Source organism: Lepidochelys kempii, chromosome 9, assembly GCF_965140285.1.
Source record: "Lepidochelys kempii isolate rLepKem1 chromosome 9, rLepKem1.hap1, whole genome shotgun sequence".
NCBI classification, from domain to species: domain Eukaryota; kingdom Metazoa; phylum Chordata; order Testudines; family Cheloniidae; genus Lepidochelys; species Lepidochelys kempii.
Window position 1 is genome coordinate 6,323,052 of NC_136388.1, and position 288,358 is coordinate 6,611,409.

Consider the following 288,358-nt stretch of genomic DNA (forward strand, 5'->3'; position numbering starts at 1 on the left):
ACCCCATAAGCCAGCTTGCCATGGCAGGCCCTGATGACCCCTGTCAGACACCTCTGGCCCACAGCAGCCACCTGCAACCCTGGAGGACCACCTCAGATAGAGAGTGGCTTTCAATGCTAGACAGAGCCAGTGGCCAGCTCCCTGGGACCCATATACTGTATTTTAACCCCCTAATTCCACCCCTGTGGGGGAGCCCTGCATTTTGAAGAGCGTATGAATCTCTTCCCACACTTCCCGTGCTGGTCCATTAGCTCTGAATTAAGGGATCATTTTGCCCTAGGGTCTGCAGTGGGGTCCAGTGGAGGGGGGCACAGGTCTGGCCATTGCAAACTCTGAGTTCTTTGCTGGGTCAGATTTGCAGCAGGTTTGAATCAGCACAGTTTCCCTGTGGAGTCATAGCCCAGTAATTTAATTTCTGTGCCCCACTGTCAGCACTTGGACGCCTCGGTGCTGCGATTGTTTGCTGCTCCGTGGACAGGGTTACAACCAAGTTTCTGTTTCAAGCGGAATTTTTGTAATCCTGGCTCTAGATTCCACAGCTGTAGTCGGACGGGCTTGAAATTTGCTGGGGTGGATGTGGTGGAGGAAATTTCAAACCAGTGGATAAAGGGGTTCCCACAGCAGATCTACCCCCAAAACTGTTTGAAACATTTCAGAAATCTTCTAACACTTTTTTGCCCTTGTTGAGGGCCTGGAACAAAACCAAACTATAGCATTTGAAACAGAAAATGTGATTAGCCCTTACTTCTGGAACTATCAAAGGCTGGGCTGCAACCTCGTAATAAACCACCAGGACTGTGCGTAGACTCTTGGTGAGCAATCTGGTGTATGACTGCACGCAGGCTCCTGCCAGGAGCTGTCAAGTGTCTGTTGGTTCTTATGTAGCCCCCATTAGCTCGCCTCCCAATCTTTAACACAGTTATCTTCACAACACCCCTGTGCCGCATTTTACAGATGGAAAACTGAGGCAGAGACACTTCAGATACAGAGAGACGCTTCGGGTCTGTCTACACTGCAGCTGGGAGAGCGCCTCCTGGCCTGAGTAGACAGCCGTGCGCTAGGTCTGTTCCAAGCTAGGATGCTCAATGGAGCAGCGTGGATGTTGCTGCCCAGGCGAGCCGTCCTCGGGCAAGCCTGCCTGGCCCACCCGGGGCCACGCTTGGGCGGGTAGCTTGTGCTGCAACACCCACGCCGCTCTTTTTAGTGCACTGGCTCGAGCCCGTTTCCTCAGGCTGGCTCGCTCCCAACTGCTGCGTAGTCAGACCTGAAGTGACTTGTCCAGCATGACGAAGGTGAAGCAGGAAACTGAACCTAGCTCTCCAGAGGCCACAGCGAGTGCCCTAACCGCTAGGCCATCCTTCCTTGCAGTGAAGAGAGCGGCAATCAGACATACGGTCCATCCTGTGCACTGAATGAGGCAGGCTCTTATAGAACAAATAGCATGTGACCATGTAATTAAACCTTGCCTCATAATGCATGCGCACGAGGCGGCTGCTACCCTCAATCTGCCATACCCTAACTTCTGAGTGCTGGATTTGCAATCATACATGTTAATAATGTTCTTTTAATGCAAGGATTGGGTTGAAGGTGGGTTTTTTTGGTTTGTAATGCAATATACATATAGTGTACACACACACTGTGGGTCGTAAAGCATTGCTGGATCCTTCTGGATATAAGGTGCTTTGTAAATATTGGCCGAAATGCCCATTTGAACAGAGAAGAGAAATTCTAACTCTTTCAGTCATTTTCGGCCTGGCTTGCAGATAAAGACAACTGCTTCCAAACTCGTTTCCGAAGTGGCTGCACCAGAGGTTTGGCTTGACTTAGAGAGAGAGACAGAGAAAAGCAAGATATTGGGCAATAGCTTAGCAAGCTGTGGCAGGTTTGGAGCGTGCAGTGAGGTATGAGACAGATGTGCTGAGAACAGACACAGCATGGAACAACCCAGCCTGTTTCCTTGCGGTTACTTTGGGATCATACAGCCCAGCTCTGCCGTGCATCAAGGTTACAACAATATCGGTCTCTGAAGTGCAGGAGGGAGCTGAATTACCTAAGGCTGGTTTAGAAAAGCATTGAGCAGCTCCAGACTTGGCCCAAACTCCGCCTTCCAGCACTTTTCATCCTTTGCGGCGGCATCCCGTGTCCTGTTCTTTCTTGGTGCCCTGAAACTGATCCTCAAGGGATGGTTTTTGTTGTTTGTTTGGGGAAGCCAAATGTTTGGAAATGAGGATTATTGGGGATTGGATGGCTCAGGGTGCTGGTGATGGGTGAAGGAACCTTTGGCCCCTAGCTCGCCAGTGTCTGGGGACCCCAGGCTGGGGCAAGAATGACTGATGGCTGTTACCATCTGATGCCTATTTGGGGGCCCCTTTGTCGAGTGGGCTGGTGGTTTTCAGTCCAGTGCCTAGTGATCACGTGTCACCATGACCCAACCCACCATCGCAGCTGGTCCCCTTCTTGGCAGTGGAAGAAGCCAAGAACTCTGCAGGATGCTGACACCAGAAGCAGTTGCTCCAGATCAGGGATGGGGTGATCTGGCATTGAAACTGCCTGTGCTGTACCAGTTTGGGGGATAATCAGAGGACGTCAGAGCCAGAGTAGCCGGAGAGGAGAAAGACAGTGCGATCTAAGTCCTGTGCTTCCAGCTGAGACTCTCTCCCCAACAAGGGGTGTGTGTGGGGGCGGGAGGGGGGTCTAGGTAGGACTGCAGCATCCTGCTGGGCTGGAACATTCAGACTCCCAGGGGGGCCAGCGGCAAGCCCTCCCTGCAGCGCTGGCAAGTACTAGCAGTGAGCAACTGGGATGAAGGCAGCAAGTTCATCATCTCTACTCAGCCTCGTGGCAGGACATCTGCATTGGCTTCGATTTAAATGGAAGAAGGCCAGAGCTGGTGGAATAGAGGCCAGGGGCTGGTACTCGGCTCCGGAGAATAAACGTCAGCGCAATTGCACAGACCCACAGCCGTCCCCCAGTGAAGAGAACAGACTCCACAGCCTGGGCCATGGATTCCTGCAAGCAGGGTGGGGGGAAGCGTGACCTGGCCCTGGCACTTTTTTTTTTGGCATTCTTTTCAGGAGCAGCGGTGCCGAGGGGCCCTCCTGTGGCAGGCAGCTCTGGGTGTGCACGCTGCCAGCTGAGTGGGGTCCAGGCGCCAAAGCTATCTTCGCTGCCCAGCCATTAGCAGCTGGGTTTTGTGGGCCACCCGTGTTGATTGACTCCTCTCCTCAGACTGCAATGCCTGGAGACACCAAGCTGGTTTCTTGGCACTGGTGTCAGGTCACTGTGGTGTCTCCAGGGCTGCAGCCTGGTAGAATTGGGGGCAGGCTTGGGAGGGGCAGAAAAGAAAGAATGTATTCAGCTCAATGAAGCCGACATGCCTTCTATCTCCTGGAGCCGCGGGCCAAGGAGGAGGAGATAGGCCGCCAGCTCGGCAGACGCTTCCATTCTCCGTGACTGGAAGTGGGGCTCTGAGGCAGGCACCCGGCTGGAGAGAAAGGAGCCATTCTCTGCTGCTTCTATAAACATCAAGGTCCTTGCGCTGCCTCCGTCTAGACTGTGAACTCTGGCGGGCATCGCCCATGGGTCAGCCGCCCTTGGCTGAGAAACAAATAGCTCCTCCCGTCGCAGAGTGCCCTCCTGCCCTTTCATCTTCTGTGTTTAGATAGGCTCCCGGCCAAGGGCATCGAGGGCTCAGGGCTTGATTGAAACGGGTCCCACACATGAGGCCGGCGCGTCTCGGGGCCTCCAGGGAGGGGCTCTGAGCCTGCCCCGAGTGAGCTTCCTTGGCGCAGAGCCTGCGAAGGAGCTGCTTGTGCACAGCGTCCCCCCGCCGGAGACGCTGCTGCTGCCCTTTCAGAAATAATCTCCCAAAGACAGCGCTTGCGCTGGAGTGGGGCGTTTGTGGGGGGGGACTCTCCCCCTATTACACGAGCCCCAGGGCAGTTCCACGGGCCCGCACGGGAACGCTAGCACGGCAGCATTGGCACCAATCTTGTCTAGGGCTGCCCTGAGCCAGGCGTTGGATAACGCTGGTGCTAAAAACCGCCAAGCCCTGCCTAGCGCTCCCGCCGCAGCTGTGTCTGGCCGCGCTGCACCGGGGCTAGTGCCACCGTGGGGTTTCTCGGAGGTTGCCAGTGTCGGGTGAGGTTTTTACACCCAGACCAGGGAGGAGAAGAGGAGAATCAACTCCTTGCTGTGATCCTCTCCAGTCTGAGCAGGGCTGGGCCTGGGGAGTTGTTGTATGAGACCCACAAGGGAACAGCCAGGTGCTGCAGGAAGTGGTGTTAATGACCCGGGAGGTGTGGCCCTGTTCCCTCCAAGGCCTGATTTAACATCCCCTGGCGGTGCTAGCGGGCACTGTGCCGTCCCCAAACCCAGCTCTCTGGCTTCCTGTGGCTATTACAGATCCATGGCACTTTTTGTCAGGTCTCGGGCTGTTAGCCCCATGTTGTGGCTATATTCCAATCCGGGGATGATAGTCTACCCAAGCACCTTTCCCTGCAGTTGTTATTCTCCCCCTGTCTTGAAGTGGTGCTCTATGCTGTGAAGCCCTAGAGGGGACAGGATAAAGCAATCACTGTATGCGGCAGGTAAAGTGCCTTGCGATGACATGTGCTATCTAAATGTGGGAGATTTATTTAATTACCAGTGGGAAGATCAAACCAAGGGAGCTCCTGAAAAGATGCAGAGTCTGAGCTGTGCTGTGGGACAGAGTGCAGGGCAGCTCGGGGCTGGGAGCTCCTGCTCAGGCTGTGTTCTGTGCATTACCCCACCGAGTAGACGAGTAGACGCTCTCACTTTCCGTGGCCCAGGCTTCAGGGCCTCCTGCTGCTCCCTCTCCATGTGACAACAGGGTAGAGATCCGAATGTGTCTCTTGCTTGGGGGGGAAGGGGGGTGTTTTTCTGTTTCAGATCTTGGGAAAGGGTGGGGGCACTTTGTGTATTGATCAGCTTGTCTCAGTTCTCCTCTGTCCCTGGCCTTTCGTTGCACTTTGCTCTTTATCCTGGTCTGTTCTTGGCCACCTTCACGTCTTGAAAATGCTGCTGGATCTTGCAGAGAACTGGGTCTTTCTTGCTCCCATCCTTGCTGTGTCCTGGCCCCTGTGGAACGGAATCAAAGTCTTCGTTGTGCCGTGGCTTTCTGCTTATTTTCTGCAAGCCAAAGCCCTGAGCCTGAAACAGAGACCTATTGCAGAGCAGGAAGGCTTTTCTTCGTGCCCACATGCCGCTGACTTCTGTGTTCTCCGGGCTAGACACCAAGGACGGGGTGTGTTTGGGAGGGGCGGTGGTGAGAACAGCATGTGCAGCATCCCAGACACATTTGCTGTGGCCAGATGGTGTCCAGATTCCACCCAGCCAGAGCGTGCACTCACTGGAGCCGGGTGGATGGTCAGTGAAGCGTCCTCTCTCTCTCTCTCGGCACGTCTGCTTATCCTCCCCCCCGCCCCTCCCGGGTGGTGAAAGCTAAGGGCAGGAATATGACTATTTTCCCTGGGAGCAAGGATTTTTCATCCCAATGCTGATTATTATTTTTGAATGGCCGTTTGTCTGGCCAGCGATTTCAGTTCCTGGAAATGACTGCAAAGGAGTCTGGGTATAAATAGCTTGGCGTGGTGCTGCCTACGCGCTTGTGCGGTGAGGGAAGGACAGGCGGAATTCACGGCTTGGCAACGGCTAATCCGCACTGGTCCAGCGTGGACAGATCAGCTTTATGCAGCATGGAACCAAGGAGATCACAGAGATGGTCAGCAGGTTTGCTGCCTCAGCTTCCCCCATGGGGATGCTGGGGAAATACTGCTGTAGCCTGGAGCGTAACTCTTTACATCAGTGGGGCTTTAGCTTTGCTGATGGCGGAAAGCATCCCTGGCAGCTTCCCACCCGTCCAAGTGCAATCCGTGGTTTAGCCTGTATGAACATGTCTCCCCCAGTGGCTGGTCCCCGTTAGAGCTGGTTGGGAAATGTTTTTTGTTCTTGCCAAAAACTTTGAGAACAACTATAAAGATGTTGCTTTTGTCTAAACTTTGCTTCAAAAGTTTTAATTGGAAATCTGAAAAGCAAACATATTTTGGTTTTTGACAACCGAAAACTGAGAAATTTCAGCCGAAAACCACATTTGGTGTTAAAAATGTTTGGGTTTGGGCCAAAATGGTTTGGGTTTGGGTTTTTAGTTGTTGACAAAAACCCAGAAAATGTCATCAAAATGGGACATTTCCTGCAGAAATTTCCACTTTGACAGAAAAGCCACTTTGTGTAGAAAAAAGTTAAACAAAAACATCTCAGCCAACTCTAATCCCAGTGACTGCAGCAGCCTGCTGGAGCCTTGCAGCTAGAGGAGTTTTTGTGCTTTTAGCTCAAATGGCAGACGCTTGTGGTTCTGGCTCTGAAGGTCCCAGATTTAATCCGCCCATATGGATGCATCCATGGTTCATTACACAAGCGCTGCAGCTACGTGGAGCAGATTGCAGCCGCTCTGTATAAGTCCCAGCATGCCATGCTCCCTCTTGATCCATGTGACTGCCTGTAGCAGGAAGGTCTGGTGACCAGCTGGCTCAGTGGTCAGCTCATGGCCTCACAGTTTCTTCCGGTCTAGCTGTCCCAGAAGGAGTCCTCACTCCCCTCAGAGCTCAGTCATACAAAGCAGTGGGAGGGGCAAGCTAGGGCCCCCCCGGACCCTGCCACTTCACCAGTCCCGACCCAGAGATCTAGGGGTCTCTCTGTGTTCAGCGCAGTTACTGAGCTGCCCCACATTGTTACCCCCGGGTCACTTCCTACCAGCCTGGAGCTCCTCTGTTTGAGGTGCGTTTGCTGGTATAACAGACGCACCTCATGTGTCCAGTTCAGTCAGTCCTTCTCTCTTTGCTAGAGCAGCCTTCGCAGAGCTGTTGCCACTCCCTGCACAGCTCTCAGCATCTGCCTCTCTGTTCCGTGACATGGGTATTAGGCTTGATCCTTAGCCGGTGAGATAGCCCCATTGAAGTCAACGGGTCAATGTAGAAGTCAAAGGAGTTATGTTGCATAAAACCTGGGTGATGGAGTGGAGAACCAGGCCCACTGGGTTTGGGGATATTTGACCCTTTCAGGATTTTGACCTAACTGATTCACCTCTCCTGACTGTGCTTTGCCATCTCCCCCTGGGACTCCAGTCTGAGGCCATCCTGGCTGTGATCCAAAGCAGTCAGCAGCTGCTTGGGCACCTCTAATCCATCTGCCCCTTCTGGTCCCAAAAGCCCATCCAGCAAGAAAGGAGGCTCCATGCTCTGGCAGTGTTGAGCACCAGGTCAAACTCATCACAGAATGGGTCTGTTATAGGTGACTTGCCAGACTGGCCATTGTGATCCTTGGTTTCCCTGTACGCAATCTGTGGGGGCTTTGATTTTCTCTTTTTACTGAGATGCCATCTAGACAACCCCCACCCCTGCCAGCTTCTTGGAGATGTCCAAGTAGAACTGCAGACTTGGGACAAATCTCCCCAGGTTTTGCATTTAACTGGCTTCGCGCCAGAGGTTTGCTGGAAGCTTGATGGGAGCATCTGGCTAGCTGACACCATGCTGGGAGGGTGACTTCTCTGGTCAAGTGCTATGGAAATGGAGCAGGGTGCATGACATGTGGGGTTCAAATGCCAACCCCGTGTATAGAAATTGGAAGGTGGCTTCTGGTGCAGAAGGAGGGAGTAGACGGGGGGAAAAATACAGTCCAAGGGGAATTGGGGGACTGTATTGGAAGACTATCCTCACTGCAAAGCAGGTGGGTTACCAGCCCGGATTAAAGCAGAAGCCAGGTTCAAGCTTATACCCTCAGCTGTGCCAGTTAACCTGGATTTAAAGCACCACTTGACCTGGGTCAGAAGATTTTGTGTGGGTGGTGGAAGGGGAGGAATGGGGGAGGTTCAGGGCAGTCCCTCTGTTAGAGCCCAGGCTAACTCTGCAGTGAAGACATGCTCTAAGATGTCCCCCAATGCTAACCCAGGAACCTATCCTTGCAACAAAGCCCGTTGCCAACTATGTCCACATATCTGTTCAGGGGACACTATCATAGGACCTAATCACATCAGCCACACTATCAGAGGCTCGTTCACCTGCACATCTACCAACGTGATATATGCCATCATGGGCCAGCAATGCCCCTCTGCCATGTACATTGGTCAAACTGGACAGTCTCTACGTAAAAGAATAAATGGACACAAATCAGACGTCAAGAATTATAACACTCAAAAACCAGTCGGAGAACACTTCAATCTCTTTGGTCACTCGATAACAGACCTAAAAGTTGCAATTCTTCAACAAAAAAACTTGAAAAACAGACTCCAATGAGAGCCTGTTGAATTGGAATTAATTTGCAAAATGGATACAATTAACTTAGGCTTGAATAAAGACTGGGAGCGGATGGGTCATTACACAAAGTAAAACTATTTCCCCATGTTTATTCCACCCCCCCACCTCCCACTGTTCCTCAGACGCTCCTGTCAACTGCTGGAAATGGCCCACCTTGATTATCACTACAAAAGGATTTCCCCCCCCTTCCCCCCCCCGTGCTCTCCTGCTGGTAATAGCCCACCTTAAGTGACAGGTTTCAGAGTAACAGCCCTGTTAGTCTGTATTCGCAAAAAGAAAAGGATTACTTGTGGCACCTTAGAGACTAACAAATTTATTTTATGGTAACACCCACTGTTTCGTGTTCTCTGTGTATATAAAATCTCCCCCCTGTATTTTCCACTGCATGTATCCGATGAAGTGAGCTGTAGCTCACGAAGGCTTATGCTCAAATAAATTGGTTCGTCTCTAAGGTGCCACACGTCCTCCTTTTCTTTTTGCGGATACAGACTAACACGGCTGCTACTCTGAAACCCGATGCTAGTGTTGCTCTAAAGATAGCAAAAATAATAGGAAATGCTCAGGGAAACATAGAAAAGGGTTCAATCATATACCAGATAGGAGTGAACCATTGGTTAGAGAGAGACAAAATGATCCTTCCCTTCTCCTGAAATGACCATCTGACTGTGCATTCAAGAAGAAGCCTGGGCAGGGTGGGAGATATTTGCATCCCGACAGGGAAGAGAAATTCCAGCTCATCTCTCCAGTAACATCCCTCCTTGAGCTTCAGTTGGCTCCAGAAACGGATTTCACTCAGGTTTAGCTGCTCCAGTGCATCTCTGGGATAAGGCCAGACCGAAATCATGTCAAACTGGAGACAGAGGGAGGAGAAAACCAGCAGATAAAACCCTCCCCTCAATTCTGTCGGCACTTCGGATCGCTGTGAAAGCTAAACAAACCCAAGGAAGGAACATACGGAATATTATGGCACCATTAAAAATAATGAGGGCAGCTGCAGCTTGTCCTGTCCAAAGGCTTTGAGTCAAGGACTAAAAGGGCCATTTATGTCTTTGACGTTAAAAAAAGGCTGCAGTAAATTAGAGGGGGGAAGATCACAAATAGGAGGCAGAGAGTGCCTGTATTTTGTGTATTACCGAAAATCTGCTTGAGTGATCAAAGCCCATTTGTAGCACTTGGTGTGCAGTTGCCTTCCTCTGGCTGGAGGCAGACGAGGCTTGTAGGGCTATAAATACAGCGGTGGTGAGATATTTATAGATGGCCAGGGCCCTGTGCAGTGTTTTCTTTCTTGCTGGGAGGGCAGCAGCAACCTTCCACGGTGGGCTGCTGAGCTGGGCTTCTACGCCGTAGTGACCGCTAGGGTAACACTTCTTCAGCCACAGGCCATGAGGCGTCCAGGGACTAACGGCCTGAGTTGGTGCTGTTAGCTCCGGAGCAGGGCACAGGATGGCATCGCTGCCAGGCTAATGCAAGTATCCCTGGTGCCATCGGGAGAGTCAATGCTGGGAAGTGGAATTTCCTTCTCTTGATGGATGTTCATGAATTCTGTTTTTTCTCCTGTCCCTTGAAGCACTCACATGCTAAGGGAGGTAGTATGGACAGACAATAGGAGTGCTTTACCGTACACGCTTTCTGATGATCTGACGGGATGGTTGCTAATCTCCTGATATTTGCTTGCCCTGCTACACCCCCTCTGCATGTGAGATGCATCCATTTTGCTCACCCACTGCATCCCAGATCACTTCAGGCTGTTTTATCATCTACACCTGTTTTACACCCAGGTTACACCTCATCTGGATTCTCCCTCAGGCCATCCAAAATGCTGCTGCCTAAATCAATCTTTTTTTGCCGATCCGCATGACTCCATCACCTCCCTCTTTACACACCTCCATTTGTGATAGGAAGTATCAGGTCCAAGCTCCTCGTCCTTGCATTCAAGGCCCTACATCACACAGTCCTAGCTGTATCTTTGACCTTGTCTCTTGTTCCCCCAACCCCTCTGTTCTACTAACAAAACCAACTTTGACATCCTTTTGTTTCCTTCTCTCATTCCTGGCCTCATTATCTTCTTCTGTCTCTGCCTGGATCCTGCTCACCATGCCCCTTCCCTCTTCTCATTGCAATCCCTCAACACTGCCAATAATTCCAATGGAAATAAATGTTCACAATGCATGTGATTTGTTTCCTCTTTGCCTTTCACTAGGACAGTGAAACCCGCCACCTTTCATGTCCATTTCACTTGCTGGTGCAGAATGCTGATGATGAGTCTGGGTTTTCTACATGGCTTTGCCAACTCTCACGATTGTCTTGTGAGTCTCATTATATTTGCTGGCTTTTTTTAGAGCCTCCGGCTCCTGGAAGTCAAGTGACTGTGAGAATCTCAGCTTTCCACATTTTTTAAGAAAATGTTTTTGTCCTCAAAGCTGGGCAGAAAAACCTGAATATGGAACCCCCAAAAGGCTCAGACCTAATAGCCCCACTAAATGTATTATTTTAATTTGTAATTTATAATTGTATTAATAATAATTTTGATTATTTTCAAATGCTTAGGGTTGGCAGGACTGTGCTAGAGTGCAGGCGAATGCTTAAATCCCAAATTACTTTTACTGACAGAAAGAAAAAAAATCCATACACTTTTATTCACTTTAGGTTTTGTAACTTCCCCCATGTTATACTCCTTTCTCCACCCCTGCCCCCTTGCAAACATAAATACTAAATGTTGAGTCTAAACCAGGAGGACACTGTCCCTTTAAAAACACAGTTTGTCATTTGTATGTTATAGTAATAATTCCTAGCTCTTGTCATCAGCAGATCTCAAAGTGCTTTACAAAGGAAGTTGGTATTTCCCCCCATTTTAGAGATGGGAAACTGAGACACAGGGAAGGCCAGAGTCACCCAGCAGCAGAGCTAGGAAGAGAACCCAGGTCTTTTGAGGCCCCGTCCAGTGTTCTGTCCACTAGGCCACACTGCCCAGTATGCAGCCCATTTGCTATGGCTAAAATCCAAGCCAGGGTCCTCCCTGGGAGGCCTGAATTCACTTTTATGGGGACATGGTGACCTGGGGTATTTTCATCATAAACACTGTGTACTAGCAGGGAGTGAAAAAGCACAGGGGAATATAATGATGGCTAAAGCAAATACATCACCTTCCTCTGCAAGGCCCTGTGTCTGCCAGCCACGTGAACATCGTTTCCTCCTCTTCTCTGTCCTGACAGCTAACCCTCGCCATCCCCCCCCAACTAACCTTCAGTCTCACAGTCTGGCAATTTGCTTTATAGCAGCCTGTGGTTTGCCTGGCAGTGCACTCCCAGCCCTGCGCCGGCTGTAGGCCATGGTACGAAACCCTCCTACGGTTTATATAAGAGACGCAGCGTCCATTACTCACGGATTCCCACTCCCTCTGGACAAACTGCAGCTCCCTCTTTCTGCAGACTCTCCCCGCTTTGGCACATCCAACATATGTTTGGATCGACGCAGGGAGTGAGAAAGGAAAGAGGGGGCCAGTTTTTATGTTGCATTTCTATTCTATTCAAGTTCTTATACTGAGCACCTTCCAGCGGGGCAGTAAGTGTGGGAAGAACATCTGTCACATAGTTCATTCTCTCATTCATCTTCTCCCCAGGGAGAGAACTGGGTTTGTTGTGTAGTTTCGGTAGGGTTCTTTTTAACATCTACGTGCTACTTTGTGTTTACCTCAGAGAAGGCTGGTTGAAGCAGCATGCCTGGCACTGGCAGTGGAAGGTGGGGAAGTTTGTGCCGGTCCTTAGTGCTTGGGGAGGTTTGTTCCATCGGGACTGGCCCCTGAGAAAGCTCGGTCCCCTGCTCAGATGAGCTTCACCTTGATGGTGGAGTATTCCACTGGCCAGAGGAACAAAGTTGGTCCGCGTTGCTGAGATGAACACCAGCGTTCTGGACAAGTTGGAATTTCCTAAGGCCCAGGTGTATGGCTTAGCATTGCTGTAAGTCCGGAGAGGACATGATGAACATTTGTACAACCAAAACCAGGAGAGAAACTGAGTCTGCTGCCAACTGGAGATGGCAGAAAGTGTTACTTATGGATGCTGGGCTTGCCCATCCCCAAAACTCATGTGCATCAGATCTGATAACAGGCTTTGCTTAGGGAGTGGGTGCTCTAGACCAGTGCTACTCAAAGTGGTGGTCCGCGGACTGGTGCTGGCCCGCGAGCCATCGGCTGCCGGTCTGCGTGCGCATTGGAAAAAAAAAAAGCCAGTCCCCCACATCAGATAGCTTGAGAAGCACTGCTCTATACCTTTGGAATTGAGAAAAAGGGCTAAGCTCACAGAGAAACTCCCAACTCTCCTTGTAACTTAATGGAGACAACTGTTACAGGGAAGCCAGGGTCATGATTAGTCCAATCATGTTCCAAGCTCTGTTCCAGGCTCAGAACTGTCATTTTCCCCACAGGCTAAAAGTCTTTATAGTATCAGAACTGTTTAACAATTTTACTACTGAAATAACTTTCAACCGGTGGGGTGTCACTTTGGGATAGGTGGGAGGAAATGGTTGCACAGGGTTCAAAGCTGGATGGAGGTGGGTGTGTGAAATGAGCCAGTCTAGCCCGCAAGGTTGAGACGGTCTGAATAAATGAACCACGTTGCATAAAATGTATCCTTGTCCTCCTATTATTGTTATAATTTGTATTACCGTAGCACACAGAGGCCCCAATTCCCATTGTCCTTGGTGCTGTACAGACACAGAGGAAGATACAGTCCCTGCCCCAAAGAGTTCACAATCTAAATAGACAACCTGAGAGAAAGAGTTATTTCCATTTTAAAGATGGGGAACTGAGCCACAGAGAGTTAGTGACTGCCCACGGTCACAGTGAGTCTGTGGAAAGCCAGGAATTGTTCTCCTGAGTTTCACACTGCTCTAACCTTAAAACCATCCAGCCTCCTGAAACAGGAAGTGAGTTTAAAAAGCTTAAAATAATTAATTCAAGTTTTGCATTATTTAGATAGCCACAAATTTGGGATAACCTTTTTTTGCTACCAGTGAGGATAGTGTTGATACCATTAATTTTGCATCCACTGAAGTTGTCATCTTTGCAGCTACCCAAGAATGACAGAGCTAGAGTGATCGTTATTGGAGTACCTGTCATTTCTATATTATAGATTTCAAACCAGACCCAGAAATTATACAGAATGGGGAATTCCCACAAACATGAAATAGGTGAGCCATAGATAAACAATGTTTTGGGGTGGTGTATGATAGTTTTAGCTATATTTTTTTACAATTATGTGGTATTAGTACAGTCTATTGGTAACAAAATATTGTGTGTGTGTGTGTGTGTATGCGTGCAGGTGAATGTCATGATGTTTCTAGCTCAATCTTATTCTTAGGAGAATTCTGCACCAAAAAATTAAAAATTCTGTGCCCAATATTTTAAAATTCTTCAAAATTATGCATGTTTTATTTGTCAAAATAACATAATATAATCACACCAGTTTCAATTACAGTAACTCCTCACTTAAAGTCGTCCCAGTTAACATTGTTTCGTTATTAGGTTGCTGATCTATTAGAGAACATACTCATTTAAAGTCGTGCAATGTTCCATTATAAGGTTGTTTGGCTTGCCCCGGTTCGCCCGCCTGCCTGGCGTTCCAGCTGGGGAGTGGGGTCGGGGTGTGGGGGCTTGCCCCGTTCTGCCTGCCTGGCATTCCAGTCAGGGAGTGGGCAAGCCCCCGACCCCACTCCCAGGCAAGAGCGCCAGGCGGGCAGAGTGGGGCAAGCCCCGCGCCCCGACCCCGCTATGACCTTGCCTCAACTATGCTTCACAATCATCATTGGTGAGTACACTATTAAATTGTTTGTTTAAAATAATTTAAAACTTATACCTTATATGTATATAATGTCTTTTGTCTGGTGAAATTTTTTTCCCTGGAACCTAACCCCTCTATTTACACTAATTCTTATGGGGAAATTGGATTTGCTTAACATCGTTTTGCTTAAAAACACATTTTTCAGGAACATAACTACGACATTAAGCAAGGAGTTACTGTATTTAGGTAATTTATTTCAAAATACCTGTTAGCAACTATGTCTGTAACATTAGAGACAACAAAAAAATTCCCCCAGGAGTAGAGAGTTAAAGAAATCCCTATGACAACCCAGTTTTTGTTTCTCTTCCCCTTTCCCCCCAGAGCCCAGCTGCAGGGCCAGACACCCACACTCCCTCCCCCCTACAGCCCAGCTGCGGCAACCCCCCAGTCCAGACTCCCACACCTGCTCCTCCCAGAGCCTAGCTGTGGGGCGCCCCCCAGCCCAGACAGCCTCATCCTGTCCCAAGCCCAGACACCCATACTCTCTCTCTCCCAGAGCCCAGTTGCTGGGCACTCCCAACCCAGACACCCACCCTCCTCTCTCCCATGGATGCAGAGGGATGATAAACAGCCTGATGCAGAGTCCCGGGCTTGTACAGCGTTTCCTGCATGCTGGGAACTGCAGCTGCTGGGAACCCTCCAGCTCCTGCCTCCCTCCCCACAGCAGTGTGTTCTATTTGTGGGCTGGAGAGCTGGGCTCTGCCAGGTCCAGCGGCCCCGACTGGCGGGCAGCAGTTCTGCAGGGCGGGAAAAGGAAATTCTGTGCAGAACATTAATTCTGCACCAATTCTGCATTGTGCAGTGGTCCAGAATTCCCCCAGAAGTACCCACTCAACCTCCGTTATGTCTGGGCCCAGGTGTGTGTTCTAAGTGTGGGGTGTAGAATTATATTTTTCATCCAAAATATTCCGTAGCATTGTGTGAAATGTTTAGGATTCACTGACCAATTTGATTAAGGCAGTGGAGTCTAGCGGTTAGAACAGTACTCTGGCTGTCAGGAAACCTGGCTTCTTATCTGCATTCTGGCACTGACTCATGAGTAAGGCCCTACTTGAATCGCGGGATGATTGTCAAAAAATTGTGACTGAGTTGAGGACAAGCCATGGAAAATCGCAGGGGACCTTATTATTTGAAGCAGTAAGATCCATTATTACTTTTCTGTGACTTTCCGCTGTTGACCGCCTAGGGCTAAGAGCGGAGGCTCCTGCTGTTGGCAGTTTGGGCTCCTAATTAAATGTACTATAGAAGTGCTATGTGGTGTTATCACTATTAAGCAGTTCAGTAAGTTGGAAGTGTCATCTCTGGTTTTTGCTCAGTTACTTTGATTTCTTCTTAAATATTTGGGCAGGGAAGGAACTTGCAGGACTTTTATTTATGGGCTGTTTTCTGCCTTTGTCTAACCAAGTGATTTCATGTTCTCTGGCTTTGAACTATAGATTTGTGTATGACTTGTGTATACTTCAATAAACAGATTGAGCATGTTTCAGAGTAACAGCCGTGTTAGTCTGTATTCGCAAAAAGAAAAGGAGTACTTGTGGCACCTTAGAGACTAACCAATTTACTTGAGCATAAGCTTTCGTGAGCGACAGCTCACTTCATCGGATGCATACCGTGGAAACTGCCTTTAGAGACTAACCAATTTATTTGAGCATAAGCTTTCGTGAGCTACAGGTCACTTCATCGGATGCATACCGTGCATGGAGGGGGCTGAAGAAATCACACAATACACTATCAAAGCAAACCTTTATTCCTTTTATATGCTGTGTAGCATACCACAAACTAATGCAGCTTCAACACCTGCAACATTCCAGAGTACAGAAGATTATACGGCAGGTGCTGGAAAATATGAGGTCACTTTGCATAGAACACCCCCCTTGTGTAGCTGACTACGCATCTTTTTCCTTTGAGTCCTATAGATGGCTGACTTCATTACATTTTTAGTTTCCTTCAAAAACGCATTTAGTAGGTTCAAAAAGACAACAGCATCAGAGCAAACACCATCTCAACATGTTATCTGCCTTCTGTCTTTTCTCTCTGATATGAATTTAGTTTCCCCAGGTTACTGTATTTAGCACATCAGGTAGACCGTTTCCTCAATGCACCCAAAAGTGCACTCCTTTTCTTTAAAGGCTGTGCAAATATTATCAATGGAAAAGAAACTCCATGGTTTCAACATGCTCCAATAAGCCACAGGGTTATAGAGATTTCTCTGTTTACAGCGGGAAGCATCTGCTTTTAGAATAAACAGAAGGGGACCTACAGTAATTTTAGCTTTGAACAGCAACACAGCAGCATAACCCACAAGTATCAACAATCCTTTCAGCCTTTTGCGGATTTGCCAGGAGAGGCAGATGTTTCTAGTTTCTGGAATTTCTGAACTCTGAATAAATTCAGGGATATTAAAAAGCACACAGTATTTACACAAGAGATAGCTGTTAAAACAGCCATAAAAAGGTGGCGGAGTGCCACAGTGAGTGAAGCTGTTGCTCGTAAAGGTGAAGCACTAGCACTGGCTTGAGGAAGGAATGGTGAAAGCCGACACTGGGCAAGTTGTCTCCACATCTTTGTGACTGTATTTAATATTGACCTGCAGAATATTGTGCTATTCCGGTCCTCCCTCCTTCCCCAACCGCGCTGCCTGACTCACAACATCCCCAGCTAATCTGTTCCAGGTCCCTTCACTGAACTCTGCCAATGCACCTCCCTCCTGACCCATAGCAATCCCTACTGTTCCAGCCTTGGGTACCTCCTAGATTCTACCCTAAGGTTTTATTCTGCTGTCCATCACTACAGTATCTGAGGGCCTTCCATGTAAAATCAATAGCAATAGTGAAATCTCTAGGGGGACTTCATGGAATTTCTGGCTTATCTCTCTCTGGTATAAAATCTGTGCTGGAGGTATATTTTTGGGTTGGCTGTTGATTTGTTTTGTTATGAGGGGGAGGATTTGGGGAAGATGGGGGTGTCAATGTTGTGAGTCTCATTCTTTCTACGGTGAAGAGGCTTTTTTTAAAAAGAGGAGGATTTTGCAGCATTTCCTAGAGAGGATCAGACTCCAGGTTTACCTAATTTCCCCTGGAAATTCATTCCATTACTCAGTCCCCTTGACTGAAAATGCTTGTCAAATGTGATTATTGTGCAGTAATTTTTGATATGGTTATTCCACCCATGTGTTGGGGATTTTCTAATGTGCCCATCTGACATAATGGAATTTATATCCATTAATCCCACATGTTCTAACAGCAGAAAAGTTCCCAATATGTATTTATACTTTTAAAGTGAGATGTAAACAGTCAAGTGATGATGAGTTTACCTAGTAAATGTGCCATTTTCTCTAGCAGCTGATACACTGAATATATACAGCAGTTCGCAGTATTGCAGTGCTGGCTGGTGCAGTTTTCCACTGACAATCTACCACAGAGTTTTATATTGCCACCCATCACCACAGTTATCTTTTGTCTATTTAAAACCCCAGTGAAGGGGCAGCTGACTGCTTTGCAAAGACAAAGTGTATTACAAAAAACTGTCAGCTGTATTAATTCTTAGTTGATCACACCACCCTCGGCACCAGCTCTTGCGCACAACTGTCCTAGTTGTCCATATCCTTGGAGTGTTCCCAATAGCTTGATCCATCACTGAGATACTGGTAGTCATTTCAAGACACGTCAAACTTATCTATAAATACCTGGAAATTCTTTGTAGGACCTGGATCACATCATGCCTATAGGAGTTTGGTGGCACAGACTCTAGTCACAATAGCTTTATACCTGAGAACTCCATGACTCTTGACCTTAGTTGAATTGGAACCCAGTTAAGTGATCCCTTCCTTGTACTGATTCATTCCGGGGTTATTCAGACAAGGTCTTGACTATGCTATGTGGTTGTTAAACATCCTTTTCCCTAAGAGAGGGGATTTGCCCCAGTTTCTTGCCCCAGTTTCTTTCCATTGCAGAGATGGCTGCTTTTTAATGGTGGTATAGCGATCCCGGTATGCTGTTGCTGGAATGTTAGCAATAGCTATCCTGAATGTTGTGTGGGTCAATTATAACCCAGTCTCTGGTTGCTCCTAACTTTCCATACATTTCACCTATCAGCTGATATTTTTAGATCTGGTGTCTGCTCAAGTGTGATTTTTTTTTTCCTCTTGTTTGTGGGACGTCTGATCAAAAATGAGAAGAAAAGAATACACATAGATCATTAATTAAAAGTCATCTTACTGTTTTGAATAGCTTAAGGCTAGAAAGCTGAAGGCTGGACGGGAAATAGCTCTTATTGAGGAAAAGTACCCTTGAGATTTCCCATGAAAGTGGCTTTTGGATTTTGCATAGTTGTTAGTATTTGAAACTTGCATTTTGGGCATGCGTAGAACTTTGGGTTCAGTTTTGGAGCCATTTTTACTAGCATTTTAAAGGAAGAGAGGCCAGGGAATCTGTGCTAGGCTAGGAGTCAGTGAATCTGTGTGTCTCAAGCACTGCACTCTCAATGAGCCAGGCTGTACAGAAAGCAAGTGTGCACGCAGTGAGACAGGCCTCTCTGAACAGGACAGAGCATACCAATGGTATTTGGCCCATTAATTTGAGATTGCGTAATGTCTTTTTCCAAACAATCCACTGTGAGCTATATTAACAGAACCTTAACAGTGGCTTTTTCTGATTTTTTCTGAATGTGCAATGTTAAGGTTTGCATGCACAACCCTTCATGCTGCATGTTGTGTGTATGCTCTGAGATTCTAACTGCATACTCACATGCTATTTCTCAAATAATAAAATATCATCCAATTTATTTTCTATAGCTTTCTAAAATTCAACTTGTAAGGTATATAGTGAACAAGGCAGGGAGTCCTTGCCCTATTTATACTATTTAAATGACTTTTATGGTTTCCATCTGTTTGGCACCTATAACATACTATTACTCAGTGGCAGATGTTATACATGTATATGTTATGAAGTTTTATATTATATTTTATAAACTGTCTGTGTAATTAAAAGCTGTATCTGCAAGGCATATGCACTAGAAAACAGAGAAAGCTGTGTATGCAGTTTGCAGATTTTAACTGGAAAGGTCCAAAAGCAAGGGGTTACAGACATGTGGGATGATATAGATTTTTCTAAAAAACTAATTCCAACCCACAATTAAATTTCATGTTAGAGACAGAATTAAAGGAACAGTCTCATCACAGAGGGTCAGCAAAAAAAAACCCAACATTAATTTTTGTGGTAGAAGACAATGTTAATGTGGGAAAATAACTTGTATTCAAAAAAACCTGTCTGTGATAGAGCCCCTGACTGAAAACACAGAGCCTTCCTAGTTAATGCAAAGCATGAATTCCACACGGAGCAATGCTGTACAGGATATCAGAAAGCTCTGGAGCAAACACAAAGATGTCATTCAGGCCTGCAGCTCTTGTGGTTTCAGAGGTTGGAGAGCAGCGAATGTGAAGTGAGTCTGCAATCACTGTGTATACTTAAAAGGGCTTGTCTACACTGGCAATTTACAGCACTGCAACTTTCTTGCTTGGGGGGTGAGCTGTAACGCGCCAGTGTAGACAGTGCACCAGCCTGGGTGCTACCCCCCTGGTGGAGGTGGTTTGTTTAGGGTGCTGGGAGGGCTCTCGACCACCCCCGTTAAAGAGCTGCCAGTGTAGACTAGCCTTGAGTTAGGCTGCCACATTCAAAGTTAGAGATTCATAAAATAGCTAAAAATGTCACTGTTCTTGCTGGGGTGAGAATGTGCTGGAGTCAGGGGGACCTCCTGGTTCCCTTCTCAGAAGTGACCCTGCACGCAGCCCTTTGCTCCCTCCCTGCCTCAGTTTCCCCCCTCTGTACAATGGGGGCTCTTGCTTACCATGCGGGGTAATGCGAAGGGCCTGTTTCCGAATGGCTCGAGTTTCAGAAGCGCTGGGCCAGCACCGGGGGGCGGGGAGGGGCACCGACCTGGGGGGTGAGACCCGCCCCTCGGATTCTCTTCCCAGCCGGCCAGCTGTGTAGCCTGGGGCACGTCCCTTCCCCTCTCCTCAGCCGCCCCCCCCCCGCCGCGAGTTGTCCAGTCGGTGAGGTCTGAGGGCGGGGCTGCGCACACGGGCAGCGCCCGGCGCCACTGAACTCCCCGGCTCGGCCGTGCTAGGCGCTGTACACCCGGCTGGGACAGGCGGTGCCCGGCCCGGCGCTCCCCCGCCCCCCTCGGCTAGGGGGAGCTGCGCGGGGCGGGGGAGCCCCTCTCTGTCACATGATCCCGGCCAACGCCCCCTACCTCCAGATTGGCTGCGCGGTATCACGTGACCCCGGCCTCAGCGCGGGAGGGGGAGCTGCCGTTGCCAGGCAACGCCGCAGCGGGCCGGGGAGCGGCCTGGTGGGACCCGAAGCGGAGCAGGTAGGAGCCTCCGGCCCCCGGGTAGCGAGACCTCCCCGCCTGCAGGGATGGGGGGACGGCCCGCCCCGGGCGGGCTCCCCCCACCAGCTCTTGGGGAGGGGGCTTCCCCCACCCATCCTGGGTGGGATTAATGGGAGCCCCCCCCCACCCATTCTGGGGATGAGGGTCAGCCTGCCTGCCCTGGGGTGGGTGGCTGTGATGGGGTTCCCCCCCCAGCCTTAGTGGCGAGGGGTTCCCCACGTGGGGTGGGGTGGGGTGGCTGTCGGGGGGGGGCTCCCCTTCCTTCCTTCCCTCCCTCCCTCCCCCGGAAGGATCAAGCCCAGCCCTTAGCCAAACTGGGGGTGCAGCAGAAATGGGGCTTCTCCCCCGCTCCTCTCCCCGCTCCTCCGTCCAGTCTCTTCCCAGGCTCCAGCTCCGCGGCCCTGCCTGTGGGAAAGGGGGTGGCTAATAATGGCCAGGCTGAGGGGTACGGGGGCGGGGGGGTCCTAGCTCATATTCTGCTTTGTGGGTCATCAGCACCAGCGGTCAAGGCTGGCACCACAGCGTCGCTGGCCGCAGGGGACCGCACGCCCAGCCAGCCTAGAATATTCAGTCTGGCTTTACTCTTCCATTAGCAGCCGGCTACGGCATCCGTGCTTTTCCCTGCGCGCGCACACATTTACGTTTTGTACAACAGGAACCAATAAAGATTCTCACTATTGTGCCCTTGGCAAAACCGCCACCTATGTTCTTATGCCCCCATTTATCGTTGGTGACGTTGATTTACTAGCACCGGCTAGTTTCCGGTTGAACCTGCTGTGCTGATGTAAACTGATCTAATTTCGTATGAAGGTCTTTAATGGAGATTTAGGCCCCCAATCTGCTAACGCGCTGGCCAGGCATATCCCTGCATTTGTGAGACTCTCCATTGGAGTCAATGGGTCTCCAAGGAGAGGGGCTAGCTGGTTCTTTGCAGGATTGGGGCTGAAATATGGAGCACCAAGAAGATGTATTTACAGAATTCCTTTTTGGAGCATTACTGGAAATAAGGTGGACCAGTGTTCCCAAACTTTTTATTAAAGTGACCCACCCACTGTACTTTATCTTTTTATGCGACCCACCCAGTGTCCAAATTCATGGCGGGGCTGGGGGCGAAAATCATAGGCCAACATCCTTTTCCTTCCCGTGTGCTACCTCCTTCTTGCCTTGCCAATGGGGCATTGACAGGTCACCCCAAAGCACATAGATGCTGGAACTAGGGGAGCAGGAGGTGCTGCAACTTGAAGTGGTTGCAGTGCGGGGCGGGGGTCCCCTGGCTTGAAGTGGTTTCTATTATTCACACGATTTATAGTTTGGTTCAACAGCTCTCAGCACCCCCACTATAAAAATTGTTCCAGCCACCCTGACACAGCATCATCCTCCATCCCATTACCACAATCCTAATCATGGCCTGGTCCAGAAGGGAGGCTGCGGGGTGGTGGTGGGTGGATTGGTTGGTTGGAGAGCAAGCCTGTCCTGCACTCAGGCACTCAGCCCATGGTGGCACTTTCTGTCCCATGAAGCTGGGCTCAGCTCCTTGCTCCTGGCTTTGGGACCTGGCACACAGGGTTTCAGCAACGCTCAGGTTTGGCTGAGCCAAATCAGTGGCGGTGCAACCCTGTGTACCAGGTCTCAATGCCTGGAGTGGGGAGCCAGGCCAAGCTCCAGGAGACAGGAGCCTCTGCTTCCTGATGAGTGGGGGGATGGGCGCTTTCTCCACAAACCCCCTTTCCTGGGGCCTCCCCTCTGCATTGGGCCTGCAACCCATCTAGAACCTTCTGGTGACCCCCTGGGCCGTTACCCAGTGTTTGGGAAACACTCTGATAGATAACGTGTGAATGATAGATAACTAGTGGTGTTAATAATTCAATGTGTTTTGATGACTTGTAGGTCTGTCTTCAGTGAGACTCAGCAGTAACCTTAAATGATGGGAGACATCCTAGCTTATGAAGCCGAGTTACTGGGGCTGGTGAAAGAGGTAGATGTTTACTACAGAATAAAAAAGAAGAAATCATCTGGTGCCTGCATTTAGGGATGGGGGAAGGGGCAAATTTGTAACTGTTAGGCATTGATGCTGCCATTACTCTCTGTGAGTAGATGCTTGCAGCTGCATGGAGTCCCACTGATGGGGCACTCACTGCTTGCATGGAGCTCATTGCAAAATCAGGACCTTAGTTAAAGGAACACTATCAAGTAACTTTGGACCCAAAAGGTTTCATTTTAAAAAGGATTTGCAAAACATAATATAAATAGAATTGTGTTCATGAAATTTTTAAAATAAACATTGAAAAGCATTTGTTTAATCCTTCGCTGTGGTGTTAGACTCACAGACCAAATATATTAGTACCTGAGAATTAGAAAGTGAAATGTACCAGTCCCCTGTTATTGTCTAACGTGGGGCTCTGATCCTACAAAGAGTTAAAATATATACTTAACATTATGCACTGTGATTAGTGCCGTTGCCTTCACTGGGACTATTTGCAGTGTATGAAGTTGAATAACGTGTATAAGTCTTTATAGGATTGGGGTATATCCAAAATGTAACAAACAAGAAAACAGCATGAATGGTGAAACATCAACATACATTATTTAAATTTTAATCTTCTCGGTATCAATAACACAGATAAGAATTTTCTCTTTTAAATTAGTTTTAAGTTAAGGCTTTGCTGTGGTACAGCCACCTGTTTAGCCCTGTGCCACAAACAGTACATACAACTTGCTTCATCACGTAATTGACATATCTTTTCTCCTTACTCTGGTGACAGAGGCTCCACTCTTGTGATTTGGTTTCTCTTTTTTTACACTTTCATACCAACAGTTTTTAGTCTATATTTGTACTTTATGAATTTCTCATGAAATGGTAAAGCCAAACACAGGATTTTCCATAATTGGACGCACCAGATTGTTGGTACATCCAAATGTGTGTCCTGCCTCTAACACTGGCTAATATTTCAGAGGCAGGCAAAGCTCCCCCAAACCTGTAATGTGGCTAGTTTTGTACATTTTGGATGGAGGAGGGAGAAATCTTTCTGGACCTTTTGCAGCTTGGCCTGAAGAATGTGGTTTGCTTAAGTTAAGATATTATGAGTGATGGTAAAATTCTCAGATCTTTTAAAATTCAGCCACAGCGTTTGTCTGATTCTCTTGAAGCTAGAGGTCCCATTACCTGTAGATGATGATACCTTCAGAAAGTGTTAGTCACATAACTTTCTTGTAATTATCTGTTCAACCAAGCTTAAAAAAACTGTTGCATTACTGGTTATTAGTTGCCTTTCTTGATTTTAAAAAAATCAACTGACTATAGTAAAGCTTTGTAGCAAATCTGTAAATAAGTTTGCCTATTTATTGGTCACTGTTTTAAACATTAAAAAGCTTAAGAGTTTGTTATCTATGTGTGTTCTTGTGTCTTTAGTATTTAGACTTTGCAGAGTTTGAAGACACAGTGAAAACGTTTACAAAGGAATGTAAAATAAAAGGGAAGCCATTACCTAAAACAGCAGGTGGTTCCTTGAGAGACTCAAAGGCTTTGATTATCCAGGTAACAAATCTTTTATATTTGGTTTGACTAGCTAATGATCAGAACAGGTAGAGAGCACTGTACTATTACGTCAGTTGAAATAATCTGAAATGCTTAAGCTAACTTTTGGTTTAAACAGGAGTAGGCTGGTAGCAGGGTATTTTCAGTGAAAGAATCTCAGCTGAAATTCACCCCATCAGGAACCAGAGTCCTACAGAGCTCAAGGTCTAAATTTTCAAATGCGACTCATGAATTTGGGTGGCTCAGTTTTTGGGTTTCCAGATTGACGCTCATTGGAAGTGTCTGATTTTCAGTAGAGCTGGGTGAAACTTTTCATGCAAAACTTTTGTTTGGCAAATAATGATGAGTCAGCAACACCTAAATGTTTCATGAATTCCAGTCAATTTTGTGAAATTATTTTGGGGTTTTAAAAAAAAAAGAAATTCTGAAAAAATCAAAACGTTTAGATTTTTTTCAGTTCAAAATGACTTTTTGTTCCAAAATTCTCTAATTTAATTTTTAATTTGTTTCAATATTTGGAAAATGTTTCATTTTGGTTTGACCAACATTGAACTCCTTTCCTGTGTTTTCGGAATTGCCAGCGAGTCAAAACATCTGCTTTTTTCCATGCTCCGCTACTGAACTCCCACCTTCATTAAACCAGGCATCTTTAAGACAAGTCAAATAGGATGCCCAAAGCTGAGGCACTCAAAATCACAAGACACTATGGTGTGGCTACAGGCCTTGATGGTCATGTTATGTCTCAAGTTGATGAGGAGGGTAGGAGTGGGTTGTTGCAAAGTTGTTATTCCTAATGGTTAGGAGGATGTTGTTGTTAATATTTTGAAACATTCTGAATGTTTCTGGATAAAATTATCTGTAAATGTACTCTAGAATATAGGATAGGCACACTTTACAAAACAAAATACATCCATCCATCATGTTAACTTATTAAAATATACCCAGGAATTATGTACTCCCTCTGCTCCTGGGACTCTACCTCATTATTATGAAGACATGGATAAACTGATACGTCTAGATCTAATGTTTCTTCCTGTACCCCCCGTATTATTTTTTTGCACACTAATCATAGTTAGAGAAGGAAAGGGGAAGGATAAATGATGAGGAGTGAGTGAAAGTTGGGCAGAGTTTCATATCCATCTTACAGAGAGATTTTAAGGTGTGATTATTATTATTTTTTTGAGTGAGATAAGACAACGGAAATAATGGGAAGGCCTCCGAACCTTGGAGGGTTGTGGTAAGGAGATGAAGAAGAAGCAGAGTGGGTGAGTGGAGGTGTAGGATAATGTGAAGGCCAAGAGGTTTAATGAAGGAAGTTAACAAATAATTTTGAAAACCAGGAGGGCATTTTTTTAATTGGATCTGGAGATGGCTGGGAAACCAGTGAAGGTGATGGAGGAAAGAGGTTGTTATGACTGAGTTTTCTAGAACAAGAGAGAGGCTTGCAGTGTTCTGAACTCTCTGAGGTTTGGTAAATAAGGATTTAAGAAGACCATAAATTGAATTAATTGTGATGAGGAGTAATCGAACCATGAATGTGGATTATTTTTCAGAGACTGGGAGATGGTAAGGGTGAATTCTAGCTAAGTTGTGTTCTAGAGGTGGGGATAGACAAATTTATTCATCAGGGAGAGCAGAGAGATACGGGCAATTTTGGAATCTAGGATGACTCCCAAGGTTTCTAATTGTAGTAGGGTAGGGGGTCTAAGGTAAGGTGAGTGTACATGAAAAACAGAGGACTCTAGTACAGGGGATCAGCAACCTTTCAGAAGTGACAGGTTTCAGGGTAGCAGCCATGTTAGTCTGTATCCGCAAAAAGAACAGGAGTACTTGTGTCACCTTAGCTCATCTTAATTAATTAGCCTCTTACAGTTGGTGTGGCTCCTTCCACCTTTTCATGTTCTCTGTATGTATGTATATCTTCTTACTATATGTTCCATTCTATGCATCCAATGAAGTGGGCTGTAGCCCACGAAAGCTTATGCTCGAATAAATGTGTTAGTCTCTAAGGTGCCACACGTACTCCCGTTCTTTCAGAAGTGGTGTCCCAAGTCGTCTTCATTCATTTATTCTCTCTAATTTAAGGTTTCGCGTGCCAGTAATACATTTTAATGTTTTTAGAAGGTCTCTTTCTATAAGTCTATAATATATAAGTAAACTATTGTTGTATGTAAAGTAAATAAGGTTTTTAAAATGTTTAAGAAGCTTCATTTAAAATTAAATTAAAATGCAGAGCCCCCCAGACTGGTGATCAGGACCCGGGCAGTGTGAGTGCCACTGAAAATCAGCTCCTGTGCTCCCTTTGGCACGCATGCCATAGGTTGCCTACCCCTGCTCTAATATTTAGAAATATTTCATAGTGGGTAGTTACCATACAGCCAGGAGCTGATAGTGAAGACATGAAGATAGGTGGGGGATAAGGAGAGTCAGAGAGAAAGTCCGGGGACATATACATTTGTGGATCACTTCTATAGAAGTGACAAGAGAGGCTGATGTTAAGAAAAACAACCCCCTGAAGGAGAAGCTACCAAAAAAGAAAATGAATGAAAAGAGCCATATCTGAGGAGGGGGCAAGTTTAATAAGATGCAGACACACTTGCATTGGCTGAAGTCACAAGATCAGAAGCCTGTTGAAGTGGGTTTTGTGTCTGCCACGCAGGCATTGATTCCTTGGTGATCTCTCAGTGCTGTGTCAGCGCTCTAATTGTATCTAATTGTGAGAGGCTTTGGGTAAAATTTTCAAAAAAGCTAAGAGATTTAAATGGATTTAAATGGAACTTAAGCTTCTAAGTCAGGTACTTTTGAAAATGTTGCCCATCTATATGTGGGGTTGAATGAACTCTCTTCTTCTTTGCAGAAGGATCTGCTTACAGCATTTGAAGATGGAGAGCAGAAAGTTTTCTTTGAACTTTGGGAGGAGCATATTTCCTCTTCACTCCGAGACAATGAGCCTCTTGCCCAGAAGCTGGAATTTTATCTTCACATCCACTTTGCCATCTACCTCTTGAAGCACTCCGTGGGCAAGCCTGTAGGTTTGCTTTTCAGTTTGGACTTAGTTTGATTTTTGTGTGTATCTTCTCCAACCTTGGTGTTTGCCAAAACAAAATGGATTAGAATGGATTGGTCTTTAGGTATTCCCAGGCAAATCCATTCCTTCAACAGCAGGCTATATTTGAGTTTGTCTTGAAAGCAGACCCTTGAGCTAGTGAAGTGTGGAGATGAAATTATTCATTTGAACCTGATCCTATAAGGTGCTGAGTACTGTCAAGTTCCAAAGAGTTCAAAAGGAGGTCTACCTTTAAAATCTTGCCCTTGAATTTATGGGAGTTTATTTTATTCCAGTGGACATTCAGTAACCTACAAGGCAAATAAGATATGACCACCAAATTAATGAACAGAATCTACCAAACAGGAAAAGCACCTCATTATGTCAAACTTCCATATTTCAAGATTGATTGACACCTCAATTTTTTTTGGTGAAAAAAGTCTTTTTTTAGCTTCATCTACCATTTCTGTTATTTTGGGTTCAGATGACCTTTTCTGCAGCTTTTAGAATGTGGTCCGAAATCCAGTTTTGTATTGTAAACATCATTTGTAACCTTAACTATGTAGTACCTCACCATAATATAGTAGAATTAATTTATTTTGGACCCTAGTAATGATACTTTATAATAGGAATAGCTTCAGGGGAATGTATAGTAACTACACAATGGAAAAGTAGCACATCAGATTGTGAAAGGTCAGTTTAAATGGGCCACCTAGTGTTAACAAAGCTGTCCAGTGTTTAATAGGTGAGAATTGGTATCTGCTAGAATAAATGTCCCACTGTGTGAGCCTTTGCGTTCTCTCTTGTTTCTTCTCTGCTTTGTTATGACTGGACACTGTCAGGTAAAATTTGATCTGAAATGTAAGTGTTTAAAAAATGCTTAATTCTAATAGAGATGTTCCCAAGAATTTAAAATATATTCATCTGGAAAAAATGTATAAAAAGCAAAGGGTATGTTTACACTGCAATTGAACACCCAAACCAGCCCGTATCAGCTGACTCAGGCTTTGGCTGGAGCCTGGACTCTGGGATCGCAATAAAACAGCCCCGTAATTCAAGCCCCATGTGCCTGAGTCGGCTGACGTGGGTCCGCCATGGGTGTGTGTTTGTAGTGTGGACATCCCCAAATAGTCTCAGGCACTGTGTATGATCTATTCTAAACAATGCACAAGTGCAATGGTGCAAACAGCCAGCAGATGAAACTGAGTAGTCTTTTTTTATTTTTTTATTTTTAATTGTCCAATCAATCTGAGAGAAGTCCATGAAAAGTAAATTATATTTTAAAAATTCTGTCAGTAACTAATGTGGTGTTTAGTGGCTTAAGTGAGAATGATTGTTAGTAAAAATGTTTGTGTTTTTTAATCAATAGTTATCTCTTCTAGGTTTAGCACAATGCTTCTTTTTAAAGCAGTTTATGAAATAAATATCTACCAGCAAAATATATTCCATGTGATATTGAGGATGATTTTTTGACCCATTGATTTTGTTCCTGTGTGGCTTTCACTATACCATGCTTGCCAGAGATACAAGAGATGGCTTATTTAACATGTTTAAAATCAAGTAGTGACTTCCTCTCCACTTGCTGAATGCGGATATGGCACTTGACCTGCAGAAATCTGCTCCAAGTGCTCAAGACTGTTTTGCTCATAAAGCAAGTGGCCCTCCTTATTTCTCTTGGCTCCGTTGTCCTAACATGGAAGAACCCTTCTGCCTTTTCCTTTTGGATAAGTGACCAGGTGAAATGCTCTCTGACTAGCTAGACTGAGTGCTGTTCCCTGGGCTGGCCACTGAGAAGCACTTAGCCGTACTTGGTCAGCAGGTACTGTGGGATGGAGAATTAGTGCTTGATGTTGAATTTCGTCTTCACTTGTAGCTGCCAGCCCCCTTAAACACCCATTGAAGTTGTCTTCTAAATAATGACGCCTGTTTCTTTGTTTCTTAGGACAAAGCTGACTTTGATGAAAGGATTTCTCACTTTAAAACATACCTGGAGACGAAAGGGGCTGCACTGAGCCAGACCACAGAATTCCTCCCCTTTTATGCTTTGCCTTTTGTTCCCAACCCCATGGTCCACCCATCATTTAAAGAACTCTTTCAGGTAAATATTTGTTTTGCACAGATTTTGTTAATAATGATTTTTCTCACAGGGTGGATGGATGCTGAGTACTGTTTAGTATGGTAATGCTTTTTATTTTTTTCTTCTGCCAAAATTGTAAACCATAAAAAGGATATTTGTGGTGAGATGCAGTATAAGCGCTGTTAATAACGTAGTAATGTTTTCCAGTCACTTACATAGGCTTGTGTACTGAATGATCCCAAAGTGTTTTACAGATGGTGTGTTCATAAATAGGATCACTGTCCCACTTGCCTCTGAAATGCAGATACCTGTGGGGAACAATGTGGGAACACTGATCTATGTTTCATACTACTTTTGCGTTGCTGCCCGACAAAACCCACTGTTTCTGGGTCCCAAAGCTCAGTGAAAAGCCTGATAACTAAGGCCGTGTCTACACTAGCGAGCTTACAGTAGCACACTGATACAGCTGCGCCTCTGTAAGACAGCTTGTGTAGCCGCTCCATGCCAATGGGAGAGAACTCTCCTGTAGACCTCATAAAACCACCTCAACGAGTGCCGGTAGCTGTGTTAGCAGGAGAAGCTCTCCCGCCATCGTAGCGCTGTGCACACTACCTCTTATGCTGGCTAACCTTATGTTGCTCAGGGGTGTGGTGTTTTGTTTGTTTGTTTTTTTCAGACCCCTGAGAGACAAAAGTGGTAGTCAAGTATCAGGGGGTAGCGGTGTTAGTCTGTATCCACAAAAACACCAAGGAGTCCGGTGGCACCTTAAAGACTAACAGATTTATTTGGGCATAAGTTTTTGTGGGTAAAAACCTCACTTCTATGCCATGCATCTGAAGAAGTGAGGTTTTTACCCACGAAAGCTTATGCTCAAATAAATCTGTTCCTCTTTAAGGTGCCACCGGATTCTTTATAAGTGGTAGTGTAGACATGGCTTACGTGTAAGGAGCCTGTTGGAAATACATTTTGAGAAACGAACCCAAGCCTCCTTAGTGAATGGGGAGAAGAGGGAAAACTCTATTTCATAAGTAGTCCTCCCTCCAGTAAATGATGAGAATGCAACTGTCCCCCAACATATCCATCCAACATTTCCTATGACTTTTCTAGCAGCATTATATTGAACTTCCTTTCCAAAAAATTGAGACTCTGTAGCTATGTTTAACAACTTTGTCATACCCGTGTCGTTCCTGAGAGTGCTTTGTCAGCTAGACATGTTTGGCCTTTGCCCTTGTATGGCTGTTTCAGAATTTACATCTTCTGTCACTGCAGAGGCAAGGTGGGAAGAAAATAAGAATGGGATTAGGGTTAAACTTCATAGGTAGATTTGATCTTTCTGTATCTCTTTTAGTTTGGAGCTTTTACAGCAATTACCCTATTGACTTAATAGAAGGGGTGCGGGGGGACAGCCTATATGTAAACCCACTTCCAGGCACCTGCCCAGCTTGATGGTTAGGAAAGGATGTCTAGATGACGCTAGTGGTGCTGGCTTGACCCTTGGGCAGACTGCATGCATTTGGCAACTCGCTATCCACTGCTAAGTCAGGTTGAAACCAGAAAAGGAACATTCTGCCGCTTCCTTTTAGACTTGCTGCAAATAATGAGAAAAGGCAAAGGGCTAGTTGGTTTCAGAGATGGGATCTGATTACTTTCTGAATTCTGTTCAGCAGCCTTTTTGCATGCTATTCTAGGAGAAACATTTCATTTATCTCCAGGATCTCACTGTCCAAGATCTTAATGCTTAGTCACTCACAGCTTCTGTGGAATCATACAATTCACATGCCTCCTTGAAAACAAATCAGTTGCTCAATTCCAAAGTTAAAACAAACAAAAACAAAAAAGAGTCACTAAGTATTGTTAATGATAGAGACCAGATTTTTTTTAAATAGAATCCTATTGTTCTGGAAAAGGACTAAATGTATTGTCTAAAGTGCTCGCAGAGGCGACATGTAAGTGTTAAGAGCAGGGGGGCCCAATTTAAAGGTTGGGGGGGCAAGTGAATGCCCAGTGCGTTGCCTCTGGATAGAGGAACCTTCCAGCCTCACTTCCCTGAGCCAGGGCAGCCAATTACGCTGGCTTTTGGGGGCTGGGGCCGCAAGAGTGGGGAGCATGAGTTGCTGGGCCAGCCTGGGCCCTGGGCGGGGACCTCACAGCAATAAAATTTTTCCCTAGAGCTTCCACACCCTCACGGATACCTCAGCAGGGAGAGGAGAATGAGCAATGCCCCTATTCTGGTTGAGCACAGGGAACCTGTTCCCGGTGCTTTCTCCAATGACCACGCTCCAGCCCCCTCCCGTGCTTGACCCGGGGCTGCTGTTTTCGCCCCGCTAGCGTTACTTGCTGTGCGGACCCCTGCCACTGCCTTCCCAGCCGGGCTCTCGCATGCTGCACAGAAGGAGTGACCTGGAGTGGCCATCCTCACCCGGCAGAAATGGCTCTGTCCCGCTCCCCTCCGCTTCCCACCTGGGTCTGGCTGCCGGGGTGAGGAGCCGAGCAAGCTGGAAACTAGTGGGGCGTAGTGTGAGAAGAACAGAGCCCTCCTCCCCCCAGCAGGCTGAGCAGAGCAAGCTTTGGAGAGGCCCGCTGAGCTGCGGTAAAGGGCCAGGAGCTGAAGGGGGTGCATTGGGCCTCTGTGGCATTTCATACAGCACCCGGCCATGGGCTTCTTGTGGGGCCACAGGGTCAGTTCACTCTGAGCCCTGCAAGGGCAGCTTGGTGCTCACAGCAACCTGAGGGGGTCATGTGACCCTACATGCACCCCCGCATATTGCCTCTGGTGTGAGATATATTGAAATGTGATAGGCCGAAAGGTATGTAAGCACATATTGTATACCTGGCAATACTGTATAGTATTCAATGGTGCATCATTGTCTTGAGTTCAGACTCGCAAACCTGGCAAATGTGAATCCTGTATCGTTTCCAACCTGGTGAAACCCAGGGAAACTTGAGATGTAAGAGCAGCTCTGAACACACAGAATAGCAAATCTCAGGAAGTTTTTGCTGCTTGTTGAAAAATATCAACTGTTCACCTGTTAGGTACCTTTTCAGCAAGCAGAAACCCGATTGATGGAGGGTGATGACTGAGGAAATGGATAGTTGGTATGGAATTTTTAAGAAACAAAGACTGTTTTTTTTCCCCCCGATTCACTATGTTTTCTGGTGTTTAGGGGAAGATGTATCTGTCAGAAAGAAAACTTCATTCCAAACAGCGGATGATTCGTGGATTAGTCCAATTTTCTTACAAGTTCTTGGAATCCAAACCTCTAATAGAAATGTTGTATTCTGATTCACTGACGTAAGGCCATGGCCTTTGATAGTCTAATGACAAAACGTAAACTTAAATTCCAGACTGAGTCAACTATGAAAAATTAATATGATGATTTCTATAGCTTTGTTCATTAAAGCTGAAGAATTAGCAAGGGTTCATTATTATGTTCCATTACAAATAAATGAACTTTTCTCATTCGGCTTTAATTTTTTGGCCTGATTTGTTTTCATTTTTGCAACTTAATGCCTTGTGTTCCATGCACATTCAGTATGCCTATTTTTGGGTAGCTATTTTAAAATTGAAATAAAATATTATATATGACTAAATAATAAAATAAAAAAAAATATTATACATGAAATGTTTAGGATTATCGTTGAGTTGACTTGTCATTTTCTTGCATGCGTATGAGCCACTCATCAAGCAGGCTAGCTTTCATACCATTAGAGGCACAATTTTTCACTGCAGTGCTGGCTGTGTTGCTTGCTGCTGGAAGTTGCTATGACTCCAGCTGTAATTTTTTGTTTTTTCTTTTCAAGGATTCTTGGATGCCGGAGTTAAAGACGAGGTTGGAAAAGTTCCTGTCTCTGACTCTCAAAGCCAGTCATGCCCCAAGGCTTCTCACTTTATATGTATCCTTTTGAAAAATGTTTTAAAGATCATTAAATTAGACTGCCCTTTTTATAGTAATTTTATTGAAGCAGCATGCTGCTTGTTTGCTGTGTAATCACCGTAATGTTACTAAGTTGTATTACTTACCCTGGGAAATGTTGACACACCACATTCAGAAAAGTTGTTTTAAAAAAAGTTATACCAAATGTTAGGACAGCAGTCTAAATATTTGGTACCTACTGACCTGCTTGTTTACCAGATCATCATTATTTAATATAATGTGGATAGTATATCATTGTCTGAGGCACAATTCTGACGTGACCTCTCTCTGGGCAGCCAGTAAATCCTCTGTCTTTCTCAGAAGCCCACTTCAGTGGAATATTTTCATAGCTTTCAGGAGTCCCAGAGATAATTATTTTACTAAACAAATTATGCTACATGCCTTATTTTATTTAAAAGAGCATCATCATTTCTCTAGCAGCGTCATTTAAGCCGCAGTGGGAGGCCTAATCTGCATAGTAACAGAGGTCTGACAAGATTACTGGCCCTATTTTTGCTCAGCACAGTTCACTCATGGCGAGACTGGTACCTCTCAGCCTTTCGTAAGGGGCAGCACCTAGTTGCGTAGCCTCAGGAACAAAACAGGGACCAAATTATGACTCTACAAATCCTAGCTTCAGTGGACATGAGTTGCACCATCCCTTTTCCTAGTACAGCTTCCTTTCCCCCAGCAAACCAACGTGGCTCCACTGGTCCTTGTAGTGGGGGCATGGAGGTAATGCCCCTTCTGTTCTGGTAATGCCCCTTCACTCTCTGCCAGCTTGGCTGGATGGAGAGCTGTGATCACTGCCCATGTTATGACTCTTCATGTGGCAAGCCCACACAGAGGAGTAAGTGGGCATCTTATGCTTGCTTCTTCCTCTGCATGGGCGCATAGGCTGACTCATGACTGAGTCCTATGAGTTTCTTTGGTAGGAAACATTTCTTTCTATAAACCAGTTGCACAGCTTATATCATCAATTCATATTTGATACAGTTTTTGTTTTATAACATGAGTTTGAAGCCTTTTCCTGGTGTCTGCATGCTAAGATTAGGGTTATCAAAACTCATGCTTCAGAGCATAAAATGATGTCTGCAGGAATAAGAAAAGAGGCTCTCTCATGTTTCTGTGCAACATTACACATCAGGCTAGGTGCTTCATGGGGTTTTTCTTTTCCCCCAAAGCATTAGGCAGTAATGCCAGAAGCAGTATGGACACTGGACTTGATTGGGCCATACTGATTCAGTCCATTGGTCTATGTCCCTATCCTGAATACCCCTTAAATGGAGATATGTTTTCCTGAACTACTCTCTCTCTTACAACAGAAGGAGAATGGACAGTGCAGCAAAGGTAAATGATCAGATTTGCTAGGGAAGGTTTATACTACCAGCAGCTGTAACTGTGAGAGGAGGATAGGCCTAGGGTGAGAGGAAAGCTAATGAAATTGGGCAAAAAATGGCTTAAAATTAAGGCCCCAATCCTACAACTTCTTATAGGAAGGACTGCATTGAAGTCAGTGGGACATTCCAGAGGCAGTTTGCTAAAGGGTCTAATGGCAGAGGTTGTATTTCCAGCTTGTTTTTAGTGACATTTTTACTTAAAAACAGATCATATGGAGGATTTGGTAAAAGGTGCATATTTAAGCTATCCTGATTAGATACAGTTTTCCTAAAATTCCTCTGCAGTATGTGCTTATAGCTGTATATATATAGATCCTCTGCTCTCAAATCTTAAGTCAGTTATTCTGGAAGTTGCAGGGGTTTGCAGAGAAACAATGAGTTTTATTGTCTTTAATTCCCCTTCAGGTTTTTTCCTTTAGATTCCTAATATTGAACCAATTGGTTTAACCCTGATAAAAATGTGTTAATTTTGGAGTAATTTTCTTGTCATATTTTGTTTATAAATGTTCAAAAGCACCCGAGTGTATGTCTACATTGCATCTGGGAGCGAGCCTGGGTTAACAGACTTGGTTTACCAGGGTTTGCGCTAGTGTGCTACAGATAACTGTGTAGACATTGTGGCTCAGGCTGAAGTTTGGGCTCTCAAGGTCCTCTCAAGGAGGAGGTGGGCTTAAGAGTCTAAGATGGAGGTCAAATTACAGCGTCAATGCTATGACCTGCCCGGGGTACAATCTGGACTGTTGGATGGTTGTGCACCCTTAACTCTCTGGTCTGGTGTGCCCTATGCCCTGCCTTGCTGTGTGAGTGGCCACTCTGCTCATTCACCCCAGCCTCTAGCACACAGGTCATCCCTGGACATATTCCAGAGTGCTATGCCAAGCCATTCTTGAGTTACATATAGGGCGACACTCATATATCCCTAGTCCCAGCCTTGCACCCCAAAAATGCGCCTGACACTGCTCAAGACCCCCTAGGTCAGAGTAAGCTCATTAGTTTGTCATGCCATCAAAGGGTACAGATATGCACCAGCCTTTATAACCTGAGTAGACTCCCCAGACTTCAACCAAAAATGCACTGGCTTAGGTAAAACACTGAAATAAGTTTAACTATAGAAAGATAGGTTTTAAGAGACTTATAAGTGGTATAGGCATAGGAATTCAGAATTGATTGCAAAAAGAAATAAAATTAGGGCTGTCAAATTAACTGCCGTTAACGTGTGCAATTAATGCAGAGCAGGATTAACGTGTTAATTTTTTTAATGTGGGTTAATCGCAGACCCTCTGGGCGGGAGGTGGGCATGAGCTGCTTTGGAGAGCCTGTCTGGTCAGACGCAGTAACACAAGCCGCCACCAGAGGGCGGGAAGAAAAGAGGCTAGAGAAAGTAACCTGGTTCTCATCCCGGCGTTTTTAAAGTAAGAACAGGACCGCCAGGGGCTCGCCCGAGCCTCCCCGCCGCGAGCTCCACGCCCCCTAAGCTGAGGCTGATCCTCTCCCCCACCCACTCCGCTGACTCAAGCTCTGCACCGCCCAGGGGTCAGCTCTGAAGCCAGCACTGCCTGCCAGCAGCGAATTTCTCCACTTTCCTGCTGCTGGGCAGTGCTGCCTTTAGCTGATCCCCGGGCAGCCACCTCTCTCTGCTCTGCCTTGCAGCCAGGACGAATAACCAGGTTTGGCAAAGAAGTAAGGACATAAGGGACAGAGCTGGAAATGGGGACTGTCCTGGCCAAAACAGGACGTATCGGTACCCTAGCCCGCCCGGGCCCTATTGTTCCCAGCTGGCCCCTCACTCCTGGGACCAACCCCCCTGCATTGTGCTCCATTCCCTTTAACGGGCTGTTTGCTCCGGAGGTACCCCATAGAGAACATGGGCCTGGTGAGCTCAGCCTCCCTGTACCAGCCTCTCCTCCCCTGCAGTATGATGAGTCCCCGAGGTAAAATCCACCCTCCCTTGCAAGAAGGACTCACTTAGCTGAAGGGAGCCCACCTAGCTCAGTAAAAGGAGGTGAGCCTGATGAGCCCAGTACTAGAAACTACCCTTCCAGAAGCAGCAGCAAAACACCTCCCTCACCCTCGTCCTGTGCCAAGTCATTGCTTGCTCCCCCCTCAACACATCGGTACCCCTTGTCCTCCCAGAACCTCCTCCTGCACAAGTCATTGCTTACTTCCCCCCTTCCCTGTCCTCTCCCAACACTGAATGCTTGTTTGTCTGAGTGACTGGCTGAACAAGAGGTAGGACTGAGTGACTTGTAGGCTCTACAGTTTTACATTGTTTTATTGTTAAGTGCAGTTATTCTTTTTTACATAATTCTACATTTGTAAGTTCAACTTCCATGATAAAGAGATTGCACTACAGTACTTCAGCGTGGTGAACTGAAGTTTCTTTTTTACAGTGCAAGTGTTTGTAATCAAAAATAAATATCAAGTGAGCACTGTACACTTTGTATTCTGTGTTGTAATTGAAATAAATATATTTTAAAATATAGAAAACATCCAAAAATATTAAAATAAATGGTATTTTATCATTGTTTAACAGTGCGATTAATCCCGATTAATTTTTTAATCACTTGACAGCCCTAAATAAAAGATAAAATCCCAGTCTAATTCCTAAACTTTATCAAGCTAAGTCAAATTTGAAGTGGATGGTTTCTCTTATGCAAAAACTTACAGCAGTCTGTGCTAACTGGAAACCACTCCCCCCACTACAAATGTTTTTGTCTTCCAAAAGATCTTATAAAGAAAAGGAGTACTTGTGGCACCTTAGAGACTAACCAATTTATTTGAGCATGAGCTTTCGTGAGCTACAGCTCAGCTCACGAAAGCTCATGCTCAAATAAATTGGTTAGTCTCTAAGGTGCCACAAGTACTCCTTTTCTTTTTGCGAATACAGACTAACACGGCTGTTACTCTGAAAAAAGATCTTATTACATTCAGTGTACGTGAGGGAGAAGAGGTGACATGGTAATGTCGTTGTCCCTTATTTATACTCTCCTCCAGGTGCTGGAAAGATCCTTGCTGTATCCTGGGGCTTAGGCAGCCCTATGGTGTACGTGCTCCAGCAACTGTCTTGTGTGTGAATTGTAAATCTCTTGTTTTCAACTCTCCTGCTGGTGCATGGCTGGTGATGGTACTCTGACACCTGGCTGGGTGTTGGTCACTCCTAGAGTGCTACTGAAGAGCTAGTCTCTGGGTGTTTCCCAGACTCTTAACATGTTTCAGTAACAAACATGTAGCAAAATCTCCTAATGATACATAACATTTTGACAGAACAATGATGCTCAACAGATTATAATTTTCCAAATGATACCTCACAAGGCATACTTTGTACAAAACATATCATCATAGCGGTGAATATGGAGGTTTTGGGGTGCTATTTTGAGATACAGTGCCTCACAAAAGCAGCCTCTACACAGCTACTTTTAGCGCATTAGTGTAAGTTCTGTTAGCATAAGTCTGTGGATCCGGGTTGGGAGGCTCACTCCCAGATGCAATGCAGACATACCCTAAGGGAGTGGAGCCTAGGTTTCCCTGAATGTCAGTGGGTCTTAAGCACCTGAGTGCTTAAGTCACTTCAGAAAATGAAACTTAGTTGCTTCTGAACATTTTCCCTATGTTCTCTTATATTATGTTGGTTTATTTTACTCTGAGGATTTATTTTTTGTATTCTGCTAATTTGGTTTATTAAAACAAATGAGGTTTGTCTTCTAATGTTGGACGTTTCCGTCATTTGCTTCATTATTTTGTGTTCTGTGTTGCATTTGATTTTATTAAGTAATAGAGGCATCTTTCTAGCTTGTACTTTTCCAAAAGTGAGAGTACTGAGGAAATTACTCCTTTCTGAAATATTAATTTGTTCTCCTGACTTCGGCTATGAGTCTGCATGGGTGTGGCTGTGTAGCTCTGATGGTAGTTTCAGGCCTTAATATGTAGCTCTGTTTTATTCCTTACAATTTAGGTCTGTTTAGACTTTAAAAAAGATTGTTTGAGGCCTGCCTCATCTAAAGGGAATTGGGTCTGAGGTGTGAGCTTTGTGATGTGCTTCCAAAATCTCCTGCAGAAGACTCACAGTGAGATCCATAGTACAGGCTCACTGTTGGAGACATGAGTGAGTGTTTGCTTTATCAATGAAGTAGAAATGCAAACAAAATTAATAAGGGACACATGAATGAAATGTAGCATGGCAAAGAGTTCTGAACACAGCCTTTTGTAAACCGTTGCCAGTCATTAGTCTCTGACATGCTGAAGCACTTTGAGGTTAGACGAGATGGTGTAAATGCTCTGGAGGATGTACTGGAGAGTTTAGAGCGTTTACCTTTCCTGATTAACCTACTGGATGCTCTGGCTCCTCACCTGTTTGCCACAAGACTTTTTTTACCTGTATGGTTTTAAAAGCTGTCTGGGTGGTGTGCTTACCTTACAACTTCCCCTGTAGATTTTTTGTTTGATTAGGCAGATCTGAAGAACTACAAAATGTTGGTGCTGTACAAGCAAAGCCCCAGGAATAGGCACCGACTCTGTAGGTGCTCCAGGGCTGGAGCACCACAGAAAAAAAACAGTGGGTGCTCAGCACCTACCAGACACAGCTGTTCGGCGGCACCCGTGATCAGCTAATCAGGGGTGCTGCCAAACAGCTGTTCAGTGATGCCTCCAAAGAGCTGATCAGCGGCTCAAGTGGGGCGGAGAGCAGCGAATGGGTGGGGGCCTCGGGGAGGGGATGGAGTGGGAACAGAAAGAGGTGGAGCAGAGTAGGGGCGGGAAGAGTCGGGGCCTTGGGGGAAGGGGTGGCATGGGGGTGTGGCCTCAGGACAGAGGAGGGGTGGAGTACCCCCAGGGAAAATGAAAAGTCAGCATCTATGGCCCCCAGGCTTTGCTTTTATCCTGGGTACTTAAAGGAAAATTGAGGAAATAGCATCTTTGGAGATTGACTAGCAGCTTTCTTTTGTATTTCCTGTTGACAAAAACAGTGGCAAGGTTCACACCCATGAATCCATTTTTATAACCTCATAGCATAGATTTTTCTTGTGATGTATTGTGTTTTATTCTGTGATATGAAGACTATGTGGGGCCTTCTGAAATGGAGATTTAGTTTGACAGATGAAAAACAAAAACAACTGAACTTGGAAGGCTACCAAGATGTCCAGGTTCCTAGTTTGAAAGCTAGTAAACCTTTCAGCAGATGACAATGGTTAATTCCTAAAAAATGAGATCTACGGATAATACAAAGCAGCACAGTGCAAAGTGTATAAAATAAAATTTCTGTAGCATCGTGTGGTCTGCATGTGTGGAAAGAATTCTTAAATGTTGAGATGCTTAAATACGTTCTGTGGGATGTACAGGCATTTGGGTGTGTAGTTTTTCCTGCTGACCATAGTTCCAAGAGTTATTCTCATCACTGAAAATGTTCCCCATCAAACTTACGAAAAGCAAATGAACAATGAGTGGATATATGTTTCATGAGTAATATGTTGCAAAGTTTTCTCTGTGTGAACATCTGTCTTTGGATATGTCCAATGGAAATGGTCTTAAATAGGAATCTCCATCATTGGAGGTTAAGAACAGGGTGGACAAACACACCTGTCCGGGATGGTCTAGGTTTTTTTTTGTCCTGCCTCAACGTGTGGGGGCTGGACTTGATGGCTTCTCGAGGGCCCTTCCAGCCCTACATTTTTGTAATTCTATGAATATTTTATAGTTTAGGCAATTGTGTAATTAGATTCCCTCTGTAAGTTTGCTTACCGTGTTGTCATTTTGAAGTTTTGTCCATTTCGAAGTTTTTAATTACCCAGACATCTGTTGGGAAAATAACACAGCAGGGCACGGATTATCCAATAAGTTCTTGGAATGTATTGGAGAAATTTTTTTATTTCAGAAGGTGGAGACAACCACCAGGGGAGAGGCTGTTCTAGATTTGATTTTGACAAATAGAGAGGAACTGGTTGAGAATTTGAAAGTGGAAGGCAGTTTGGGTGAAAGTGATCCTGAAGTGATAGAGTTCATGGTTCTAAGGAATGGTAGGAGGGAAAACAGCAAAATAAAGACAATGGATTTCAAGAAGGCAGATTTTAGTAAACTCAAGGAGTTGGCAGGTATGATCCCATGGGAAGCAAGTCTGAGGGGAAAAACAATAGAAGACAGTTGGCAGTTTTTCAAAGAGACATTATTAAGGGCACAAGAGTAAACCATCCCACTGCATAGAAAAGACAGGGAGTATGGCAAGAGGGCACCCTGGCTTAACCAGGAGATCTTCAATGATCTAAAAATCAAAAAAGAGTCCTAAAAGAAGTAGAAACTAGGTCAAATTACAAAGGATGAATATAAACAAACGACACAAGTATGTAGGGACAAAATTAGAAAGGTCAAGGCAAAGAACGAGATCAAATCAGCTAGAGACATAAAGTGTAACAAGACAATATTCTACAAATACATCAGAAGCACGAGGAAGACCAAGGACAGGTTAGGCCCATTACTCAATGTGGGGAGGAGGGTGAATAATAACAGAAAATGTGGAAAAGGTAGAGGTGTTTAATGACTTCTTTGTTTCGGTTTTCACCCAGAAGGTTGGTGGTGATTGGACGTCTAATGTAGTGAATGCCAGTGAAAATGAGGTCGGATCAGAAGAGGCTAAAATAGGGCAAGAACAAGTTAAAATTACTTGGACAAATTAGATGTCTTCAAGTTACCAGGGCCTGATGAAATGCATCCTAGAATACTCAAGGAGCTGACTGAGGAGATATCTAAGCCATTAGCAATTATCTTTGAGAAGTCATGGAAGACGGGAGAGATTCCAGAGGACTGGAAAAGGGCAAATATAGTGCCCATCTATAAAAAGGGAAATAAGGACAACCCAGGGAATTACAGACTAGTCAACTTAACTTCTGTACCTGGAAAGTTAATGGAGCAAATAATTAGGCAATCAGTTTGCAAACATCTAGAAGATAATAAGGTGATAAGTAACAGTCAGCATGGATTTGTCAAAAACAAATTGTGTCAAACCAATCTGATAGCTTTCTTTGACACGGTAATAAGCCTTGTGGATGGGGGGAAGCGGTTGAGTGGTATATCTTGACTTTAGTAAAGCTTTTGATACTGTCCCATATGACCTTATCATAAATAAACTAGGGAAATGCAACCTAGACGGAGCTACTATAAGGTGGGTGCAAAACTGGTTGGAAAACCGTTCCCAGAGAGTAGTTATCAGTGGTTCACAGTCATGCTGGAAGGACATAACGAGTGGGGTCTTGCAGGAATCAGTTCTGGGTCAATATCTTCATCAATTATTTTGATAATGACATACAGAGTATACTTATAAAGTTTGCGGACGATACTAAGCTGGGAGGGGTTGCAAGTGCTTTGGAGGATAGGATTAAAATCCAAAATGACCTGGACAAACTGAAGAAGTGGTCTGAAATAAATAGGATGAAATTCAATAAGGACAAACGCAAAGTACTCCACTTAGGAAGGAACAATCAGTTGCACACATACAAAATGGGAAATGACTGCCTAGGAAGGAGTACTGCAGAAAGGGATCCGGGGGTCATAGTGGACCACAAGTTAAATATGAGTCAACAGTGTAATGCTGTTGTAAAAAAAAAGCGAACATCATTCTGCGATGTGTTAGCAGGAGTGTTGTAATCCAGACACGAGAAGTAATTCTTCTGCTCTACTCCACTCTGATTAGGCCTCAGCTAGAGTATTGTGTCCAGTTCTGGGCAGCACATTTCAGGAAGGAGTGGACAAATTGGAGAGAGTCCAGAGAAGAGCGACAAAAATGATTAAAGGTCTAGAAAACATGACCTCTGAGGGAAGATTGAAAAAGTTGGGTTTGTTTAGTCTGGAAAAGAGAGGATTGAGCAGGGACATAACAGTTTTCAAGTATGTAAAAGGTTGTTACAAGGAAGAGGAAGAAAAACTTTTTCTTAACCTTTGAGGATAGGACAAGAAGCAATGGGCTTAAATTGCAGCAAGGGAGATTTAGGTTGGACAGTAGGGAAAACTTCCTAACTGTCAGGGTGGTTAAGCACTGGAATAAATTGCGTAGGGAGTTGTGGAATCTCCATCATTGGAGATTTTAAAGAACAGGTTAGACAAACACCTGTCAGGAATGGTCTAGATAATTAGTCTTGCCACCAGCGCAGGGGACTGGACTAGATGACCTCTTGAGGTCCCTTCCAATTCTATGATTCTTTATTTTGCCAGATACGTATTTGATCTATGATTTGCCCAAAGATCAGCTGTTATTGGTTCCCACTGAGTTTCTGGCTATCTGCTCTAGAAAAAAATCCCCGAAATGGCTTGACTTGCAGTTGGATACAAAGATGCAGTCACAAATTGCAGCGTCCTGCATCTGCAGGATTCATTATAAGTGACTCTCAGAAAGAGGCAATTCTTTGGGGAGAGGGGAAAGAGAACTGTGAGCATACTATAATTGTCCTTTTATTCACAAACTGCAGAAAACACAGCTTAGAAGTAAGAGAATGCAGCTGCTCTGCATGCTCCATTTCATTTTCATCATTATCTGTGTATATCCAAAAGTTTTTGAATGACTTTTTAAAAAAGATTACATAGTGACTTGTATTTTTTTTTCATTGATAGTGAAAGTTTTATGGAGCAGTTCAGTTTGAGTATTGTCCTTCTGGACAGTTTGATGTAGTTTATGATGTTTGGTGAAACAGTTTTGTCAGAAAATAATTTACTATACAATGATCTGATAGTTTTGTTCACAATTGGCCCATAACGCCTCAAAATTTAACTGGTCTGGGACTGCAAAGGATGGCTTGGAAGGTACTGAGATCAGGTGTCACAGTAACTTTAGTGTTCTGAACTTCCTAAGAATTTGTGCTTGGGATATGCAGTGTAGGCATGTACCACCCTCCGAATGAGGATCTCAAAGCACTTTAGAAACAACAATTCATGTTCACAACACCCCTGTGAGGGAGGGTGGTATTATCCCCATTTTATAGAGTGGGAAACTGAGGCAAAAGGCGGCAAATTTATTTCCTCAAGATCACAGAACAAGTCTCTTATCAAGTAGGGAATAGGATCTAGTTCTTCTGACTCCTGGTCTTGTGTCTTAAGCACTTGTGTGTGCTTTTCCCCATGTGTTCATTTAAAGCTGCATTGTTTCATACTGGGGGAGGGATTGAATGCATTCCTGCCACTCCATAAAACTTTGACATCTGATAAAAGAAGTCCTAGTTCTGTTAAATGTGCTGTAGTAAAGTTGATCTTTGGGAATTTTTCACCAGCTAGTTCCACAGTAAGTATTCAGTCTTGTTTTACAGATAAGTAAGATGCCATCTTCATACCGTAGGAGCAAAGATGGCTGAGTGTCTAGCTACTTTAAAACATACGTTCTAGCAAATAAAAACATCAGCAATAATTGTAGAGTTCCTCTGCTTCCCTTTAAGGCAGTGGTGGGCAACCTGCGGTCTGTCAGGGTAATCCGCTGGTGGGCCGCAAGACAGTGTTTACACTGATTGTCCACCGGCACTGCCACCCGCAGCTCCCAGTGGCCACGGTTCGCTGTTACCGGCCAATGGGAGCTGCAGGAAGTGGCGCGGGCTGCAGGGACGTGCTGTCCGCCGTTTCCCGTAGCTCCCATTGGTGGGCAATGGCGAACCGCGGCCACTGGGAGCTGCGGGTGCTCGTGCCTGCCAATGGTCAACGTAAGCAAACTGTCTCGTGGCCCGCCAGCAGATTTTATAGCTTTTGTTGGCTCATGACCCTGTCCACTATGCCATGCAATTTCAAATTCCCATCTTCTGTTTGTATGTTTATGCCATTATTGGTAGTCAGTAGTGTGATACAGATTGCTGCTGTTCCTGGAGAGCAGGGATCTAGGGATTAGGCTTGAAAACTAAAATTTAAAATAACGTTGTTGTTTAGTTTGTATTGGTGTTCTGTTTACCCCAAAAGCAATTGGATGTGAAAGAACAAAATGTAACAGAAATGTAACCCATTAATGTACCTTATTGTCCCTTTTGTTGTAGAAGGAGTATAAATAAAAGAAAAAGTGGAATTATTTTCTGTGGTCAATATGGGTACAATATACAGTTGAACCTCAGAGTTATGAACACCAGAGTTACAAACTGACTGGTCTACCACACAGCTCATTTGGAACTGGAAGTATGCAATCAAGCATCAGCAGAGACCAAAAAAAAAAAAAAGGCAAATACAGTACAGTACTGTGTTAAATGTAAACTACTAAAAAAAAAGTAAGGGAAAGTTTAAAAAAAGATTTGACAACGTAAGGAAGCTTTCTGTGCTTGTTTCGTTTTAATTAAGATGGTTAAAAGCAGCATTTTTCTTCTGCATAATACCGCTATGAAACTTTACTAAGTCAATGTTTAGTTGTAAACTTTTGAAAGAACAACCATAACATTTTGTTCAGAGTTACAAACATTTCAGAGTTATGAACAACCTCCATTCCCGAGGTGTTCATAACTCTGAGGTTCTACTGTAATTGCAAATTCTGCTAATTGCCAAGTCCATTAGACAGAGGAATTATCTGCCAAAGTACATGGTGAAATTGCCCCCCCACCCTCACCCCAGGGGCTTCTAAGGCAGAAGTTGCAGGGAATTATTGGGGAATTGGTAAAATTCCATGAATGTTGTAATGTAGAAGGATGACTAGATATTTTGAGAGGGCTTTTAAAATTATAGTCTGTACAATTCATTTTTTCTTTAAGTCTAGAATGCATAGTGATTTAGGACAGAGAAAAAGCATTGCACATCTGTATTTACAAAAATAGTCATCACAAATTTTACTACAGGAAATGCTTAGTTAATTCATGTTACCGCCAAAGCACCATGGCTCTCCATGAGTTAGCAATTAAGGGTCCTCCTTCACCTCTTGCTGGTTTTGTCTTTGAAGTGACAGCTCCAACTTCAAAATAACCCTTCTGTTAGAAAATGTTTTACCTCTTGTTGTTTCAAGTAACTTGAATTATGCATTGTAGTCTAAGCCAGTGCTACTCAAAGTGGTGGTCCGCGGACCGGCACGTTGGCTGCTGGTCTGCGCGCACATTGGAAAAAAAAATCGCTGGTCCCCATACCAGATAGCTTGAGAAGCACTGGTCTAAGCTTGAGGTAACAAAGGGTCACATCCTTTGGGACTAAACTGTATTTTGAGTCTGCCTCTGCTCTGAATTCTTGAACCCTGGCTGCAAGGACCAGATGCTGGCTGGATGCAATGGGACCATGATAGTTGAAGCCAGCGGGAAGCCTCTTCACTGTGCCATGGGATTGGAGAGCGCAGCACGCAGATGCAAATTACAAAACAATCCAAACAGAGACTCCAGATGGCTGGAAAAGGGCAAATATAGTGCCCATCTATAAAAAGGGAAATAAAGACTACCCAGGGAATTACAGACCAGTCAGCTTAACTTCTGTACCCAGAAAGATAATGGAGCAAATAATTAAGCAATCAGTTTGCAAACATCTAGAAGATAATAAGGTGATAAATAAACATAGATTTAAGAACAAATCATGTCAAACCAACCTGATAACTTTCTTTGGCAGGGTAACAAGCCTTGAGGATGGGGGGAAGTGGTAGACATGTTATATCTTTACTTTAGTAAAGCTGAATGCATCTGATGAAGTGAGCTGTAGCTCACGAAAGCTTATGCTCATATAAATTTGTTAGTCTCTAAGATGCCACAAGTACTCCTTTTCTTTTGACACTGTCTCACATGACCTCATAAACAAACTAGGGAAATGCAACCTAGATGGAGCTACTAGAAGGTGGGTGCAAAACTGGTTGGAAAACCATTCCCAGAGAATACTTATCAGTGGTTCACAGTCTGCTGGAAGGGCATAACGAGTGGGGTCTTGCAGGGATCAGTTCTGGGTCAATATCTTCATCAACAATTTCATTAATGGCATAGAGAGTGCACTTATAAAGTTTGCAGATGATACCAAGCTGGGAGGGGTTTCAAGTGCTGTGGAGGATAGGATTAAAATCCAAAATGGTCTGGACAAATGGTCTGAATTAAATAGGATGAAATTCAATAAGGACAAATGCAAAGTATTTCTTCCTAAATGGAGTAATCAGTTGCACACATACAAAATGGGAAATGACTACCTAGGAAGGAGCACTGCCCTGAGTGCAGGGGACTGGACTAGATGAAACTCTCGATGTTCCTTCCAGTTCTATGATTCTTTGATAACCAGAGTTCAGTGAATCAAGTTTGTGCTGCACTTTGTCACGCATTTTGTTCTGAATTTCCTTTAATTTCTGATTATTTGGAGGTTTTACATAGAAACAGGTTCCCCCTCTTTACACCTCTATTTTAAGCAGCATCCTCTGGCCTGATGCTTCCAGGGGATTACAATGCCTTATTTGTGGTGACAGAACTTGTAACTGCAGAAGTAATTGTGATAGTAGCTTCATTGAATGGATAGGACAAGAGGGAATTGCCCACAGCTACAAGTGAATTTGTTCTAACTCCATCTTGGGACTAAAAAAATTTCTATGGCAGCAGGCAAAGTTGTTGTCCTGCAAAGCAATAAAACTGTGTTTCTGCCTTTTTTGATCAGACGAATAAGTTGTTTTCTTTTTTAACCTCTTCATAGAAATCTTGCAGCAGCTTCATCAGCAGCTGGTGGAGGCTGAGCACAGGAGCATGACCTACCTTAAACGGTTTAATAAAATCCAGGTAGACTATCACAATCTCATCGGGGTCACTGCTGAGCTGGTGGATTCCCTCGAGGCCACAGTCAATGGCAAGATGGTAAGATGAGCCCCAAGTGTGTACATGGTTCTGCTTTAGGAAATGGAAGTAGAATCTGCCTGAAGTGCAAGTTAAGATTAATGGTAGCTCAGTGTTTCTGTAAGTACAGTATGCATTTAATAGACAAACGGAAATCTTGGGGAGAGATTCTCCCTTTATCCCTGCATGCTGCTCTGGTAGGATAAAGGCGCCACAAAGGGCTGGAATAGAATTACCCCAGCTCGGGAACAGTATACTGCAAGCATAATTGTTTCTATGCTGCTCCCCTTGTGGGCTCTGGCATAGGGGTAGGAAGGGGGAATCTCCATAGCGCACAATTGTATGGAGATTATGGACTGTGGCACAGCACATGACAGCCCTTGGGAGGCTGCTTTAAATTAGAGACACCCCCTGAGCGTTTCTAGTTTATACCAGTCTCCCAGCTAACCCAGGATCTGGGTGGTGCAAGGGTGTTTGCCCTCCATCCCCCAAGCTGAACTTTGTGTTATGTTAACTTAGTTAGTAAAGAAAAATTCCCACGAAGAAGGGGAGTTGTCTCTGTGCAGAGAGGCTCAGATCCCTATCTGTGACTCAGGAATGCACAGCCCAACTTCGGGTAGAGGCATTGCAAAGATGTCCTTGAAAGTCTGTCTCTGTTCTTCAGCCTGGCCTAAGGCCTGATCTACACTACAAAGTTGGGTCAATGTAAGGCAGCTTACCTCAACCTAACTCTGTAAGCGTCTGCACTATAGTGTTGCTCCCACTGATGTAACTCGCCCACTACACCGACCTCATAACTCCACCTCCGTGAGAGGTGTAGCACTTAGGTCAATGTAGTTAGGGTGAGGCAGTGTCTGTTTAGACGCTACGTTACTTACGTTGCCTGTTGGCTTTCAGCCCTGTGCGGGGCTCACGGCTGTCAGAGCCCCACGGTACCCTACAAAGTTAAGTCGGTAGAAGTGTTTCTGGTGAGGATGCACACCACCGACAGAGAGGGCATAATGTGGACATGAACCACTGTAGTAATTACTGAGGTCGACATACAGCCACCAAACTTAGGTCGACTTAATTATGTAGTATAGACAAGGCCTGACTCTGTGCTGGTCTAGTCTTCCAATATAACTTGGAACAGCCTGAAGGTTTTTCTTAATTATGCTGGCTACCGGTAGCTTCCAGGGGCTGTTAAGGTAGCCATGGATTGCTGGCTGTGGGAGAGCGGAGGTTGGAGTCACTACACTTGCTCTGTGCCACTGAAGGATCCCCCTACACTAGGGTGAACATCTTGTGGCTGGTGACCAGGGCTGGATTAATGCAGGGGTTTTAGGGGCTGCAGCCCAGGGTCTCGGGCTAAGGGTGGCCTCTGCAAAAATAAATCCATAATTATGTACAATTCAGAGGTCACCAACCCATTGATTGCGATCAACTGGTCGATCTTGGAGTTTCTGCCAGTCGATCGTGATCTCCAGGCCCATAAAAGTCCAGCGGCACAGCAGGGCTCAGGCAGGTTGCCTGCATGCCATGGCCTCACACCACTCCCGGAAGAGGCTGGCTGCTGGCACGTCTTTGTGGCCCTGGCAGGGAGGCGGCTCCATGCGCTGCCCCTGCCCCCAGCACCATCCCTGCAGCTCCCATTGGCCAGGAACTAGCCAATGGGAGCTGCGGGGGTGGCGCTTGTGGCGCGGGCAGCGCATGGAGACATGCTTCCCCCCCAGGGGCGCACGGAGACGTGCCAGCAGCTGACCACTTCCGGGAGCAGCGTGGGGCTATGGCTGGCAGGCAGGCAGGCAGCCTGCCTGAGCCCTGCTGTGCTGCCAGCTGGGAGCTGCCTGTTGTAAGCGCCTCGTGGATGGAGCCTGCACATCGCACCCCCTCCTGCACCGCAAACCCCTGCCCCAGGTCAGAATCCCCTTCTGCACCCAAACTCCCTCCCAGAGCCCACACCCCTCACCCTTTTCTTCACCCCAACACTCTGCCCTAGCCTGGAGCCTCCTTCTGTACCCAAACTCCCTCCCAGAAAGAAACTAATATAACAGCTGTTCTAAGGTAAGAAGTAGGCTATTTTGAATTAACTTAACTATATTCTACATGTTTTAAGACTGAAATGTAACCGCAAACTGGCTTTATGTTAATTAAAAGGCAAGTTTAGTATAGCGTTAATAGCCTCAGTGCCATAATTGTGATCATTTTGTTCTAAATTAGGAAAAAGACTTGTATACAGGGGCCCCACAAAATCTAATAGCCCCGGGCCCACAGGAGAGTTAATCCGGTGCTGTGGTGACTCTGAGTTTAGGGTTGCTTTCTGCTGACGAAGCAGTGTTAAAGTGGCACCATGAAAGGAATTTATGATCTGCCACAGTGTGTGGACTTTGCTGTAGAACAGGGTGGGAAAGGTGCCTGATCACACTAGCTTTGAAAATAGTTGGGAGTAAATGTCCAGTCATTCGTTGCTCCCATTCCCTAGCTTGGTGCAGTGCTGTCCAAAGTGATAGTCCCTGTGTTCTTACATGGAGCTGTGTCAGGCTAAGGAGGTATTATTTTGACTTTTGTTTTCCTTTGCACTCAAAGCTCAGGAAAGTGCATCATATGATCCTTCCCAAATGTGTCCAGCTGGTGGTGCTCCTGAGTTGTAGATCAATGTTTCTACCCTGGCTCTGACTTCAGGATGGTTTTGGGACACTATCATAGGGCCTAATCACATCAGCCGCACTATCAGAGGCTCGTTTACCTGCACATCTACCAATGTGATAGATGCCATCATGTGCGAGCAATGCCCCTCTGCCATGGACATTGGTCAAACTGGACAGTCTCTGCGTAAAAGAATAAATGGACACAAATCAGATGTCAAGAATTATAACATTCAAAAACCAGTCGGAGAACACTTCAGTCTCTTTGGTCACTCGATTACAGACCTGAAAGTGGCAATTCTTCAACAAAAAAACTTGAAAAACAGACTCCAACGAGAGACTGCTGAATTGGAATTAATTTGCAAACGGGATACAATTAACTTAGGCCCACCTTGATTATCACTACAAAAGGTTCACCCCCCCACCCCACCCCCAATGGTAATAGCTCACCTTACCTGATCACTCTTGTTACAGTGTGTATGGTGACACCCATTGTTTCATGTTCTCTGTGTATATAAAATCTCCCCACTGTATTTTCCACTTCAAGCATCCGATGAAGTGAGCTGTAGCTCACGAAAGCTTATGCTCAGATAAATTTGTTAGTCTTTAAGGTGCAACAGGTACTCCTTTTCTTTTTAAGGTGGTTTTGAACTTTGAATAGAATCATGATGGAAGTATATTAGTTCTGATTGAAAGTATTGGTGTGTCCCTGCCCATCACTTCGTAAAAAAAACAAACAATACAGTTGTGGCCCCAAACTGGACTATTTAAAATAATGTTGTTTTACACTTTGAGGGCTTCAGGAACCTTGCTACTGCAGCTGTTAGGCGGGGTCTAAGAGATATCACGAACTGGGGTTCCCTGGAGAGGAAAGAGCAGGCTTCTCAGCTACTGAAGAGCTTTCAGCTGCTTTGAGGCAGGTAGATCCCCGTCCAGGAGCCCCTGTACTCAGCAAGGGGGAATGAAGTGTGAACATCCCAACCCTCAAATCCCCGATATCCAGGAAGCATATGGCCATTTCCCTGGGAGGCAGAGCTGTTGTGATTTTATTTTCCCAAAACCCTAAAGCTCACTGTAAACAACATTAGAATTGTATGAAATGAAGCACAAAAATGTATATGTACGTGACATGCGCTTACTCTCTCTCCTGGATAGCTGTCTGTGTATGCTTTGAGCTCTATCATTTGTTTAGGCAGGATTATGGTGAGTTGTTACCACATAATTCTCAGCAGTATTGCCATTTTAGTATTTATTCTTGGTTTAACTTCCCTTTTAACAAAAGAAAACTTGTACATAGACTTTAATGTGTTGAATTTTCATTTTTGGCGCTTCCTTATAAAACCACTTACTGCAGTGGTTTCCCAAAACATGTATAGACTAATAGAATATCAGGGTTGGAAGGGACCTCAGGAGGTCATCTAGTCCAATCTGCTGCTCAAAGCAGGACCAATCCCCAGTTTTTGGCCCAGATTCCCAAACGGCCCCCTCAAGGATTGAACTCACAACCCTGAGTTTAGCAGGCCAATGCTCAAACCACTGAGCTATCCCAAATCTAAGGTGACCCACCAACTCCATTTTGTCTTTTTTTTTTTTATTTTTTTTTTTGTGACATCCTCCTCCCCCCACCAGGATCCAAATTAGTCAGGAGGCCCCAAATTCATAGGCCAGCATCCTTTGCTTCCTCCTGCTCCTTGGTGCCCCACCAAGGAGGCACCAGCCACCCACACCGGCCACCTTGGTACTGCAACCCTAATCCTAGCCGAGTGCAGAGGGGAAGCCCCAGGGTAGGGTGGTAGAGAGTGAATCCACCCTGCGCTCACCTTGCAGAGACAGCTCCAGTCCCATGTAGCTGGGCCCAGCTCCCTGCTCTGGGCATTGTGACCTGGTGCACAGAGTCGCAGTGCCATTCAGGTTTGCCGTCATGGAGGGGCAGTGAGTCCAAATTTGAGTGAGTGGTGCTGCAATCTGGTGCAAAGGGTCGCAGCACCACTCAAGTTTGTCCTGTCCATCCCCCTTCATGAACGGTGGCTGGGACAAATGTGGGTGGGCTGTGACTCCATGTGCCAGGTCACAAAATCCAGAACTGGGCCCAGCCCCTGGGGAGAGAAGCCACTGCTGCAGCGTGATTACGGGGCAGGTTTGCTCCCCCTTCCTACCCTCTCCTCCGCATGCAGGGTCTCACCTCCACACCGGGTCCAAGACCCATCTAGAACTTTCCTGTGACCCACTGATAGGTTGGGAAACATTGACTTCCTGTACAAGTACCTGGCTGAAGTCAAATGGAAATGTTATGTAATTTCATGTGCTTGGTTTGTTTCTTTATTTTAGATCACACCAGAATATCTTCAAAGTGTCTGTGTTCGTTTGTTTAGCAATCAAATGAGACAAAGTATAGCACATAGTATTGACTTCACAAGGCCTGGAACTGTAAGTACAATCAATTTGCTCTTATCTCTGTAGCCATCTTAAAATACAATACTCATTAAGCTGTATATTTAGGCTTGGAAGGATGAGCTGTTCATTGGTAAATGTCAATTTTGCCATACATACACACACAAATGAAAAATATTTCCATCAATGACAGGAATATGCAGATGGACAAAATAAGAAAAATGCTGATTGAGAACTTAGTAGAGTTCAGTTTATGGATATTTACTCTGTATATTTTGACATGTGATGTTGACAGTTTGTGTTTTACTGGTTATAAAACTTTAACTTTTGAATCTCAGTGTCTGTTGTCATTAAATTTATGGGGTAGGTCAGACAATTATTTAATTAAAATGATTAAAAAAATTAAAAATGCTTAAAAATATATATCAAAATTATCCACTGAATTCTTTAAAAAAATCAGATTCTGTCAAGCCTACGTATATTGCACCAGGGACGTAAGATTATGACCCTGTGTGTAAAATGTAAGGAGTAATGTACACCACGCTGACATGAGGTTATGATTACATTTTGGGCTTCTAATGACCATGGGTATATTGCCAGTTCCATGAGATGGAATTGCAGCCTCATATATAGGCTTCTGAGGCATCTTTATTTTATAATACATGATGAACCACATTGCTGTTAAGAATCTACAGACATACTTTGTCTCATTTAGTTCCATTGTAGGCCTGCATCCAGGTTCTGTGGGTAAATACCTTAGCTTCTGTCGATGGACTCCCTGGAAGGCCTGATGGTTCTTTCCCAACTCATTCTCTCAGTCATACTCTGTCAGATGGCTGCACTGGAGCTACAGTGCTGTTTTCCCTTTCTGTCCCTCTCTATGATGAGTCAGGGCTAGATTTGCAGAGGTATTTAGGCACCTAAAGATGCAGATAGGTGCCTAGTGGAATTTATAAAAGCACCGAAGAAGGTTAGGCATGTACCTCCCATTGAAATGTTGGCTCTCTAAATATCTAAGACACTGAAGTGTGAGGTATTTAATTAACGTGTAAATATTATTGAATGGCTTTAAACTTTAACTGTACATTTGTTTTATGTACTTGAATTTTCTCGTTTCTTTTGACAACGTTAATATTAATTAAAATATTGTGTTCCATGACTTTGTCTTTCGTAAACTAAAATGATGACTTTTCCCATTTTTTTGGCCATGACTGCACCAAGCCTTCCTCACGGTATAGTGATAGTTTGTGATATGTAAAAGGAACAACAAAAGGAAGCAAGAATTTTTGCTGATCTGTTTCATTTGCCATTCCAGCTGATCTTTGTAATGACAATATATAGATTAGTTGGTTGTACAAAGAGGAGAGGATTGTTTACGTGTTCCATACCCTTTTTTGTGTTTTTGTTTAGGAGAATGGAGTACACCTCACAGATCACCATGCTCAGTGTACCATAGTGGTCAGGGTTGCTTTCTCTGACTTGCAATATAAAACGCTGTGCCTCCACTAGCCTTTTTCAAAAAAATCTTCCACTGCCATAGTTCCCCTGGTGCAGCTCATTTAGTGGTAGCAACAGTGGGGAGTGCTAATGTGAACAGGCAAATATTTACTATCCTGTCATTGTAGACTTACTCTGAGCTGGGTTAGATGACAGTGATAAAATGCAGGTGTCTTTTCTACATTTGTGCTCCCTTGTTACTGCTGTTGGCACAGATCCACGAACAGCAGTGCAACAGTGGGTAACTTGCCATGCAAGACTAGCATAGACCCAACCTGAAAGGCAAATGATTCCTTTCTTTGTCCCTTCTTTAGATGATTTAAACCCTGGTTCTGACACCATGATGCCCGAGGGCAATATGGACACTTGGGAGGCTACTGTACAGATGTTGTTTTTGTTTGTTACAATATTTTTTTATTCTGTGTATGATATTGTGTTCAGTTCTACTGAAGGTTCTCCACTGTGAAAACACTGTATCTCTGGTGGATCCCACTACTTTCCTCCTGCTCTACTCCTCACTCTCTAGTCCCTGAGCTGTGACTATGACCACAGCTATAAGAGAGCCAGTTACAACACAATTGTCACCTGGCCTGATTACAAGAGGATTCAAATTTGTAGTGTTGGTGGGATCTTATCACGTTGTCAACCAAGGTTAGCCAAGATTTGGGGACAGGGTTAACTAGAGTCTGCCCGGCAGATCTTAACCACATAGCAAGCAGCTCCTCTGACTCAGTCCTTTCATCCTTCTGAATGATAGAGTTCTTGTTTGTTTCCAATTTATACAGTGAGCCTCCCAGAACCACTCTAGGTGTGTGAACAATGAATAGTTAGAAACTCAAACAAGAATAGTAATGTAAAAAAATTAAAACCTGACCTGCCCAGCCCAGTCCATTTTCTTAGATAAAGCTGAAATAACTTGGCATTTCACAAAGTCAGGGACTTCTTCCTTGTCCATTTCTATGGTATGCTGCAGCACTCCCAATCTTTGCTGACCCGGAAAGCAGAAAAGACTAGGACTAGAAATCAAATCCAGGTCTCCAGCATGGCAGTGCAGATTAGTCACAAGGCTGCTGTGAAAAGAAAAGGAGGACTTGTGGCACCTTAGAGACTAACAAATTTATTAGAGCATAAGCTTTCATGAGCTACAGCTCACTTCATCAGATGCATACAGTGGGAAATATAGTGGGGAGATTTTATATACACAGAGAACATGAAACAAAAGCTACTATGGTAGCCTATCACTCTTTCTTTCAAAATTTCCAAATAACTGGTTATTATGCAACTACATGTTTTATCTGTCCTTAAGTAGTTTCAGCTTTTCACATAAGCTTTGGAATAAAGCTAGAGGCACTGTGTCCCAAGTGATATAGGCCAGAATCAGCCATCAGAATCTGAACCTGTAACATCTGTGCTGGGTATGTGTTGGAAGCTCACTTCACTGTTGACTTTAAACCAGTCAGAGAGACCAAAATATGGCCTCTCCAGCTACTCTAGGGGCTTTTCTACATGGTGTATTAGTGCACACCTCTGGGGTGTCAGTTTTAGTCCACATCAGTGTGCCAGATAGTTCACACCAGCAAGGTCCACGTGGGCCAGTTAATGTGTGACACACTGATGCTGACTAGAATTTACATCCCCACTGGGATGCACTAACTCAAAATGTAGACAAACCATCAGTAACTGTCTTCCCCCACTTATAAAGCTCTCTCTGACCTCTCTTTTGTCACAAAGGGCTCAGTCCTGCCCTCAAATACACTGCAGTGCCTTGTGTTTTTCTCAAATAAGTTACTCACACAGCATACATGAATGAACTCAAGTGTCAGAGCAGAATTGAGTCTTAATGCTGTAGACGACAGTTCTCTGTTGTACAAAAGAAATAAGGCTGTATACCTTGGAGTACATTCTTAAAAAAGGATTTCCTTTGTTTGTTCTATTTTGTTCCCCGCTCATTGAGCGTTGCTCTCAGTTTGGACATAAGAACGTAAGAATGGCCCTACTGGGTCAGACCAAGGGTCCATCTAGCCCAGGATCCTGACTTCCGACAGTGGCCAGTGCCAGGTGCCCCAGAGGGAATGAACAGAACAGGGAATCATCAAGTGATCCATCCCCTGTCACTCATTCCCAGCTTCTGGCAAACAGAGGCTAGGGATATCATCCCTGCCCATCCTGGCTAATAGCCATTGATGGACCTATCCTCCATGAATTTATCTAGTTCTTTTTTGAGCCCTGTTATGGTCTTGGCCTTCACAGCGTCCTCTGGCAAAGAGTTCCACAGGTTGACTGTGCATTGTGTAAAGAAATACTTCCTTTTGTTTGTTGCCTATTCATTTCATTTGGTGACCCCTAATTCTTGTGTTATGAGAAGTAGTAAACAACACTTCCTTATCTACTTTCTCTACAACAGTCATGATTTTATAGACCTCAATCATATCTCCCCTTAGCCGTCTCTTTTCCAAGCTGAAAAGTCCCAGTCTTATTAATCTCTCCTTATAGGGAAGCTGTTCCATACCCCTAATCATTTTTGTTGCCCTTTTCTGAACCTTTTCCAATTTCAAAATATATTTTTTGAGATGGGGTGACCACATCTGCACAAGTATTCAAGTATGGTGGGCATACCATGGAGTTATATAGAGGCAACATGATATTTTTAAATGAGTCATTTTATGGGTTGGGAAAGTGTTGTGGTGGAATACAAAATTCTGAGGTCTCTGGGTGGTCATATAATTGTAATCAAAGGCAGAGTGTGTCAGCTTGTTGAGTGTACTGTTATCACACAAGAATACACATCTTAATGTATCATAGTGTGGTTAGAAGCCTATCCTTCCATTTGAAAGGAGTCCAAAGCAGAGGAGTAAACCTAAAAGCTAGATGTTCCCACTGGACTGACTTCCAGGATTCAGGCATGGATGTCTCGACAAGCGTAAGAGTTAGGCCAGGGCAATGCTGTGGACGAAGGGGTCTGGATCTGAGAATGGGAAGTCAAAGCAGGAGTGCTGGCAGTTCTGAAAAAGCAAAGATGGATTTGAAGCATTTAAAGAGATGATCAAATTCCTAACTTTCTGAAGTTCAGTAAGCTGGTGGGTAAGTTTAAAAATGATTGTATTTGACTTTAAAATATATATATAGTCCCGCCCCAGGGCTGGTTGTGCTGTGGCCTGTCTGCCAAATGCTGCCCAGAGAGTTCCATAATAAGGCTCTCATCTTTTTAATATAGAGCGTGGATCAAACTGGGGCATTAGGTGTTCCCTGGGTAACAACTGTCTTTCATCGATACTAAAGTCCTCTGTGAATAATGGACTAGGACCGGTAGGGTATATCTACACTGCAATAAAGACCCTAAGCACAGCCATGGTTGGCTCAGTTCAGCTTACTTGTGCTGTTGGGCTAAAACTTGCGGTGTAGACATTTGGGTTTGGGATGGAGCTTGGGGTCTGAAGCTTTGCAAGGGTGTGGGGGCTCCAGCCCATGCCTGAACGTCTACCCTGCAGTTTTTAGCCTGAGCCCCATGAGCCCAAGTGAATTGACCCAGGCTCTGAGAATCAGTGTCTGGTTTTTTTGTTTTTTTTTTATTGCAATGTAGATGTACCCCTGGTTGCCATCTCTGAAGTCATATCTGTTTAATGCAAGCAAGGTATGGCTAACAGGCTTCTGGCTACTTGACACTGTGGGGCTTGATCCTTCAAAGTGCTGAACACTCTGACCTAGTCCAGCACAGCTCCTAAGCACATGCTTATCTTTAAGCACATGAATAGTCCCCTTAACTTCATTAGGACTATTGACATGCTTAAAGTTAGGTATATGCTGAAGGGTTTTGCTAGGTTGGAACCAGTGTGCTTAGCATCTTGCAGGATCAAGCTTATGGTCTTCAGCTGAGTAAAACTCGTTGCCCCGTACTACTTTCTACATTGCAGTATGGGGTATGCTTCCTGTTTGTGAGATTGATAGCCTTTGCATAATAAATACATATTGTTAATCCTTTATAATTCAGATGTAAATATTTGTTTTGGATTAAAACTTGACATTCAAGGTGTCAGCCTCATGAACACTTTAAAACATTTTCTCAGTTGAAGGAATAATTTTACAAGTTTAAATACATTTGTTTTTAAAGCTTTTCAGACCATAGTCCCCTCAACAGTTATTTGGCAGAAGAAAACTAAGTTTCTCTAACTAAAATGTTTAATTATAAATGAAGACTGTATTTTAATTTGCACACTAAGGACCCAATCTTGCAAAGATTCAAGCATGAGTAGTCTCAAATAAGATTATGCATGAGTAAATTACTCTCATACTTAAGTCTCTGCAGGATTGGCCTCTAAATTTTAGCCCACTTGACTGTATTTTAGACCACTGGTTATCTTCTGTTTTGATCCTAGATTAGTCTGATGAAAAATGGTCTTCCCAGTTATTTGAAAATAAAAAAACCCTTAAAAATCAAGGCAATTCATGCAACAAAACTAGGAGAAGCCTAGCATTTATATTGACCAGCTACCAAGTTAGAATTGTAATAGCTTTGTCTTGAGGATTTAATCACGTTATTTGCCACATGCTAGTAAATACATTGTAAAAAAAATTTTTTTAATCCAGTTTTTTTCCATGTGAAGACAAGGCTGAAGGAGAAGCCTCAACTTTCAAAAGACCTTACGATATGTCTACACTGTAGCTGAAGTGTAATTTCCATTTTAGATAGATGCCTGGGTGCTAGTTTTGGTCAAATTGGTGCACTAAACGTAGTAGTGTAGCTATGACATGGCAGTACAGACCCGCTGCCCTGAGTACAACCCTGGCCAAGAGTCTAGGTAAGTACTCAGCTGACTAGCCTGTGCCACTGTTTGTAAGGTTCTTGCTGTTTGTAACGTGCTAGTTCATTTCGAGCTATACAGATATGTCTATCACCTCCAGCTCCGTTAGCACTTGTTAGCTAATGCATGCTTACAATATCCCTTTTATCCTTGTCTAGACAAAACTGAAAACTTTTTTTTAAAACCACCTTTTATCTTATTCTAGACAGGGACTTTATCATGGCAGTTTGGAGCATTGAGCCCTTATTGTTACTTTTTTTTTCCAGGTCATATTTTAAAATATGTTAACGTTGAAACACAAACCCATAGAAGCCAATGAGGCACCTAAAATACAAAATATTAACAATGAAATACAAAATACTCCGTCAGTGAAACTTCTAAGTATAAAAGTGAAGAGAAATTACTTCCTTGATGGAGCGTGTTGTATCTAGAGTCCTGGGTGTGTCTCAGTTATTGCCCTTTTAATGGGATTGCATTATGACTAAGAATCCAAATAGTTGACAACACATGTTGAATCTATATTAAATTGTAAAGTCCTTCGTCTTTTATTCTAAAAAAGCGTATTACATTCTTTCTCTGCCATTGGCTATTTGCTGTTCCCTTGCGTTCTGTTTACCTTTTTGGGGACTAAACCATAATTCTACTTATGTTGTACTTGTCCATTTGGCAAATGGTAGATATCTTTTGTCATAGCTCATAAAGGTCTGTGAGGAAAAACCCTTGGTTTTTTTTGATGTTGACACTCTTGTCAGACGTCAGCTTTTGCTTAATGTGCTTATTTAATAACTGCATAAAGGTCATTTATTGTCTTGAGCCTCTGGGATTTTGGGTTTTGATTGTTTTCTTTACTGTGTAACCTAGCATAGTATGTTCCCTTTTCTTGTGGTCTTCCACTGCTTCCTTTCCTTAATAAGCACACCTTCCTTGCTCATGTAAACGTGTCATTAAACAGTAACTACTTTGTAGCGAGTGTTCTTTTCTTGTTTGTAAAATGCTCTCTACAGCAGGTTACTGGCGCAAACCCAGGCGGTACAATAGTAGAATTCTTGTTTTTAGCTTTCCAGAATGTACTCATTAAATTTTCTGCGGGTGTACTTCTGTCATTTTAAAAACAAAAACACCTATTATGTCAACTAATAGCCTCCAGTAGACTTGTCCCAGGACAAAATAGACCTTTTCCTGTCTTCCCCACTCCTGTGCAGAAAAAAATGCTCATATGTGATCTTGGATAATGCAGAAACAAAACTGCTCTATATTCTAGACAAAGACAGGTTACGCTTTCCAGCTGATGATGCAGAGTATGGTGTGCATTTCATGTGTAACTACCCTCTGCGCTGAGGGTAGGGGAGATGTTCCATGTTTGAATAAAATGTCTTAATTCTGGAGGGAAGAGGAAACATGGACTCCTACATCTTATTTCCCTCTCTCCTCCCTCAAATGGTCTAGGTATTGGTTTCACAGGCAAACACAAGAAATGCTATTTCCCAAATCCCAATCATGATGGAGAGAAGCAAAATTCCTGTCTCCTTACTTAAATTGAAGGAATAGTACAGTATGGATGCTACTTAAATGAGGGACTTGCAGATTTTAGCATTTTCCTATGTACTTATTTGTCTGCACAAGATAGCAAGTGTGAAAAATGGGGACCGGGGCTGAGGAGTAATAGGTCCTATATAAGACAAAGCCCTGAATATCCAGACTGTCCCTATAAAATTGGGACATCTGGTTACCCTAAGGCAGGAGTAACTAAATACTGAGGGCTCCTCTACACACAAACTAAAACCAAAATAAACCAAGTGGTTGCATTTTTATCATTAGTTATATTGGTGCCAGCCTGTCTGTGAACACTCTTATTTTGGATTCAGAATGTCCTATTTAAATTTAAAAACAACTTAAGTTAAATTGAAAAAGGACACTCTTAATTTGAAATGAGCACAAGCAGATTTGTACTGTAATAGCTTAGGGGTGGTCTACACTACCTCAGTAAATCGATCTCACTTACACAACTTCAGTTACGTGAATAACGTAACTGAAGTCTACGTAGTTAGATCCACTTACCGTGGTGGCTACACTGTGCTGTGTCGACGGGAGACTTCCCTTGTGCTTCTCAGGGAGGTGGAATACACAAATCGATGGGAGAGTGTTCTCCCATCAATTAAGTGTGTCTTCACCAGACCCGCTAAATGGACATTCGCTGCATCGATTGCAGCAGTGCCGATCTACCAGTAAGTGTAGACATGCCCTGAAGGTTGGAATTACAATTAATTTAGGCTATGTCTACACTTGCCATTTAAAGCGCAAAATGTCCCTTTTTTTGTGCTAAAACCGTGGGAGCGTCTACACTTGTTAATGACTTTTTACAGTGAAACTCAGAAGTTTCACCGCAAAAAGAAAACCACCTTCATGAGAGGCATAGACTTCTTTCCACTGTTCTTTTTGCGCTGTCGCGAAAGTGAAGACACGTTCTACCTGTGTAAACACCTTTTGGCCTCTGGAGGATATCCCACAGTTCCAAAAGTGACCATTCTGGCAAGCATCTCCGCTGCTCTGACGCCAAGTAAATGGACATCCGCCCCTCCCCCTGAAAGCCCCGGGAAGTTTGAAACTCCCTTTCCCTTTGCTTGTAGATGTGGTGGGGAAAGCAGCGGGTTTTGAAAAAACCTGTGGGATAGCTGCCCTACAGCGCTGCTCTCATCAGCGCTGGAAGTGCTGCCAGTGTAAACGCTCTCTGACGCCTGAGGAATGAAGTGAGTACACAAACCAGCGCTTTTCTTTCACCGGTTCCCTATCACCGGTGAAACTTACAGCGCAAAATCTCTGTAAGTGTAGACATAGCTTTAGTTAGTTTGATTCCAGTTTGTGTGTAGCTATTCTCTGACTTTTACCTCTGGGAACTCACCTCAGTTCAACTCTGAAGCTGCCTTCAGTAGGAAATTGCTTATAGACAAATCCCGCCCCTCCCACCCCCTGTATTATTTTTCACAGTTGTCACGCTGCGCTTGTGAGAAGTCCCAAGCAGTGCAAGTGAATGCATTGTGGTGTCATCCCGTCACGAATGGGCTCACTGGTATCTCTTGCTTTAACTATAGCTACAGCAATACAATCCCCCTAGTATGAATGCAGTTATTCCAGTGTGAAGGTGTTTAATACCCATATAGCTATTCCTGTACAGGAAGGAATATTGGCAGAAGGCACTTTTTATACCAGTATTACTGCATTCACATTAGGGGTTGTACTGGTATAAAAATATATTGGTTAAAAAAATCATATCCATAACCAAACTAATTATACCTGCACAAAAAGTGTGTGTAGACCAGGTGTGTCTGTAGCAAGCTTAACAATGCAAATGGTAGCGAGAGGCCTACTCCGTTCTCAGTCCCACAGCCATAGGTACTAATAACTTTATTGCAGATTTAGAGAAGGAGAAGGAATTTGCATTATGCTCTTCACACTCAACAGTCTGTAGTCTTCAACTAATTTGATTTGTTTTGGGGTTTTTTACTTGCTTTCTCTGTGAGTTATTCCTGTTAACTTATTTTTTTAATCTTCTTTATTTTAATGTGTGCCTGTTTGTCCATAAAGGGATATTACTCTCTGAGCCCTTGTGATGACGGATATGTAAGTTTCTATATCTTCTTTATATCTTTCACATTGCCTGCTGCAGCCTGTCACATTTTGTATTTCTCTTCTTGCCCCTGTTTGATAATTTCACTTGCTCTGTTTTCATTCATACCAAGTCACTGACTGTTATGGACATTACAGTTATTTTTTTAAACCTATACAAGGGTTTGGGGAATCCTTGCAAGGAGAGCAAATGGAACTCCTTCTGTGCAAGGCATTTGACACAAAGCACCTCGACTCAAGGGCTGCTACATTTAGTACAGCTCTTACCCGACCACAGCTTCTTTATAAAGCGTAGGAGAAGTCTGTTTGAGCTGTGAGCCTTAATACTTAGCACTTGAATAACACATTGCATCTTCAAAGTTCAGCGCAAACATTAGCGAGTCCCCGCAACACCCTGTTCAGTAAGTCGATAAATTAATTAAGATAACATGGCCGAGATTCACGTTCTTTTCCCCAGAAGAGATACTTGTATTTTTTTTTTTATCACCAGTTGAGATCTGGTGCTCTAAACATGATCAAATACCACATCATTTTCGTTTAGAAAAACAAAAACAAAGTAGTTCAGGGAGTGGTGATTGTGCCTTCTGCACCCCAGATGGGCATTTGTATTCTGACAACATTCAACATAAGCATCTGATATTGCCCATAGTCAGTGCATTCTTTGCAGAGAAAGGATATTGGTCTGCTAAACAATTTAGTACGAAATCAAACCATAAAGAGCTACTGACACCTCCTTTTAAAATGTCATGCAATGTTCTGTTTAGAAAATCGTGTGTATTTTCCCCCTGCACTATTCCTGTCTTTACTAAGGATGTTTGCATAAAACACTATTTTTTTTTCTCCACCATTTGCTGCTTTTACGTATTCCTCCTCTGAAAATACAGTGAAACCTGTAGAACCCACCCTTAGTAGATAACTTGTTGTTTTAGGAAACTGCCCCAAAGTGTCCCTGAATGCACGGGGCAAAATGTAACATTGGTTTACCTCCATTGAGCTTCACCCACTGAGTACAAGCCAGGCCCACCTGTACTAAAAGATTATCTCCATTAATGACAGGTTTCAGAGTAGCAGCCGTGTAAGTCTGTATTCGCAGAAAGAAAAGGAGTACTTGTGGCACCTTACTAGTACTAGATGCATCCGATGAAGTGAGCTGTAGCTCACGAAAGCTTATGCTCAAATAAATTGGTTAGTCTCTAAGGTGCCACTAGTACTCCTTTTCTGTCTCCATTAAGCAACTCATTTCTGTTGATCCTTTGAATGGTTGTTTATCATGATCTTCACTTGGTGTTTGACATTCCACTCACTTCTGCAGCAGTCAGTTGTGAGGTTTTAACAAGAAGGATTGATTTCAGGTGAGGAATTAGCAGGAGTGAAAGGACCCTTGGAGAAACGTACTGCTTTTTATGTTGATGATCTTAGTTTAAGATAGATGGAAAGATGCAAATTAAAAAAGAATCCACTTATTTTCAAAGCTATCTACAAAGCATCATTGTCCTCCAGCTAGATGGCATTTTTTAAGGTCATAGGGGTGGTTCTTTTTTTCTCTCTCACTGTTACCACACAATATTTCCATTCTTTACTCATGTGTTGTATACATTCTAATATGCTGGTACCTGAGGCCGCCTTTTAGTCGGATCACACTAATGCACCATGATAATCTTGCACTGCACTTTGATTCATTTATAAGTGATCTATTTTAGAGGATGTATTTTGTATGAGAAAAGAGAAATTTGCATAAGACCAAGTACATGAAAATACCTGTAGTATTATAGGAACTGACCATGGGCCAGATCTTCAGATCATGTAAATTGGCCTAGTTCCAGTTACTTCAGATGAGCTGGCACCAGCATATTGTGAATAATGAACAAGTTCAGCATCCAAACTGTAGGTATATTGTTTATATTTCGGGGTGCCAGTGAGCTGTACAAATTAGCCCAGAGACGGGCAAATTTTTTGTCTTGAGGGCCACATCGGAGTTCCAAAACTGTATGGAGGGCCAGATAGGGAAGGCTGTTCCTCCCCAATCCCTAACCCTATCCGCCCCCTCCCACTTCCCAACCCCTGACTGCCCCCTTCAGAACCTCCGACCCATCCAACCCCCCCCCCCATTCCTCGTCCCCTGACCACCCCCTCCTGGGACCCCCTGCCCCTAAGTGCCCCCCGGGACCCCACCTCTAAAGCCCCTTTCAGAATGCAGCCCTGCGAACATGGGCGGAGGACTCAGGAGGAGCAGGTGCCGCCAGAGAGAAGCGACAGTTTCCCCTTCAAAGTGCCGCTTCTCTCCGGCCAGCTGCGCGGCCGCCCGGTGCTCCTCCGGAGTCCTCTGCTCCCATTCGCCACACTCCTGCCACCCACACCACCCGCCTGCTCCCCTGAGGCTGCAGGTGAGCCTCCCTTCCTACTCTCCCCTGCCCCTGCAGTGCAGCTCCCTCCTGCGCTGGTGGCACAGCGTGCTGAGGCTGTGGGGGAAGGGGGACAGCAGGGGAGGGGCCGGGGTTAACCTCCCCACCTGGGAGCTCAAGGGCCGGGCCGGACGGTGCTGTGGGCTGGATGTGGCCCGCGTGCTGTAGTTTGCCCATCTCTGAATCAGTCTGAACTTTGTTCTTGTAATTTACATCTTCACCAGGCACCTACATTTTTAATTCTGACCTCTGTTACACCTCTGTAAATTTAGAGAACCTGCAAGTTTTACACTGGCTTTTCAGCCTAGTAAATGAGATGAGAATCTGACTTTCAGCTGTGTGCTATACTACATAAAATAATGTAGACGAGCCAGTTGGATGGCTGCAGAGCTGCAGTATTTGCATCATCTTTGGTTTTTGGCTCTCAAATGACGTGTCTGTTTTCTTTTATAAACATTGATTTCCCTTTGAACTTTTTTTTTTTCTTTTCTATTCAACCCTGGTCACATTCATGCTTCGCTTCTTTCTGAAATGAAGGGCTGCCATCTGTAGCTACTTTGCATTGTGACAGAATTACTTAGATGAATATGGCAACTGGATCGGCTTTGGCAAGACCTAACACAGCTACATTCGTCATAGGCCTATGACCCTGCCAGATTGAGCTGTGCTTGGGCTATTGGTTTTTTATTTCCTTATTTAAAGATACCTGGTCTCTCCATTCGCTGTGTAGGGTTGAAAAATTGGCTGGCCGCAAGGCATATTTTGTGTGGGCTTTTGTACAGAATGAGCCCTTATGATGTCACAGATACATTTATATACTGTATGTTCCTCTTAATCATTTAACTGGCAGCCTGCAAATACTATTATTTAAAAGGTTAAAATATATCAGAGCCTGTCCGATGCAAAGAAAGATCAGGTGCATGGTGTCAGGGTGAGTAGATGGCTGTTAAAATGGCCTGGCGAGTCCTTTTAATGTTAGCTAATTGTAGCTAAAGAGCAACATTACCCTGGGTAAACTTGAAAACCTGAGGGGAAGCATTGTCTAGAATAGTGGCTTTCAACCTAAGGTCCGCGGACCCTAGAAGTCTACCGACTATGTCCAAGATTTCCAAAGGAGTCTGTATCTCCATTTGAAATTTTTTAGGTGTCCACAAATGAAAAAAGGTTGAAAACCACTGATCTAGAATTTAAGTTATAGGGACTGTGAGTCAGGCAGTTTTTGTTTTCACCTCTCTGCACCTCAGTGTCCCTAGCTGCAAAGTGGGGATTTACTTACCAGCATCACAGGGATTTTATGAGACTTAGTTTATTATAAGATGCTCTGAGATCCTTGAATGGAAGGGCAACGTATTTATAGAATACTTGGCCTGATGTTTTTGCTGTTTCTCGTACAATTATTTCTGATATCTGTTTTTAAATAAGTCCAGTTCTCCTCCAGAATCCAGTTTCCCCTTCTGCTAGACCCATGATACATTCAAAATCCCTATGCTTATGATATCAGAGTTTGCTCCGTTGCCATAGAAATAACTGTTTTGCCAATAGTTCAGTATTACGACTTCAGTATAAGAATCAAGAAAGAGGATTCAATAGACTGTAAGGGATCAAAAATTTTAGTGCCAAATTGGGCTCCAGTACCCCTTTAGTCCCACTGAATGCATTATGGAAAGCAGTCCACGCTGGGATCCATACATACTATCAGTAGATCCAGTTACCTTTTCCAGTTTTATACTAAATTCTCATGTCACTTTATATGCATAAGGAAAGGGGCATCAAATGTTAAATGCTTTCCCAGTGTGAAAGTCCATATTTAAAGTGTTTTGTGGAAACCTTGATTACAGTGAGTATTTTATTTGTTACTAAATTTTTAATGGGATCAGTTTCTTTCAGATCTCTTCTTTTTTGCCCGCTGCGGTAGAGGATGTTGTGCTGTGCTATTGTATGTAGATCGTGCTGTTCATGAACCATAAGGGGTTTATTATGGCTAGAGATGGGTTGATGTGAAAGATATCTCAGTCGTCAGACTTACCCACAGGAATTGCTAACATGCCTCATTATCTGTGAGTCCTTGAGCCCTTGTTCTGTGACATTCCTCCTGAAAAGGCCACCTTCCTGAAAAGGAAGCTTCATTGTGTCAGTCAATCAATGTGCCTAATGTTGCTGCTCTCTCCCAGATGTACTGCTCTCAGGGCTACTATATCCAGGCGTGACAGTGGAGGAAATGGGATTGTGCCACTGTCCAGAGCGTATTCAAAGTACATAACTTAATCACGAGTAGGTGAATGCCTGAATTAGATAGACCCATAGGCGACTTTATAGGATCCAGATGAGCTCAGGACTATTTGATGTTTCAATGACCTTGATGTCAAAGGGAGAGAGCTAAAACCAGTTTTTAATAGTTTATGTAAAGGTATCTAACTAGGCAAATATCCTGAGACTGGAACCTCTCCGATCAATACCAAACCAAATGAATCAAAGTAAGCAAACAAACAAAAACATTGTGAAATTTACAGAATATTTGATTTGGCAGGCTTACTTATAGGAACTTTGTAAGGTGTGTGTGTGTGTGCCACTCCCAACTTACCGTGGGACAAAGTCCCTTGTAGCTAAGGGAACAGCATTTTTATGGAGTTCTGAGTAATAACACAGGAGTTAAAATTGGAATATTATAACTTAAATGATTGATTGCTCTGCAGTTCTTTCTTTGGTTATAAAGCCCTGTTGAAGAAGACTGCAGAGTTCTCAGTAAATTCTGTCTTTATTCATAGAGATGGCCACAACTTTAAAAAAAACGAACTGTGGTGGCCTTATACCAGAATATGTTGTTCCAAAATTGAATGTAAGACATAGAACAGTATTAAGATTTCAGTTAAGAGCTCTTCAGACCTAATCAGCTGCGGCCTGAGAACACAGTGATGTACAGCTGTCCCTCAGCATACAGTATGGAAAGGCATACAGTATGCCTCAATCAGGGTATGTCTACACTACCCGCTGGATCGGTGGGCAGCGATCGATCCAGCAGGGGTTGATTTATCGCATCTAGTCTAGATGCGATAAATCAACCCCCAAGCGCTCTCCTGTCAACTCCTGTACTCCACCTCCGTGAGAGGCCCAGGCGGAGTCAACGGGGGAGCAGCAGCAGTGGACTCACTGTGGTGTCTTCACTGGGGTAAGTGGATCTATGTAAGTCGACTTCAGCTACGTAGCTGAAGTTGCGTAACTTAGTTTGATCCCCTCCCCAGTGTAGACCAGGGCTATGTTGCTTGTCCAAGGCCAATTGAAAGCATCAGGGAAACTGAATGTATAGCCCTATAAACCGTAAGTGTCCTAGTAACAGCATTGGCTAGTTTTCAAATGGCTTTCTGTAGAAATCAAATAACTTACTAGCAATGTTTTACTGCTATTCTTGTTCTCATAAAGTTATTTAAAAATATAGGACCCAACAAGTTCCAAAAATAAAACACATTTGTTGCAAAATTATAATTATTTATTTTAACCCATGTTAACCTAATTTCAGTGTTGTTCTCTGGCAGAGTCAAACACTGTCTGTTTCCTGCTTGTGCATTATTTAACAGCCAGGAGCATTCATTTAATTTTATTGCAGTACCCATCCCTTGCCTAGCACTTTTCATCAGTAGATCTCAAAGCAATTTACAAAGGAAGTCCAGTATCATTATCCCCATTTTACAGATGGGGAAACAGAAGCACAGAGAGGTGAAGTGACTCGCCCAAGATCACCCAGCAGGCCAGTGGCAGAGCCAGGATTAGCACCCAGGTCTCCTGAGTCCCTAGTGCTCTTTTCACTAGGCAACATTGAAATGTTGCAAATTGGCTTTTGTCTAAGTAGTTATATATCTGGACACAAGGAATCCGCTGTCTGTGACAAGATTAAATTCTTCATGGCATCTTGAATGATTCCATTATTTGCCATTGATGCTTTTAAACTATGTGCAGCCAGACTCAAAAGCAAAAATCACCATGAATGTGGTAAAAGTGAATATATAACATTAACCCCAGAGCAGTTATGTAGAAGTGGGCATTTATTTTTGCGTGAATAAAATGAGCCCATCACACTTGACCCTGAGAACAGGTACAGGGGAAAAATGTGCATCAGTACATTAACTAATATTGTAAACCATCTCCTGTCCCTAAAGAGCAGATCCTGCCATGCTTGCTTACACTGAGCCATAGCTTCTTCCATGAGTAGTAGTTCCACTGATTTCAAGGGACTACTCCTGGAGTAAGGTAATAGTGTGGTTAAGGATGGCAGAATTTGGCCCTTAATAAACTGTATACTTTGTCTACAATCATACCACAGGCAAATGCCTAAGAAAAAGAAATTGGCCTTACAGGGCAGGCCCTAGAGATCAAGAAAGCCTGGCATTGTCAGAGAAGTGAATGCTAGAGTCTAGAGCCCTCCACCAAGAGCATCCTGCCCTCGACATTCAGATATAGATAGGGAGTATCCTCAACTGTCCTGGCAGCACTTTGGGAATGAGGCAGTCTCTCTAGGCTGGCCAGGAGCCAGTCCAGAGCAAGCTCTTTGCCAGGTCCCATCAAACTGCCTCAGGAAAAACCCTAAGTTGTTAGGTATTTCAATGAACTTTCTTTGTTAGTTGTCTCACTTTATCAGACTAACCTTAACAATTCCCACCATGTAATAATTTTCCCAACCCATAGTTTCTGTAGCTCAAAATTTAAAAAATCAAAACTCTTCTAAAAACTCCCCGAGTGTCTCATTTCTGTGTCCCATTATAAATAGTGTGGATGAAAATGTGTAACTTCCTCTAGTGCATGTCCTCTGTTTTGGTTACAGGGGACACATGGTAAGTCAAGTTTGTGTGTTCACAGCATATCAACGGAAATGCTGGAAAGAAGGTCTTTCCAGAAGGGCCAACAATGAGAAATAGAGATGTTTTCTATACTGTGATTTACCCAGGGTACAGTCGGGACTTCTGAACAGATGTGTCCCCTCAATTCTCCAACCTGGTGTGCCTTTTACACTGCTAGGCTATGAGAGCAACCACTTCTTGCCTGCTCTGATACAGCCTCTAGCATGTAAATTACTCCCAGCTATACTTTATGAGTGCTTAGCCAGGAACCCATGAATTACATTGTAGAGTGATACCAGCAAATTCCCAGTCCCAGACTTGTCCCCAGACATGTGTGTCTTGTACTGCCAAGCTCTTTCCTTCTGGACAATACAAGTTCACGGAAATTCCGTCATTTTATTAATAGAAAATGATATGCACAAATCCTGTTCTCTCAAATGAAGTTTCCCAAACACTTCAATTCAAACATGCACTGGTTTAGATAAAACAATAGAACAAATTTATTAACTACAGAAGGAAAGATTTTAAGTAATTACAAATAATGAGGCATAAAAGTCAGAATTGGTTACAAAGAAGTAAAAGGGAAATGCCAACTAATGCTTAACCTAACAAGCTAAGTGACCATAAAGCAAAAGGGTCTCTCTCACCACATGTTCTTTCGCGATCTTACTGGCTGGATGCCTTTCAGCCCGGACCCCTCCCCTAGTCCATTGTTCCTTTCCTTGTCCTTCAGGTGTGGATGTCCTGGGCAGAGGGAGGGAGGAGAGAAGTGATTTGAGGCTTCTGTTCCTCATTTTTATCCTTTTCCTCTTCTTTGAGAATCGTCTCCAGGTGGGGTTCAGGAGACAGGAAGTCTGGGGAGACAGGAACTTCCAGCTACTTCTTTGCCAATGTGTAAATTTCTCACTCTTTTTCCTGCCAAAGAATGGCCACTTAACCAGGTGATAGTCCATTTAATTATGCTGACACCTGTCTGAGGTGTTGGCTACTCTTTTGTCTTTGAGGAACTGGACTGAAGCTGTTTCCTTAGACTTAGAACATGCCTTATACAGTAGAATTTTATAACTTTACTTACAAAGTTGCCACACGCATTTTAGCAGGATAGTAATGTTCAGCAGATTGTGAGTTTTCAAATGATACTTCACAAGGCATACTTTGTACAACATTTATCCTAGTCTTGTAAAAAGGATGAACGTAAGGGTACAAATACCCTGCTAGCGATCTGATGTATTTCCTTTGCCAACGGTGTCATTTCTCCATCCCCCTCCCCCTTCCAGCTCATTCATGTTGCTTTTCCTTTTGCTTGAACATGCAGTGCGGTCATTGTTGTGCTAATTTATTGTCATGGAGCTGACTACGGTCTGATCTACACTAGGAAATTAGGTCAGTATAACTATGTCGCTCAGGGGTGTGAGAAATCCAGACCAACCTAACCCTGGGTGTAGACAGTGCTAGGTTGAGGGGAGAATTCTCTACTGCCTCTTGGGGAGGTGGATTATCTACACTGACAGAAGAATTCCTCCCATCAGCAGAGGTAGCATCTTCACTGAAGTACTACAGCAGTGCAGCTGCAGCATTTTAAGTGTAGACAGGCCCTAAGGCGCTAGAAATGATTTGTGATTTCATTGCCAGCTCAGGTAGGAGACAATGGCTTTGGGTCAGGGGAAAGCTTTGTTTAAATAAAACTTACCTTTTAATATTTACAAAAGCATCAAGGAAAATGAATAAAAATAACTGAAAGGCAAATGGAATGAATGTTTATATATAATATGACACATTTGAAAGACCTGATCCACGGTGAAAAGTAATTCCTGCACCATGGGAGAGCTGCTGTCAAGACAGGTTAATTTTAAGGCCTAAGAACCATTAATTGGCTCTTGTGTATAGTCTTCATTGAAATAAACATCATATAAAATGACAGTCAGTGCAACTATAAGCCCATTCCATTTGTGAGAGAAATGTTCCTTGTATTAGTAAGGGATACCTCTGACCATTGTGAAACCTAAGTGTACGTGAGATAGTCATTCAATATTCTCTGCGGTGATTCCTGCCTTTTGTCTTCTAAATTTCCCAGTTTTAAATCGGACAATAGACACTGATTATACGGTCTCTCTTGAAAGAGCTTGGTTATAAAAGAAGACCAATTTTAAAAACATAAGTGGTAATGAGAGATTTTTAGAAAGTGAGCTGGAGTAATCTTCATAGAAGGAAGACACTGAATATTCTGTGAATATTGCACACAGGTGACATCAGTGGAATACATACCAAGGAACCCTCTTATGCCAGAACGGTTTTTTCCCAGGACCACCCACAGCCATCTTTAGCAAAGACCATTTATTAAAATAGATAAATAATTCTACATGCAATGCTGACATTAACCAGTCAGTCTTTTGATGGGTGCTCATCTCTGATCACTGAAAAAGGGCTGCTGAGAGGGGAGACAATGAGATTTTAAACGAATTAAGTTGAGGCAGGACCAGAAACAAGCGTTGCTGCTATGGGGTGCTCTGCTGACAGTCATGTTTGTGTACATTGCTTGAAGCAGGGACTATGCCTTCCTCTGTTTTGTACAACACCAAACATAGGACAGAGCTCCCTAGATACAATTCCTATTTGTTATTTTGTATCTGAATTGGAAACTATATTTAGAAAAAAGGCCCTTCAGCCGTAAAGGGTATTTTTAAAGTATTAGAGTCAATGAAGACCTTCCAAGTGGCCCTTCATCTCCTTCAGGGGCTCTCTGACCCCAGCTGATTCTTATGAAATATCAGTCCCCACTGCTTAGGATAGCTCACTGGCTGCAAGCCTGTTTTCCCTGCTGCCTGTTACCACTCTTTGTTTTCTTTTTTGAAATGCCTGGATCTTCATCAGGTAATTTGTGGGGTACGTCTGCAAAGAGAAGTGTCAATCCGAAGCATAATTAAAGGCCTTTTTACTGGGGAGCTAGCGTCTGATCCAATTCCCATTGAAGTAAAAGCAGTCACTTACGTCCAGTTTTAGTTATGTTTAAGTACGCCATGGTGGTAGTAGTGGTAGACGCCAAACCTCACAACCCTGATGAGCGAGAATATTGTGAATTGGATTAATAAGCACTGCCTACGTAAAATTTGGATTAACCTATTGTGTTTCCTTTTCCTTTTCTCCAGGCATCAACAATGTTAAGAGCATCTTTAGCCCCTGTGTAAGTGTTTCTTGCTGAGCTTTGCTTGGTTATCTGTAAAGAGAGTATGTGGGAGGAGACAGCCAGTACCCCAAAGTGCACTGACTAACTGGTTACTAGTGACAGGTTTCAGAGTAACAGCCGTGTTAGTCTGTATTCGCAAAAAGAAAAGGAGGACTTGTGGCACCTTAGAGACTAACCAATTTATTAGAGCATAAGCTTTCGTGAGCTACAGCTCACTTCCTCAGATGCATATCGTGGAAACTGCAGCAGGCTTTATATATACATAGAGAATATGAAACAATACCTATTCCCACCCCACTGTCCTGCTGGTAATAGCTTATCTAAAGTGATTTCCAGCACAAATCCAGGTTTTCTCACCCTCCACCCCCCCACACAAATTCACTCTCCTGCTGGTGATAGCCCATCCAAAGTGACAACTCTTTACACAATGTGCATGACAATCAAGCTGGGCTATTTCCTGCATAAATCCAGGTTCTCACATCCCCCCCACCCCCATACACACACAAACTCACTCTCCTGCTGGTAATAGCTCATCCAAACTGACCACTCTTCAAGTTAAAATCCAAGTTAAACCAGAACATTTGGGGGGGGGGGTAGGAAAAAACAAGAGGAAACAGGCTACCTTGCATAATGACTTAGCCACTCCAAGTCTCTATTTAAGCCTAAATTAATAGTATCCAATTATCAGAGGCTCATTCACCTGCACATCCACCAATGTGATATATGCCATCATGTGCCAGCAATGCCCCTCTGCCATGTACATTGGTCAAACTGGACAGTCTCTACGTAAAAGAATAAATGGACACAAATCAGATGTCAAGAATTATAACATTCATAAACCAGTCGGAGAACACTTCAATCTCTCTGGTCACGCGATCACAGACATGAAGGTCGCTATCTTAAAACAAAAAAACTTCAAATCCAGACTCCAGCGAGAAACTGCTGAATTGGAATTCATTTGCAAATTGGATACTATTAATTTAGGCTTAAATAGAGACTTGGAGTGGCTAAGTCATTATGCAAGGTAGCCTGTTTCCTCTTGTTTTTTCCTACCCCCCCCCCCCCAAATGTTCTGGTTTAACTTGGATTTTAACTTGAAGAGCGGTCAGTTTGGATGAGCTATTACCAGCAGGAGAGTGAGTTTGTGTGTGTATGGGGGTGGGGGGATGTGAGAACCTGGATTTATGCAGGAAATAGCCCAGCTTGATTGTCATGCACATTGTGTAAAGAGTTGTCACTTTGGATGGGCTATCACCAGCAGGAGAGTGAATTTGTGTGGGGGGGTGGAGGGTGAGAAAACCTGGATTTGTGCTGGAAATCACTTTAGATAAGCTATTACCAGCAGGACAGTGGGGTGGGAATAGGTATTGTTTCATATTCTCTATGTATATATAAAGCCTGCTGCAGTTTCCACGATATGCATCTGAGGAAGTGAGCTGTAGCTCACGAAAGCTTATGCTCTAATAAATTGGTTAGTCTCTAAGGTGCCACAAGTCCTCCTTTTCTGGTTACTAGTGAGAATCACTTGCCTCTCTGTGTATGGTTACCAACAACTGTTGTCTGTGAATGCAATGTGGCCCACGTGACTTTTGTGAATTTTTGATGTAAAGGGATCATTAACGTTCTGATCTCAGCAAACTCTTTTTAGCCCTGTTAATATGGCTTGCTGCACAATATTTTACCAACTGTGATTCAGTGGCTGTGTTTTCCTCAGTTGCTATAGACACTACAGTCCTGTTGTAGTTAGGTTCCCACAAATCCAGGAGGAACGGAAACCCCGAGTAAACTTAGTTGTGTGTTTCTAGAACCAATTTTGCAGTGGATTTAGTAACTTTGTCCCTGAAGGAATAATAATTATATGGCAAGTTTTTCTGTGATTGAATGATTTTGTCTTAAAGGGATAATGGCCCCGATCCTCAGAGGTTTTTAGATGCCTAACTTTCATTGAAGTTAAATACCTTTGAGGATCTGGGTCTCTGTGATTTTATGGTAAATTCAGAATTTAGAATTTGTTTGAAAAGGGAGTAGGGCAGTGTGGTGAGTGTTTGGGGAACCTAATATGAGTAGGAGTGATTTTAGCAGAAAACGTATATTTTAGTACTTAAACCAAAAACAGTTTAGTGAAAGCAGCTTTTAAAAAAGTCACCATTCCCTTGCAGTGTTGTGCTAAGAAGCAGTATTGTGTTAGTGCATGAGAATAGAATGCGACCCTCACTAGCAATGCATATTACATTTAACAGTTGATTTTCTCTGTCCAACCTGAGCAAAATGTACCCAGTAAACTGTATAAATGGTGAAAAACCCCGTTTTAAAAATCCTTTGAGTTCTAGTATTCTAAACTGATGTGAGTAATCGAGATAAGGAAATAAGTCAAAAAATTGTGAGATTTATTTTCCTTTTAAAAGGAAGGACACGTGCAAGTTGCTTTTTTGAAACCAGATTTGCTCTCTTCACTTGCCTCACTTCAGTAGCCTCAACAGCTCCCGTTGAAGGAGTTGGATGCGGTATTAATAAATGTCAGGTTTCCTATCTGCCATGTAGGAAAATGCAGGAAGTGCCATTGTTACCCTCTTTGGATTATGAGAAGCTGAAGAAAGATCTGATCAGTGGGAGTGATCGTCTTAAAGCTTTCTTACTGCAGGCTCTGCGCTGGGTAAGTGAAATGGTCTCACTACAAGTGAAGAAGGATCTCGTGCTAGGCCCTTTCAGTAGAGCTGGAGCTAAAATCTAATTTGCAGACAAGAGGGCTCACATCTGGAGTGAGGTGTCTTCCTCCATAATAGGGTGTGTGGGGGGCGGAGAGAGAATGCAGAGGCTTCTCTGCTTGAGTTTCAGTCAGTGACACTTGCTGAGGCTCTGGAGGTGCTGAGGAAAGTGTAGGATGTGCCTTGTGAATTACATCTGTGGCCTTTCTGGGTGATGAAGGCCAACTGGAAGATTTTGGAACCTTCATTGGAATGATGCCTGAGGGAGGGTAAAGTGTCCTTTTGTTTCAGAGGGCATGTCTACACTACAAAATTAAGTCGACTTACATTAAGTTGATGTACAGCCACCACTGTAATTACAGCAGTGGTTCACATCCACGCTTGCTCCTTCCTTTGGTAGTATGTATCCTCACCAGGAGCACTTCCACTGATGGAAGTGGGACACTGACGGCTGGCCCCAGGCAGCCATGGGGTTCACAGCTGGCCCCCTCTGCCTGCCCCAATGCTGAAAGCCAGAGCTATCAGTGCTGTGGCAGGGGGTCCTAGCTGTGAGCTTGAACCTTGCTGACAGCTCAGGGTGTCAATGCCAGTGGGGGAGGGCTCCACTTGGGGCTGACAGCCAACAGGCGATGTAAGTAATGCAGCGTGTAACCAGACACTGTATTGCCCTAGCTATTTCGACGTAAGCACTATCCCTCTTATGGAGGTGGAGCTATGTCAGTGTGTGTGCCACTTACTTCCGCAGAAGCAGCATTGTAGTGTACACACTGACATAATTAGGTTGATGTAAGCTGCCTTACGTTGACCTAACTCTGTAATGTAGACCAATCCAAAGAAGTGATTGTGTGCCTTTGTTCAAGGAACTGTCTCTCGGTAGGGCAATAATTGGAGAGAGACTGCCAAAGTCTTGAACCTTCCTTTTTCGGGGAAAACTGTGAGCATATTTTAGCAAAACTTTGAAGGTGGCAACAAAAATCTTTTAACTTCATGCCACGGAAGAGGGAAAGCCAATGGAGGGATTGAAAAGGAAGGCTGACATGGGCAAAATGACCGGCAAGAAAGATGATCATATAAAGCAGCTAGATGCTGTGTAAAGTTTCATACCCTATCGTACTAATGACTTGAACCCTGTGGTGGGTCTCTTCCCTGTCTACCTTACCAGGTCAGTCCTGTGCAGATGCTGACAGATTCTGAATGACAGTTTTTTGGTTGGCCACTGAGCTGAGAGCGCTAAACTCATTTCACTTGCTGTCAGACCTCTAAGTTGAATTCATCCTCTGTGTGAGAGGAGGATTAATTCTCCCCAAAGAATTCTCCCAGACACATTCTCATATTAGCATTAATTTATGTGAATGATTAATTTCCCATCCCATTTTTTATAGCGCTTGACGACGTCTCATCCTGGTGAGCAGAGAGACACCGTCCTGCAGGCTTATATCAGCAATGACCTACTGGATATCCATAACAGTAGCCAGGTCAGCAAGAGTAGATCTTACTCTGGTTTGTGTGTGATATTATTTATTTTTATAATGTGCGGATCAGAAAACTCTGTCTATTACAACATACAAATAATTAAACAGATTTGTACATGATCTGTTGGGTTGAGGCATACGTTTCAGAATACACTGACCACTAATACAGATTCTCTGTCTGGGGAAGGGCTGGTCTGTCTGTTTTTGGGAGCTGACCTTTTTCATCCTAATTGCAGTGTTGTGGGATGACCTCTTAATGGGTCTCCATAAGCCAAAATGTGATATTTATCATTTATGCAGTAGGAGGGCCCAGTCCTGCTAGGCTTTGAGTGCTCTTGACTCCCATTGAGGTCAGTGGGAGTCAGGTGCACATGGTACTCACAGGAGATGCTAAGCACCTCATAGACGAGGCCCTGAAACAGTTTCTATAAGTGATTCTGTGGGATCTTCTTCAGGTTGGGGGGCTGTCCGTAAGCGAGGACTGGCCTGTCTCCCAAGATCTGTGAGAGTGAGGGATCGTCCCTCAGGATAGGTTGTAGATCCTTGATGATGCACTGGAGAGGTTTTAGTGGGGGGCTGAAGGTGACGGCTCTGCAGCGCATCATCAAGGATCTACAACCTATCCTGAGGGACGATCCCTCACTCTCACAGATCTTGGGAGACAGGCCAGTCCTTGCTTACGGACAGCCCCCCAACCTGAAGCAAATACTCACCAGCAACCACACAACAAAAACACTAACCCAGAAACCTATCCTTGCAACAAAGCACATTGCCAACTCTGTCCACATATCTTTTCAAGGGACACCATTATAGGACCTAATCACATCAGCCACACCATCAGGGGCTCGTTCACCTGCACATCCACCAATGTGATATATGCCATCATGTGCCAGCAGTGCTCCTCTGCCATGTACATTGGCCAAACCGGACAGTCTCTATGCAAAAGAATAAATGGACACAAAACTATAACATTCAAAAACCAGTCAGAGAACACTTCAACCTCCCTGGACACTCAATTACAGACCTAAAAGTCACAATTCTTCAACAAAAAAACTTCAAAAACAGACTCCAACGAGAAACTGCAGAACTGGAATTAATACACTAAATTCATTTCTCTTGTGACCCAGAATAAGAATTAAACTAGGATTTTGTTCTTAAGATGTTCATACAATATATCCTTTTATGCAGCACCTGCAATCACATTTTTAAAAGCACATTTCAGTACATTCAAAACTTACTATAACTTTTTCTTTAGCAGAGTGCTCTAGCCTGCATATTGATTGGAAGGGGTCTTCAGTGATTGATAATTCAACTGTGTCATTAACAAAGTCATGACTTTTATATTTATTAATAATAATTAATTTTATCCAGAGTAGTGGTTTCATTCTTTAGCCATGGGTCTAATTTTCAAGAAGTAAGTCCTGTTGTCCTCATGAGGATGCATTTGTTGCCTCTACAGGTACCCTAGAAATCATAGAAATGGAGGGTTGGAAGGGACATCAAGAGGTCATCTAATCCAGTGGTTCTCAGCCAGGGGTCTTCCAGCGGGTACATCAGCTCATCTAGATATTTGCCTAGTTTTACAACAGGCTGTGCAAAAAGCACTAGCGAAGTCAGTACAAACTAAAATTTCATATAGACAATGGCTTGTTTTATACTGCTCTATAATATTATAGGCTGAAGTGTAACTATAATATTTATGTACCTTTTGATTTATTTTATAATTATATGGTAAAAATGAGAAAGTCAGCAATTTTTCAGTAATAGCACTTTTGTATTTTTATGTCTGATTTTGTAAGTAAGTAGTTTTTAAGAGAGGTGAAACTTGGGGTACATAAGACAAATCAGACTCCTGAAAGGGGTACAGTAGTCTGGAAAGGTTGAGAACCACTGATCTAGTCCATGTCCGCCCCACCCCCATGCTCAGGCATGATAAGTATACCTGGACCTCTCTGGCTGGTGTTTGTCTAATGTTCTTTAAAACCACCGAGGAGAAGGATTCCATCATCTTCCTGGGTAATCTGTTCCTGTGCTTACCTATCCTTATAATTAGAAAGATTTTTCTAATATCTAACCTACATCTCCCTTTCTGCAAACTAAGCTGATTACTTCTTATCCTACCCTTGGTGGAAATGGAGAATAATTGATCACTGTCCTCTTTATAACTACTTTTTACATATTTTTACTTTTTACATCGTGTCTCCCCTCAGTCTTCTCATCTCTAGACTAAGCATGCCCAGTTCTTTCAACCTTACCTCATAGGTCATGTTTCTAAACCTCTTACTTTGCACTTGTCTTTACTGAATTTCATCTTACTGATTTTAGACCAATTCTCCAGTTTATCAAGATAATTTTCAATTCTGCTCATATCCTCCAAAGTGCTTGAAACCCCTCTGAGCTTAACATCTACAAATTTCATGAGTACACTCTCTATTCCTTCATCCAAGTCACGAAGGAAAATATTGAATAGTACCAGATCCAGGACAGACCTGTACAGGACCACACTTGATATGTCCGTCCAGTTCAACAGCAAACCACTGATAACTACTCAATGAGTACGGTTTTTCATCCAGGTGTGCACCTACCTTATTATAATGTTATCTAGACCATATTCCCCTAGTTTGCTTATGAGAATATCAAGGAATTAGGAAAAAACAAAAAAACAAACCCCCCAAAAACAGAACAATCAAATTCTATTTTTGATATCTGAAACTTTCTGTAAAGGGTAGTGATGTATAGGAAATGCCAGAACTGAGACTAAAGTTAACAGAGACTTGCATTTGTGCTTTGTGAGCCAAGCACTGCTGTTCAGACTGTGTTAATGGTTCCCTTGCACCTAAACATGCTAATAGCTGTCAAGCAGCAGATGTCCCTATTCCAAGTAGCATTAATGCTTAGTCAGAAATGAACAAACCCCCTACAAAATATATGTTTTATTCAAAGACGCTAACTTTATTAATTTGAGTTTAGTTAACTTAATTTCCTTTTCTAGGGTGCTGCTTTATTATGACTTTACCCTGCACATTAAAGCTTGTTCTATTTTGTTTCCACACCTTTTTCACCCATACAATGGAAGATTAAAGTCAAGTTAGCAACTTGTTAATATGCTTTTGTTTGTACAGTTCTGATATTTGCTCTGCATCATTTATAATGCCTTTAAACATTTCATAAGCCTGTGTTAGAATTTTCCGCTTCATTTATTTTGATAAATGTTTGCTTTCTCTTGCAGAGAAATGTGCTAAAATTGCTACATTCCAAGAGTGAGGTGGTCCGACAGTACGTGGCGAGGCTTATCAATGCTTTTGCTTCGCTGGCAGAAGGTAAGAGATGCACTGCAAAGGGCTGTCCTCTTCATGTACCTTGGCACATTATAGGTACTTCATTGTCCTTGGGTGTGGAAATTTAAATACATCCTGCTTCTGGGCATTCATTGTCCTATGTTCTGTTTTTCCAAGGTCGAGAATTGTCAGTGTCTGTACAGTTGCCACTTACCACTTTGACAGTTTATTTTAGCTTTTGTTATTTCAGTCCTCACCTTTTATAGTGTGTGGTCTTTGTCATGGGCAGCCAGTGAACCGGCAGCTGGGGGAGGCTAGCCCATGGCCAGCCCCCGCAAGCCCCAGCGCCAGGTAGGCCAGTGTTGCACGGCCCGCCCTACCCTCCTGGCATCCGAGCGCTGGGCAGGTGGGCCAGTAGTGCGTGTAGCCGCCCCTTGAGCACAGGGTGGGCGGCGAGCAGTCCCCCTGAGCGCCAGGCAGGTGGGCAGCCCCAGTGCTCTAGTCCCCCCTCCCCCAAGCGCTGGGTGGCACGACCCCAGTGCCCGGGTGCCCCCCAGCACTGAGTGGCCCCAGCCACCCCAAGTCCTGGCCGCCCTAGCCCCAATAGGCTTTCCAAAAGACGAGCAGCCTGCCTGAGCTGGGGCCAAGGGGGAAGGGCAAGCAGGAGCCGGAGGGGGCTGGGGAAGGAGTGTGGGTGGGGCCACGCTGGGCTGTTTTTGGGAAGGCACAGCCTTCCCCAGCCTATGTGCCACGCCTCCCTTGGTCTCTGTAGGCCGTTAACAGTAGGTTTTCTAATATCCACACTATACGTTATAATTGTTATGTCTTCAGTCCCTTCATGGGGCAGTGAAGTGTGCTCTTCAATCACAGTAGTTGTGCACCTTGCAGAACCGAACCTGTAACCGTTCCCATCTTGCATCATTAATGTTCTGAAAATGCACCTTTAAAAAACTACCCAAAAAAACTGGCCCATGATCAGAGTCCTACAGAGAGTCCCGGCCCCTGGGCTGTGTACTAGGGCTGATACAGCAGATTTTTGTGACTAGTCCTGTACCCTCCTCTTCTCGACCTTGATCAGCCTCTGTGTATCACGGCTGCTCAGGCCATTGCACGCTGAATTGTGATGGAGCTTTGCTCCAAACCTTAGTCTCTCGGACTGGGATTTTCAAAGGGGCCTATTAGAGCTAGGTACCCAACTGCCATTAAAAGTCAATAGGAATTGGACACTTAACTTTCTTAGGCCCCTTTGGAAATCCAAAATGTAAGTGTAAGATCTCCCTGAGCAATATGGTAGAAAGTACATGGTTAAATGAGAGGTAGCGAGGGTCTGGCTAGTACGGCCAAAGTACTAGCTTGGTAAACTGGTACAGTTGCCCCAAATGGGTGGAAGCTATCTTAAAAGTGATGTGTTTTGTGCAGATTGTGAGTTTCTACTGAGGGTTTCTACTGCCTTGTTAGAGAGAGAAAGTTGGCTCAAGCCATCTTTCTTTCCAAAATGGGAGGGAGGCTCTCTGTCGTGGGCTAGTATCTCACTATCTATTCTTTCATCACTGTTTGCACCAGGTCGGCTCTACCTTTCCCAGAACCCAAAGTTGCTGCGAGTGCTGGAGGAAAGGCTGAAAGCTGAACACAAGGATTCCCTTACACGGGAGAATGTTCTGGGGGCTTTGCAGAAATTCAGCCTCAGGTGATGACAGCTCAGCAGGCAGTGGTGACAGCAGGAGGGGAAATGCAAACTAGGCAGGCTCTGTTCAGGGCGGAAAGAAGAGCACTTGATTTTCATACAACAATCATCAGAACCCACTGTGGCTGATGAAAGAAGTGCCATTGATAACTGGAGGAAGACCCAACTCTGCTGGCAGAATTAGTCTGATTTCTTGACAATTGTCAGACTCAAGTGAATTTGTGCACATTAATGTCTGTGCATTTTAATATGTATTTTTAATTACACAGTCTCATTGAAACTATATCAGGACAGCTCCCTTATCCTGAAAGTCCCAAAAATCTATACAGGGACAAGAAAGCCTGTGCGTTCTCATTCAGTTATCTGCAAAGGGGGGGTCAGGGTTTGCCCTCTCTGCAGAGAATTAGCTAGTTTTCATCCTCGACCTTTGAGTCTGGAGCCATCCATTCAGACACTGTCTCTCCTTTGGCTTTTATGAGAGCAGCTCTACCATAGAAACTTGCTGCCAGTGCCTCCTGCAGTGAATTTCTCTTGGGACTGGAGGAAGGTAGCTGATGTCACCCCCTCCTGAGTCAGTCACTCTCCATCCAAGTCCCCTCTTCTCACAGGAGAGCAGCAAGGGATCAGTCTTGCATAATTGTGATGTAATTATGCATCTCTTTTAAATCAAGATTCAAAGTTTGCCTGTGAAGACTGTGGGTTTGTTTTTGTTTTTTACATTTGTCTCATTTAAAGCTTGACTGGAGAAACCATTTGCATGCACCGTAAGGGAGAGGCCCTACCTGAGTGGGGGTAGATGAGACTCAACACAGTTTCTTTCATTCTAGATTTTGTGGTATCAGGCAAATTGTTACCTGTACCATACTGCTGGGAGTCCCAGCCAGAAAAAAAAAGCAGATGCCATTCTTAGAGAAAAAGAGATTTCTATAAATGCAGTTATAAAGAATGCAGGGGAATTTATTAAGTATTCTTTTGGCACTAAGCATGGTATGGTGCAATAGGCTGCAGAAATTTTAAAATGATACTTTATTATTAACACTAGTATTTAATCTTGTGCAAGGACTGCTACAGATAACCCATATGAAGACATTTTTGTTTGTATCAGATGTTCCCCAGATATTGCTCCAGTCCATGCCACAAACCCACTTGGCAATCTGTGAGTGCAGCAAGCTTCTCTGGGGGCGGGGAGAGGCTATCTGGATCAATTGCCTGGCCTTTTAATAATAATAGAAATACATCTTTTTTGTTCATTGAAGATTATTTTTGGTCGACCTGTGAATTAGGCTTAAAGTGCAATGGGTATTAGATAAAATGGAGGTAATGAGCTCTTCACCGCAAAGTTTCCACCAGCAAAACAACATCTTGTAGTAATCCAGGCTCAGACACCAGGTAAAATGAGTTCTGCAGCCTGGTTTGAATTTCTGATGAATGTTTTGCCTTGCCAGGGAACAGACACCCTTATAGTTAGCAGAACCTTCAAATATTCAGTGTGGTATTGTATAGGGGGTGACTCTGTGTGAGAAGAGAGTTAAATGAACCAAGAATCTTTCCAGGGAAAAGAGTAAATAGGATTAAGCAAAGATAATATTTGCTAAATTGGAGGTGGGCATGGGGGGGGACCAACTTTCCATGCATCTTCTCTCACAGACATAGCTACCACTCCTTGTTGGGGTGGCTTGATTAAGTCAACAGGAGAGCTCTCTCCCGTCGGCTGACAGCGACTACACTAGAGAGCTTACAGTGGTGCAGCTGCAAGCTCCCTAGTGTAGCCATAGCCTACGTTTGCATCCTACAGTTGTCTCTCTCTTCACGTCTTTGGGTTTTATTAATGTTCTAGTTTCTCTGCCTGTGCCAAAAAGTGTAATTTACACTCTTTGTTGGAGGGCTAACATGTAGGAAATAGAAGAAGTAGTTTTACCGCACTCTTATTTGAAATACATATAAACAGTGTAAAATGTATTTGTTTTATATCCTAGACGTGCCTTGCAGTCGGCTATGATCAATGACGGGCTCATTTTCTGGCTGGTTGATGTTTTAAAGGATACGGACTGCCTGTCAGATTACACGCTGGAATATTCTGTCGCCTTGCTCATGAATCTTTGTCTCAGGAGTTCAGGTCTCTTACAGTTACAGATGTAATTTTTCTGTTGGGAAATGAGTGGGGGAAAACCCTGACCCTGAACCTTTCATACTGATATTACTGAGGTCTTTCAAGTGATTTTGCATTATGTCTGTTTTTATCAAGATTTATCTGTGTTTAATTGCCCCCACCACTGTAGACTCTGAGCTCCATAAATGGTGCTTTTGATCAGGTGTCTTTTCCAACCTGCTCTGAAACAAAATCCACGCCTTGTGGGGAGTCAAAATTCACCTTCTTGCTGGAGTTTGGCTTTGTTACCAAAGAAATTAAATTAGTGTTCAGCTCAGTCCTCCCCTGGCTTGTCTGTACCTAGGGTTGTTCCCCTCAGAACTGCTCTATCTACACCTGGGTCCTCTCTATAGAGAGCCACTCCCACTTTCCTTTATATAGGGGGGGTGATGTGAGGAGCCACCCACCTGACCTCACTGAGTCAGCAAAACTCATTTAACCCCTTCCCAGCATGTTCATCACCTAAAAGGGTGGAGCGTTTCAAGCAAAAACAGTCTGTCTGCCTCAGGGCTAGAATGAGTTACCTGATTTCTGACTGGGCCGAAGCAAATAATATGCCTGTTTATAAAAGCCAGTTAGAGCTGAGCTATTCAATAATGCAATATGGCCCCATCCTCACCTTGCAGGATTGGACCCATAGCGATCAACAGTCCTCTTATGACACAGAGAGCCTCATGATAATATAATGATACAGTTTGTGACCCCAAGGAGTTTACAATCTTAAGAGATTTTAATTAAAAAAAAAAGTGGGGGGTGGAGTTAAACCCAGATAAGTACACAATAGCCCTCAATTGGGATCATCAAAGTAACTTTGTTAAACTGTTGTGGGATCAATGTCTCAGACTTTGAAAGTAAATATTTTAGAAGATGTACCTGTCTAAAACCAGAGTAATTCAATTGACTTCAGTAGAGTTATTCTGAGAGCAGAATTTAGCAGGAGTGGGGAGCCGTCCATTGCATATTGCATTGTATTAATGTTTAGGAAAGAAAGAAGAGTTTGGTTCTTTTAATTTCCTTCTCTGTATTTGAAAAAAAAAATTATGCCTTTGCAGGGAAGAAAATGTGTGCGAAAGTTGCAAACCACGTGCTCAAAGTTCTCTCTGATCTCCTTGGCCATGAGAACCATGAGGTACTTGTACAGCAAATATTCCTCTGTTTGGGCAAGGGAAGGGTAAAGCTGATGATTAAAAAAAAAAGGTGTGTTTTGCTTGGTCCTTTGCTATTGTACCCTGGCAATAAATCACATGGAATTTCAGTGAAGTTCACAGTCCTGTAAACTCATCTGGGCTCAGTGAATGCTATGGGGGTTTTTCCCTCGAGATTTTGTTCTCTCTCTTCAACTGTATGATTGGTAATTTGAAAATGAATGTTTGGTAGCAGTATGGTTTTCACATTCCAAACTGCAGGTTCCTGGGATTATTTTAAAGTAATCTAAAACCAAATCTTTCAAAGCCTTACTACATCGGGAGATACAAAACTGTTTGTGATGCAGACCATATGCGAAGCATCAGGTGCAAACAAGTCACCTCCACCAGTATTTCTTTCTTTCTTTTTTCTTTTTAAAAAGAATACTATAAAAATAGCTGGGTGGCCCTAAGTGTTTCGCTCCAAATATCTCTCCATCTGCTGCTTCGTGTGGGCTGCCATTTTATGCCCAGCAGTTCAGGGCAGGAGAAAGTGGATACAGCATTTGCCTTCAGTGTGAATTTTAAAAGGAGTGTGGGGAGGCAGAATGTCATTTATCAGACTGGGGATTTCGGCGAGAACATCAGGATTCAGTCCCTGACTCTCATGGAAAATGTCTTAGAACCTTAGATGAGCACCAGTGGTTGGGCCCACAGTTTTATATCCCATTCTGCAATGGGAGCTACGTTTTAAACATCTTTTTATTTTTATTACCTTATTGAAACTGAAAGTAGAGACAATTTCCCTGAGCAACGTGTGTGTTTCTTCTGTATCTTATAAAAATCCACGGTGTGATGTGGCTCAGCACGTCTGTACTACTTTATTTTAATTAAGATTCATCTTGGGAGTCTCTTGTTGGACTAAAAAAGAAAAGGAGGACTTGTGGCACCTTAGAGACTAACCAATTTATTTGAGCATAAGCTTTTGTGAGCTACAGCTCACTTCAAGTACTCCTTTTCTTTTTGTGAATACAGACTAACACGGCTGTTACTCTGAAACCTTTTGTTGGACTGTATTGTTAGCCTTGTTTTTGTGACCAATGTGAATTTGAAGGTGGTTTGTACAGTGCATGGTGATGTCCACTTATGGCCCAGTCCTGCACCATTTAAGTCAATAGAAGTTTTGTCATTGAAGTCAATGGCAGTAAGATGAGGCCCTTGGATGATGGGAGAGTTTTCTGAAGTTTTCTCAAACTAGTAGTCACAAGTGTCTTGGAGATCTAGATATACTATGTTATAATGTCCTGTGTTGAAGAGATTCCTCATGGATTTTTAAAGTAGATGCGTAGGCATCTGCGGAAAAGGACCTAGGGGTGACAGTGGACGAGAAGCTGGATATGAGTCAGCAGTGTGCCCTTGTTGCCAAGAAGGCCAATGGCATTTTAGGATGTATAAGTAGGGGCATAGTGAGCAGATCGAGGGACGTGATCGTTCCCCTCTATTCGACATTGGTGAGGCCTCATCTGGAGTATTGTGTCCAGTTTTGGGCCCCACACTACAAGAAGGATGTGGATAAATTGGAGAGAGTCCAGCGAAGGGCAACAAAAATTATTAGGGGTCTAGAACACATGAGTTATGAGGAGAGGCTGAGGGAGCTGGGATTGTTTAGCCTGCAGAAGAGAAGAATGAGGGGGGATTTGATAGCTGCTTTCAACTACCTGAAAGGGGGTTCCAAAGAGGATGGCTCTAGACTGTTCTCAATGGTAGCAGATGACAGAACGAGGAGTAATGGTCTCAAGTTGCAGTGGGGGAGGTTTAGATTGGATATTAGGAAAAACTTTTTCACTAAGAGGGTGGTGAAACACTGGAATGCGTTACCTAGGGAGGTGGTAGAATCTCCTTCCTTTGAGGTTTTTAAGGTCAGGCTTGACAAAGCCCTGGCTGGGATGATTTAACTAGGAATTGGTCCTGCTTCGAGCAGGGGGTTGGACTAGATGACCTTCAGGGGTCCCTTCCAACCCTGATATTCTATGATTCTATGAACAGCGAGACCCAACCTTCTTCATCATGAGAGGCAACTATGGGTCATGGTAGGTAGTTTCCTGCATATACCTGCACTATCTGGACCTACCTACAAAAATCCTTCTAACAAAATCAGGTGGTAGGGCTGAAGAAGAGACCTCTGGGATCATCTGGGTCACCTCTTGTCTCAAGAAATTTGATATATGACTTTAGCTTAGCTTACTTTTCCTTAAAACTATCCAGTACCCCCCATGACAGTAAACAGAACCAGCAAGTCTTGCCAGGAACAGTGTTTAGGACCTTCACATATTTGTTGCATTCTTGGTCTAAATCTACATGAGCCACCTTGTTTATATTCTTCAGAGGATGCAGAAAGCGCTGAAAACCGTGGAATCCACATGTAGCTAAAGTTGGCCCCCACACAAGGCTCCTGATTACCAGCTGGCCTTCTGATCACCTTCCTAAAAGTTTACTGGTCACCAAGTGGCATTATCCTAAGCAGGGAAACTTTTGTGTGAGTGGCATCAGAGTCCATGTGTGTGGCTCCTTTCCACCTAGGCTTCGCCTGTTGGCAATTGGATAGAATTCAAGAGTTGGAATCATTAAAAGTGCACTGACCATTGGCACATTTTCTTCCTTCTCAGATACAGCCCTATGTGAATGGAGCGCTGTACAGCATTCTTGCTATCCCTTCTATACGAGAAGAAGCCAGAGCAATGGTAAGGAACATCGGATTATACAGAGAAAAGAAATCAGAAGAAATGGATTGAGTAAGGAAGTAACATATCTACATAGACATATTTCTGACACCTACACTTCAAACCATGCTGTAAATGAATATTTGGAGTTCTCATTTTACTTCTGCAACCCCTCCCGTCCCCATATGTAATTTCATTACAGTAACTGTAGGTAATGTTACATTTTCCATTATTGTCTGGGCTGTGTCACAGAGTATGTCATGTTATTTTGGGAAGATATTGGGCCAAATTCCACTTTGATGCAAGCTGCTCTGACGTGACTGAAGTCAGTGGAGTTGCATCCACTTATACCCAGGCTGAGTTTGAATCACTGGTTCCTATTGACTACTACAAAGCTGTGTGGTCTAGGCTGAGCTGCTCCATCAATTATGAAGTAGTCTGTGAGAAATTATAGTCAAAATGGAACTGCTGGATGTTCTGAAAGAGGGAATTTGCCATCCCTGTAGCCGGTGATGATGAAGGAATTGAGGTGATGAATGGTCTCCTGCAGAGCTGTCACTATCTTTTGGAGGAGATAACAATGCACCATCACAAGCCAGCAGCCAGAGGCTTGTATCTGGTCTAATTTGTACTTGCTCACATTGTCTGTTTTATTATGTGAAATCAATTTAAATGTAAACCTGGGCAGCATGTCTCCTTTCCTGCCATTCTTTTCTTACTAAGTCTATTCAAAAGGCATCTCTGAAGACCCCGTTTTCTGCGTTTTCATGTTTAAACGTTTGGTTTAAAAATAGCTGTTCATTATCAGCTCTTCCAGCATTAGCTGGGGAAGGTGATACCACATTAAATAATACTCGTAATAATTAGGATGAGAGGCCGCTTCCCTGCATCTGCAAGGCTCCTAAGGAATAGCCTGCACTGGTGATCTATTTTAAAGGACAACTTGGGTTTGATTTTTCAGAGTCAGTAGGAGTTGGACACACAACTGCTTTTTGTACCTTGGAAAATCTTCCCCTTAATACACACAATTTTTGGGTGTGGGTGTCTCCCATGTATTCACATATACGATGGGGTTAGCAGCTTGCTAGTCTTCTACCCATTGTGGTGGCCAACTAAGGAGGAAGGGACAGGGTCTTGGGTTTCAAGGGTTTTGTCTAAATTAGGATTTAAAGGTGTTATTTAGAACGTTAGCTAACACGATCCAACTGACATGTTTGAAAAAGTGAACATAGACAAGGCGGTGTAGATGTTCACACACGCTAAGCTGATCATGTTAACCATAGGCTGCCTCGGGGCTTTAACTTGACAGGTTTAGCTTGTGTGAAGACAGACTTTTCAAATGTTAGGTTTTCTCTTCACGTACAGTGCTACAGCGGTGCAGTTGTACCGGTGTAGCTGCACCTCTTGTAGCGCTTTCGTGAAGTCGCCACTACCCTGACGGGAGCACTTCTCCCATCTGCATGGCAGCTATGTCAGCTCGAGAAGCTCTCCTGTTGCTGTGCTGTCTGCACGGGGTTAGGTGGGTGTAACTGCATCACTCAGGGAGGTGGATTTTTCACATCCCTGGCTGATGTAGTTATACCAATATAGGTCTGTAGTGTAGACCTGGCCTTAGTTAGAAAGTATTAGCTAACACCTTCTAACAACGCACTTTTTTATCCTAAAAAGAACAGGAGGACTTGTGGCACCTTAGAGACTAACCAATTTATTTGAGCATGAGCTTTCGTGAGCTACAGCTCACTTCATCGGATGCATACCGTGGAAAGTACAGAAGATGTTTATATACATACAAACCATGAAAAAATGGATGTTTACCACTACAAAAGGTTTTCTCTCCCCCTACCCCACTCTTCTGTTGGTAATAACGTATCTAAAGTGATCACTCTCCTTACAATGTGTATGATAATCAAGGTGGGCCATTTCCAGCACAAATCCAGGTTTTCTCCCCCACCCCTTTTTTTTTTTCCACACACACAAACTCACTCTCCTGTTGGTAATAGCTTATCTAAAGTGATCACTCTCCTTACAATGTGTATGATAATCAAGGTGGGCCATTTCCAGCACAAATCCAGGGTTTAACAAGAACATCAGAGGAAGGGGGGGGGGAAGTAGGAAAAAACAAGGGGAAATAGGTTACCTTGCATAATGACTTAGCCACTCCCAGTCTCTATTCAAGCCTAAGTTAATTGTATCCAATTTGCAGATGAATTCCAATTCAACAGTCTCTTGCTGGAGTCTGGTTTTGAAGTTTTTCTGTTGTAATATCGCAGCTTTCATGTCTGTAATCGTGTGACCAGAGAGATTGAAGTGTTCTCCGACTGGTTTATGAATGTTATAATTCTTGACATCTGATTTGTGTCCATTTATTCTTTTACGTAGAGACTGTCCAGTTTGACCAAAGTACATGGCAGAGGGGCATTGCTGGCACATGATGGAAATGGCCCACCTTGATTATCATACACATTGTAAGGAGAGTGATCACTTTAGATAAGCTATTACCAACAGGAGAGTGGGTTTGTGTGTGTGGGGAAAAAAAAAAGATGGGGGGGGGGGAGAAAACCTGGATTTGTGCTGGAAATGGCCCCCTTGTAAGGAGAGTGATCACTTTAGATAAGTTATTACCAGCAGGAGAGTGGGGTAGGGGGAGAGAAAACCTTTTGTAGTGGTAAACACCCATTTTTTCATGGTTTGTATGTATATAAACATCTTCTGTATTTTCCACAGTATGCATCCGATGAAGTGAGCTGTAGCTCACGAAAGCTTATGCTCAAATAAATTGGTTAGTCTCTAAGGTGCCAGAAGTACTCCTTTTCTTTTTGAGAATACAGACTAACATGGCTGTTACTCTGAAACATGTTTTTTATCCTAGTTTATGTGAAGCCAAGGAGGGCATTTGGCGTGTATGAGTGCAGTAATAGAGGAGAGAAGCAGGGAGTAGGGTCTCTGAGGACAAAGAAAGTTGGTACGAGGGAGCTGAGCCACTTTCATTCCTAACTACTGATTTATTTGCAGGCACAATTATTGTCATTTAGGTGCCTTGCCCTGCCGAATCCGTGAGCTGCTACCCAACATATGGAGCTGGACATTAAATGGCATTAAAAGATTACAGACACAAAACAGATCCCACAGTTGCTAAAAGAGATGATGTGGGTTTAAGGAGAGAATGAAAATCAGGCCCCCTTCACCTCCCACTTTCCTCTGAAGCCTGCACAAATCTTTTCATACTTTTTCCTTACAGAGAGAGGTTTTTAATGAACCAGTATGTATTGAGTTTAGAAAGCAGAGGAGTAGCTCCTATGGAAATTTGTGAATATTGCGTGTACTGAAGGCTTCTGTGTTCAAGTGTGGTAGCAGATTTCCTTAATTTCTGGGCAGTTGATGGACAGAATGGAATATTTATAATTGTACACAGCAGTTTCACTATACATTTTCTCTTCCCAACAAAACAATAATTTTAGCCAGTGAGATGACCTGTGCTGGGCTAGTGGCATGAAACACTCACCTAGCAATGTTTTCCAATGTATCCAGGGAATGGAAGAAATTCTGCGGTGCTTCATCAAGGAAGGAAACGCCGAGATGATCCGGCAAATTGAATTCATTATCAAGCAACTCAATTCAGGTCAGGGGAACAGATGCAGCTATTATCCAGGCTGTAAATCTTTCACGAAGCCCATAAAAAAGCTCATGTTTTTATATGGCACTGGGAACTTACAAAGAATGACAACGGGGTGATGGACTGGGAGAGCTCAAAGAGGGAACATGAGGATTTCAGTGTCAAATGTGTTTTAAAATTTCCTTTGTGTTTCAAAAAGAAACATTTGGACCTAAATTCCAAAGCTTTCTGACCATGTGCAGCGTGACGTTGGATGGTTATGTTGGGGCATTATCCTCCCAGAAACAAAGGTACAATGCTTGAATAAGCTGGCGATTTTACTGGTAGCACAGTACAGTGGCACAGGGTTCAGTCTTGCTCTTCTCTTGCTTCATAGCTGGGTAAGGACAGGAAGTTCTTGGTGTCTGTGACCTCTCCTTACCCCAATCCAAACCTGAAGTGGAATTGACAAGTTATGTTCTGGCCTTTGTGGCTGGAGGGAAGTGACTGGAGAGAGAAGAAATAAAGATAGCAAACAAGGGTGAATTCAGGAGGCATCCTCCTGCTAACTAAAAATAATTCTTGTTCAGTTGTCTTCTTGTACTTTGGAAAGGAGCAGAGGTGGCAATGAATCTTCCTGTCTTAGGCTATGTCTACACTAGCACTTTTGTTGGTATAACTTATGTTGCTCAGGGGTGTGAAAAAAACACCCCCCTGAACGACATAAGTTACGCTGACAGAATGCCAGTGGGGACAGCGCTGCTCTTTGGGGGTGGTTTAATTATGTCGACGGGAGAGCTCTTTCCCTTCGACATAGAGAGGTGACACAGGTGATCTTACAGCAGCGTAGCTGGATGGCGACAGCGGTGCCGCTGTAAGCTTTCTAGTGTAGACATGGCCACAATGTGGAAAAGAACAAATTGAGTATCATGCAGTTAGTGTTTGACTAAGGCAGGGGTTCTCCAACTTCATTGCACCGCGTCCCCTGACCATGAAAATTACTACACGACCCCAGGATGGGGGACCGAAGTTTGAGACTGCCTGAGTCCTACCACCCTGGGTGGAGGGAGCAAAGCCAAAGCCCGAGCCTTACTGCCCTGGGCAGGGCTGGGGGGGGCCTGTTACCTGAGCACCACCACCTAGGGCTGAAGCCCTTGGGCTTCGGCTTTGGACCCTGGTGGTGGGGGTCGGCTTTCGCCCTAGGTAGAGAAACTCGGGCTTCATCCCCAGGCCACCGCAAGTCTAACGCCAGCCTTGGTGACCCCATTAAAATGGGGTCATGACCCACTTTGAGGTCCCAACCCACAGTTTGAGAACTGCTGGGCTAAGGTGTTGTCGATATAGAAAAATATTTTGCTGCTCTGTTTGTGAAAATGGCATTCTGAAAGGGGATATGTGACTGTTGGGCAACATTTCTGAGTGTGAAGATCTGCAGGAAGAGCCTGAGAGTTTAGATTGTTTTCAATACCGTGGTGTAGGTTTGCTCTCGTGAAATATGCCTCTCCGATAATAACATTCATTTTGTAATTTACTTGTGGGGGCATCTTTAAATTATATTATTCAAAAACTATTTGTTTAATTCTTTGTGTGCCTGCTATCCCCTCATCATACTGTAAATATGAGGATTTAACTAGCTGGGTATAATCATGAGTAAGTAACTATTCCTAAGTATTTCTGCTTCTGCCTTCTTCGGGGAATCTAAGAGATGATTTTTGGTGATTCTAAAAATGTTGCTGTTCTCAGAATACTAGCACAAAGTCCAAGAGCTGCTGTAGAAAGAACTAGCATAATAAATATTGTCAAGCTAAATTTTTCAGGACGGAGGATAATAGCTAGAGTTTCTGATGGGATGGACACAGACTAATTCATCTTTGGTCACGTACGCTGGTATTTTTTCTTTTGTTTCTTTCTAGAAGAGCCATTGGATGATAGTGTTGAGTCTGATGATGAAGAGGAGGATGAAGATGATGAAGTAAGTATAAAGGCCTGCTGACATCTCCTGGGAAACTGATTAACATTCTATTCAGGAACAGTTGTGTTGATTGTGGGGGATTTTGTATGTCTGTTCTTCTGTGGGGTGTGTTTTAAATTTCATTACCAAGGATATTTGCATAAAAAGAGGACCTCTGCTCCTGCTGCTTATTCCTCATTTGAAGTCCTAATCCTTTTCTTATGGCATCATAATCATCACAACAATAAACTATGATGACATAACAAAGGATTACAATTTAAAGTAAGGAAAGCAGAAGGAGCTGTTATATCAGCAGAGATCCTGTTTTCATGCAGATGTCTTTATAATTAGAAACAAAGGAAGCAAATGACCAAAAACACCAGCAGAAGTGTGTAAACTGAATGTTTACCTGTTTATTCTTTGAGGCATCATCAGCTGTTTAAGGTGTAACTTCTTTTCTTACTTCGAAATTTTAAAATCTTTTTAATTAACTCTGTTAATGTAAAATTAGCAAACCAGTAAGTACAAATTTCAGAGTAACAGCCGTGTTAGTCTGTATTCGCAAAAAGAACAGGAGGACTTGTGGCACCTTAGAGACTAACCAATTTATTTGAGCATAAGCTTTTGTGAGCTACAGCTCACTTCATCGGATGTATTCAGAACAAATGTGGTTCTTGATTTGGAAAATCAGTCCCCTTAAAAAGTTGAATCAGAATAGTGGACAGAATGTGCAGGCAGCCTGCAATTTGGGCAGATAAGAACTAGTCAGGTATGCATTGCAATCTCTGCTAATTTAAGCTTTTTCTATGCTAGTGTTTTTCAGGAAACCTCCTACACAGCAAAAGGGGGAGCCCTAATGTAGACAGCACATAGGCCTTTTAACCATTTTATTACCTAAACAAACCAGCAGAATAGAATGGTGTGGTGGTAAAAATGCCTTTGCTCTTAGCACTCCTGCCATTGCAACATCTGTGCAAGTGCAACAGTAGGAGATTTCCTGGAAAAATACTGTAGACAGCCAGAGGGGAGTTCCTCCATAGAGCACCCTTATTACATAAAAAGTGCTGCATGCATGAGCAATTTAAAGGGACAGCTAGAAGATATTTTATAGGCTTATACTATATAGTGCAATAGACAAGTGTGTGTGTGTATGTATATGTGTGTGTATATATATATATATTTGTATGTATATATGTTTTTGTGTGTGTGTGTATATATATATATATATATGTTCTAAAATGGCCCTTGGTATTGCTAGCTAGCAATCATGCTTAGTCTTTCTTTACAAATTCACTTTGTACTGTGAAAATTCCTGGAGAATAGCTATGGACAACACCTATGTATATGACCCAAACCTGCAAAAAGTAGGAAATCCAAAGTTCAGCATGCCACTTAGTCCTGTATTCGCCAGGTCTAGGGACAGATGTTTTGTTATCCCTCAAGTCATGCAGATACTGGGCTAACTTCAAGGCACTCCTTTTGTTCTCTACTACAGCAGTTGTGCTTAATTGTATCGCTATAGCACTTTAGCAGAGCTGTTCTTTTATTTTTAAATGAGAAAAAATTACCAACTTTTTTGCAAATTTTTTGTGTTAAGAAATGTAGAGTGCAATATAATTAAATCATATGGAATTTAAAGGAGAAAACAGACACCAATGAACAGGTGGGTATTCCTGCAGAGAACTTATTTGCTACAAACCAAACTCCCCTTTATAGTCTATTTACTACAGGGTAACAACAGCTGAATGTACATTTCAAAGTAATTTATTTTTAATAATAATAATGAATAATATTATTATTTATTTGTATTACCATCTTGCCTATGAAACCTAGTCATTGACCTCACTGTGCTTGGCACTGTATAGAAACAGAACAAAAAGATGGTCCCTACCCCATATTTGATTCATTGTGAAGTTAGAAAAACATTGCAAACGTCCCAATCTTGTGAGCTACTGGGCACACTCAGAGCCCATTGACTTCAGCATCTCACAGCATCTGGCCTTTCGTAGCATTGTTTTCTGTGGTTGGGTAGTTCTGAAGCGATTGGGTTTCTGGTAGCCAATGTCCATACCATGGATTAATGAGATGGTGATGAACATATGTCCACTGGGAACTAGATTGAACCCAGCAAACTGATTCCACCTTTGACCTTCCCCATATTTGAATCTACATTTGCAAGAATGTTAATTCTCAGCTGTCTAGCCCCTAGGTGGTGCAAAGAACTGATTCATTATAGGATGAAGTTATTATAACTACTTAATTTCCAGTTATCTTTAAGTACATGAATGTCCAGTAATGTGCCCTCAAAGCAATGGATGTGGCACATTCAGGGTATTTCAGGATAGGGTGACCAGATGTCCTGATTTTATAGGGACAGTCCTGATATTTGGGGCTTTTTCTTATATAGGCACCTATTCCTCCTCCCCTCCCCCCCCGGTCTTGATTTTTCACACTTGCTATCTGGTCACCCTATTTCAGGAGCTCATCTTTATGACCTCTCACTGCTACCTACATCACTTGTTTATAAAACCCCTTATTAGGGGAGCAGCTATTGCTAGAGGTGAGGTTCTGTGACAGTGATTGCCTTGCGTCTGCTGTGACAGCACAAGATGGCGAAATCTTCCTTTGGTCTCTGGCATTTTTTGTTTCTGAGGGATACTTTGATATGGCTTTGATCTGTTGTGATGTATAGTGATGCAGAGACCACTTCAAGAACCGTGTGGCCTGAACTTCGTAAGTGTTGAGCACTCTGTTCTTCAGGGGCCGCTCTCAGGAGTAAAAGGGGAGTTAATTCTCCATGTCCTGTTCCATCTTTGAAACAAATAAAGATCTATATTTTTGTGTTACATAAGCCTTTCCTTTATATAAAAGAAAAAACTCCCAAGACCATTTTTTAAAAACTTGCTTCCAGGCAAGCCAACTTTCAAGTCAATCCTAATTGTTAAGGGTAAGTTATAAATCTTTATTTCCAGGGGCTTATTGACATACTGCCAGGCCCTTAGCTAGATCATTGCCACTGGATAACTGTAATTTTATTCTGTTATCAAATGGAGGCCTATTCCAGTCCCTTGATTACAAAATTGGTATCAAAGATATATGCCAAAATAAATGGCAATAAAATGATATGCTAACTTCATGCAGGTTATTGTTTCTGTAAATAACCAATGATTTGTTCACTCACTGCCTCACAGATATAGACCTTTGTATTTATGGAATGCAGAATGTAATTGTTCTCCATGGTGAGATGGAGTTCCATGATTATATCTGATTTTACAGAGCTGTCTGGCAAGCCAACTTAAGGGAGAGTTTGGAAAAGTTTCATACACAGAAAGTCTATTAGTACACACTCAAATCAACAGTGCCAGTTGAAGTAACTTTACAAACTGTCACAAAATCGATGCATTTCAGGGTATATACATATTGGCTGTTTGTTAACACAGACTGCCTGTTTTATAATATGCTAGTGACCATCCTGCTGCAAATGTGTATAGCTTAGTGGCTATTTAAAAAAAACAAACACCAAAAAAAGCATTGTAGGGAAGTGGCTTTTTTGGCTCACCACCCATTTTCCTCAGCACATCCCTATCGCCTTCCATTATAGCAATATGTTTATGCAAAGATTTCCCCCAATTACCATTAGCTTTCTATATTTTGCTATTTCTGTATTTAATTTTAAATTAATCTGATTTTTTGTTGGCTTTTAGCAGATCTCACGGTAGTGACCACTTAAGACTAAACTACTCCGCTAAGAGTTGGTAGATGCTACTGCAGTATGGAGGAATATCTGGGCTTTTCAGAAAAGCTGGAGCTGTGTGTCTGTTTCAAAGCCTTGTGTCTGATCATTTTTTTTTAAAGTAGCTTTCCAGATATTGCATGCAGCTTTTCTGAAAGGCCTTTTATAACAGCCCATGTCTGAGAAGCTATAACAACAATAGGCTTTAGCCTCTTGTAGCATCTTAAACCCTGTCACGTGCTCATGTTTCTTTAAAATAAACAAACAGAACTCCAAGCTTTTAACCAAACTGCTGGGTTTTGTCCAGCTCTTAGGAATTACATTTCTTATAAAAAACAGATGGGTTTAAAAAAAATTATTTTTCACTGCAATAAAACCTGTTCTCATTACAGTAAATTGCACCATTATTTGTGTTCATAGGTGTGGATTCCATCACAGTCTTACACGTCATAAAATGATATAGACACTGTGAAATGTGGACATTTCAATGGTTGGAAAAGCTTCCAGTTGTGCAGGCCTCCAGTGTAATAAACTCGATTATTCATTTGTCAGTACATCCTCCCTGAAATCATCTGCCTATTGAGAAAAGGAAACTTTAAAAAAAATTATAAATAAATAAAAATAGTAGGCAAAAGAGTCTAATTTGCATTTTCCCTCAAACTGTAAGTACAGCAGATGTTAGAGTCTGAATTCTGTGGTCCCTGTTGGGAGAACAGAGCAGGGGCTTTGGCTGTCTCCAGCACCTTTCGTTAAGTGGGAGTCTTACTTGTGTGCTGGCCTACTTTTTACTTTTCTCTGTGGAAGTAGACAGTGGCTCACCAGACACAAAGCAAGGGTGAAAAAAGGTACATGGTGGCTGATCTCAAAACGTTCAGACCTTTTTTTCAACAATTCCATCAGCCATTTCCCACAGAAACAGGAGCTGAAAGTCCATCACCATCTGGGAGTTAGAACTATGACTTGCCAGACTCAATAGCTGGCTACCGGCTGAGAACAAAGAATATTGGCACGCTTTAGGAATCCAAAAGTCTGTAATTCTCCAAGAAAAAAATACGAAAAGTCTACACATCTTTAAAGTATCTTTACACAGAGCCTTTCTTGCAATACAATTATTTGGTTCATTTTATGTACATGTTTTGAAAGAACACTTACTGTAAACAGCAGCACTCTTTAATTAGTACAGATTTACCAGATAATCTAATAGGTGGTCTCACAACACACCCAAACTGTGAATTTACCTAGTTTAACTGCATACCATGTCATGTTACTTCCTACCTTATTCAGGCACAAATCATTATTTAAAAGTTTATGCCTTTAATATATCTTTAGTGCCTGCTCTTGCAGTGCACCCTCCCATCAGGACCCCCATTAAAGTCAATATGACTCCCCACAGAAATAAAGACTGCAGGATTTATTGCTTAAGAGACAGATTATATGCCCCTTATTATTTTAAGAACAGAGTAAATCACCTATTTCAGCAAAGCATACTCATGTCAGCACAAAAGTGTATTTGTTATGCCCTGTAGTAGCAGATATGATAAAGTATTTATTTTTAAATAATTAATCTTTAAATGTGGTTTTAATTGGGTTTGGACAGTCTTTAAAAGCAGTGTGTAAAAGTAAATACATGATATACTAGCTCTAATTCTAAATTAATTTGTAAATTTGAGATTTATTAGATAACTGGACAACAGACATTTATAGGATACCTTCTGATCCACCTGTCACTCGGCACCTGACAATAAAATCAGTTCCCTTCAGTGTGAAAATACAGCTCAGCTAGAAGCAACATCAAAAGAAAAGAGCTTAGTCTTCGGGATTGTGCTACAGTGGCACAGCTGATACATTTCAGTGTAGATGCTACCTATGTAGATGGGAGAGTTTACCTAGCACTGTCTACATGGGGACTTAGGAACGCTGCTCAAGGGTGTGGATTTTTCACATCCCTGACTCACATAGTTAAACCAACCTAAATTTCCAGTGTAGACCAAGCCTTAGGCTTCAAGCCATTAACACCTTCACTGCTGTGGTCTGCTGCAGCTGTTGTGTGGTGGTAGAACAGGGCATCATTGCGTTGTGGTTGTAGTGGAATGATGTTTGGGTAAGGGATATACCCCGTACAAGGGACTAGAATGTGGATATGTTTGGATCCAGATACCTCGTACCTTAAGCAATATTCAGGCAGTTGTGAGATTCTGAAGATTTAGAATGGAGACTAAAAGGGAGTATTTTTTCACACAACACACAGTCAACCTGTGGAACTCCTTGCCAGATGATGTTGTGAAGGTCAAGACTACAAGAGGGTTCAAAAAAGATCTAGATAAGTTCATGGAGGATAGGTCCATCAATAGTTATTAGCCAGGGTGGACAGGGATGGTGTCCCTAACCTCTGTTCGCCCGAAGCTGGGAATGGGCGACAGGGGATGGATCACTTGATGATTACCTGTTCTGTTCATTCCCTCTGGGGCACCTGGCATTGGCCAGCTGGCATTGGCCACTATTGGAAGGCAGGATACTAAGCTAGATGGACCTTTGATCTGATCCAGTATGGCTGTTCTTATGTTCTTATGCCCACTTGCCAACAGAGCCTAGAACTTTGTGTGCAGAATGAAATAGAAGCCTCAACTGGAGGACCTTAGATATCTAGTTAAGATAGATAACACGATGAAGAGAGCCAATCTGTGAAGAGCTTTAAAGCTTTTTAGAAGTGAAACTGTTGTCAGGCCAATGGAAAAAGTAAAAAAGGATGTTATGATCATCCAGTTTAACTCCTGGCAAGTGTCTAGCTGTTACGTTGTAAGCATACTAAAGAAGATAAATAACAGGAAAGCCACTGATGGTACATTTTTCTTGCTGCTTTCATCCAGAATAATTGTAAAATTGCTTTATAGACTATGGTTGATGTTTTCAATGCAGTTTAGGGGTTTTAGACATGTACTGTATCTTTCATTAAAATTAATATATGCAGTGTTGTTGTAGCCTTGTTGGTCCCAGGGTATTACAGAGACAGGGTGGGTGAGGTACTGTCTTTTATTGGACCAATTTCTGTTGGTGAGAGAGGTAAGCCTTTTGAGCTTTTCACGCCTACCACTGATATGTAGTTCTTATAATACTGCAGCCATTCTATACTAGAAGTGCCATGCAACCATTTTAGAAAGGGGTAGGAAGAATGATGTCTCCAATTTGTTGAGAAAAATGACTGTGTTGGTCTTTTTTGGAATTATTTTGGGGAAATATAATTAAGAAAGTAAAATGAGTAAAGACTAAACCCACTTCCTATTTAGTGATTGCAAACTGGAATTCATCCCAGATGATTAAGTTAACAGGTGCTTTCTTAATTCCCTGCATGAAACAATAATTCATTCCAAGGCTTTTCCTTTAAACCATAGAATATTTTTGTGGCATATAAGCAATATGTCTATGACCTAACGTCTGTAACATAAGCATGTTCACATGCTCCTGATGCCATGGTAGCAGGGCTAGTAAGAAACAAAATAGCCATATCAGAGCAAAGATTATGGTTTTGTTTAAAATATTAAATAAGTGCTAAATAGATAAAGGTGCAAGCAGAAAAATATAGGGTCAGATCCTTAGCTGTTGTGAATCCGCGAAGCTCCATTAAGTCAAGGCCTACTAAGGGTGGTGGCGGTATCTGTAGCCAACATGTGCCACATGAAATCTCTCCCATACGCACACTTATAAAACATATTCTTTCTGAACCTGTTTTGAGATTGCATAAGCATCTGACATTTGGATGATTTTTGTCGCAAAGTGTCATAAGGTGGCTGACCCATTAAATGAAGTAGGTCCAGCTCTCCTGTGCCAGAGCAGTTGTTCCCATTTGGCCTTTTAAGGGGGATGGTAGTATCTGTTGGAGGCTATAAAGGACCAGGGAGAATCGGAGAGGAGAGAGACCCAGTGAGAGAACAACCTGGTGAGTTAAGTCTGCAGGCCTTCCCTGGAAAGAGGGAGGAATTACCAGGTAGTCAGTGGAGAGGCTAGCCTGCTGACTTTCAAGAGTCAAAGCTGGTGCTGGGAGGCTGAAAAGAACTGAGGGCTAGGAAGTCAGGGGAGGGGGGTAGCCAGCTGTCCTTCCTGAGGCAGAGGAAAAGAAGGCTGGAGAGGGCTGAAGGCTGACAGCAGCAGCGGGAGGTGCCTCCTGGCTCTTGGAGCTGGAGAGCTGAAGCCAGAGGGCCAGAGAAGGAAGAAGGCTGGAGAGCTGGGGTGTGATGAGGGACGCCGGGGTTCTGCTTGATGTACTGTCTGGACTATGATTGCGGAGCTTGGTATTGGGACTTATTTTGTTATGGCTTATGTGCATTGGACTTCTAAAATAAATTCCCCAAGGGTTATATTTTATACTCAGGAAGACCATTCGGACTATTTCTGGGGCCCCTGAAAGGGAAAACTGAGACAGACATGTCTACTGCGCCACAGCCTACCCAGGAGGGTGCTCTTGTTGGGGCTATCCCATGACAGTTATTTCCCAGCTTGACTGAAGCCTACTCCCTCACTTTATGTCATGCTCATGTAAAGGTGCTTGTCCTGTCCTTTTTCTCCTTTTATGCTCTTTGGGAATGATCCAAAGCCCACTGTAGTCAATAGATAGTCACCATTGACTTTAATGGGTTTTGGATCAGGCTTTTTATGTTTCATAACAGTAGCTAGTTCTTCTTCAAGTAGTGTCCCTGTGGGCACTCCACTTCAGAAGCACATGTACCTCTGATTGGAGGTTTTTGGTAGCAGGGTCTGTTTGTTCCACACATGTGCTCCAGACCTTCTTGTGCTCTGTACTGAGGAGATATGGATCTGTACAGGTGAACTGCCCTCAGTTCCTTCTCAACTGCCCTGTGGCCTGAGATGGAGTTTATAGGTTCCCGCTTCAAGCTTAACCTTTAGCTTTTAGCTCATTTGGGTTCTAAGTCTACTTCAGTTTGCTCCTTTTGGGTGTATAGTTTTGTAGTTCTTCTAGTTAACTAAGAGTTTGTTTCCGTTAGACATCCCTTCCTCTCCCACCCCCATCCCAGGGGTTCTCCCTCCGGGATTGTCGTCTGCATGGTGTTCTGGGATCCCTGGAATTCAAGCACTGCTTCACCTGCCGTTAATCTATGCCAGTCAGCAATGTCCATTGCCAGCGTGTCTTGGAGACACGCACATACTGTGTAAGTGCAAGATCTGCTTGGCCTTCAGGAGTAGATCTAGGAAAAATAGGGAGGTTAAACTTAGGCTTCTCATGATGGAGCCCTCCTTGTGACCAGCATTGGATTCAGGCCCAGATGCCTGCCTTGTACATCAGCCGCTGAGTGACCACAGTACCCCATCGACCTCAGTCACTGTAGAAATAGACTGTTTCAGAGACCCCGTGTTCCAGAAAGGGTACTGCTGAGGCTCCAGGCTTCTCCAATACCTGGAGTCTTAGTCAAAGACTTCGGGCTCTTTCAAGAATCACAGTACCAAGCATGCCTTGGTACCAAACCTATCTCCAGTACAGTCTAAGCAGATTGCACCACAGAGAGTAAGTAAACACTTTGCGTCAAGGAAGCTGGTACTGTTTACAGAGCTCTCTGTGCTATGGCCAGTACATAAGCAGGTGTCTCAGATTATTAATTGGTTCCTCCAAAGCTAGCACCATCCTCTGTACCATCTCTGTCTGCTAGACAAATATCGGTGAAGCAAACAGTATCCTTGGTACTGCTGCTGACTGTTGCAGAACCTCATTCAGTTTCAGCACACAATCACCTGGTATGGCAGGAATTTAGATTCTCTACAGATTTGTCTGTCTCAGATAAGCCACAGTCTCCTTTCTTAATGGATACCAAAGGACTGTCAATACTGCAATCTTCTAGGTCACGGAGACCTTCCCCTTCCTCAGTACCCCCTAGTCTTCCGGTACCTTCAGGATGAGGCAGATAAACATTGTTTCCGCCTTCAGTCTGCTCCTCCCTTGGACTATGCTGAAGACATCTCCTCAGATTCCCAGATTTCTGGGCAGGGATATCTGTTGTATTAATTTAGATGGCAGATATGGACCCAAAACCTCAAAGGTATTAACATGACCCTGTCATTGCCCAACATTAAAAATACTAAACAAGGTTTGGGGTTTGGTATACAGAGACCTCGGCCTGCTTTCAAGGAGCAAGAGGCAAGGAAGTGACACCACAAACCAGTATCTTCTCATCTTTACCAGATGAGGCTGTAATGCCTTCCCCACCTTCTTATGCTGATGATTTTAAACAGTTTCAAGAACTTATGAAACAGATTGCTAACACTCTCCAGATCCCCTTGGAGGCGGTTCAAGAGTTGCAGCATAAGCTTTTAGACATTCTGCACGTGACAACTTCTGGTCAAGTGCTCTTGCCGGTGAATAAGGCTCTAATTGAACCTGTCAAGACCATCTGGCAGACTCCAGCTACTGTACTGCCTACAGACAAACAAGTATTCTTTCTTGTTATGAGGTTGCTAATGATCAGCCTCTTTCTAGAATAATAACCCATTTTACAAGATCTCAATGTACATCCATGGCACTGCAGAAAACTGTACCAGTTGCAGAAATTTGCAAATCTTCAACTTGGGCATCAGTTCATATGTTTTCCAAACACTGTGCCCTGATGCACACTTCCAAGTCAGATGCTGCTGTTGGCATGGCAGTCCTATCTTCAGTCTTAGATACAACTCTGAAGCTCTGTTCTCCTTCCAGGAGTACTGCTCAGGAGTCACCTGAAGTGGAGCACCCATAGAGACACTACTCAAAGGAGAAGGAGAGGTTACCTACCTTGTACAGTAACTGTAGTTCTTTGAGATGTGTTCCCCTATGGGTGTTCCACTAGATGCCCTCCTTCCTTTCTGTTTCTGAGTCTCGTCTCACGGCTCTTAGCAATAGAGAAGGAACTGAGGGTTGTTTTGCCTGTACAGCTCTATATATCCTCAGTACGGGACAGAAGGAGGTCTGGTGTGTGCGTGCAGGCTGAATAGGCACTGCTACCAAAAATCTTTGATCAAAGACACATGGGCCACATGCACATCTAATGTGGAGCACCAATAGGGGGACACATCCTTGAAGAACTGCAGTTAGTATAGAAAGTAAGTAACCTCTCCTAGAATGATTAATTTACTTTTCCGTACAATGTTTTATTGTTGCAACCTTTTTAAAAAGCAAAACTGCCTTTCCTTTAGTTCTAGTGTGATGCTCATCTGTCATGTTCTTTGGAGGATGGAGTGGAACTATTCTCGTTAGAAAGTAATGAATATTAACACCATGTTCTTTATTATTGAGCCTGCATAGAATACTTGGGGATTTGAGATTTCAAGGCAACCAGCCCGTCAGGGCTATAATTTTTTTCCTTCAGCCTTGCTAAGGTTATGCAGCTACTGGGAGGAATTATTTATATTTATTTCTGATTGAATCAAATGCTTGGACAAGGGTGTATGTACACGCATGCGCACACACACACATAAAAATTCACACAAACATTAGTTCACATGTGCAGCCCTAGTAGCAAGAGTCATTTATGTTTTAAATGCGTATTGCACAAGTGACTGCCGGAATGAAAATTAAATGCTTAGACTGGAACTGAAAGCTGCCCAAGGGTCTGTGTTCAAATAATCGAGGTATATTATTGTAACAGGAGGAGCGTCATACAATGGAGGCTGATCTGGACAAAGATGAGGTGTTACAACCTCAGCTGGGAGAGCTATCAGGAGAGAAGCTGCTGACAACAGAGTATTTGGGAGTAAGTACCACTCGTTGGGATTCTAAAATACTGAATTTGTTTGGCTAGGTATTTAATTTCAACATTTCAATCAACATATAACAGCCAGAGGTTTAATTATAACAGCTGTCTTTTTCTGTGTGCTACATATAAGGCTGGCTGAGACTCAACTCTTTACCTACCTACTCAGCCCCAATCCCTTACTATCTGTTGAGGAACTTCTATCTAGCAGAAATAAGATGGGCTTGGGAAAGGCAAACTTGCATCCTTACTGAGCCAGCTCGGAACAGAAAGAGCTGTAGTGTAGACATGCGGTAAAGCATGGCAAATCCTGTTCAGTAACATTAGGATACAAATCTAGGTTGATGCTCAGATAGTCTTCATATCTCTGTTCCAATGACTTCAGTTTCCCCTCTCTTTCCTCCTCTTTCTCCTTCTGTGTATTAGATAATGACCCATACACCAAAAGTGAAGAAGAAGCTGTTTCCTGGTGTCCATCAGAGCATAGATGAGCCTCTCCAGAGACCAGTCACCCCAAGCTATCACAGAGCTGCATACCCAACGTAAGTCTGGGCAAATGAGGCAAAAAGTTGGATTTTTTGTTCTTAACTTTGAATTTTACTCCAAAATAATGTAACTTGAATATACAAAAAATAAAACCTCCATATTGGAAAGTACATTGCCATTGTCATTCTTTACAGGTTTTTTACCTAAAATAATGGATGTTTGAAAAAGAAAGGGAGGGAAAACTGCAGTCAAAGACGGGTCCATTGACCAAAGTCATGTACTTGGGATAATGGAATGAAAGTTTACAGAGTCATTTGGCTTAAGCTTGCAGTAAATCCTGTGTGTCCATATTCTCCACCCCAAATATTCAGATTCTAATATCTAAACTGTGTTGTTAAATCTATTCACCTAAATATGGGTTATTGCTAATTATCTACTCTATGTATCGTATGACGTTAAAAACAAACTTTGTATCTGTGAATAATCTAAGCACTATACGCAGATGTACAGACACTCTTTTCTCAACCTATGTATTATATAATTTTTTTAACATTAGCTTTAATAAAAATTTTATTTCTGTGGGTGAGGTCCCTGCAGCAGTTGACATACCAGTGGATCTTCCACTTCATAAACCAGAAAATGTAATCTCCTCTAGGGACAGTTGCTACCCTCACGTGAAAGCAGAAATTGAGACAGACAAAGATTACAAATGTGATAAATTCGCTAGTTACTTAAAATGATAACTAAAAGGGATGTTGTGAAAGGGAGATCTATGACTTCTGGTTGCAGCTCTACGTGTAGCTGAAGTCAATGGTAGGATATTGTTTTGCAATTGGAAATAAGAGACTTCCAGAACCCTAAAGACATGGTATTTATCAAGCTTTCTGTTCTTAAACAAAATAAGTCTTACCTAGTTCATTCTTGAGATGGGATTTCTCCTCTTCATCTCCATTATGGGGGAGGTAGAGGATTTGACACTGTCCTATCACACAACAAAGAACAAGTTTAACCAATTTTTCTTCTTTCAGGTGCATGCAGTCTTGGATTGTACCAAATCCAAGTAGCCATGGTGCAGGGTTGAGGAGTAGTCTGTCTTGAGGATTTCTCATATCCATTTCTGTGTGCACTTTTCAAACTGAGAGACTACCAACCATTCCTATTAGGATGGAATATGGTACCTCAAAAGCCACTAGATCAACAACATAGTTAAATATCTTTTTACTTATTTTATTTTATTCAAAAATTAAAAAGAAAAATGTCAGGTTGAAATCTGGGCATTCTTAAAAAATGAGTTACCTTCAGTTTCAGGTTCTATATCTGCCTTTAAGTTCTCCAGTCCTTTTTTTTGGTTTTACTTGCGCATCTTTCTTAAAATGCTTTTCTTTCCTATTACATGTGGAAGACCCACACAAATAGGGAAACTGACTCTGAATTGGCAAACAGTGGAACTGATTAAACACAAAGAGCTGCCAAATGTACAAAGTAAACAAACAGAGAAATTACAGAGAAAATATTTCATTTACAGTGAACTTAGGTGTTACTTGTAAAAATAGGTAGCATTTTCAGACAAGGTGTGACCATTTCTTTTAAAGCTGCCTTTACACTCACAAAGTTTGGGGAGTAATATCCGTAGATTGACAAGTTTACACTGAGTTTCTGTATACAGAGAATGGTTTACTGCATAGAATACAGTGAGAAAATTGCCTTTTCAATAAGCAACAAGACTATTTGCAATATCTGTACTGCACCAAGCCCAAAAGTCAAAATCACTTTGGTATGAGCTAAAGCCTCATTTAATACAAATTATTTTTGTAGTATCCATGTGATACTTGACTATAATATGACTTTTGTATAGTTTCTTTTATACAAACTGTCACAAAATGCAGTTACAAAGGTAAAATATGAAAGCAGAAAGTAGGGGAAAATGGTAGAAGACAACATTTATTGTACATGTATTGTATATCTACAAAGACACTAACAAGAGCCTTGACAAAATCAGTTTCTAGTTGAGTGCATAACACTTTCCCCATTTCAGGATGTAAAAATTGAGCGTGGTATATAAAGCAAGCAGACCCCAGTTCTGACATGGGAAATGTATGAGGTGTCCCAGGGAAGAATTTGGCCTACAAGGTCCTATTTTTGCCTATATACTATTATTGGTAAATTTATGAAGAAAATGGCTGAGGTGTTATTATAGAATCTAGTTCCTCTTCACAGCATAAGTGGGGTACAGATTTTAAAGCATATGGTAAAAGAACCTTTCTTCAGCATGGTCCATTTTTCCATATCCATAAAATCCCAAATCTTAGCAAACCATCTACATATGGCTGGAGAGGAGTGACCAAGTAATAATGTGGGGCTGCTATCAGTAACGCACAGATCTTTTTATTCTTGGTTTCCTTGCACTTCCCCAAAAGAGCTACAGACCCAAATGATGGAATCTATCGAACATGTTGCTGAACATCAGACCAAAGCCACTTTGCTACTGGCCAACACCATCAAATGCCTTCAAGGTTTCCCCTTCCCTGTAATTTCTGCTACCCGCAGGAAGCTAGAAAACCTGGATTCATTCTGTGGAGTCTACAGTCATTGTAATGTAATGCTTATTTAGTGCTTTTCAACTTTAGCTCTCAAATGCCACAAAGGTGGCTGACCCTCACTATCCCATTTTATAGATGGGAAAGATGAAACATGTAAAAGTGAAATGACTTGCCCCAAGGCCATGCAACAAATCAGTGGCAGAGCTGGGAACAGATCTGAGGTCTCCTGACTCCATTCCACTGCACTCCTCTCGAGGCCACAGCTGTTCCCTAGATGAGGTTAAATAACTCATGTCCGTTACAAAAGTAATACCCCAGAACTGATTCCTTTCTAAAGATTTCATCAAGGCTTCCCAGGCTTCTCTACCTGATATTGATTCCACGCCATGGGCTGACTGTGACACAGTGTGAATTGTGCCTTGCAGCCTGCTCCTGTCTCACAATGTAACTAAATGACTGATTGCTCAGAAACCCACTGAGTACAGGCAGCTACGATAGTTGAGGGACCTATTCCTGCACTGGAATAATGAGGATGCAAAGCAGCCTCTGCAGATTGTTTCTTTGCCCCATGTTGCAAAACTGCAAATAATTTCTGTAGGTTTTTGCTGGTTTAAAAACTGTGAACTTTAAATTTCACTATTTTAGTCAGATGGTAAAACCAGTGTGAACACTATTAAGCGCCAACCAAGTTAAATAGGAAAGCAGGCGTTAATAGCATGCATGAGAGGTTTGCATTTTACAGTGAAACCCTCTATAGCTAACTTCCCTGTGCAAGAAAACAACTAAGTAGAAAGACAATAACCAGAAAAGTGGATTTACAGAAGAAAAGGGCAAGATCTAATGGAGTTTATACCCAGCTAACTTATTTTAGCAAATGAAATTGATTACTAGTGGATAAGAACTAATAGGATGCCCTTCAGTTATATTGCTTTGCTCACAGATCACGTCCTAGCAGTCCAGACATGAAGAGAAAGGCTTGAGCTATATTTATTTGATTATAAATCACTTAAGTAAACTAGTGACTGCATTGTATCAAACTGCTGTGGAATATGACAAGTTTTACCCCTTGATGCTTTTCTACATGGGAAAACTCAGGACAATTAATTAAAATTAACTAAAAGTATAAATTTAAAGTGGATTAAATGGCATTAAAATTGGACACTCTTATTCAGAATTAGTGTGGCCTTCATTCAGTTTACAGCTTGGCTGGGAGCGGGGGGCACTCAGGAAAATTACCTCCAATTAACTAAAGGTGTGAATTAAAAGTGGATTAGTTAAACTGCATTGAACGCTTATATGGACCCTCCCATTCAGAATTAAAGTGGCCTTTGGAAGTGAATTAAACTAAACCAAATTAAGACCACTTTAATTCTGAAAGAGAATGTACTTATAGGGACTTAATACAGTTTAACCAATCGTCCTTAATTTTAAGTGTTTAGTTAATTTGGATTAATTTTCCTGATTGTCCCCACGTAGGCAAGACCTCAGTCTACACTGTAAGGGGATGCTCTAGCCAGGAAATACTGGAAAGCTCTTTTTAAAGACCTCCTACTTTATGAGATCACTCAGGAGGGACAAACTGTTTAATATTCCTCTGTCTGTTCCCTTAGAAACTGATTTAGTGGTCTAATTATTAACCACCTCCTTGGAAAGGCCCTTTTCTAACTAGATGTTTCTTAGCCTGATCTTGCCATGAATATTCAACGAAACTCTCAGCTCAGGGTAACTTTCCTCCCAGCCCCCTGCTTTGTCCACGTAAGACACCCTCACTGCTTCCTCTCACCCCATCTGAATTACCAAGCAATCTTATCCTCTCTTCTCTCTTTCAGCAAGTCTTGCCTCCTGACAACCAGCCCTATCCAAGAAGTTAAGAGAACTAGTTCTACAGCTGTTAAGTTAAAATACTGTGTTTTGTTTTGATCTTGCATCATGTGGAACCCCCATAATATTCAGAAACAAATTTTACGCTCCTGAAAAAGCTTAATGTGGGGAACCTGGTAGAGTCGTACAGTCAAAATGCTACTAAGTTGTGCCCCTGGCACTAGCTTGCAACATAAAATACACTTTTCTGTTTCTTCTGTACCTTTCCAGGAAATTATATGGTAATTCTCATGCAGCTTTTTTAGGCTGTAAGTATTTATCACCCTGCATTCTCATTTCTCCTCCAGGCCAGAAAATGATGCCATTTCTTCACATGGCAGGGATGGCAAATTCCAGTCTATGCAGAACTGTCGTCCTCCCACTCAGAGCGGTAGCAGGTCCAGCACTTCTGACTTTTACATTTCCTCTGCATGTAAGGATATTCTGAGAATGCTGCTGTTAATTGTTCCTTAACTGGGTCGGGCATTTGGAGAAGGGGATGCCTTGTGGTTGGGCTGTGGAGTTCTAAAATATGGTCTGCCGCTGACTTATTCTTTGGTATGCGGGAGCAGACTACAAGCCCCCAGCATTCAGTGCTCCATCTTGATCCAAGCGGAGCTGCAACCCAAAGAGATAGGGGCCCAAAAACGCAGTATGCATTGTGGCATCTTGAGCTGGATAAAGCTGTGCTCTACAGACTACAGGTCCCAGAAAGCCATGCTCCATCTTGAATCAAATGGAACTGCCATCCACAGAGTCTACAGTTTCCAGCAGGCAATATTATTGTCCTCAAATAAGCTCTTTGCTTGGGCCTAAATGAATTGTTGCTGGGACCTGTCGTCTCCTCTCTAATGGAAGGCAGCTGCAGTCACCTTCACAGCTACTCTGAAATGATAAAATGTGGTTGAGGATGGGAACCCATTAAGTTTATAGCTGCAGAGTGGGAGGGACATAAACAGGATAGTAAAATAGTTTGGAAGGGCAGAGGGCAGCATATCCCCCTCATCTCCTCCCTTGTGGGTACACCTGTATGTCTGTTCCATATTATTTAAATTATCTGTGGCCCTTAGGTCCCTAGCAAGTTGCCAGAGCTGCCCTCAGCTGGGCAGCATTTCAAGGGCCCTGGTGTAGAGAACAACAGCATGGAAGGCACTACTAGAGATTCTTTCCTTGCAACTTGAATGGAAGCTAGCACAAACTCATCCAGGCCTGCCTTTGAGAAGGGGAAGGGCACGCAGCTTACTGACCAAGGTAGTGGGGTACCAGCCTATTTGCAGGGGTAAATTCAAGAGTGTAAATTAAGGATTAACAGCAAAATATGCTGGGATCTCAGTTAAAGTGTCTTGCAGCTGGCAGTGCAGAATTATTTAGAAAGTCAAAGACTAAGATGTCTTTGCTTCGCTAAAAAAATATGCTTTGAATCAGTAAAGAAATGGCATATTTTTTTAAATTTCCAAAAGGAAATGAAAGGGATTTTGAGAAGAGTAACCTAGGTTTCACAGACAAGAATCTGCTTGCATAATGTGTGGCGCTGATATAATAGGCTTAACCCAAGGCAAGGGGTACAATAGGAGCAGATGAAGTTCCAGCTCAAGGCAAGCATTTGATCACTCCGTATATTCTGCCATAATAAGAGGCAGGGTCTTCAAGCCTCAGATTTCACAATAGCACATAGGAGCAGAACAAAAACATTCTGAAGAGATCAGCTGGCCAGAAACAGTGGCTCAGAACATCAGACGTTATAAGCTAATAGGAAACCTGCTGACTCTGCAGTTTTCCTATATTGAGGAAAAACCAATCTTTTAAATATTCAATCTTCGTAAAGGAGATTAAGCAAATCAGACATCGAAAGTGCTGCTGTTTTCTGATTTTAAATGTCTGGTAGGATGAAACCCTCTGTTGGATACAGTTTCTGAGAAATAATCCATCTATTTCTAAGGGACAGTTCAGTCCGAAGGAGCCCAGAGCGTCTTATAAACTGTGTGTTTAGATATTATCTCACCCCTGAAATGCAGCCACCTCTGGCGTGGAAATGCAGCAGCCATTCCTTGCCAGTGATGCTATACAGCAGTTTAACAGGGACATGGTAAACAACAGGAAATTTAGGGAAGAGCAGAATGTAAATGCTATTGTTTTAATTTGATAAAGATAATGGAATTAATGCCCCTATCCTTGGAAAAAGTGCTGTTAACGCTTTAATCATCACAGATAAGTATTGCCTCGGTACTGTGTCTCATCTAAGCCAAAATCTACGGGTAGGTTCTATCCAGATTGTGTATGTGACTGTATTTAATATAGGGCTTATCAAGAGGACTATGTGAGGTGCAGCATCTCTTTTTGTAGGAGGGGAGGTCACTAAATGGGAACGTGTTACACATATATCTATGCACATATATTATAAGTATAATATACTTTTGCAGGCAAAGTAATTCCTTTTTGGGTAGCCAAGACATGGTTCTTTTTAATAGTCATGCAACTAGTCCAGTATTGTTGTGATAAGGGTTGCCAGTGGTTTGCCTGAGGTGTCAGATCTTGCAAAATAAATGATTGCTCATCCATTTCTCCCCTGATCTTTGGGATTCAGAATGTAGAATAATCACATGAAACAACAACCTACAAATCTTAGTGTACAAAACACTTCTGTCCCTTCCCCTGTAACACTTTTCAATGTGTGTGTGATAAAAATTGTGCTCCCTCTAGAAGCTTTGTTGTCACCCAATAATATTGTTCTGCAGTAGGGCATTTAGTTAGTTAAGTTTTGCCCTTGGTGTACTGGAAACCTAATCATGTTAGTTTTGGTCATTTTCCAGCTTCATTTTGAACAGCCCAGAGTTGGGGGTGTCATTGGGTTTGATGCAATGGAGTTCTAAAATGATCAGGGATTGACCAGGAGTGAAGGGCTGGGTGAGACAAAAGCTTCAGATGAATAGTTGGATCAGTGTAATCCAGCTTCTCAAATCAGAGTCACAAGGAAGTGCCTGCCCTTGCCCCAACAAACCTTTGACCACTTTCTTAACCTAAAGCAGCCTCTCATGCTCTTCCATACCTGGACCTTCACCCACCTGGGAATCCCACTCCTATCTAATTAGGATCTAGCTCGGACCACCACCCTTCCATTTAGCAATATGGTAAGGACAGGGTGGCCAGGACCCTCTGACACCTGTTCGCAACCTTCAAGCGAAGACCCTGTGATCTCTCCAGGTCTGATCATTGCACTTCTTTCACAGAACATGAGACAGTAATAGAAAGCTCTTTCCAGCTGGTCTGGTGCTTGTCTGAAAGTGTCCCAGTCTGTGTCCGTATTTCAGCACATGAGAGCAGTCCACTTTTATGAGAGCACCAAATGGAAATGCTTCAGGGGCATGTTTTTTAAGTGAGGGAACTTAGCCACCAGTGTTTGCTCACTCCAGTTGGATTCGCGTGTCTTAGTCCCCGGTGCCCCTCTCAGAAAGCAGACTTGTCCTTTCATGCACAAGTCTGATTTATACATTTTACACTAGTGCTAGGCAGCGGGTGGGCAATCTGATCTCATGAGCAAATGTCATAACATGATACTGACAGTGGGGTCTTTGAGTGGCTGCTCCTTGTCACCAGTGACTTCCCATTGGCCTGGTTCATAATATGTGAGGGGCACTCAAACAGACTAACAGCGTTTACTTGTAATTTGTAAAGTGACATCTCTGCCTTGAAACGTTACCTCTTTTCAAACAGCAATTGAAACAGACTCATCCCAGGTGTTCTCAGTGGGTCTCAGAATGGATCAACACGTCTCAGAAGTTACTGAAGTCCGGTGTGCCCGATCCACTGATTTTGTCCAGGACAAAATTAATGGGCAATCATACAGGTATGATTTTTAAAATGCTGAATATCAGGAAACGGGGAAGTAGTCCAGGTGGTTACCAGCTAATTCCATACTACTATGAAGCCAATTGATGTATGATGTAGTGTGGTGTGACATAGCTGTGATGATGCTTGCCAAACAAAATACTCTTAGCTCTGCCAGTGGCAGCTATTCAATTTTTAAAAATCTGGGCCAGAACAGAAGAAATCTAAAGCAAACAGATTTCATTAGTGAACATCATACATAAGCCTCAAGACTGTCAGCTGCAAAAAAAAAATCCTGATTGCTTCCTTAGATGACTTACTGTGCAGAAAAAAAACATTTATTACATAGATCAGGAGCCAGAGCCATTGGGAGCATGACAGGGATCAAGTCCTTGAGTTATCCATGGAGAACTTCTGTGGCAAAATCTGTAGGGCATGAATTGGGCTCCTCAGCCACTTAAAAACCCACCAATGAACCCCCTTGGCAGACACCATCCTCGCATTGAGGGATAGCCGAAGACAGCAGCAGGACAAGTTCTTCCATCGGTGTGCTCCATCCCTAACCCGAAGGGATCACTACTGCTTGGCCTCCCCACAAGGGTTTGTCATGGAACTGCAATTGTGATGCTGTTTTGTTGGTTGAGGATCCTTGTCTACTAGGAACTGGACCCCGAGACCCACTCTCTTTTTTCAGATTCCCTCAAATAACCATTGGGTGGCAACAACTTTTGCTGATGTCTGACTTGGGGCGGATTTGAAGCAGTGACTCAGAAACAAAAGAGAATATGGAGTGGATGAGGATAGGTTTCAGAGTAGCAGTGGTGTTAGTCTGTATCCGCAAAAAGAAAAGGAGGACTTGTGGCACTTTAGAGACTAACAAATTTATTTGAGCATAAGCTTTTGTGAGCTACAGATCACTTCATCGGATGCATGCAGTGGAAAATACAGTGGGGAGATTTTATATACACAGAGAACATGAAACAATGGGTGTTACGATACACGCTGTAATGAGAGTGATCAGGTAAGGTGAGCTATTATCAGCAGGAGAGGAAATAAAACAAAAACAAAAACAAACCCTTTTGTAGTAATGATCAAGGTGGGCCATTTCCAGCAGTTGACAAGAATGTGTGAGGAATAGTGGGGGAGGGGGTGCGGAAATAAACATGGGGAAATAGTTTTATTTTGTGTAATGACACATCCACTCCCAGTCTTTATTCAAGCCTAATTTAATGGGGCCGGGTGTGGATGTGTTGGGGAGAAGATATACCAAGCCTATCGGGACCCAACTTTCAGAGGTTCTGATGACCTTCAGGTCCCGTGGACCTCAGTTGAAGCTGCAGGTACTCACCCTTCTGGGAATTGGGCTCCATGGCTAGAGATTTCTGTTTCTCTGTTGCATACATCTCCCTATTGTTTCCAGTTTCTCAATTGCACTGTCCCCCTGCTGCGAGATGAGAAATTATGTATTGCCAACAAGTTAGCACTTCTGGGACATGTAGTGGTCCAGCAGCAGCATTATTTATAGGCTCATGCAGTGCCTGCTGGTCTCGGACACCATCCGATGGTCCAGGGACATCTACATCGAACAGATCACCGGCCACTGACGGTACCAGGAGGTGTGAGCCGGTACGACATCATGCATCCACTATGGGAAAGGGACTGAGAGACTTTTTCCATTGGACCATATGAACTGGAACCATAAACTCACTGAACATTAAATCCCACCAAATGAGGGTAGATCCATCCCCATCATCGTATCCACTCATTATACTCCACACCTGAACATAGCCATTATATGGACAACATACCCCCATATCTCAATGTCTGTACTTTGACTGGTTAAACTTTTACGCCCAATTGGGGAGATTGCAGATTATGTATCCCTTACGCCACCCATTCCTAAACCGAATTCCGCACCCCTTGATAATCTGTACCTTATTCCCTGATAACCAGAAACTTCTGTGCTTAAACTCTGTACCGTTTTCTTTTTATTTCAACATTATCTTAATAAAATTATTATTTCTGAATTGCCCATCTCCATGGTAACTAAGCAAACATTACAAACACGAACAGTAGGTCAGAAGTATGTGAGAGGATCCTTGTTTCCTCCCCTGTGTCAGACAGAGCTGGCTGTTTCTCAGTCACTCTGGAGTGCAGCTAGTTGTGAACTGGCAGCATCCCCACCCCATTCTCAGCACAATGTGTACACGCACACACGTGCGCACGGTCTGTGTTAATGTCCGAACTTAACCCCTTCCTGGGATTTGCATTTACTGATAAATAACCAGGGGAAAAAAAAGCAAACCTCTTCCTAAGCTTCCTTTGCCTCTATGGGATACCTGGCCCCTTTTTATCCTCTTGGGTTGAAGCTAATAGGGCTCACCTGGTCTACTGAGTCACCAGAAATAACTCTCCAGCTCCGTATAGTGGCTTATGACCTGTAATACTAGGGTATTCCTCTCTTCACTGATGTACCGCTCTTGTTTCAGAGGAGTCTCTACGTGGAGATAGGAAAGTGAAATCTCACCCAGGAGGCGATTTTTCTTTTTTCCCCATGTTTGCAGTGATTTGAGTGTACAAAAGCTGCCTAAAGTTATGGATATTGGAATGGTTTCAGAGTAACAGCTGTGTTAGTCTGTATTCGCAAAAAGAAAAGGAGTACTTGTGGCACCTTAGAGACTAACCAATTTATTTGAGCATAAGCTTTCGTGAGCTACAGCTCACTTCATCGGATGCATACTGTGGAAAGTGTAGAAGATCTTTTTATACACACAAAGCATGAAAAAATGGGTGTTTACAACTACAAAAGGTTTTCTCTGTTCTAAAGGTATTCTATTGGAATGTAGCCATTTGCAAAGCAAACAATGTACTGGATTTTCTGCATCAGAGGTGCTAAGTCAATATGGTGCTTCTACAGTAGCCAAGCGTGCCTTTTGTTCCAATGTCTCATTTCCTCTGTTGGATAAATACTTAAATGAACTAGTTCCGACAATGAACAACAGAGCGAATGGACTGTTGCTTCCACCTTAGTTTTGCCCACTGTAAGCAATCTTCTCCCTGCTGCGCATATGGAAAGTATGTACTGAGGTGAAGCAGAATTGTTTTGGTTCAATGCCAGGGACCCTGGGCCTGATCCCTCTCTTGCTCACAGCAATGTAAATCTGGAATAACTCCATTGAAGTCACTGAATTTACACTGGTATTAAACCAAACTGAGAAACAAATGAGTCCCACTGACTCTGACAGTTCATATTGCAATGACTTTATTTCCGCTGCAACAAATTATCATTTTAGCTAGTAAATGATGGAGTGACAATTGCCCATTGTACTTTTATTGATCTGCAGCATTCTGATTGGCCGAGTACAGGCCTGTTGTGGTTTTAGCCAATCAAAAACTAATTGATGTATAATAAAGCCTGTCTTTATTGAGTAGTATACTGAACACTTGTAAATAAGCTGGCTTTTGACTGGCTGAAGTGATATTTATATTTGGTTAAGAGCAAGTGCAGTAGTATTTTAATATCTCAGGCGCTTCATTCAGCACCTGCAGAAAAGAGAGAGAGTTTGGATACCTCCCTAATGTCATGTTTTTAACTATCTAGTGAAATTATCTAAAAATTCAACTGTAGTTCCTCGGGAGTGCTATATTCAGGGTATATGTGTCTATGGCAGACTTATATGCAATATTGTTGTAGACATGTTGGTCCCAGAATATTAGCGAGACAAGGTGGGTGAGGTAATATCTTAGATTGGACAAAAACAGCTAGGTGCACTTCCTCTCTGGATGTCAGTTGAGTTCCTTTTTCTTTTTGGAAAGTGATCTAGGGAGCAGCTTTCACGGATGTTGACAGTGGGTGGGTGAGATTCTGTGGCCTGTATTGTGCAGGAGGTCAGACTAGATTATCATAATGGTCCCTTCTGACCTTAATATCTATGAATCTATGAAAACAAGGTCCTAATTAATCTTCTGCATTCAAACCCTATCACATCACTTGGTTGACCATTAAGTGTATTATGCAGTCTTTCTTCTCCAGTTATGTCTCTGGCTTCAGGCCACCTGTTACTGGGAAAGCAAATGGTTTTGTTTCTTCTAAATAAAGATTTAAGTTTTGATGTAATGCTAAGGGTGATGAACACTCTCTGGGCATGGCAGCATGTTGTCGTAAATAACTCCTCCTATTGGAGACGAGGTGGGCGAGGTAATATCTTTTATTGGACCAATTTCTGTTAGTGAAAGAGACAAGCTTTCTAGCTCACACAGAGCTCTTCCATGAGGTCTGGAAAAGGCACTCAGGGTGGGTGTCGCAGCTAAATACAAGGTGGAACAAATTGTTTAGCATAAGTAGTTAACACACATTGTAAGAGACTGTTCAAGGTGAAGGGGCCAGTTAACAACTCTGGAGTTATAGGACAAAAGAGGCGGCACTGCTGAATATTTTCCCATGACATATTTGTCTCCAGCACCTCTCTAGTTAAACTCTAATTATTTTACACACAGCAGCCGGTTGCTATGTTAGACAACGGGAGATCTTTGGCCAATTCTGTTTTCATTGTGTTTTGGATATTTGATATTTGATACATGGCTGAGGTACAATTGGGCACCTAGGGGTCTACTACCAACACTTGCCGTATGCTCCATGTATTTCACCTTCAACATGGGAGATTTTGTACCTTAGGTACTATGCTCACTTCATGTTTATTCCCTGTCCTCCTGCACTTGTGCTTTTGCAAAGACTTGAATTCTGATTGCTCTGTTTTACTTTGTCTCTAAGTATGCTTTTTACAGTATAGCTATTTAGGCTTCTATAGCTAATCTTCAGGGAGATCCTTACTAGCCATGCAATGGCTTTTTAACATGCAGAATTTTAGATCTAGATTGTTGTTTTTAAGTATGTGGGACTGAGGAATAGGAAAGCTCACTTTCTGCTCAAATGGTGCAAAGCTTGTTTAAGGATTGTTTTTGGTAGTCATTAGCATTTTATCTACATCTGAGAACTGTAAGAAGCACATCACTAGAATATCAAAAACTAAAGAAGTTGAAACCAAGTGATAAAAATTGCAAACAGCAGATGACAGTGAAACTATTTTGTGGACAGAAACATTTAAATCGCTTTTGTTGGTTCTAAATCCCTGTGATCTTTTGTAATAGTACCATGGCTTGGAATTTTGTTTTGGCCAGTCGGATTCCTCTTTTGTAAATGCCTTTTCCCTACACTGGATATCATCTGCATGATCTTTTGAAATGATAAGGAAGAGTAATAAAGGAGAGGCAAGTAAACAACTACCTGAGAGAGATCTTGCTATAAAGATGACAGGTTTCAGAGTAACAGCCCTGTTAGTCTGTATTCGCAAAAAGAAAAGGAGTACTTGTGGCACCTTAAGAGACTAACCAATTTATTTGAGCATGAGCTTTCGTGAGCTACAGCTCACTTCATCGGATGCATGCCGTGGAAACTGCAGCAGACTTTATTTATACACAGAGAATATGAAAAAATACCTCCTCCCACCCCACTGTCCTGCTGGTAATAGCTTATCTAAAGTGATGATCACTTTAGATAAGCTATTACCAGCAGGACAGTGGGGTGGGAGGAGGTATTTTTTCATATTCTCTGTGTATAAATAAAGTCTGCTGCAGTTTCCACGGCATGCATCCGATGAAGTGAGCTGTAGCTCACGAAAGCTCATGCTCAAATAAATTGGTTAGTCTCTTAAGGTGCCACAAGTACTCCTTTTCTTTTTGCTATAAAGATGGTTCAGAGCAGACTTTTAACACAAGTCTGTGTCACTTACAGCTAGTGTTTCCAAAAGCAAAATCCTGGACAATTAATGTAATTTAAAAAATAAAAGAAATGTTTGCTAAGGTAGCTCTGCAAAAGGTGAAGCAGCAGTTAATCATTGCCGACCCAGCAGCATTCCATCCAGAGTAGAAGATTAGATGTCTTCAAATCCTCCTAATCACTCTTCCTACCGGTCACAATGACTTCTTTTGATGAAGCAAAAGAGGCCCTCTGGCTACCACTTTAATTACCTATTGCTGGTTGGCACTTTTTGGGTCTCTTCTCTTGACTCTAATTTTATTTCCTCCTAAAGGTGATTGTCCTTTTCATGCTGAAATTGTTTCAGTTTGGTCTTTTCTGGTTAGGAAAGGTATGGCTGGCTAGAGTAATAACTGAATATAGATCCAAAAGCAAGAATACTCCATGGATCAACGCTTGGGTCACTGGCCAGGTGCCTCCAGAGTGTCCACCAACACTAGTTACAGAGTAGCAGCCGTATTAGTCTGTATTTGCAAAAAGAAAAGGAGGACTTGTGGCACCTTAGAGACTAACAAATTTATTTGAGCATAAGCTTTCGTGAGCTACAATAAATTTGTTAGTCTCTAAGGTTCACAAGTACTCCTTTTCTTTTTGACAGAGGTATATAAAATCATGAGTGGTTTGGAGAAAGTGAATAAGGAAAAGTTATTTACTTCTTCCCATAATATAAGAACTAGGGGTCACCAAATGAAATTATTGGGCAGCAGGTTTAAAACAAATAAAAGGAAGTTCTTCTTCACTCAACGCACAGTCAACCTGTGGAACTCCTTGCCTGAGGAGGTTAGGAAGGCTAGGACTATAACAGGGTTTAAAAGAGAACTACATAAATTCATGGAGGTTAAGTCCATTAATGACGGTTAGCCAGGATGGGTAAGGAATGATGTCCCTAGCCTCTGTTTGTCAGAGGGTGGAGATGGATGGCAGGAGAGAGATCACCTGATCATTACCTGTTACGTTCACTCCCTCTGGGGAACCTGGTATTAGCCACTGTCGGATGACAGGATACTGGGCTGGATGGACCTTTGGGCTGACCCAGTATGGCCATTCTTATGCTCTTACAGTGGAGACTGTAAGATCCAAAGAAGCTCACGAAAGCTTATGCTCAAATAAATTGGTTAGTCTCTAAGGTGCCACAAGTACTCCTTTTCTTTTTGCGAATACAGACTAACATGGCTGCTACTCTGAAACAGAAGGGAATGTGGGTCCTTAATGAGGTGTGTGTTTTGTAAGGTACAGCTGAGGGAGTACAATGTTCATTTCCATCCGTGACCTCCCTAGACTTTGGCCAGTGTGTGTAACACTGTGTTGGTGAGGATGTGCAATGGGATTTGGTTGATTGTAGGTGTCCAAATGGCTGTTAGATTTCCCCCATGTTCTGCAGCCTGTTTTGTCCCTTGATGTAAAACCATGAACATGAACATTCTAACTCTTTCTGTCTCTCTTCCAGCAGCGAGTTTTCCTCTGCCTTCACTGGCAAACGTAGGGTCCCCCGCACTCCCGAAGTGCAGAGTCCCAGCCCTCGAAAGGGAAAGATCCCAACCATTGCACCACAGTTCTCACAGTCTGGACCGCAGCAAACAAGCCGGCCTAGCTCTTCGGGATCATCTACAAGAAGCAGGCAGAGTAAGTGAAAAACTCTCACTCTTCAAGTTGTCTGTGTTAAGGGAGGAAAGAAGGAAGCTTTACAGCAGTCTCCATGAATGGTGTTCTGTGCTGTAAATGTTGTTGTATGACTATGTAGTTATCCACTGCTGGATACGCACACATAAAATTCTATCCTGCTGAACACACTGCTCATAATTCTAGGTTTTAGAGTAGCAGTCGTGTTAGTCTGTATTCGCAAAAAGAAAAGGAGGACTTGTGGCACCTTTTAGTCTCTAAGGTGCCACAAGTACTCCTTTTCTCATAATTCTAGACTCTCGTGTCAGCATTTAGATCCAACATCCTTCCTGCTTTTGGTATAGAAGGTGGCCCAATTTCAGAGGTGAATCTAGGTTAGTGACACTTAAACCTTCTTCCAGCCCCCAAATTAGACTTTCGGTCTAATCCTTTAGACTTCCTTTGGCTCGCACCCACTTTATGTGTAACTTGCGTGGCCAGCTAAATGACCACTTCCGGCTTTATAATCTGTGAATCATCGTTGAATTTGGCCTACCAAGGGTGAGCCTAACGAAGTCTAAGCTGGTGTCGCTTGCCCAGGCTCTGGAAGAGAGAAGGAGAGCTAGAAAAGGGGTGTGATGGCCAAGAAGGTGGAAGTGAAAGATGCTTCCAGCCTGTTATAATATTCTTAGCCCTTCTGACTTCTCAATTTGTAAGTGCCTCAGCTGACGTCCCCAATACTCACACAGCAGTCAGGGCCTGTCAGCAGCTGTAAAGGAGTCCAAGGGCTGTCTCTTCACTCGGCGAAAAGGTGTGTTCTTGACTCAAGTTAACATCCTAGTGCGGGCAAGGCACTTTGTGATTTTCAAACGAGTCCGCAGGTTGAGTTAAAGATGGGGGATCCTTCTCTGTGTCTCCACCTGCTAACTCATGTGAAAACTACAAACTGCCTTGTCCTTGTTAGGATTTTAACTCAGGAACACATCTGTCTTTTGCAATGAAGACGAGGCCTGACATTTTTAGACATTTTTTCCAAAACTCAACTATATGCAGGCAATTATTTTTGGAGCCAGCATGAATAAATATGAAAGCACCTGCTAGCTGTGTACTTATTACAAGCGTGTCATAATCATCATCGGAATTTGCATTTTTGTAGCAGTTTATCTGAAGATCTTGGAGTGCTTTACAAGCATTAATTAGCTTCACAATGCCCCTAAGCCTCACCCACTATCAGGTACATAAGTATCATTAACCGCATTTTACAGAAGAGGAAACTGAGGCCCAGAGGTGAAGTGACTTGGCTGTGGTTACATAGTAAATCGGTGGCAGAGCTGGGACTCTACATAGTGAGTCAGTCAGAGCCAGGATTAGAACTGAGTAAGTTTCTGGAGAGGAGTCCCATGTTCATCCCTCCCTAGATCATGCTGCCAGGTCTGTTAGCTTGACCCCATTGTATTCCTGCTGCATACACCCTCTCTTTAGCTTTGACGTCAGTGCTTGCTGTTTCCTGTAATACGAGCACTGTCCTGACTGGATCGATAATGGTGTTAATAGCCAAGAATCCTTCCCTGGTTCCCGTTTCACTGTCTGTTTAAAGGGAAGCGCTGCTGAAAAAGGCAAAAGTGCAGCGTGCACACACAAAAGGAAATGCTGGTCCAGTTTCTCCAGGGAGCATGGAGCTGAGCGTGAATTCATGCTCCTAGGTGCATGTGTTTGATGAAAGATCGGTCCTGATCCGTGCTCTCTACACCCAGTCTTGTGCTAAGTGCTCAGTGAGGGCTTTGAAGGGAGTCCCGTATCCAAAGAAACAGTGTACAGTGCAGCTTGTATCAATATCACATTAAAACCGAATGTGATCAGAGATTTAAGTCACTGGGGTTTCTCTTCAGGCTCGGTATGTGCACCCACAAGCCCAGACTCCTGGGCGACTTGAACTGTCAGACTTCACCTGGACGTAGATCTGTTAATTCTGCCCTGGGTGTGCATCTTAAGATTATGTGCACAATGGATACATCTGATCACATATTTGCTATTAATAGGAGACTCTTCACTGTTTACTGTATTATCTTGTTAGTAATGGCTGAGATTTCAAAGCAGTCTAGGGGCTTTAGACCGGTGTCTTCCATAAACATTACTTTCAATATGTTTGTCATTTGTACAGCATTTTGCATTCGCAAAGCACTTCGCAGATATTAATGAATTAACACCCCCGCGCCCACCTCACATGGGTGTTGTGATGCAGGTGTGCATCTTTGTCCCCATTTTACAGAGGGGAAAATTGAGGTACATAGGTTAAGGGCCAACGTGTCTGAAGAGGCAGGTAGGTGTCTGCTGGGATTTTCTGAAGCACCTAAATACTTTAAAAATCTGGTCTTAAATGAGCAACCAACCCACAGTGTGAGTCAGCAAGGATAAGGGCCAGCCATGCCAAACCTGTGAAAAAAAACCACAGAAATTTTGGCTTAATTGGCTTGTGAGTTGTTTGTTGGCTAGTTTTTGGCTTGTAGTTTGCTTGTTTAGCTTGTTGCTTGTTGTAGCTTGTTGCGTCTTTTTTTTTTTTTGATCGGCTCCCAGCAAGCAGAGGCAAGGGGGGGCAAGCAGGGGCAAGAGCGGGGAGAGAGTCAGGGGTGCACAGCAGGTGCACCGCAGTCCTAGACTGCACACTCGGGGGATCTAGTCACATAGAGTGTTGCGGCTCTTGGGGATTGGCTTATTTTGAAATGGGATTAGCTTGATTTTTGGCTTATTGTGAAAATCGGGGTGCTTATTTACCACGTGAAAGTTGGCAACTGTGATGAGGGCATGGGAGTTCCTGTTTCCCAGTCCTCTGCTCAGACCTCTAGGCCTGTTCATTTTTGCATGCTCAGGGGGACTATAGTTCCCCCCAACAAACGCCTGTGGGTCAGGCTGATTTGTTTGTCTGTCTGTCGCAAGTTTTTGGTGACATATAGATTTTATGAGAGCCAAGCACTGGTCATGATGAGGAGAGAAAGATGGTTGTCCGATACGGTTTATATAGCCAGTGTAATCCCACAGACTGGAGTCTCTAGCCTGTTGTTAACGATATGACTAGTATTTTATGGACAACAGCAACACATTTCAAGAAATCCAGTTTAGACTCCGTCTACGCTAGGAGCTAGGGGTGTGATTCTTAGCTAATGGAGACACATAAAAACATAAGAACATAAGAATGGCCAGACTGGGTCAGACCAAAGGTCCATCCAGCCCAGTCTCCTGTCTACCGACAGTGGCCAGTGCCAGGTGCCCCAGAGAGAGTGAACCTAACAGGTAATGATCAAGTGATCTCTCTCCTGCCATCCATCTCCACCCTCTGACAAACAGAGGCTAGGGACACCCTTCCTTCCCCAGTGAGCCGGTGTACTAAAAATCTCACTGAGCTAGTGTACTAAAAATAGCAGTGTAGCCACGGTAGCCCGCACAGCAGCAAGTGGTGGCACTGGCTAGCCACTTCAAGTACAAACCCTCCTGACCCCTGCTGTGGCTACGTACTTGAGGGGGCTGGCCTGTGCCACTCTGGCTACACGACTGTTTTTAGCATGTGGATGCACAAGCTGTGACTCCTATCCCTAGCTGAGTTCCTAGTGTAGACATACCCTTTGACTAGATGGGTTTCTTTTTTGGGGTGACTGAGGGCACGTGGACTTTATGTCTTATGTATGCACAGGTAGCACGGGGGTATCTACACACCTTCGGCCAAATTCCACCCTCATTTTGAGTCCTGCATCAGTAGTGAAGTCATTGGGACTTCACTGCGCATATATAACATAAAGCAAAACTAGGCCCCCTCAGAATAAAGCCAACAGCTTTGGGGTTTTTGCTAATTTCCTTCTTGTACAGGCTTGTACAGAGAGGGCACATGGGCTTGCAGTTAAGGCACTGAACTGAGATTCAAGATCTGTGCTCAGTTCCCAGATCTGCCACAGACACTCTGAGTAAATTATTTCACCGAATCTGATCTCAGCTCCACCTCTGTAAAATGAGGAGAAGAATCCTTCCTTCCTTTCTTCCACTGTGTCTGTCTTGGCTATTCTGAGTGTGAATTCCTTGGGACTGGGGCTTTCTGACTATGTATATGTGCTGCACCTGATCTTGGCTGGGACAACTGGATACTACTGTACTGTAATACAAAAAGAAGAGGAGGAAAGGGTTATTTTATCTGTGGAAACACCAGCCCTTGAAACAGCATCCCATTGTCCGGAAGTGGTGACAGTAATATCTGGCAAATAGGTGAAAGCTCAGATAAAGTGTAAATGCCTGTCAAGACTAAACCCACATTTTCAAGTTGTAACATTTGTGATTTAAGTTTCCTTTGTGTATTTTTTGCTGTGCTGTTTGTGCTGGTGTCCAGGTTGAACAGGTGTTCCCCACAGGCAGAGACCATCCGATAATCAGTTCTACTTTCAGCTGACATTCCCTTTCTTACTTCCGTTCTGCAGGCAGCCAGTCCTCTAGGAAGTGAGAACAGTTCCTTTCTTCAGCAACCACCTGGCTTATCCTTTAAGGACACAGGTAGCATCTTGTAACAAGACTCCTAGCTTCACTGGCAGCGGCCCCAGAGGAGAGTGAGGTTATCAACACTCCACTGCATATGCCTTGCACGTGGTTCAGGGATTATCTGATGGGATGTTTCCCCTCCTGGTTAAAACAAGAGACCTTCTCAGGAATCACAATTCGGTTAGCAGCACCGCTCCAGCAGCAGACGAGGACTGGTTGGGTAGATGTACGCAATCCAACTATTCTTGAAGCGACATTGCTGAATAGCATTAAACAGTGTGTGTATGTGTGCCTTCCCCCTACTCCCCCTAGGGACTGCCCTGGGGAGAAGGTCCATAGGGCTGATGTAATGAGCTGGCTGAAGTGTACTGTTTACATGTTGTTCGCTAGACCAATTTCTGGACCTGCTTTTTAAACTGGCCCTTGGTTTATGAGCTGAGGGGATGGAACATCTACGTACAGGGAAACTTCAGCAGCCAAGAAAGACCATGTGTCTAGTTCTGCGCTGACTAACACCTCATGCAATCATGTTCACTTCATGGGACTTACATGTATGTAAGTGAGCTCTGAATTTGGCCCGCTGAGATGTGTGCTGGGTGCTTGATCAACAGGGATCCTAGTCTTCTGTGATGAAAACCCCAAAATTCTCCTATAAAAAAAAATTAAAAATCCACCTTTTTATGTGATGAAAATGAAACACAGAACTTTCGTTTCCCAAGTCACAATATCTATAGGTATCAATTGAACACGATGTTTTATTGGTATATTTACAATTTGTAAGCGAGTTCAAAGCCTACCAGTGCCATCAGTCCTTAAAATAAAATAAAATGAATAGAATTGCAATTTGTATTTCTTGCATATACCAGATACATCTGTGTCTGTATTCTATACAGTGGAACCCCATTTATCTGATCTAATTGGAATGGTGGCAGATCTGCTGAAGCCCAAGCTCTGCCGCCCGGGCTGACAGCTCCAGTTCGGTTATGATGGACAGCTGGATAATGGAGGCTCCGCTAAAGTGTATGTAATGTAAAATGTACAAAATGTAAAAGCTGAAGCTTCTCTGTAAAAACGCCAATTGTGCGTTTTTCCGTGGCAAATGGATTTCTAGGATCTCTGTTCATCCACCTTATTTGAGAAGTGTGAGTCTAAGGTATGGGGGGGGAATCTTTTGCAGGTATTAGTTGGTGTGTACTCAGCAGGCAGTGTTCCGACTCCTCCACCGGGAAGGTGCGTGTGGACCTGCTCCATTCTGCTGAAGAATATAAAATGGGCAAAGGAGCGACCGGTGGCAACTGAAGCAATATTTCACCATTGCCCAAACGCGTGGCAGTGCTTTCCAGTAGGGATCTGCTCAGCAGCCTTCCCTGAGGGCACCGACCCCTTGCGGAGCACGCATCCTGTTTTTAAAACCCATTGAATGAATAATCCGCTTTCTCACTCGGGATGAAGAACTGTTTTCTCCTTGTGAGTCCCTGAGCCAGTCTCGAGCAATTCTTCCTTAACACAACCCTCCAAAGTGTGCACCTGGGTATCCTTCCTTGACCCTTTGTCACCCTCTGTGACATTCCTTACATCTGACTTTGAACAATGATCTGTTACATCTTCTTGTGAAATCTGAGCAGGAACCGGTTTTCTCAAAATAGACTTGAGCTGTTCTTCAGTAAATGTAAAGTGGAAGGTGAGTGGGCCAGTCACTGAATAAGAACTAGAGCAGTTAATCCTAGCAGTGATTTATGATGCAGAAATTTGTTTTGTTGTTCATTCTTTTAAATGTAGCAGCGATCAGGAAACACTGCAATAGCCACCGGGACTGGCTTTTCAGTAATATCCCGTCAGGTGTCAGCACTGATGGAAACAAAAACAAGAAGCCCTCTTCCAAATCCTGCACAATCTGCCTTTGTAGTCTGGCTGCTGATGGGGGGAGAGGGATGGGACAGCCAGTGCTTTTTCACTTTTTTACATGTTCACTTTTCAAAACCAAACATCGGGGTGCAGAGAGAGAGAGGGGAGTTGAGGCCTTTTGTGCTGGGATTACTGCATGTGAGGAAAGCAAGTCGAAAACCTTAGACATGATAAAGCAATACTGAATTGAGAGCATTTGCAAATTAGAATGAACCTGATGGTGGTTTGAATGGCCCACTGCCTTTGAAACAAAAATGTCATCACTTTCCCATAGGAAAGAAATGGTTGAATTGTCATTGATGGTTTATACTGAACGGAAAGAAAGTTTTACACTTGGATTTAGACCTTGGGTGGCAAATTTCAGCCTAGGGTGATATTAAACAGTCAGGGTCAGTTCTCAATTGGTGCAAATTGGCATTAAGTCCATTGCGCACAGTGAAACTGTGCCGATTTACTGCGAATGGGGCTGAGGAACAAACCCAAACCCTTGGACATTAGACTTCATTTTGGAATTGGGCAAATACTGATGGGTTTGAAATATTGCAATTTACAAAGACCAGATCACTTTGTAATTTTAATTTGTCCACAGGAAGGGTAAAGTAATCAGGAAATCAGCATTTCTTACATAGTTCCATATCTGCATAGGACCAAAAGTGGTTGTGGGTCCTCTTTGACCTCTGTCCTCTATCATTTTAAAACTTTCTTTAAAAATCTTTATGCCAGGGAAAAAACTCGGGTAGGGGGAGATCCAACTCCTTATGCAGATCTCCCCATCTTTACTTGGGAGAGGCAAATGCCATCAGGTGAAAATTCCTGCTGATTCCTAAGAAGGCTGCGACAGACAGAATATTAACATCCCAAGGGTGGCTCTGTGGAGGTTTGATGGGGTTAAGTGTCAGTCTAGCTAGCTTTGCTTTTTCCTCTTAAGCATTATCTTTTTCCAGTGTAAAATATCAAGACTACTTGTTACAAATGGGGTGCTAGGTATGTGTATTTGCATTTCCTGGTACCCAGAATTCCCTTTCAGTTCAGTTTTTTTATTATACAGCAGTGCTGGGGTTGACCTTAGAAAGAATGGGCCTGCTTCTGTGAGATGCGAGCAGCTTTTGTGAAGGGTTGAGCACTCTGTATTTTATTAAACTTAACAGGCCCGATCCTTTGCTGGTGCAGAAATCTAGTGTAACGCCCTTGAATTTTTAACAATGAGGCAATTAACATTGGAACAACTTACCCAGGGTTGTGGTGGATTCTCCATCACTGGCGACTTTTAAATCAAGATTGGATGTCTTTCAAAAGATCTATGGTTTGCAGTATTGTTGTAGCTGTGTTGGTCCCAGGATAGTGGAGAGACAGAGTGGATGAGTTAATATCGTTTTATTTGGATCTACTCCTGTTGGTGAAAGAGAGAAGTTTCAATCTTAATTCTGTGTAAGCTTAAAAGCTTGTCTCTCACCAGCAGACGTTAGTCCAGTAAAAGATATCACCACACCCACTTTGCGTGTCTCAGATATGCTGTAGTTCAAACAGAAAGTAACTCACAGTCCTGTGGCCTGTGTTGCGCAGGAGGTCAGAATGCGGTCCCTTCTAGCTTGGAATTGATGACCGTCAGTGGAGTTACGCTGAATTACACCAACTAAGGGTCAGGATAATTGAGGGCACAGAGCACCTTGCAGAATTGGGCCCAAATCAACAAGCCGGGGAGGGGAGAAATAGTTCTTTCTTACAGGGGCCTTTACAAGTGAGGACTTTATGGAGTTTTCCCCACTTTGAGCCACTAGACATGTTGGAGTGTCAATCTATAATTTGCAGACTTTATCAGACTGTTTTTGTGCTACCCTCAGTCCACCTAAGTAATTGATTAGATATGACAATTTTCCATCCACTTTTGCAATGAAACCGTGTGTGTGTTTAAACTACATTCTCAGCAGTGCCATTCCTATTAAAGGCTGATAAAGTACCTTTATTCTGTGGAAAAGTTGGAATGTCAATCATGCAGGCAGAACTTTTTCAGTCTCATAAATGTAAGTACTGCTGTTGATAAAGGGTTACAAGTAGCCAGATAGTAAAAGAGGGAACAGGATAACGTGCATGCAATAAATTCTGCACCTCATGCCTAAAGGAAGTTAGTCACTTTCACATGCTCTCGAAAGGCTGCTGGTTGGTAAAACATGCCCAGGATAAATCCATAATCAGAACAGTGGAGAATACCGTGCTTGAGTGCTTCATTGCTTAGTTAAACCAGCTGTGTTCTTGTTTACAGGAAGCTAATACAGCAGTTCCACATATGAAAAGAGGAAAGCGTTCTGGGGTCAAAAGGCTGTGAGTCTACTTTAAGTTATAAAAAGGAGTACTTGTGGCACCTTAGAGACTAACCAATTTATTTAAGCATAAGCTTTCGTGAGCTACAGCTCATTTCATCGGATGCATACTGTGGAAAGTGTAGAAGATCTTTTTATATACACACAAAGCATGAAAAAATACCTCCTCCCACCCCACTCTCCTGCTGGTAATAGCTTATCTAAAGTGATCACTCTCCTTACAATGTGTATGATAATCAAGGTGGGCCATTTCCAGCACAAATCCAGGGTTTAACAAGAACGTCGGGGGGAGGGAGGGGAGGAAAAAACAATTATGCAAGGTAACCTATTTCCCCTTGTTTTTTCCTACCCGCCCCCTCCTCCTCAGACGTTCTTGTTAAACCCTGTATTTGTGCTGGAAATGGCCCACCTTGATTATCATACACAGTGTAAGGAGAGTGGTCACTTTAGATAAGCTATTAGCAGCAGGAGAGTGGGGTGGGAGGAGGTATTTTTTCATGCTTTGTGTGTATATAAAAAGATCTTCTACACTTTCCACAGTATGCATCCGATGAAGTGAGCTGTAGCTCACGAAAGCTCATGCTCAAATAAATTGGTTAGTCTCTAAGGTGCCACAAGTACTCCTTTTCTTTTTGCGAATACAGACTAACACGGCTGTTACTCTGAAACCTTTAAGTTATAGCTTCAGCCTAATTTTATCATTAGAGAGAGAGAGTGTATATATGTGTGTGTGTATAGATATACAATAAAAACAGTGTGTCTATAATGTTTAAATTCTGCATGGAGGGCTTCTGGATTTACACTTGTTTTGAAAACAGCTGTTCACCTCTGAATGGATAGTCTTAATTCATTTTGTTGGTTTGCTTGGTCAGTTTCTGTTTGTTTGTTTTTACATTTCCCTGCATTTCACTGCTGAGAAAACCACTTTCCCTGCTGTGTTTTGCACCATCTGTGTGACAAACATGGCCCCCTTTTATTTAGCTCTTAAGCCACATCTACACTTAAGAGTTAGATCAACATAGCTATTGTGCTCTGGGGCTTGAAAAATTCAAACCCTGAGCACCACAGTGAAGCCAACCTAGTCCTCCATTTAGCCAGAGCTGTGTGGACAGAAGAATTCTTCCACTGACCTAGTTATTGCCACTTGGGAAGGTAGATGACATGTATTGACAGAAATATCCCTTCCATCACTATAGAACGTATTCACAGTATGACATTACTGCTGTAGCTGTGCCCCTGTTGCACCCGTAGTGTAGACATGCCCTTAGTCGCTGTAGCAGCAGCATTCCTGAAGTGAGCACCGGCAGGGGGAATTTGGTATATCAGTGGGGCAGTTCCGGGCCGTTGTACTGCAAGCCATTTATGGCATGAGTTTGTTGTCAGGGAGGTTATTTTCTTGGTAGCAGAATGGTGGATTTAGAAATTAGAGGAATAGTGAGAATTTGGGGGACTGTTCTTTGCTGCCTGTATTTTGAGCCTTTACCTCCCGTCCTGCTGACTTTTTTGAAGCAAGGTGATCGGGAACATTCCACCACACTTCATACTGACAGGTTTCAGAGTAGCAGCCGTGTTCGTCTGTATTCGCAAAAAGAAAAGGAGTACTTGTGGCACCTTAGAGACCAATTGATTGGAGCATACGCTTTCGTGAGCTACAGCTCACTTCATCGGATCCGATGAAATGAGCTGTAGGTCAGGAAAGCGTATGCTCCAATCAATTGGTTAGTCTCTAAGGTGCCACAAGTCCTCCTTTTCTTTTCACACTTCATACTGTAAGTCATGGCATAGGGCGCAGTATGCGGATGAAGGAAGTGCCACATTCCCATTCACAAGGAAGTGCCACATTCTTTACAGTTGCATTTGAATAGCCTCAGAGAGACATGCAGACTTCTTCAGGCAGCACTGATACTTACTGAATAGAAACCCGGTTAACCCTGCCCCCACCCAATCCCCATTCTCTGTTTATAAATGTGTGTTTCAAAGGGACTGTGGCTTTAAGGGTATTTGGTGGAGTGGAGGTGGGGGAAACTCACAGTGTGTTTGGGGAGACTAAAAAAAAAACAAAAAAACAATCTGATGATTCTGGCCAAAGTGTCTTGTTTCAAATCTGCTACCGAGTTGTGGCAGCAGGCGGAAAAATGAAGAAACAACAAGCCTCTGATGTGTCTCTGCTCTCTTGAACCTCACTTTAACATCTGCCCATGCAGGTGATTTGCTTCCTGCCCTTGCTGGGCTACAGGTGATCATCAGCCCATTGCCACACTCATCTTCCCTGTGGAGGTGCAGCCCTTGGAGACTGGAGGATGGAGTGTTGTTTGTTGAGGCATCCAGTCGCCTTGGGCCACCTACTGTATTGAAAAGAAGAGTGGCAACCATCTATTTCACTTTGTGTTAATTAAGTGTGCCTGGTAAGTTGTCAGGTGGCCCAGGGTTACAGTTGTTGTCTATTCAGGCTCTTGCATTGTGCCCCTCAGCGGGGCAGGGGGGATGAATTGTAAACAGCTACATGATCTGTGCAGAGATTCGTTTTAAATATAATCATTAAACCGTGTGAGTGAGACCTCCATCCTTGCAACCCAGAGCAGAATTGGAGTTCAGTCGGAGCTTTACACTTTTACCCTGATCAAAAGCCTAGGAATTGCTGTTCCTGATCAGACCAATGCTCATCTAGTGCAGTGTCCTGTCAGCGGTCAGTACCTGATGCTCCAAATGAAGATTTTTCCTAATGCCAGGAAGTTAAAGATTATTTTATGCCCTGAAGCATGAGGGTTTGTGTTCCTTATACATTTATATCATGTCTAATGTAGCATCCTGATTCAAACTGTTTTCCTTTAAGGATCTCATGCCTTCCAAACTTTGCTCTGATGGGCACATTCTAGAGCTTCAGAAAAGTTTGTTACTCCCGCCTACAAGTTCCACATTCCACCAGCGATTCTTGCACGTGTCTCAAGTTTGCACAATTCCAGAGTATTGATTTACACCCAGGAACGTGAAAATCCTAAGGCTCTAAATGTAAATGTCAGGAAACCCACCTGACACCATGAGATGCCTGTTTTGTGTTTATAGAGTGGAAATGCTGCTCTGTTATGATTATCAATAAATGTACACTACACAATTCTAAGGAATGTAAATTATTTTATTCAGTGGGAGGCCTGACTTGTATGAAGATGTATTTAATTTTAAAAAATGACTTCCACATTGTCTTGAAGTTTTTCATCTTAAAAAGGACAGACATCGTTTCATTTGAACATAAGAACATAAGAATGGCCATACTGGGTCAGACCAAAGGTCCATCCAACCCAGTGTCCTGTCTGCCGACAGTGGCCAATGCCAGGTGCCCCAGAGGGAGTGAACCTAACAGGTAATGATCAAGTGATCTCTCTCCTCCATCCATCTCCACCCTCTGACAAACAGAGGCTAGGGACACCATTCCTTACCCATCCTGGCTTAATAGGGTTTGTTAGCTATTTGGTTTTGTTGTTTAGTGACAATACCTATGATAATTTAATTTATAATACTGCTGAATAAAGGGAATGAAGCTTTAGAGGATAAATAATAAATAATCTTGAGGATTTTTACTGGCAATAATACTTCACTTGGGAACATCTGGAAGAATATTCTTTCATTAGGAAGAATTGTAACACATTTTAGACTGTAGCCTAAATGATGGACTTCAAATGGGAACTGAATACTCAGCGCCTCTAAACATCAGACTGCTGAAGTAGCCAGAAACAGAACTAGTACACAGCACCCTGTGTAGTAGCCAAGGGAGAGGAAATTTTGGCCCGGACATGGGAACAAATCTCTACTTTTTCTTTCTAAGTGGCCTGGGATCTTTAGTAGTTTTGTGCGGGCACTATTTGAAAAATTCACATGCAGCAAACTGCGTGGAATTCAGTTATATCTACTGAGGATGTATGGTGGGGTGAGTTCATGTGGGCTGGGGTTTCAAAGAGGTGAGGAATTTCAAACCTGGGAGTCATTAAGCAATAATAATTATAAGGCCTCTGACTGACCGTCATCAGGCCTAATCACATCAGCCACACTATCAGAGGCTCGTTCACCTGCACATCTACCAATGTGATATATGCCATCATGTGCCAGCAATGCCCCTCTGCCATGTACATTGGTCAGGCTGGACAGTCTCTACGTAAAAGAATAAATGGACACAAATCAGACGTCAAGAATTATAACATTCAAAAACCAGTTGGAGAACACTTCAATCTGTTTGGTCAATCGATTACAGACCTAAAAGTTGCAATTCTTCAACAAAAAAACTTCAAAAACAGACTCCAATGAGAGATTGCTGAATTGGAATTAATTTGCAAACTGGATACAATTAACTTGAATAAAGACTGGGAGTGGATGGGTCATTACACAAAGTAAAACTATTTCCCCATGAAGAAAAGGAGGACTTGTGGCACCTTAGAGACTAACCAATTTATTTGAGCATAAGCTTTCGTGAGCTACAGCTCACTTCATCGGATGCATACCGTGGAAACTGCAGCAGACTTTATATACACACAGAGATCATGAAACAATACCTCCTCCCACCCCATTGTCCTGCTGTTACCATGCTCATGCTCAAATAAATTGGTTAGTCTCTAAGGTGCCACAAGTACTCCTTTTCTTTTTGCGAATACAGACTAACACGGCTGTTACTCTGAAACCTGTCAATTATTTCCCCATGTTTATTCCCACCTCCCCCCTCCTCAGAGGTTCTTGTTAACTGCTGGAAATGGCCCACCTTGATTATCACTACAAAAGGTTCCCCCCCCCAACTCTCCTGCTGGTAATAGCTCACCTTACCTGATCACTCTGGTTACAGTGTGTACGGTAACACCCATTGTTTCATGTTCTCTGTGTATATAAATCTCCCCCCTGTCTTTTCCACTGAATGCATCCGATGAAGTGAGCTGTAGCTCACCAAAGCTCATGCTCAAATAAATTGGTTAGTCTCTAAGGTGCCACAAGTCCTCCTGTTCTTTTTGACTGACCATCAGCTTTGGTTTGTTTCCCTGGAGTAAGGTCTTTGAGAATTTTATCAAATTACATCAAATTAAATGTAAGTCTTCCCTGTATAGGAGCAGAAAATGTCAGTGCTGGTCCTAGCAATTGCTTCTAAATACAACTTGTAGTTAGACCACTAAGCATTCTCTGTGGATGAATGGATCCTCCTGTCATGATGTAAGTGGTTATCAGGGGAAACAACTCCAAGACAGTTATCCTTCAGCTAACTGAAGCCAGCGGTGATCTGTGCAGGCAAAGCATTAACGCTGGAGAGGGCGCATTGTAAAACACACTCAATATACAATCTATGCATACAATGTACTGGGTAAATGATGGGGTTTAGCCCATGAAAGCCAAAATAAATTTGTTAGCCCTGGTCCACACTACGAGTTTAGGTCGAATTTAGCAGCATTAAATCAATTTAACCCTGCACCCGTCCACATAACGAAGCTATTTTTATTGACTAATGGGCTCCTAAAATCGATTTCTGTAGTCCTCCCCAACGAGGGGATGAGGGCTGAAATCGACATCACCAGTCGAGTTTGGGGTAGTGTGGACGCAATTCGACGGTATTGGCCTCCGGGAGCTATCCCAGAGTGCTCCATTGTGACAGCTCTGGACAGCGCTCTCAACTTGGATGCACTGGCCAGGTTGACAGGAAAAGCCCCGCAAACTTTTGAATTTCATTTCCTGCTTGGCCACTGTGGCAAGCTGATCAGCACAGGTGACCATGAAGATCTCGTCAGCAGAGGTGACCATGGAGTGCCAGAATCCCAAAAGAGCTCCGCCAACTTAATGTGCTTAGTGGGGGGACACACAATCAACTGTATAAAATCACTTTCTAAAAAAATGACTTCTGTAAATTCTACCTAATTTCGTAGTGTAGACTTACCCTTAGTCTCTAGGGTGCCACAAGGACTCCTCATTGTTTTTGCTGATACAGACTAACACGGTTCCTCTGAAGAAATCATGTCATCCAAGGATGCATTGCCCTCATAAACCACAACACTGGGGACTGATTTGTCCCCACAGCCCGAGATAGAATTCTATTGTATTGTCGGACCTCTGCAATTCTAGTGTTTGGGATGCTTTTCCTTTTTTAAGGCTGATGGAAAAGGAAGGCGACAAAAAACGGGTAATGGTAAGTAATTTTTCCCTTACCATGTGGCTATGTTATTTGTTCTGAAAGTGTGTGTGTGTGCACACATGCACTGAAAGTGTATATAAAACTGCATTGGAAGTGGTGTCCTGCAAATGTATGTCTCCAACTAATGGTCCTTTCAATTCCTCCAAGGCTACCGTTATCTGATGGTAACCTATCCCCATGTTCTTCCTTCCCCCCTCCCTCACTTCTTCAGCCTCAGAAGAACAAAGACATCCCTCGTGAGTAAGTGCTACTGGGACCAGCTTGTTGGTGAGATAAGGCCAAGCTGACTTGAGGACTGAAGACAGCAGCACTGTGCCACATTTGGGCCCTTGCCCAAGACCTTAACTGAAACCTGGCAGGTCGGTTGACCTTGGCAAAGGCAGAATGCTTCCTGAGAACAAAAACAACCTGCTGTTATGTGAATGTCCGTGCATTCGTTGGCTTTTGGAATTCATCTCAATAGCAGGAAACAGGACTGTCAGCTCTGACTGAAAGGCCCTGAAATCTCTGCCAGGTAGCTCCTCTCACTGGGCTTCTTCTCCCCACCCCGCGCTTCCTAGCTGGGCTGTTATTTTCAGTGAGATTCTTACCATGAGACTGTGGGTCTTTGTTGTTGACCAACTTAAATTTAGTCACCAGAGGAGCAACTCCGCCTAGAAAGCGGATGACCTGATGTTGACTTTTTGTAGCTTCACAGCAAAGCCCGTGTACGTGCATTTCTCTGTGTTTTCCCATAGAGCTCCCTCTGCAGCACAGAATATCACTGATCCTCATAGGTTTTCTTGGGGCAAAATGTAGCCTTTCTAATTGTCCATCCATTCACCCCACCCTGCATTTTCCCATCCACCATCTTCCTCATCCACCCCCCAGCTCCAGCCCAAGTGAGGAGGTGATATATGGCAAAAATGGGACTTAAAAGACATCCCATCCAAGCAGAGATAAACTGGACCAGGACCAGCCCTGCTTGCCAGGCCAAAAGTCAAACTGAACATACTTCCTCTCTCACAGAAACCCCCTAATTCCACTCCAGGCCTCTGACCCTTTAAAAGTGATGTGATTGAATTTTAAATAATTGTAAATAACGCAGATCTGAACTGAAGGGCCATGTGGTCTCTTAGTTATGTCGGTTTTGCGATACACTAGAGATCAGACTGCAAGATTTGGATCTGGGTCTCTGACACCCCAATAATGTTTGCTCTTAATAATTTTCCGCATAGGGTTAACGCCCCCCCCCCCCAGTAGCTAAATACCCATCACACACATCACAATTTAAGACCATTCTTTACAGGGGAAGGGTGGAACTTCACAAGGATCTCTCTCTCTCTCTCTCTCTCTCTCTGATGGGGGTCATTACCCCAGTGATTCTGAAACATTTCCGTCTGCGAAGATGCAACTGCTCTCTGTACTCACATAACATCCAGTCTGGCTATTTGATGGAGGCTGGTGCTGAGCAAATCACTGCTCCCACTGAAATCAATAAAAAGAAAAGGAGGACTTGTGGCACCTTAGATTCTAACAAATTTATTTGAGCATAAGCTGTAGCTCACGAAAGCTTATGCTCAACTAAATTTGTTAGTCTCTAAGGTGCCACAAGTACTCCTGTTCTTTTTGTGGATACAGACTAACATGGCTGCTACTCTGAAACCTGAAATCAATAAGAGTTGATGGTGTCTAAAATCTCTGGCTCGCTATCTATGATATCTAAAGTGGAAGCCGGCACTCAACACCTTTATCTAAAAGATGTGTCCATGTGGCTTACGCAACTGTTTCTCACTTGTAAAACTTGATAAGCTGCTTGCGCCAGTTGGACATTACTTCCGCCTGCAGACTGTCTGCCAGTCGGCTTTCAAGAACCAGTGTCCCGCTTTGTGCCTGGCTAATGATTTACTGCGGCAGTTATTAATATTCCAATACTGACTAAGGCCCCAACTGAGATCAGGGCACCATTGTTCTGAGCGCTGCCTGAACACCTAGGGAAAGGCAGTCCTGGCCCCCAAATGCTCACAATCTAAATAGGCAAGTCAAAGGGTGGGAGGGGAAACTGAGGCACAGAAAGGGGACTTGACTTGTCCAAGAGCACCCAGCAGGTCAGTGACAGAGCCAGGGATAGAGCCCAGGTCTCCTGAGTGTCAGAGCAGTGCCTTAGTCATTGGACTTTGCTGCCTCTCCTCATCCTTCTGTCAGAATGTAAGACTCTTTTCCTCTCTCGTCTTCACTCCCGGCACTCCTGCTTTTGCAGTATTTGTTCTGATCAGAGCAAGTTCACACCAGGGCATGTGCTTCTGTTCAGTCTGGGGCAGGCGGAAGAGAATTTGGTCTCCACCAGTCAGAGCCTGCAGGTAAGGCTGGATTTTTACAAGTGCTCACTGTTTTTAATGGGAGCTTCTGGGTGCTGAGCTCTTGTAAAAATCTGGCTCTTGGTTCTGTAGTGGAGTCTTTGGTGAGTGCCTCCTTCTTCTTAATTTCCTGCCTCCACTTCCCTCCCACTCCTCTCACCTTTATCATTCCAAGGAGCTGCATCATGCTGATGTGCCCAGCACCTGGATTAAGGATAGTGCAGAAGTTGTTGACTATGACAGACCCTGGATCTACAATTTCTGCGCCAAAGGGGGGTGCTTAGTGTGTCATTTGCATGCACCAGTACCCAACATGCACCCCAGCTCACACCTATTTCACAGCAGGGCTGAGATCTGAACCCTGCAACCTCATACGTAACTAATGCGTTTCTATTTCAAGACAGTATTGTGCAAGATTCTTCCCCACACACTCCTTCATTCCTTTATTGTGTTTCTGAAAAGATAGGAATGTCTCATTAGCCTTTGTTAATCTCTGATGCCAACATTTGATTGAAAGTCATTTACAGCACCTGTTTAGAGTCTCTGACTATTGTTTACTTGTGGCACCTTAGAGACTAACCAATTTATTTGAGCATAAGCTCACGAAAGCTCATGCTCAAATAAATTGGTTAGTCTCTAAGGTGCCATAAGTACTCCTTTTCTTTTTGCGAATACAGACTAACACGGCTGTTACTCTGAAACCTGAATATTGTTTCTAAAGCCTTGAGAAATACTTAGCAGTTCAATCATTAACCTTAAAATGATACATCCATGTGACAATGTCTCAGGGAGACCTTAGCAGTTAGCCTAAGAATGACCATGGACAATATAGATTCATAGATTCCAAGCCAGAAGAGACCATTGTGATCATCTAGTCTGACCTCTGTAAAATACAGGCCAGAGAACTTCCCCCCAACTAATTCCTGGAGCAGAGCTTTTAGAAAAACATCCAATCGTGATTTAAAAACTGTCCATGATGGAGAATTCGCCACGACCCTTGGTAAATTGTTCCAGTGGTTAATGACGCTCTCCATTAAAAAGGTACGCCTGATTTCTGATCTGAATTTGTCTAGCTTCAACTTCCAGCCATTGGATGGTGTTAGACCTTTCTCTGCTAAATCAAAGAGCCCATTACTGGTTTCCCAGGTAGATACTTAGACTGGGATCATGTCCCCCCTTAACCTTCTCTTTGTTAAGCTAAACAGATTCAGCTCTTTGAGTCTTTCACTGTAAATCATGTTGTCTAAGCCTGCGACATGTGGCACATGGATATTAGGATACTGAACATTACGAAAATGGCTAGCAGTGTGATTTGCCAATGCAGAGAACGCCGGCACTGCCTTGAGCGTGACCTTCCTCTGCTCAATGGGTGTATTATGTACCTGGAACGCATTGTGTCTCCTTGCTAGAAAATCAGGTTCCTGGAGCAGGGGGGAAATGCCACCCCCAATTTGTACAATGCAGAGAGCATGCTGAGGGGGCTCAGTAAATCCTGCGGAGGAGGGCTTGTCAGTCCTGCGCTGTGGGGGACAGCTGGTTTTCAGCGTCATTGAAGGAAATGGATGGATGGCAGCAGAGTCTATTGAAATGGAAACTGGCGCAATAGCTTTCTGGGTCGCTGAGTGCAAGCAGTGGAGGGCCCTGGCGTTATGGAAAAAGAAGCAAATGTTGCACTCACTCAGCCTCCTTCAGCAGGGCCCTGAGAGAACATGGCTTCACTCTGTTCCTTCCACTTTGACTCTGAGCACCAGGAGTTATCACTTTCCCAAGTCCGACTTCCCGGTGACCGGCAGCACAGCTGATGGTGCCCGACCATTTCTCTAAACCCCTAAGCAATTCAAACAGCAGGTGTGAAAGGAACCACATCCAGCACCTCTGAACAGAGCCTAGGGCCCTTTGGTGTTTCTGTTCTCTGAGCAAAGCTGGGGCAGCCTTTTCATCTGCCATTCAGCATCTTCGGGGGGGTTCATTTCCTTGTTCATTTTGTCCTATGGTTGGGGAGAAACCAAGAAAAAAACAAGTCAAAAAGAAACATCAAAGGAAATAAACTTTCCAGCAAAGCTCAACAGAAAACTGTTTCCACTATTCCATCAACTCTGTCTGTTCAGTCTTCTATCTATCTTTGCCTTTCCCTGTTTTGCTGGAGGGCTGGCATGTGTTCTTTTTCAGCCCTGAGTTGCAGGGCAGAGTATTGAAGGGAGTTTTTCTCCTGAATCTTTGGCAGCAGTTGGTGCTACAACAAGGATAAGTCTGTCTAAACCTTCCTTCACTCACAGTCCCTCCATTTTCAGTCTCTTGCCATGCCACGGTCTCACTAGTTCTCCAGTCCTCCACAGAGACCTCCAGCTCTCAACAAAAAGAAAAGAAAAGGAAGTCAAAAGACCAAATTCCTATTGGAACGGCTTGTCTGCATGGAAGATGAGCTTAAAATGGTATGTTAAACTGCTGCAAATTTGTGTGTGGACTCTGTTATATTGATTTAAAATTGATTATATTGGTTTAGCTTCCACATCTGTGAATTTACATGCATAAGACTGCTGTAAGGCAGGGTGCAACCAACATAAGTGTCTGCACACAAAAATAAACTGGTTTAATTAAACCAGTATAAAATCCACACCTTTAGTTTTATGGTACAACTTTGTGTGTAGACCAGGCCTAAGAAGCAAGCAGAATAGAAATCTTGAAACACATGCCTGACTCTCTCTCCCTCTATCCCCCTCTGCCTCCTAGGCCTTCTTTATAAATCATAAAAAAGCCAAGAAGAGTGCAAACACTTCGCCCTCCCCCTGCACCCTTTCACTTTTAAGTAGAGGACAGACTACATGGTGAGACAATTTTCTCAAATGCAAATGCTCCTTTCAAATGCAATGGGTTAAAATGGCTGCCATTTAGTTCCTGGCACCTGGATGTGGCTGGGTGTGATGACTCTGGGATCCCCTCTGTACATCAGGAGGATGTGTGAACTGTGCCTTATAAATCTGTAGCAGGAAGCCAGGGGGATAGGAAAGATTCTAGGCACAGAAGCCCTGCACAAAAGCAAAGAGTGACGTAGTTGAAGGGATAATCCTGTTTTAATAAATCCTTGGTCTACTAAAAAAAACGAGGAGTACTTTTGGCACCTTAAAAAGAAAAGGAGTACTTGTGGCACCTTAGAGACTAACCAATTTATTAGAGCATAAGCTTTCGTGAGCTACAGCTCACTTCATCAGATGCATATCGTGGAAACTGCAGCAGACTTTATATATACACAGAGAATATGAAACAATACCTCCTCCCACCCCACTGTCCTGCTGGTAATAGCTTATCTAAAGTGATCATCAAGTTGGGCCATTTCCAGCACAAATCCAGGTTTTCTCACCCTCCACCCCCCCCACACAAATTCACTCTCCTGCTGGTGATAGCCCATCCAAAGTGACAACTCTTTACACAATGTGCATGACAATCAAGTTGGGCTATTTCCTGCACAAATCCAGGTTTTCTCACATCCCCCCACCCCCATACACACACAAACTCACTCTCCTGCTGGTAATAGCTCATCCAAACTGACCACTCTCCAAGTTTAAATCCAAGTTAAACCAGAACATCTGGGGGGGGGGGTAGGAAAAAACAAGGGGAAATAGGCTACCTTGCATAATGACTTAGCCACTCCCAGTCTCTATTTAAGCCTAAATTAATAGTATCCAATTTGCAAATGAATTCCAATTCAGCAGTTTCTCGCTGGAGTCTGGATTTGAAGTTTTTTTGTTTTAAGATAGTGACCTTCATGTCTGTGATTGCGTGACCAGAGAGATTGAAGTGTTCTCCGACTGGTTTATGAATGTTATAATTCTTGACATCTGATTTGTGTCCATTTATTCTTTTACGTAGAGACTGTCCAGTTTGACCAATGTACATGGCAGAGGGGCATTGCTGGCACATGATGACATATATCACATTGGTGGATGTGCAGGTGAACGAGCCTCTGATAGTGTGGCTGATGTTATTAGGCCCTGTGATGGTGTCCCCTGAATAGATATGTGGGCACAATTGGCAACGGGCTTTGTTGCAAGGATAAGTTCCTGGGTTAGTGGTTCTGTTGTGTGGTATGTGGTTGTTGGTGAGTATTTGCTTCAGGTTGCGGGGCTGTCTGTAGGCAAGGACTGGCCTGTCTCCCAAGATTTGTGAGAGTGTTGGGTCATCCTTTAGGATAGGTTGTAGATCCTTAATAATGCGTTGGAGGGGTTTTAGTTGGGCACCTTAGAGACTATCAAATTTATTTGGGCATAAGCTTTCGTGGGCTAAAACCCACTTCATCGGCTGCATCTACTAAGTATCCTTGTTGTGTTTGAAGAAAGCGACTCTTTCAGGGATCCTTTGATTGTCACATGACCTCTCACAAGTATTCATGTTTTTAGGGTGGCGTTGAGATGCAAGGAGCAGCCTGGCCGGAGAGCTGGTGAGAGCAGCGCTGGAGTCCTGTCCACACCAGTACTTATGTAACTTGTATCACTCAGGTGGGTGATTTATGTCAATGTGAGCTGTAAAGTAAACAGCCTCCGTGCTATGACTGCAGTATCACCAACCCCTCAGGTTCAAAACTCCTAAGCCAGACCCTGCCAAATCAGGAGACTGGCTTAAAATCATGAAATTTCTAGAATAACCAAGGTCGGGTCCTGTCTGTTTGCCTTCTGGTTGTTGAGTTTAAGGATCATATTTTCAAGCTTTTATTCCTGACCACGAGGACTAGAAACTTCCTTTTCTTTTTTAATGAAAGCTGTGAGTCTCATGTAATCACCTGACTCCAGGAGTTGGGGCTTTCAGAAAAAACCCAAATAGCAAGAGACTGGTGGTCAAATCACAGGAATTTGTGGTGTGTAAGCGTAGCCATTGTCTTGTCCCTGAGTGTTCAAAGCGTTAAGAACCACTACCCGCAGGTAAATAGACTATCCGTAAAGCCAGCACCCCAGGTAGCATAAATCAACATCGTTCCTCTGAAGTCAATGGCTCTATGCTGATTTACACCAGCTGGGAACCTGATCCTTCCACCGCACCCGGTCATTTGGATTGAACTCATTTGAGAATTCTGGGACTGCTTAAGCTTTTTTTTCCCTTCCTCAGAGGGAAGGATACAACAGGATGGTTTCCTCGCCCTTGCACAAGGAGGACGCGTGTCTGGGAAAACAGCTCATTGTTGCTCACCAGGGCAGTTGGCAGCACGTCTTCTGATAATCACTGGGATACAGCAGAAATCCTGAGGCATGTTGCTCGGGGATTGCTGAAATGATACAAGCGCGCCGGCTCTGGGAGCTTTTCCTTTCCGTGGGGCTGCTTGGTCTCTCAGTCAGAGAAATCCCCCTGGGAGTAATTCCCAGCTCAGCGAAGGAGAGGGGGTTACAGCAGGTGCCAACTGGCAGAGTTAACAGGAAATAAATTAAAAATCAAGCTCTGCAAACTGGGGGCAGGGGTCTTCTCCCCTCCTGCCTCTTAGGTACAACATGTCTCAAAGGGAAAGGAAAGGAAAGCAAAGAGAAGATCTTTCCTCTAGTCCCTTGTAGAGAAGTTTGTTACCCAAAGGAAGTAGTTGGCAGGATGTAATTAAAGGTAATTCCGCTCAGGAATATGTGAACTGTGTGGTGAGGGACCCACCTGGGGCTCAGTGACTGGCGTGTGGTGAGGAACCTGCTTCAGGGGGCTCTGTGGCTGGCATGTGGCATGGGACCTGACCCCCAGGGGACTCTGGGACTGGCGTGTGGGGTGGGATTCGACCCCTGGGGGGCTCTGTGGCTGGCATGTCACGTGGGAGCAGATCCTGGGTGGGGAGCTCGGTGGCTGGCATGTGCCATGCTTTCTTTTTTTTCTTTTTTAAAATCTTGTCCATCTGCCAGGGTTCTTCCCACATGCCTGGGTTCTTCCCACACACCTGCTCTTCATCATAGTATCCATCCTGCTCCTCCAGCTCTTCCCTCCCCCGGCCCTGTGTTCGTCCCCTGTGAATCCTGCACGCTCCATTGTGTCAAACCTCTCTACCCAGAGATTCTCTGGGTTCTTCCCCCCCACCCTCCCTGTTCAGGGTTTTCTCAAGTGAGTAAAGAACACAAACGCTGAAGAGGGATTTTTCTCCTTTCCTGGAGACACCTTGGGGGAAGCGGAGAAGCAATGCAGGTGAAGGTCAGCCTGGAAAATCGGCAAAGCAGGTCGCCAGTACAGAACCATGGGCTGGGCGGAGTGTCGGGAACTGAACCCTTAAAGTGTGGTTCCACATCTGGGCCAATCGGAGCACTTACTGGGCTCTCAGTTTACCATGAATGTTTAGCCTCAGATATGCAAGCTTGTGCCCATTTTTAAGCACTGTACTTTAGGCCATTACAAAGCTTTGGCACATTGGGGGAGATCAGGCCTGTTGTTTTGCTCTGTCTGATGATTTTCTAGAACACTGATGATGGCCAGGCGTCTACTTTGAATGCTGTGCCCCTGACTGTGGGGTCTCAGCATCATTCCTTGGGGGGCAAGGCCACAGCACAGCACACTGGGGCAGCTTTGTTACTCAGAGAGGGGCTCAGACCAGAATCTCAGGGGTGAACCCCTGCAAACAGAGGGAAAGGTTGGATCCTGCTACAGCTACTGCTCTATGGTCTTGTGATTCAAGCACTGGTCCGGGTCTCAGGAGATCTGAGTTCATGCCCCACCTCTGACACAGACTTCCTGTGTGTCCCTTGGCAAGTCACTTGATCTGTGTGTCTCCATTCCCTTGTAACCTGGAGATGATCATCCTTGCTTTCTCCCCAGCTTTGTGTTCTGTTTTTCACCAGGTATATGGATGGCACCTCACACAATTGGGGCCCTGATTCCAGATAGGCTTGCTAGGCGCTACTGGAATACAAATAATAAATAAGCAGCACGTAACCTAGCAAAGAGAAAAGGAGTACTTGTGGCACCTTAGAGACTAACCAATTTATTTGAGCATGAGCTTTCGTGAGCTACAGCTCACTTCATCGGATGCATACCGTGGAAACTGCAGCAGACTTTATATACATACAGAGATCATAAAACAATACCTCCTCCCAGCCCACTGTCCTGCTGGTAATAGCTTATCTAAAGTGATCATCAAGTTGGGCCATTTCCAGCACAAATCCAGGTTTTCTCACCCCCCCCCACACACACACACAAACTCACTCTCCTGCTGGTAATAGCCCATCCAAAGTGACATTGTGTCATGCACATTGTGTAGAGAGTTGTCACTTTGGATGGGCTATTACCAGCAGGAGAGTGAGTTTGTGTGTGGGGGGGTGGAGGGTGAGAAAACCTGGATTTGTGCTGGAAATGGCCCAACTTGATGATCACTTTAGATAAGCTATTACCAGCAGGACAGTGGGGTGGGAGGAGGTATTGTTTTATGATCTCTGTATGTATATAAAGTCTGCTGCAGTTTGCACGGCATGCATCCGATGAAGTGAGCTGTAGCTCACGAAAGCTCATACTCAAATAAATTGGTTAGTCTCTAAGGTGCCACAAGTCCTCCTTTTCTTTTTGCGAAGACAGACTAACACGGCTGTTACTCTGAAACCTCTCTTCACAATGTGTATGATAATCAAGGTGGGTCATTTCCAGCACAAATCCAGGTTTTCTCACCCTCCGCACCCCCCCACACACAAACTCACTCTCCTGCTGGTAATAGCTCATCCAAAGTGACCACTCTCTTCACAATGTGTATGATAATCAAGGTGGGTCATTTCCAGCACAAATCCAGGTTCTCTCACTCCCTCACCCCCCTCCAAAAAACCACACACACAAACTCACAAACTCACTCTCCTGCTGGCAATAGCTTATCAAAAGTGACCACTCTCCCAGCTTTTTGATAAGCTATTGCCAGCAGGAGAGTGAGTTTGTGTGTGTGGTTTTTTGGAGGGGGGTGAGGGAGTGAGAGAACCTGGATTTGTGCTGGAAATGACCCACCTTGATTATCATACACATTGTGAAGAGAGTGGTCACTTTGGATGAGCTATTACCAGCAGGAGAGTGAGTTTGTGTGGGGGGGGGTGCGGAGGGTGAGAAAACCTGGATTTGTGCTGGAATGGCCCAACTTGATGATCACTTTAGATAAGCTATTACCAGCAGGACAATGGGGTGGGAGGAGGTATTGTTTCATGGTCTCTGTGTGTGTATAATGTCTACTGCAATTTCCACTGCATGCATCCGATGAAGTGAGCTGTAGCTCACGAAAGCTCATACTCAAATAAATTGGTTAGTCTCTAAGGTGCCACAAGTACTCCTTTTCTTTTTGCAAAGACAGACTAACACGGCTGTTACTCTGAAACCTAGCAAAGCTGTCTGAACTGCAGGTCGTATAACCCCAAATTGCCCATCTAAAGCTATCGAGTCCCATGTGATAAGGCGAGTTTGTTGCACCCATTTCACCCTTTTAGGAGCTTAGAAGGTCCCTGTCAGATTAAAACACACATCATAGCCCCCCCTCCCCCAAACCAGCCACATTTCCTGCCCTTGATTAGTGTCAGCTGCTGCGATTATTGAAAATGGAAGAACTTAAAAAAAACATTTTGACTTTTCACCCCTCATGATGGTTCCTTATTTGTTGCACATTAATGACAGAGGAAAAGGCCACTCAGTTTTATTTTTCTCCCTGGTCAGTTTCACTCTTCGCACTAAGAGCACCATGCTGAACAGTTTGGGTTGCCAGGACACCATTGCTCCCTGTCTGATCCAGCTGCATCACGCAAACCCCAGGTCTTTGGCGTCCGAGGACTGGATCCTCAGCTGGTGTCCAAGGGATGCTGCTGTAGAGAAGTTGGTTTATCTACACCCATTTACAGCAGCTGCGGATCTGGCCCCTAATCACTAATTCCATGAGCTCATTTTGCAGCTGCCCTTTGGATTTAGGATCGCTTTCTGCCTTGAGGAGGAGGGGCAGTTTGTACCAGAGACATCCATCCATCTGCCAGCTGGGAGAGGGGAAACAGAAGAGTCTGTTCTGAATTCCCAGATTTCAAAAATTGGAACAGAGCCCTGTTGTTGAGGATGGACCAGAGAAAGTTTGGTGAAGGAAGAAGAATGGAAAGGGAACCTGGCACGTTTCACCTACCTGAGCCAAGAATTGTCCCATTCGGAGCATGTGATTTTATAAAATCTATATTTTCACAGACTTTTGGTTTTTGCTCAAGTACCTTGATCTGTGAGATTGCAAGCTAGTTGGCTGGCTGGCTGATGCTTGCCCCGACCCAGAATGCACCAGGAGGGGCTTTGAACCCTCTGGTATAAAAGCTGCACTCTTTGGGAAAGCACACGTGCCCTCTTGGATGGGATCCGGTTCCAAGTGAGCAAGGGCTGGGGAGGGAGGGAGTCCCTGGATTGCTGAGCTTGGGGAAAGGAGGAAAAAAGGGCTTAGTGTGAATTATGTGCTTGTGTCTCCCCAGGGTCTTGTAGTCTGAAGACTGGGGCAGTGTTCTGAGCTGACTGTGCCTGAAAGGATGTAGTGTGTGGGTTCCCGCATGAGTCACCGAGGCCAGCGTGAGATCCAGAGAGCGCCAGGAGCCAGCTCTGAGCCAGAGAAACAGAGCAGCACTGCAGGGATGGCAAGAGATGGAGCCCAAGGAAATTGTAGGGAAACAAATATCATTAGTCTCCAGTGGAGGAAGATGGCATTAAGGGAGGCAAGGGGCATGAAGAGAGTGGGAACAAATACTTTTAAGGCACATGCTTTGGAAGGCAGCACGGTACAATGGGTGGGGCACGGGGCTGTGAATCAGGAGGTGAGGGGGTGGGGGTTATTCTTGGTTCTGCCGCTGGCTTGCTGGGTGGTGTAGGACATGTCGCTTAACCTTGCTGTGCCTCAGTTTCCCCAGCGATATGAAGGGGGTAATACTTGCCTTCCTTCGTGAAGCACTATGGACAAAAAGCAGTAAGGAGTGTTAGTAATGTGGAGACTTCTCCAGCCCTAGTGGGGGACTTCCAGTCATGGTGTCTCCTATGAAACATGTTCCCTGAACATAAGCACAGGCTGTTAAGCCTTTCAGTTCTAGGCTTAGATTAGCATCATTATTTGATGTTTGCTTTGCAGCTGACACCTAGCGGTCTCACCTGAGATCAGGGCCCCATTGTGCTGGGCACGGCAGAGACACAGAGCTTACAGGTAAGATGGAAACAGGAAGGATCATTCCCCCACATTTTACAGGTAGGGAGCGGAGATGCAGAGAGCGAAAGTGGCCTGTACGTGGTCACGCAGGGAAATCCATAGCAGAGCCAGAAACAGAGCACAGGTCACCGGGCCCGGGTCCTGGCCCAGTGAGTGACTTAGCCTCAGGACCATCCTTCCTCTCCTCAGAAAGTCAGACACTACTGTGTGGTGGTTCGGTGACCTGACATGCAGGGAGCTGAGGTGAGAGTTCTCCACCCCATGGTGACTTGGGACCTATTGGATCCACTGAATGCATCCGATGAAGTGAGCGTAGTTCACGAAAGCTTATACTCAGATAAATTTGTTAGTCTCTAAGGTGCCACAAGTAATCCTTTTCTATTGGATCTAGTCTTTCATTTTGCCCAGCGGGGTGATTTCCGTGAATTCCACCCAGCAGTGGCAAATGCTGATGATTCGGGAAGGCTGCCTTCCTCCTCCTTTGCCACCCCTTCCTTATGGCTGACTTTCCAGCTAATGCCAATCCCATAGGGCTTCTTGTGCAGAGAAATCCCGGCCCAGATGTATAATGCATGTTTGTTTGGGGTCTGTGTTTCTGATAACTGGATTTCAAATCAGGCCCCCATATAGCCAGGCAGCTGGTGCGCTGTGCCTGATCTTGCTAATGAGTATTGTCCTGTTCTTGTCTATAATCTTGTGCTTAGACGGTAGTCCCCCCGGGGCAAGGGCCAATGCTGCTTTGTTATATATTTGTATAGCGCCCCGGTAACCATGGGGTCCTGGGACCACCGCACAGATGTGCAAGGCAGCTGTCAGCCGTTTGACACTGAAAATGACTTTTCATTGAAAAAACGGATGTTTTCAGAGTCCATAGAGTGATGCAAAGAACCGCCACGAGCTGAGTGAAATTCAGCCCAGCTCCACCCGTCGGGCTCCATCTGGGCTTGTCAGGCAGAGCTGCTGCCCTGGACAAGGAGGAGTTTGATTCTGGTCCCAGCTGGGCACTGTGCAGAGGGGACAAGGTGAGTGCAGCAGCTGGCTTGGGGGACGCTCCAGGACCTGGTTAATTTGACTCTGGTGTTCAGCCGCCAATGTGTGGCCCCAAGCAAGGGGTCAGTTGTGACCCCCATACTTTTCTCAGCGTGCACTGCAAAGCGGATGTGGAGGGAAGGCATCCCACCTGATGCTCACCGCAGATCAGCTCTGCCAGGTAAACGGGTCATTGGGCCTACGCATTTCCCCTGCTTGGGAGCTCAGCGGGAAGGAGGGAGTGAATGTTCATAGAACAGCAAGAGTTGGGGAAAGGTACAACAGGGAGGCAAGAGACGGAGTTAGTCCAAACAAAAAGGCCTCCTGGTACAACTCAAGGCCTAGGTTACAGTCCTGGCTGGTCAGCAAGAAAAGTGTGGAACCCGAAATCAGTGAACCAAAGTTGGTGTGTCAGAAACTAGGCCTCACTGGTGGAAAATTAATGAGGGGATGGGCTCTTCCACCCACCACTCCCTTTGGGGGTCCGTGAAGACACGGGGGGAAAGGGAATTGGCTACTGGTGCAAACTTCACCATCATGGCTGCCATCCCCACCATCTCCTAGGACCCCGAGTCTTCGTCATCTGGATCCTGAGCAAGAGCCAGGCCAGGCCAGGCCAGAGAGAGGGACCCAGGTGGTTCCGACACTTGCATGCTACTGCTGAATCCCGGCTACCCCCGGGGATGAAACGGGTTGGACTTTAGCAGCAACAACAACGGCTCCAACCCGCCTCACCGAACGGCTTCTCTTTCCCCCAAAAGGACAGTTATGGCCATCGAACAGACTGTCACGCAAGGGAGAGTTCCTTCCCACAGCTCTCCCCCACTGAACGGACTGGGAACGAGGGACACTGTTCACTTTATTCCGTGCCTTGCATTGCAAATGCTTTCACTGCTGTTTCCGTCTTTTCTTTATCTTTAATAAAAGGTTAAAGGGATTTTAGTGAGGTGTTTGCCATACTCCTGAACCAGCTGGGGTCTCTGGGTACCGAACCCCACCCCTAGTTTAATGTTGGCCAGTGACTGGGTTATGTTAACACCTCTGGCCCGTCTATTGCACCTAAATTCAGACACCAAGCCCCCGCAAGAGCCAGGGAGCTGGGGGGGGGGGGGGGAAGAAGCAGCATTCAGCCAAGGGAGCAGTGCAGATGAGCTCAGGAGAGTGCTTCATGGAATGCCAGTGGCTGATGCCAAACCACTGGCCTAGAATCAAGACCAAGCGAGAGGGAGCTGGCTGGAAAGGCCAAGAAACCCTTTTTCTTCCCACGGCTCAGTCACTGAGCAGTCTGGCTCCCGCAGCGACCAGTTGCCTGTAGCCCCATTACTCCAGATTGCAGGAGATTTAAATGTCAAAGGGATTGAAGAGCAGCGATTCTGCTAAATGTCCCCCCAGGGTGGGTGCTCTGAGCCTTGGGATAAGGGAGATGCCATGCCATGGGCTGCTTTCCAGTCATACCAGTGGGACTTGAATATCCCCTGTCTAGTGAAGCAGAGGTCACCTGGGCTGGGCATCCCCCAGCCTGCCGACCTTCACTACTTTTCTCTGTTCATTTCTAGGAGGGGCAGGAACTTTTCCCAGGCACATGAGACTCGGCCACCCAGCCCCTCTCCGATGTGAGCTCGACGGTTTCCACCCTTCTCTGGTTGCTCTTGCACCTCAGCTGACCGGTGGCTAGGCTACACGGCACACAGCTTATACCTTTAAGAGCAGTACCTCTAAAGTTTTTCGCAAAGGGACCAAAGACATCACGCTGGTGATAGACGGATTTGTGTTCTCCCTGGGAGTGGGAGCTGCTTCCTAAACAGGATTCTGTGACACAGCTACCTCCTACACACCCCTCTCGTGCACACCCCGCCCCCCCACATCTATTGCACGTGTCCCAACCCTTCAGCCTTGTAGAGCCAAACTCTGCTTTTACTTACACTGGTGTAAACCAGGAGCCAGTGGAGTAAGTGGATGAAGGATCAGGCTCATGCTCTGCCCTGGGGCATTTTGGGGTTTGACTCGCTGGGCTGTTTGTGACTTGCACTTGGTCTCCTATCTGCATGGCCAGGTTTGCATGGCCGCTCTGCAGGGCAGAGTGAGCCCCCTCGGGGAGAATGCTTTGGGGGAGCTGAGAGACAACTGTGCACTACCCAGTTTGCTAAACTCCCAGTGCTCCTAACCTTGGCCTCCAGTGCGGTGTCCCAAAGGCATCCTGTGCTCAAAATGGCCCAGCCTCCAAAAGCAGGACGGGTCTGTTTGCCAAACTCAGCCCAGTGTTTTTAGGGGACGGGACAAAGGAAAGATCAGAATAACCCCAGAGGCACCTCCAAATACCTCTCTGTGGCTTTGAGTGCTCCCTGATAATGTACACCTCAGACTGCCAGTGCAACCGTGGCACATTGGGTAGCATTAGAGTACTCTGCAGATGCCCTGCGGTGAGCAATGTAAGACTGATGTTGGACCTACCCCAGAGACGGGGTGGCTGGCAGGGAATCTTTCCTTTCCAGGGCACTTGTTCTCATTCAGTCTGAGCAAGTGGTGAGCAAAGGTCACGACTATCCAGCGTCAGCTTGTTGTTCTATTGACCTCAGTCCCAGTGTCCACATCACAACCGATGCCACTTGGTCTCCTTGTTTTTATGCTCGGGAAACACCGAATAGGATCGGGAATGAGTGGACTAAAGAGGGAGGAGCGAGTGGGATGAAGTGAGCACAGAGAAGCTCTGGGTCTGCCAATGCCTCACTGCGAAGACGATGGAATGGGTTTAGTTCCTAACAACATGGTAGGGCTAGATCAGCTTGTTTCGTTACATCACTAAGCCTATGGCTTCCTTATGGGGCCAAGGATGGCCGCTGGTTATTCGAATACTGGGCAGCTGGTGCAGAGGAGACGTGAGGTGCAGTGGTCTGAGTTTGCCAGCCAAGGAGCCACCGCCTGACTGCATCAGCCCTCGGCAGCCAGAGGGAGACGGACGCGGAGTTGTGAGTCCGGTGGGGCTGATCCCTGACTGGAAAGCAGCAGCATTTGCAAAGCCAAGAGGACAACAACGAGAAGCTACCCCAAAGTAACCCCACTGCCTGCACATCAGGGTGGCTCCTGGAGAGGGGGTGGAGTAGGCTGGGTGTGAAGGTTTCTCCTTAGAGAGCTGGCAGGGGAACTTCCACAGTGAGACACTACGTCCTCCTTGATGTTCTGTTCCTTCGCCTATTAGGACAGCGTCGGTTTAATCTTTGCATCCATCGCGCTCCTTATTCTGCTCTTATTAAACTACTGAGATTCTTGTCCCCCGCCCCCTTGGGGTCTTTCTCTCACCAGGATGCATCTCCAAGGCTTGTTTGCACAGGGACATTTTCTCATGGTTGTTGCTCCTCCGGCTTTAGCAATGATGGCCTGGACCGGGGCCTGCCGTCTACCAGCTTTTTGAGCACCGTGTTGCAGAGAGCAGGGTTAGCTGACACAGTACGTAAGATGCTGGCAGCCACCTGATGCCCTGTCTGGACTAGAGCTCCCATTACGGCTACCAGTGTTTGGGCCGAATTCATGGTAGCAACCACGGGCAATGTTAGCAAAAAAATAAAAATTGAGGTAAATGAGGCCTGAAGTGACTCACTGGAGGAATCGGGTCCATACATGAACTCACTGGCCGTCTCAGCCCACATTATGACTTCACTGCATGGCCAGGCCAACAGGAAAAATCCCACCCTGGAAACCAAGCCTCAGGAATGCAGATGCGTGCGGCGTCTCCATTCTCCCCTCCTGAAGGTTTCTTCAGGGCTGAAAGAATTTAGAAGATCACAGGCTAGTTGTTTGTCATTGCACCTCCTTCCATGATCCACTATGAGGAATCAGGAGTTTCCTCAGCACAAGTACAACACACCCCCCGCCCTCCCAGGGTTCATCTACTGGGAGGGAGAGGGGTTGTCCCTAACCTTCAGGGTTTCAAAGCTGTGTGCTGCATGATCTCTTGGGGGATCTGTTCTCCCTCCCTGAGGGCTTCTGCCCTTGGAGAGCCTCCATTTGTGGCAGTGAAGAAAAGACTTCCTCTTGTAGATCACTCTCTGTTCAAAGGGGCACAAAAAGGGTGACCATTGCAAAGGCTTCACCCCAATGGAAGGCCCCTCTCCTTCAATCCAAAGTGGATCCACCCCACTGCTGTTCTCCAGCTCCAGGAGCGATTCAAACATCAGTCTAGGATCCTGGCAGCAAAATACCTTCTTCTTCGAGTGATGGTCCCTGTATGTCTTCCGAACGCGGTTGAGTACAGAGCAGCAATCAGCTCAGAGCTGGATGCAAAGATGCGATAGGTAAGGCCTGCGGCAGGACCACCTGGCCCACGGCCGCGGCTGCCCACTGGTCGATGGCCTAGTGCGCTGTGAAGGTGTGGATGGAGCACCAGATTGCCGCATGGCAGATCTTGTGCCAGGACGGAGACTTCTGCCAGGGAGGCAGAGATGGTTGCATGCACCCTCGTGGAATGAGCCATGATCCTGCAGGGTGATGCAGCATTTGAGCGTGCATAGCATTTTGCAATGCGTTTAGAGATCCATTTGGATATGTGCTGGGAGGAGAGGGCCTGACCTCTTGACCGTTCCACAATGGCCACGAAGGGGCATGGGAAGTCGCAGAAAGCGTGGGTCCTGTCCAGGTAGAAGGCCAGTGCCCTGCGGACATCCAGAGAGTGCAATGTCCTGTTCTCGGGAGTGGCATGCGGCTTCGGATGGAAGAACGGGCGATGGATGCACTGGTTGAGATGAAACTTGGAAACTACATTTGGGAGGAACTTGAGGTGAAGGCACAGGGAGACTTTGTTCTGATGAAGAAAAGGAGGACTTGTGTCACCTTAGAGACTAACAAATTTATTTGAGCATAAGCTCACGAAAGCTTATGCTCAAATAAATTTGTTAGTCTCTAAGGTGCCACAAGTACTCCTTTTCTTTTTGTGAATACAGACTAACACGGCTGCTACTCTGAAACCTTTGTTCTTATGGAATTTCGTATATGAGAGGGGCCAGCCACCGTGGCCGTCAATTCGCTGACCTGCCCGGTGGAAGTGATGGCCACAAGGAAGAGGACTTTCATGGATAGGTGAGCAAGGGAACATGAGGCCAGTGGTTCAAAGGGAGGCCTGGTGAGGGCAGATTAAGGTCTGGGGGTGTGTGGGGTAGGGGTAAGGACTGTCAGGAAGCAGTTCGTCATGCCCTTCAGAAAGTGGGTAGTATTAGGGCGGGTAAGCACCAACCGTCCGTCCATTGGAGGGAGGGAGGTTCTAAGTGCTGTAAGGTGGACACGGATCGACCTGAGGGCAAGGCCCGAGTTCTTGAGCTCTAGTTCAGGACGACGGGCACGGAGCTGGTCTGGAAGGGAAGGTGGTAGAGTTGCGCCCAGGAAGTGAAGCGCTCACGGGGAGTCCCGTCCGCTGTGCGTAAGCATGTGGCAGACAGGTGGCGAACAGGCGTTGTCTACATGCGAGCCCCATCCAAAAACTAGGCCATCAGTTGAAGCGGGCCTTGGTGGGGGTGTCAAACCCTGCCGTTATCCCGCACACCATCCCCTTTGCTACGGACTCTCTATTCAGTGGTAAAAGGGAGACCAAGGGCGCGTTGCCCCGCACGCCCTCTTATAACCTCGCCTGGAGCTCGTGGAAACGCAAGGCACCCGTGTGGGTCAATGCACACGGCTGCTGAAAACGTCCGGCTCCGGCCCATGCGGCCCCGCGTTTGGAGTACAAATAGGGACCACACATCTCGAAGAGCCTCCAGTTACAGGTAAGTAACCTCCTCTCCTGATGCCTGGTGTGTCATGCCGTGGGCACTAGGAGGCTGCCGGAGCATTAGCTGTGAAGATAATTAAATGAGAGTAGCCCCCCCGCTCCCCCATACAGTGTGTGCGCAGGGATGCCACAGGGAAAGTCTACACAGCAAGTGAGTTCCCACGCCAGCGAGTCTCAGGGCCCAGTCTTGCGGGGCTCATGCGACAGCACTAAAATTAGCAACGTTTACACTGTTATTTTGCGTGCCGTAGCATGAGCCCGAGTCCGTAAACCCAGGCTCTGACCCGCGCTGCTGCGGCTCCTGCTTGCTGTCGTCTGGACGTACCCTTGCTTGCCCGTGCCTCTCTCGCAAACCGATCTGGCCAAATAAGGAAGCGGAGGGTAAGGATTTCTGTGTTTTAAGGAGCTGGAAGGGGCCCAGCCATGGGAGGCTGGGGCCCAGCCAGAAGTGGCACTCCGCTGGGTCTGTATATTTTTCCGCTTAACTAGGAAAGCTGGCCATGCACAGCTGCCCGTTGGTGCTCAGGTGACTTGCGAGCCCGGCTTTCCGTCTGACTCATGAGAAAGTTGCACACTCTCCCTTGCCCGATGGAAATACATCATCCCTTATCCCTCGGTCGGCGGTTCAGTGCCAGTGCCTGGAAGGGAGTGACCAAAAGGCAGCAGCATTTGCTGGCTGTTCAACGATGTGTGTATGATGCGTTTGGTAAGTCTCGATCCAGGGTCTAGAGTGATCTAACATCACAAAAATCCCTCAACCACAATGGCTGGTAGGCTCAGCTGAGAGGCTAGTGGTTGAATGGGCCAGGGAGAATGGACTCCCCTCTCTCCCCGGGGCTGGTCCCTGCGCTGCCATTGCTGGCTTGATGTCATTCTGTGCATACGCAGAAGACTCCAATTCCAGGGCCGTGGATTCAACACCTTTCCCCAGGGCCCCAACTCTCTAACAAACACCCAGCAAGTGGTTCCTCCCGGCTTCCCTTCTCCTGACGCCTCCCACGAGCTTGTTCTTTGCTGGAGTCCAAAATGAGAACCCCCAACCGTTCTGTGGGCTAGGACAGAACTATGCGCATGGCACAGCCTGGAAGGAATATTTTTCTTCGCCTGCTGTAGCCCCGGGAATTGGGGTCAGCCTAAACCCTCCTGTTGCTGGGGGACCCTGCCCTGTGTGTAGCCACGCTGGCAATTGCTTTGGCTCTTTGCATTCCAGGGAGCCCACAATGTCGTATTTAACAGCCCCATCCCTCTGTCTGGAAGCTGCGGAACGGGCTGCCAGCCCCAAGTACAGCTAGCATCTCTGATGGGTATGTACTTAGGGTGCCCAGCCCTTCCCGCTCCGCTCTATTTTTAGAGAACTTACTCCATCAGAGCTCATGTGGGTACTTGTCCTTTACCAGGGAAACACCCCCCCAGCTCCCAGTATACATATCCCCAGTGAGCATGCGGTATTCTTGTTGAAGGAGGCTCAAGATAGGCACAGTAGCTGAAACACGAGTCAGTGGACCCCCTCTATAGGGTGAAAGGCTTTTACTTTGCCCCATGCTTCACCTGGCTTGAGCACTTTCCACCAGAGGATCTCAAAGCACCTTACCCACACCAGTGAGCTGAGCCTCACAACTCCCCCATGGGGTGCTCTAGGTGTTAACCTTCTTGTATGGGGGGAAACTGAGGCACACAAGGGGCACTTGTCTTGCACGAGGTCACACAGTGAGTCGGGTAAGACAACCCAGAACTCCTGGCTGGAATCCATTCTAGGCTCAGCACTGGGCCTTGCTGACATCCAGCGCTCCCATGGCTGCTCCGAGTGTCGGTCCCTTGCTGCCTCTCCACTGCACTAGCCCGGCACGGGGCTGATTTTGATCCATCTGAGGGGAAGTACTTCATGTGTGTGCTCCAAGAGCCAACGTGAGTCCAATTTCCCCTGCCCGCGAGCCGCTGGAAAATGAATAAAAGGAGTCCGTAATGTATGCTGCAAGGGCCGCTGGCAGTCACAGCTGCAGACCAGGCTGGGGATTTAAAGGGACAATGCTGCCGGGTTGGTATTTCTGAAGAGAGCAAGGAGGCAGAGGGGGAATGGCCCCCTGAGAGGAAGCCAGGCCCCACACGCTCAGGCTCTCAGTGTCCCAAAGGGAAACGCCCCCAGAGAGCAGGCATGCTGACGGGAACCCCAACACACCTGCCGGTGGGGGGAACCCCAATGGGGGAATGCAGGAGAACCAACCCCTGAGACACCTCATTCCCTGAGGAGGGGGCTGGGCTAGCTCGGCCCCGACCCTCTGTGGTACCTCTCCTCCCATGGGCTTCCCTTGCCAGAGCAGATCCTGTCTTGGGTCAGGTTTCTGGTCCCTGCTGAGCTTTGTTCAGCTGCCCAAGATGCTGGAGTGGGGGAAACTCGTTTGCCACTTCAGGTTAAGGGGTGGTCTGGGCCAAGACACGGAGTGCCTGAGAGCCCAGCCACTGGGGAGGAGATCCTGTTGGGGCCCCTGGGGCTCATCATCTCCTGTGAATGCTTGGGAAGCAGCCAAGGTTTCCTAGTACAGTAAAAGCTTTGTTATCCGGCATGCTACGGGAATGGGGGGTGCTGGTTAGTCAAAAATTCCAGTTCAGTAAGAGTTATACTTACCAATGGAGGGAGGGAGTTTGGGTGTGTGAGGGGGCTCAGGGCAGGGGGTTGGGGTATGTGAGGGGGTGCAGGCGGGGTGCTGGACCCGGGCAGTGCTCACCTCAGGCCGGGCGGCTCCCCACAAGCAGCGACCTGTCTCTACTGCTCCTAGGCGGCGGCGCGGCTAGGAGACTCTGCGCACTGCCTCCGCCCGCAGGCGCGGCCAATGTGATCTGTGGAGCCAGCGCTGGGGGCAGCACATGGAGCCCCCATGGCCATTCCTCTGCCTCGGAGCAGCAGGGCCAGGAAGCCGGTTCCGGGGAGCCATGTGGAGCCAGGTAGGGAGCATGCTGGCCCCGCACCAACCGGACTTTTAATGAATATCAGAAATGCCGGTTTCTAGAACTTTCCGGTTGGTAAAGTGTTGGATAACACGGGTTTTACGGTATCTGTCTGCAGCAGGCTCTTGTTTCAGGAATGGCCCATGGCAGCATGACATCCCCTCCCCTCCCGCCCAGTCCTGTGGCATCACAATGTCCCCCCCTCTTCCTCCTGTCCTGTGACGGTGCGATTCCCCCCGATCCTGCGGCACAGCACCATTGCGTTGTCTTGCCTCCCATCCCCTGGCAGTGCAACATCCTCACCCCTCCCCTCCCCTCTTCTCCGCAGCCGGTAACATTCCCTCCTGGCCTACGGCAACCCCAAGCCAGGCCTGGGTCTGTTCCTGGGTGTCTAGCTTATCCGAAGCAGCAGAGTTTGAGGGAGGTTTCAGTTCTGATCCGTTTTGTGAGGAACCCTTGAGAAACTCAGGGCGGGGGGGCTATCCCAAAGTGGGCAAAACATGTTGGTTTCAGCTAGGTTTTGCTTTGATTTTCAGCAGGCCACACCCTGCTCCGAATGCAGCTTGAGGAATTCCGAGTGACTTCCTGCCACTTACAAGCTGGGCTTGAATGGAAACACCCCAAACTCAGAAAAATGCATCCCCCAACGCCTTGTGACCTGAGATAATTCCTTGCCAAAGACTGAAGGGACTGGCAGGACGAGGTGCTGGCATTGGGCCCTCATGCTTTGGTTCTGTTTGATGGAGCCCTTAATGGTTGGCAGATACATACATCTTTTCTGAAACATTTATCTATCTTCTTGACTGTCATAGAAGAACCAGCTCAAGGGTGACGTCTAACCCAGTTTCCAGGAGGATGTTTTGCAGATGATACAAAACTACTCAGGATAGTTAAGTCCCGGACAGACTGCAAAGAGCTACAAAAGGATCTCACCAAACCAGGTGACTGGGTAACAAAATGGCAGATGAAATTCAATGTTGATAAATGCAAAGTAATGCACATTGGAAAACATAATCCCAACTGTACATACAAAATGAAGGGGTCTAAATTAGCTGTTACCACTCAAGAGAGAGATCTTGGAGTCACTATGGATAGTTTCTGAAAACATCCCCTCAGTGTGCAGCGGCCGTCATATAAGCGAACAGAATGCTGGGAATCATTAAGAAAGGGATAGATAAGACAGACGATATCATATTGGCTCTATATAAATCCATGGTACGCCCACATCTTGAATACTGCGTGCAGATGTGGTCCCTCCATCTCAAAAAAGATATATGGGAATTGGAAAAGGTTCAGAAAAGGGCAACAAAAATGGTTATGGGTCTGGAACAGCTTCCGTATGAGGAGAGATTAATAAAACTGGGACTTTTCTGTTTGGAAAAGAGACGACTAAGGCGGGATATGATAGAGGTCTATAAAATCATGACTGGTGTGGAGAAAGTAAATAAGGAGGTGTTTTACCCCTCCTCATAACACTAGAACCAGGGGTCACCCAATGAAATGAATAGGCAGCAGGTTTAAAACAAACAAAAGGAAGTATTTCTTCACACAACGCCCAGTCAACCTGTGGAACTCTTTGCCACAGAGGATGCTGGGAAGGCCAAGACTATAACAGGGTTCAAAAAAGAACTAGATACATTCCTGGAGGATAGGTCCATCAATGGCTGTTTGCCAGGCTGGGCAGGGATGGTGTCCCTAGCCTCTGTTTGCCAGAGGCTGGGAATGGGAGACAGGGGATGGATCACTTGATGATGACCTGTTCTGTTCATTCCTTCTGGGACACCTGGCATTGGCCACTGTCAGAAGACAGGACAGCGGGCTAGATGGACCTTTGATCTGACCCAGTATGGCCATTCTTATGGTCTTATGTTCTTATGTTATTCCAAGGCGTCTGAGCCCCCTGGTAACAATCAAACCTGAGCTAGTAATCATGCTGCTGAGCATTTATCTAGGGCTTGTCACCCCTCAGAGCACAACGTGCTTTGCAATGGAAGATGAGCACCACCAGCCCTGTTTTGCAAATGGGGAAACTGAGTCACCGAGCGGGGAAGTGATTTGCCCAAGGTCATGCGGCAAGACAGAGGCAGAGTTGGGAATAGAACCCAAATCGTCAGATTCCCAGGTCCGGGTTTGGATCGAGAATCTCAGTTACACTGAGGCTTGTAAGAAACTGATACAGGCTTGAACCTGATGGACAGTGTGAGGTGTTGCCCTAAAGGCACAAAGATGTAGAGATTTATTCTTCTTGTGCTTTTAGCATGGACCTATGGCCATGGCACTGCCATCACGAACCGGGAACCAGCTGACAAGGTGCCCAGACTAAGAACTATAAAGCTGATACAAGGGGGCGTTCTTAGGCCTTTTCATTGCCACTGGTTGCAGAAGGTCCAAGACACATTAAAGTAAGTCTAAATTCCAGATATGCGGGTCTTTGCATTAGCTAAATAAATAGGGACATTGGTGGGCATGCGAGAGTGTATGAAATATTGGGAGCGTGCCCGTAAAACACCAGCCATGTTAGAAAGGAGAGCAAGACTTAAATTAAGCAAGACATAATTAGGCCCAGGAATAGGGGTGGCCCAATTCAGAGCTCTCATGTGCCACAAGATGCGAGGCAGTGGATAAAAATCGCAGAGCCCCAGGTCAACATTTTTTAATTAATGAAAACATAAATGGAGTTTAAAATGGTCATAAACGCTGGAAAATGCTTGCATGTACCAGAGCATGTTAGACCGGAGAGAGAGCGCATCTGTAGCTGTGTGTGTACACCATTACCTCCCTCTACTGGATGGAATCGGAACGGCTCACCCATGTGTCATAGGTCCTATACTGCCAATAGCTCCTTTAGCCCAAGTGGAAGGCGCGGGCTTGAGCTACATGAGAATGAGAACCTGTTGAAATGCCACTTCACTCTGGTATGTCCGTCATCTGCCATGACCTGAGAGCGAGCTCTGGCCCCAAGTCCAAGGGGCTGTGCTGGTGACCCACAGAGGAAGAGGTTAAATAAGTGACTTAGAAGAATTCTGTTTGTGCAAAGCTGGTGGTGGCCACATTCCTGCATGGAAACTTACTGCCCCTGCTTTGAGTAGTGAAGGACAGAGGAACCACTCCAACCAGTTCTGAAGAGGCGAGGCTGGTGGTGGCCACATTCCAGGTTCAGTCCCGCCCGGGCAAAGTGCCTCTGTCCAGAGTACGGAGTGGGTTTGGGGAGGAGCGCCAGCCGTGTGACGGAGCTTGGATGGCTTCCGCCTGCGTGGGGTGGCTGCAGGCTTGCTCCTGCGGTATAATGTGCCCTGCACCTGCTGCCGGAAAGTCAGTATGTGCAATCCCCAAGCCAGCCACGGCGCATAGCTCGGGCACTACTCCCCATCCCCCCAAATGTTTGGGGAGCTCTAGGGTGGCCATTCTGTCTGGGATCTGCATGGGCAGGGAGGAGACTCCTGTTCCCCTCTCCTCATCCTGCCCCAGGATCTGCGCAGGACAAGCCAAACCCCTGGATGTAAGTGCTTCAGGAGAGACAAAGTCAAGCGGAGTGCCCTTCCCCTCAGACAGCACCCCACAGCTTTGGTCCCCGCCTTTGCATTGGGTTTGCAGGCCCGCTCCTTTGTCAGGTATGGGGGTTCTGCTCGTGCGGCTGCAGCTGGGAGGTCCAAGGCCCAGGTGATGTCAGCCCTGCCCCCTTGGCTATCGGGGCCCAGTGGCTCTGCTGGGAGCCACGATTTTCACTTGCAAACCTGGCCGTTCCTTCCAGTGCTGTGGTGGAAGAGAAAGGTGCCCGACCGACAGACCTGGGACTTCAGTCCCAGCCTGGGCAGCAGCAGGGCAAACCTTGCCCACACACCGCCTCGCCCCCGGAGCCTCCGCCCAGACCTGGGAGGGCCGTCCCCCAATGGGAGGGGGGCACTTCCGCTTTCATGGGGCCCTTTTGGTCCTTGGCCTCTCGGCTGAGTCTGATCCAAAGGGGATGAGTGATGCTAAATGCAGGGGGTGGGTGGGATGTGATGTTAACCCATCTATAAGCTCGGAACTGCTTGCTTCATCATGCCCCAGCTAGGACACGACTCCTTCTCATCAGCTTTGTCAGGCAGCGCGGACGACCGCACAGTTGCTGTTGCCATGGCCCTTTCTGACCCGCTTTCAAACCTCTGCCATGCTGGGAGCACCTGTACTGACTCCTGTGTTTGGTTCTTCTGAAGCCCACTTGCTCGGACGGTAACTAATCCTGTCTCTTCCCTCTTCAATCGCTCTCAACTGCCACCTCCTCGCTCTGCCAGCCTGTGCAGAACTGCTCCTAATAGTGCATGTGTAATGCCGACAGACCCCGGTCGTCGGTGGGTGGGATCAAACCGGGGACCTCTGGGGCTAAAACCGGGGACCGCAGGGGCTAAAAGCCAACCGGCTGTTTGCTAAGGCTGTAGAGCAGACTCATTTTCTCTCTCTCTCTAAGTGGTCTCGGTACAGACGGGACAGAACGCCACCCCCAGCAGGCCTGTGGGTTACACATGGTACCGTCCAGTGTTAAATATCTCGAGCAAGGGGGCTTCCCCCATCTGACAGTGCTCACCCTTAGCAGCTTTGCCCAGAAACCCTGTCTGCATTTTCCTTGGCATCAGTTCGTCCCCTTAGTCCTCCCTGCATCGCATTCAAGCACCCTAAACAATTCCTCTCTTCCGCCATGCCCCCATGCCAGCCAGTGTGAATTTTTTCTTGCTCCTCTCTGAGCTTCCTCCAGCCTGAGCTCTTGCTTTCAGAGGATGAATTCCCTGCACTGCAGTGAGAGGGGTTAATTGCCACCCTGTCTGTGATGCGTAGCCTTGAATTTCCATGTCTATGCTTCAGTCCATGGCTGCTTGGGCGACAACCTTCTGAGCAGGCTCTTTTGCTAGGACAGGGTGGCTGTGTAGGAAGTTTATGGCTTAAGTTTCTCTGGGGCGTCAGTATTCAAACTCAGCTCCCCGGCACCGCTCTACAAGCCCAGGCCCCCTCACTCACATTACTAGTATTGTCATGCGTGCGCAGTCACGCAGCTGGGAATGGGGGTCATGTCGGCGGGGGTGGGCCCACACCAATCCCAGAAATACTGGCATGTCCTGTATGCTGGGAATGCATGAGGTGGCCACCCTAGGTGTGGCTATGCCAGTGGCCGTTCAGCCTCTGAGCATGCCCGATGTGAGTTAGATGTTTCTAGAAGCCCCCGTCTGTCTGAGCTGATTGCTCATGCTGTTCCAAGAATGCATTGCCTTCTCTCCCACCAGCCGGCCTCCTGAATACCTCCTAAACATGATCCCTCCCATTCAGGCTAAAGGAGAATCACCATTAGTTGTTAGCAGTACAGGGCCTATGACACACAGCTGAGCTGTTCTGATTCTACCCAGCAGAGGGCAGCAGTAACGTACCCACCAGACAGTTCATTGTTATCCTGAATGCATTTAGAGGCAGACATTGTGATCCTGACCAGTCTCTATCCAGATAGCTCCCTCAGTGTTTCCATGGGTATTTTCTCCTCCCATCCCTCTCTCATTTGAGTTCCCTGCTTTATATGTCCTCTAGACGTTTCTGTCTGCAGGAGACTATTACAGCTCTCCCCACGACTCTGCTGACCAAGGGTGTCCCTCGCATGCTAAGATGGATTTTTTTGCAGTGACACTGCACTGCCAGCTCCTGTCTAGTTTGTGACAGGCTGGAGATCTGTCACGCCTCTTGCATCGCTGCTACTGTGTGTGGGCCCCTCCCTAGAACTATGTAGTCAATCCCCATCTCCCCCCATCATGGCTCAGCAGCCCCTAGATATTCAGGGGGGGTCTTCCCCATTCTTTGACTGCTCAGGAACAAGTACTTACTGAGTGACTCACAGGCCAGGAATGCCTGGGACAGCTCACTCTTGCATAAGGTCCATTCATTCACCTGCCCCAGGGGAGAAATCTATGTATGAGCTCAGGGCTCCATGCTGCTGAAGGAGCATTATCCCACCTGCCCATACCTAGGGGCACAATCAGGACATGCTAATAGGATCTCCTCCAAGCCTGCAGACAAGGGTGGTTTGCACATAGGCCTGAGAGCTCTTCCCCCGGATTTCTATTCCCTTTGCTGGTTGAACAGGCCAGGTGGGAATTTCCTGATTAGGCTCCTCTAAGGGTTCTTGGAATTTGGCTGGAGGAGGGGGGGCTTGCTTTGGTTTCATGATCTCCCCACCCCCAGGGCATGGGGGGAGAGAAGGTTTGGCCTCTAGGGCTTGGCTTGAGCAATCTGCCCTTTTGGGAGGAAAGAGCGGATCAGTGAAGAGGGCCCTGGCCCATGGCAGAGAGGGCTCTGGGAGGGCAAAGGGCAATGAGTTGGGCCAGCATGGGAGTGAGAGTGGGGTCAGAGCCCAACCACCACTGCTGCAGAAGGGGGCGTATGTCCTTGCTTTGGGGTGGGCCAGACCACCCCAAAAGACCTTCTTGTTGGCCCCCCTCCCTAGGCCTCAGTGTTGGCTGCTTGCATGGAAGTGGCCTTTCGTTCACCCTCGTAGGTGAAGGGGAGGGGGGCGGACGGACGCTGGTCCAGTGGCCTCCCTCCACCCAGCCAGGCAGCAGTCATGAGCTGTGCCGGGCCCTGATGCCTTCTGCGTAGCCTCAGACTCACTGATCCCCCTGGCTCCATGTGACCTGAGCCCTATGAGTCCAAAGCTCCTATCGTAACCAACCCCAACTGCTGGTGGGGCGTCTAATTGGGGAAATCAATGAGGGCAAGGGATACAGACGGGCTAGTAGACTCGTATACGAATGCAGATCTGGGGCCACACAACAACTCAGTTGTTGTTTTGAAGTGACCCAGCTTAGCATGACAGATACCTGGAAAGCTTCATGTACTGCAGGGAAGTGTTCGTAAATTAAATAGCCTTTTATACAAGATGAGTAACAATAACTCACTAGATAACTCCGCAGTGTTATTTCAATGTCAGACATGCCTAAGGCGCATCAGATTTGTTTGTGTGTTAAATGTTGCATACATCAAAGGATATCCTGGCCTCAGTGAAGAGTTTATATAGCGGTGTAAGTATATTGTCCAGCACAAAGACACGACGCTGGGTAACAGTTAAGGTTGTTCAAAAACCATCTACTTAAACATTAAAAAAGTAGAAAATCCAAAGTTATGACAAATACATGACAAAGCAACCCAGCAACAACTTAAAGAGAGCCTAATTTTCAGCCATTTCTGTCCATCATACTCCTATGCAAACACACTACCAAAACAACCTTAACTCTGCCCCATCATTATAGCACCTGCAATCTTTCTTACCTAGAGGCAAAGGTTCTATAAACCTGGGATCAGAGTGTTGCTTATGAGAGCACACGGCAGGTCAACCCAAATCCTTTCCAGTACATCTAACCCAGAGGTTTTCAAACTGGGGGGCATGGAGGAACGTTTGGGGGCAGGGGGTGAGAGATACCAGGTGGCTGGCAATGCCCCTGTCACTCGGGCCAGCCCCGTGCAGTGGGGCTTAGGGAGGGAGCACCACCTCCACCCCGACTCACCTCAGTGGGCCACCTGGCCTGTCTTGGTTGAGTGGGGGGGAGGGTGCAACCAAAAATTGTAACGGGGGTGGGAGAGCTCACCTCAAAAAAGTTTTGAAAACTGTGGGTCTAACCCCATCGTGTATTCTGTCTTTACTTCATGAGTTTGCAGAAAACTATTTAATGAGTGTTTTAGACAGTTAATTTTTAAATCCCTCTCAAAGATTGTTTTGCTTGAAATTTTTCACCAAAATACTTAATTTTTCTATGAAAACATTCCAAATCAAAATGAATTTTTTTAATTGTAAGGAAATTGTTGTTTTCTTTCCTTGTTCTGAAAAATAAAACATTTCAGGTTTTGATTTCCAGGTTGGAGTGGGGGAGGGGATTTTTCCCCTCTCTCCCCATTTTCAAAAACGTTCTTGCTTTTTATACTGCCAGAAAGGAGGAGAAAGGTTTTAAAAATGGAGAAAAAGGGATGGGAAAAGATTTCCCCCCTCATTTGTATTTCTCACTGCCTCTCCCTTTTTTCCCTTTCCCCTCTTTCCAGTGAGGGACACAGGAGGAAGTAAATAAGCAGAGAAAGAGGGAAAATACTCAAGATTTAACATAAATTTTGTTTTGGCTTTCAAAAAAAAAAGAAAAGAAACGAAACTTTTGATTGCTAAAATGAAATGAAACAAACAAACAAAAACAAAAATGGAATGTCCTTCAAAAAATGCCATGGTGGAAAATTTTTGGCAGTATCGAAAATGTTCCGTGAAAATGTTCGATTCTGCTAAAAAGACAGTTTTTTGTCAAAAACAAAAATTCAGCGCCTCTGAAGATTTGGGGTGGTTTGATTTAGGGGACTAATTCTGGATCATGATTGGGGCATTCGCTCAGGTTTGATTCCCTGGGCCTAAAGGTTCAGCTGTTTTAGATCACATGCAGCGGCTGCCACGGATTTCTGATCGTCCCTCCGGCGAACACAATCATGCCACGACTTGGCTGCTTCACAGCTTGATGGTGTGTTCCTGTGCTAGGTATTAGGATGATGATCAGATATCAGCACGGCACTGCGAGGCCTGAAATACGCACCTGATTCACTCCTGATCTGGCAAGGCGACATAAGCGCAACGGAGTAGGCCGTCAATATGTAGATTCGTAGCCTTTCCGGCCAGATTAGCTCATTATGATTGCCTAGTCTGACCTCCTGCATTGCACAGGCCATGGGTGCAATTTAGAGCAGTCTTCAGTTTGCTGCACCCTGCGCTGGGGGTTGAACTGCCCCAGAATAAAGGTGGTACAAAGTGGGCACGAAGTCCCCCCCGCTTCCTGTGCTGGGCACAGTTGGGCCAGAACAGGGGCGTTTCCTGAAAGTGTCGTGACCCCCCCACCCCCGCTGCCTCTCTCAAGCAGGAGCAGGGCACAGAGCTCTGTAGCGAAGGACCACTGAATAGCACTGGCCCTGCAGTGAGTGCCCCAGCTCCTAGGGGTGGCGTGGCTGTTTCCCAGCGGCCTGGCTAAAATTGAGCCCAGAGTCACTTTAATGGCTGAGAGGGGCTGGGTTCTCGAGCGCTCCAGGTGCCGAGAGGGGGAGCAGAGTCTTGCCTGGCATTTCAAGTTGGTCAGGTTCCACCTCCTCCCCTCTCCCTATCCTGACCCCCTCGGGGGGCTGCCTAGAGCCCTGCTCCTTTGCATCCAGCCGCCATGGCCCCTTGGGCAAAGCCTGGAGAGGAGATTGACTCTGTTAATGTGTTGCTAGGGTCTCCTTGCTACACATGGTGTTTGGGGCTGGTACCCCTGCAAGTCCCATTCGTACACACATTGAAGGGAAATAAACACATCACTGTAGCATCTGGTGACTCCCCTGGTCTGGGGGATGGGGCCAGGAGGGATCCACTCCCTGTAGGAAGTGGGATGGGGGGAACCGTTTCTTCCCCATGGGGAGGGTGCACGGCTGGAGTGGCAGGTGCCTCGATGGAGAGGGGAGCACTCCCAGGGCATCAGCTGTGGGAGCGCCTCTGTCTCCTGTGGGGTAGTGACCGGCAGGTCTGTTTGTGAGCAATGGCCCTGCTGTTGCCATGCAGGTAGGGCTGGCCAGGGTGTGGTGTGCAAACTGTGGGTGGGGAGAGGGGCTGGCCATGGTGTGCTGAGCACACACTGTACCTGTCCTGCCAGAGGCGAGTGCCCGTCGCTACGGTTAAGGTGGAGTCACTTGTTCCATTATACACCTGGAGTTTCAGGGGGTTAGATTTTGCAGGAGATTCCTGAACACCACGCTTCTGGGCTGGCTCAGAGTTTAGACTAGTGTGCGGCCTTTGGGAGATTTGGACTAAAGCAAGAGAAAGGTGCTCTTCAGTCCCAGGCCACTGGTTTGCTACTTCAGTTCCTTGGGGGTTGAACCGCAGAGTATGTGGCTTTTCATCGGCCTTGATGACGGCGCGTGATTAGCTTCTGGAACTCGCTGCCACTGTAGGTCACCGAGTTGAGTGGGGCTCAAAAAGAGTTAAACATTCATATGGGCAGCGAGGACAGCCCCAGTTAGATTAGATGGAATTAAAAACATGTAAGGAGTCCAGACCATTCTCGGAGAAAAGGCAACAGGACTTGCTAGACCACTGGTCTGATTCAGCCCAGCAATTATTTATGTGCCGTTTTGTAACATGTTGCATTCCCCACAAAATGTGATTACAGGCCACACCAGTCCAAGCCTTTTCCCTGGATTACAATGAGACTTCTGCTAAACTAAGTGCAGTATTAAAGTGATAAGCCGCAGTTAGCTCTGAAGCAGGGAGAGAGAACAGGTCTGGCTCAAATAACAACACACTAACATTCCTCCCGGTCTTCCCTCTGCACCAGGCTGGCAGAAGTGTATGTTTGCCAAGGGCCCCGTGACCCATCTAGAACCTTCCCACGACCCGCGGGTGGGTCGGGACCCACATGTGGGAAATGTTGTTCTCAAGTGACAGGGCTTTAAAACCAGCCTTAAGTTGAATCTGCAGCAGCAATCTCCCTCCTGCTACTGAGGTGCAGTGGGTCTGCCGGAAGTTGGGAGGGACGTGGCTAACGTTTCTGCTTAGCTGGGTGGAAGTTCGGAACCCAGAGGTTGCTCTAAAGGGGACACTCAGGTAACATCCCAGCAGTGGCCTTTCTCCTGGAAACAAAATGAAGGAACGAACGGCAAAAGCCCCTGCCTTTGAATAGTGTGAAAAGTTATGCCATAAAACCACGCGTGCAACAACGCAAAATCCCCAAACGAGACATTCCATTGCACACGGGTCTCTCCCTGGGGAGAGGATGAGGAAGCACACGGGACAGATGGTAGTCACGTGACTGGATTAGACATCTAACTTCCATGGATTTCAGGTAAGCACCAGTATAGAACAGGTTTCAGAGTAACAGCCGTGTTAGTCTGTATTCGCAAAAGGAAAAGGAGGACTTGTGGCACCTTGGAGATTAACCAGTTTATTTGAGCATAAGCTTTCGTGAGCTACAGCTCACTTCATCGGATGCATACTATGGAAAGTGTAGAAGATCTTTTTATATACACACAAAGCATGAAAAAATACCTCCTCCCACCCCACTCTCCTGCTGCTAATAGCTTATCTAACACTTTAGGGGTTTACAGTTTGGTTCATTGTGGCTCTCAGCCACCCCCCCAATACACATTGTTCCAGCCCCCCAGTTCTATGGGCTCGTCTGTACTTACAGCTCCGCTGGCGTACTTATTGAAGATGCTGTCTACGCTGACAGGAGAGCTTCTCTGGTGGTACTCCACCTCCCTGAGAGGCAGTAGCTATGTCCATGGGAGAAGCCCTCCTGTTGCCAGAGTGCTGGCTACGCCAGGGGTTAAGTGGGTATAAGTACTTTGCTCAGGGGTGTGGATTTTCCACCCCCTGAGTGACATAGTTATACGCACATACGTTTGTAGTGTAGATCAGGACGCAGAGGCTCACACGTATGCACGCAGAGTTACAGGCAAATTATCTTTATCGGATCACTTCTGTTATTTTATAGTTACTTAGGGGCTTGGTTTGCTGGACTATTACCTATGAACTTGGAAATGAAACCTAGTCAGTTTCTTGGTCACATATTTGCTTATTGCATGAATTGCACAGTAAAACTTGCCAAACCTTGGATTTCAGTTCAGCTCTGAGGCATTGTTTCCTGGTGTGAGGTTAGAGAAAGATCAGATAGAGTCGATAATCAAACACAGGGAGAGAATGCACGTAATAGCTATGGCTACGCAAGTGTAAGGTTAATCTCATGATTGGTTTCGCTTTCCTGGGTGATGGCAACAGTAGAAACGCTGATGTAGATAAGGCAACTGTACGGGTGACATTCAGACCTATTCAATGATTGAAGCTCACCCTGGGAAGAAAATACAATAGATCTTTTCCCTTACAGATAAGAACAGAAGAACATGGGAGCTGCAATATGGGATCAGACCATGGTCCATCTAGCCCAGTATCCTGTCTCTGACAGTGGCCCGTACCACAGCTTCAGGGGGAGTGTACAGAACAGGGCAGGTTTGGAGTGATCCATCCTTCTCTTCCATTCCTGGCTTCTGGCAGTCAGAAGTTTAGGGTTGCCCCGAGCATGGGGTTCCATCCCTGACCATCTTGGCTAATAGCCACTGGTGGACCTGTCCTCCATGAACTCCAGTCATCACTGTGTCCCATGGCAATGAGTTCCTCAGGTTAGTTGTGCATTGTGTGGAAAAGCACTTTGTCTTGCTTGTACTAAGTTTAATTGCATCAGGTGACCCCAGGGTTTTGTATTGTGTGAAAGGGTAAATAACACTTTGCTATTCACTATTTTCACACCATTCCTGCTGTTATAGACCTTTCTCATATCCCCCCGAGTCCTCTCTCTGCTAAGCTGAATGGACCCGTCTTTTTAAACTTTCCTCATATGGAAGAAGAACAGGAGGACTTGTGGCACCTTAGAGACTAACCAATTTATCTGAGCATAAGCTTTCGTGAGCTACAGCTCACTTCATCGGATGCATGGTGTGTATGGTAACACCCCAATGAGTGTTTCATGTTTTCTATGTATATAAATCTCCCCACTGTATTTTCCACTGAATGCATCCGATGAAGTGAGCTGTAGCTCACGGAAGCTTATGCTCAAATAAATTGGTTAGTCTCTAAGGTGCCACAAGTCCTCCTGTTGTTTTTGCAAATACAGACTAACACGGCTGCTACTCTGAAACCTCTCATATGGAAGCTGTTCCAGACTCCTCGTCAATTTTGTTGCCTTTTTCTGAACCTTTTCTAGTTCTAATGTATCTTTTTTTGAGATGGGAGGACCAGAACTGCACGCAGTATTCAAGGTGTTGGGTGCGCCATGGATTTATACAGTGGCATTATGATATTTTCTGTCTTATTTTCTATCCCTTTCCTAACAGTTTGTAACATTTAGCCTTTTTGACCACAGCTGTGCATGGAGCAGAAATTTTCAGAGACCTCTCCATGGTGACTCCAAAAATCTCTTTAGTGGGTGGTAATAGCTAACTTACAACCCATCATTGTGTATGTACAGCTGGGAATATTTTTTTCCCAACGTTTATTACTTTGCACTGATCAGTATTGAATTTCATCTGCCGTTTTGTTGCCCAGTCACCCAGGTTTGTGAGCTTTCGCTGTAACTCAAGCTAGGCTATTGCAAAAGATCGGCTCAAGCCACAAAATTTGGATCCAGATCACAGCTGAGATTTCAGACATCCCCCCAAATTCATGTGTGTTTGGCAATAGGATTTTGGCTTGGGGCCCATTCTAGTGATATAACAACATTGGATTGTTAACTGTATTTAAGTACACCTCTCTGCTATATGGGGGGGAAGTTATTTAAGATGCCACCACCTTAGACAGTGATCTGCTTGGGGACGACGGGCCCCAGCGGTAAGTCGCCCGGCACCCAGCGGGTATGAAAGCAAAATGGCAAGAGGGCCTGGTGCGGGGAGCTCCTTCCCAGCGATGGGGCAATCACCACCAATGAATCCTGGCCCGTTGCCCTTTGACATGGCGCTGCCCAGGCCTTCGCTGGGACAGAGGGCAGAGCCCCTTGGCTTCCTTGGCCCCGGGGCAGGCGTCCTGCCAGCCCAGCGGCTGAAGAGTTAAAATACCTGCAGCCCAGGCTCCACCTCAGTGAGTTGAGGGGAGGAAAGAGGCAGAGATCTGCGGAGCAGGCCAGTGAGCACAGAGGGCTCTGTGTGCCGGCAGGGAGGAGGGCAAAGCCAAGCCAGCCCTGCGAGTTCCCAGCAGCTGTGTAGCCCCAGGACCAGGAGGGAAGGAGGGAGCCTCTCAGGATCCAGCAGCTCCGCCAGCTCAGTCCCAGGACCCCAGCATGTTGCAGTGGTAAGTGCGCCTGGGCTTTCTGCTGATTTCCCCAGGGGGCTGGCAAGGAGATGCGGGGAGATCATCGCCCCCCACTTTTCTCTCTGAGGCAAAGACTTTGCAGCCGAGCTGGGCTCTGCCGCCCCCGGACCGGCTTTGGGGCAAGGCGTTTGGAGAGGCGCGGTCAGCCCCGGGGGACCTCCGGGTTCAGGGGTGCCCCTGGGCGGGGTTTCGGCGCCCCTGAGCGGGGAGCGCTGCCGCGGCTGTAAAGGGGGCTGGGTGGCGATCTGGGGAGTCGCCGCAGGAGTCGGGCTGGGGGAATTGTCATGGGCAGGTCGCCGGTCCGGTCCCCCCGGGGCTCGCCTGCTTCTCCTCCATCCCCAGCGCAGCTCGGCCCCGTTCGCAAAGCCCCCCACGGGGCTTCGCGGAGCCGCCGGTGCCGCTCGCTTTTCGGGACCAAATCCTGGGTTGGGTTGGGTCGGGGGGGGGGGGTGTTTTGCACCATCGGCGCCCCTGTGTCCCTCCCCCTCTGCATCTTAACAGCCGCCCAAAGGCTCCTTTGAGTTTCCCAGCGGGCTGGCTCCGGAGCTGGCGCTGGGGGGAAGGTAAAGGCATGGGGGGGGGCACATCTCCCCCCAGATCAGCGCACGGCTCCGTTGCTGAGATTCCCCCCCCCTCCTTCGTTGCACACTGTACGGGCATTCATGTGGAACCAGCTCAGCCCCTCTGGGGCCTGGGGCACGGCTCCTCAATGCAGGACACTGTTGCCCATTAGAGGAGTTTGGGGGGTAGGGGTGGGGGGGGGAGGGACTTGGTTTTCCTGACGTGTTTTTCAGTGTAAAATCCCTCTCCCTTCATTTAACCCTAAGAAAGGGACATGTCAGCCGAGAGCCCCGTGTTACCAACTAGCCGGCTGGCCGCCACGGGGCCTGTCTGAAAGTCATGGCCCCTCCTGGCTTCCGCAGAGAGGAAAGGGAATGAAATACACTCCCCTGCTGGGCCAGGGGCCAGTGGGACCCGAACTTCTAGTCTGGAACCCTGGGGTTCTAGAGCTGATCCCATGAGCTCCCCAGTCCCCAGGTGGGACTGGCTCTGAGATCCCTGTGTTCCCAGTGGCAGAGCCAGCTTAATAACTGAATCTAAACGAGGAATTAAAAAAGAGAGAGAGAGAGATTCCAGTCCAGTCAAAGGGGGTTTTGCATGGGAATGGAAAGCCTGCCTGTCTCTCCAGAGACTTTGGATTTATGGATGGACTCACCCAGGGGGCCTTCCATTCCATACAGGGCCAGCATCCAGAATGGGATCTGTTTGTTCTTAATTAGATAATTTAGATTGATAAAGGCTTGGACTAGATTCCAAGGTGGCATGACTCACCCAAGGGGTAGGCGGTGTGACCTACAAGCTGGGGGAGACCGAAGAAGAGGCAAGTGAGAGCGGAGTTTGGTCAACGTAAAGCACCCCTTCCTGGGGAAGAGTTGATCTTAGGTGGGCTTCCTACTGGTGTGGCTCCATTGACTTCAGGGAAGCTACTCCTGAGTTACATGGGTGTGATTAGAATCCGGCCTCAGGTAGCGGGCTACCTTTCCCTGCTCTCTCCCTCCATCAGTGGGTGAGTTTTACCTGTGCAGATTCTCTTAGTCCGTGGGCCAGATTCCAAAAGGATGTATAGAGAGGGTATAAGTTACACAGCAGTGAGCAGGGGAGTGTTTAAGGGAGTGTAATTTGCGGCCAGTAGAAGTTAACAGGGAGAGAGTCTCTCTCCAGTTAAGCATTACCCAGTAGCCTCCCTCTGGGACCATTGTTTCCTTGTACGTGAACGTCCCTCCCCATAAAAGCAGACGGTAGAAAATTCTGGGGGATCTCTGCGAGGAGAGGAATGTGGCATGAGTCTGGAACTCCTAGTTCAGGAATCAGAGGAGCAGCCGTGTTAGTCTGTCTTCGCAAAAAGAAAAGGAGGACTTGTGGCACCTTAGAGACTAACCAATTTATTTGAGCATGAGCTTTCGTGAGCTACAGCTCACTTCATCGGATGCATACCGTGGAAACTGCAGTAGACATTATATACACACAGAGAATATGAAACAATACCTCCTCCCACCCCACTCTCCTGCTGGTAATAGCTTATCTAAAGTGATCATCAAGTTGGGCCATTTCCAGCACAAATCCAGGTTTTCTCACCCCCCCCCGCACACACACACAAACTCATTCTCCTGCTGGTAATAGCCCATCCAAAGTGACCACTCTCTTCACAATGTGTATGATAATCAAGGTGGGCCATTTCCTGCACAAATCCAGGTTCTCTCACCCCCCTCCAAAAAACCACACACACAATCTCACTCTCCTGCTGGTAATAGCTTATCCAAAGTGACCACTCTCCCTACAATGTGCATGATAATCAAGGTGGTCAGTTTGGATGAGCTATTGCCAGCAGGAGAGTGAGTTTGTGTGTGTGTGTGTGTTTATATATAAAGTCTACTACAGTTTCCACGGCATGCATCCGATGAAGTGAGCTGTAGCTCACGAAAGCTCATGCTCAAATAAATTGGTTAGTCTCTAAGGTGCCACAAGTCCTCCTTTTCTTTTTGGATTTGTGCAGGAAATGGCCCACCTTGATTATCATACACATTGTGAAGAGAGTGGTCACTTTGGATGGGCTATTACCAGCAGGAGAGTGAGTTTGTGTGTGGGGGCGCGGAGGGTGAGAAAACCTGGATTTGTGCTGGAAATGGCCCAACTTGATGATCACTTTAGATAAGCTATTACCAGCAGGAGAGTGGGGTGGGAGGAGGTATTGTTTCATGGTCTCTGTGTATATAATGTCTTCTGCAGTTTCCACGGTATGCATCCGATGAAGTGAGCTGTAGCTCACGAAAGCTCATGCTCAAATAAATTGGTTAGTCTCTAAGGTGCCACAAGTACTCCTTTTCTTTTTAGTTCAGGAATGTTCAAATCCAAGGTTTGCTTCAGGCCTAGGTCCAACTGCTAGTGATTATTTCTACCCAGTGAGGTGCCTGGAAGGAGCTCCCAGTCTAGGGGCCTAATGCTGCACTCCCTGCTCAGTCTAATGTCCATTGAGGTCACTGGGAGTTTTGCCTGGCTAAGGACTGCAGGACTGGATCCTTGGTCTGTACAGACTGGTACATATACACTCAATGGGGCAGACTCTCAGCTGGTGCGAGCTGTCATAGCTGTGACAGTTCATACTAGCTGAGGATCTGCCCCCAGTTGGTCTGTTTTACCTCTCACCTAGGTACCTTTCACACTTGTGAGTCCTGTGGCTCTGGCTCAGTGGAGTGAGTTAGAGAATTGGGCTCTAGGGGAACCAGTGCAGAGATGATGCGTATGGTGCTATAGGCTAGACTCCCTTAAGCCCTTGTCTGCACTAGTAAGTTCCACTGGTTGAACTGAAGGTGTGACTCAAAACTGGTTTAATTGTCCAGGCACAAACTCCTGTGTGGACGTTCTTATTTTGGTTTAGCTCCAATTGATTAGAAATAGGTTTGCACCTGAAGAAATAAGGAGTTTGCCTCAGTTCAGCTAACCCCACCAGGTGTTAAATCAGAATGAAAGCAATTAAACCATGGAGACAACTTGCTAACTGCCTGTTATGTGTATGAATGGGGGAATCTACTCTGATGGCATTTACACCTTGTGCAGCTGGAAGGTGGATAAAGAGAGAAGTTAAAGCAGGACTTTATCTCACCCCTCCAGGAATCCTTCCATTAGTTATTTTTCCTGCTCAGCCCTTTCTTCCTGCCCCATGGAGGTGAATTACCACAGTGAGCCAAATTCAGAGGTGATGAGCTAGAGGGGGATATGAGTCTGATTGTGAAAGAGGCTGAGGCCTGCTGTGTGTTGGGAAGGGGTCACTGATGTAATTGGATCTGTTTAATATCCAACTATTTACCCTGTTGCACCCCTCTACTGGTTACAGTGTGGCTCAAACCAGTTCAAGCGTGTCTCCGTTCGGGCTTTGCACTAGTGCAGCCGGAACAATCTCAAACCCATCCAGCGAAACGAGACAATCCCTGAGATGGTCTCCTGTACACCCTGCGTGGGGTGTATTTGACATCAGTTCAGGCTCAGCTACACTCCCTCGCGCTGACTTGCTTGCCTCTGAATTTAGCCCAGTCTCTGTCTGTTACACACAGGTTCAAAGTAAATGAATTGCACAGGAGCTTGCTGGTACGGGCGAGGGTTTTGTTAGTGTTTTGTGAAACATCTCCTGGCTGATTGATATAATACTTCAGCTAATGGCAATGAGTTCAGTAATCTCATGATCTTTTGGGCCTTCCCTGCTGTTTGTTACGGCGCAGGGGGTGGGGTGGGGGGGGTGGGGTGCCACGCCATAAGAAGACTGAAAAACTCTTGCAGCAGGAACCTTGTTTTTCAATTTGCTTTGCAAAGCGCCCAGCACCTGGCTGGGTGTAGTGAAAATAACGGCTGTAATACTGGGGCTGGGACAAGCGCTGTCCTAGAGCGCGACCCAGCAGACGGTGAGGTCGCGGTCGGAGGAGAGAAAGGCAGACAAGGGATGAGTGAGATGATCTGAGCTGCCTGGGTTTCTGAAAGCACTGGTGCCTACTGGGGTAAGACTAGAGTTGCCAACTTTGGTTGGCCGGATTCCTGGACATTTCACCACAAGACATAATCCTGGAGGGGTGGCAACCCCAGGTAAGACTAAGAGTGCATCTACACGGGCACTGGAGGTGTCATTTCCAGATCAGGGAGATGTCTGTGTGCGCTAAAAATAGAGCGTAACCGGCTAGCTGCTCCCAGTGTGCACCCAGGGTCTGGGACAGGATTGTAGTTGGGCGGCTGGCCTATCCCGCCGCCCACACTTCCACGGCCATGCTGCTCTTTGGACCATCCTCACTCAATCTAAGCTCCAGCTGCAGGGTTAGACATACCCTGCTGGGATGCTGGAGAGTCCGGATGTCAGGGCTATAACCTGGTCAGTTACGAAAACCTGAGCCCCGACTACTACAGCTGCCCACGTGTGTGGGTTGGGTACTGGACTGCCTCACCCTTTTCCCATAGAGATCCGTGGCTCCTGCCACCTTGATTACTGTTGCTGCAGAAGTATCAGCTCCTGGAAATAAGGTTGCAGTGTTCATGTGGACCGGCTGCTGGGGCTGAAATGTAATTGACAGACGCGGGATTGTCACGAGTTTGTAATGATTATTTATCACGTTTATTACAATAGTGTCTAGGGGCCAACTGGAGATGGGGCCTCGTTGTGCTAGACGCTGTACAAACATGGAATAAGAAATAGTTCCTACAACATAGGGCTTTACCATCGAAACAGAGACAACACCGAGATAGCGTAGGCGAAAGGGACAGAAGGTACAAGCCGAAAGAACAATGTGCTGCTTACAAATGGCATGGCAGTGCTGTGATTGAAGTGGGGCTGTGTTAAGAGGAGGGTTAGCTGGATGGAAAGAAGGAAGGGAAGGTACCATCTTACTAGGAAGCCCTGGGATTACTAGACATAATTGGCAAAGAATCTTGTGGCACCTTATAGACTAACAGACGTATTGGAGCATGAGCTTTCGTGCGTGAATACCCACTTCGTCAGACGCATGTAGTGACATAATTGATTATAATTCAAAGCATAGAGCTGATATTGCTAATAGGTGGGAATATACTTGGGAATGATGGATCAGAGGGCAAAAGGTTAATTAACAAACTAATTTAAATAACTTGGAGTTAAGATTGCTCCTATGTATGGAACATGAGGCTTTTACATTAAATAAAACAACACCATGGAAGCAAATGGCAGTATGGAAATGAGTTAAGGGGAAGTAGATAAATATTCAAATACTCTCACAGTTCATACAGTCTCAGATAAATATATACATATAAAATATCACATACAATATCTGTCCACCTTCCTGTAACTGTTTATTTCCATACTCTTAGCTGTAACCAGAGCTACCACGTGGGTGCTTTTTACATTATTAATAGATACAAAGAAGTTATAGATGCTTATAAATGACCAGCTTCGCAGTTTTCATTAATTAAAAAACAGTTTGATTGTAAATCTTCAGGTTTTGCGTACAGTTAAGTGCCATTTAATTAAAAAAAAAAACATAAAGAAGAATTATTTACAAAATCTGGCCTTATTGTTTGATATAGTGACAGGTCCCTTATAAAATCTGTCTGGCCTGACAGGCATTTCATAAAGTTTATTGTGGGTAAGAGGAAGCAGAAGGAAATTGGGAACTCGGCAGATCATACCTAACGTGCAGAGGAAGGTGGATCATCATCAAATTTCTGTTGGGCAAAGAGAGTCCAGGGACATTTTAGAAAGCATGACCTCTGCGCTGAGCTGTGGGAATCCAGAGGCCTTATAGAGCATCTAGTCTCTGCACTAACCCTATATAATTTATAAAAACAAAGAAATTCTCACAGCAAAAATGTTAACGAAGTTCAGGTTATTCCCATGGCGTGTCACAGCGAGTGTTGCCACCTCTTGTGATTTTATCACATAGCGATATTGGATGTTTTACTGAAAGCCCCAGCTCCTGGAGATAAGTATGACACGTGAATCGCAGCTTTAATTTAAAAAGTACATTTCTAGCCCCTGGCTGTGGAGAAAAGCTTGTAACTGGGACCTGAGTGCTCCCTAGAGCAGGGGTGGCCAGCCTGAGAAGGAGACAGAATTTACCAATGTGCATTGCCAAAGAGCCACAGTAATACGTCAGCAGTCCGACTGATCGGTGCCTCTCCCTCCCTCCCTGCACCTTCTGATCAGCTGGCATGCAGAAGGCTCTGTGGGGGGAAAAGCGAGGGCACGGCAGGCTCGGGGGGGGGGATGAGAAGGGGTGGGGTGGGAGCAGGGCCTGTGGCAGAGCCAGGCGTTGAGGAGTGAGCACCCCCGGCCCATTGGGAAGTTGGCACCTGTAGCTTCAGCCCCGGAGTCGGTGCCTAGCCAAGGAGCCGCGTGTTAACTTCTGAAGAGCCGCATGGGGCTCCGGAGCCACAGGTTGGCCACCCCTGCCCCAGAGGCTCAAACTGGAAGGCCAAGAGAAGGTATCCAAAATTGATTTTTAAAAAAGCTCATGATTTTTAAGCCAATCTTGCGATTTTGAGAGGCCGGATATGTGATTTTTGTATGCAGTGGTGTTGTAGCCAGGTTGGTCCCAAGATATCAGAGAGAGAAGCAAGATCTTTTATTGGACCAACTTCTATTGGTGAGAGAGACAAGCTTTCGAGCCACACAGAGGCTATCTACACACACTACAGCTTCCATCAGTACAAGTTATGTCACTCAGGGGTGTGAATAAGCCACCCCTCTGAGCGACATAAGTTACACTGACCTAAGTGCCAGTGTGGACAGTGTTATGTCCGGCCAACAGAGCTGCTGCCGCTGTTCACTCACAGGTGTTGGGGGTGTTTTTGTTTTTTATCATTTTCCTCTGGGAGTTGATTCGAGAGCGTAGTGATTTGTCTGCGGTCACTCACCTACTTGTTATTGGAGCATTGAGTGCACTGGATGAGGTACTTCACTTGTTGGGATAGGCACGTGTAGGACCCCTGGATCTTGACAGGTGTGTTGTGGCAGGGGGTGTTGATCATCGCAGCAGTGGAGATATGTCTGCGGGTTTTGCATCTGTTGTTCTGGCAGGGCCTGGTGCCGCTTTGAGTTAGTGTGTCCTGGTCTGTGGGGAACTAGCTGCTGCTGCTGCTGAGCTTGGAGAGACTGGGGGGCTGTTTGAAGGGCAGAACTGGGGGTTCAGGGAAGATTTCTTTCAGAATAGGGTCCCCATCCAGTATGCGTTATAGTTGTTTGATGATACCCTGTATGGATTCCAGTGTGGGGTGGCAGATCTTGCAATCTTTGAACACTTTGAGGGTAGCGATACTGAATTTCCCTCAACCAGCCAATAATTGCATACAAAATGGGCCCTACCCAGGAACAGCCCCTCCTTTGACCAATTACTTTGAAATTTTCCAGAAGAATTCTCATGTACCCTGAAACAATCATGGAAATGCTTTTCCTGCTTTATACAGGACACGAATCAGACTCTGTTGTGGTTAGTACGTCAGAAATCCCATAGCTACTGCTTATGAGATAGCTTGCTTGTGATCGTAACTCCGGAGCTACTACTGAGTAGGCTTCATATTCAAAGCATTTCTTTATAGCTGCAGGTTTTCCCCCTGCAACTCTAAGGAAATGCCCTCACTGTGAAACCATAAGCGATCCTGCCACAAAATCCAGTGTTAAAATCAAAGAGCGCAGTGGAACCCGGGAAAACTTTATCTCCCAAACCACAGGCCGCTACTGCTTGAGCATAATGAAGCCCCCTTGTTCCAGGGTTAAAGCATAGCCGGACGCTTAGGTTTTCCCTATGCTGCAGCCAGCCACCAGCCGGCAAACTGCTTGTTGGCTAGGTTTGCGAAGGCCACACATTCCGCTGGGTGGCTCTTCTCTGTTTGTAACATGATAACTTTTGAATGGTGCACCCAATCCATTCCAAAATGTCAGGGAATGTTCTAGGCATCCCTGGCCAGAATTCTATCAATTTTGGGGGGAAATCGGACAAAAATGAAAAAGGAACAATGTGAGACATGTGTGTCCCCTGCCATCTAATTAGCACAGCCATAGAGAGGTGGGGAAATGGGTGGGGGGAATGGAAGCACAAACACCCTTGCTGTGGAGAGGAAAATGGGGGGAGGAGGAATGGAGAGCACACAAAAGCATGTGTGTGTGTGTATTTTGGAGGATGGAATGGGGGGCACACAGGGAAGGGGGAAGTTGTCCCTGACAAAGAGGGAGATGGGAGGGTGGTACAGAGGCAGCGTGTGGGGTGAAGGATTCAAGGAGCCCCAAGTCTGTGCAGTGAACTCGTGCAGTGGCCTACACCAGCTATGAAGTGTGTGACCCGCTAGTAACCATTTTCAGTGCGATACAATGGCTAATAGTTTTGGCTTAATCATGATGTTTTTCCAACATGGGTGGCGCGTGAGTTTCCGAGGAGATTTAACTCTGTGCCAAATTGCCAGGGGGTCACAACCAACTGCTTCGGAGCTAGCAAGACCCCAAGGGTCTTAGAACCAAACCAGCATTTCCAGCCCGGGGCCCGTTTTTCAAACGATCTGTTACCTGGAATGAATGTAATCAATTTTCTTCAAACGTTGCAGCAATGTTCGCCTTTGCCGTCAGCAGTAACCTGCCTACTCACAGCTCAAACCAATTCTGCTCAGCTGAGTTCTGGGGGTAAGGGATACAAATCAGGCATTGAGGGTTGTCGTGCCATAGCGCAAGAGCGATGGGAGAAGCAGATCAATACAAGATTGGGGTATTGTGGGCCTCAAGCAGAACCTTTGTAGCACCCCAGAAATGCAATATTGCATTAGCACACAGAGAGGCAAGAACCCTGAAAGTGAGGACGAGCAGGGCGTGGATTTGAAGGAGTGGGGAGGAGTGATGTCAGCTTGACAGGCCAGGAAGAGACATGGGTTTGGACAGAGCCCCGTGGGACCCCCACTGAAAGTGGGAAAGGACCTGCCAAAAGAGCGGCTGGTGCAGTGACCATAGGCAGAGGAGAGAGGAGGACCGCAGAGGATGGTATCTGAAAGGCCAGGAGAAGAAGGACGAGGATGTGAGCGGCGGAGAGGAGACATAGGACAAGGACGGAGGATGGCTGAGGCTGCTCGAGACCAAGTGCGAACAGTCTCAGTGGGGTAGAGAGGGTGGAAGCTGGACTTAGGGAGGAGAGGTCCAGGCTGGCGCTGGATGGGAGGGCCCTGAGGCAGCAGCTGTAGATGGTGTGTTAGATGAACTTAGCAATGAGAAGCATGGGCAGTGAGTGGAGCCCCCTTTTGGGGAGGCGAGCCCGCAATTCCACCCCTTCCGCCCGCCCCCTGGCAGCCAGAGCCCCGAGCCCCCCTGCCTCCCCGCGGCCGGAGCCACAAGCCTCCCACCCAGAGAAGGCCTGAGCCCACCCACCCCCCTCATCTGGAGGCTGCCTGAAGCCCCAAGACCGCCCCCCCCACGCCTGCTCGGAGGAGCCCGGGCTGGCTGAAGCTGGAGTGTCCCCCCACCCCCCTTGGCCGGAGGAGCTCTGGGCCATCCAAAGCCCCGACCCCCTCCCCCAAGTGCCCAGAGGAGCCCTGGGCCAGCTGCAGCCGGACCTCCCCTGCCCTCCCCTCCCCAGACCCAAGCCACCGCGGGGAAAGGGTCTCTTCGAAGACGCTTTTGATATGTCCCATGCAGTTTCCGGGGCGGCTGAGGAGGCGGTATGTGCTGCTCAGCTTCCTGGGCTCCTCAGTCATCTCCTTGGAGTGGAGGGAGATGACTGAGGAACCCAGGACGCTGAATAGCACATGCTGCCTCATCAGCCGCCCCAACACATGCATGGGGCATTATAAAGCAAAAACTTCGCCCCCAAACCCCGCAACCGGGGCTCTGGCAGCCTCCCCTGGCCTATTATACCTGCCGCCCATGGTGAGAAGGGAGACGGGGCAGCAACTGGGAGGCCGGGGATGGGGTGGGGGGGGACGTGGAAGAGGTGAGCAGGAGGCAGAGGAGAGTGAGAGGCTGAGGAGGGGGAGGGAAAAGGGGAGAGATGTCAGCGGCCCTGAGGGGCAGGAAAAGGGGTCAGATGGAGGAGAGCAGGGGCGAGACCTCGGTGTGGGAAGAGGGAAAGGTGTTAGAGGGGCTGGAATGGGGGTGAGGGGTGGCGCAGCGGATCTCATTGATTTTCTCTTGGGAAGAATCAGCCTGCATTGGATGGAGGGGGAGGAAACGTGGGCTACAGAACGGGGGCTTGTGTGACCCGGACGGAGCTCTGGGCGAGGTTACCGTCCATATGGGACGCGCCGTCTCTGGGAAACGCTTTCCAGAGCAGCAGCTCCTTCCCAGGGGATCCCATCAGCCCAGCACACTTCCTGTGCCTCAAGCTCCACGAAATCAACAGCCCCGATGCTACACCCCTTCCCTGCCCCCACCACTGCCAGCTCCGCTCGGCATCTCACAAATGCCTTGTGTTCGGAGGAGGCGACGGGGTCCTGGCTGGGCAAACAGGTCATTGGCTGGGGGAGAAGCCCTGACCCTCACGGGGCAGTGGGGCGGGAGGAAATTGGAGCAGATGTGAGGGCGGGAGCAGCAGGGCTGGAGCCGGTTTGGGAGCTATGCAGATAACCGCAGTCGGGTCCCGTCCTCAGTACAGACAGCAGAGAGCTGGCTTCTTCTGAGCGCTCTGGGACAGCAGCCCTGGGAAGTGGGGATGGCGGGTGAGGAAAGGAGGTTCTTTTTTCCCCATCCAGGGCGTAGCAAACTTCCCAGCGTCCTGCATTAGGCAGATCCAAATGGACTCAGCAATGGCCAGGTATTGCCCCCTCCCTCTGCCCCAGGGACAGAAGAGAAAATGCCCTCCATGAGTAATCACAGGAGGAATATTGTACCTGTTAGATCAGCGGCGCTTGTCACACGGCTGGTAGCGTCCCGCATGTCTGACTGTGTCTAGCGATGAGTGAGACGGACGGACAGGTTGTGTGGATTTATTGGTGACTCTCCGCTTCCAGCAGTTGTTATGTCAGGGAGAAATTACAAGGAGCATGTGAAGGGGGGAGGGGTTTAACATGCAGCGTTTTGAGAGTGCAAAAGTTGAAGACTGAGAAAAATCTGCCCCAAAAGTTTGAAAACAAAAGTTTGCTGAGAGCAAGTCAAGTGGGTTTTTTACCCACGAAAGCTTATGCCCAAATAAATCTGTTGGTCTTTAAGGTGCCCCTGGACTCCTTGTTGTGTTTGTGGATACAGACTAACGCAGCTACCCCTGATATTACCATAGGCGCCAACTTCTCCTGGCGCCGGTGGGTGCTTGCCCCGCCCCAACTCCACGCTTGCCCTGTCCCCATTCCAACCCCTTCCCCAAAGACCCCGCCCCAACTCTGCCCCCTCCCTGCCCCTATTGGACTCCTTCCCCAAATCCACGCCTCCTCCCCTGAGCGCGCCGCGTTCCCGCTCCTCCCCCCTCCTTCCCCCAGCTCCTTAGACTGTGGCAGCAAGCGCTGGGAGGAGAAGCAGGGACAAGACGTGCTCAGAGAGGAGGCGGAGGTGAGCTGGGGTGGGGAGTTTGGTTGCCGGTGGGTGCAGAGCACCCACCCATTCCCATGGAGTTGGTGCCTGGGGATACTAGTCAATTAATGACATAGGATGTCTTCCTACCCTCCTTACAAATGTGAAAGTAAACCATATGTACCTAGACCTGGGCAGAAAACCTACGTTTTTGCCATGAAAACATTTGGTTCATGTTTTTAGATTGAAAAGTTCCACTTCTTTCCCCAAAGGGAGTTCAGAACTGTTTCAAAATGGAAATGTTTATTCAAATCGCCACTTTAAAATGAAATGACAATTTTCATTTCATTTCAACTTAAAATATAGGGGTGAGAGCAAAAAATGGAGGTGATGGTGGGGTTGGTTCTTTTTTCCCCTTCTGTTTAAAAAAGACCTAAACGACATTTTAAGTGGAAATGGAATTTGAGCTTTCGAACTGACATTTCAGCGTAAAATATCGTTCTGATTTGCTTTTTTCCCCCCTAAACCAAAAATGTGAAACAAAATGACATTTTAAGGCACTTGGAAATGAACATGGATTTTGATATTTATGGTGGAAAAATAGAAAATTTTCACTGGAATTGACACTGCAAAAAAATCGGTTTTGATGGAACCCTATATTTCAGCAAGAAAACTTTCTGCCCTCACTGTTTTAATGAGTGTTGTTTTGTGTCTGATATTTACATGGTGAGAATTTGTAAACCGGCTAAAACTTCTTAAATGAATAGACAAAAAACGTCAATTGGCTTTACTCGTACCCTGGAGTGGGGCTGCCTCTCCCCCCCACCTCCCCAACCCCTCACCCTTAACATATCCTAGATACACTCATGGAGGATAGGAGGGTAGGCAGGGATGATGTGAAGTGAGCTGTAGCTCACGAAAGCTTATGCTCAAATAAATTGGTTAGTCTCTAAGGTGCCACAAGTACTCCTTTCCCTAGCCTCTGTTTACCAGAAGCTGGGAATGGGCGACAGGGGATGGATCACTGGATGATTCCCTGTTCTGTTCATTGTCTCTGGGGCACCTGGCACTGGCCAATGTCAGAAGACAGGATACTGGGCTAGATGGACTATTGGCCTGACCTAGTATGTCCGTTCTTATGTTCTCCCTGTTTGTCCCACTCAGTTTCCTTCTCTTATGTAATAAGCATTGTCTGGCATTTGCATTGCAGTGTCTCTCTGATTGTAAGAATAAAAGATTCTTGCACAGAGTGGGCCGACCGCTGAGGTTCTACCCCAGCTGACAGCATCTTTTGCCTTAACCATACATCTTGTCTCTTTAGGAAGAAGACGATCTACAAAAGTGTCTGCCTGTCCTTTGTGCTGGTGATCATGGTGACAGTGCTGCAGAGGGGGATGACTCCTAGCCATTTCATGCCGGGCCAGCAGCAGAAAGAATTGCACCAAGAGCCTGTGAAAGCTCAGAAGAGAGATGACATCTTCTCCAAGACCGGCCACTTCTGGAAGAGCAAGATGGAGAAGACCCACCTGGAGGTGGAGGGAGTCACTGAGAACCAGGTGAAATCCTGGGATGTCACCACTATCAATTGCACGGCCAACCAGAACATGAGCAAGATGGACTGGTTCAAGGGGCTGGAGCCCAACTTTCAGCAGTTCCTGCTTTACCGGCATTGTAGGTACTTTCCCATGCTGATCAACCACCCAGAGAAGTGCAGGGGTGACATTTACCTGCTGATTGTGGTCAAGTCCATCATCACGCAGCACGACCGGCGGGAGGCCATTCGAAGGACCTGGGGCCAGGAGAAGGAGGTGGATGGGAAAAAGATCAAGACTCTCTTTCTACTGGGCACGGCCTCCAAAGAAGAAGAGAGGGCCAACTACCAGAAGCTGCTGGATTATGAGAACCACATCTATGGGGATATCCTACAATGGGATTTCCTGGACAGTTTCTTCAACCTCACCCTCAAGGAGGTCCATTTCTTAAAGTGGCTCAACATCTACTGTGACGGCATTCGCTATATCTTCAAGGGGGATGACGACGTCTTCGTCAGCCCAAGCAACATTCTGGAGTTCCTGGAGAACAAGAAGGAAGGAGACCTCTTTGTGGGAGACGTCCTGTACAAGGCCAGGCCGATCCGGAAGAAAGAGAACAAGTACTACATCCCCAGCGCCCTCTACAACAAGAACAACTACCCACCCTATGCGGGTGGTGGTGGTTTCCTCATGGACGGGCCCCTGGCCATAAAGCTCCACAAGGCCTCAGAGACCTTGGAGCTGTACCCCATTGATGACGTCTTCCTGGGGATGTGCCTGGAGGTCCTCAAGGTGGAGCCAGTCAGACACGAGGGCTTCAAGACCTTCGGCATTGTGAAGAACAAGAACAGCAAGATGAACAAGGAGCCGTGTTTCTACCGGGACATGATGGTGGTTCACAAACTGTTGCCCCTGGAGCTGCTCCAGATGTGGAGCCTGGTCCACAGTAACTTAACCTGCTCCAGAAAGCTCAATGTCCTTTAGCGTGTGGCTTCCCTGAGGAGCTGCGTCAGGAAGGGCTGGAGCAGCTGGAACCTTGTCCTGCGGGGCGAGGGGAAAGAACCTAGAACCAGATGAAGGCAACAAACTGTTTTGGGACTACTCCAGAGCCTTCCCTTCCGGCAACGAGAGAAGAGAGACTGTGTTCGGGGGGAGGGAAGGTTTCTAATGGGGTACTTTTGTACTGTACTGCGTTTTTTTTATCCCCAACTGGGTTGGGGAGTCACTGAAAAAGAAAAAGGAGAATGAGAGAAAAGAAAAAGAGAGAGAGAATGGGGATCATCTTGGGGGAAACTTCTGGATGACACATTTCAGGAAAGATGTGGTCAAATTGGAAAAAGTCCAGAGAAGAGCAATAAATATTATAAAAGGTCTAGAAAACATGACCTAGGAGGGAAGATTGAAAAAGTTGGGTTTGTTTAGTCTGGAGAAGAGAAGACTGAGAGGGGACATGATATGTTTTCAAGTACATAAATGGTTGTTACAAGGAGGAGGGAGAAAAATTGTTATCGTTAACCTCTGAGGATACGAGAAAAAGCAATGGTCTTAAATTGCAGTAAGGGTGGTTTAGGTTGGACATTTAGGAAAAAACTTCCTGTCAGGGTGGTTAAGCACTGGAATAAACTGCCCAGGGAGGTTGTGGAATCTCCAACACTGGGGATTTTTAAGAGCAGGTTAGACAAACACCTGTCCGGGATGGTCTAGATAATACTTAGTCCTACCTTGAGTGCAGGGAACTGGACTAGACGACCTCTCGAGGTCCCTTCCAGTCCTGTGATTCTGACTGACTGGCACATGCCCTGCCCTGCAGCGTCCCTGTGTCATCCTCTTGCCTGGGAGCCCCTGAACAGAGGAATGCACCTGGTGTGAATTCCTCAAAGATTTCTCTCTCCTAGGGGGAAGGAGATGGGGGATTGCGAATTTCAAAACAAGCACACAGTGAATCGCAATTTGGTCTGGCCAGCGCAGTTGCACGCTGCCCCAGAACAATAGGCTGCAGCCACCCCCATTCTAATGGCTTCATTTGCCTATGGCTCATCATCGCCTTGGACAAGTACCCTTCCACTGCTGGTCACACCGTTGTCTCTCCAGCCAAAGGCACAGTCTGGAGTCGGCTACCCCTCCCCCTAGCGTTGCCAATTTTGGTTGGCTGTGTTCCTGAAGGTTTCATCACATGACATAATCTTTAAATGAAGATTAATCTTTAAGTCCTGGAGACTCCAGGACAATCCCGGCCCCGGGAGACATGACCCTCCCCGCCCCGGTGGGCATGGTGCCACCCCTGAGCTTTGTGATGCTAGTTCCACGGAGGGTTTTCCTTTCCCTCCCTGTGCCCGCGGCCGTGGCCCCAGAGACTCTCTGAGGACACTGCCAGCGGCCTGACAGTGGCACCGTTCTGGGGGGGACTGTAGCCAAGGGCGGGAGGCCAGTTCGTGGCTGGGTCGGGCCTAGCAGCAGCCGTGCAACCACGGCAACAGGTGCTAGGCTTCTCTCCCACCTGAGCAGAGGGCAGGCTGGAGTCGGGGCTGGAGGTCTACAGCCCCACCCCGGGCCCTCAGTGGAGGGCGGGAATGGGACAGTCTGTTCTAGGTAGAAGTCAACATTGGGGTTAACCCCAGCGCCAGGAAAACCTGCCTTGAAAGGTCCACTGGTAACACTCCAGCAGGCAGCAACACACCTGTTGCAGGAATACACATGACCATGCACCCCCCACCCGTTACACCTGCAAAGTCACAGCTACATCCGTGCACACGCGGGTGCACAGACATGTCCACGCACAGCCCCACAGTGAGATGCACATATACACACATGCACAGGCATGGCTCACAGATGTCACACAGTCCTGTACACGCAGGCGTGCTCACGCACACACCCGGGCCAGAGCAAAGCCGTCGGTGTGAGCATAGCACGTTGCAGCATAGACACAACGGGACATGGATGTGTGCGCACTCACGGATGGGTGAGCGCACAGCCTCATATGTACCCCGAGCACGCAGAGAGAAACACACCCTCTCTCCCTGGTGCCAGCCATTGAAAGGAAAGTACTCCTACTACCTCAAAGGTCCCCCTGTGCAGCACCTTTTGAATGTGGCCTGGAAACGTGCCGGTTTCATTCACTCCAAGTCTGTACGTTCCCCAGGTTAGAAAACAAACAAGAAAGGAGAAAAGCCAGCCAAAAAAGCCAACTTCATGCCAGGTTTCGCCACTTACCCTTGGCCTGTGCCCACCTTCTGCTCAAATGCCTTGCACATTTGGAAGTGGGGGGTTGGGGAGGGGGGAGACGCAGGAAATCCAGTGCTGTTGAGTTTGGAACTAGACGGTTAGGCAGACAGTCTGCTAGGATTTGGTCCAGAAAATTTGTGCTTTACTTAGTTACTGTGAACTTTTATTTAAGCTTTAAGGGTTTTATTTTGTGGTGGGGGAGGGTGGAAAAGGAAAGGGGCTGGAAATGGACAAATCCACCCCCCCCACTCCACTCCCCAACAAAATCGTGCAAGTTCCACTCCCACACTGTCCCCGTCCCGTGTGCAAACACACTGCGTGTCTGATGGTGAACAGCAGATGCACACTGTCGCCCCCACCCGTCTCCCTGCAGAATCCAGAGGCCTCCTTCAGGGAGCGCTATTTCCGAACGAACGTCCACACGTCCACTCTCGCTATACATATCTGTGTAATGTATGTCTGGGTCCAGTATCTATGTATGTCTATTTATAGGGTATACCGTAGACAGGTATGTATCATGTGCATGTGTAAGGCGAGTATTGACTGTGTACGTGAACATTTCAAGGTTGCTTTTCGCCATGGTGGGAGCTGTACAGACAAATATGGTAGGTCTGAGGACATTTAGTTTCTAAATAAAGGGTTTTTAAAAAAAATCACCTCCACTATTTCCTAGCAGCTGGGGCTGCTGCGGGGTCAGCGGGGACCATGGATGTGTCTCACGGGAAACAATTTTGCCTAGAGTTGACCTGTGACTTGTGGTCCTGCAGATTTGATCTCCGACCTCCAATCTTGGCATCACAATGGTTTGGCTCTGCCCAAGAGAGCCCCACTCCCTGACGGTCACCACCCTAGATACTGTGCTGTATCTGCTGCTGATGCGCAACTGTGCGGCTAACCGGGCGCAGCCGCGAGTATCAGTCCCAACCCCTAGTTTGAGACCCACTGCACTAAACCCATGTCTACGCTACCATTGGGGATGGGGGGTTGTGTGACTGCAAGACTTGCAGGCATCCCCGAGCTAGCTTTGATCTCACGAGCGCGGGCACCAAAAGCAGTGAAGCTGCAGAAGCATGGGTGGTACATGCCCACCTCGAATCCTGGGCAATTCCTTGGGTGGTTTGCCAGCCTGTACTAACATCCTGCTGCTGCAGCTTCGAGTAGACAGTCCTGGTGTATTGCCCCTGCTAGAGCCCTAGGCTGGCTCATGGCGATCAGTAACTGATGCCGTGCGGCGTGGCCAGACTTCTCACTGCTACTGTATCCACCCTGAGCACTCCGTCCCCGGCTGTGCCGTGATACCCCCCGCAATGCAGTGCCCTCATCCTGCTGCCGCTCTAGGTGCATCTTCGCTGCGAAGGCTGCCCTGCTGAGGCCCTCTGAGATAGCTGCCCCCGGTTATCCCACAATGCACGGAGACAAAAGCCAATGCAGGCGGCGCAGTGGGTGTTGAACAGTGACACGTGGTTGGGGAAAAAAGGCTGCCCGTATGGACACACCTTGGCTGTGTTTGGTGTAATCAGGTCGGGGAGAGAGGGTCCCACCCTGGTAACAGAGCCATGGTTTGTCTCCTAGGGCCTAGCTGCTGTCCAATGTACGGATTTCACCCTGCACCTCTCACTGTTGATATCTATAGCGAGAGAATGGCCCAGGCCAGAGGGCACTGAACTGCGTACAGGCTTTTGCTCTGGCCCAGCACAAGGTGCTAGGCTGGGATTTGGGGCAGGGCACTTGGCTTGCAAAGCTTCATCACCAGGCCCAAGCCCTGCAGCTCGCTAAGGCTGGGAGCAATAGGACGGGGGACCATGCAGTACACGCATCAGCACCGGGAGCAGCTTTCAATGGGCAGCAACTGGCTTTCACACTAGCAGGTGGGTAAATGTGGTGCCAGGCTTGTCCCTTGAGCAGGGCAAAGTACTGGGCAAGGGGCATCCGGCCTGTGCATTTTGTGCGCTCTCTCTCCCTGGCACTTACCAAGCCCCATGTTACCAAAACAGCCCCAACCATGTAACCAGCATGTGGGCTTATCGCCTGCTGGCACCCAGCTGTGTGCGGCTGGAGCTCCCTTGTGCTGCAGTGATTTGCTGTGGGGCATGTGTGCGTGGCGGGGGATTTCGCTGCAAATTCTTTCCCCCTGCCAGGGGCACTGCTCGTTGGATGTCCCTGTTGGCTAGTTCACAGCGGCCTTCGCTCGGCAGCATGCGCCTGTAGCTGGCTGAAGCTTGGGGCTTTTTGCTAACTAGCCTGGCCTGAGACATAGCAAGGTTCCTGTGAATTTCCCAGGAGCTTGGTCAGTTTCCTTGGCCCCATTATGCTTTGTCAAGGAAGTCGCTCCTTCATGTCCCTGGAGCGTGGCAAGGGTTGGGGGAGAGCCCATGGCACCCCCTCAGCGGAGCGATCGTAAAACAGGCCACTTCCCCAGAGGCAAGTGCAGCCGAATTGCTGTACTGCTTGGCTCAGTGCTTAATGATGCTCATGGTGGCAGGGCCTGGTGCATTATCATTGCCCCATACACACAATCCCTACCATGCTAGTTACTGCCCTGCTGATCGGCCCTCGCTAGACCCCTGAACTGTGTTCCACGCTGCCAGACAGGCATGTGCATTACACAGTGTTCCTGGTGCGGCCAGCCAGCCACATGTGCTACTTCGAGGGTGAACTCGCCCTCCTTTCTGAGCTACTGCAAGGTTTTTGTACCTCCCCTGTTTGTGCAAAGCCCTTCGATACTTGTGAAAACAAGCACACTGGAACTGAATGGCTGAGGCGTGGCAGAATGGCCTATTGGTTAGAGCTGGCACCTGGGTGTCAGGATGCCTGGCTGCTCTTCCTACCTTTGCCACTGCTTTAAGTGGGTGGCTTTGGTCAAGTCACCGCCCCATGCTGTGCCTCAGTTTGTTTATTTGGAAAAAGGAGCTCCTGATACTGACCCACCTCCGTCAGTGTGCATTATGTAACACAACAGAGCAGGCCGCTCATTGATTAAAAGAGATCGGAGCTTCATATGGCTACCAAGCAGGACCCGACAGGAGCAATTAGATCCTTAGGGATGTGGAGGAGGGGCATTCCTGCGGGGTTGCCCCTAACCCGAGCTCAGTCCAGACCATGCTGGGTACCAGCTGAGTGGAGAGAGCAGGGCATTTTTCTCACCCACAGAGCGGGAAAGGGAAAGAGGGAGCCAGGGCCCTAGTTAGGCAGTGGGTCAGGGCTAAGGGAGGGGCGTTATGGAGAGGACAGACAGTGGCACATGTCAGAGAGCTGGCAAAGGCAGAGGAATTGTGACTGATGGAAAGGTAGGGGGATGATGCTATGGAAGCAAAGATGCCATGATGCTGAGCGGGGCAGGGGGACTTAGGACCTGCCCCAACCTAACCCCCAGTGGGGGAAAAACCACCCAGAACATGGCATCAGGGATGCTCTGGGGCCCCTCACTAAGCCCTGTCTGTGTAATGGAGCCTTCTCCGCACAGGGTGTGCCTAACCAAGCTCAGGCCTGCCATCTCCTGGAGAGCTGTAGAATCATCCGCAGGTGTGAACCCATGGGAAGCTCTGAAGGGAGCGATCCTGCCGCTGGAGGCCAGGTTCAGGTTGAGGGGCAACAACGCGACTACAGTTGGTTTGGAGGCTGTTCATTATTTACCCGCAAGAGACTTGCCTGACCCAGAATCCTCCCTCCAGCATAGCTCACGGCTCACCTCTGCACCCACCAGCTGGCGCCTCTCCATGCTGTATTGATACGCTGGTATCAGCTCCTTCTCGAGACTGCGGCACGATCCCAGGGACCGCCCGGCGGCTCTCATCTTCTTGACCTGCTTTGCTAGCTCTTGAAATGCAGCAAGCGCATCACTGTTCGGCCCTCTAGGTGCGGGAACTATGGGTGCGGGGCGTGCTGCAGAACCCCCAGTTTTTGTGTGGGGTCCCGGCCGCAGGCGTTGCGCCTGGAGCTCCAACTATTGGCCCCGCATGTGAGGTCCCGGCTGCAGGCCCCACACCGGGGGCTCTGCTCCCGCCCCCAGCTGTGGTTCCAGCCTCAGCCCCCTTACCCCTGTCTGCATCACCTCTCCGCCACCCCCCTCGTCCCAGAGCCAGCTCTGGGGAGAGGGGGCACAGACAGGGCTAAGGGGGACGGGTGCGAGGTAAAAAGTTTGGGGACCACTGGCTTTCAGCACCCCCTACTGTAAAAATGGTTCCAGCACCACTGTTTGGCCCTGCCACTGGAAACCTGCAAACAACACACGCAGCAATGCCGAGGGCCTGGGGCATTTCCAGTGCCCCATACAGAAGTTCATCAGCACCCTAGTTTCCGCCTCTGTTGCTTGGCTCTCCATTGCCCTCGAGCTGAGTGCCATGCTGGAATGCAGTGCGTGAGGCATCAATTAGGAACTGATGGGGGTTTTCTTTTATTAAAAGAAAACACAAAGACGCAAGACAAATAAAAATGTTCCTCTGACGTCAGATTTGCCCCTAGCAGCTGTTATTTGAGCTTGCTACGGAGATTATAAGTGCAATCAGTCGCAAGAGTATGCTGGCCCTGTCAACATGAGCAGCCCTTGGAGCAGTGCCTGGGAAGGGATGGGTTAGTGCAGCGTGTGGGTGTTGTGAGCACACATCAGGCCAGGTCTGTGTGAAAGGAGCTGTGGGGTGTCACTCTGGTTCCTGAGGGACACGCGGCCACATCACTTGGCAGCCTCAGCTGAAAGGGAGCCCTTGAGGTGGTCTGTCCAGAGCAACCAGGAGGCGCAGGGTCGGGGTCAGGGGCCCTGCTCCTGCTGTACCACGTGCAGGGCTAAGGAGAGATCTTTGTTCTCCAGACCTGCCCCCGGCACCTTTTCCCTGCACCTGAGTCAACGAAAGGGCCGTTCTCCAGCAAACAACGAGGCCAAGCCCACGCTGAACTTGGTGTTCTGCAGGCTGTGCGACACTCATCTCCAGCTGTGTCACAGTTGCCCAGCCCAGTCCTCGCTGTGTGAGGCCTGGTGCCAGAAGGGAGGCACTCAGTGCTACGAACCCCACCAGCTGGCACGAGGGAGCTGTCCTGAAGGGATTCGGCCTGGGCAAAATGGTTGGAGGTAGCTGTTTGTCCCCATGGTTTGCAGCAGAAATGAATGAAAACCTGGTTTCGCCTTGAAATTGCCTTTATTGAGGGTTGTGAAACTGGTGAAAGGGGCACGGAGGCCTCTGATTAACCCCTGAAGCGAGTGACACTCAGATGGGCCCTTGGCCCACCCCTGACCCATGCGCCCCAGCTGTGACGCACTTTAGTCCCCATTGGCCTCTTGGCCAAGCCCAAGCACAAGGTAGCAAACTGGTGCCAAGGGCAACGATGACTCTTGTGCTATAGGATGGACACCTGCCTGGCACAAACTAGCTGGAGTTCCCATCCCCTAAGCCAAGCAGCCCTCACATAGCAATACCAACCTGAACCCACAACCTAGCAGGGCAAAGAGCTCCTTCTCTCCTTGGCTAGCTCCGGAGCCAGCCTGTTTGAGGGACACTCTCTCCCTTCCAAGGCCCGTCTTGTTGGCCTTTGCTGTCCCCGTCCCAGCCCATTTGTCCCCTCACGCCAGGTCACTCCTGCTGCTGAGGGGCCAGAGCACTGAGTGCAGCCCAGGAATCTCTAGGGCAACCCCTTACGGAAAGGCAGCAGCCAGCTTCTTCCATGCAACTGCGGCATGGCAGGAAAGAGCCTTGGCCTGTTCTCAGAAGCCTTGGAAAGAGACCTTATCTCCTAGGAGACAGGGTTTGGGCCTGGGCTTTCCTGGTGGCTCCCCAGTGGCTGCTCCTCAAAGAAGCAGGGCACAGTTGGAGGCAGCCCCAGTTGGGTTGCAACCCCCAGTGGATCACAGCAGCTGAGCTAAGCCAAGTGTCTGCCCAAGGACCTGGCCTCCCAGCTAGGAACACAGATATCTGCCTCCCTAGGGTGTGCCCCCCCCGCCCCCACTACCTAAAACCCGCACAGATGCAGAAGAACAGCCAGGAGCATCACCCTGGGGGAGTGGCTCAGTGTACTAACGGCCAGATCTGCCAAGCAGGAGACTGTGATTCCTATTGATCCCACTCCCTGCTGCAGATCCACTTCCTCCTGGCCAGGTAGGAGGAGGGGGCAGAAACGCCATGAAAAGACTCCAACCCAGGAAGGGACGGGGCCCTTCTGGGCAGCAGCCGTGGTGTGGCAAGCCGGCTGCTGGCGGGAAGCAGGAAGACACCTCGAGGGACTTGCGTAGCGTAGGTCGCAGCAGACGCCCGGGAACCGCGGTGGAGCAGGGTGCGATGGCAGACCCGCAGCTGGGACCAGGTCTGTGTGGGACTTATGGGGAACAGCGGCGACGGGGTAAGCGGCCAGGGCAGAGGGGGCCCCCAATGAGCCAGCCAGGCCTCGCAGTACGTGCGTCGGAGCCGTGGTACGCCTGGCACGCAGCTGGTATCGTAAAGGGTTGGTGGGCCACAGTGCGGCGCGTCTAATTACCCTGATGAAGGCCGTGGCACCCCTGTGCTCCCAGCTATACAAAGGACACCCGTGCCCTGAGGAGAAGGGCCTCATCGGTAACGCACATTCTGGCTTTTCCTCTGTGGTTTCTTTTGGCCTTATTCAGAAGCATCAGCTACTGGCCTCTCGTTTGGCTCACGCAGCAAGAGAATCGCTGAGCACGGACCCACTGCAGCATCTTTCATACCGGGGACCACAAACCCTGCCGAACATAGACAGTGAGTAATGGAGGCCCGGGGAGGCTAAGCCTCCCCAAACCTCGTGCTGCTGGGCATCATTTGTCCCCCCAAGGGTCCCAAAGTTACTGGCAGGCTACCTCATGGCAGAGCCAAGTGCCCTTACGGCCTGCCCACCCGCAGGCCCTCAGCGCTCTGTGTGGTATTGTTTCCTGGGTCCACCCGATTCACACAGGCCAGCAAACAACCATCCGACGACAACAGCTTCTGATCACCATCAAGCGGATGCCTTGTCAAGCTAAAGGCCCAGTTGCCTATGGCCCTTTTTCCTGTATATCCTCACAACGCCCCTGGGAGGCAGGGCAGTGCTAGCATCCCCCTTTTACAGACAGGGCACTGAGGCACAGAGAGACTACACCCTGGCTCCTCAAAATATTTAGGCACCTAATTCCCATAGATCATCTCAATGGGCGTTAGGCACCTACATACCTTTGAGGATCTGGGGCTAAGTGACTTGGCCAAGGTCACGCGGGAAAGCTGTCCCATGCCAGCCCGCTAATGGCCTGCGTGCTCATCTTCTGGCTCATATCGCCCTCTGGAGCCCCTGCCCTGCAATCGTACCTGCCTGAGCAGACCCATGTACCCACACAGAAGCCCATTGACTTCTCTAGGTCAGGAGTTTTAAAACTTTCTTTCTGGCGACCCAGTTGAAGAAAATTGTTGATGCCCAACAGAGCTGGGGATGAGGGGTTTGGGGTGTGGGAGGGGCTCAGGGCTGGGGCAGAGGGCTGCGGGGTGGGGCCGGGGATGAGAAGTTTGGGATGCAGGTGGGGGCTCCAGGTTTATGGGGGCTCAGGGTTGGGGTGCAGGAGGGGGTCAGGACCCTGGGCCGGGGTGGGGTGCAGGCTCTGGGGTGGAGCTGAGGGGTTTTGGGTGCAGGAAGGGGCTCTGGGTTGGGGGGGGGGGGCTCAGGGCTGGGGCAGGGGATTGGGGCACAGGCTTACCGCAGGCGGCACCTGGTCAGCGGCACAGTGGGGGTCCTAAGGCAGGCAGGCTTCCTGCCTCTCCTGGCACTGTGGACCACGCTGCACCTGGAAGTGGCCAGCAGCAGGTCCAGTTTCCGGCCAGTGCAGAGCTGGTGCTCGGGGCAGGGTGTGGAGCCCCGTGACCCCCTCACCTAGGAGCCGGATCTGCTGCTGGCTGCTTCCGGGGCACAGCGCGGTCTCAGAACTGGTAGGAACTAGCCTGCCTTAGCCAGGCGGCACCGTCGGCGGTGCTGACTGGAGCTGCCGCGACCCAGTGCCTTACGTGTACTGGGATGCGACCTGCAGTTTGAAAACCACTGCTCTAGGGCACCTGCTGGCAGAATCTGATTGCAGGAGCTGGGCCTTAGTCGCCTGTGATCTGCCACTCCAAGTCATGCGAGAGCCAAGCCAGAGGAGGTAGGATCTTTTCTAAGGAGTGATTGTTTGGTGAAACACGGCAACAGCTGCTCCGTAACAGCTGCAAAACCTGCAGCCCTAGCTCCACTGCTACAATGATCAATTATCCCCCCGCCTACACACACACACCCCTGTCACGATCCCTGTACCGATCGCAGTATGCGGTGTACCTCGCCCAGTGCACTAACTGCCCCAGTAACAACTTTGTGGGCGACACTCGCTACGCTCTCGAATGAGCTCACATAGGACATCGATAAAATGCCAACAGACAAACACGTTGCTATCACAAAACAGCCATGCCAGATGTGACTGCTCACGCCTCGGCCTCCAGGGACACCCGTACCACACCGTTAGAAGAGGAGCCTGGGAATTTACATTCATAATGCTGCTAAACACCACAGATCGTGGCCTCAGTGAATACACTAGATTTAGGGCTCATTACAATAACGGTTTATCCATGAATCCCCCTATTGTCCTATTCACTGCCCTCTCTATACCTTGAATGGTCTCTTGCAACACGTTAACGTCTTGCGTTACACCATTGCATTTAGCCGTGGCACTCTGGGTGCCTTTCCCAGACCTGAACACGAGCTCTGTGTAAGCTCAAAAGCTTGTCTGTCTCACCAGCAGAAATTGGGCCAATAAAAGCTCTTGTCTCCCTAATATCCTAGGCCCAACATGGCTATGCTACCCATTCGCTGCACTCAGGTAATCAGGAACATTTTATTAAGGAGCACTATTAATCAGTGTCTATATTGCAGTGGATTCAGTTCCCTGATGCACTCTGGGTTCCAGGGCAGCTCAGACCCCACCATTATGTGGGACGTTTAGCCAGGTGCAGCTGCTCTGTGGCTCAAGCCTGGCAGTGCCAGCCTGGTTTTAGCACATCACGCCTTAAAGCAGCTTCCTGCCTGCCTGTGACCGCTCTGCGGCTGGGTGTCCTTGGAAGGCAGGGACGGGGCAGGTGGTTAGAATGCAGTAGCCCCACCCCTGCGCTGGACTTTAGCCACTTACGTCATAGTGAGTCTAGGGCTGCGGTGGCATCTCTGGGACTGGCTGTCTCTTGCTGCGCTAGCTCAGATGCGTTATGGGCTTGCTGCAGAAACTAGTGGGTGAGGTTCTCTGGCCTGTTTCGCAGGAGGCCAGACTGGAGGCGCAGAATGGGCCCTTCTGTTGCTAAAAATCTATGAACCAAAACCTCGGTCTTGTGAGTACCAGTCGCTTCACGAGGAACAACCTAGTCCCGCCCCAAACTGGCACAGGTGTGTGTATCGTTAGTTCAATTACAGGAGTCCATTACAGGTGAGATCTGGTCCCCATTGTGCCGAGCGCGGCACACACAGTGAGGGCAAGTCCCCAGCCGAAAGTTAGCCCCGTTTTACTAATGAGCTGAGGCCCAGAGATGCCACTGGGTGTATAAACCAACATACTTGGCCATAACAGCGGTGGTCACCTCATCTCGCATTGTCTTAAGGGCCAAGGCTGTTAATTCACTAGGTCACAATCACGCAGCCAGTCTACGGTGGCCCAGTCCTTAACCACACCCCTGATTTCATCCTGGAGACATCATCGAGGAGGCATTGGCTCCCACGCAATCCCACACTTCACCCCTCAGTATGGCTGCTGGTTTAGAACTCTCCTGGCTGCCAGGCCCACCCTGGGATTCAGGTTTAAACACACTAGAACTACCTTCTTGTGGACAGAGCCATGCCTGTTTGCGAGAGGATCGTTAAATACTATGAACCTGGCGCTTCGTTGCCTTGGGGCTCCTTGGTGCCATTCCAGTCGTGTCAAGGGACCAGCTTCAGCTACTGGGAAATAGCCCCTCTCTTACCCCTTTGTATTAGGTAGGCCCGGGCTACACTTAAAAATTCGCTCGCCCTCGCTCAGCCGCCGAGGGCTGTGAAAAATTCATCGTCCTGAGCGCTGTAGTTGAGTCGACCCAGCTCCCGGTGCAGCCATGGCTACGTTGATGGAAGAATTCTGCCGTGCAGCTAGATCCCGCCTCTCGGAGAGATGTGGTAATTACATTGGCGAAACCGGCCCCTTCCAGCGATGTAGGAAGCGGTTATATCGTGGGGCTATCACAGCGGCAGCATAGAGACACCGTAGTCTGTCAATTCTTAGGTACAGCATGCTTTCAAACCCCATTCTGCCAAGCCTCCACCCTAGCCCCAGTGCCCAGGCACAGCCGATTGCTTGGAGCAGCGTTTTAAACTCAGCCCCCTTAACTTAGTTTCTGGACAAACACAGCAGAGGCCAGTATCCCGAGCTGGTTCCTTCATGCCATCTGCTCTGACGATGTCCAGGGTTTCCCTTCTCTTGTGATTCTGTTTCTCGGTTCGTAGTGTTTGGTGGGTTTTTTAAAGCATCAGCTCCCAGAGTTCGATAGGTACCCGAGATTTTCAGCTTTCATTTAATCAAAATAGTAAGCGTCCGGGTTGCCTAGAAAAGCTGGAAAATATAGCCCCTTAAAGGCTCAAACACCAGAAGGCAAAGAAAGGGGGTGGATCACTCAGTGATTGCCTGGTCTATACATTCCCTCCGAAGCATCTGGCATTGGCCAGTGTCCGAAGAGCTAGATGGACCCTTGGTCTGACCCAGTAGGGCCGCTCTTATGTTCTTAAGCACCATCTAAAATTAATTTTTTTAATCTCCTGATTTTAAGACAATCTGCTGATTTGAAGAGACATTGACATGACTTCTGAGCATTTGGGGTTGGTAATCCTGGTATCGTTTTAATGGGATTTCGGAGAAGAAGGAAACAAGTGCTCCTACCTTGCTCCGACACAGCTCTCCCAGGCTCTCTACCTGCAGCCTCCCACCCCTCAAAGCTCAGCAACAGACTCCGGTTGAGTTATAAGAACCTGTAATCATCTCACATGCACCAAAAATCCCCTAAACAGCTTTTTCCAGGCCTTGCTAAAAGCAAATGCTGCCCTCTAGAGCTCTTACAGAGAATAGCAGCAGAGCCTTTTCAACCATTTGCTGGTATTGCTTCTAAGCAGCCACACATCTTCTAAAATGGCTGATGCCCAAATTAAACCATATTCACCAAATCCTCCTAGCAGGCCTGGGGAGTACCGGTTAAATGACTTTAAAATATTTTATTGCTGTCATGGCTCCTGTGCTTTCTAGTCTCTGCTTTCCTTCGCAGCTGAGGAACATTTACAACCTGGCTGCTTTAATTTTGTGAACTGTTCTGTGCAGTGGTGAGGTAGAAGACTGGAAAATAAGTCAGCACTTCCTAATGCCCCGGTGGGCTTTGGAAAGGAACTAATCTCTTTGTGGCAGGCTTTGCTTTTTGCTGTGTTTGCACGGCCCCCCCGTCCAGTGAGCCTAATTTTAATTGGGACCTATGGGTACCACAAGCAACAAAGGGAAGGAGAGGGAGCTTCCATGTCACCTTCTGCAGCTCCTCTTGTATAAGGTCGAAGGTCCCATAACGCTTATTACTCGTGATCATGGCAGTAACTAGTCAGAATAAATGCAGGATAACTCCTAGTCCGTGCCCCCTCTCTCTCCCAGAGGCATTGCCTCGAAAGGGGGTACAACCAAAAAAAGATGTAGCAGCTTTAAGCAGAGGAGCAGCAGGTAACGAATGATCTGCCCTGTTCCTCTAGTATCTTTCAAGGGCAGTACTTTTAGCAGCGAGAGCCGGGCCTGGAGGTACTTCAGAGTGTTCTAGGGAATGGTTTTCTGAAAGGTGGACACATACTTTTGCCAAAGTTGCCATGGTCCTGCACGAACCTTCACACCTGAGATGCAGTGTGAGTGAAGAGACATGTTCGCTCCCTTCGAATCTGCCAGAAAATGATATAACCGTACAACAGTTCCCCCTGTGCCCCTAAGGACATGCACAGCACTCCAGCTTGTGTCTAGAAGAGACTCTCCTTGAGCACGTAAAATCATATCAAGCCACGGTGTAAAACCCCCACATCATACACTCAGAGTGGCACTACGGTTGTAGTCTGGGAATTTCTCATGCGCTTTGGTTTTAGAGCTTAGTTACTAGGGAAGTTTCTACCACCACTGTCCCTTTGCAGGCTGCAGAAGTATACCAGCCCCTGCCTTGACCATGGTTGTACAGATCTATGTGTTACCGTCACTCATCTCATAAAGGAGAAGAGATGTATTCCTGGCCTGGACAACTGCAAGGCTGAAGAGACAGGCTGTCATCTGTTCCACATTCCAAGATGCACCCTTTGTGCAGGAGGCACAGACGTTAACGTTTAGGCACAAGTGTTCAGAACGTCCCTTTGCTCCAACAGCTTGGCTTGTGCACAACCCCCTAACCCCTCTAAGCTGCCTAACCTTGGGAGGGTAAGATCTCCTAGAGAAGGTCTACACTAGAAACTCTTATGGGTGCAGCTGTAGCGTGTCTGGTGAAGTGGTCTCCCATCAACTACACCTCCCCGAGAGGCAGGAGCAAAGTTGGCACTAGCAGGGTCTAGGTCGGGGCAGGTCAATGTAACATCACTCGGGGGTGGATTTTTCATATCCCTGAGCAACATAGTTATACCAATGTGTAGCGTAGACCTGCCCCTAGAAATGTGCTGCCCTTTTATATGGCTGGCCTGCAAGCTCCTGGATCACCACAGCATAGCAAGTTCTCACCTGTTACTCCAAGGTCTTTGTGCCATACACACTCAGCCGAAGACAGGAAGAACCTCCAAACTGCTTGCAAGACCCGTACTTCACCCTACACCACATCGCCCTCATTCAGAGCAACAGCCAAAGATGCAATTGTAGTGGGAATTGCTGCTCTGAGGCTTTAGAAAGGAAGCATTCTGGGGTACTTACAGGTGTAGCAAGGAACCCATTCTAGGCCAGCACACTGACAATTTCACACATCAAGAAAGCCTTTACCTAGTTTAGTTGAATATTTTTACAACAGCATGTTATACCATTCATTTTAATACTTAAACAGCCTCCTCTATTAAACAGCAGTTAAGACATCAACACTGTAGTTCATGGGGATTTTGCTCCTGGCTCCTCCTCTAAGTCTTCCATCTGGAGTAGTGACAAAGGACCTGCTTCTCATCAGGGTGTGTCTGTGCCTCAGTTTCCCCCTTGTAAACAATTAACACTAGCATGCCTAGGAATAAGTGCACTAACTGCCACACAGATACTAGTGATGAGCCTCACAAAGAGCTTTCCAGTAAACAGAACATCTAGGCATTGCAAGCTGTCCCAGAATAACCATGCCTTGCTGCAGGTTTCAGAGGCGCTGTACTGCACAGAATTGGAGGTCCCCAATCAAACACATAGAAGCCACTTTTTAAAACCTTGGCTTGTGCAGAATACAGCAGATCATCATACAATTTGTGATATGTGGTGTTCTACCCAACTTATAGGGCACAGAATCTATGCTACAACGACAGCCTCCATTGTTCTCTTAAAATACACGTGTAACATCTAGTTATCGTTTGTGGGAGAGTTAAGTACGGGTACTTGCACGCCTTTCAAGACAAAAGTGTGGAAATACATCAAATTTTTTTTTTTTTTTTAAATCAGCACTGTGCCAAGTAATCTGACATTACTGAGGCAAATGCTAGTTTTTTAGCAGAGAAAATCCACACAGACTAAGTGATATCCCAGCTTACATGGGAAACACAGGTGTAATTACAGTTGACAGGAGGAAAATCAGATTCCAACACTCATGTGCTCACACCACTGAAATATGATGCCTTTTGGTGCTCACATAGAAATTTGTGTCAGACTTCCTGTTACGTTGGGCAAAATGCTTACGCACTAGGCCTCCAGCCCTAGATGGAGATTTCCTTCTCCCAGCCTGTCTTTATCGATGCAGATGTTAAACACTTCGGAATAGGTATACTTTTACTCCATCCTGTGCCTAATACAATGGGGCCTCTGCACACGTCATTTCACCAGTCTAGTGTCAGCTCTATCAGCTTGGCATTCAAAGGAATGTAAAAGATGACTTGTTATGCACAGCATAAGAGAAGGTAAGAGATCCATGACAGATGTTCCAATAAGCTTCTACGGCAAGAATTAGATTTACTGACAGAAGTGGCAGGCTCACACTTTTTAGAGTTTTGTTACATTAGAGAATATCGTCTTTCAGGAAACCTCTAAAATTCTCCACGACTTGTCTGTTTTGATATATTCCATTAGACAGCTTAAATTACTACAGGACAGCTAAACTTGGAACAGTCTGATTTGTGTAACTGATGTGCTCTGTCTAGCTAGCCAAGTTTTATTTAGTGAAATGTTTAGTTTAATCTCCATGACTTCAGTGATAGGAGCAGGGAGAGGTTTCCTCTCTTCCTTTCCTCCACATTTCCCTCCAGGGAAGAAGTCCTAATTCCCAGCCCCACATGCTCCATTCCCCATATACATCAGGAAGCAATGAATCAGATATGCATTTAAGACATCATCAGTTGTTAGAGCTAAAGCAATGGAGCTGGTTAAATGTTTTGGGAAGACAAAGTTCTAACAGTGTATATTTAGGTTTTATTCCCAACCAAGAAGGCTAGAAACTTTCATTTATGAGTTTAGATTCTGTAACTCTGAACATAACAGATGGGGCACAGAGCTACAGCAAGTGAGCTGGGCGTTTAACACCACCCTTAGGAATGCAGGGTGCTTTTTTTTTTTTTTAAATGCTTTGCCCAAGCCATAATATTGTATTTCCCTCCACCTGCTTTCACAGGCAGCAGTTTTTAAATCTCAGACTTGTCCATCCTACCGTCACAGTGATCCTATATACTGAGCTGCTACACGCCTTTCAAATGGCAACTTGCAATATTGGAGGCTTGCGAGCACAGGAATGGGATTTGGAACAGCCATTCTACGGTGAGTTAGAGTGTGCACTCTTTGAGCAACAAGAGGTGGCAAGCAGAGATCTTAGACAAACTAGTACCGCTACATATAAACAGGTTCAAAGGTTCATCCAGAGTAGAGCCCTGCATGGGACTATTTTTTAATCCTGCTCTCACCCACTCCTGTTATGACAAAAGCAGGTCCTGCAAGATCCCAGTTCCACAGCAGGGCTCTAGTCTACAGCTTGCTTGCTTTCCTGTCCGAGATTGCTAACTCATCAGTACTTGAAGAAGAATGGCAGGAAGACATGCACCAGTTCAGGCCCTTTAATCTGTCTGAGACAGGGTGCCGAAGCACAAAAAATGATAAAACGGTCTGCATTTTTACAGCAAAAAACCTACGGAAATTTATAGGGAAAAAAATATTTTTGTACATGGGGTAAAACGTTATAAATTCAAGACAACTCACAGACAGGGGGAAACTCCCACATCTAGCACTCATTTCTTTAAAAAGTTCACTTGAATAGCCGGGCAGTCAAGCTGCCACTCTTTGAAATGATAGTTACTTTTCCCAAGTGGCTCACAGTACTGCTTTGCATCTTGGAATGTCCTCAGAAGGCTCCGTGTCAAAACAAGGTGACAGAATAAAAACCCCAGAGTCCTTTCAGATAGCAGGAGAAGGAAGGAAAAGGGAACGCTTAGTCATCAAATTTTATCTTCTTCCCTTGTGGCTTGTGTTCTCCTCCTCTGCCTCCCCGGAAGCCACCTCCTCTACCTGGAAGAAATTGGAGAGATTAGGAACCAAGCTGCATTTAGCCTGACTCAGAAGTTAGTATTCCCCCTCAGTATGTGCTTGGAAGATGACAGTACATGGAAGGGAATGCACATGTTAGTATTCCAATGTGCCACCTCAGAGAATCTGAAAGCATGCGCCTAGCCTGGGATTAGTCAGTCTTCGATTTATCTAAAATGTTGCCTGAAGTCAATAACATGCTAAGTTTTGGTTATATTTTCTTCGTACCTCCAAATCCTCTGCCGCCACCCCGTCCACCGAATCCACCTCTGCCACCCCGTCCTCCTCTTCCTCCGCGTCCGCCAAATCCACCGCCAAATCCACTGCCAAATCCACCGCCACGCTGACCATCACCCTTGGGCTTGGCATAGTCAAGGGTCACTTTGTTTCCATCAATCTCTCCATCCTCCATAGCTTCTTTAGCTGCTTTGGCATCTTCTGGGCAGCTGAAGTCCACAAACCCAAATCTATGCAAGGTAGTGAAGAGACAAGAGTTCACCTTCCACTGAAGTGAGCCACGCAACACAGCTCCACCCTTCACTAGAATACCATGCATACTGAAGAGCTACACTAATGTATGCATTTAAAAAAAACCACGCAGGTTTGTCTGTGCGCAGTTCCACTGTATTTGGCTTCCCACCATCCTATATTTAGTCTTTGCATTATCCGTGTAACCTGCTCCTTGCAGCAAGAATGCTCAGTTAAAGGAGGCAAGTTCCATACTGAACCCTAGACTATGCTGCTTCTTCACAACGCTTTCAGTCCAAATTAGTGGGCGTCTGATGTTGGACCAGCGATCAAAGCTGTGACCTTTAAATATCCCAAAGGAGGCTCGATTTAATAAACTGGTATGAGCTACTGGGCGGGGAGGGAGCACCTTATCATGAAGGATCTGTTTGCACTATTAATATTGGCCCACTGGTAGTCAGAGCAGAAGATCTACACCACCATTTTTCCATGACCATCCTGTCAGGAGTGCTACAGGACTATGCACAGCTTGTAACACAAGCACACACATTCACAGTGTCCCACAGCCTTGACTAATCACCCATCTAAAGCCAGAAGGTGAATATGCCAGCACTGAGCACTTAATTTTCTTCTCGTGCGAATCCATAGGCTGCCACTGATTTTACGGCAGGAAGGAGCTCATTGAGAAGGGAGGATGTTACACCTTTACTGTTCACAGGATATTCAAGATTGCAAGCCTGTTTCCTCTTAGCAACTAGTTGACAACGTTATTAATACCAATCCAAGGTCAGTTAGGATTTCAATCGATTAATCTAGACCTCTTCCAATAGGAAGTGAATTATACCATCTCCAGATTAGAATTTAACATACCCTTTGGATGAGCCAGTATCTCGGTCCATGACTATTCTGGCATTGACAGAGCCCTCAAACGAATCCCTCAATGTCTCCTCTGTGGTGTCCTCAGAAAGGCCTTTGACAAACAGCGTTTTGGTTTGTTCTAAACAAAGAGAATCCATTTTCAGATCAACCACTTTTGTAAAGTTTCTGCCTTAAGATAGATATGTGAGCCAGGTTCCCAGCCACCATACATCAAGCCCTTTTACATTAGAAAAAAGAGAAGTTAGCCAATTGAACACTGTTGACTAACTGAGATGTCAGATAAAAGCCATTATCTACATCAACATAAGGTTGCTTTTCTGGGCCACAACTGCAAAAATAGAAAGGCCAAAAACATTTAAGTGACTGACACAGAAACAGCTAAAGTGTTTTTCTTTTGAGATTTTAAAAGAGGGGAAAAAAAATTAGCAACTTATGCCAAGAAATTCCCCCACCCTCGTTTCTGACCTGGGGGAAAAACAAAAACTGTCCTGTTAGACTTGAAGCATTTACAACAGAAATGCTCACAAAAAACAAGTTTAGTCATGAAGGTATAATCATAACTAAAATTAACACAGCTTGATCAGTACCAGACTATCCAGAGGAATTTTCAGATTATTTCATCAGTATCTCAGTCATCATATCCACCTCTTAAACTTAACTCTTGCTGTTGTTCCTAGCATCTGAGAAGCAGGTCTTTTTATATCATTTATCCACATCAAATGATTTTTGGGGAACAGAATTAAGTGTGCATGAATTATAGCTGCATCAAAGTCTCAAAACCACTGTAGGTCAGGATAAAGCACAGGTCACTTACGACTAAATCCTCCTCTGGAGTTACCACCACCTTTCTGTCCAGCTGGTGTGCTGAATTCCAGTCTGATTGTTCTGCCTTCAATTTCTGTGTTGTTACAGGAATTCAAAGCTTCCTTAGCATCTTCAAATGTGGAAAATTCGATGAACGCATATCTAGGTGGAGAAAAATTCTGATCAGACTGGAGACTTGTTCCCATATGGATCCTAGATAGCATGGAACCAGTCATGCTGCCAATATTCAAATCTTTACTACGGGGCTGGATCACTTAGGTTTTGTTAGTTTTTTTTTTTTGGGGGGTGGGGGTGGGGGGAGAGGAGTCCACTCTTACACACCCTTTAGGCTTGCCCTGGTTATTTTGTGGCATCCTGATAGCAGAGGCTTTTTCAAACAATTCTTGAAGAGATTCTTCTGTTGCATTGTATGAGAGGTTGTTCACAATTAGGGTCTTTGACTCTCCACCTATCAGGAAAAGAGAAAGACAACTTAGAACTGCACACTTACAGGCAGACTTTTCCAAACTAAACCAAGTGCTTTTAGGAGCAAGAGGGAATGGGGTATTCTTTGCTCCACTACGGTATCTGCCTCAGGGACCATGCACAAGGACGACTCCCAAGCACAAGCTAATAACCTTCATACACTTAATTGGCATCTAGTGTATTGTATGTCAGGGTAATTGGTATCTGGACTACCTAGATTGTTCAGAACTGGAGAATCTCTGTACAACTTAAATCCTTCTAGAGTTTAAGAATGGTTTAAGTGTCCTTTGTGCAAGGTGCTGGATTGACGGCCTTCAAAACAAATCCCCAAATCCAAGAATTTCACCAATGTACAACACTCTCTCTCTAGGTCAAGGTCTAGAGAATGAAGGTACTTGTTTCACAAGGTCAAGCCTGACGGGGCAGGCTGACTCAAGTCTGAGACATCTTACCCACTAATATGCAAATTAGAACTATATAAAATGGCACGAAGTGCATGGGATTGAAAGTAGAAAGAAAAGAGGGAGAAGAAATACACAAGATTCCCTCCGTGTTACCCAAAGGATTCCTGTGAACTGCTATAATTTGCTTGTGATAGCAGCACAGCCTATCATGTACCTTTAGCACATAATAGTGCTGCATAAATACCTTTCTGTGTCTCTACATGGCTCTTCTCTCCTGTGTAGTCTAAGATGATGGAACGACCCTCGATTTCAGTGCCCTGCTTCTCCTCTAGTGCCTTGTCTGCCTCAGCTTCTGTTTTAAACTCTACATAGGCAATCCTAGAATGGTGAAGACAGCAGATGAACAAGCTGTTTCTTTGGGGAGTGTTGAACATGCACAAAAAGCTAAAACCCAAATAATGCTTTTAGGACAAGTACTTAATTTCAATATTCTAAATAGCCATTGAAGACAGCAAAAAGACATCAGTCTATGTTAAACAGGCAACGCATGCCTGGGAAAAATTAAACTATCACAAGTACATACCCTTTACTGCTCCCATCCTTGCCAGTCACTAGCCTGATTTCTAGCGCATCTTCAAATACTTCTCTCAATTCATCCTGAGTTATACGGTAAGGCAGATTCTTAACAAAAAGTGTTCTGGCATCTCTTTCTACAAAAAGACAAAAATAAAAATAAAAAATTAAGGTTCTCTGGTACACTGTACCACAGTGAACAAAATGCCAGCACCAGGAAAGCCAAAAGTAATTCAATTATGTCACCAAAATACAAGTAAAGTTGATTATTTTGTATTTGTGCCAGGAACAATTGTAATCTTACACATTAAGGGCTCTACATCCAAAAGCAGAAATATCTTTACCACATACTGGTTTGCTGGTAATATGAACATTCCCCAAAACACAATCCAGATCATCTTGAATTCCGTCTCCATATCCGAGACGGACTTCTTTGAAAATCTCAACCCATATAACAAGGCTTTGATAAGGAAGTGGTAAACTAATACAACCAAAACTTTTAATGTTAGGTAAGTTTAATGATTTCTGATTAACTACTAAGTGCTTATATCAGAGGTGCAATTTCTTTCTTGAACAGTATGAAGATACAACAAAATTATGGTTTTAAAACCATTAACCATTTCTGCAGGTATTACCCACAATCACCAAACTGAACAGGCCAGTAGAAGACACTTAGTCACTGGCTTACTCAACATGACAAGATGTGTTACCCAGAAAACTAGCAGATAAAGAACGAAGATAGTTTTCATACCTTTCTTTGTTTCTTTAATGATTTCTTTACTCCTTGCTTTCTCCAGTTTGATTTCCAAACCCATGAATTTCTTCCCATTAAATTCAAGGGATTTATCCAGATCCTCAGCTGATGAGAAATCTACATATCCAAACCGCCTGAAAGGAGAAAGACTTTAATACACAGAACTTTGGAGTTAGTGTCAGAACACATTGTGGAAGTATAGTCAATAAGGCTATGTCTACACTGCATTGTAAACCATAGTCTGTGCAACCCAGGCTTATGGACTTGGTGTTTCCAAACCCACGCTTGAACATCCACACTGCACTGTAACCCTGAGCTCACAATTGCTGGACTCAGGTGTCACAGCCATGCTAATGCACCCACCCTGCACTGCACAGACCTCCTGACTTGGGCCTGCGGCTTGAGCTGCATCCACATTGTAAAATGACAAGGGCTTGGACCAGAATCACAGTGGCGGCCCACCCTAGGATCGAAGTCCTGCTTGCTTGCTGATACAAGTCAGACCGATGTGTGTGTGGATGGAAAGGGGACTTGTGCTCAAAGCTGAATCAGGACCGGACTTAGGTTATGCCTACGCCACGCACCTTTTAGTGACACAGCTGTGCCGCTAAAAGGCACGCAAGGTGGCCGCTTTTTGTCGGCAGGAGAGAGCTCTCCCGATGCCAAAAAAACCCTCCTCTCACCTCCAACGAGCGGCGGTAGCTGTTCGCACCAGTACTTTTGGTTGGCAAAACTTTTGTCATGGGGGGTGGGGGTGTTTCCACACCACTGAATGACAAAAAAGTGTTGCCAATGAAAGTCCAGTGTAGACAAAGCCTTAGAGTGCAGTGTACACCTACCCTAAGAGCTGCCTTCAAAAAGAGTTAAATGATTGAAGCAGCTTTACAGTGGAAGCCATCAAAACAAACATTACACAACTAACATAGTCAGAAGAGCTGTGACCCTCGACAAGGAACCTATCATGTTGATTGCTTTACTAAGACAACAAGTTTTCAGATTGGAACTCAAATTTAGAGATCCAAATGCATCAAGACCATTTACATCTCAGTTACAAGATGGGCTGGTGTAGTTCTTTAAAACAGTCCTGATTCAAATCAGGACAGATTTCCTGTGCCTCCCCAGAAAAGTCACCTAACCTCTTTGAACATCTGCCAAATGGACACACTTACCCAAGTCACAGAACTAGTAAGAATTAGTTGTTCAGTACTAAATATTTTCAGAAAAATGAAACCAAACTGCCAAGACACTCAAAAAATAGCTCTTTAGAAAAGTATAATAGCGTAGACTCAGCTACCCAAACAAGGGCTATACATAAATTGCATAAAATGAAGACTGCAGCCTTCCTCTTTAGTATGGGCATGCTGCTTGAAGCATCTACCGGTCCTGAGAGGAAATGCTCCACCTTGTTCATAATAGCATACGGCTGAACTTGGTTTAACAGTTCCACATACTATTCAATGATCACTTAAACATTTTGTTTGTCCCAGTTATGCCTCCTAACTGTGCCAGTAGTTTACAGCTTGGTATAAAGAGAGTGGCAGCAGAATTATAGTGAAGAGCTTACTTGGAACCACCAATTCTGACTTCCAGAACTGGAAGGTCTTTTTTGCCAAAGAACTCCTTGATGGCAGTCTTCAGTTCCTCATAGTCCTTGCTGGCGTTCAAGTTTCCCATAAACAGGGAGAAAGCTGAAGCAGTTTCTTTAAGAATAAGTGAAGTTCAATTAGGCAAATTAAAGGATGATCAAATTGGAGGCATCTTACTCTAAAGGACTACGGCACATCAGTTTATATCAAAGTCACATCAGACTTCAGTATTAAGTCCCTAGTATTCATCATTTGTGCTGGCAGCACCATATAAAAGCCAAAGATTCAAACCCCTTAGTACAAGTTCCCCAGCTAGTACCTTCCCACATTAAATGAAAAAATTTTGAACATTTTCTCTGGAGCACTGCAGTAAGGGGAGCCTTGACTTTAGCTGCACTTAGAACACATTAAAGGATGCATCACACTAACATACCTTCAGTTTTCTTTTTCTTGGCTTCTGGGACACTTTTTTGCTTGGGCATTTCCTTCTTTCGTTTTCCGGGAATTTCCTTCACAGACTCTGTGGTATGGGAAGATACATTAGAAGGATCTTAGAATAATAAGTAAGGCATCCAGTGACACCCCCACCCTCCGTCACACTGGATCAGTACTTGACTATCTTGAGAAACTTTCATTGTGATTTTCATCACATCATTTCAGAGTTTGTTCATCAGTTCCAGCTTTGGAAGACAGGGTTGGACATACTTCTTGCCTACTGCTGCTGAAGATGAGTTCTGTGTATTACTACGCAGCAGGGATTTACACAAACATAGAACAGTCAGCTCACCTTCCTCATCGTCGTCGTCCTCATCCTCGTCGTCGTCCTCATCCTCATCTTCGTCATCATCCTCATCCTCATCTTCGTCATCATCCTCAGAGTCTGCCTTTGCTTTCATTGGAACAGCTTTCACTGGAGCAGCTTTCTTTCCTTTTGCTGGGGTTATGTCCATTGCCTCAACTTCAGAGTCTGAAACATCAAAGCAAACTATCTTTCATGGGTTCAATTCAATTTCAATTGTTCAATTCCTGTGGAACTGAGGAAGGAATCTCCACCCTCATTTCCCCTCTGGTAAAACGGGCCATGCGTCTCACTCTTTCGTCTTGTCCATTTCAGTTTGCAAACTCTTTGGGGCAGGGACTCATTTGTTTTACAGTGCTTAACACAATTTGATCCTGGACCTGACTGAGGTCTCTTAGCCTATGTCTACACTGCAATGAAACACCTGTGGCTGGCCTGAGTCAGCTGACACAAGCCAGCTGCGGACGTTTTATTGGCATGTAGACATATCCTAAAGTGCTACCCATATCCTAAAGTGCTACCCATTAGTAGCATCCAGTAGGTAGTAACATGCGCCACAGAAAGCGGCAATAGGAAAAACTTGTTAAACTCAAATACACTCCTTAGTTTTATTTGTAGGCGTCAGTGGCCTTATAAAATCAGGTCTGCCATATGTGAAATAGGCTAGCAAACCAGTTTCAATAATACAAAGAGCTAAGTACATTATTAGTGCCATGTCAGCCTCTGTGGGTTCAAGCCAACTAAAAATGATCAAAACTATATAACCTAAGCCTTCCCATAACCAGCGTAGCCTACACACCATCATCTTCCTCGTCGTCGTCATCCTCATCGTCGTCATCATTGTCAGATTCTTGTTTTGCAGGTACTGCCACAGGTTTTGCCAGTACGGGCTTTTTGACTGCAGGTGTTACAGGCATTGCTACTTCCTCCTCAGATTCATCTGTAACAAGAGTTTATCACTCACTAGTATGCATGCTATAAACAGCATTTATACCAGGGGAGGACAAACTACGGCCTGAGGGCCAGATTCGGGCCGTCAGGCCGTACTTTCAATCCAGCCCACAAGATTCAATCCCAGAAGCTGGGGTGGGGTGGTGTGTGTGTGTGTTCCGTGCACTGCCCTTGCCTGAAGGCACCACTCCATGCAGTTCTCATTGGCTGGGAATGGGAAACTGCAGCCAACGGGAGCTTTGGGGGTGGTACCAGCCCACAAACTATTGCTGGCCACTTCGGGGAGTGGCACGGGGCCAGGGCAGGCAGGGAGCCTGCCTTAGCCCCACCGCCACTCGAGATAAGTGGTGCCAGGCCCCGCACCCCAACCCCCATGCCCTGGGCCCCCTTCTACACACTGCACCCCCCCACACACTCCAACCCCCTTCCCCCGCCCTACATTCATGGCCCTGCTTACAATTTCCCCACCCAGATGTGGCCCTTGGGCCAAAAAGTTTGCCCATCTCTGATTTATACTGTTAATTCAGGTTTGCTCAAGAAATGTACTCTCTGAAATGCTGGTAAAGAAAGCTGTGATAAACAATTAATCATTGGCTTGAACCATGCACGAGAGGGAGCCCATACAAACTTCCTCCAAACAGCTCTGCTACTTTAACTTAGTACGGTCCTCTCTACCCCCCACCTTTGCTACACAAACCCTGTGTCTCATTTGACTAAGAGCCGCCAGTTGTGCTGAACTGCACACTGGTTTGTGATATGGACAAATAGGAGCTATTTAGGTTGAGGTAATTTTGTTCAACGATGGCAAAGCATTTAACAGAAAAGTGAATTTTGACTTGCCAGAGTCATCTTCATCCTCCTCGCTGTTGTCGTCGTCCTCCTCCTCCTCCTCCATGTCTTTTTTCTTCGCATTTTTTCCATTTTTAGCTCCTTTGGCTGGAGTGGCAACTACCTTCTTGGCTGGAGTGGCAACTACCTTCTTGGCTGGAGTGGCAACTACCTTCTTGGCTGGAGTGGCAGCCTTTTTGCCAGGTGTAACTGCTGCTTTTGGTGTTACCACTTTCTTCTGAGGAACAACCTTAGAGAAACAGACAAGTCAAACGAGTGTACACAACTCCAAAATTAGATTAAATTAAACCCACCACAACCATTCATCCAACTAGCCCCTCTGCTGGAGTGCCTAGAAAGACTGCAGGACCAGACTGTAAAGCCACGTTGGCAGCTCACGGGGAACCAAAGGACTGTCCCTCATTTACATATACAATATAAGCCTCCCTGCTACATAACTTATGTTACCTCTACGCTTGTTTTTTGCCCCTCTCTGCCTCCACAACTAGAACATCTGGAGGTGGTGGGGTTACCAAGTATAAAAAGAAACCAACATTAAGAACCCTTGGTAAGAGCAGAGTACGAATAGACAGAACTTTTTGACAGAACTATGGCAGTATTCTCCACTATCTTTATGGGGGAGAAATAGAAAAGAGAATACAATTAGTATAGTATTCAAGAAGCCAGCCTTTCCCCACCAGGCTCAAAATTTTACAAAGCCAAATTTGAAAGCTTTAAGTTATTTAGCTACACTCAAAATATCCACTTGCTAATGCTAATTCATTGTCTCATCACTTATGGTATTTTCTCATCACTTATTGTATTTATTTCCCTATTTCATTCACTGAAGGCTTTTGGGTTGGGTTTTCCCAACGAATAATTTATTCCCAAAGTAACATGGAGCACAATAGAATCCAGATGTAAAATGATCACCTCTTCCTCACTGCTGTCCTCTTCCTCCGAGGAGTCCTCCTCCTCACTATCTTCTACCTCCTTTGGGGGAGGAGGAGCCACTTTTTTCTGTTTGGCTTGATTCTTCGGATTCTGAAAGAAGAAACGTGAAACAGGAGCACACGTTAAAGTTCACCCATTCCATCTTCCAATTTACAAACCTATCGACAAAAGATTATAAAATACACCAAAGCCATAAAACATTTAAGCCGAGTGCCATTTTAGCAAAATTGTTTCCATATTGTGCGTGCTCGCAGAAGTATCACTACGGCAGGCCGCCACTACTTCCTATCAAATTTAGAAATCCGCAGCGACCAACACGTTTTTCAGATCCGCTAAAATGCCTGCTCGTGAACCCGAAACACAAGGGGAGCGAGGCGGGATCTTTTATGGGACCAACTTCCGTCGACAGGAGAAAAAAACTTTCCGCTTCCCGAACCGTTTGTAACGTTAATTCACCTGCAGACCTTTCCTAAAGCAGAGCGATGGGACGCTGGGGGGCCCCCAGCCCGCCCGCCCCCAGCCACGCTGCTCGACAAGCCCGCACGTGCCCTGGAGGAGCCGGCAGCGCCGCGGCCAGGCCGAGCCCCCTCCCTACCCGCCCGCCCGAGCCGCGGGCGGGACCGACAAAGGGCCCTGAACCATGTGGGACCCAGGCAGGGCCGCGCCGCGCGCTTGCGGCTCCGCAGAGACCACGTGGCCGCCGCCCCCACGCGGCGCACGCAGCCTGAGGCCTTCCCATCCGGCAGCGCGCGCCTCCGGCCCCGCCCCCCCCTTCCTCGCGCGCGCGCGCGCTCGCGCCCCGACCCTCTAGCTTCCGTCGCGAGCCCCGAGGGGGGGAGCCTAGAACCCCCCCCCCCCCGCGCGCGCACACAGAACGGCCGGAAAGAGGCCTAGAAACCGCCCCGAGTCCTGCGGCCCGTGGCGGAGCCGGCCACCGGCCTCGGGGGCTGGGAGAGGCCGCGCGAAACCGGCTGGCTTCGGGGTCGGGATTAGAAACCCGCTCCCCTCCGGGAGCCCGGGGTGGGGGTGGGGGTGGGGGGGACGAGAAACCGACCCCCGGCACCGCCACCCGACGGGGGCCTGGCCGCCGCCGCTCGCCCCTCTCACGGATGGGGCCTGGAAGGCTCCGCCTCGGGCCCGCCGCTCCCCGGGCTGGGCGGCCCCCCTCCGCGGGCCTCACCTTGGCGATCTTCACCATGATGGCGGTGCGGGGCGGCTGGGTCCGTGTGCGACAGGCAGCGCCGCGAGCAGCGACTCGACTCGACTGCGCCCGGGACTGAAGCGAGAGAGTGAGAGCGCCGCCCCTCCCCCCCCCAACCTCCAGCTTATGCTTTGTCCCGCCCCCCTTCGCCCCGCCGGACCAACCCCTGCGGGCGGCGCGGCTAGCTCCGCCCGCCCGCCCGAATGCCGCCCAATCGCCGGGCTGCGGGCGCGGAAGGCCCACCAACCCGCGCGGGGCTGCCGCTGACCAATCGGAGCGCGCGTTACAGCGAGAGGTCGTGCCCGCTGGGGAGAAGGGGCAATGTAACCAATAGGCGGCTGCGCTCCGGTGGGGTTCGGGGGGGGGGGGCGCTGGTGAAGGAGCAGCGCAGCGCAGCACGTGGCTCCGGGAAAACCACGTGCGCCTGGGACCTCAGGGGGAGCGGGGATCAGCGGGGTCGTTACCTTCCCCCGCGGCTTGGGTGGGGGTCGGGAGCCGGGGCCAGCCTGGGGCCGGTGATCAGCCTAGCCCTGGGGGTCTGGCAATGGGACCACCCAGCCCTGGGGGTAGTCGTGGGATAGATGGAATTATGCCAGGGGGACTTGGGCTGGTGATGGGTTGGAGAGGGTGGTTTCTTCCCTGATCTACGATCTCTTTTATCCTGCTGCCCGTCACCATGGCGTCTGAGTTCCTTACACGTAAAGTCAATAGCAAGGACCCTCGCAGACGTCCTAGCGCCTCAGGCGTGGATCCCTTTTCAGGGTCAAGTCTTTACTTTGGATAAGGTTTTTTTCCCTTTCTTTTGGTTTGTGAGGGTTTAAGAATACCCTCTTTTCACTTCTCTTTTCTGGTCTCTCATCATCGTTCTCTCTTTTCCTTCCATCTCTACCCATCTTGTGCCTCTGTACTCTGTTTCTGCCTCATTCCACTTGCTCTTCTGTGGGGTGGGTCAGCAGTGCTAGTGAAGGTGTGGTTGTGGCACAGATAGGCCTACCTGTGCTAGTTTTAATCTAGCTCGGGGGTAACAATAGAGTTGCTGGAGTGGCAGGGGTTAGCAACCAGAATGCATACCCCGGCACCTTCGTTAGGGGAGCCCGTGGTGAAGCCTGCCTGTTCCACCATGTCTGCATTACAATCTGCGTCTACTCTTACTACAATCACACCTTCACTTGCAATGTAGACATACCTGTGAAGCACAGGCCAGAGTGTGGGTTCTGCTCACTTCCAATGGCAAGTGAGAGCCCTGAGTTTAGACGGCACAAAATGTAAGAGCCATGGAAATATCATGCAGATGACAGATTCCATTAGATACAGTAAATGATCTTTGCTGTTGTTGGACCCTGTTTTGTACAAACCATCCAAAATGTCACATCCCGACTTGTACGAATCCAGCACATTTTAGCTGACAACTCTACCATTATCAATCATGTTTATTATAATAGTGTCTAGAGACCAATCAAGGTCCCAACCCCACTATATTAGGCACTGTTCAAACACAGTAGGAGGCAATCCCTGCCTCAAAGAGCTTACATTATAAAATGTCACACCCATCTCAAACTGTAGACACACTTAAAACTCCTGCTGTATCACTCACTAGCTCCTATAACTTCATTTTCTGTGAAAGAGTGACATCACAACCCCCTTGGACGTATTAGTCACTGACTGTAATCGGCGTCTGTGACATTATTCCCCTCCCACTCTGTACTGGAAGGCTGCAATGTAACAACTTTAAGCAAACCAACCTGTAAGTAGAGAGTGTGATAGAGAAGGGAAGGCTCTTTGCATCTACTTACCATGCTAGTCAGTTAAATCAGCAAGGGGCTGGAGTTTAAACCGCTCTCACTGGGGTTTATCCAGGATGGGGCATCAGAGCCTCTATTTTTAATTTAAAAATCATGAAAACAGGTTTTTTGACCAAAAAAAAAATAAAGCATGAGTTGCTCTTCATGAACCATGAGTCGCATGAGCTGACAAACGCAGAAAAGTTTTGCAGATCAAGTTAATGTCATCATAGTTAACACTCGCTTAAGATGAATGGGTTGCCACTATTATTTTATTCTTTCTGGGGACTTACAGGCTGGGGGAAAAGGGCAAAACTGTAATTCAACGTAGGTTTGTCTTTACTAGGAAACTAGATTGTATTTAACCACGTTTTTTAACTATTATGTTAAGGGGCATGATGCTGGCGGGGTCTGACTCATCAGTGCAGACAAGAACAGGCCTTGGTCAGCATCATGTTAGCAAGTAGAGGGTAAACTCAGATGCCAGTAGACTTTACCCACAACCAGTGGTGGCAGGTTTGTGTAATTTTTGGTGGCGCCCAGAATGGGTCCAAGTCCTCCCCCACCCCCACACCTGTCTTATAAGCTGATATATATATATTTTAAAATAATGTAAAAATTGACTGGAAACAGTAAGCGTTAACAGTTTCCCTATATTTCCCAATATCACTATCCTAAGAAAAACTTATTTAACTAAGAATATCAACTTTATTAATACTCTTTCGAATACGGAAACAACCCAGCACTCTTGGATCAATAACCCACAAAAGCAAAAAGCTCTGTCTAATGTGCTATTGGACTCCAACCACTTTAATCTTGATAGCCAAGATTGATGATTTTTTAGATTTGCCGCATCTTTCTTTTGTATAACTTCAGGCCGTCACTTGATGAATTATCCTTTTGTTCTTTTTCTCTGGGTAACTTTATTAAAAATGTATCCATTGTTGATTATTATTACACAAAATTAATGGGGTGGGGCCGAGGGGTTTGGAGTGTGGGAGGAGGCTCAGGGTATGGCAGAGGGTTGGGGTGTGGGGTAGCACCGGGGATGAGGGGTTCACGGTGCAGGAGGAGGCTCAGGGTTGGGGTCTGGGGGGTGAGGGCTGTGGCTGGGGGTGCGGGCTCTGGGGTGGGGTTGGCCCAGGGATGAGGAGTTCAAACTTTGGGGTGCAGCAGGCAGGCTGCCCTGGGGCTGGGGCCAGAAAGAAAGACTCCCCCCAGCCCTCTCCGCACCAACAGCAGCGAGCTCCAGGGGAGGGGCCTCCCTCTCCCCCTGGCACAACACTCACCCAAGCCCCAGGCTGCTGCTCTGGAGGTCCAGACAGGATAAGCCCCCTCAGAGTTGCCTGCCAGAGGGCGGGGGGGGGGTGGAGGGTGCCATGCCGCTGGGCCTCTTCCCCTCATCCCTCTGCAGGTGCAGCAGTCAGCCTGCCGCTGGCACCGTTCCCTTAGTTGGCAGCGGCCAGCCAGGGAGTGCAGCACGGAGCTGCAGGGGGCAGCCACCTGCTGCCCAGGGCACAGGTGAGGCAGGGACACTCGGGGGAGGCGTGCGGGGCCGGCATGCGGAGCCAGGGGAGAGACCCAGCCCAGAACATTGGTGGAGCCAGGCCCCTGGGGCCCTGAATTTGCTGGAGCCTGGGCACCATGGGCCCATACAACTTGCCGCCCCTGCCCACAGCTAACTAACTGACACAATGCTGAATATCATTTGCCCTTGTCTATACTGACTAATCACTATCAATCAACTAGATCAGTGATATTCACACTGAGGCTCGCAAACTACAAGTGGCTTTTTAATATGTCTGGTGCGGCTCTGTGTGATTTAATTATTAGCCAGTCTAAGTTATTACCAATTAGGATGCTTTTACTATGTTATTAACCAATTGTAGTTGATAATATAATAATATTTGGTCAGCCATTTTGCTATGAGAATAATATATAAATTATATACACATAAAATAGTAAATGAAAAAATTCACAGAACTGTGGCTCTTTTGGGTAATGTTGATTGCTCCTTTGGCTCCTGAACCCCTGAGGTCTGAGTATCGTTGAGCTAGATAGCTGCAGAAGTGGAGAAAGGCATACCAGGATTTGCATACGGCAGTTTCATGTGTCTGAATTAGCTCACTATCCGGTCCATACTCACTGATTTCACCCTATAACCTTGGGCAAACTGGGTTTCATATGGCAACACTACCAGGTGTTTGGCTCCATGGTACAGAGGGAATTCCTTTGGATAGCTTGTGCTTCTGCGCATAGGCCCATCTACACTACAAAAACACATTTTTGGAGCTGGTTGCAAAGTTGGAAATTTTAGCATCGTCTGTTAACACAGTTTGGTCCCATCTCACTGCAAGGCTGGACAGTGTTTTAACCGTATTGGCCACGACCAAGATGTAACCAGATCCTACAACACAGTAGATTTCCATGAGGAGTTTGGGCCTTTCTCTGTGTCTCTTATGGTTGCCAACCCTCCAGGATTGGCCTGGAGTTTCCTGGAATCAGCATCCATCTCCCGGTGACTATTGAAAACAATCCAGGAAATTTTAATTAATAGGATATTTTAAGAAAATGACATTATGACATGTTGGGGGGGGGGGGGGAAATATCTCCCGGAATAGCTTCAGTCAGAGTTGGCAACCCTAGTGTCTCTCTATCTTAAAACCTTCTATTGTTATTCCAAAAAGAAAAGGAGGACTTGTGGCACCTTAGAGACTAACCAATTTATTAGAGCATGAGCTTTCGTGAGCTACAGCTCACTTCATCGGATGCATACCGTGGAAACTGCAGCAGACTTTATATACACACAGAGAATATGAAACAATACCTCCTCCCAGCCCACTGTCCTGCTGGTAATAGCTTATCTAAAGTGATCATCAGGTTGGGCCATTTCCAGCACAAATCCAGGTTTTCTCACCCTCCACCCCCCCCCACAAATTCACTTGTCCTTACCCATAACTATTTCACATTTGGGGACAATGTATACCTTCAGATCAGCGGCACTGCTATGGGTACCCGCATGGCCCCACAGTTTGCCAACATTTTTATGGCTGATTTAGAACAACGCTTCCTCAGCTCTCGTCCCTAAAAGCCCCTACTCTACTTGCGCTATATTGATGACATCTTCATCATCTGGACCCATGGAAAAGAAGCCCTTGAGGAATTCCACCATGATTTCAACAATTTCCATCCCACCACCAACCTCAGCCTGGTCCAGTCCACACAAGAGATCCACTTCCTGGACACTACAGTGCTAATAAGCGGTGGTCACATAAACACCACCCTATACCGGAAACCTACTGACCGCTATTCCTACCTGCATGCCTCCAGCTTTCACCCTGACCACACCACACGATCCATCGTCTACAGCCAAGCTCTGCGATACAACCGCATTTGCTCCAACCCCTCAGACAGAGACAAACACCTACAAGATCTCTGTCAAGCGGAAGTAAAGAAACAGATTGATAGAGCCAGAAGAGTTCCCAGAAGTTACCTACTACAGGACAGGCCTAACAAAGAAAATAACAGAACGCCACTAGCCATCACCTTCAGCCCCCAACTAAAACCCCTCCAACGCATTATTAAGGATCTACAACCTATCCTAAAGGATGACCCATCACTCTCACAAATCTTGGGAGACAGGCCAGTCCTTGCCTACAGACAGCCCCGTAACCTGAAGCAAATACTCACCAACAACCACATACCACACAACAGAACCACTAACCCAGGAACTTATCCTTGCAACAAAGCCCGTTGCCAATTGTGCCCACATATCTATTCAGGGGACACCATCACAGGGCCTAATAACATCAGCCACACTATCAGAGGCTCGTTCACCTGCACATCTACCAATGTGATATATGCCATCATGTGCCAGCAATGCCCCTCTGCCATGTACATTGGTCAAACTGGACAGTCTCTACGTAAAAGAATAAATGGACACAAATCAGATGTCAAGAATTATAACATTCATAAACCAGTCGGAGAACACTTCAATCTCTCTGGTCACGCAATCACAGACATGAAGGTCGCTATCTTAAAACAAAAAAACTTCAAATCCAGACTCCAGCGAGAAACTGCTGAATTGGAATTCATTTGCAAATTGGATACTATTAATTTAGGCTTAAATAGAGACTGGGAGTGGCTAAGTCATTATGCAAGGTAGCCTATTTCCCCTTGTTTTTTCCTACCCCCCCCCCCCAGATGTTCTGGTTTAACTTGGATTTAAACTTGGAGAGTGGTCAGTTTGGATGAGCTAGTACCAGCAGGAGAGTGAGTTTGTGTGTGTGGTTTTTGGGAGGGGGGTGAGGGGGTGAGAGAACCTGGATTTGTGCAGGAAATGGCCCAACTTGATTATCATGCACATTGTGTAAAGAGTTGTCACTTTGGATGGGCTATCACCAGCAGGAGAGTGAATTTGTGTGGGGGGTGGAGGGTGAGAAAACCTGGATTTGTGCTGGAAATGGCCCAACCTGATGATCACTTTAGATAAGCTATTACCAGCAGGACAGTGGGGTGGGAGGAGGTATTGGTTCATATTCTCTGTGTGTATATAAAGTCTGCTGCAGTTTCCACGGTATGCATCCGATGAAGTGAGCTGTAGCTCACGAAAGCTCATGCTCAAATAAATTGGTTAGTCTCTAAGGTGCCACAAGTACTCCTTTTCTTTTTGCGAATACAGACTAACACGGCTGTTACTCTGAAACCTATTGTTATTCCAGTAGCACACTTTATTTGTAATACATTTGCACACCTTCCTGCTGGTCTCTATACTCACCACTCAGCTCCCCAGCTATATTTATGCTCCTAAAATTGGCCCCCTATCTCCCTCTTAAGGATAACTTCAATCACATTTTACCAATAATGTATACCTTAAAAAGTCCAGACAGCAAATATGATCAAAAGTGTGCGGTCATTTTCCCCCTTTCCTGTCTTGTCAATATTTATCCTGTGCTTATCTCTGTATGCGACAATGCTAGAGACCATTCACACATAAATCATCTGTAATAATTCTTTTACTTTTCCCAGTCCATGCTGTTTGTTTACTTTTCTGAACTTCACGCAGTTAGAGCAATGAAATCATTCATTTTTCATTCATTCATGGTTTCATTTTGGGTTTCTAATCAGTTTCATTTCTGGCTCCTGAGTAGCTCACTGGTGTCTAAGTTCTCAGCTCTGCAGAGGATCATTTCAATCCTCCCCAGCTTTTGCCACTGAAACTCCTTTTCTTTCTTTAGAGGAAACGTCTCTGGTGCTGTTACAGGTGTTGGAAACCCAGCAGAATTTCTCAAGTTCCCTATGGCTCCTCTTCACCATGCTGCAATTGCTGGAGCAAGCGACCTGGATGTCCCAAGGTGCCATTCGTTATTCTTAAAATGCATGGCATCAGAGAGGGAAGCTCATGGTGCTACACTCTGTAATTGCCTTTATGTTCGTGGGAGTTACGACCTGTGCTGTGGCCATCACTAAGGGCTGGGCTGCTCTCAAAAGAGTTGGCAGCATAGCTGTCAGTTAGGGGTGTGATTTTTTTGTTGACACAACTGTACTAATAAAAGTTCTAGCATAAGTGCAGTGATAGCAACAAAAATGTCGTTTTGCCAACTTATTTCACTCAGGGGACTGGGATAAACTATACTGGCAAAAGGACTTTTCTTACCACTAAAGACTGGGTCTCCAGTATGAGGGTTTGCTAGAATGGCTATACTGATATAGTTCCACTGACAAACCCTTTAAGTGTATGTGATGTTGCACCCCATAATGCTTTATATAAATATGCTTATGAATGTAAATAGGACATAACTGGAATATGTTTTATGCTACATATGCCATGTAACATAGCTTTGCAAAGGTCATGTTCTACTGAATGTATTCATCCTATTCGTATGCATGTCTCATTTTTATATCTGAAGTTATGAGCATTGCCTCTATACCTGTATTTAAAGTGTTTGCTGGAGAAAGGTTTCAGAGTAGCAGCCGTGTTAAAAAAAAACCCCAGGAGTACTTGTGGCACCTTAGAGACTAACAAATTTATTAGAGCATAAGCTTTCATGGGCTACAGCCCATTTCATCGGATGCATTGAATGGAATATACAGTAAGAAGATACATATATATACATACAGAGAAGGTGGAAGTTGCCATACAAACTGTAAGAGGCTTATTAATTAAGATGAGCTATTATCAGCAGGAGAAAAAAAAACTTTTGTAGTGATAATCAAGATGGCCCATTTAGACAGTTGACAGGAAGATGTGAGATACTTAACATGGGGAAATAGATTCAATACGTGTAATGACCCAGCCACTCCCAGTCTCTTTTCAAACCCAAGTTAATGGGATCTAGTTTGCATATTAATTCAAGCTCCGCAGTTTCTCATTGGAGTCTGTTTCTGAAGCTTTTCTGTTGCAGAATTGCCACCCTTAAGTCTTTTACTGAGTGGCCAGAGAGGTTGAAGTGTTCTCCTACCGGTTTTTGAATGTTATGATTCCTGATGTCAGATTTGTGTACATTTATTCTTTTGCATAGAGACTGTCCGGTTTGGCAGGAGTGAAAGTAAGTCGAGTGAGTTACTCTGGTACTCTGGGGCCAGCTCTGGCCCCCAGAAGCGGCGGGGCCTAGGGCAGAAGGGGCCGGGTTGAGGGGGTCAGAGCCAGCTCCAGTCCACCCTTTAAGGTAAGTTCCCCCCACCACCACCGAGGTAGCAGCAGCAGCCCAGGGCTCTGGGGGCTATTTAAAAGCCCCGGGGCTCCCCTCTTCTACCACCCTGGCCCTTTAAATAGCCGTCGGAGCCCTGGGGAAGCGGCGGGGCTTCAGCGGCTATTTAAAGGACCGGGTCGGCAGAGGCAGCTGGAGCCCCGGCCCTTTAAATAGCCCCTGGAGCCCCCGCTACCGCAGGGCTCCGGGGGCTATTTAAAGGGCCCGGGGCTCCCCTCTTCTACCGCCCTGGCCCTTTAAATAGCCGCCGGAGCCCTGGAGTAGCGGCGGTGGGGCTCCAGTGGCTATTTAAAGGGCCCAGGCGGTAGAAGCAGGGGAGCCCCAAGCCCTTTAAATAGCTGCCGGAGCCCTGCAGCCGCTACCCCAGGGCTCCAGCAGCAGGGCTCTGGAGGCAATTTAAAGGGCCTGGGGCTCCAGCCACTGCTGGGAGCCCCAGGCCCTTTAAATTGCCCCCGGGGAAGCTGGGCTGCCCCAGTATGGTGCACCAGCTCTTGCCAGTATGCCGTATTGGGGTGTACCGGCTTACTTTCACCTCTGTGGTTTGGCCAATGTACATGGCAGAGGGGCATTGCAGGCACAAGTTTGGTCAACATAGCATGAAGGGGTTATTCAAGTAAATGGAAGTACTTGGTTAACAATGGACCTTGATAGATGCCAATCCACATCTGAGCTTTTGGCTTGGCCTGTAGACAACTGAGTCATGCATGGAGATGTGACTTGTCCATGTGACTCCAAAACTCCATGCTGAGCTGTGATTCTATACAGGGGGAGAGAGGGGTTGCCACCCACAAGACAGAGACTATATGAGGCCCTGGGAAACCCCTCCATTTTGTCTTCAGCTGGCTCAAGAGAGAGCCTCTCCACCCCAAGGAGATGCCTGAAAGAAACTGGAACAAAGGACAGTAACTACAGGGGTGTAAGTGATTGCTGGACTCAGACTAGAAGGAGGCTAGTCTGTCAAAGAAGATTATTGGAACATCTCTGAGCGTGAGATTTACCTGCATTTAGGTTCCTACTGTGTTAGGCTTAGACTTGCATGTTTTATTTTATTTTGCTTGGTAATTTACTTTGTTCTGTCTGTTATTACTTGGAACCACTTAAATCCTACTTTTTGTATTTAATAAAATAACTTTTTACTTAGTAATTAATCCAGAGTATGTATTAATACCTGCGGGGGTCAACAGCTGTGCACATCTCTCTGTCGGTGTTATAGAGGGTGAACAATTTATGAGTTTACCCTGTATACGCTTTATACAGGGTAAAACGGATTTATTTGGGGTTTGGACTCCGTTGGGAGTTGGGTATTTGAGTGCTGGAGACAGAAGCACTTCTTAAGCTGTTTTCAGTTAAGCCTGCAGCTTCTGGGGGACATGGTTCAGACCTGGGTCTGGGTTTGCGGCAGGCTGGCATGTCTGGCTCAAACCAGGCAGGGCACTGACGTCCCAAGCTGCCAGGGGAAACGGGCTTAGAGGTAGTCTCAGCGAGTCAGGTGGCAGTTCCCAAGGGGGTTTCTGTGACCCAACCTGTCACAGTGTAGCCAAGCCTGCGTCTTTCGATGTGGCTCTCCCAGAGGCAGCAGCAAAGAATGAAAGTGACAGCTTGGCAGCCTGACAGAGCTTGACGTTGGCAGCAGATTGGTATATATCTTACTCGATCAGTTATTCATGGAGTGTTCTGAATGGGGGAGGGCAGCAGACTGTTTTCAGGTACCAACAAATTGCCTTCCGTCTCCACGCAGCCTGCCTGTGAATCGCAGCAATGAGCTGCGGTGCTGCTTTGGAACGGAGCGCAGTACCCAAATGGGAAGGAAGAATGTTTTCACTGATCCCCCTCCCCCGCCTGCCCCCCGTGTCACTGCATTAACCCTGTTGCACTGCCTCACTGCTCAAGGCTCTGCGACGCCGCATCGCCCCCGCTGCACTGCACTGCACTGCCCGCATGGTGCTGAATTACCCCTAGCGCTGCCCTCCGTTCCTTGCATTATCCCCCCCAGGTGCAATACCTCCGTGGCACTGCATTACACCCCTTGGCACAACAACTTAGCTTCATGCTGCTGCACTGCACTAGCCATTGTACTGTCCCCCTGCACCAAACTGCTACCCACGATGCTCAATTACCTCCATAGCGCTGCAGCCCTCCCATGGGAAGGGAACCTGCTGAGTCAGGCAAAGAGCTGAACGGTGGCCAGTCAGGAATTTCCTGTGCATGGGATCGTGCTGGATTCTGCTTAGAACAGACCCAGACTTGTCTGAGGTGCCAAGCAACCACTATGACGGTTAGGAGGCGTTTGCCCAGAAGTCAGCGCTCAAGGCGGAAGTCATGTAATGTCCAAATTCATTTCTAAACAATCTGGCCAAGGCACGGCAGGTTGACGCATGCGGTCTCTCTCTCTCTCCTTGCCTCGGCTCACGTAGGGCTGCCAGACATGGGTTTCATGTACTTCAGGGGCAGGCGAATGTTCATTCTTCAAAACATTTCCCCACAGCAGGTGTCATGGTCTGTAGCAAAGTGTTCTTTGGAATCCTACTGTAGTGGCAATGACCCCCTGCGTATAGTAATAATAACCTCACAAATGTCAGTCCACATAAATCCCACCTACAGATGGAGACACTGAGTCACAGAGCAGCAAAGTGACTTACCAAAGGCCACCGAGGGAGGCAGTGGCAGTTATTCTCATGAACTCCTGGCTTCCAATCCGGTGCTCAGTCCGTTATGTTACATTGTTTCTCTAGAGCTAGAGACCCATTTAATGCAACATGGTCCGTGTGTTAGGACTACATGAGGAGAGATTAATAAGACTGGGATTGTTCATCTTGGAAAAAGAGACGACTAAGGGGGGATATGATAGAGGTCTATGAGGTCTATGACTGGTGTGGAGAAAGTGAATAAGGAAGTGTTATTTACTCCTTCACATAACACAAGAACCAGGGGTCAGGTTTAAAACAAACAAAAGGAAATACTTCTTCATACTACACATGGTCAACCTGTGGAACTCGCTGCCAGGGGATGCTGTGAAGACCAAAACTATAACTGGGTTCAAAAAAAAATTAGATAAGTTCATGGAAAATAGGGCATCGATGGCTATTAGCCATTATGGTCAGGGATGCAACCCCATGCTGTGGATGTCCCTAAGCCTCTGACTGCCGGAAACTAGGACTGGGCAACAGGGGGCGGATCACTCAATAATTGCCCTGATCTGTTAATTCCCTTTGAGGCATCTGGCACCAGCCACTGTCGGAAGACAGGACACTGGGCTATGACAGTTGTGTCTGTTACACCATCTGCCAGCAAGATCTCTCTTTATATATATATAGAGAGAGAGAGAGTGGTAGGGATTACTGCACTACTATATTTATTTACATCACAAAGCTCTTCTTTTTGTTGTTTGTACAGCACCTGGCACAATGGGCCTCCTAGACACTACTGCAATATAAATACAGACCCATACTCTGCAACAGTTTAAGATGGGAAGCGAAGAATACTGCATGCAACTGAAATTTTAGGGATGCAAGACAATTACTTAAGTTGGAACTTGGCTAGAGGAGTGGGACAGTCTGATTCTTGGAGCAAATCTATTTTAGGTACTTATTTGGATTGCCCCCCCCCATCACTGGAGCATCTAACCTCTCAATCTGTATTGTATTTATTTTTACCTGTGAGGTTGGGTGGTGCTGTTATCCCCATTTTACAGATGGAGAACTGAGGCCCAGAGAGGTTAATCACACAGGAAATCTGTTGCAGAGAAGGAAATTGAATGTGGGTCTCCCACATCAGCATCCTAACCACTGGTCCCTCCTTCCACCTCTGAAGCGTCAGGCAATCTATAACTTCTGTTAATGATCAGGACTTTGGTTTGACATCTGATCTGACAGACAGGCCCCTCCAGGAAGCACAGCTCCCCCTAGCACCATTCTCAGACATTAGTTCAAGTACTGAGCAATCTCCAGTCGGGATGTTGGGGCCAGGGCAGGACAATCAAAAACTGAACTAAAATAAAATGGTTCTGTAGAACAAAACCACCTCCAGTTGAGAGCTTGCTGTATCTACCTCAACACACTGACAAGGGCTGGCATTGGGTACAAATTAATGCCAACCACATGTGAAAAAAAATCCTCTCCCCCAAACTATGTGTGTTTCTGTGTGTGGGCTTTCCCACTAGATGGCGACAACAGGTTGCATTTCGTTTTTTCAAAGTGGGAACCCCACAGCCACTGAAAGGGGAAATTGTGCTCTCAGAGCTGCATGGCAGATCTCAACTGTGATACCCTCTGCAGGTGCACGCATGGAGAAGAGAGTATCTGAGCAGCCGGGCACTTACCCCGGTACATCTCCCATCCCGAGAACGTGGGAGGCTCTGAAACTGGAGGGATGACCAATGCTACAAAGTTCTGCATTTGATCAACAACCAGCTGGGGTCCTAAAAACACAATGCCCCATCCCAGGAGCAATCATAAACACCATGCATTTGTACGGCCACAAGCACTCTGCGCCTAAGGGCCGCTGGGAACCTATAACTAAAAACTTACCACATAGCCAAGAAATAAACAAACAGCAGAGCAGGTGGGGAAAATGAAAGAGAAAAACTGCCAAAGCACAGCCCCCGACGCGCAAATAAATAAAAGAACCCCTGCTCAGAGGATATAAATCTCGCACAGAAACCAAAACATCAGCAGCCTTGCCTGGGTGGTGCGTCCTGGCATATGCAGCGGGGTTAGAGCTCACGGACCCACAATGTAGAAGGCCCTACCTCCCGTCCCTATGGGATTATGCTGCGCAATAGACAGCGGATCCAATGCCTCTGACCTCAGGTGGTAGGATGGGACATAGGCACGTAAAGGACTGCTTCGGAAGTCTGGGCCTATGTTATTTATATGTGACCTGCGAAGCACACTAAAAATGGCTTGCATCTATCTATCCATCCAGCCCCATACAGCCCCTCTATCCATCCATCCCCCTAGAGACCTATATATCCTTCACCATTATAGATCCATCTGCCCAGCCACCCAGCCCCATACAGGCCCATCTCTCTCTATCACACGCTCGTCACCATGGTACCAGAACATCCTTTATTGCCCCTATTTGAGGTTTAATTTTTACTGCTTGTTTTTGGTCATGTCCAACTTCCCTCCTTTTCCTGGAGAGCTGTAACTGTCCTTGGCCAGCCTGACAGGCAACGTCTCAGCTGGCAGTGGGAGCTGCGGCTCTCCCAGCCTCGCCCTGGTTGAGGGCTGGGAGAGTTGCCGTTCAGGTTTGTGCCGTGGACAGAGGCCATCACTTTCCAGAGCTGTTGAGCCAGCACTTTACACCAGATCAGAGGTCCCCAAACTATGGGGTGCGCCCCTCTAGGGGTGCGTGGCTGGGCCTGAGCCAGCCCACGCAGGGGATGGGGCAGAAGTGCCACCCAGCCCTGCTCCAGCCCTGGCCCCGGCTTTGCCCCCAGCCTTGGCCCCAGCTCTGTTCCCGGCCCCAGACCTGCCATGGTCCCCGGCCCCACACACATCCAGCCCACACGGGGGCAGGGCAGGAATGCCACCCAGCCCCGCTCCGGCCCCAGCCCTGGCCTTGCCCCCAGCTCTGTTCTGCCCTGGTTGACTCCACCTCCTGCACTTCCCCAAGCGAGGTCTCATGTGGCAGCCCTGCGGAGGGCTGGGAGACCATTCCCCTCTGAGGACGCCCACGCTCAGGGCTGCGTTGGCTTGGGAAATAGCCCACCTCCTTGCCCCGCCTTGAGCGTGGTCCCAGACACTGAGCTCTGTCCTAAAACCTGGCACCAGGTGGCTGGAGCCAGTTCTCTCCACTACTCCCTATTAACATCGTCCATCAAACCAGAGCTGGGGAGAGAATCCAGGAGTCCTGGCTCCCTCCTCTCTCACCCACTAGACCTCACACTCCTCCCATAGCTGGGAATGGAACCCAGGAGTCCTGACTGTCAGCTTCCCTCCCTCACTCTAACTGGTAGGCCCCTCTCTTCTCCAAGAGACAGGAATAACATCCAGGAGCCCTATCTCCCAGCCCCCTGCTTTAACTACTTAGCCCACATGCACCCTCCACATGCACAATGGCTGTTTGCTGCGATATAAACAGCCACTGATGACCCCTTCCCATTTTGTGGGTCCCCTACAGAATGCGCTTGGCCCACAATCCATCTGTTTGATCAGCCAAATGCAGTCAGACAGTTGGCCGGGGCCGTACTGAGTCCTGGGGGGCCTGTGACCGTTAGCCAGGTACGCAAAGGCCCTGACTACTGGGCAGAGAAGTGTGTATTCAGGTGAGATCCGCTCCCTCCTGACCCATGGGACGCACAGTTCCTGCTAGCCTGGCTACAGAGCCAGGCGTCTGTTCACCTCACATGCCAGCAACAAAACTGTGAGCTAAGTTCTGATTGCAGAGTCAAGTGGCAGGAAGAGCCTGGATCCCACAGGGAGCTGGAAGTGACAACAGCAAAAACCACCATCTTCTCCAGGCTAAACTGGAGGCAAAATTGATCTGGCTCTGCCAGGACGGAATATGCAGGAGCCCACTCTTATTTTCACAGTCGCTTCTCTGACCATAACGGCAGGAGAGCTGCAGTAACAGCTAAGGGAATGTCGGAAAGGCCAGGCCAGGCAAATTACACGGGGGGAAATATGTTCTCTTGACTGCTTCCAGCCTAGAAACTCCCCATTTGCAAGCAGCTGCTCATTCCTCATTTCAAGCCACAGCCCTCTGCTCTGTGACACCACAATCAGCACCCCCATCAGCCAATTAGTGCGTCACAGAGAACCCAGGCTTCAGAGAACACATTTCGCCAGGAGAGAAAGAGCCAGCATCTCAGAGAGCCTTAGCAATCAGAGATAGAAGAGAGCCCACAGGGTCAGGCGGGTAAGCAAATGTGGATAGGAAGGGATGCTCAGAACGGCATGGAATTGACTGGACTCTGGGTGGTTGTGTGGCGGGGGGTGGGATGAGTATGGAATTGATGGGGTGGAGGGAAGGACAGTATGGAACACTTCAATCTCTCTGGTCACGCAATCACAGACATGAAGGTCGCTATCTTAAAACAAAAAAACTTCAAATCCAGACTCCAGCGAGAAACTGCTGAATTGGAATTCATTTGCAAATTGGATACTATTAATTTAGGCTTAAATAGAGACTGGGAGTGGCTAAGTCATTATGCAAGGTAGCCTGTTTCCTCTTGTTTTTTCCTACCCCCCCCCCCCCAGATGTTCTGGTTTAACTTGGATTTAAACCTGGAGAATGGTCAGTTTAGATGAGCTATTACCAGCAGGAGAGTGAGTTTGTGTGTGTATGGGGGTGGGGGGGATGTGAGAAAACCTTGATCTATGCAGGAAATAGCCCGACTTGATTATGTAAAGAGTTGTCACTTTGGATGGGCTAGCACCAGCAGGAGAGTGAATTTGTGTGGGGGGGTGGAGGGTGAGAAAACCTGGATTTGTGCTGGAAATGGCCCACCTGTTGATCACTTTAGATAAGCTATTACCAGCAGGACAGTGGGGTGGGAGGAGGTATTGTTTCATGATTTCTGTGTGTATATAAAGTCTGCTGCAGTTTCCACGGTAAACATCTGATGAAGTGAGCTGTAGCTCACGAAAGCTCATGCTCAAATAAATTGGTTAGTCTCTAAGGTGCCACAAGTACTCCTTTTCTTTTAGTATGGAACTGATGAGTCTCTTGGGGGATCAGTGCAGAATTGATGTTTTTCAGGGTGGATGTGAGGCAGAGTGTGCCTAGTTTATGGCTCATCCTTTGAGGGAGAAGATTTTATCCAGGGAACTTCGTGTGTCTCGCCAGCTGTGGTGGGAAGTATTTCAGGGAGCCCCTCGTTCCAATTTTGGGAGCACCTCACTTAGTCCTGTCTCATCTTCATCCAGGTCAGCCCAATGCCTACCAGTCAGAGCCCAAACTATATCCCCCCATCTGCCAGCGAATCCCACCCTGACAGTGCCCACCTCTGCAACTGCAGGCTCTTTGGGGCAGGGAGTACCTATTTGTGCCCTCAGCAAATAATACACAGTAATTAGTCACACTCAGTGCACATCACTCATGTCACCTCTGTAACCAGCCTGTCTCCAATCCCCAGCACCTTGCAACACCCTGTGTTGTCCCATGGGCCTAACATGGTGGGGCTTTTGTCCCTCTTGCCTTTGGCCAGCTGACCTGCACTGAAGAATCATGCCGCTGAACAGAAGAGGAATGCAGACGTGATGGGAACTCCCGTGGGTTGGAATGAACCTGCCAGGAGATGTCAGCAAGACGCTGCATTCAGCAGATGTGCCAGGGACCAGGGCATAGGCAGTCTGGCCTACTGGTCATAGCTGGGCTGAGGTCTACCCACCAGGGACAGGAGTCAATAGGCAGGAGTTGGAGGAATCGCAACAGCCAGGTTCTAGAAGCCAGAGCCCAAAAGTCTGATACTGCAACAGGCCAAAGTCTGTGTGGCTGCCCAGACAACGTCCAACCCCTGGGGTTAAATAGGGTGCTTGGCCAATCAGAGGGCCACAAAGTGCCGTCACTCTGGGTCTCTTGAGCGGGACATCCTGCAGTGCTTACTCTCCATAACGTTCCCTGGCTGCATCTCTGATGGCCTCCCAATGGCTCTGTGGGACTATCGGCTGTCCTAGGCTCAGCAGACCTGGGTTCAGTCCCGGGCTCCTTCCATCATACTTTAACTGTGAGCTCTTGAAGGCAGGGAGTGTCTCTTGCTGTGTGTTTGTGCAACACCTCGCACAATGGAGATCTCAGCTGGGGTCTTTCAATACTAGTGTCATATAAATAAAATACCATTATTGTCACAAAAGATAGGAAAGGAGCCCTCCATCAGAGTATGAGCTCTTTGGGGCAGGGACAGTGTCTACTCCTATCTTTGTGCGGCACCCAGCACCCAGGGGCCCTGATCCTGATGGGGGCACTACAGCAGTATTAGCTAGAAACAAAGAGCAGGAGACAACATGTGGGAGTGAAGGAGAATCTCACCCTTTCCGCTGCTTCTTGCACCGGCAGGTCGGACTCTCCGGAGTTGAACAGCAACACAAGTGTTTGGATGTGGTTCTGATACTCTTACCGGTGCAGCCCTTCTCTCTGACTCCCCTCCACCCCTAAGGATCCCCACCCCCAGAAACTCCTCCCTGCTTGACTGAGACCCCCTCCAGCAGGGCCCCTCACACGCCCAGGGCAGCGTCTTGTGCACACTCCAGGCGGTCTAGAGAGAGGTGGGACCTAGACTTAGGGCCTGATCTGAAGTCACTCGAAAGCTGCCATTGGCTCCACTGAGCTTTGGATCAGACGCACAAGCGGGAGAAAGGAAAGTTCGGGGTGGAGAGGAGGGAAGGCAGAGGAGATGGAGACTCACGCTATTGTTTATGCTGAGCAGGACACAGCTGATATAAGCAGGGAAGGAATCTGAGTCCTTCCTGACTCCAGAGCTGGGTTCAGCCAGCACCACTGGCCCTCACCGAGGTCTAAGTGCAGCTCCTGGACTCAGCGTGCAGGGGATGGGGATTGCAGCTAACCACTGGCACGCTGAGCAAGAAGCAGCAGATCAGCGTCTGGCAGAACGATCACACTTCACAGCCCAGACGGGAAAGGCAGAAGGAGCTGAAGCTTCTCTTCCCCAGGTCCGTATCCCTCAAGCGAATTCACCAGCAACTCCTGGGCAAAGAAGCAGCCTGGGGGGCTGCGGGGAGGATAGGCTCTGGAGATTCCCTGGGCCCAGTGCAGCTAGGAAAGGGGCACAAGTAGATCAGATACTCCCACCCACCATGCAATGGTCACTAGAGACCCCAGCCCCCCCCGTGGGAAAAGCCTGGGAGAGAGACCCTAGCACCTCTCTTTGTCATGTCACACACGTGAGTCCCCTCCGCCACGGGTCCGGGTCCAGGCCAAGTTGCCCGTGATTGACAGTTGTTCTCACCTGACAGCTGTTGTGCGGTGGAACAAGCGTGGAACAAGCTTGCTGGGTCTCACTGTTCTCTGCAGAAGGCGTCCACCCCGGCACAAAAAATACCCAACCATAACTGGTGTCAGCCAGCAGCTTCTCTGGCAACTGCAGCAAGGGGCCAAGGAATGATGGGACATGGACTCTGAACCCTCTGCCCAGTTAGGGCCCCTTTACGGTGGGATGGAATATAAGGAGGTCTCATCTACACTATAGTTGCAACCAAGAAAGGCGACCCACTCACAGCGTGGCTGGCCCGGATCCAGAGACAACCCCATTCTGATTGGTTGTGTTGATGGGACCATAGCTGGGCTGCCCAGGGCTTTGGAACACGGTGAAGGTCCGTCAGCGCTACAAACCTCAACCCTGATATCATCAGGCCAGAGAGCAAACAGGTCGTAACCGACTTCCCCGAGTCAGGCGGAGACATGCCTCAAGTGCCGCGGCCTGACATGGTTTTCTGTCCACACTGGCAACAAGAAACCATGTTGGCCCACGGCCACAGGTCCCCGCTGAATACATACACAGTTACTACTGCAGAGAAGACACAGCCTGGGACATGTTTGCTACCCATAGCGTGGCTATCGTGGGTCTGATCCTGTGGCCAGCGAACTCAACGGATACCTCCCTGAAGTTCAGTGGGGGCAGGATCTGAGCCTCTGGGTGTGGTCCCAGCTGGTGTGAATTGGCAACGCTCTATTGACTACCATGGAGCTACCTATATCGTTATGTCAGGGGCTGGGCCGTCTTCCTTCCAGGCAGGCACGGCTGAGCAAGGGAGCAGCACGAAGAGCAGGTCAAAGGAGCAAGGGTGCGTGGAAGAAAGGGCAGCGGGGTGGATAATATAGCTCTTCCTGCTTCCAGGTAACGAGTTGCAGATGTCTGCGTCCCCCTCCACTCGGCACCTGGACGGAGGCAGGGGTGAAGAGTGGATGCCAAGAGCTGTCAGAGTGCCCCGCATCAAACTCTATCGGCCCTGCTGCCCTCGCTAACGATGGGCTCTAACGATGGGCTCTCAGGTCTGCCCTGTGTGTGTGTGCGGGGGGGCGGGGGCAGAGGTGCTGGCTAACACGGGCATAGGGGTAACACGGGCACTGCCTTCCCGGTGCTGAGCGGGGGAGGACCCCCACCCATCTGTGGCTCATTACGTGGGAGTGGAGAGAGCTCTTCTGCCCACTGAGTCCCGCGCCCTCGCGCCTTTGCTCTGCATGTCGTACCGCGGGCAGCAGCACGGCCTGGCTCCGGAGGAGTGGTGCTCACGCACCCTGAGGACGGGTGTGTCATACGTAGGCCATGACTTCAGTGGAAGGGCTCCCATCGGCCTGGGGTTTTGTTTGGTTTTCGCCTGTCTCAGGAGCGTGTAGGTGCGGTCACTTGCCGGGATTAGCTGGGTCTATCTCACGTCCTCCTTCCCTTGCTAGTGCAGGGGCCTGGGCACCAGCGCACCTCGGCCCCTCCTATCTCTGCCCATGGTGAATAGCGAGTCTCCTGGGGGCGGCAACACTTCGGCTCTTGCGGTTAGGCTGCAGGTGCGGGGGGAAGGGAGTAGTTGGTGACCTGGGGTGTCCGGGAGGTTGGGCTAGAGTCCTAAACTCCCCCCCGCCCCCATTCCCCCTGAGGTGCCATCTCCCAGCGGCATGGAGGCGTGAATGGGATGCCAGCTTCTGTGTGAGATCCCGTCTGACTCCATGCCTGCCCTCGGAGTGCCTCCTGCCCTCCATCTCCCCACTCCATGCCCCTCAGCCTGCCATCCCCTCATAGCACTCAGAGAGCTTCGTCTGAGTGCTGCACGCTCCTTTCCCACAGGATCCCTTCAAACGCTTCCCGATACTCTGCCCGCAGCCGTGGCAAATCTAACAGGCCTGTGGTGTCTGGCTCTGTCCCTCAGGCCACGTCAGGTCACACCGGCTCCAATGCTCAGGGATCCCTCGCCGGGAGCTCAATTTGTGAACATCTTTTTGTAAAGCTCTCTCAGTTTACGCCCCACTTCCTTTGGCGTGCTGCAATCCCCAGCCTCATGTACCATTAGCCTGCAGCGGTCTGGCTGAGCCAGTCAGTCACAGAATCATAGAATCGTAGGACTGGAAGGGACTTCGAGAGGTCACCTAGTCCAGTCCCCTGCACTCAGGGCAGGACTATGTATTATCTAAACCATCCCTGACAGGGGTTTGTCTAACCTGCTCTTAAAAATCCCCAATGATGGAGATTCCACAACTTCCCTAGGCAATTTATTCCAGGGCTTAACCACCCTGATAGTTAGGAAGTGTTTCCTAACATCCGACCTAAATCGACCTTGCTGCAATTTAAGCCCATTGCTTCTTGTCCTATCCTCAGAGGTTAATTGGAGATGAAGGAGTCAAGGGTTGGGATAGCAGGGGGCTATAGGGTAGGTGGAGATGGGGGAACCCAGGATTGGGATAGCAGGGGGCTATAGGGTAGGTGGAGATGGGGGAACCCAGGGTTGGGATAGCAGGGGGCTATAGGGTAGGTGAAGATGGGGTAGCCCAGGGTTGGGGTAGCAGAGGGCTGTGGGATAGGTGAAGATGGGGCAGCCCAGGGTTGGGATAGCAGGGGGCTGTGGGGTAGGTGGAGATAAGGCAGTCCAGGGTGGGTTAGCAGGGGGCTGTGGGTTGGGATTGAGGGGCATCGGCAGAGCCAGGGTGGAGGGGAGACCGGGGCTGGGATAGCAGGGGGCTGTGGATTGGGATTGAGGGGCATCGGCAGAGCCAGGGTAGGGGGGAAGCCCAGGGCTGGGATAGCAGGGGATGCTGTGTGTCAGGATGGAAGTGTGCCGGGGTTCTGGTGAAGCAGCATGCATTGTACCCACCTGGACTGGACCTGCCTCTAGCCAGCACTACCAGAGTCTTGATTTCACACATGCCTTCCTTCTGCCTAATGTCAAAGCAATAAAAGAGCAGTTGTTAAGCTACCCTCCGAATCACACACTCTGCTCTCCCTTTTGGAATTACATTACTGCACTTTAGCCACTTTTCCGTAATCAACATCCCCGCTCACTGCTATTTAACAGTGGATGAGCTTCCTCTTTTGGCACAAGTCCATACTTTTCTGCTTTTCCCCTAAGGCTCCTAGCAATGATCATTTCTGCTAGCCTGCTCTCTGTTGGTGCAGGCTGCAGTTCTTCCCTAACATAGCAAAGCTCTCCAGAGGGCTGTCGTTCCGAACACAACTCTGCAGCACTGTATTTAGAATCTCCCCCAGCAAACACATTGTATTTCCAACCCCCTTTTCCTTTGCTTACACTGCCTGGGCCCGAATCCCCTCTCACGCTGGTGCAGAAGTAACTCTGTCACAGCCAGAGTGATTACACTGCTGTCAAGCTGGTGCGGGTGAGAGAAAGAAGAGAGACTGATAAGATTGGGATTGTTCCCTTAGAGAGGAGACGGATAAAAGGGGACTTGATAAAAGTGTGTGAAATAATGACCAGCGTAGAGAAGAGAGACCAGGAGTTTCTTTTCTCCCTGGCTCCCAGCACAGGAAACAGGTACCAGTCGATGAAACACAAAGGTTGGAAATTCAAAACTGACAAAAGGAAATATTTTTTCACACAATGTGTAATTAGCCTGTGGAACTCCCCGCCACAGGAAGTCAGTTAGGCCAAAAACTCCTTGGGATTCAAAAATGGGATTGGACTTTTATATGAAAAATATCCTGTGTTATACTAACGATAACTACATTTTGGAAGGAATATGAAACCTTGTGCTTCAGGGCTTAAGCCAAGCCGTGTTAGATTTCAGGCTAAGACCTATGTTGGGGGGAGATTACCCCACATCTGCTACTATGAAGCATCTGGCACTGGCCATTGTCAGAGACAGGACACTGGGTGTCTGGACCTTGGATCTGATCCACTCTGGCAATTCCTATAAGAGAGAATCTTCCCACATATCTGTGGGCTGCTGTTTTAGTGCACTCCATGCTGGGGAAAAGTACGAGATCAACAGCTCTGGAGCCTACAGCCTTCTAGGCACCCACAGAGCAGGCACAGGCAGCAATACAGCAAGCTTCCTCTGTAGCAATCCAGGCCTTGAGCCATCAAGTTGTGCATGTAACTAACCTATGCAGTTGCATGATCCAACTGTTGTCCCTCTGCTGAGCGGGAGCTGATGCTGGGACCTGGCAGGTCGGCTTCCTATTGGAGGAGAAATCCGTGGGACTGGGGATACTCTTAGTGCAGCTTGTTTGTTTACATTCTAGACTGCAGTCCTGGAACAGAGGTGGTCACAAAGAGCACCCAGGCAAAACCCTCTGTCAGGAACCTCAGCCAAAACACCAGTGCCCCAGTCCCAGAGAGTGACTGTGCCTCAAGCGTCGACTAGTCAGAGAGAGTAAGGCAGAGAGCAAATTTCCACGCTGCTTGCCACTGCTCCCCCCACCGTAACTGGCTCTGCAAAGCTGCAGCATTTCTTCAAAGACTGAACAGTGAACCCTGCTCGCACTCCCCAAAGAAACAACTTGTAAAACTACGTGTAACAGCACCACCTGGTGCCTCCCACCATAATAACAACATCGTCAGTTCCCTCACTCTCCCTCACTCCTGTCGACTTGCAGCCACTTGTTGCTTTTGTCTTAAATCAGATCTAAACTCTTCCGGGTAGGGACCAAGCCTTCTTCCGTGTTTGTGAAGCGCCTGGCACAATGAGGCCCCGATCCTGACTGGGGCCTTTGGATGCCGCTGCAATACACATAGGGAACACGGAGGGAGATTTTCAAAGGCACAGGAAGGAGTTAGGTGCTTCCCTTGGGAGTTGGGCACTTTGCTGTCCTTTGTGCCTTTAAAAATACTCTCCATCATAAACGCAGATGCTACTGACAGGCTTTGGCTGAGATGCCTCATTCCTGGAACTCCCCCTTTGAATGACTGCACAGGCCGAGATGGCTCCAGGGTGGATGGCACCATGGGCCAAAGGACCCACCCTAGCTTCCCCCTGAATGCAGGGAGAGTGCTATGGACAAAGAGGGAGGTTCCGGGGTTGGTCGAGTGGCACGTCCTGCTGATGTCTCACCCTCATTCCACCACTGCATTTCACACGGGTGTGGGGTCTGTACTGGGGACTCTCCACTGTTACTTTGCTACGTACAATATTTATTATTCAAGCTGACAGTATTGGATTCCGACAGCCCTTTAAGCTCATCTCTCCCGGGAAAGTGTTCCACGTATAGCAAGATGCCTGCAAAATGGAGCATGTTTTAGGTCAAATCGCCCATTTTCAAGGCACAGAACACCAACAGATTCTAATTGCAAGTAGCTTCACCTTTTGCTGGGAGAATTTCACCCAGTCTGTTTGTATTGCTCATGCTTATGGGCTTTGAGGCAATCATTTCCAGGTCATAACAGCAATACCATCTCTGATCCAGAAGAGCGTTTAAGCACATGCTTAACTTTAAGAACAGGCTTCAGTCCCATTGAAGCCACTTGGACTTTAAGCAGGTGCTTATGTACTTTGCTGAATACAGACTGATCTGACACGAGAGTCTGGCAGTGGTCTCAGCACTGCCTCCTGCTGGGTGCAATATGTCAGCACCGTTCACTGGGTAGAAACCAGTGATGCGAAAGGTGATGCTTTCAAACTCTGTCTCCAAGGTCCCGCATACATGGTTGGCTCAGGGCCCCAGCACCTGTATATCATGAAGCCACAGATCGCCTGCAGCGCATGCTAAACCCTTGAAACGCACCACCTGCCGTGTCCTCATGTTTTGCTAACTACTCTGCTAACAGCCGGCGTGTCTGGATGCGTTTCAGAATAGTGGTTTTCATCTTGCATTTCTATGCTTATGTGAGATGTTTCACTGAGAGTCAGGTGTTAAGTCACGGGTCGGCAGCTCGCTGCAAACCCAAGTGGCTTTGGGTGCATCGGTGAGAATGGGCGCTCAGGGAACCCGTTGACCATGTTAACTTGGCCTCCCCTGCAAATTGGACAGGGCAGGCGAAGGGAGATTTACTGGGCGCTGGCCTCTTCATTGCAAACTGAATCGCATCCTCTTGCTATTTGTTGTGGCTGGCATGTGCCCAGCCAATTGGTTGCTTTGGAGCTGGCTTCACAGCACTGCTGGTCTTATTAGCAGACAGTGTTTTAGGGTTGCTGGAGAGTGCTACAGTCAATTGATTTCTTTTTTTTTTTTAATTACTGAGAGTCTTTTCTGAAACAACTGCACCACTTCAAAATATTACACAACCCCAGGACAGCCCTTGGGCCTGCACATTGGTGTGAGAGCCAGGCTGTCTTTGTGGTGCATGGGTCCTACAGTGTGTGTGTGTATTTATGTGTATTATAGAAGCACGAAAAAGCCCCAGTAGAGATCAGGGCCCCATTGTGCCAGGTGCTGCACAGACATGTAGCATGAGGCAGCCTGTGCCCTAAAGAGTTTATAATTTAAATAGACAAGATACACAGTGGGAGATTGTGCGGGGAGAAGGGAAAAATTGTTTCCCCCATTTCACAGATGTGGAACTGAGGCGAAGAGAGATTATGTGACTTGCCCAAGTCAGAGGGCGAGTCAGTAGTAGAGCTAGGAACTGAGGCCAGATCTCCTGAGTCCCAGTCCAGGGCCTGACCCATATAAGACCAGCCTTTCTTTATCTAACTAGGCTCTTCTCTATCTTCTTATCTCTGCGTATCTGCAGGTTCCATCTAATACCATATATTATTATATATTATTACGATTGAAAGAATTTCTTTTTAAATGGAATGTACTTTCCCAGCATTGATGCTGTACACTGGCTTTCTTCATTTCACTCAGCATGGGCACGTCAAGGACCCAGATTAGTCATTTCTAGAGAGACAGGGTAGGTGAGATAATCTTCCATTGGACCAATACAATTGGTGGAAAGTACTGGCTTTCAAGCTCCACAGAACTCTTTTTCCTTCCCCAGACCTCAAGAAGTGGGTCCAATAAAAGACATGGCCTCACCTACCTTGTCTCTTTCATATCCAGCAGGGCTACATCATCACTGCAAACAACCACAGTCATTTCGGGTCAGTTTCACTTCCTGGTTTTCACCCCCAGAAACCCCGGTTTGCAGTGGGAGTTGCAAACGCCCGCAGGGGGATGGTAAGGTCTGAACCAAAAAAAAATTGCTCTCACTGAAATGGAAAAAAAAAAATCAATCAATCAAACAAAGAAAACGTCTCCGTTAATACCCATGTTGTAAAACAATCCCTGAGGCCTGTGACAAACTACCCAGCTGTGTCCCATTAACCAGAGACAAGCAGGTTATTGAGCCATTTGGACCCTGCGAGAGAGAAGGAAGAACATTGCTTGCTAGGAGGAAAAGTGTTTTCCAGCCCCCCCAAGCCATCAACTCCCTTCCTGGACCTGAGAATTGTAGTGGAAAGTTAGAACAGAGCACATTTATACCCGGCCCATAACACTCATTTTTAATTGTACAGCAAACAAACAACCCTGATTTACTCATCCAACTGGGCAATTAAAAGCTCAATGCTGTTGGCTATAAAACCTCTATGGCCTGCTGGCCCGACTGCCGGGCTTTATGAAGCACGTGACGGGAAAAGAGCTTGAGGAAGGGTAGAGCTAAACAGGATCATTTCTGTCAGGAGCAAAAAATCATATTGAAAGAATGGAGGAGCTGAATTACAGCTCTGGCTAGCTGGAGGGTGTAAACCTCCAGGGGGGAGAGGGAAGGCTCAGGAGATCCAAAGGGTAAGTAGACCTAATGGGATGAAACAGAACATAGGGGCAGTTGAGCCAGATTGTCAGGCCAGCCTTCCTCTCTCCGGGGCCTCCCAGCGGAGACCAGTTCAAGGTGACGTCTACTGACGCAGCGAGAAGGAAGCAGTTCCCAGGCAGGACCAGCTCAGGTCAGCCAGAGGGAGGCCAGTCCCAGTGAAGACTGGCTCAGCATGGCTCCTAGCAGCCTCACTGGAGTAAGGAGACTCTCAGCTGCGACCAGCTTGGTGTGATTCTCCTTTGGCTCCCTGAGAGAGGGGCCACCGATGGACCACTGGGATCCGAGCCTGTCTTGCTCTGTCTTGTTTCTAGACCCTACTCCCTGGATCCTGCTTAACCAATTCCTATATTGTCACCCATCACCCCCAGACCCTGTGACTGCTTCCCTGAGCCCCACATCCCCGCAAATCCTGTTCCTGCCTCTGCATTCTATCCCTTCTGCTCACACCATCCATCAGACCCCAGGCTCCTCTCGTTCGAGCCAGCATAAGAGTCACTTTATGGTTCAAGAGCCCGGGCTCAGACAGACGTTTGCAAGCAGCGCAGCTCTGACCACCCCTGCTAAGTGGCATTTGTGTCTTAATTCTGAGTTGGTGCCATGAGGCCGAAAACCGGGCCTTGGCCGTTTGTTGGCATTTGTGCATGCTGGCTGGATGCAGGAGCCTTGGGAGGCTAATCCCTCTCTGGAGGTCCTTTCCGTCAAACACAAGGAGGCTGCTGAAAATTTGATGACGAAGCTCCCTGACTGGGAAAGCTATAAAAAGAGAATTCAAAATCCCTTCAATATGCGGAAGGGGAAGGGATGCTTAATCCTTGCCATTCAGCTTGCAAGTGAATGTACCTGTATCGTTCCTGAATGAGAGCGATTTGCACTGGCCAGACAGGCACAATGCAGACACTGGGAAAGCTGCCTCCATACAGTGCCAAAAACACCCCAGTCCTTGCAATCCAGCAATTCAGTCCAGACCCACAGTTCCCTGCACTATTGCAGCGCAGAGCACCTCCCCCCCACCCAGTTCTGTTGATGCATCTCGGATGGGAAACTGAGGCAGTGGGGCAATTAAATGACTTGGTCAGGGAATCTGTGACTGAGCTGGGAATGGAACCCAGGTTTCTTACCGCCCACACCAGTGTCCTCATCACTCCTCAAAGCCTTTGGCCCTATGGCTCTTTGCCCCTGTCACAGGTAGCCTGCTGGGTCATGCTGGCTGCTAGCTCATGACACGGGCAGCTTCCAGGAATTCAATGACAGGGCCTTTTAAGACATGCCAAGCGGGACCTCAACAAGGGCATGGAACTCCCTTCGCTTCATCCGGAGCCCCAGTGGGGAGGTTTGGTCGCCTTGTAGCTGGCAGGAGGAGCTGGCTGTGAGGCAGAGCTGCCCCGCCTTGCCCGCATCAATGGGGTGCGCCCCATAAGCAGGCATCCTAGCAGGGGTGGTGGTCAGGCTCCAGCTCGACTCTCAGCAGCTCCCCCACTGGGCAGGGCAAAATAAAAATACTCAGGAAAAACAATGGGTCCCCTGGCTCCGCCCCTTCCTGCCCTGAGACTCCTCCCCTCCCGTACATCCACCGCTCTCCTGTCCCCCACCAGCCCCTACCCAAACTTTACCCAGCTGACATCAGCGCTGGCTGAGGGCAGCAGATAATTTGCCTCAGTGGGAGCAGACTGCGGCTGCTTTCGTGCTTTATTATGGAGGTGCAGCCCTTGGCGTCCCCCCTCCAGTACCATCCAAGACGAAGGCCACCCCCAGCCCAGATTCCTAGGTGCTGTTCTGACTTCAGGGAACTTGCCCACGGCTGCCTGTGGGCAGTTCACTGCACTGCAGAGTGATCCGGCCGTTCCCTCCATGGGCTGAGCGTGGGGGCTGTGTCCGGCAGCCCTCCCCCGACCTCGCACTGGGGCAATTCTCCTTCAATTGCAGCATGGCCGTCCTGTGGGGCGACACGCACACAGGATCGTACTGTCTCCTTAAGAAGGCTCTGGTGGGTTTCGCGCTGTGTTCGTGTTGTTCCTTTGGAATAAACCCTTGCTCTTCCCCAGCGGCAGGATCCCGGCCCCGTGAGCCCCCCCGTGCTTTCACATCCAAGGCACCGAGATCTTTTGTAATAACATTCCGGATTGACAAAAAACAAACCAACCCCCAAACTAATGCCAAGCCCTGCTTCTGTTATTTCTAAAAGCAGTTATTTCTTGTTCTCTGGGCAGAGCTGCATTCAGAACTGAGGGCCAGGGCTTCAAGCTAGTGTAAATAGCTATGGAGTGAGACTCAGTTTTGACAGCCCTGAATCACCGAGGACACAATTGAGATGAATGGGGTGGCCTCGGTCTGATCCCCAGCAGATGCTTGGGTGCTGGATGTTTTGAAAGCAGGGCCACGCAATCTGAGCTCTCTCTTGGCTGTCTGTGGCCAGGGGAAGCCCAGGGCTAGAGCAGAGAGGAGGTGTGGGCTGAGGAGCTGGCAGGGAAAGGTAGGAGTGGAAAAGCAGGGGAGCTGCAGATCAGGAGTGAGGGGCACCTTTGGGGTCCTTTGGCCAGCAGGTCCCAGAGGTGGGGGAAGGGGACCCATCACATAACAAGGAGGTGCCCACCTGGACCCCAATCCTGCAGTCAGACCCATGCACCTCCACACGGGTCCTCTCCCATGGATCTCATGGGCAAGACCTTCTTGGGAGGGCACCAAAGTTTGTTCTCACCAGTTCAACCCCCCTCCCTCCCCGCAGCCAGCACGGCTGTGAGCTGAGCAGCATTAGTCACGGCTCAGCTGAGATGGATGGCTATCGATCGACTCCAGCTGCCATGAAGGCATGTTAACCACAGCCACAGATTTCCGTGCATCGCAAGAAGCTGGCTCTTTGCAGCAGCCTTAGGAGACTGTGGAGCTAGCGGGCGGTGGATCAGAACCAGGGGTCAGTGCTGGGCCAGCCAGGGTAAGACCCTGGGATAATCTTACGGGTCCGTCTGGGAGTCCCTTAGTTTAGAATCAAGCCATGTTTGTCCTTTCACTTCCTCTTCATGTGGCTGAACTGCCCAGCCTGGGAGGCTCCTAGCTCTGGAGTTCAAGCTCACCCCTGTACTTCTCTCACCACTCGAGGGGGGCAAGTCTCCATAGTGCCCTCATTACGTGGCCTCTGCTGAGCCCGCCAACACAGGGGCCAGTTAGTACCAGTTGTTGGTGGTATGGGTGTGGTGGTGGTTAGTTCCAGTTGGTGGTGGGAGTGGGGGAGGGCAATACCACTTGGTGGTGGTGGTGGTGGTTAGTACCGGTTGTTGAAGGTGGTTAGTATCAGTTGTTGTTGTTGTTGATGGCCGTTAGTAATGGTTGATGGTGGTGATGGTTAGTAGTGCTTGTTTTTGTTGTTGTTGGTGGTTAGTACCGGTTGTTGTTGTAGTTGGGAGTGTGGGGTGGTGGTTAGTAGCGGTTGTTTTTGTTGTAGTTGGTGGTGGTTAGTACCAGTTGTTGTTGCTGGTTAGTACCGGCTGTTGTTGCTGGGAGTGTGGGGTGGTGATGGTTAGTACCGGTTGTTGATGGGGATGTAAGTGTGGTGATGGTTAGTATCGGTTGTTGTTGGTGGTGGTGGTTAGTACCAGTTGTTGTTGGTGGTTAGTACCGGTTGTTGTTGTTGTGGGGTGCGTGGGGTTGTGATGGTTAGTATCTGTTGTTGTTGGGGGTGTGAGTGTGGTGATGGTTAGTACTGGTTGGTACCATTTTGCTGTGATGTGTTGGGCCCCTCTCTGGGCAGACTGGGAAAGGACAGGGGACCGTGCTCCAACACTTGGTATTTGTGCCAGTTATGTGAGAAAAAGTCCAGCCCTACCAGAGTTAACAGCTGATTGCAGTGTCACCGCCCTCCTGGATCTCACACAGCAACTACATCCATTGACCTGCCTTGATCAATCTTAGCCCTTTAGAGCTGCCGCTCTCCTTCCAGACCAGACCTCCTGAGCCCCCAGCAGAGAGAGGGACTCTTCCCTGCCAACTGTGTCCATACAAAAAGAAACAGCCTCTTTCCAGATGCAACTGCAAAAAACCCCAGGGGAGGGGCATGTTTAGTCTTTTAGCCTGCTCTTCAGCTGCCCCAGACTGCCCCTGAGCTGCCCCATAGTGCTTTGCATGTGAATCTGCATCACCACTAATGGCTGCTTGCAGCGTGACACTTTCCTGCCTGGTCCAGGTGGCCCCAAGCGTTAGCAAATCACCCCAGCTGCCCCCATCCACACTACCCCCTAACTGATCTGAGCCCCGGCTCTGAAGCGACTCATGTCTGTTCCTTGCTCCAAACCCCCTGCCTTTCTGGTGTTTTCGGCGACCACCTGCAGAGACACAAAGCTGGCAGAGTGAAGCACTAATTCACTGGAGCAGCGAGATCATTGGAGTCCTTCCTGGGTGGGGGCAGGTTCTCATTTCCCTTTTGGATTCTTTCCATTCTCTCTTGGTTCTAAGGCACCATCGCTGTCCAGCCAGCACCCAGGAGGGCTTCCCCTAGCTTGATGGAAGCATGAAGTCATTAGCTGTCTTCACAACCCATTCCCCAACTGGACTGGAAGCTGGAACTGTGGTGCGTTCCAACCACAGCCGGCCCTCCCTGCAATGTCCCAGGCAGATCCAACTCCAGATGGATTTGGGAACAAAGTAGAGTGCAAGAGTGAAATCCTGGCTCAATCCATGGTTGTTTTGCCATGGACTTCAGTGGAGCCTGGATTTCACACTAGATATGAACCCTCACCCTGCTAGTCACACCTGATTCAGTCTATGCTGGGGCACGGCACTGGGGGTTAGGAGCACACACTGAGATTTTTAAAAGTAAGCAGTGTTTTGCTGTCCCTCAGATTTTGGGGGCCAAGCTTGAGACATCTTAAAGGGGCCTGATTTTCAGACAGTGCTGAGCCCCCCCTCCCCCCCGAGACTCAAGGCTCTTTAACCTATTTCCCCTTGTTTTTTCCTACCCCCCCCCCCTTCCTCAGACGTTCTTGTTAAACCCTGGATTGTGCTGGAAATGGCCCACCTTGATTATCATACACATTGTAAGGAGAGTGATCACTTTAGATAAGCTATTACCAGCAGGAGCGTGGGGTGGGGGGAGAGAAAACCTTTTGAAGGGATAAACACCCATTTTTTCATGGTTTGTGTGTATAAAACATCCTCACTGCATTTTCCACTTTATACATCCGATGAAGTGAGCTGTAGCTCACGAAAGCTTATGCTCAAATAAATTGGTTAGTCTCTAACATGTCACAAGTCCTCCTTTTCTTTAGGGCTCTTTAAGGAGTCCCATGGTTGAGCAGGCAGCCCAAATCACTAGTCACTAGAAGGTCCTCGGAGACAGAGATGTAAAGCCCAAGAACACTGAATCCACACCTCTGCCAGGCCCGGGCATTGTTGTGCGGATAGGTGCTAATGGCTGCCATTCAGGGAGTCTTTGATCCAAAGGCAATCACAGGCCTTGTTAAAGCTAATGGCTGGGCCAAGCCTTTCAGGCTCAACAGAAGGAGCAATCAAGCCCCTTTATATTGAAAACTACCACTGCGAGCACAAGGGAGGGACGACTCCTGCAGGCATACGGCTGCTTAGAGCTGAGCCTGGCTCAGGGCCCGGTGAGGTCCAACCTGGCGGCCTGGGGGCCGAGGGTTGCCACCTGTCTGGGTTTTATCCGGACAGTCCGGTTTTTGCCTCCTGTGTCCAGGTGCCATTTAGGGTTTAAGTCTGGTCAAAAAGGGGACCTGGCAGTGTCCGGTCAGATGTACTGACCGAACACCCAAAGTCCAGTTACCGCAGGGTGAGGGGGAGACGCCGGGTCATTAACCCACGCCAGCCCCTGCTCAGCTGGGGCTGCCTCCTACCTGCTGGCAGGCTCCTTGTCAGGCTGCAGCAGCTCCCCTCCCAGCCCCAGAGCAGAGGATGCCCAGCTGGCGGGGAGGGACTAGGTGGAGACAATCCAGCAAGTGATGGGGGGCGAGGGGAAAGGAGCAAGCAATGGAGGCAGGGCCTTGGGGACAGAGGCCTCGAGGGAAGAGGTGGAGCAGGGATGGGGCCTCGGGGGTCCGGTTACCAGCAATATGAAAGGTACACCTGTACGGTGTGTGCAAGGCCACTCACGCTGCCTGGCGGACGCCATTTTGCTCTCAGATTGGTGTGCTTTGCGCGGCGTGGAGGACGCCATTTTGTTCCTGTGTGTTGCCTGCCGAGTGACATGCGCCCAACTAGGTATGCGGCGCATGTCACTGGAAAGGGTGGACCTCCTGCGCTGGTTTTGCAGCAGGTGCAGGTTACAGACCAAAAGCCTGGAGAAGCAGCTGTGACTATGAGCGTGACCCTGAGGGGAAGCAGCCAGACAGGGGTCTCAGGCACAGAGCTTGCTGGACAGCTCGTGGCTATTTGCTTCTACTGTGTTCAGGGAATCAGGACGTGGTGTCCGTTCTATGGAAACAAACACGATTACTCCCAAGAATAGACCTGATCTCTATCAACAATTTCTCCTCCCAACGGAAAAAGCCCTGCAAGGCCCCAATATCGGGGCAAAGGGGTGGCAGTGAGGGCCCAGCAGCTAAGAACACTGCAGGTGGCCGCCGAAGATGACGTCTCACGATTAGCAGGGCTTGCTTTGAAATAAGGTGGTGCCGAAAATGCAAATCCTAATGGGCCTAAGGTGCCACTGACTCTTGTGGCTAACTCGCAGTCTTCTCGGTATTTAAGAAGCATTTAGCGCCGGCTCCTCACTGGGGCATTTAGGCTCCTAACTTCCATTGAAATCAGCGTCTTAAGGACGCCTCCTGGAAACTTTTGCCAAATACACTATCCACTGATCACTCTGGTTACAGTGTGTATGGTAACACCCATTGTTTCATGTTCTCTGTGTATATAAATCTCCCCACTGTCTTTTCCACTGCATGCATCCGATGAAGTGAGCCGTAGCTCACGAAAGCTCATGCTCAAATAAATTTGTGAGTCTCTAAGATGCCACAAGTCCTTCTGTTCTTTTTACTATCCAGAGAGAATCCTGCTGCTCTGAAGCACATGGTCCTGCTTCTCTTCCCCTGGGGCTCTGTGACTCAGAGACATTTTTGGGAAGTCAAGATCAATTTTTCTTAAGAGTCCTGCTACTCCTGCCCTCCCCGGCTCCTGCAGCAATCTGCCATCAGCACGGGTGGCTGAGAGGCCTATAATTTTCTTCTAAGAAGGTTAAATATTGCTAATGGATGGCAAGTGACAGGTGAGCTTTGAGCCACCTGGGACAAGGCTCTGGACACAAGAGGGAACATGGCCACTGTTTTACCCATCCCAGCATCCAATGGTAACCCCATATCTGCAGGGCGCCAGTCTCCTGGCATGGAGTGTCTCTGCTTCGGCTGGCTTCCAGGAGATAGACCCAGACTCCGGTCATTGGGCAGAGCCCACTGCCAGCCCCCTGACAGGTCTCCGGGGAGGGGATCTCCCTTAGCACAGGTTTGCGTCTGACGTGACAGTGGGTGGAGAGCGTCCAATGGCGAGGAGACAGGTCCTATCCCAGCCCTGCTGGTAACTCGCTGAGCGACCCCCGGCGAAATCACATGGCGGCTCGGTGGTCAGGATCCCGCCCTGCAAGCCCTTCTGGGCTCGAGAACGCTCCCGGGGGAGGGGAGCGTCTCAGGCACTGGGGGGCTGGGCCCACAGAAATACCTAGCTGGAAATGGTTGAATCCCTGCAGGCAGCACAATCTGACCCTCCACCAAGCACCTGGTTCTCCTCTCGCTGCCATCCCCAGTGCAGGGAAAAGGCCAGGAGCAGCTGAGACACCGAGCTTCCCACGGGCCACCTGACGCAGACGCTAGGGTCAGGCCTCCAGGCTAGGCCCCAAACGGGAGTGAGTCGCCGCTTGTCTTGCTCCACATTCTGAACGCAGAGAGAGGAGATCATTTCCCAAGAAGCGGGGTCCCAGAAACAGCCCCTCCACCTCCCCTGCCCCCCGTCCTCACACCCCTGGGTCTCCGTCCAGCTGTAGGGCAGAGCCAGGATCACAAGCCTCGCCCAGTTCAGGGGAGTCTGCGAGGTCACAAATCCAGAGCTAATCCTTGCTGCATCAAGGGGGATCAGCGGGGCTAGTATCTGTGACGAGTGCAGGCAAACACGAGGTAGGGCCTTCTGCTCAGGTATCTGGGCACAGGCCTGGGCCAGGAACTCGCTGACTGGCCTCCCGCCCATCTCCCGCTTCCAGACAATGCTGTGGGCGCTTTATAAATAGTGCACAATAATGATGGGGCCTTCTTTGCAGCCTGGCCCCTACCTAGCTGCTCATGATCCCTAGCCAAGAGGGTTGTTTAAAGCTTAACCTCCCCTCTGTCTTTGATTGTTACTCTCCTCTCTGGGGTGCAGAGAATTACCCAGCAGCTGAGAAGCGTTGAAGGTTGTTAGTTTGTCGCCGTCCCCCGCCTTGGGTCCCCCGAATTCATCACCACTGGCCAGTTCCTGCAGATGCCTTCTGACCCATCTGGCAATGTGAAAACATCAGTCCCACATTGGGCTGTGTCTCAAAGGGGCGCTGAGCCAGACAGTGGGCACAGGGGGCTGTGCTGACCCTGGGGTCACAGGGGGCAGTGCTGACCCTGGGGGACGCACAGGGGGCAGTGCTGAGTCAGAGATGGCAGAAGGGGCATTACTAAGTCTGCAGCGGAAACAGAAGCTTCCTGCTTAACTCAGCCGCTAGCAGCTTGGAGTTCAAGCAAAATAGAGGGGGAAATGTACAAAGAAAAACCAAACGCCATCCCGGTCCCCAGCCATCACAGTCTGCAAGGGTCAGAGGTTCCCACACCAGCAATGCCTGTGCCTTGGGCATGCCCACAAGCCCTCTGTGTTCGTGCACATGCTTGGGAGCTGCAGGGCTGCTAGGCAAGGACTCTCCCAATGGGCAGAGGTCCGGGGTGTAACGATTTCTGCCGGGTACCCCGCTGACCCAAGGCTGGGGATTCAGTCCTAAAGAGGCTTCATCCAACCATTTGTTACAGAAGTGCCTTGAGATTGGGATCTCATTGGGCTGGGTGCCGGCCAGGCACCATGCGGCACACTCTAAACAGGCGAGGCTGACAAGGGGTGGGAGGAAGGGGGCTAAGACACGAGCCAAAAACTGGGGAGCCAAGGCCCCGAGATCGAGGGCTAGCTTTTTCTGGAGCAGAACTCTTAATAATCCAGCCATAAGTGACTTGCCCAAGGTCACACAGGGCATCTGTGGCAGGAGCAGGAATTAAACCCAAGACTCCAGGGGGGCAGCCCAGCGTGTGAGCCATGAGATGGTCATGCCTCCCGTGAAAAGTCATTGAAATGGGCAAGCAAAAGAACAGAGGCCTGGTCCAGCCGCAAGGTCAGGCTGAAATGTTTTTGGTGAAAAACGCAGATTCAGCCACACTGGATTGGTTCCCAAAGGCGTGTCAGTGTTGCCCCATTGTGTCAGTTGAAAACCCTCCCAACAACCCTAAAAATAATCTGAAAAAAAAGGAAATGTTTTATTTCAACATTTCCCTTACTTTTACTTTCTTTTTAAATCAAAACCGTTTTAAAACGGCCGCAATCGAAAGGAAACTCTTTGTTTGACGTGATTCTTTTTTTCAGCTTTTCAATTGGCCTTGCTGAAAAATTTCATTTTCAGTTCAGTCCAGAATGGTTTTGATTTTGATTGATTTTTGGACTGAAAAATCCGTTATTCACCCAGCTCTACTAATGAGGCAGCTTTGCTACATTCCCTTCATTCACTGGGGAATCCAGACCCAAGAAGCTAAGAGAGAATTGGATTAACGTGTGGAAGAAGATTCCAAACATATCTAAACTGTGTCTCTAAGGGGATGGTCTTGTGGCTAACGCAGAGGCCTGGCAGTCAGGACTCCTGGGTTCTGCTACCTGTTCCCACTGACTCCTTGGGGAACCCTGTCCAAATCTCTCTAGGCCTCATGTTCCCCATTGGTCTAATTCCTTATTTGTAGGTGTGTTAGCAGGCCTCAGGTGTGGTCTGAAATTTGATCATGGGATGGCATTGTGCGGGAGACATGTTTATTGTCTCACCGAATCCAGATTGAATGGACACCATTTACAAGTGAGAAGATGGAGGACCTGGAGCACCTCCAAACTCAGCCTGGGTTCTGAGTGTCAAGCCAGGCTCTTTCCGGCTGGTGCATCAGCACCGCTGACAAAAGACTCTGCGATCAGACATGAGTTAATTCTGTTGATGATGCACGAGTCAGAATAGAATCCAGCTCCCTCTCCCAGAGCTGTCTTAGCTCTGCAGGGCTATCCAGGAATAGAGACTTCCTTCAGTCCTTATAGTCAGCAGAGGTGAGTGACCACAGGCAGGGCACAGCTCAGATTCAAGCGCTCTAATTAATGCTCACAATGTGCTTTGAGAGCCTCAGATGGAAAGCAATAGACATTCCAGGCAGCAGCATTAAGTCTTGCTATATAGGTTCTCCCATCACATGTAAATTTCCACTGCATCCCTCGCAGCTTTCACTCAGATGAGTTCTCAGGCACCTGCCATGGCTCCTTATTTGAAAGATACCAGATTACTTGGCCTGGGCTTTCTTGTTTTATATATCTCCTAAACCCCGTGATAAATGGAGCGAGGGCCAGGGTTAAGCCGTCATTGGGAGAGAAGGACAGCTCTGGTATGTGCCAGCTCACCATGCGAAAGGTACTGAAACCTCTGGGACCCCCTGATGACTCACTTTGATGTAGGGAATAATGCCCAAGCCAGTGGCTTTCTGGAGATGCCATCCCAGGCAGGTATCCCAGGGGCGATCCACGAGCTATGCACAGGGTGTCTCAATGTTTGTCCCGGGATTTCACAAGCCAGATCTGGACATTAAAATTGTACAGGTGTCTGCAAAGCACCCTGCGTCAGCTCTGGGGAAAATTAAACACGGAAGCGGGGATGTTAAACTTCCAGGAAGGGAGCAGAGCTTGATGTGGAAAATGATAGCAAGTGAAGAGCCTGGGATTCAGGTGGGGGGTGAGGGACATTCAAGACTCACGGATCAGCTGAATCCATCAAAGGCAGGCTCCAGAGAATGATCGTTACATAATGTAGCTGGTGTGCTTGGAGTTGGGCTAGCCTATTTGCTGCCAGGTTTTATCCCCAGCAGGCCTATCTGCAGTGAGAGACACTGCTCCAGCTCCTGGAGAACAGGCCTAAAAATGTTTGGGTTTTCATTTAGGATCCTAATCCTGCAAAGACTTACTAATGCACGCAGGAATAGTCCTACATGACTTCAGGGAACTGCAGTTCCACTGCTCATTGTCATAAAGTTAAATAAAGTGTTTGCAGGATTGAGGCCCAAGCTGTCTCTTCTGCTTCTTGTTAACATTAGAAATTCAGGTCTTATCTCCCCTTCTTCTCCTGGAAGACTTCATGGAAAACTTGCAGTAAGATTTGGGGATCACAGGTACCATGGAAATGAGCACTGACTGATTGAGAAAGGATGGGATTTTTAGTCCTATTGTTTAAAATTCTTTGAGTTGTTTTGTGTGTTTATTAGTATCTACATAACTCAAATGCCTGACGCACAACTGGGAGGAAAATGTACTTTGTGAAAAATTCAACAAAGCACACACACCCACTCCTTCAGTTCAAACTGAGAAAGTTCCCACTCCAGCTCTCTGGTCCTCCAATGAGTTCTCCAACCAAATCAGGGACGACAAAACTTGAGATTGGAAAGGCAAAACTCAAGAAGATTACAAGGAGAGGTGTCAGGCCTTCATTGTACACCATATAAAAACAGAAGAGGATGCATGCCCCAATGCTTTGTCCCCTGACAGGTCTCCTTTAGCGCCCCCAGTTCACACCGATGATGGTTTAGTGTTAGAGCTTCTGCAATTGGGCGTTTGATATTCCTGCCAGCTGGGCTCCATTTTGCAAGCCGGCGCTGTCATTAAAAACCAAAAATAAAAACAAAACCAGCATGCCAAGGCTATTTGCTTTTCCATCTGTGCAGGCTGGTTATTTTAATCAAAACTAGCTAAGAGTTCTGAGGGAAAAGTGCAGACCAGGGTCCAAGGTTCATTCTGGCTAATTAATGAGCTTGGAAAAAAAGACCTGAGTCTCCCTTTAATTGCATTAGCAGAGGCACTAAACTGGGCAGCACTGAAAACACCAAGGAGGTCAGCGAGCTGATATCAAACAGGACCTGGAGAGGTTAGGGCTCTGGCAGGTCAGAACTAAATACAAACAATGCCGGAGAAAGGAAAGGGAATACATAGATCAAAACAGCTGGAGACACAGCCATTTGGAGGGAGTGGGTTCTAGAGGGTAGAGCAAGAGATTGTGAGTTAGGACTCCTGGGAAGGGAGCTCTGGGGAGGGAGTGGGATCTAGTGGGTGCGAGCGGGGGAGACTGGGAGCCAGGACTCCTGGGTTCTATTCCCAGCTCTGGGAAGGGAATGGAGTCTAGTGGTGACTGAGAGTCAGGACTCCTGGGTTCTATCCCAGCTTGCCTACTGACTCACTGTGTGACACTGGGGTAGCCCGGGTGTCCCCAGCTATAATGCAGAATGAGGCTTCATCACTGTTCGTAAAGAACCCTGGGCTCCTTGGATGGACAGGGCTTTGTGGGGTGAGCGGAGGTCAGGTGTATCACGGCTGATGGGAGCCTGGTGCCACAGATTTACACTGGGCTCCATCTGCATTACAGCAACACTTGCCTCAAGGAGGCTATGTCCATCCATGGCTATTAGCCAGGGTGGGCAGGGATGGTGTCCCTAGCCTCTGTTTGCCAGAAGCTGGGAATGGGTGACAGGGGGTGGATCACTTGATGATTCCCTGTTCTGTTCATTGCCTCTGGGGCACCTGGCACTGGCCACTGTCGGAAGACAGGATAGTGGGCTAGATGGACCTTTGGTCTGACCCAGTAGGGCCACTCTTATGAGGCCGGTTACCACATGGCTGTCCTGAACCCGGTTCTATTCTGGGACCTAAGCACGTCTTCACCATGTCCCCAGGGCTTTGGCCTGGTGCAGGTGCTGGCTATACTCTGGCATGGCATTGTGCTCTAGGAGAGAACCACGCCGCAGCTGTAGCTTGGGGCCTGCAGGCTCAAAAGGGGCTGCACCAGGATGGCTTTGTGCAGCCAGCGTTCAAAGGCCTGATCGTCCTAGGCCAGATGCGTCTCACAGCTCATCCTGGCAACCACCCGCTGTGAGTCCAGACACGCAGACGGTCACACAGCTCTCCACATCCATCCATACAGGGTATTTCTCTGCGGCAATCAACAGTGCAGCATCTTCAGGGGCCCGTACCTAGCTTTTGGCCCAACATTTCAGCTTGCAAAATGGCTCATCTACCCTCCTGGGACAGAGCCTGTGCCCTACTTCAGACGCCATATGCTGCTCTGGCAGCATCCAGGGGCCATAAAGACACTGCATGGGACCAGGGGAGGATTCCCCTGACAGGGTCTTATCACCCCAAGCAGACCTAGGCTGCTCCACTCCAAGCCCCGGCATAGGGGGCCTGGATGGCTGGGGTCAGGGGAAGGCCCATAACACATGGAATTCTGGGCTGTATTACGGCCTACAGGGAGCACAGACAGGCTGCCATAAATTACATCACTTGGGGCCTGCTCTGACTCATGCTGGCTGTGTTTTCATCCTCCAGCCTACAATCCAGAGGGCAGAAAGGTGGCACAAAGCCCCCCATATCCCTCTTTCCTTGGCAGTGCCTCCTGTGCGGCATCTCCATTGATCTGACCCTGTGCCAGCACGGCAGGGAAGGCTGGGTTAATGCCACAGAGCCCTGCCCACAACGGCTTGGTCTGGCCTGTATAGATGGGCCCATGGCACTGAGCCAAGAACCAGGGTAGGAATATGGTGGATAAAGACACTCGGGTCCCAGCTACACGGAATGAGACCAGGCAGTGCCCTCCCCTTCGCCCCCGGGGAGCACAGAGCAGCCCTGGCAACTGCAGGGAGAGAGGCTGAATTGTTTTCCGGAGAGCGACAATGATTTCAGAGCCTTGCAGGCTAAACCCCTGGTTTGGTTTGGTTTTTTGCTCAAGTGCAAACAGCACCCCAACCTGGTCGCGAGGCAGGGCTCCCTGCGAGCTGGTCTCCTGCTCGCTCGCCACACAGCTCCTCAAAAAGAAACTCTCATTAAGGACAGGCCGAGAGTCGGTGATTTATTAATACTCGTGTTACAGCACCGAGGGCTCCAGCCCCATCCATCAGCGGGACGCCAGCATTCTGACTGTGCTTTCTGGGGGAAAGCGATTGAAGTACGGTGCACGGAGCTCCGCCAACGCACGGCAGCCCCCTGGTGTGCCAGCCTTGAGCTCCCGCACCTCACAGCTCTGCTGATGCCCCTCAATCCCAACCTGCAGCCCCTCTCTATTCCATCCTGGGGCTCCCTCCACACAGCTCTGCCCAGGCCCCAACCTGCAGCTCCTCTTATTATTACGAGATCTCTCCTGAGTGTAGACGGCCAACGGTGCTGAATTGGGCCTAGGACATAGGCAACCATTACTCACCAGCGGCTACCTGGAGAGATCCCCCAACTCATGTCACAGGCGACCCAAGCAGTATTCAGACTCAGGTCTCCAGACTCACACACTGTCCCCCGGCACCTGATTTCTCCGTTCTCCTTACAAAAGCTGGGCTATTGCCAGAGTTTGGGCCTGCGATCCCTGGGCTGCCGTGAGCTAGTGATGGGAGGAAGCAGGTTCTTATCCCATGCCTGTCTCTGTGGCACCTGAATTTAACATCTCCCTTTCCTACTGTGGGTGTTGAGTGAGGCCTGAACCTGGGACTCCACAAGCATGGATTCCAACTACTTCAGCAAAAGGAGTAACTCCATTAGCTGGCAGCAGTAGTAGGCTTTTATCCTCTTATATGGACCAGCCACCTAACACTCACTGAACCAGTGGGTTGCATGGGTTTGGCCACACCTTTGCCAAAGAAAAGGAAGTCGGACAATTGCTCCTGTGCAAAGCAGCGCCGAAGTCTGTGCTCGGAGATGTTTTCGTAGGATGCCAAGTCGGAGCAGCCTGGCACAGAGGCCCATGCGGATGCTGCTTCCGCAGGCTCCGTCAGCTAGCAGCACCTCACTGGACATGGTGAGTTCGAATCCTTTGCCCTACAGGCCACGCCCGTCAAAGCCACGGCAGATTTCTCGTCACTGCTGGGGCGAGCCAAATTGAGAAGCTTCCCGCTGAGATTACTGAGCAGATTATATTAATTAATTGTGTAACTGGAGAGAAATAAGCCGTTAAATACACACTGAGAGATCGTGCCCTGAGGGTCCGACATCCAAGAAACCCAGCTGTCAACAGTGTGTTTGGATCAGAAAAGAGATGGCCAAAAAACCTCACTCTTTGCTCAATCCGCTCCCTGTGAGTCCTCCAGGAGTCACACATGCTTCATTTACTGGCTCCCGTTGGCATCGCTCTAGGTAAGAGCAAAGCTCTGTTTTGTTTGGCCCCGGGCCTCGTTCCCAAAGTGGCTGTCTCAGGCTGAGTTCCGGGATCGCTAGTGCCGGTGACGATGGCTCTGCGGTGCTGGCCCCTTTCACATCCTCAAAGGCACCTGCCCCTTGGCCGCCCCATGGCACATGGCTGATGCGGAGAAAAAGCAGCTGTTTTTCTGACGTGGAGCTAAGCCAGCAGCTCTGGTGGCATTCGGGTGCCTTGTAAATGGGCCGGAGCCACCGGGGCAGGCTAAACGCAAACTCCTCTTGTCCCGCCTGCAGAGAGGTCATGCTTTTGGGACCTTAGCTGCCATCTCAGCTCCTGGGAATCCCCAAAGCCAGGATCCACAAAATGCCCTGCTGCTTGCTGTCAACCCACTTCTTGGAAAGCCGGGGATGGGAACAACAGAAGCTCATCTTCGTTCTGCCCATGACCTTCCTTTTTGAAAAGGCGGAAGAGGGGAAAGAGCAGCCAGTTCATCGGCTGATCTGACCGCTGTTGCTAGCTCCCTTGAGTTTGCGTAGAGGGGGCATGCTTGCTGTCAGGGGCGCTGTTCTCCCACTGCACACTAAGAGCAATCCCCGCTAGCTGCAGGAGCCGTCGGCAGGGGTCCAGGTTAGTCTGTTCCCATCCATGTTCTCTCCCCAAGTCTGGCCTCCCAGGAGTCTGAGGGCATTCGGTGCTGGTTTTTCTCAACACTCCTGGCTTTGTTGTTCTCCATGGCACACGGCAAAGCCTCCTGGCCAGATCCTCCCCTATGGTACAGCTGCTCTGTGCCGCGCTGCTGGTGGAATCGGGCCTGAAGAGCTGGTAGACCCAGCCTGGGGAGCCTCACCCTGTCGCAAGAGGGACCCTCCAGGGGCCTAGAGCCAACAAAGAAGCTCTTACGCTACTCGCCAACCCTACTGCTGGTGTAGCAGGGAAAGGTGGGATGCGTCTAGGCCACATCCATCCCCAGCTGCAGCTTCAGCTCCTTGGGGCTATTGGTGGGAGGCAGGAGTTAGAGCAGCCTTGAGGCTGGTTTAACTTATCTGCACATATCAGTGACAGGGTCGGGGCAGCAGGAAGGTGAGCATTAAGCCAGAGCTGGTTTGATGTTAGAAATCCCATCAGAGTTGTGTGACGATAGATAGGTTCAGAATTCAGGCATAGGGGCTAGTGGTCAGAGCAGGGGGCTTTGGGAGCCAGGACGCCTGGGTTCTTTTCCTGAGATTGCGGGCATGATGCAAAGCCCGCTGAAGTCAGTGGAAAGGCTCTCATTGGCTTCAGCAGGCCACGTGAGACCTTTGGTGAGTGATTTGACTTCTCCTCGCCCGTAAAGCAGGGATAATACAATCCTATTTCCCAGGGGGGAATGGGAAACTAAATGAATCAGTGCTGGGGAAACCCTTCAATGGCAGGCAGGAGGAGAGGGCAGTGTTTTATCTGCTACCTCCCCAGAAATAGAAACGAGGAGCCCAGGACTCCGCCCCTGACAGGTAAGTGACGGAGAAGCTGAATTGAAAAAGAGCTATTTCCAAGCACCTGGGGTTTATTTGTGACATCTGCACACATCTGTCTGTCACTGTGTCCGGATCGTACACACCAGACGGATAGGTGCCTGTTGTAAGAGCCACCCAGTGTCCCCTCTAAAGTGCCCCTCTTGGCTTTCCTGCGTGAGATGCCTTTTCTCCTCCATATGCAACAGTCATCATCAACTCGAATCCAGGTCCCTGGGACAGCTGGGCTTCGGCATCGGACCAAGAGAACCTGTGTCAGGATGGAAAAAGACACCCCTCTGACCATACCCCCCAAGTTATCACCTACCACCGCGCACTGGAACCCATACAAGCTATTGTCAAACCATCACAACCCAGACTTCCTGGAGACCATACCCTGAAAGCAATCTCTCCCAACCCTTCTCCTGGCCTTCAAACAACCCCCTCAAACTCACCAAGCTCATCCTCAGAAGCAAGCTCCTCACAGACCAGGACACGCCAACTCAGAGCAGCACCAGACCCTGCCAGAACAACAGATGCAAAACCTGTAGACATATTTCCGCTGCTGCAATGATCAACACCCCCCCACAACACAAGGTCCATGGGTCCAACACATGCCTAGCATATGTGGCCTACCTCACCCAGTGCACTAGATACCCCAATAACAGGTATGTCGGTGAAATGAGACAATTGCTAGGCTGTCGAATGAACTCACCCAGGAAAATGATAACAGCCAAAAACACCCTGTCACCCGTGAGCAAACACTTTTCACAAAACAATCACTCCCTACCTGACCTCTGATCCCTCATCCTCAAAGGAAACCTGCCCAAGACCTTCAAAAGATGAACCTGGGAGCTTAAATTCATAACTTTGCTAGACACTAAAAATCATGGACTTAATAAAGATGCTGGATTTATGGCTCATGAGAACAACCTGTAAGCCGCTAACCTCCCTTTTATTGTCCCATGAGTGCAGAGGTGTTAACGGCCCACTGCCCCTTGAACGGTCTCTTTCAACGTGTGATAACTCATCTGCGGTCTGCCCTTGGATTTAGCTGTGACATTCTTAGGCCTGGTTTACCCTCGGAAATGAGGTTGGTATAACTACATTGCTCAGGGGGTGTGAAAAATCCACCACCGAGCGACACAGTTAAACCGACCTAGCCCCCCGGTGTAGACAGGCTAGCTACCACCTCGCAGGGAGGTGGAGTGACGGGAGAATGGCAGTGGTTTGGGAGTAGACAAGCCCTGAGCCTTACCCAGTCCTGAAGAAGAGCTCCGTGTAAGCTCGAAAGCTGACACCAACAGAAGCTGGGCCAATAAAAGAGATCACCTCACCCACCTCGCCTCTATAACGGGGAGCGACTGCCAGTTCCAAAGGAGACAAGGAAGCACCAGAACACGGAGGCGGTGGGAGGGTCTATTCACGGTGGCATCGTTTTGCACTTAGATCCCAAGCTTGGCTATTCATTCCCTTGCGGGCACATTTGGCGTTTCACTGGCTGTTTCCCTTTAGGCTTGGTTGAGTTTCTTAAGAAGGGTTCCCTCCATCTCTCCCATGACCCAGCCCCATTCTTCATTCGTCAGCCTTCCTCCCCCTCTTCCCTGGCTAAGAAGGGGAGAGATTCGTCGATTAAAAGGCCGGAAAGGACTATTATGATAACGTCGTCTGCTCTCCAGCATAACCCAGGGGCTCCCTGGGGTTCATTCCTGTGTGAACTTTTTGAGAACTTTTAAATCTTGGTTTAATGGCCGGGGGTGGAGAACTCCCCATAGCCCTTGGTAAGTGAGGCCGGTGGTTAACTGCCTCTCCGTTAAAAATGTACGGCTTATCTGCAGTCTGAATTTGTGGAGCTTCAGAGTCCATTGTGTAATACCTCCGTCTGCTAGATTGAAGGGCCCTTTATTATCACGTCTGGTACCTCTGCAAACCTGCTCTGTTATAAGCTAAACAGCTGGAGCTCCGTGAATCTATCACTTTAATAAGGCCCGTTGTCCAACCTGCCACTCATTCTCATGGCTCTTTTCGGAGCCTGCTCCAATTTATCACCATGCTTCCAGCGCCGGGTGTTTGCCTAATTGCCTATATCCCCTCGCGAGGCTGAGCTGGGCCAGGCTGCTATCAGCACGGGTATCTGGAGCCTCTCCGCTCAAGCCACAAACCGCGCTGTCTCCAGAGGGGTGCTGCCTTCCCAGGTAATTACTGGTCGCAGCTGATGGATGCTGGTTGCCGGCCCACTCAGTTCAGGCTTTATCAGAGGTAGCACTTGCCTGTCCATCTTTCTACCCAGACCTCCTGAGGATCATTTAAGGAGGCTGGCAAAGTGCTACTGATTAGTGCCCAAGTCTGACGGGGGCCCCAGCTTTCCTCCACTGATCCACGCCCTGCACCGGCCCAGCCTGCTGCTTTGGAGCCTAGCTTGTTTTTGTCTAGCTCGAGGGTCGGCCCGTGATTCGAGGTGCACATTCACAGACAATGGGGAGCGGGATGCATGGCTGTTACGCCAGGAGAGAGAGATCTAGGGCTCAGCACCCCGCTGGAGGAAGTGGCTACGCACCCTGAGTAAACGGCAAAGACGGGAATAAAAGCCAGTGCTCCTGCCTTTCACGCCAGGGTCCTATCCAATAGACAACACAGCCCGGGAGCAGCCTTACATTTCACACCCAGCTCCTTTCTACACTAGCAGGTGGCGGCAAAGGCTGCAGGCACTGGGGGTTCTCGCAATGCAGCCAAAGACAGCCCATCCATCTCCTGTCCCTCCGTACCATCTATTCACCCTAATGAAAGCTTTGTGGCCACAGCCAGAGACTGTCAAATCCAGCAGTCAAACAGGTGTCCCAGGGATTATAAAGCACCCAGCGCAGCAGACTCTAGGAGTCAGAGAGGAGCCTACCTGGACCCCTTTGGTTCTCCAGTAGACACCTGTCAGGTTTAATGAACTAATAAGAGGTGCGAAATAGCTGGGTGAGTTGCAAGGAAGGATTAGAGACATGAACCGAGCTCCAGCACTGAGATTAGCTAAGATCACACACGCAGCTGGGGCTACTGAGCATCACAGAATTTGCTGCTCAGCAGCTGGGGGCAGGAAAATTCCCTCCCGCTCTCTCTCTGTCTCGCCCCCCTCCCCCATGCTGGAGCACTGCTCAGTCGGGGCATTACGGAGAGTTTATATCTTCCTCAGAAGCATCCAGCATTGGCCACTACTGGAGGCAGGGTACCAGAATAGATTCATAGATTCATAGATACTAAGGTCAGAAGGGACCATTATGATCATCTAGTCTGATAGATGAACTGTCTGCTTTTGTTCTGGCCAATTTTCTTCTCCCAAACCTTTGGGATGGCCCACACAGCCCCTGAGCAGTGCATTGCTGGCCACCGGGGCACACCGGCCCCCTAGCTTCGGTTCACCTGAGCTGACCTTAACCTTAGAGGGCAGAGTGGGGCTCAGTCTCCATTGCCCACTCAGTCCTTGGCCTCTGTGCTGAGCTTGCCAAGGAGAGCACAAGGTACCAGCAGCGGGTGTTAGGCCATGGACGCTTTAGGGACGAGACAGAGACCAGCCTTGCTGTATTTTGGGGGGCAAATGGGCGGAAAAGGGGAGATTTCTCATGACATCATTAAGAAATTCTTGCGAGAGAAAACTCCAGGCTAGTTGGTGCCACAAGGACACAGCATTAGTAAGAGATGGTGCATTGCTGCATCAAGCCGGCAGCGTCCCAGGGGAAGAATTACGGCTCGGATTCAGATGGGTAGTTGCTGACAGCTGGGCTATACCAGCAGCTCCTACTACCCCCAGGCAGCAGCTCAGCTCGCTAATGCATTGCAGGGGCAGAGCTAAGGTTCCAGCTCATCCCTCAACCCCCACCCATATGCTGGAGGCAGGGGAGTACGGGGGGCATGCTTGCTTGGACCCCAGATCCACGTCGCTCCCCCAATCTCGCCCTGAGCTGATTCACAATCCTGCAAACTAGCTTCACTAATCAGAGCAGAATCTGAAAGCCACCGGCCGTTTGTACCCAGGGTTGTTTGCACAGGGCTCAGCTTTCAGAGCCGAATGTTCACTAGCTCGCGTCCCGGCTGGGTCCCTGGATGAGCCCAGCCCAGCGCCACCAGCACGGGAGTCTTTGCCCACGTGCAGAACATGCTCATGCCAGGATAAACGACTTGCCACCGAGCCATGGAGATGGGAGGAAAACAGGGAGGATAAATCACCAGAGAGGAATTACTGAAGCAGAGTGTTTAAAAAACCAACCTACCCATGATGGCTTTGGAGCGGCCTGTCCTAACTGCTGAGTCCTATAGGCTTGGCTAAGGGTTGGAAGGTGGTGGCTACTGGAACTTGGCTGGGCTATTGGGATGTCTCCTGTGTGCACGGCAGGACAGTCAGGAAATGCACCCAGGAAGGTGGAACCAGATACAAACTTCCCAGCAAACACTGTACGGGCAATGCAAGAGCCATTCACTTTGATGCTCTGGCTCCACCCCTCTGCAGAAATCCTCAAACTGGGCCAAGCATGTGAGCTGAGAGGACAAAGACCTTGGCCTGGATTTAAGACAGGCCCCCAGGCCAGGGCAAAGAGCGAACCCAGATTCCAGAGACCGGGGACCTAGGGGACGTTTGACTTGATGAGGTCCCATCAAGAGGCTGGTTAGACTCTCATTAAGACAAACCCGCAGGTGGGTCTTTTGTTGGTTTAAAGTCCTTTGCTTTTGTGTTCTGCTTTGTTCCTGGGATGGAACAAGCAATACTTTGGTTTCAAGAAGGCTGTTCTGGGTCATTGTTTTCGCCTCTGGCCACAAGCTTCCAAAGGGAAGAATCACAGGTACCGGGTTCAGTTGTTCCTGCCATATAAGCCCAGGGTGCTACAACCCAGGGCCAGTCTAAGAGTGGGACAATCGCGTGAGTCCACCCTGGGGAGGTAAGTGCCCTCAGGGGGGCAGAGAAGGAGTCAGAGGGGCAGCCAGCCCTGCATCTGTGATCCCACCCCCAGATCTAATTTACAAGTCTCCAGGGAAGGGGCCACTGCAGGACGGATTCAGCTGCTCCGCCCATCACACTGCGTAGGGTGTGTCTATGAGTGTGATGATCCCCTTGTGTTGGCTATGGGAGGCGGGCACAGCATGTGAAGGAATTGCATCAACACAGGAATTACCAGCAGCCCATCCTGTCTGCTATCCTCTCTCTGGGCGTTGCCCCTGCAGAAAGCAAACCCCTCCCATGATGCAGTGTCCTACCATAGCGGGAACATTCTGTCCCGACCCCCCTGATGATTCCCTCACGCTTTGAAGCGCAAGGCTTGAAAGCCTTATCCTATCGAGCGTCACTGCAGATGCTATTCTTGAAAGACTCTCAGCCCACAGCGATAGCCTGTTGGTCCCCAGGAGGGAACTGGGATGAAGAGCTGAGGGCCGAGTCTGCTCAGTGGATGGCCCGAGACACTGGAACTCATTTGCTGGTGGGGATCTGACCACGGCTAACTCTTGAGGGTGCATGGCAGACTCTTTGCTCTGTCCAAAGGTTGATTTGGAATCTGTCTGTCTAGGCACTCAGACCCTGCCCAGCCTCACGGTACCTGAGCTCTCATCTCACCAGCTATGTCCCCCTACATGGTGTCCACCTCCTGAGTTTGTTCCCACTTTCAGTAGCTGCAGCTCTGGCTAAAGAAGGAACTCAGGAGTGTAGCTTTCCAATGGGAATTTTTTATGTTGCAAATGTATGCATGTTGCACTCAAGTCCTAAGGTGATGGGCACATTAGAAATGCATATAATAGATTCATGGATTCTTAGCACTTAAGGTCAGAAAGGACTCGACTCAGTTTAGCTAGTCTGGCCTCCAGTGCAGGCTGTTAAATTTCACCCAAGTACTGAGGCCAATAACCATGTAAGGGCCAAGCATTGCTCTCAGTTACACCAGGCTCCCCATGGGTCAATTCCAGGGCTCTCAAGGGAGTTACTCCTGCTGCACGCCAGGGTCAATGAGATCAGAATCTGGTCCTAAAACCCTGACTGAGGAAGCATCAATAGTGTGGGGAAGAAAATGGGACCAAAAAATGAGGGCTGGCCAGATCCCCAAGCTGCTGCTTCTTCATGGTCCAGTAGCTAAAATATCAGAGTAGGAAGGACAACGCTTTCATTGTGGGTTAGCACACAGATACTGTGGTGATGGGTACAGGGTGGTCCATGACCAAGGCTCCTGGGTGTTAGGGTAATACAAATAATAAGAAGGGAAACCTTATAAACTAGACTAGAGGTGTAAGCCGGTGGGACCTGCCTGAGGGTCAAATAAAGCTTCCAATAGAAGCAGAATTTCTGTCCCTTTCTGCATGGAGTGTTTGATTTTCACAACAGTCCAAATGAAAACAGAGAAACTGGCCCTTCCTAAAGCTGCTTCTCCATAAAGCAAGGATCTCCAGCCCAGGCTTCCACGTATCCAGCATGGAACCCCCCCTGCAGCCACAGTGTTGCCAACGCTCACCATTTTATCATAAACCTTGCAATATTTGGTGTGTTTTTTAAATCCCTAGCGTCTGGAGTCATGTGATTAGGTGAGAATCTCTAAAGAATTTATTTCTATTTATTATTTATTTCTAAAGAATAAAAAATCTTTATTATTTTTTAAGTAAGTTTCCAGCTCTTCTGGTGGTAGAGAAAAAGGTAAAGAACCTGTGACCCCAGCGCTCCAAAAAGACTCAGAACCCAGAAGGCAAAGAAAATGAGCCCATGATTTATGATTTTTTAAAACAATTTCATGATTTTTAAGCCAATCACATGATTATTTTCAAATGCTTAGGGCGGGCAGTACTGCTACCTACTTCCTGCAGGTCTCACTCTAACTGAGCAGCTTACTGGCCTTTTATCTGGCCTGCAGGCAACCACCTGATTCCTGGTCTCAGACACACTACCTGGGAAGCAACTAATTAGTTACAGCTGAGGGCTACACCAACCGCCCTTAAATAGCTATCTCAGCCTGGGACAAGAGCAAGAATGATCTGGGCACTAAAGTAAAATCTAGGCCCAGGGATTTGTTTGCAAGTCCCACCTCTACCGTAGCCTCCCTGGGTGACCTTAGACAAGTCACTTCATCTTGTCTCAGTTCTCCATCCATAAAATGGGGACAATAATTCTGCTTTGTCTGTTCTTTTAACCAATGAGCTCGCTGGGGCAGAGACTGCTTCTTCCCATGCATAGGTACAGCATCTAGCACAGAGGGTCTTGACTGGAACCTCTAGGTGCATTATTGCTGGAGGGAATTTTGAATCCAGGGAATTGGGATGTCAGATTAGGAAAAGAGATCAGCTAAATACCGTATGTAGCTTTTCAGCCTAGTGAGCTGGAAGTCAAATCTCTCATGCACCATGGCCAACATGCATTTGATTCAGCAGCGTCACACCCCAAGCTCACGAGAGCTAGTCAGAAAGGTGCAGGCAGTTTCTGAAAGGGCTTCTGAGTTTCTTCGAATGTGTCGCTTTCAGGAGCTTAGAACTGCAAAGGCGAATCTTTCTGGCTGTTCCAATAAATGCAGAGAAGATAAAACGCGTAATTCAAGTTTTACCACTGAGCGGAATTCCAGGAACAGATGGGCTCTCGGGTTGGGCTTTGGGCTTTGTTTTCGTTTTAAATTAAATGCACCAATCGTTAGCTCCATTATCACTTGGCGTGTTTAATTTTGGCACAACAAAAGGCCCATTACCTGAATCTACCACTCGACTGCAGAAATCTTTGTTGCTGAAACAAAGTAAGTGCCCTTTAGTTGTGTCCAGCTAAAGAGCTGTTCCATCTCTGCGGCATGACTGCAGGATTCTCACCGAATAGCTGAGGAATAAATGCTGCAAGGGCATGGCCTGTGGAGTTTCAAACTGGCTTCATGTGGAAAAGAAACACTGGGCTCAAATGATACTGGGGACTTTGCCTGATTTCGCTCTGCTGAGCTCATTTTCTTTAGGGCTTTGTATCTTGCTAGCTGAAGAAAGGGAGTATAGTCTAGTGGCTGGAGCAATAGACTAGAGATCAGGATACCTAGGTTCTGTTCAGGATGGGAGTACAGGCTAGTGGTTAAAATGGCAGGACTCCTGGGTTCCATTACACACTCAGTCGCTCTATGGCTAGAGGGACTTAACCTTCCCCATTTGTAAAATGGGGATAAGAGTCACCTTCCCCTGATATGGGTTTTATGAAGCTTTTTTAACGTTGATGACATGCTCTGGATCCTTTGACGAAGAGAGAGGCAACATGCCAGTGGCGCTGCAGGTCTCTCCTGCTAATATGGGTATTGTGTTATCAACTTGGCGCAAGGACCATCGCTCCCTCTAGCTTCCAGCTGACAGGGTCCCGATTGGCACCACCACAGTGAAGCTCATAATCCAGTCCCATAACTGAAAGCTCAGCCGGAATTGCATAGGCACAAGGCGGGCCAAGTGAACTGTTTGCATTTCCTGATTTTGAGCACTTCCCTTTGCAGCAGTACGGCCAGTGGTTCTGCATGTAATGTCTAGATTACACTGGAACTACATAAAGCAGGTTCTGGAGGAGAGGAGATCTGGGGAAGTGGACCACCAGGGAGCTGTTCTTCTGTAACTTAGGCCTTCAAAAATTCATGCCAACTGACTTTCCAAGGCCAGCCAGCAGATGGCACATAACTGATAACGATGCCCCTGCTTGAGGAAGGGGAACGCTCCCAGCCTGGATTTGATGGGGCCCGGTTACGCTGGGTGCTGAGCAGACTCTGCTGCATCCCTGACCTCTCCCCTGCCGTCCAGCCTCACAGCCCTGACGCCTTTTCCCTGCTACCCCAGCTCAGCGCTCCTCAGCTTCTCCATCACCCGGGCTCACCTCCTCAGCGAGACGCCCCTCTCTCCTCCCATACCCAGTCCGGCTGGAGTTTCCTCCCCCCCGTCGCAAAAATCCATCACTTCCTCTCCGTCCCCAGGGCTAGAAAGCGCGTCCCTGCCAGGGCTGCCTCTCGCCTCACCTGCTCCCACTGCCACCTCTCTGAGCTCCCAGCTCCCATCTCACACCCCAACCGTCCATCCAGAACGGTGGCACCACAATCATTTCCCCCTACTGCTGCTCGGCCTACACCAGACCCCGTTTCAGATGCCTCCACTGGCTGTCAGGGGCCTTACGCTCAAGTTTCTTCACCTTGCTATCGGGGCTCTTCAGCTGACTTCAGGTACCTCTCTTGTTTCTTACCATTCCTCTCCCGCCTTGCGCCTATGCTTTGCCAATGAATTTCGCTTCGCATCTATCTATCTATCTATCTATCTATCTATCTATCTATCTATCTATCTATCTATCTATCTACCAGCCGCCACTGTAGTACCTAGGTATTGGATATAGATTTGTCATCTGCCCTAGTAACTAGAGATGGGAGGAGCACCTGAGGTATGATAAGAACACACCTGAACATTGCCTCCAAACTCAAATCAAACAATATTTTGAGGTTCAGATCACTTTTCATTTTCACACCCTGTTCTGGATGGAAGGGCTCAGAGCCCACTACGAAAGCCCTTCTGATGGTACCTACAGCCCAAAGAGACGGAGAAAACTCATAAAATTCTCCCCCAACATCCAGACCCGATCGGAAGAGGGTTGAGTGATACCATTCAGGGCCAGCTTTGAGAACTTTTGGGTGCTTTTCCACACTCATCCTTTGGCATTTCACTCGTTGCTAGCAGTGACATCCCATGGTCTTGCAAAGCGAGCACAGGAAAAACCCTGACATTGGTGTGCAGGAGGGAGATGAGGGGAAGTAGCTGGCGTTCTTATAGCTCATTTATCACTGGTGAAAATACACACGACAATTGAAATAAAGCTGCGTTTTGCTCCACAAAGGGAAAAAAAATCTCTATCGCAAACAACCACTGTAAAAATGGCCTTACAAGGCTGACACAGCCTGGTGGATTGATGGCTTTTTAATCCCAAAGCTGCAGTGATAAATCTGCTTCCTGGAAGCGCTGAAGACAGTGTCACTCACACTGTCCAACAGCCTGGGGAGAGACAGCTCCATAAGCCACTCCGGGAAGGGCAGTGAATCCTTAGAGGACACGATGGGGTGAAATCCAGAGTGTTGTGCATGGGGCATGTGTTGATTCATTCCCCCTGTTGGGAAGACGCCATCCTAAATCTCGGAAGATGGATGGCAAGCATTGGGAAAATTGTTTGCACAAATTGTTTGCAGTGGAGATTACTCCATGGAGCCTGGACCCTGCCGCACATCCAGCTCGCTGCATATTCCAGGCAAGCCAAGCACAGACATCACCCTTAGCCCCGGCACGCTGCAACCTCAGCGCCAACCGCCGGTGCAGAGAGAGGAGACGCCATTTGGAACCTCTCCCACTGAGCCTCCCCCTTGACCGGCTCCGACAGAGTCCTCTGTGCCGCTGGCCGGAATCAGGAGCATTTCAACTCGGGGTGTTACCGCCAGGACACCACGCTGAAAGACAGCTTCACACAGGCTGGGTGTGGGTCCGTCCCCTCTGTGAAGTCTTTCTTCTGCTTCTATGCTGAAACCGAGTCGTACCGAAAATATCCAGGCAAGAAGCTTCCTGCTGAAAGGCAGATTCGTCCCCCAACCCCAAAGCAGCCTCTTAGTAAAAGGCCCTTACCGAGAACAGTGTATCCCTCAACGTCCTATCTCCCCATCCTGCTTCCTTCTAATGGACCCTACACCTTAACGAGACGACGCTTAGCATGGTGACCACCAGGCTAGGCACCAGAACCTCCCTGGTTTTGATGGGCCAACCGTGTGACCCACAAGCTGTGGGTCACAGATCACAAAGGTATTTTGGGTGGCCCATGAAACGTCATGGTAGTGCTCTTAAGAGCTCCACTCGGAAGCCAATTTTAGAGCATAACAATGACCTTATTGAACCCACATGCTTCCGACCAAAGCGACCTATTCGTATTTGCCAGCAGATGGCACTCGTTATATTAACTAATTACACAGACACAGCTATGCAGCAGTAGGTACAGATACAGACTAACACGGCCGCTACTCTGAAACCTACTCCATAGAACTCTCACACCAGTTGTGACACAATGATTTAGATGGTTAGCTTTGGAGACCAGAGGCAGTCTTCTTGTCCTGGGTTTGTACAGCAACTAGTACAATGGGACCCTGGTCCGTGACTAGGGCTCGTAGCTGCTACCGTAATAGCCATAAATAATAATAACGTTTTGATTGCAAGGTGATAACGCTTTGATGCGGCATTAGTGTGTTTTAACACACCAGGGCATTAACTAAAAGGTGTAGCCAATTGTATGACGACACTCGCTTTTTGCTCTTAAAAATGTTCAAGAGACCAAGTAGCCAAATGTAGCCAAACATATTGTCTAAAACCAAAGCAGCACAATACGAAAAGGAGACACATATGCCCTTCTACCGGGAAGCAAATTCTCACAGTGTGTTTGCCTTACATAGAAGGTGTGCTTCAGAGATGCACTTTTCTGCTAGTAGTATTTATAGGATGATTTTGCATGTTTCAAAAACTTCTTACATGCCATTTAAATCCAAGCCACCAGTTCGTACTAACTCCTTACCTTGTCGTTCTGTACCTTGCTTATCTTTGTTTTTTTGGACACCAGCATTCCAGGTACTAGTCTGCGAAGGTACTTCCTTATGCGTTCCCATATCTCATTTTGAATACTACACTCCAAGTGTTGATGAGTCAAGAAAGTACTCCTTAAGTGACCATGAGACAAACTATTCATGCATCTTTGCTTTGGCACGTTTCCTATTTTCTAATGCCAAAACTGACTTCAGCTTTGCAAAGTGTTGTGGGATACTTGACATGGGTGAACAGAATTGTAGGAAGAGCATAAGACTTTCAGTTAACATAACTTCGTAAGTCTTATATATAATGCATACCTGTTAACATGATGCATACTACGCCTAAATATCTCCAGTGACCAGAGATGGGACACAGAAGGGGAGGGCTCTGAGTTATTACGAGAATTCTTTCCTAAGTGTCTGGCTGGTGGGTCTTGCCCACATGCTCAGGGTCTAACCAATCGGCATATTTGTGGTTGGGAAGGAATTTTCCCTCAAGTCAGATTGGTAGAGATTCGGGGCGGTGGGGGAGGAGGGGAAGAGTATCGCCTTTCTCTGCAGCATGGGGCACGGGTCATTTGCTGGTTTGAACTAGAGTAAATGGTGGATTCTGTGTTACTTGAAGTCTTGAAATCAAGATTTGAGGACTTCAGTGACTCAGCCAGAGGTTAAGGGTCTATTACAGGAGTGGGTGCGTGAGGTTCTGTGGCCTGCGACGTGCAGGAGGTCAGACTAGATGATCATGATGGTCCCGTCTGGCCTTAAAAGCTATGAAAGTCTATGTATTGGCTAACAAGCGACTGGCCGGTCACCTCATCCTCCCATGTCACAACATAAATGTCATGAAGTGATTTGCCCAGGTACACAGAACAGGTCAGTGGCAGAGCCAGGAAAAGAACCCAGGTGTCCTGAGTGCTACTCCAGCATGCTCTGTCCCCTCTCACTGCAGCAAAGCGGCCCCTCCTCATGGTCTGGCTACCAGGATGCCGTGTGGAGTGTGCAGCAGGCAGGCTGGCTCTCTGCTATAATTGCTCAAGCTGCCCGCAGCAGAGACTAATGCTGGAGCAGAGGGATCAGATAATGCAGAGGGAGACTGCTGAGTTGACTGCTATTTCCTTATCATCCGGGAATGTGATAACCAGCTTCTCTCTATGGGCTGCCCGGCTGCCATCTGGCTGCATGCAGGGGCCAAATGAGAATCGCCTGCATCTGTCTCCCTTTGCCTCATCTGTATCAAAGTGAAGTAACCTGCTTTGTTTATAACAGCTCACGCTCATGGCACAGACCGGCACGCTCCGGGATCACAGGGTTTATGAAGATAGATATTTTGGGGAGCAGATACTGCTTGTCTGCACTGTCAGAAGACAGCCCCGGGAGACAGAAATCCTCTGCCCGCCCACAGATCAGGTACAACGCAGGACCCCTTGCCTGTTAGTCATCAGACTGAGAACTGTCCAGGAGTGCCACACAGGAGCTAACCAATGGGGGTCAGACTAGCATTGCTGCCTTGCAGGACAGAGCTGGGTTTGCTGCCGGCCACACCGAACCTTGTCCTGATGGCCCCTGCAACGATCCTCCAGGGCCCAGGCGGTCACAAATCGGCAGCGCCATGGGGGTGGCGAGGAGACGCTGCTTGTGTTTTCACAGAGGCGCCTTTGCCAGCTGGCGCCAGGGACGGTTGCCCTGCAGTCTCCTCGACAGCAAGCTGACGGGGTTGCCCTACAGGCATCAGATCAGCAGGCGCTGAGCACCGGACACTTTGTAGGCCTGGAGGTAGGAACCCATTCTGTAGGCTCATTTCCTGCTGCCTGGGGCCCAATCCTTATCATGAGCACGTCAGCCGGCTCTCTGCAAAGATTGAGGACACCTCATTTGCCTGAGTCTCACCCTGAAGGTTTCTGGCCCTGGCTAGAGCTGGAACAAGTCCAAGGCTGGGGCTTCACATAGCTTCTTGTTTCATCCAAAGCCCCAAAGATCTAGAATAGGGTGGGGGGCAAACCTGATATGTGAGTAGCTGGTGAATATGGGCTTGATTCAAGTATTAAAGTTCATGAACAGACTCTCATGGACTTTAACGGGGGATGGATCAGCCCCTGCTTGGGCAGGGAGAAGGCGAAGCTGCAGAGATGAGACAGAGTCTTGGGGTCTGAGAATTGTTTCATATATAAAACAGCAAAAGCCAATGGCACCTTCTGGGCAGCCATGGCCACCTGGCACCTCCTGGATTTGCTTGGCCCATGTTTCCCAGCCAGGGACCCTTCCTGGCCTCCCGTCTCAGTGATCTACAGCTCAAGGGGAGACGGAGTCATCCCCCAGCTCCCCACCCAATCCCCCTAAACCAGCACAGACAGCTAGCCACTAAGGCAAGGCGTGTCCGTGTAAGCCGTTCCCACTCAGCGTGGCGCTCTGGTCCCCGCTGGCAGTGGCTGGGCCCCAAGCCGGGGCTGATGAGTTCAGGCGGGAGTTGCTTGTGTGTTTAGAAGCCGAGTCCCCGGTTCGAGCTGTCGGGGGCACAGCATTCCATGTGAACCAAATAGAAAGGGAGCATCGGAGCTGCTGTGGACCGTAGCTACCGTGCGGGCTAGTAGTTCAAATGGGGCGGTTGCCCTGTTGAGGCTGCTGTGGGACTAGCCGGTGGCTCCCAAGAGATGGCCAAGGTGCTCCTAACTCTTGGATGTTGGTAAGCGGTGATGCGGCAGCATGCTGGCACGTTCTACCCCCTCCGGTGCCCTGAAAACCACCCCCTAACGCACCAATTGCACAGCGCTCCAAGAAGCTTGTGGGGTCCCTCCACCCTGTCCGTCCCTGGGCCACCCCAAGTTACTAAGGGTTAGCAGTGGGCTCAGGCACCCATCACCAGTACAGCACCAGCCCAGGTGGGCAGTGACCCAGCATCACTACTAGTCCCCCACGGCTGGCTGGTGGCCTGTGTGAAATGAGCTGGTGCTGTCAGGCCAGCTTGTAAAGGGACCACCATCCACGCTGCAAGTGTCCCGGTGCTAATGGATCCGGGCCTGATCCTACGCTCACACGTGGATTTGTTCCCTTCAGAAATAGCTAGACAGAACTAGAGGATGTTAAACGTCTGCCACAGACATCTGGTCCCTCGGATTGGCCACTCTACACCAAATCTCAGAGGTCCAGTGTCCTGTAGCTCCATCCTGTTTCCTCCAGGCCGTGCAGGTGAAGTCCATCTGAAATCACCTGGTCAGGTCTGCCGTAGGGTAACTGCGGGAAATTCCTTCCTGTCCCTGGAACGACCAGCTGATGTTCTTCAGCATGGGCTCTGACCGTCGTTTGCTGCAGAAGTTATCAGCCACCAAATCATCCAGCCCTTCCTTTAAACCCCAGCCACAGCATTTACGGTGGGCAAATTGCTCCGACTGTCAAGAACTTTATTCTGATCGCTCGTTTAACCTCCCTTCCCTTGGCGTTGAGCCACCACTTCCATATGTCCTCCCCAGACACTGAATAACTCCTTTAATTTATATCGCTATCTTGGAGGGATTCAGACAGCACTCACGGCCCCCATGAGCCTCCTCTCTTCTAGACTATCTACATTCAGCTCCATCCCTCCTGCCTCATATTTCTTTTCCTTGTCTCGTTCTCGTTGTCCTTCTTTGTTTCGCCTCTCATTCTGCTGCCTCCTTCCGAAGCAGTGGGAGACTAAAACTATGCTGGCTGGGGGATCCTGGTTGTGCTTGCACCAGGTCTATGGACGTTTTTCCTCTGCAGGTGCCATCTCCCTCACAGCCTTGCCTCCCCGCTGGAGTTCTCAGGGGAGCAGCAGGGAGCCCGTGGCTGCCTGGCCTGCTACAAAGCCAGCGAATTCTGCTTGCAATTGTTGAACCGGGATGGGGTGGAGATCTGGGCATTACATGGCTCTGGGGTCTCTTAGGGTCTGTTTGCACTGCAATAAGAAACCCGCAGCACCGAGTCTCAGAGCTCAGGTCAGCGCAGTGCTCAGGCTCCAGGGCTAAAATTTGCCGTGTAGACGTTCAGGCTTGGGCCGTAGCCCGGGCTCAGAAACTCCACAAATGGGGAGGGTCCCAGAGCTCAGACCCCAGCCTGAGTGTCTACACTGCCCCACAGACTGAACCCCAGGGGCCCAAGTCAGCTGACTTGGGCAAGCCACGGCTGTGCTGCGGCGCTTTTTTTGCAGTGTAGACGTGCCCTCAGTATTCAATCCTAACTTCAACCCATTTTAGACGGGGAAGAGGCAGGTTATGCTCCTCTTGGGGTACCCTCTGCCCCAACTTGGGAAGGGGCGAACCAGGTCAGATCAAACAGGAACCCAGATCATCCCCCCCAGACCTCCCCCACCCCTCAGCGATCAGCTCAGGGCCCCGCAGCACTGGTGTGGGTGTGGCTATGCAAATGAGATGATGCGACATTCGCATGGGTGTGTCTGTCCATTGCCCAGAGTGGACTAGATGTTGACAAGAAGCTGGAGCAGAATCCCACGAGCCCCGCGCTCACGCATGCAGTGTGGAAGTGCTGGCCTGTCCTCCTGAGAAGTCCGGCTCAGTCTTGCAGACCCAGGAGGTCCAGAAAGTTTGGGGGTGGGTCAGAAAACCATCCCCACATTCAGGAGTTTATCTTCCCCAGCTGTGCTCATTGCTATAGCACGGCTACCTACCTAGATGTCCCAATTTTATAGGGACCGTCCTGATATTTGGAGTTTTTTCCTATATGGGCGCCTATTATCCCCCCCACCTCCAATCACACTTGTGATCTGGTCACCCTATGGCTACCTGAAGCCAGCTGGCCTCCCCAGAGTGCCCTGTGCTTTCATGCCCTGCGTGGATCATGTAATGTCTGGGATAGATTTGTGCAGGATCTGTCTCTTCCTGGGCTGATCCAAAGTCCTGGTCAGGAACAGGAGGGGACTTGGCAAATTTTGTACGGCACCTAGCACAACTGGTCCACAACTGGGGCCTCCGATGTTACTCTATATTATGCAGCCACCTGTTACACTGACAAGCCTTCCCCGCAAATTGTCTCCCTCCAAAAAAAGAAAAGGAGGACTTGTGGCACCTTAGAGACTAACAAATTAATTTGAGCATAAGCTTTTGTGAGCTACAGCTCACTTCATTGGACACATACAGTAGAAAATACAGTGGGGAGATTTTATATACACAGATCTGTATGAGTTTTTTCATGAAGTTGATGGATTTCCGCTCCATACGGCTAAATTCAGTGCCTTGGATTCGTTAGTCTCTAAGGTGCCACAAGTCCTCCTTTTCTTTTTGCGGATACAGACTAACATGGCTGCTACTCTGAAACTTGTCTCTCTCCAGTGGGTGCCCCTGAGACAATGATCTCTAGAGAGGCCTGGTGGAGGGATTTAATGACAGCCACAGGGGACTGTTTTTCTGAACTGGCCCTGCCAGGGGAAAAGGCAGCTACCTAGGAGACCTTGCTGGCCAGACTCAGGTTCGTCTGCCTGAAATGATAATGAGCAGAAAGCAAAAAAAGCGATAAATTACTTTCCCCCAACCATCCTGAGCACCCTGATTGTTTCTGCCATCAAGTTGTTCTCAAACACGGGACTGCATAAGCAAGCAGCTGTGAGCGGACTTGTGTCTATTTTCCTTGTTTCCTTTATTTACCGAGAGCAGCTCTCGAGTGGTATCGGCTGAAAGCACTTCCCTGAAAGCTGAGCGCTGATTGTGTCTCGTAGCTCACAAAACAAGTTTTGCTTCGGGGTTCATGCAATTTTCATTTATTTCTTAAAGCAAAAAGTAATTTAAAAAGGGACTTTCCAAAGGGCTGGTGCAAACACATCGATCCTCCTTCACAGTATCCTTCTTGTAGCCCATATTAAACTGGGGTTGCAGTGATACTGTTCTGAAGGAAATTCCATAAACACTCAAATCGAGCGCCGTAGAGCAATCCTAGGAAGTCTGGCCAACCCGGTCGATTTCTCTAGTCAGAGTCCCTAAAAATGCTCTTTAGGGTTGTGCTCCAATTCCTCATAGAGTGATTTCTATGGTAACCGTCTCTTAAAAATTCTAGAAGACGGTCCCTAGCTTTCTTCCCCAACTGCAATGCTCAGGGAGCGAACAGACGCTGAGGCTGAGGTCAACATCCCCAGGGTGATTCACAGAAGACAGACTCAGAGATTCCCCAAGAGGCCGCTTTCACAAATAACTGGCGGTTTCCCCTGCACCCTTCCTGGCTTGTGGTGAGGCCACATTGCATTTCAACATGAGGGTACAGACAATACCACTTTTATCCTGCAGGGTGGCCACCTGACCTCAGGGGATGTGACCCGAGTTTGGTGGGTCTCAACGGCATGATACCGCAGGCCCTCACTGGTGGCCCATTTGTTGGCTGCACCTCCAAAGATGCCAATGGCCAACTAAGAACTCCCAGCTAACATTGCCCCTTCCAGATCAGGGCGACCATCTCGCCCACTGCCTGGATCATACCTGTTCTGTAGATACCCTGAGAATTGCAGCTGCCAGGCTGTACGTGCTCTACCGGAAAAGCCGCCAGGCTGAGATCATGAGACTGTTTTAATTGAATACAAAGCTGAGCCTTCACAGAGCCATTTGTATGATTTCACTGACGCGGCACCCCTTCCTAGAAGGTATTTAATGGAACCCTGTTGACTTTACAAAATACTTTAAAAATTATTGCTTCTGATGCCTGGAAACGCTGGCTGTCATTAGAGCCGAGAGAAATTGTCAAAAGAGAATATCCTTTTGCCCACTATTCGGTCTCCTTTCCAGCGTCACTCCCAGCCTAGGAGCACAGGACTTGGCAGGCCGGAGCAGCCCACCTGGTATTCTAGTCCCAGCTGGTACCAGCACTGAATGCTTCAGAGGACGGTGCAAACCTCCTGTCACCTGTATCCCCACTAACTCTGCCTCTTCCTTGGGTCTTCAGGTTTGTCTCCTTGACTGCAGCCCCTTTGGAGACCTGGGTGCAGGGGATGTGGGGCTATAGATATTGAGGCCTGCCTATACTCTAAGAATGTAGGTGTATTCTTATCACTTAGCTAGTTATAGAGGTACAAAACAAGAATCAAAATCAGCCTGCCTGTTTATAGGCCTTCTCTCACCGTGCTAGTTCAAGGTCTTGTTCTTAGGCTAAGGCCTTTGGCAAAGCAGCAAGGGCAGCCATAAGCTGGGAAGCGAGCGGTCACGTCCTCACCAGTCACACGGAAATAAGGCAGTTTGGGGCTGTTAAAAAGGGGATCCGATCTATCACCTCCAGAGAAAGGGAAGAGCCTAGAAGATTTAAAAAAAATGTAGTTTGATAGCATCCTGTCTGGCAAGAACTCACTTCTCAATAGCTGGGGTGTGAAATCCTCACTTCTGTATTTTGTCATTATAGTTCCCACTTTGCGATTGTTTGTCTGTCTAATCTCTGTCTGGTTCTGGGATTGTTTCTGTCCGCTGTACAATTAATTTTGTTGGGTTTAAACCAATTAAGGTGGTGGGATATAATTGGTTAGCTAATCATGTTACAATATGTTAGGATTGGTTAGTTAAATTTCAGGAAAATGATTGGTTCAGGTATAGCTAAGCTGAACTCAAGTTTTACTAGATAGTCTGCAGTCAATCAGGAAGTTAGGGGGTTGGAATTGAAATCATGTTTTGGTAAGGGGAGAGGGATGGGAACGGGAACAGGGACACAGGCAAGGCTCTGTGGTGTCAGAGCTGGGAAGGGGAACACTAAGGAAGGAAACTGGAATCATGCTTGCTGGAAGTTCACCCCAATAAACATCAAATTGTTTGCAACTTTGGACTTCAGGCATTGCTGCTCTCTGCTCAGGCGAGAAGGACCAGGGAATGGGAGGGTGAAGGGATAAACCCTCTAACAGGGCACATCACTGCCCGTGCCCACTGACTGGCATCTTGGGGAGGCTTCAGAGATTCCTGCACCCTTCACTGTCTCTTCTTGGGGGAGGGGGGTCCCTCTTGTGAGGCACCTGCAGGAAATGAGCCAGACGATAGTCGTTTTCTGCCCTACTACAGGCAGGCCATGCCTATGCAGTTCTACAGCACTACAGATTTCATAGCATACCTCATAGGAACACGCTGCAAACCCCAGCAAGGTGGGGTAGCTTAGCTACAGAGACATCTGGTCAACCTTTGAAATCATGCCCCTCTGACCGTTCCCCAGTCAGCTTCTGCCTGCTGTGTCACAGAGGTTGCTCCCATTTTCCAACCCCAGGCCCCATTTTTCAACCTCTCCTCTGGGTCCGTATCAAGTCCCTTGACATCCAGGGTTTTTCCAGAGCTCCTTAACATCCCAGACAGCACCCCTGAGCAGCCCTCTACGGAGACATGCACAGACTAGGTGCTGAGCTGACAGACATCTGCATTCCCCGGTCCTCCAGGAGACTGTCTAGAAATGGGAAGAATGACCTTTAGCAATGCTAAACAGCTGCCTTCAAATGCTTCACTCCCCAGACAGACCTTGCCTGCTAGATGAGCCTCATTCTCTATCCCTTTGCCTGGGATTAGAAAAGTCCTTGACGTAGCTCCATAACTCAGCGTTTCTCTCCTTTTGCCCCATATTAAATCTCATTTATTGACAGATACCAGCCTAGCTACCACACAGCACTTTTCCTCAGTAGATCTCAAAGCATTTTACAAAGGAGGCCAGTAGCTTTATTCCCATGTTACAGATGGGGAAACTGAGGCGTGGAAAGATGAGGTAGTAACTTGCCGAAGGTCACTCAGCAGGCCAATGGCAGAGCCAAGACTAGAACCCAGGTCTGCTGAGTTGCAGTCCACTCCAGCCCGCCAACCATGATGCTACACTGCACTCAGGGCCCCGCATCACAATAGTTGTTACTATTAGTCGTATTTCGGTAGCACACAGAGGCTCCGGATGAGATCAGGACCCCATTGTGCAAGGCACTGTACAAACACAGGCTCTGATCCAGGCCATAGAATAGACCTGGTCCCTGCCCTGATGAGCTTTCTGCCTAAGAAATGGGTAATTACGGAGTACCCTGGCCATAGGGAAGTTCCTGCGTAACCCCAAGCAGTCAGTAGTTGGATTCTGCCCTGAAGCAGGAAGGATTTCAGTCCTTTATAATTTTTCATTCTATCTTCATATAGTTGTAGACGTTCACATTATCCACATAAATAAATATCTAACCCTTTCTGGGCTCCTGCTCTTGGCTCAGGGATACATTGTGGCAGAGTTCCATGGGCTCATGATGTGTTGTGTAAGCAAGTGTGTTATTAGCTTTAAATATATTGCTTTCGGCATTCTGGTCTCTTCGTTCTTGTAAGTGCCCGACGTTCCCACTCTGTGATGGCCCCTCTTACTCTCCTAATCTCTAAACTAACCCATCCGGATCATCTCACTCCTCCTATGGTTGTCTCGCCAGGCTTCCAATCATTTTCGCCACCCATCTCCAGAGCCCCCTTACCCCCTGCTTTTTTGTAACAAGGTGCCCAGAATGCAGCACAGTCCCCCATGAGGTTAGACTGGTCAGTTTCACTTCCTACTTATGGTCACTTTCCCTTCCTGGCACTGCTGCCCCTGCATTTGTGTTTCCAGTGAAACCTACAAGGGGAAATTAAAATTCTCCTCCAAAATCCTATTCCCCCCAGGAAAACAGTTCTCCTGTGATTAGGTTTTATGCTCCCACTTCTTGTGTTACAAACACTCGTGGCTGGGTTGAGCTTCTCACCAGGGGTCCTTCAATTCTGACATCTCTGGGAAGGCAAGCTGATTCCCACGGCTCCACGCTGTGCCAGTGACTCCCTGTGCTGCCCAAGCTGGCACAGACAACACCTGACTGCTTCCCTTATACGTGACAACGATACTTAGCATGGGCATAGAGTGCTCAAGAGAGTGGGTGAGCGTCACCGTCCCCATGTTATACACGGGGAAACTGAGGCACGGAGCAGCTGAGTGACTGGCCCAAGCTTGCCGCATGAGTCAGTAGCGGAGCTGGGAAGAGACGCAAGGTCTCCTGGCTCCTAGTTCCCTGCCCTATCCAGGGGACAGAGAAGTCAATACTTCTTTCAGCTCAGAGATATGGAGGACAAGCAAGGAATAGGAAGATAGATAGATTGATAGATAGATAGAGAGGGTGTATGGGGATAGATAGATAGATAGATAGATGCATATGACAGCAAAGGGCCTGCTAGGATGCAAAGGGAAAGCCAGACCCATATCAGGTAGATTTCTGGACTCCTGGGACCATTTCCACCCCTACAATGATTAAGGCCACTCCTTGCCTTTTGGCCACTAGTCCCCACACACCGGCGTTCCGCCAGCTGTGCAGCTCAGCTAAATACAAGGTGGAACAGATGGGTAAGCGTAAGGAGTTAATTCATGTTGCTAAGTATAATTGTTGCGCTTACCCATCTGTTCTCACCTGTATTTAGCTGGGACACTCTGATTATGTTTCCCAGTCCCGAAGGAGAGCTCTGTGTAAGCTTGAAAGCTAGTCGCTCTTACCAGCCGAAGTTGGCCCATTAAAAGATAATACCTCGCCCGCCTTGTCTTGCTCCTAACCAACACTGCCACAGCACCGCTGCAAACAAGCTCTGGTTACTGGTCATATTACAAGAATTAATCAGATTAATTTGTAGGTTTAGGTTGGATATTAGGAAAATCTTTTAAACCCTAACAAGCCCTGGAACGGGTTACCTAGGGAGGTTGTAAAATCCCCATCATTGGAGGTTTTTAAGAACAGTCTGACCAGGGCTGGTCTAGGTTTATTTGGTCCTGCCGCAGGGCAGGGGGTGGATTAGATGACCTCCCGAGGTCTCTTTCAGCCCTACGTTTCTATGATGCCATATCTGTATGGCTCCCCTGCGGTTTGCGTAAGTCCTGGAGGTGGGGCCAAACTCTGGGATTCAGATCTCAGTTCCAAGTGTGACCACGCACACCGCCCCACATTTTGGAGGGTTCAGGTTTGGGGTCCTGGTTTGGCCCATTTGAGGCTGAGGCACTCATACTGACATCTGGATCCTGGTTCTCCTTTTCTCATCACCATACTCTCCACAAGGTTCGGTTTTGGATTTCCAGAGTTACCCACTGTTTGGGGAGTTAGACTCAGAGGCACCATTTAGCCTTGACATAAAGAGAGATCCCATTTGGATCTGGCTCCTACTGGGGTTCGGAGCACTCCTGGTGTGTGCAGGGGTTGAGTTCTGGGGTTCTGGTAGCACCTGTTGCAGAGACCATAACTTTCCAGTCTGGAGTTGGGTTCGCATTGCCAGTATCCTGTCCCCAAAACTCAGGGGCCGAGATTTGGCATTCGGGGCCACCTGCCATACAAGCCTCTTCCTGAACTTCTGACGCTCTGGGGATTGGCCTTGGAGGGGTGGAGATGGGTGGTGTGAACACCACCCTGGCTCCGCGTGAGGAGACGCCTCCCCGGGCATGTCGCTTGGCCATTCTCAGGGTAGAAGGTTCAGACTCCTCACCGGCACCCAACAGGGCCCGTGCCTACGTTACACCTCTTGTCTCCCCAGAGGCTCTATCCTGCGCTCTGCAACGCAGCTGGACACGCCTTGGTCTCGTCTCCTGATCCTCTCCCAGTCTTCCCCTCACAACTCCCCTAGGCCTGGCACATCCTCTCTGTCCTGTGCACCATACAACCTCCCTTGTCTTCAGATCCCTGCCCAGGACTCCTGGGGGGAGGAGTAAGGGGAAGGCAATGCCTTCCCACTCTGCCCCGCACCACCACACCTGCCCCTGACACCGAGCTGTCATGTCTCTCCTCTGCATCTCGAAGGTTTTCCTGATCACCCAGGCATCTACTGAAAGGGAGACCCCCAGCCCTAGATCCCAAATCGCAGTGCCCACAGCTGGGCACTAAATTGGATCAGCACGTAACACAGGGCCTCTCTGTTGCAGCCCTCCCTAACTTCCCCCCAGCCTTTTGCTGTGCTGTGTCTCCTCATGACTGTGGGTTTCTCAGAGCAAGGCACCCGACTGTTTTGTTTGTCTGCAAAGAGCCATGTGCCCCTCTCTCTCTGGAGAGCTAATAAATAACAGCGCTCGATCTTTCCCCAGTTCAGTGTGAGCTCTTGGAGAGGTCCGTAAATAAGCTGGGCTCGGCTGGCCCGCAGCCCGGAAGCAGGTGTCAGTGCGGACGTTTTCGTGCGGGGCTGGCGGACGGCCTTTTATCATCTTCCCTCCCAGAATCTATTGGTCTCTTTTATTTTGGTTCAATCTTTGGCCCCGAACCTGGAGGCATCAGTAGAATTGCCTCTTTGCAGCTTCGACGTCTGCTTTGCATCGTTCAGATGATTTAAACAAGTGCCCCAGAGGCAGATCAATAAAGGAGACCTGACGAGGAAAATAAATAGGCTGCTGCCATGTTTGGCTTCTTTAGGAGGTAGGCAGAAACCCTGAAAGGCTTCTTGTTTTCCCTTGGGCTCGCTTTTTCCCTTGGAAATATCAGACATGTCAAGACTTGTCTTCCTTGTGTACTGACTGCGCCTTGTCTGAAGGGGCAGGACAGATGAATTTTTAACACGAGATCTTTTCTCCCACCTGTTGCTCTGCCATTTGAGTTACACAGGAGTGAGCAACAGCAAAGTAGAAATGAAAACCACTTTCAGAGAGCGGTTTAGACAGCAAACCCTTCTTCTCGGTGTCAATCGGGGTTCGGTCTCTGGGTGTCTGTGCTGTCATAACCCCGTCAGCGCTCTTGCCCATAGAGTCATTTCGGAAAACAGGGATAGATCAGCACCGCATTTCTCTTTGCCGATCACTGTTCGTGTGCAACAGCTTATTAGCTGACCACAATTTTTTTAACTGAGAACTACAGGCCTCTGGGAACTGTGGAGTGGCCTCACATCGGACTCAAGGCATCACCCAGGCTTACCCAGCAGGTGACCCATCTCCTCTTCTGCTCCCCAGCTGAATGATACCCCCATCATTTCTGCCTCGTTTAATCCCTGTGCAGTGAGTCTGTGGAAGGAAACAGGTGGGCTAGTGTCCTTTCTCTTTGCCAAGCAATAGTATGTTGAGGCCCAACCAGACCTGGTAGTGCAAAGACTATCAACTGGGTGGTATTTATATAGATAAGTGAGTGCCGTTCCCCCTTGCCTGCGGAGATCTTAGTTTAATTCCGGGGGGTGCAGAACTGGCCCCTACACGAGCTGAGATGGATCCTTTTAAAAAAGAAGCTAAGATTATTACTAGGAAGGCTTGGGAAGAAATCATTAAGGCTCTTTCTCCCTGCTTTGCACCATCGCTGAAACCTGTGCAAAATGCTACCACCAGTGAGCAAGTGGGGAATTCTGAATTGCACCAGTTTTTACTCCCTGTGCACGGGCATCACATTCCTCCCCGAAGTGCAGGGGAGCAGGGTCATGAAAGCACCGTTGTGCTCTGAAAAGGGACTGAGGACTTGGCCCTATGTCTGTCGCACCCCTGTGGCAAATGTGGTCAGTTTCCCTGGGTTCCCAGACAGCCAGTGTCTCAGGGGCTTAGCTACTCCGGTGCAGGGCAGCCCCGTAAACTCTACGATAGCGTCTCAAACTTGGGAGCTGGGCGTCAAGCTGGGTTCTTGCTGGTGTGCGCAGCGTTAGGCAGCGATGGTAAAGACTTGCAGGAAGAGTCGCTGTCTTGTACACTGAACAAGGGCCTTCATTAGGTTAAGAGAAACAGGGTTATCCCCTATGCTCCTGCAGAACTGCCTGGAGGGCCCCGCTCCCCCATTTCACCACCATCAGCTGGCTTCATGGGGTATTATAAGGCAAAACACAGAATCTCCCAACAAAGACTCTGCCGGCCAGATTCTGTCCTCATTTAGAGCCGGGCAAGCCCATGAGGTTCAAATTAGGATCTCGCTCACCCCCCTACTGCCTTCCGACCCTAGCGGGGGTAGGCTGCGGGGAAGCTGATGTGACCGCAAAAGATGGAGATTTCTAGCTCTGAAAGCTGCCAGATCAGCAGTTCGCCCAGCACACTCCAGGAGGCTGAGAGTTTGCACTGGTCTTCGCTAGACGGCTGCTGGATTAATGCAGTGCAAAGGGGGCTGGCGCTGCCTTCCCCCAGCGCTGGGGCAGGAGGGTGAGCCTGGCTCTGCTTCCCAGCACTGCTTTGCATGAAGCCCTCCGCTCCATAACCAGGCCTTTGAAGTGTTCCTCTGATTCTCCGGGATTGCTCCTCCGGGGGTCACACACCCATATTAAGCTCTCTAAGATAGAGATCAACAATTTCCTCTCTGCAGAATGGCTGCAATTTATCATTAATGTTTCCGGACGCCTGCATGGTACATTTCCCACATGGAAAGCCTATGATTTGTCATTCCGTGCCCTTCCTCTCCTCGTAAACTGGGTTAATAGCAGTGAAGTCACCTCCTCCTCCTCCGTAGAAATCTCCTCTGGGGAGTTTGTACTCCAGTGAGGAAGCAGGTTCCCACCCGCCTCAGTTCACAGGTGACACGAGTTTGCTGGGTCTCATGCTGGCTAGCTGTTCACACCACAAACTCATCTCACTTTAACCCTACTTCGGCTGCAAGCTTCTGGGGCCAGGGGCCAGCTCTTTGTTACATGTTTGTGCAGCACCTACCACAGTATGGTCCTGACCTCTAGGTGCTACCAGCCTGCAAATAAATCATAATTTAATAACAACACAATCACCTGTCTCTGCCCAGGAGGGGCCCGGGACTGGAAAAGCCGGTGTGTGGGGGGGTGGGTGGGTGGAGGGGAGCTGCAGACCGAGCCTTGGGCACAGTAGTGCTTGTGGGTCAGGAGGATTGAGGGGCATCGGCAGAGCTGGGACGGGGGGAGCCCAGGGCTGGAATGGAGGAAGCAGGGGGACCTGGAGACATTGACAGAACGAGGGGGTTCCAGCCCCTCACACAGCCATTTCACCTGGAGGCAACCTACCAAACAGTGTGGGTTCCTCTGTGATACTTAGTGTCCATTCAGTCCCTGCTGTCTGGGCACCCCACAGCCTGCCCTGTGCTCCCTTGGTCCCCAGCAGCCTCCCCCTGACCAAATCCCGGGCCATCCATATCCTCCTGCTGCCTTTGACACAGCCAGTCAAGCTCCAGGAGAACTTGTCCCTCCTTGGCTCTCAGGACTCCAGCCCCTCCTGGGCATCCTTCTACGGCTCTGGTTGTTGCATCAGTGTCAACTCACTTCCCAATGCCGCTCTCTCCTGGGGTCCCACGGGTCATTTGTCCTTGGCCCCCTCCTTTTCCCTCTAGTCTACACCGTCTCTCTGGGTGATCTCATCTGGCCAGATGGCTTTAACTACCATCGGTACCTTACCGATCAATAAAACTACCCCTCCACTGCCGATCTGTCCCCCTCCATCCTCTCATAGACGTTAAGGTCAGAAGGGACCATCATGATCATCTAGTCTGTCCTCCTGCAGGCCACAGAACCTCACCCCGCCCCCCACTCCTAGCCTCTGGCTGAGTAGTCCTCTAACCTCTTGGTCAGTCTCTGCAACAACTCCTCTGGGATGTTCCACTGGGTATTGTGGCCAGTAAGTTCTGATTTCCAGACACAACCCTCCCTGAGCTCCATCCAACCCCCTGGGAGATATCAGGGGAGCTACCCAGAGGTGACTCCTTTGTAAGGCTAGTGCAGGGCCTTTGGCAGATGAGTCCTGGAAGCACTTCCAAATTGGGGCTAGAAAGGAAGCAGGGGAATGGAGGAGCTGGGGCTGTCAGGCACTCGATGCTCACGCTATGGATTCCCAGAGACCCAGTGCCCCAAAAGCACATGGCTCCGGGCAGCAGAGCTTATGATGGGCCTTGGTTGCCGCAAACCATGCTGAGTGTCTCCTGAGACGCTGTCTATAAAGGATATTACATCCCAATTAATCGCATTAGGGGCCCTCAAGTTTCATTCGAGCCGCAGTTGTTGCTTAATGAAATGGTATTGAATAACTATTAAAGAGCTATTCCTTTGAGGTTCCATGGCCTGCTGGCGGGTGTATGTCACCGCTCAGCGCTAGCCCTCGATAAATGGCTGGGTAATAGTCATCAAGGGGCAATTACTTTCTCCCAAACTCATCACCCTGTTGGCAGCAAACAAGCAAGCGACGGGAGGAAGGTAGGAACCTCCTGCTGGAGCGTTCCCACCCAGAGCTCCTGCTCTCCTCTGCACCCATGACGGATGGCAGATTAAGGGAGAGCAAACAAGACCAGTATTGATGCTCGTGGCCGCAGATTGCGATGCTGCTGATTGCGATGGGAATTGGGAGAAGCCAGTGGGACGCGAAGGGGAACAGGCCAGAGAATAGTGCTGGATTGTGGCTTTCCTCTTCCTTCATCAGCATCCCCTGAACGATCCAGCACTCCTAGGGCTCCGAAACCAGGGTGGGAACGTCACAAGGAAGAAGGCCCTTCACCAAGCTCCCTGGCAGGGCGCTGTGGGTAGCTGCTGAGGGGGCCAGCGAACACAGTGACGGTTTCCCTTTCATGGCGGGCGGCTTTGTCGATGCGTAGGGCTCTGTGCTGGGGTGCCTCGTACAGCTGCAGCTGCTGGAACAGAACAGGCTGAGACGGGTGAAACATGGGCTCTTCTCCCAGCACCGGGACTCTCAGGTTTGAGGCTGGCTCCAAGAGAAATGCGGCCCGTGTGGGGCTCAGAGAGCCGCTCCGAGCAGGAAGGATAATGTAGCCCAGCCACTGCTCCGACAGGCAAAGGCCATGGGGCAGGGATGGGCCTGATCCAGAAGCCCGGGATGGAAGGGCTCTGAACCCAAAGCCCAGCTCAGCTCATGAGGCTCTCCCCACCCCAGGGCTCTGGGATCTAAACCCCAAGAAGTGACTTCTTCCTCCTGGGGCAATTCTAAACCCACCTCCATTGCTTCCTGGCAAGCCAAATGGGTGGGGTTGTGGGGGAGCCCCTGGGGCAGTCTCTGCATGGGGAGAAGGCCTCAAAACTAGTCCCCTGGCGGGACCCCCAAAAGGGCTGGGAAAGTTTGGAGCTGGAGCCAGACTTGACAGTCCTTAACCCTCTCCCTGCCAACTACAAGGCAGGATCCATGCACCCCGTCACACACCCTCTTTCCCCCGACCCCATCCCCAGTTAGGAATTTTGGTTTGGTTTCCAGCCTCTCTGGCACCAGTGTGATCCCAGAAGTGGTCCTCTGCTGCGTACACAGGGGGGATCCTGGGGGGGCGGAGGTGTGGGGAAGAGGGGAACGCTTTGCAGGCATTGGTGGCAGTGCTGGGGAACTCAGGGTCACTGCAGCCTGGGCTCTCTCTGGAGGAATCTGCCATGGGCCCGGGCAAGGAGGAGAGAGAAGGAACAGGGTTCTGATGTCCATGCTGTCTACGATGGGTCTGACTCTGCTCCGTGTTCAGTGGCTGGGGGTCATGCCATGCGGCGGGCACGGGCCCTCGATAGGTTTGCACCAGCTCTTCCCCCAAGGGCCCCGTGCTGTGGAGAAAGCATCTGAATTCAGAAACGACCCAGGCAGCAGCTCCTCTTGTCACCTCCCCTCGTTGTTTCAGGGACATGAAAACAGGGTCTGGGATACGCTTTGCAGGCCTGTCCCGGCATGCACCGAAGTCAGGGCAAAGACACCCCTAGTGGCTGTGGGCTCAAGCTCTTTGAGAAGAGAAGTGGCTGATTAGCCACGGCTGGTAGACTCCGACCAGATGGGAAGGATGCTCCATGGTGCCTAGACACCTCAATGGTGGACACGCTCAAAATTCAGATGAGATCAGGGAGCTTATCAAAATTCCCCATGGTGCAGGCACTGGTTGGGCAGAGCTCTTCGGGACGAGCAAAAGTTGCTTCTCAGGTGGCATTTCAGTGTCTGACTATTTCATCCTCTTTGTGAGCAGGGAGATCACAGGGGAATCGAGGGTATTGATCTGAAGGAATAATTGATTGCCTCTTTCCAACTCAAAGAAGCGCAGCCACTTGAGCCGTGCTCCTTGACATTTGGTGACATTTCCTGAACGTGGCATTTGAGGGGCCGGATACAGATTGTTCACTCACAACCCATTGCAGCTGCTCTGGATTACGGGGTTACTTCTGAGGCCACGGCCCCAGCAAGAGACACCAGGACACTGTGGTGTATGGTCTGGGCTCTGGAAGGGGCAGCAGCAGGGGCTTGCATGTTCTAGGATTAGGGTGCTCCGTCATTTACCACCGTCTAACCAGCTCCTGGCCCAGATGATGAGCTGACTCATCTTCACATAGAGCTGAAAGCACTTCACATCCTTATGCCCATAGGCATCGACTCTGTGTGTGCTCCGTGGGCTGGAGCACCATAGGGGAAAAAAGTGGGTGCCCAGCACCCAGCAGCCACCCACCAATCAGCTGTTTGGCGGACCCCACTGATCAGTTCTTCTCCGTCCCCCCAGTGCCTCCCGCCCTCTGCCCATCAGCTGTTTGGTGGCGGTGGGAGGCGCTGGGGGAGGGAGAGGAGTGGGGGCAGGAAGAGGCGGGATGGAGCAGAGCCTCGCGGACGAGGTGGACTGGGGTCAGGGCTTTGGGACCAAGCAGGGGTGGAGCACCCAGGGGGAAAGCTGAAAGTCAGCACCTGTGCTTATGACCACTTCATAGGCGGAGAAACTGAGACAGAGATGAAGAGACTTTCCCAAGATCACACAATAAGTCAGTGTCGGGGACAGAAACAGCTCCCGGAAGTCCTGACTCCCAGTCTGGTGCTTCATGGACTGGGGAATGTTGCCTCCTTTAAGACAGTCATCCAAATAATAATCATTAGAAACTGGAAGTCGGAAAACAAAGCCAGTCACTGAACGGTGACTTGGTGAATTTGGACAAAGATACAGTCTAAGGTCAGGAGGACTTGTGGCACCTTAGACACTAACAAATTTATTTGAGCATAAGCTTTCGTGGGCTACAGCTCACTTCATCGGATGCATAGAATGGAACATAGAGTAAGAAGATATATATACATACAGAGAACATGAAAAGTTAATTGTATCTAGTTTGCATATTAATTCAAACTCAGC

At 47.4% G+C, this 288,358-nt stretch overlaps 3 protein-coding genes and 4 non-coding genes across 12 annotated transcripts; 2 read left to right on the top strand and 5 right to left on the bottom strand.

Annotated features, from left to right (window-relative positions):
• Positions 1–20,436: 20,436 nt before the first annotated feature.
• Positions 20,437–132,699, top strand: ARMC9 (armadillo repeat containing 9). 5 transcript variants are annotated; one of them, XM_073359129.2, is made up of 27 exons: positions 20,437–20,536; positions 22,445–22,532; positions 23,967–24,092; positions 26,950–27,120; positions 29,081–29,236; positions 33,017–33,109; positions 34,455–34,479; positions 47,100–47,257; positions 52,189–52,287; positions 62,130–62,165; positions 72,549–72,583; positions 75,128–75,239; positions 76,674–76,766; positions 79,993–80,083; positions 81,605–81,728; positions 83,702–83,841; positions 84,927–85,003; positions 87,665–87,739; positions 91,247–91,337; positions 93,224–93,282; positions 104,620–104,724; positions 105,151–105,266; positions 109,919–110,043; positions 113,322–113,454; positions 120,698–120,873; positions 131,792–131,992; positions 132,421–132,699. In XM_073359129.2, the coding sequence occupies exons 2-26, from the start codon at positions 22,479–22,481 to the stop codon at positions 131,977–131,979; spliced, it is 2,658 nt and encodes an 885-aa protein (XP_073215230.1). In that variant the 5' UTR covers positions 20,437–20,536; positions 22,445–22,478; the 3' UTR covers positions 131,980–131,992; positions 132,421–132,699. The 5 variants fall into 5 exon arrangements, with proteins under 5 accessions (XP_073215230.1, XP_073215229.1, XP_073215231.1 ...); XM_073359128.2 differs by having other exon boundaries at positions 131,792–132,699; XM_073359130.2 differs by having other exon boundaries at positions 120,701–120,873; positions 131,792–132,699.
• A 38,778-nt stretch (positions 132,700–171,477) lies between these two features.
• B3GNT7 (UDP-GlcNAc:betaGal beta-1,3-N-acetylglucosaminyltransferase 7) lies at positions 171,478–189,161 on the top strand. The gene is made up of 2 exons (XM_073359134.2): positions 171,478–171,770; positions 185,096–189,161. Exons 1-2 carry the CDS (start codon positions 171,760–171,762, stop codon positions 186,288–186,290), a joined length of 1,206 nt encoding a protein of 401 aa, XP_073215235.1. The 5' UTR covers positions 171,478–171,759; the 3' UTR covers positions 186,291–189,161.
• Positions 189,162–203,723: 14,562 nt separating this feature from the next.
• NCL (nucleolin) lies at positions 203,724–215,005 on the bottom strand. 2 transcript variants are annotated; one of them, XM_073359135.2, is made up of 15 exons: positions 214,871–215,005; positions 213,670–213,780; positions 212,749–212,986; positions 211,757–211,897; positions 210,946–211,125; positions 210,592–210,678; positions 210,137–210,272; positions 208,570–208,706; positions 207,829–207,955; positions 207,490–207,623; positions 206,698–206,824; positions 206,366–206,517; positions 205,543–205,669; positions 204,433–204,671; positions 203,724–204,186 (listed from the first exon to the last, which is right to left on the bottom strand). In XM_073359135.2, exons 1-15 carry the CDS (start codon positions 214,886–214,888, stop codon positions 204,110–204,112), a joined length of 2,031 nt encoding a protein of 676 aa, XP_073215236.1. In that variant the 5' UTR covers positions 214,889–215,005; the 3' UTR covers positions 203,724–204,109. The 2 variants fall into 2 exon arrangements, with proteins under 2 accessions (XP_073215236.1, XP_073215237.1); XM_073359136.2 differs by lacking the exon at positions 211,757–211,897 and having other exon boundaries at positions 214,871–214,959.
• On the bottom strand, positions 205,226–205,363 carry LOC140917805 (small nucleolar RNA SNORA75). Its single transcript, XR_012160997.1, has one exon. It is a non-coding gene; the product is annotated as a small nucleolar RNA SNORA75 (small nucleolar RNA).
• Positions 206,127–206,195, bottom strand: LOC140917812 (small nucleolar RNA SNORD20). The gene has a single exon (XR_012161003.1). It is a non-coding gene; the product is annotated as a small nucleolar RNA SNORD20 (small nucleolar RNA).
• LOC140917811 (small nucleolar RNA SNORD82) lies at positions 210,350–210,417 on the bottom strand. The gene has a single exon (XR_012161002.1). It is a non-coding gene; the product is annotated as a small nucleolar RNA SNORD82 (small nucleolar RNA).
• On the bottom strand, positions 210,758–210,837 carry LOC140917813 (small nucleolar RNA SNORD20). Its single transcript, XR_012161004.1, has one exon. It is a non-coding gene; the product is annotated as a small nucleolar RNA SNORD20 (small nucleolar RNA).
• Positions 215,006–288,358: the final 73,353 nt, after the last annotated feature.

Coding starts and splice junctions, on each gene's coding strand:
- ARMC9 (XM_073359128.2), top strand. CDS start 22,479: ATGATGGGAGACATCCTAGCTTATGAAGCCGAGTTACTGGGGCTGGTG. Junction 34,480..47,099: donor GAATGGACAGTGCAGCAAAG/GTAAATGATCAG, acceptor ACCTCTTCATAG/AAATCTTGCAGCAGCTTCAT. Junction 76,767..79,992: donor ATATCCATAACAGTAGCCAG/GTCAGCAAGAGT, acceptor TTTCTCTTGCAG/AGAAATGTGCTAAAATTGCT.
- NCL (XM_073359135.2), bottom strand. Junction 211,898..212,748: donor GGAGGATGAAGATGACTCTG/GCAAGTCAAAAT, acceptor CTCTTGTTACAG/ATGAATCTGAGGAGGAAGTA. Junction 206,825..207,489: donor CCATGTAGAGACACAGAAAG/GTATTTATGCAG, acceptor TTTTCCTGATAG/GTGGAGAGTCAAAGACCCTA.